Below are 288,358 nucleotides of genomic sequence, written 5' to 3'. Positions count from 1 at the left end.
AGCCAGGACTTGTGACTTTATAGCTCGCCGTGGTTTCTTGGTTATGTCAAATGGTAAGAGCTCAATGGCCCATTTTGCAATCCTGCCCGTTGCGTCGCGATTGTTTATAATATCGTTGGGAGGTACTTTGGAGACCACCTTTATGGAACACTCTTGAAAGTAGTGTCGCAGCTTCCGGGATGCCATGAACACCGCATACACTATCTTTTGATAATGTGGGTACCGGGACTTGCATGGAGTTAATACAGTGGATACGTAGTACACTGGTTTTTGAAGAGGGAATCTGTGCCCTTCTGTTTCTCGTTCGACGATGAGTACCGCGCTGACAACTTGATGTGTTGTTGCGATATATAATAACATAGGTTCGCCCAGGTTGGGCGCGGCTAGGACCGGATTTGTTGCCAGTATGGCCTTGATTTCTTCGAGTCCGGCCGAGGCAGCATCCGTCCATTCGAAATGTTCAGTGTGCCGAAGGAGGCGATAGAGGGGCAGAGCCTTTTCTCCCAAACGGGAGATGAAGCGGCTTAGAGTCGCTACGCACCCAGTTATTTTTTGTATTTGCTTGAGGTCTTTTGGGATATCCAATTGTGACAGAGCACGGATCTTGGCTGGGTTTGCTTCAATTCCTCTACCAGATACAATGAAGCCCAAAAGCTTTCCGGCTGGTACTCCGAAGATACACTTCTCCGGGTTGAGCTTAATGTCATATGCTCGGAGGTTGTCAAATGTCATATGCTCGGAAGTCGTCTACTAGAGTTTCGACGTGTTTGGTCTTGACGACCACATCGTCTATGTATGCCTCTACTGTTTTGCCTATCTGGGTAGCCAGACATGTCTGAATCATGCGCTGATATGTTGCGCCGGCGTTTTTGAGTCCGAAGGGCATTGTGTTGAAGCAGAATGGCCCATATGGAGTAATGAATGCCGTTGCGGCCTGGTCTTTTTCTGCCATCTTGATTTGATGGTATACGGAGTATGCGTCGAGGAAGCACAATGAATCGTGCCCTGCAGTAGCATCGGTGATTTGGTCGATGCGAGGGAGAGGGAAGGGGTCCTTTGGACAGGCCTTGTTAAGGTCTTTGAAATCGACGCAGAGGCGCCAAGATTTGTCCTTTTTTGGTACCATTACTAGGTTGGCTAGCCAGTCCGGATGTTTTATATCTCTGATGAATCCGGCTTCTCAGAGTTTGGCTAGCTCCTCTCCCATTGCCTATCTTTTGGGTTCGGAAAATCGCCGAAGAGCTTGTTTGACTGGCTTGAATCCTTTTAGGATATTTAGGTTGTGCTCTGCCAGCCTGCGTGGGATTCCTGGCATGTCTGAAGGGTGCCAGGCAAAAATGTCCCAATTTTCCTGAAGGAATTATCGTAGTGCGGCTTCTACATCAGGATTTAATTGTGCCCCAATGGATGCCGTCTTTGTGGGGTCCGTTGGATGGACCTGAAATTTGACTATTTCATCTGCTGGTTTAAAAGAGGTGGACTTGGATCTCTTATCGAGTATCACATCGTCCCTATCCACCGTGGAGCGCAGCGCAGTTAGTTCCTCTGCCGCTAGGGCTTCGGATAATGCCTCTAGGGCCAGTGCGGCTGTCTTATTTTCAGCGCGGAGTGTTGTATCTGGATCACTGGCGAGAGTGATTATTCCATTGGGTCCGGGCATTTTGAGCTTCATGTACCCGTAATGGGGTATAGCTTGGAAGATTGTGAATGCCTCTCGCCCTAACAAAGCGTGATATCCGCTGCCGAATGGGGCCACTTGGAACGTGACCTCTTCTGACCTATAATTGTCCGGCGAAGCCGAACACTACATCTAGTGTGATTTTTCCTGTGCAGCGTACTTCTCGACTAGGGATTATTCCCCTGAAGGTTGTGCTGCTTCGCTCAATGCGGCTCCAGTCAATTTCCATTTTTTGAAGGGTTTCCTCGTAGATGAGGTTTAATCCGCTGCCGCCATCCATGAGTACCTTGGTAAGACGAAAGCCATCCACTATCAGACTGAGGACCAATGAGGCTGGTGCTCTAGCTGTTCGGAATTTAGGTTCGTCGTTGGCATTGAAGGTGATAGCCATGTCGCTCCATGGATTTGTTGTTGCTACTTGGTAGACTTCAGCAAGGCTGCGGATTGTTCATTTCCGCATGTTATTTGATGCGAAAGTCTCGAAGACTGTTAATACCGTACTGGTACTGCTGGGCTGGTTGCCCGGGGCTAAAAAGCCTTCGCCACTTTTGGCCACCTGCCGTAATATCCAACATGCTCGAAGGCTATGTGTCGGAGTGGCGCCCTCCGTACTGTGGATTTTGCAGGGTCCGTTGAGCCATCCCTCCAGTACGGTTCTGTACCCTTTAGGGGGTTTTTGCTTTTTGGTTTTTAACCCAGGTGCTTGAGTATGACGCACCCTTTTATTTCGGACTGGGGTTGTATTCAGGGCCGGATTGTCCCAAAACCTAGTTTCGGTTTTCCAGGCACTCTCCATCGCGCAGTATTTTTGTACAATGGTCGCTAGGTCGGCGAAGCGTGTAACTTTGCAACGACTGATGGCGTTTATGATTCCCTTGTCCGTGCAATTGTTGCAGAAGATTGAAATCGCGCTTTCTTCAAGGCAGTCCTTTATCCTGTTCATAACCAGGAGGAATCTGGCCCAGTAATGATGTATTGTTTCATCGGGCTCTTGCCGTATTTGAGATAGATCGCTTATGTTTGGGTGGGCGGGTGGAATTAAGTTCGGAACTCCACCCGATCTGAGGCTCAAAGGCCAAGAAGCTTCCGGATTCGGAAGCTTGGTTTGCTGGATGCTTTCCAACAAATCTGGTCCGATGCCTGACTTTAGGTTTAGTATTTGATTAGCGTCTGACCCTCCGCGGGAATCCGGCATGGAGGGATCGGGAATCCAGACATAGTTGGTTTTTAACATAGAAGAAGAGTCGCCGCATTGTTCCTCTACCACAACAACGTGGTGGGTAACCTGGGGAGAGTTAATTTCTCTCAAATCGGTTTTAAGCCCAATCTGATCGTACTCGGTAGCGACTCCCAGGGCGGCGATGCGATCCAAGAGCTCGTTTACGAAGGAGAGCTCAATCGGATCCAGCTGCTCGGCGAATACCGTGCTGACGTGAAGATCACTTTCAATGACCTGAGAGGTCATTGTCGGAGCGGTGGCCGAACAGGCGGTCATAAGAAAATCGCCTAGCCGGACAGTCTGGCCGACGGCCAAAGCTCCCTTGATGACGGTGTCGTCTTTAAAGACGGGAAAAGGCATCCTTCCTGATGGTGACGGCACAAAGGAACTCTCAATGAAAGCACCAATGTCGGTGTCAGAACCGGCGAATCTCGGGTAGGGGGTCCCGAACTGTGCGTCTAGGCGGATGGTAATAGGAGACAAGGGACACGATGTTTTACCCAGGTTCGGGCCCTCTTGATGGAGGTAAAACCCTACGTCCTGCTTGGTTAATATTGATGATGTGTGTTACAAGAGTAGATCTACCACAAGATCAAGGAGGCTAAACACTAGAAGCTAGCCTATGGTATGATTGTTGTTCGTCCTATGGACTAAAGCCATCCGGTTTATATAGACACCGTAGAGGGCTAGGGTTACACAAAGTCGGTTACAATGGTAGGAGATCTACATATCCATATTGCCAAGCTTGCCTTCCACGCCAAGGAAAGTCCCATCCGGACACGGGACGAAGTCTTCAATCTTGTATCTTCATAGTCTTGGAGTCCGGCCGATCATGATAGTTCGGCTATCCGGACACCCCCTAGTCCGGGACTCCCTCAATCTTTATCGGTCAAACCGCATAACAACATATGTTGTTCCCTTTGTCATCGGTATGTTACTTGCCCGAGATTAGATCGTCGGTAGCTCAATACCTAGTTCAATCTCGTGCAAGTCTCTTTACTCGTTCCGTAATGCATCATCCTGCAACTAACTCATCAGTCACATTGGTTGCAAGGATTATAGTGATGTGCATTACCGAGAGGGCCCAGATATACCTCTCCGACAATCGGAGTGACAAATCCGTATCTCGATCTATGCCAACTCAACAAACACCATCGGAGACACCTGTAGAGCACCTTTATAATCACCCAGTTATGTTGTGATGTTTTGTAGCACACAAAGTGTTCCTCCGGTATTCGGGAGTTTCATAATCTCATAGTCATAGGAACATGTATAAGTCATGAAGAAAGCAATAGAAATATACTAAACGATCAAGAGCTAAGCTAACAGAATGGGCCAAGTCAATCACATCATTATCCTAATGATGTGATCCCGTTTACCAAATGACAACTCATGTATATGGTTAGGAAACCTTTAACCATCTTTGATTAACGAGCTAGTCAAGTAGAGGTATACTAGTGACACTATATTGTCTATGTATTCACACATGTATTATGTTTCCGGTTAATACAATTCTAGCATGAATAATAAACATTTATCATGAAATAAGGAAATAAATAATAACTTTATTATTGCCTCTAGGGCATATTTCCTTCAGTCTCCCACTTGCACTAGAATCAATAATCTAGATGACATAGTAATGATTCTAACACCCATGGAGACTTGGTGCTGATCATGTTTTGCTCGTGAGAGAGGCTTAGTCAACGGGTATGCAACATTCAGATCTGTATGTATTTTGAAAATCTCTATGTCTCCCACCTGGACTTGGTCACGGATGGAATTGAAGCGTCTCTTGATGTGCTTGGTTCTCTTGTGAAATCTGGATTCCTTTGCCAAGGCAATTGCACCAGTATTGTCACAAAAGATTTTCATTTGACCCGATGTGCTAGGTATGACTCCTAGATCGGATATGAACTCCTTCATCGAGACTCCTTCATTTGCTGCTTCCGAAGCAGCTATGTATTCCGCTTCACATGTAGATCCCGCCACGATGCTTTGTTTAGAACTGCACCAACTGACAGCTCCACCGTTCAATAAAAACACGTATCCGGTTTGCGATTTAGAATCGTCCAGATCAGTGTCAAAGCTTGCATCGACGTAACCTTTTACGACGAGCTCTTTGTCACCTCCATGAACGACAAATATATCCTTAGTCCTTTTCAGGTATTTCAGGATGTTCTTGACCGCTGTCCAGTGATCCACTCCTGGATTACTTTGGTACCTCCCTGCTAAACTAATAGCAAGGCACACATCAAGTCTGGTACACAACATTGCATACATGATAGAGCCTATGGCTGAAGCATAGGGAACATTTTTCATTTTCTCTCTATCTTCTGTAGTGGTCGGGCATTGAGTCTAACTCAACTTCACACCTTGTAACACAGGCAAGAACCCTTTCTTTGCTTGATCCATTTTGAACTTTTTCAAAATTTTGTCAAGGTATGTACTTTGTGAAAGTCCAATCAAGCATCTTGATCTATCTCTATTGATCTTGATGCCCAATATATAAGCAGCTTCATTGAGGTCTTTCATTGAAAAACTCTTATTCAAGTATCCTTTTATGCTATCCAGAAATTCTATATCATTTCCAATCAACAATATGTCATCCACATATAATATTAAAAATGCTACAAACCTCCCACTCACTTTCTTGTAAATACAGGCTTCTCCAAAAGTCTGTATAAAACCATATGCTTTGATCACACTATCAAAACATTTATTCCAACTCAGAGATGCTCGCACCAGTCCATAGATGGATCGCTGGAGCTTGCACACTTTGTTAGCATCTTTTGGATCGATACAACATTCAGGTTGCATCATATACAACTCTTCTTCCAGAAATCCATTCAGGAATGCAGTCTTTACATCCATTTGCCAAATTTCATAATCATAAAATGCAGCAATTGCTAACATGATTCGGACGGACTTAAGCATCGCTACGGGTGAGAAGGTCTCATCGTAGTCAACTGCTTGAACTTGTCGGAAACCTTTCACAACAAGTCGAGCTTTGTAGACAGTAACATTACCGTCAGCGTCAGACTTCTTCTTGAAGATCCATTTATTCTCGATGGCTTGCCAATCATCGGGCAAGTCAACCAAAGTCCATACTTTGTTCTCATACATGGATCATATCTCAGATTTCATGGCCTCAAGCCATTTCGCGGAATCTGGGCTCATCATTGGTTCCTCGTAGTTTGTAGGTTCATCATGGTCAAGTAACATGAACTCCATAATAGGATTACAGTACCACTCTGGTGCGGATCTTACTCTAGTTGACCTAAGAGGTTTGGTAGTAACTTGATCTAAAGTTTCATGATCAATATCATTAGCTTCCTCACTAATTGGCGTAGGCGTCACAGGAACCAATTTCTGTGATGAACTACTTTCCAATAAGGGAGCAGGTACAGTTACCTCATCAAGTTCTACTTTTCACCCACTCACTTCTTTCGAGAGAAACTCCTTCTCTAGAAAGGATCCAAATTTAGCAACAAATGTCTTGCCTTCAGATCTGTGATAGAAGGTGTACCCAATAGTCTCCTTTGGGTATCCTATGAAGACACATTTCTCCGATTTGGGTTCGAGCTTATCAGGTTGAAGCTTTTTCAGATAAGCATTGCAGCCCCAAACTTTAAGAAATGACAACTTTGGTTTCTTGCCAAACCACAGTTCATAAGGCGTTGTCTTAACGGATTTCGATGGTGCCCTATTTAACATGAATGCAATCGTCTCTAAAGCATAACCCCAAAATGATAGTGGTAAATCAGTAAGAGACATCATAGACCGCACCATATCTAGTAATGTACGATTACGACGTTTGGACACACCATTACGCTGTGGTGTTCCAGGTGGCATGAGTTGCAAAACTATTCCGTATTGTTTCAAATGAAGACCAAACTCGTAACTCAAATATTCTCCTCCACAATCAGATCATAGAAACTTTATTTTGTTGTTAGCATGATTTTCTACTTCACTCTGAAATTCTTTGAACTTTTCAAATGTTTTAGACTTATGTTTCATTAAGTAGATATACCCATAAATGCTCAAATCATCTATGAAGGTGAGAAAATAACGATACCCGCCGCGAGCCACAATATTTATCGGACCACATACATCAGTATGTATGATCTCCAACAAATCTGTTGCTCGCTCCATTTTTCCGGAGAACGGCGTTTTAGTCATCTTGCCTATGAGGCATGGTTCGCAAGTACCCGGTGATTCATAATCAAGTGATTGCAAAAGTCCATCAGTATGGAGTTTCTTCATGCGCTTTACACCAATATGACCTAAATGGCAGTGCCACAAATAAGTTGCACTATCATTATCAACTCTGCATCTTTTGGTTTCAATATTATTAATATGTGTATCACTATTATCGCGATTTAATATAAATAGACCACTCTTCAAGGGTGCATGACCATAAAATATATTACTCATATAAATAGAACAACCATTATTCTCTGATTTAAATGAACAACCGTCTCGCATCAAACAAGATCCATATATAATGTTCATGCTTAACGCTGGCACCAAATAACAATTATTCAGGTCTAAAACTAATCCCGAAGGTAGATGTAGAGGTAGCGTGCCGACCGCGATCACATCGACTTTGGAACGATTTCTCACGCACATCGATGCCTCGTCCTTAGCCAATCTTCGCTTAATCCGTAGTCCCTGTTTCGAGTTGCAAATATTAGCAACAGAACCAGTATCAAATACCCAGGTGCTATTGTGAGCATTAGTAAGGTACACATCAATAACATGTATATCACATATACCTTTGTTCACCTTGCCATCCTTCTTATCCGCCAAATACTTGGGGCAGTTCCTTTGCAGTAGAAGAACTCAGTCTCAGGCTTAGGTCCAGACTTGGGTTTCTTCTCCTGAGCAGCAACTTGTTTGCTGTTCTTCTTGAAGTTCCCCTTCTTCTTCCCTTTACCATTTTTCTTGAAACTCGTGGTCTTGTTAACCATCAACACTTGATGCTCCTTTTTGATTTCTACCTCCGCAGCCTTTAGCATTGCGAAGAGCTCGGGAATTGTCTTGTTCATCCCTTGCATGTTATAGTTCATCACGAAGCTCTTGTAGCTTGGTGGCAGTGATTGAAGAATTCTGTCAATGACACTATCATCAGGAAGATTAACTCCCAGTTGAATCAAGTGATTATTATACCCAGACATTTTGAGTATATGTTCACTGACAGAGCTATTCTCCTCCATCTTGCAGCTATAGAACTTACTGGAGACCTCATATCTCTCAATCCGGGAATTTGCTTGAAATATTAACTTCAACTCCTGGAACATCTCATATGTTCCATGATGTTCAAAATGTCGTTGAAGTCCCGGTTCTAAGTCGTAAAGCATGGCACACTGAACAATCAAGTAGTCATTAGCTTTGCTCTTCCAGACGTTCACAATGTCTGCAGTTGCATCTGCAGCAGGCCTGGCACCCAGCGGTGCTTCTAGGACGTAATTCTTTTGTGCAGCAATGAGGATAATCCTCAAGTTACGGACCCAGTCCGTGTAATTGCTACCATCATCTTTAAACTTTGCTTTCTCAAGAAACGCATTAAATTTCAACGGAACAACAGCACGGGCAATCTATCTACAACAACATAGACAAGCAAAAATTCTATCAGGTACTAAGTTCATGATAAATTAAAGTTCAATTAATCATATTAGTTAAGAACTCCCACTTAGATAGATATCCCTGTACTCATCTAAGTGATCACGTGATCCAAATCAACTAAACCATGTCTGATCATCATGTGAGATAGAGTAGTTTTCAATGGTGAACATCACTATGTTGATCATATCTACTATATGATTCACACTCGACCTTTCGGTCTCAGTGTTCCGAGGCCATATCTGCATATGCTAGGCTCGTCAAGTTTAACCTGAGTATTCTGCGTGTGCAAAACTGTCTTACACCTGTTGTATTTGAATGTAGAGCTTATCACACCCGATCATCACGTGGTGTCTTGGCACGAAGAACTTTCGCAACGGTGCATACTCAGGGAGAACACTTATACCTTGAAATTTAGTGAGATCATCTTATAATGCTACCGTCAATCAAAGCAGAATAAGATGCATAAAAGATAAACATCACATGCAATCAATATAAGTGATATGATATGGTCATCATCAACTTGTGCCTTTGATCTCCGTCTTCAAAGCATCATCGTGATCACCATCGTCACCGGCGTGACACCTTGATCTCCACCGTATCATCGTTGTCGTCTTGCCAACTATTGCTTCTATGACTATCGCTACCGCTTAGTGATAAAGTAAAGCAATTACAGGGTGATTGCATTGCATACAATAAAACGACAACCATATGGCTCCTGCCAGTTGTCGATAACTCTGTTACAAAACATGATCATCTCATACAATAAAATTTAGCATCATGTCTTGACCATATCACATCACAACATGCCCTACAAAACAAGTTAGACATCCTCTACTTTGTTGTTGCAAGTTTTACGTGGCTTCTTGATACGTCTCCAATGTATCTACTTTTCCAAATACTTTTACCCTTGTTTTGGACTCTAACTTGCATGATTTGAATGAAACTAACCCGGACTGACGCTGTTTTCAGCAGAATTCCATGATGTTGTTTCATGTGTAGAAAAAAAAGTTCTTAGAATGACCTGAAAAATCCTCGGAGACAAGTTTTAGAAAATATAAAAAATAATGGCAAAAGATGAAGACCAAGGGGCCCAAACCCTGTTCACGAGGGTGGAGGGCGCACCCACCACCTCTAGGCGCGCCCCCCTGTCTCGTGGGCCCCCTGCAGCTCCGCCGACCTCAACTCCAACTCCATATATTCTGTCTCGCGTAGACAAAAATCAGAGAGGAAGTTTCATCGCGTTTACGATACGGAGCCGCCGCGAAGCCCTAATCTCTCTCGGAGGGCTGATCTGGAGTCCGTTCGGGGCTCCGGAGAGGGGGATTCGTCGCCATCGTCATCATCAACCATCCTCCATCACCAATTTCATGATGCTCTCCGCCATGCGTGAGTAATTCCATCGTAGGCTTGCTGGACGGTGATGGGTTGGATGAGATTTACCATGTAATCAAGTTAGTTTTGTTAGGGTTTGATCCCTAGTATCCACTTTGTTGTGATATTGATGTTGCTATGACTTTGCTATGCTTAATGCTTGTCACTAGGGCCCGAGTGCCATGATTTCAGATCTGAATCTATTATGTTTTCATGAATATATGTGTGTTCTTGATCCTATCTTGCAAGTCTATAGTCACCTATTATGTGTTATGATCCGACAACCCCGAAGTGACAATAATCGGGATACTTCTCGGTGATGACCGTAGTTTGAGGAGTTCATGTATTCACTATGTGTTAATGCTTTGGTCTGGTACTCTATTAAAAGGAGGCCTTAATATCCCTTAGTTTCCAGGCCCCGCTGCCACGGGAGGGTAGGACAAAAGATGTCATGCAAGTTCTTTTCCATAAGCACGTATGACTATATTCGGAATACATGTCTACATTACATTGATGAATTGGAGCTAGTTCTGTACCACCCTATGTTATAGCTATTACATGAGGAATCGCATCCGACATAATTATCCATCACTGATCCATTGCCTACGAGCTTTTCATATACTGTGCTTCGCTTATTTACTTTTCTGTTGCTACTGTTACAATCACTACAAAACCCAAAAATATTACTTTTGCTATCGTTACCATTACTCTCATACTACTTTGCTACTAAATACTTTGCTGCAGATACTAAGTTAGGTGTGGTTGAATTGACAACTCAACTGCTAATACTCAAGAATATTCTTTGGCTCCCCTTGTGTTGAATCAATAAATTTGGGTTGAATACTCTACCCTCGAAAGCTATTGCGATCCCCTACACTTGTGGGTTATCAAGACTAATTTATGGCGCTGTTGCTGGGGAGCATAGCTCTATTCTCTGAGTCACTTGGGATTTATATCTGCTGATCACTATGAAGAAATTGAAAGATCAAAGAACTAAAATTTATCCCTCAACTACGAGGGGAGGAAAGGAACTGCCATCTAGCTCTGCACTAGATTCTCCATCTGTTATGAATAAGCTTGCTACACCTAAACCTTCTACTGCTATGAATTCTGATATGTTGCATGTTATTGATGATGCCACTTCTGCTATGCATGATACTTATGATGAAACTACTTCTATGCTTGATACTACTATGCCATTAGGGGAATTTCTTGATGAACAACTTACTAAGGCTAGGGAGAATGAAATTATTGATGAAAGTGATGATGAAGGTTATCCTCCTAATTATGAATTGCCTGTTGTTCTTGAGGTTATGGATGAAGAAACTGCTAGAGATTTTCTTGCTTGCAATGATAGATCAGATCTTAAGAAATTGTTAGATAAGCTGAAACAAAAGACTCTAAATGCTAGACTGAAACATGACCCTAATTTTTCCACTTCATCTATCTTTGTTACTAATAAGGAATATGAATTACTCACCAAGTTAAATGATATAGCCACCCTGTTTACTAATGATGAGACATCTCGCTATTATTATATCCTTAATATATTTCCGTTCTCATTAAAGGGTGATGCTAAAACTTGGTTTAATTCTCTTGATCATGGTTGTGTGCGTAGTCCCCAGGATATGATTTATTACTTCTCTGCTAAACATTTCCCTGCTCATAATAAACAAGCTGCCTTGCGGGAAATATATAACTTTGTGCAAATCGAAGAAGAGATTCTCCCACAAGCTTGGGGGAGGCTCCTCCGATTACTTAATGCTTTGCCTGATCCTCCTCTTAAGAAAAATGAAATACTTGATATCTTCTATAACGGACTAACTGATGCTTCCAAGGACCACTTGTATAGTTGTGCTGGTTGTGTTTTCAGGGAAAGAACAGTCGACGAAGCTGAATTATTATTGAACAATACATTGACTAATGAAAATAATTGGACTCTTCCTGAGCCAATTCCTGAACCAATTGAGCCAACTCCTGAGCCTATTCCTAAACCTACTCCAAAGAAGAGAGGTGTTCTATTTCTCAGTCCTGAAGATATGCAAGAGGCAAAGAACTCAATGGAAGAGAAAGGTATTAAAGCTGAAGACGTTAAGAATTTACCACCTATTGAAGAATTACATGGTCTTAATATACCGCCTGTTGAAGAACCACATTGTCTTCATAACCCGACACAGGTAGTGAAGGTAAATTCTCTCTATAGATATGATAAAGTTGAAATCTCGTCTACTAAATTTCATATTCCATGCTTAGATGAATTTGATGATTTCATGGATAGACAAGCAAATTTCAATGATTTTGTTGGTAGACAATTGAAGAATAATGCTTATATGATAGGACACTTGAATGATTATATAGCTAGAGTTAAAGGTGAAATTAAAGTCACTAGTAAACATGCTTCTATGGTTGCTACTCAAACTGAACAAGTACTTAAAGCTCAGAATGAATTGCTAGTTGAATTAAATAATAAACATGACTTTGCTGTTAGAGTGGCTACTAGAACTGGTAAAATGACCCAGGAACCTTTGTATCCTGAAGGCCACCCTAAGAGAAGTGAACAAGATTCTCAGAATAATAACTAGATGCTCCTAGTTCTTCTAAGAAGAAGAAAAAGAAAAATGATAGGACTTTGCATGCTTCTAGTGAACCTAATGTAGAAACACCTGAGAATCATAATGATACTTCTATCTCTGATGTTGAAACACAATCCGGAGATGAACATGAACCTGATGATAATGCTAATAATGATGTTCATTTAGATGCTCAACCTAGTAATAACAATGATATAGAAATTGAACCTGTTGTTGGTCTTGATAACCCACAATCATGAAACCAACGTTATGATAAGAGAGATTTTGTTGGTAGGAAGCATGGTAGAGAAAGAGAACCATGGGTTCAGAAACCCATGCCCTTTCCTCCTAAACCATCCAAGACAAAGGATGATGATGACTTTGAGCGTTTTGCTGAAATGATTAGACCTATTTTCTTACGCATGCGCTTAACTGATATGCTTAAAACAAACCCTTATTCTAAATGTATGAAAGATATCATCACTAATAAGAGGAAAATACCTGAAGCTGAGATTTCCACCATGCTCGCTAACTATACCTTTAAGGGTGGAATACCTAAGAAACTTGGTGATCCCGGAGTACCCACTATACCTTGCTCTACAAAAGGAAATTATGTTAAAACTGCTTTATGTGATTTAGGAGCCGTTGTTAGTGTTATGCCTCTTTCCTTGTACCGTAGACTTGAATTAAGTAAGTTGACACCCACTGAGATATCCTTGCAAATGGCTGATAAATCAACTACTATACCTAATGGCATTTGTGAGGATGTGCCTGTTGTTGTTGCGAACGTTACTATCTTAACAGACTTTGTCATTCTTGATATTCCTGAGGACGACAGTATGTCGATTATCCTTGGTAGACCCTTTTTAAATACTGCAGGTGCTGTTATTGATTGCAACAAAGGCAATGTCACCTTTCATGTTAATGGAAATGAGCATACGGTACATTTTCCGAGGAAACAACCTCAAGTTCATAGCATAAATTCTATTGAGAAAATTCCATCAATTATTATTGGAGGTTTTGAATTTCCTCTCCCTACTGCCAAGAAAAAGTATGATATTCTTATTGTTGGGGATGTTCATATCCCCGTTGAGGTAACCTAGTGTCACTTTGAAATTTCTCCGGTTCCGTGTTATTCAGAATGAGTTTGTTAATAGGACTTGATCAACCTTGTTAGTGGATTCATTTTGATGATCATGAGATGGATGAAACTAGAAGGCACAACCTTCTCTACCCTCTTTTTACTTTCTGTTATTTACAATAAATAAAGCAAAAATAGTATCATCTGTTTGTTTTTCTGAATTATCTGTGCAATAAAAAATATCCCGAAAATAAAAGTGCTCCAAATGCCCTGCAAATTTAGTATGACTTTTTATAGAATATTTGAGGATTTTAGGCACTGAAATCATTGCAGGAGGGGCAAGCACCAGGCCACGAGAGTGGAGGGCACACCCGCACCCCCTAGGCGTACCCCCCTGTCTCGTGGGCCCCTGGTGGCCCCCCCCCCCATTTATGCTAGCACCCACACACTCCATCTTCTTCCCAAAAAGTCCCCATCCAGCTCAAGCACCAGTTCTAGCTCATTTTGCTGCGATTCTCGATCTCCTTGCTCAAACCTCCATTCACAAAACTGCTTTGGGAGATTGTTGCCTGAAAAAGAAATGCATTCAGGAAAATGTACCAAGGTGGTTCCTCAGTAAAGAAAGGACCTAGGCGTGCTATGTGTGAGCAAGACGATGAACCACCAAGGGAAGCTGAAGTGCGGTCTTGTGAATGGCCGTCAGAAGAGTTTATGGTCAATGCAGGCATTAAGGATGAATTTGATACATATGTGCGTAATGCCGATCTTGAGGACTTCATGCAAGGTAAGTGTCCTCAGTACTACTATCTAACTGATTCGTTCGTGAGAAGGTTTAAATTTTCATCTTCGCGTAATTCCCAAAGTGTCCTGTTTGATATTTATGATCAATCGTATACCATGGACTTAGAAGATTTTACAACTGCTTGCAAACTTCCGCAGTGGGGCAATGTTAATGATCCCCACAAATCTGAATTTAGAGATTTCCTTGCTAGTATTACTGTGGAAGAATCTAGGGATATAGCACAAGCTACCATAGAGAGCATTCATTTTCCTGCTATACATTATTTTGCTCTCTTCATTGGTAGATGCATTAACGGTAAAGATGAAGCATGCCATATGTGTGTCCCTGATCTTTGTGTCCTCAAAAGTGTTGTGTTTGGTTATAAAGACTATAACTTGGGGGCAATAGCTACACGTAGGTTGCATAAGAATGGTAGATCTGGAGATTTATTTGGAGGAATTTATGCGACCTGTGTGGCAAATTATCTTGGTATAGCCCCACGAGAGGGGGATATGACGTTACCTCCTGCTTATTTAGATTATGATGCTATGGTCCAACATCATTTTCTTAAGAGGAATGAACAATTCCTCCAGTATCGACTAATCTTTGACAAACATAGCGTTGTCCATGTTACTCTTCCTGCTCCTTTCCTTTTTGATTACTAGGCAAAAGGAAGATATGTTGTTACCAGGGAGGAAGCAGTTGAACACGAGGGGAGAGCGGAGGCGGCTCGCCAACATGCCGCAGCTCAGGAGGCATTTGCTGCTGCATCTCAGTATGACCCCAGTTACAACTAGGGATATCAGCCAGGCTATCCATGGCCATAGACCAAGTTAAGCCAAAAGCCTAAGCTTGGGGGAGTACGTATTTCTCACTGACTTTACATTCATGTTCACACACTATCCTAGTCGTCGGTGCTCATACTCTTTCATTGTATTATCCATGCTAGTTTAATTCTCTTTTTCTAGTTTTCTTCTTGTGTGTTTGATAAACCTTAAGAAAAAACAAAAAAATAGTTACTTTAATTTCCATGCTTGTAGTAGAAATTGAAATGAAAACCCAAAAAGATTTCTCATTCTTCTTTTACTTGTTGGGAGCTTTCCCGTGTAGATAGTTTTCTTTTCTTTTCTTTCCTTTGAGGGTCGAGAGTAGAAGACCATACTGAAAATGTTTAGTGGCTCTCATATGCATGATTATTTATTTAACTTAGAGCCCATATTATTTTGTCTTCTCTCTTGAGTTGAATGCTTGCAGATTCCATCTTAGTCCAATGCACGTGCACTACTATTATTATTATACACATCGTTCGGTCGTGCGAGTGAAAGGCAATAATGATGATATATGATGGACTGATTGAGATAAGAGAAGCTGGTATGAAATCAACCTCCCTTGTTTTTGTCAATATGATGAGTTCATCATTCCTGATTCAGCTTATTATGAAGTAAACATATTTGCAATGACATTTAGAGATTATAGTTGCTTGTGCCGTGCTTGATTAGCTATGAGTAATAATGGTTTACCTTGCGTGCCAACATGCTATTAGAATGATTATGATGTGGTATGATGGGATGGTATCCTCCTTTGAATGAATTGAGTGACTCGACTTGGCACATGTTCACGCATGTAGTTGAAACAAAATCAACATAGCCTTCATGATATTTATGTTCATGGTGGATTATATCCTACTCATGCTTGTACTCGGTGTGAATTAATTTTAATGCATGTTTATGACTGTTGTCGCTCTCTCAGTTGGTTGCTTCTGAGTCTTTTGCTAGCCTTCACCTGTACTAAGCGGGAATACTGCTTGTGCATCCAAACTCCTTAAACCCCAAAGTTATTCCAATGAGTCCACCATACCTTCCTATATTCGGTATTTACCTGCCGTTCCAAGTAAATTTGTATGTGCCAAACTCCAAACCTTCAAATGAAATTCTGTTTTGTATGCTCGAGCAGCTCATGTTTCAGCTAGGGCTGCCTATATCTTCCATGCTAGGTGGGTTATTCTCAAGAGGAGTGGACTCCGATCCTCATTCACGAGAAAGGCCCGGTAACCGGGATGCCCGTCCCATGATCCAATAAGATCAAAGCAAAACAATATAATTAAACAAAACTCCCCCATGATCGTTGTTAGTTGGAGGCCCTCATTGTTTCGAGCAAGCCAGGGATTGATGCTTGTTGGTGGTTGGGGGAGTATAAACTTTTACCATTCTGCGTGGGAACTGCCTATAATGCATGTAGTATGGAAGATACGGCCATCTCATAGTTGTTGTGTTGATAGTGAAAGTATGCCGCCCAAAATATTATTCAATCTCTATTTCAAAATCGAGCTCTGGCACCTCTACAAATCCATGTTTCCCTCTGCAAAGGGCCTATCTATTTACTTTTATGTTGAGTCATCACCTTCTTATTAAAAAGCACCCGCTGGAGAGCACATTGTCATTGCATTCATTATTATTTGGTTTATATTGGGTATGACTTGACTGGATCTCTTTTACCATGAATTACAATGTTTAGTTAGTCCTTGATCTTTAAAGGTGCTCTGCATTTATGTTTTGCGGTCTCAAAAAGGGCTAGCGAGATACCATTTTGTTATATCATGTTATGATTGTTTTGAGAAAGTGTTGTCATCCGAGTTTTATTATTATCACTCGCTAGCTGATTATGCCATTGATATGAGTAATTGTGAGACCGAGGTATTATTGTGAGTATGGTCAGTTCATAATACTTGTTGAAACTAGAATGTTGGCTTAACATGTTTACAACAACAAGAGCAAACAGAGTTTGTAAAAGTTTTTCTTTATCACTTTCAGTTTATCAACTGAATTGCTTGAGGACAAGCAAAGGTTTAAGCTTGGGGGAGTTGATACGTCTCCAACGAATCTACTTTTCCAAACACTTTTGCCCTTGTTTTGGACTCTAACTTACATGATCTGAATGAAACTAACCCGGACTAACGTTGTTTTCAGCAGAATTACCATGATGTTGTTTCATGTGTAGAAAACAAAATTTCTCAGAATGACCTGAAAATCCTCGGAGACAAGTTTCAGAAAATATAAAAAAAATACTGGCAAAAGATGATGACCAGGGGCCCACACCCTGTCGACGAGAGTGGGGGCGCCCTGTCTCATGGGCCCCCTACAGCTCCGCCGACCTCAACTCCAACTCCATATATTCTGTCTCGCGTAGAGAAAAATCAGAGAGGAAGTTTCATCACGTTTTACGATACGGAGCCGCCGCCAAGCCCTAATCTCTCTCGGGAGGGCTGATCTGGAGTCCGTTCGGGGCTCCGGAGAGGGGTATTCGTCGCCATCGTCATCATCAACCATCCTCCATCACCAATTTCATGATGCTCACCGCCGTGCGTGAGTAATTCCATCGTAGGCTTGCTGAACAGTGATGGGTTGGATGAGATTTACCATGTAATCAAGTTAGTTTTGTTAGGGTTTGATCCCTAGTATCCACTATGTTCTCAGATTGATGTTGCTATGACTTTGCTATTCTTAATGCTTGTCACTAGGGCTCGAGTGCCGTGATTTCAGATCTGAACCTATTATATTTTCATGAATATATGTGTGTTCTTGATCCTATCTTGCAAGTCTATAGTCACCTATTATGTGTTATGATCCGACAACCCTGAAGTGAGAATAACCGGGATACTTCTCGGTGATGACCGTTATTTGAGGAGTTCATGTATTCAATGTGTGTTTTGCTTTGGTTTGGTACTCTATTAAAAGGAGGCCTTAATATCCCTTAGTTTCCGCTAGGAACCCGCTGCCACGGGAGGGTAGGAGAAAAGATGTCATGCAAGTTCTTTTCCATAAGCACGTATGACTATATTCAAAATACATGCCTACATTACATTGATGAATTGTAGCTAGTTCCGTGTCACCCTATGTTATAGCTATTACATGAGGAACCGCATCCGACATAATTATCCATCATTGATCCATTGCATACGAGCTTTTCATATACTGTGCTTCGCTTATTTACTTTTTTGTTGCTACTGTTACAATCACTACAAAACCCAAAAATATTACTTTTGCTATCGTTACCATTACTATCATACTACTTTACTACTAAATACTTTGTTGCAGATACTAAGTTATACAGGTGTGGTTGAATTGACAACTCAACTGCTAACACTCAAGAATATTCTTTGGCTCCCCTTGTGTCGAATCAATAAATTTGGGTTGAATACTCTACCCTCGAAAGCTGTTGCGATCCCCTACACTTGTGGGTTATCACTGCTACGGGCTGAGCAAGAACCGTTCTTACCTACGTATCAAAACCACAATGATATTTCGTCAAGTTAGTGCTATTTTAACCTTCAACAAGGACCGGGTGTAGCCACACTCGGTTCAACTAAAGTTGGAGAAACTGACACCCGTCAGCCACCTATGTGCAAGGCACGTCGGTAGAACCAGTCTCGCGTAAGCGTACGCGTAATGTCGGTCCAGGCCGCTTCATCCAACAATACCGCCAAACCAAAGTATGACATGCTGGTAAGCAGTATGACTCGTATCACCCACAACTCACTTGTGTTCTACTCGTGCATATAACATCTACGCATAAACCTGGCTCGGATACCATTGTTGGGGAATGTAGTAATTTGAAAATTTTCCTACGCACACGCAAGATCATGGTGATGCATAGCAACGAGAGGGGAGAGTGTCGTCCATGTACCCTCGTAGACCGTAAGCGGAAGCGTTATGACAACACAGTTGATGTAGTCGTGCGTCTTCACGATCGACCGATCCTAGTACCGAACGTGCTGCACCTCTGTGATCTGCACACGTTCAGCTCAGTGACGTCCCACAAACTCACGATCTAGTAGAGTTTCGAGAGAGAGTTCCGTCAGCACGACGGCGTGATGACGGTGCTGATGAAGCTACCGATGCAGCGCTTCACCTAAGCATCGCTACGATATGACCGAGGTGGATTATGGTGGAGGGGGGCACCGCACACGACTAAAAGATCAATGATCAACTTGTGTCTTGGGGTGCCCCCTTGCCCCCGTATATAAAGGAGCTAGGGGGGAGGCGGTCGCCCAGGAGGAGGGCGTGCCAAGGGGGGAGTCCTACTCCCGCCGCGAGTAGGACTCCTCCTTTCCTAGTAGGAGTAGGAGAAGGGGAAGGAGGAGAGAGGGGGAAAGGAAAGTGGGGCGCCACCCCCCTCCTTGTCCAATTCGGACTAGAGGGGAAGGGGGCGCATGGCCCTACCTTGGCCGCCCCTCCTATTCTCCACTAGGGCCCAATAGGCCCATTACACTCCACGGGGGGTTCCGGTAACCCCCCCCCCCCCCCCCCCGGTACTCCGGTATATGCCCGAACTTGCCCGGAACACTTCCGAAGTCCAAACATAGTCATCCAATATATTGATCCTTATGTCTTGACCATTTCGAGACTCCACGTCATGTCCGTGATCATATCCAGGACTCCTAACTACCTTCGGTACATCAAAACAAATAAAATCATAATACCGATCGTCACTGAATGTTAAGCGTGCAGACCCTACGGGTTCGAGAACTATGTAGACATGACCGAGACTCATTTACGGTCAATAACCAATAGCGGAACATGGATGCTCATATTAGCTCATACATATTCTATGAAGATCTTTATCGGTCAAACCGCATAACAACATAAGTTGTTCCCTTTGTCATCGGTATGTTACTTGCCCGAGATTCGATCGTCAGTATCTCAATACCTAGTTCAATCTCGTTACTGGCAAGTCTCTTTACTCGTTCCGTAATGCATCATCTTGCAACTAACTCATTAGTCACATTGCTTGCAAGGCTTATAGTGATGTGCATTACCGAGAGGGCCCAGAGATACCTCTCGGACAATCGGAGTGACAAATCCGTATCTCGATCTATGCCAACTCAACAAACACCATCGGAGACACCTGTAGAGCACCTTTATAATCACCCAATTACGTTGTGACGTTTGGTAGCACACAAAGTGTTCCAACGGTATTCGGGAGTTGCATAATCTCATAGTCATAGGAACATGTATAAGTCATGAAGAAAGCAATAGCAATATACTGAACGATCAAGAGCTAAGCTAACGGAATGGGTCAAGTCAATCACATCATTCTCCTAATGATGTGACCCCGTTTATCAAATGAAAACTCATGTCTATGGTTAGGAAACCTTTAACCATCTTTGATTAACGAGCTAGTCAAGTAGAGGCATACTAGTGACACTATATTGTCTTTGTATTCACACATGTATTATGTTTCCGGTTAATACAATTCTAGCATGAATGATAAACATTTATCATGAAATAAGGAAATAAATAATAACTTTATTATTGCCTCTAGGGCATATTTCCTTCATTTATATAGTGTAGTGGATGGCTTCGGAAGTAAGCTACAGTGGGTAGCTTACATCTCAAGCCATGCTTGCTTGCATGCTAGGTTATGTGCGGCACTATTGCTTAACAGTGTCGGGTATAACCGTCTTTTTGGTGTCTTGTTGGATGGGACATTGTACTTGACTTCGCGTAGCAGGCCGGATGGAGCAGCCGGACGGGGAGCAAGTTTGAGAAGCCGGGTAGCCAGCCGGACGGAGAGCCATTTGGAGCGGCCTTGTGGCAAGCCGGTCGGAGCAGTCGTACTGAGTGCCGCTTACCCGGGGGTCATCTCCCCGACACACGCACAGGACCAGACGCGGTCCATGGCATCCACGGATGCATGTCACATGCAGGCAAACGCCGGGCTGGAGCGGTCCACGACTCCTGGCCGCACTGCGCTGCCTATGGATGCTGAACGTGTGAGCATGGCTCACAAGCAGCCAGCGAATGTTGAGGCCGTGCATGCAGTGCATGCAGCCCATGTTGCTGCCCAGTGTTGCTGCAACTGGAAATGGGTCCGGACGCGCCTCCGGCCACCTATACTGCTACTCCGGTTTCGGTTCGTGCGTCAGTTTCTTAGACGATGCCACCGCCAATGTCTTCGGTTCGCGTGGTAGTCGTCGTGGTTCCTCTGGGCCCAACAGTGGAACATGCGAGTGGGTCAGCCTCAGCACCCGCAGCGATCGTTCCTATGGGACCCGGGGCGCGTCCCTCTTCACCGACCTCTGCGACAATCCGAACTTCGCCACCAACTCCGCTATCGACGTTGATGGGTACTATGTCTGGAGGGCAGGGCTATGCCCGTTCGACATAGTAATGAAAGCACAAGTGCTCCTTGGGTGATTTTTGTAATTAATGTCAACATATCTCTTGTTGGACTAATATTTCTACCTAGTATATTTCAGATAAGTTCAACATTGAAGTGGCATGGACAAGAGGATGTGGAACCCCTTCAAGATGCTAAGGACAAACATTGGCAGAAGCTCAAGACTCTACATTTTCATTTTAGTGATCCAAGATCACATTGAGTCCATAGGAAAGCCAATACTATTAAAAGGGGATGAGGTGTTGCTTAATGGCTTGCTTGCTCAAAGTGCTTAGTGATATGCTCCAAAGCCCTCAACCACTTTCTCATATTCACATATGTCCTAAACTTAAAAGTCAAACTCGGCCCCACCGATTTTATCTATCCGGCGCCACCGAGTTCATCTGATACAGCCACTGCCAAACCCTAATCATTTCGGTCTCACCAATGGGATCTCGGTCTCACCGAGATGGGCTTGCAAATTCTCCGTGACCTGTTGCAACAATTTTGGTCTCACCGAGTTTGTTCAGTGGGTTCCACCGAGTTTGCTTGACCAATACTTAGTTTGCTTATTACCAAAATCGGTCTCACCGAGTTTGTATAATCGGTTAAACCGAGTTGAGGTTTTACCCTAACCCTTGCACATCGGTCCCACCGAGTTGACCTTCTCGGTCCCACCGAAAATCCTAACGTTCATATTTTGACCTGAATCGATCTGATAAAGTTTCATGATTCGGTCCCACCGATTTTGGGAATCTGTGTGTAATGGTTAGATTTTGTGTGGAGGCTATATATACCCCTCCACCCGCTCTTCATTTGTGAGGAGATCCATCAGAACGTGCCTACACTTCCACTACTCATTTTCTGAGAGAGAACCACCTACTCATGTGTTGAGACCAAGATATTCCATTCCAACCATATGAATCTTGATCTCTGGCCTTCCCCAAGTTGCTTTTCACTCAAATCATCTTTTCACCATAGCCAAATCTGTGTGAGAGAGTTGAGTGCTGAGGAGACTATCATTTGAAGAACAAGAGAAATGAGTTCATCATCAACACACCATCTATTACCTTTTGGAGAGTGGTGTCTCCTAGATTGGTTAGGTGTCACTTGGGAGCCTCCGTCAAGATTGTGGAGTTGAACCAAGAAGTTTGTAAGGGCAAGGAGATCGCCTACTTCGTGAAGATCTACCCAAGTGAGGCAAGTCCTTCATGGGCGATGGCCATGGTGGATAGAAAAGGTTGCTTCTTCATGGACCCTTCGTGGGTGGAGCCCTCCATTGACTCGCGCATTCGTTACCCTTCATGAGTTGAAGTCTCCATCAACGTGGATGTACGATAGCACCACCTATCGGAACCATGCCAAAAATCTCCGTGTCTCCAATTGCATTTGCACACTTCAATCCCATCCCTTTACTTTCTTGCAAGTTGAATGCTTTACTTTCCGCTGCTCATAAACTCTTTGCATGCTTGCTTGTATCGTATTGTGTATGGTCGAAATTGTGATAACTTCCAACCTCAACTTGAAAAACTTAAAAACTACCAACTTTACTCGTTGAGGGTCTAATCACCCCCCCCCCTCTAGACACCTCTTCTCGATCCTTTCAAGTAAGCGTCAAAATCTTTGTGTTAATAGTTCTTCTTTGACCAATGAGCATTCTACGGTGAAGGCGATGTTAATAGTTCTTCTTCGACCAATGCTTCGGGGAACTTGGACTGGATGACATGTACCTTGTCCGCTCAATCTTTTCATTCCTTTTCAGAAACTCACATTTCTTCTACCTTAAGGAATGTTGGTATATCTATGGGAAAGAATGAAAATGAAATTAATTAGTTAGTTGGGGTACTTAAACATATGGATATTGACTGATTAAAGGTTTCTCCGAAGTGTCCTACCACATTACCGAACCCGAAACTGATGAGGATGATGAAGCGAATGCCAAATATGATGGTCCTCTTATCTCCAGCTTTTTTGGTGAGGTTACCGAGGTTGGATTGGATGACGCAAGACCTGGGTCCATGTTTTGTGACTTCACAGTGTCCACGCGGAAATCTAAATCACACTCCTCTAAAAGGAAACAAAAACCACCCAAGAAGGCGAAGAGCTCCACACCCATACGAGTTACCACATCAGAGGCATGCTTTGGAATAGTAGAGGTCTCTCAGACTTGGCTAAACATAAACACGTCGGTGATTGTGTTCGGAGACATGGATTGTATTTTGTGGCAATTTCCAAGGCTGGTAAGTGTGACTTTCGCCCGCATGTCCTCAATCACCTATCGGGTGGTTTTGACTACACATGGCACACTCTACTGGCTCGTGGAAGGTCTGGAGGAATCCTTCTTGGGATACTGACGTTAGTCATGCACTTGTTGGCCTTTTCGATCGGTGAATTTCATATAAAATAGGAACAAGGCTGATAATTTCACATAGACTCTCTTCGCTGTCTATGGGGCTACCGAACATGAACATAAAGCGGCTTTTCTTTGGGAATTGGTGAATCTGGCTAAGGATAACCCATATTCAATGTTGATTGGAGGGGACTTTAATATCCTTAGGTACCAGGAAGAGAAAAATAATGACCGTTTCGACACCCATTGGTCTTTTCTATTCAACGTTGTGATGGACAGTTTGTGCCGACATACGAGAAGCTTGATAGGGTACTCATGGACACCAAATGGGAACTAAAATTTCATTTTCATAACAGTGCGAGCCCTAAAGCGTATCGAGGCATTATCGGATCATGCACCCATCATTCTGGATTCTAACTCTACAAATCCACCCGCCTGTCTCCCCTTCAAATTTGAATTGGTATGGCTGCATAGGGATGTGGACAAAGTTAAGAATTTGGGAGCGGCCTGCCATTGGTCGTACACCGATTCAGAGATGGAATTTTAAAATAAGGGCCATGAGGCAACACCTCACTAGATGGGTGAAACACACCAACGAAATATATATATAAAGTAAAACAATGGCTCTCCACCATTATTGGCGACCTCGACAAGATTTCAAGACACGCAGCTTATTTCAACAAGAGATTGAATTGAAAAATCAATCTAATGAGAAGGTGGCTAGGCTTTTGCGAGAAGAGGAAATCAAATACTACCAGAGATCTAAAGTTGACTTCATTTTGATGGATGATAGTAATACAAGATACTTCCAATTTATTGTCAATGGGCGGCATATGAAGAAATGTATTTACAGTCTCCAACAAGATGAGGGGCGGATTCATGGTCAGGAAGAGCTCAGAAAGTACATCAAAAAATACTACAAATCACTGTTCGGGGCGACAGCTGAAGGGAACATCACCCTTGACGAGACTCGAATAGATGATATTCCACAGGTCACGGCAGAAGAAAATGATATCCTTACGGCACCATTCTCAGAAGAGGAGGTGAGAGCGGCGGTGTTCCAGATGGAACACAACAAAGCTCCAGGACCTGATGGCTTCCCCGCAGAATTCTATCAGAATTTTTGGGATATCATCAAGAACGGCCTTCTGGAATTGTTCAGTTGTCTTCATGCCGACGGACTTGATCTATTCAGACTTAAGTTTGGCGAGATTGTCTTGTTACCGAAGGTTAAGGAGGCCGAACGGATCCAACAGTTCAGACCAATATGCCTCCTTAATGTTAGCTTTAAGATTTTCACCAAAGTGGCTACGAATAGGTTAAACTCTATGGCTGAACATGTTGTCCGACCTTCTCAAACGGCGTTCATGCAAGAAGGAATATACTTGATGGGCTTGTAATCCTGCATGAGACCGTTAATGAAATGCACCAGAAAACATGAGTGGAGTAGTATTCAAAATTGACTTTGAAAAAGCATATGACAAGGTCAAATGGTCTTTCCTCCAACAGGCCCTAAGGATGAAAGATTTCTCCAATAAATGGCGCCAGTGGATCCAAAACTTTGTAGTGTGGCCATCAAAGTCAATGATTATGTAGGCCATTACTTTCAGACAAAAAAAGGACTGCGGCAGGGTGACTCCATGTCCCCAATGTTATTTAACATTGTTGCTGACATGTTAGCTATTTTGATTGAGCGTGCTAAGCAGGATGGCTAGATTGCAAGAGTAGTGCCACACCTTATGGATGGTGGCCTCTCTATTCTGCAATATGCAGATGGCACAATTCTTTTTAAGGAGCATGACCTAGACAAGGCTCGAAACATGAAACTATTACTTTCGGAATTTGAGCAAATGTCGGATCTAAAATTAACTTCCATAAAGGCAAACTTTTCTACTTCGGGGCAGTCATTGAGTCAGCGGGCTATTATGCTGACCTGTTTGGTTGCACAAATGGCCAATTCCCAATGAGGTATTTGGGAACACAGATTCACTATCGGCGTCTCACTATTGCGAAGTGGAAGCATGTAGAGGAGCGTCTAGATAAGCGGTTGAACAGTTGGGAAGGAAAGATGCTCTCAGTTGGGGGACGGTTGGTTTCGATTAACTCCGTCCTCACAAATATGGTTCTCTATATGATTTCTTTCTTCCAACTACAAGGGGTCTTGCAAATATTGGACTATTTTAGATTCAGATTCTTTTGGCAAGGAGAAGGGGAAAAGAAAAAATACAGACTGGCAAAATGGAGTGTGGTTTGTAGACCGAAAGAGCAAGGTGGCCTTGGAATTCATGACCTAAAGGTCAAGAATGAGGCCCTACTTAGTAAATGGTTGTTCAAACTACTTACTGAGGATGGTGTTTGGCAAACCATGATGTGGAACAAGTATTTAGGCCAAAAGGCCGTGTCTCGGGCATATTGGAAACCTGGAGACTCTCACTTTTGGGCTGGCCTAATGGCGGCAAAGAAACATCTCTCTCGCTTTGGGTCTTTTGTGATAAAGGACGAGTCAGAGATTGGTTTCTGGGAAGACATCTGGCTAGGCAATGCCAGTCTTCGAGAACAATATCTAGCCTTGTACATCATTGTTCACGAGAAGAATGATACTGTTGCGTAGGTGCTCAGTTCATCCCCGCCGAATATTTCGTTCAGGCGGGATTTGATTGAGCCTCGCCTTACGTCATGGCATAATCTATTGTCCAGGCTGGATTCGATTAAGCTGACACAAGGCCGGGATGTGTTTCGCTGGAACCTTACTATATCGGGGTCTTTCACAGTAGACCCCATGTACCGTGCGCTCACGCATTCTGAGGTACCGGTGAATAATAGTAAGAAACTATGGAGTTCGGAGATTCCACTAAAGGCCAAAATCTTCCTGTGGTATCTTCGTAGGGGAGTTGTGCTAACCAAAGACAACCTCGTACGGCGCAACTGGCAAGGGAGTAAGAAGTATTATTTTTGTACGCATGACGAGACAATCAAACACCACTTTTTCCAATGCAAGTTTGCACGTTCTACATGGCCAGTCATCCAAATAGCGTCAAATTCGTATCTGCCCACAAGTGTCGTCAATATTTTTGGTCATTGGTTGGATGTTATTTCAAATAGGTTCAAAACGCTAATAAGGGTGGGAGCGTATGCCTTAATGTGGTCGCTATGGCTATGTAGAAATGATTTGGTTTTTAATGACAAAAATGCTTCTCCTCTACAGGTTATTTTCCGGTGCACGGACTCGCTTCGTACATGGTCTACGCTACAGCGAGCGGAGTACGAACCGTTGTTTAAGGCGGTGTGTACGCGATTGGAGCAGGTGGCTACGGAGGTTTTTTCCAACATGGGTGGCAGCATAACCTCCGCATTGACCCACCACCACTTTCGACATAGGCATAGTGTCGGTCTATAGGACTCTATTGTTGCCGTTTTGTCGGTTTTGTTTCTTTTCTTTCTGTCAAACTTTTTTAGATTGGTTATGTGCATCTTAATTATGTGGAGGCCAGGTGTCACTCATAATATTTTCTATCCGCTTGATGCTATATTTTTTAATAGTAAAACGTCCTTTATAGAGAGAAAAATGAGTCGATGAGCCGTACTTTCTTGGCTACCCTTCCTTTGGGGCTAATCTTGATGGAGAGATAATCAGATGCTCGTGCTGCTGCTAGGCTCGCACGCGGCCGTCGGTAGTTTGTAGGGTCGAGCTTGATCAACATGCATGCATGTGTGTAGTCCACGCACAACAAGGCGAGGTGGAGCTACGTCTCGCAATAAGGGAGACATAGCTCCGGCACTTCCTTTCATGCCCCCGCGAGCAAATTTCATCCACTTGCACAATAGATGGGCCCTATACTATCTGATCTAAAGAGGGCAATTCATTTTCAAGTGCAAACCTTACACTGTTACATACTAGCAAATATGTCTGAGCGTTACAACGGAAGACAAAAAATTTATGTGCAAACCAAATAAGTATGACGCAATATCCTGACATATAATCCTCCTTTATTTTAACACGGTGGTTCACCATGTCTCCACTTATTTCTCTTCCCACCCTTGATGATGATGGTTGCGATGTCCATGTGATCACAGTATATTTGACATGGTAAATCGCAAGACTATGAGTTTGCCACTGCATGCAACACTTGTCATCATGTTGCGCAAAGGAATGTTTAACACTTTAGAAACAAATCTCACCGACCACTTACTACTCCCAACGACTAGATATATAAAGACTTTCGGGAAAAATAATCAATTCCTAGACATAAAAGACTTTTGAATAGGTGACCAGTTTTTCGAATCGACCAACATTTTTTTAAAAGAAAAATTGGATTTACTCAAAAAATCATGAACACTTTTTTGTTTACAAACATTTTCTGAAATGCATGAACAGTTTTCAAATTCATAAACATTTTTTACTCAATAAAAAAATTTCGAATCTATGAGATTTCTTTAAAATTAGGGAACATTTTAAAATTTTAAAATTTTTGTGAAGATTTTCTAAAATTTTGTAGACATTTTTTCAGATTCCCGAATATATTTTGAATGCTTGATCATTTTTTTCAAAATCATGAACATGATTTAATTTCCGGACCATTTTTCCCAAATCATAAATATTTTGTATAATTTGCGCACAATTTTACAAAACCGCCAACATTTTTTGAATGTGCAAAAAAAATTACGATATCCTAATTATTATTTTTTTGAATTTTGATATCTTGGAACTTTTAAAATTTGTAAATCCTAAATTGGTTTAAAGAAAAAAGAAAAGAAGGGACAAAAACAGAAATGCAAATAAATAGAGGAGTCAAGCCCCGCACATAGGCCAGCCCATGAACGCACACGTGGGGGAGAGGACTTGCGACAGAAAAAGGGAGGAAAAAGTGAGGAGGCTACGGACCAAACCCTGGTCTCCTGAATAGAAGTGCTAGGCGTTAGTCACTGTGCTGCTTGTGCGTCTGTTTTTTTTATAGGTATCGCATCTATAAAATAACTAAATAGGACGCCAAATTTGGAAAGAAAAAATGAATCATTTTCTTCACTTATGCGTGGCATAGTGGGTAATTTATAGCAACTTCGGGGGTGTTTTTTGGAACGGATGACCAGAAGCAACAGCCCCTTTATTATTAAGAAGAGGTGTATGTTTCAAATTTGTGTTGCATTTCCATCAAAATTGTTTGCACTCATGACAATAGACTAATGCATGATAACATCATTGATTTGATTGAGCTAGCTCAGTGCTCTCTGGATCGCTTCCATCCGCCTCCTCGATCGCCTACTCTACTTGGCTCACTCTAGTAAAAATTGTTGTATTATAGATGGGCTTAGGTCCATATAAAACAATAATCCTTGATTAATTTCTAAGGCCCATTTAGATGCGTGACAAGTGGTGTGAAATTTAGGACCATATTGCTAGTGGAGTGAGAGACCATTTTTAAGGGTTGCTCTACCACGTACCCTTGAGAGCTTGGAAAAAGAAGTTGTGCACATGGGCTCCTTCTCCGCTGATGCAGATCCCTTTTTAAGGGTTGCTCTATCAAATGATTGAGCTGCAACTTCAGTTTTCTAATTCTAACAGGACACCCCCATTGTATTTCATGCAAATGGCTTAGTGGACTTGGAAGCGATTGAACGTGAGGGTGACGCAACATGACCTATACCAAGGCTCGGTTTTGGCGCTTGCAGGGGTGGTTGGTCTCACAACGCTTGTATTGTTAGTGCCTAGCACTTGGGACATGTCCAACGCAAAAGCAGTTATTGAACGCTTAAGGAATAATCTCTATTTTTAATGTCTGAATTGGTGAATAGCTTCCACGGTTTATTTTCGTCTAGCTTTTTTCGTCTGGTTTTTCTTCGTCCCACCTCCCACCACCCTTCTCCCACCGGTTTTCCTCTTTTCTCATCTGGCCGGCTATACCCAACGTATTTATGGCAATCAATCACAATTAATCCACGTATTGTAAGGCTGTAAACTCAGAAATCTCAAATATGATAATTATAGTAATAAATCATGGTAAGGCCATAACTCGGGAAATTTCGAATATGGTAATTACTCCCCCCGTTCCTAAATATTTGTCTTTCTAGAGATTTTAATAAATGACTACATACGAAGCAAAATGAGTGAATCCACACTCTAAAATATGTCTATGTACATCCATATGTGGTAGTCCATTTGAAATCTTTAAAAGACAAATATTTAAGAACGGAGGGAGTATATGATAATAAATTTAAATTACCCCAAAGGCTATCAATCCAGGTATGGCCATAACTTGGAAATTTCGGATATGGTAATAAATTTAAATTACCCCAAAGGCTATCTCTACTCCTAAAGTTTTAGTACGTAGGTCGTTCGTTGGTTTCGTTCGTTTCCCACCCTTCGATCGATCGATATATGCCCTACCCCGCGATCCCCACTCCCCCCCCCCCCCCCCCCCCCCCACATCGATTTTCTCCTCCCTCCGAAAACTGACACTGGTTTTAATTCATCACTAGACTCACACGTCCCATGTCAAGACAAACCAAACCAACCCTTCCATCCTTCCAGCGATCGCGCCCTTCCATATACACCAATCCTTCCATCCTTCCAGCGATCTCACTCTTCCATATAAGACACCAATAAAATCATATCACGAAGGATGGGTTTAAAACCTTCCATCCAAAACATATCACATCACAAAAACCTTCCATAAACAATAGCAATCAAATCTTTTCGCAATTTCCATCCCAATCAAATATATACCGATCAAACACACTCTTTCCAAAATCAAACATATCACCGAGTTAGTAGGTTGTCTCTTCACTTCGTGCGCCCCACCCCATTGATCGAAGGTCTCCCCTAGCGCACGCCCCACCGATTTTTCCCACCTCCTGATTTGGCAAGTGATGATTCAATCACGTAATTCCCCCACACACAAAAAAAAGATTCAATCACGTAATTTATATTCCTTATTATCCACATTACCATTTAATTCACCTAAAAGATGAGAAGGACTCCCTTACGCACCAAATCATGTAATTTTATATTCCTATCGCTATTTACATTCCTTTTTTCACCATGAATAAACCGTCATTTCTCCCTGTCTATCGTATAGGCGACAAATGCCGCATGACGGGGCAAACGCAGCGGCGCAGACGGAAGCAAAGAGGAGGATCGATAGTGGTCTAGCAACGAAGAAAGCACGCAGCGGCAGCAAGCAACAGATCATCCATTATCGGCGTCGTATTCTCCTCAAGGTACGAAACCAACCCCCCTTCTGTGTGCCTCTGCGGACGTCCCGCTACTGTGTTGCCCTTCTCCTAGCAGCCGTTGTCGCTCAACGGTTCGGCGCGTGCCTAATCAGCTGCCCCCGCCCTCACGTAGCGCCGTCCCCGGCCGCCTGCCTTCCGTCGCCTCCCTCGTGCAGCGCAGCCACCCGGCGGCCTGATGATTTGATGTGGTGCAGTGGCTAGGGGTGACTGATTTAGTGCGGAGTTGGTGCTTTAGGGGGGGCGCGGCGGCGATCATTGATGGGCATCCTCAAGGGCACATGCTCGGTGAGACCCGTGCTTCTCTCCGTCGCCAGCCAAGGTAATATGTTGTTGTTCCTCTTCTGGTGCTAAAGTATCGTGTGTCTTGTTCGTGAAGCAGGTCGCCGTGCTGAGAACATCAATGGGTTTCTTCTTCACCGAGACACTGTTGTCAGCGTGGCGCAAGGGGGTTTGAGGTCCTGCTACGGTTACGGATGTGTCTTCTGGCACACCGTGGGGTGGTTCAAAACCCATGGCGGAGGCACCGATTTCAATGGCAATGGCGAAAGGAGCCGATGGGATAGGATGTTACCGCAAGGTATCACGAGGAGTAAGATGTTTTTGGATGTCGTATTATCTTGATTTTCTAACTCTACATGTCAATGACTCATATTGAAGGAAGCTCAACATTGATGGTTACACCCTGCTGATATTTGAGAAATACTCCCTCTATTCCTAAATACTCCCTCCGTGAACAAAATATAAGAGTGTTTAGATCACTAAAGTAGTGATCTAAATGCTCTTATATTTGTTTACAGAGGGAGTATAAGTCTTTTAAAAAATTCTAATATGGACTACATACATAGCAAAATGAATGAATCTACACTTGAAAATACGTCTGTATACGTCTGTATGTAGTCCATATTGAAATCTCTAAAAAGACTTATATTTGGGAATGGAGGGAGTATTTACGAATTACAGAAATTTCCGTGTATATCTAGAGCCACCAAATATGCATGCAAGTATGACCTCTATTTTCTGTGGAAAACTATTTGTTGTTTGATTGTTATTTTTAGTTTTCAAAATTTGACTTTCATTTTGAGCAGACATATACCAAAGCGATGATGTTTAACTTGGAAATGGAGTTTATTTGGTGAGTTGCCAATGTACTATATGCCCAGTATTGCCTGACAATTCTCTGCCTTCACATATATTGGTTGTTGTGGTGAATCGTGAGTAGAGAGGATTACTATTTTTTTTGTCCCATGCAATTTGTTGAAGGACTATCGTGAAAACTAAGTATCTACCTTAATAATTGACCAAGCAATTAAACGAGAATTTGTTATACATGATGCCATAAGACAACCTCAACAGTTTATTTGTGTATCGAAATGCTTGAGACATATAATGACATTCTTATAAAATATGTGCATTTGGAAGATATTATCTCTAATGCATATCTCTAATGAATCACCATGTTATGTTACTGAAGTTTCCATGTGTCCAGTCTATATATGTCAGTTACTTGTTAATCATGCTTTGCAGAATTCAGTTGTAGATTGCTATTCTATCAGTCTTATATGGAGGCGATTATAAATGAAAGTTATACATATGTACTCGTAGATAAAGTTATATGAACAATGAACCATGAATTAATTCCTGGGCATATGCATTTTTGAGTTCACTTCAATTTCCGACTCATTAGTTACATGATATATTTATGTGCAGTGTTGAATAATTACATGCAATTGTGCATGGTAATCTCTAATAGAGTTGGTCAAACTTAAAAGAAGTTTGACATAGGTCAAACCATAACTTCAAGTATTTTGGAACAAATGGAGTAGCTTTTTCCAAATGTTGCTAATTCCATTTCCATTTCACAACGGAGTCTGTGTGTCAAGAAATTAGAAATCGAAGAACTCTTTTGTTCTTGAGAGCATGTGTGTGTCTTCAGAAAACTACCATTCGAAGGATTTTTTTTTGAAACCAACGTCAGTTGGTACACGACCAAAGGGGTATAGTTATAGATATGTTTAGATACCGATTCTTCTAAACAAACTTTTTTCACGTGGCATATTATTGCAGATATACCGCTCTTGAATTTGCTACTATCAGGGGAGGGATGGTAGCTGAAGTAGATTGTTTTTATAGAAGTTGTCAGCATGGACACAACATAATTTCTTGTCTTGGGCAAAAAGTTCACTTTGTCTCTTGACTTGGAGATACACTTTTTACAGTCACCAAGGTGTTTTAAGTGACTTTGGATAAACATTATTTAGGTTTGGCTAATGCACTGAGATGTAGTTTCCAACCAAGCTCGGTATATTGAATTTTCTTATTGAATAGAAATCGGCATTTCTTTCAAAGAGGAACTCCACCAGTGACAACTATGTATATCAGATGGTAAATTTTCAGTGTGGAAGACACAAGTATAAGTAGGGTGCACACACTAATTTGTAACTACTTTACTAGAGTTTAAGACTACTGCCAAGAAAAGAGAATTTCATATTACCCTAGGCAGCACATGCGAGGCTAATGTGTTCCACCCTGTACACATGATTATGTAGTCGATTTTAAGATCTCGTTTCCTAATTGTTTTTACTAACTCGGATGCTATATGTTGTAGATGTTGTGGTAGCACCGCCATTCATTTATGTAGACTAGGCCAAGGTTTCACTAACTAATCTCATTGAGGTGTCTGACAAGAATATATGGATTTGGGAAAGGAGGAGCTTTCACTACTCTGATCAGGTTGGATACTGCAAGCTAAAGTTGGCAAGCCTGTCTTCTCTTGTACAATAGAGGATGCAAATTATTTCGGTGACACAGATGAACAAAAAAGCACTCTTGATGATTGGCTTTATTACAATCTTTTAAACAGCAAGGGTCACAAAAGGTTGAACCTATTTGTGTTCCTTTTGGCTTTCATTCTGAGTTATTTTCAACAGAAAACACATGTGCAGAGTAACTGGTGGACACTGGCTGCCAAAGGGTTATATGTGGCCACTAAAGATGAAAAATAAATGGACATTTTATTTGCCAATACAAGGTCAAAAATAGAACAAATAGTACGATGCTATTTTTCCCCACGACCAATCAGCTATAGATGAAATAGCAATATTGCACTGCACCAACAATAAGGTGATATTAAAGCAGGGGAAAATTGGCAACTTACAACTGCATGTGACATATTGGTGGACAGACACCAGGGGAAATCACCCACTAACATCGCCCATCCATATGCTTTGCAAGACTAAACGCGCAGGGGCTTATGATTTTAACCAAAAAAGAAGCATTTTATTAGCTCTGAACTCTGAGGAGTATTTTGGAGCACAATTTTGCAAAACATTGAAAAAAACAATTACTCTGAAAACAAACAATCAAATATTATAGGGACACTCATAAGGTTGTTTCGGATTCAGTTTACATCACACCTGAGCACTAAATCAGTTTATAGCCTTTGTAAAAACACGTTTAGTCAACTGCTCGTGTGATCAACATTTGATATACCGGGTACACAATGTATACAATGAATGCTAATGTTAGACATGTTGTGCCACACAAAATAATTAGCTCCAATTTCTCAATTATTGGAGAGTATAAGCAGATTATATCCATTGCTTCACTAGGACTGGAATATCATCCAAAAAACTAATCGATAAGAAGGGCAGTTGTGCTGGCAGCAGACCAGCAGTAGCAGACGAGTACGATGGGTGGAATAGGCAAGGAAAACCTGAGAATCAGTGGCATCAATCCTCCGATGGTGGCCGCCGTACTCGGAGAATGTGGTGGCTGTGCTGTGGTGAGAAAGCGAGAGGAACAACCTGTTGTGAGGGAGTGAGAGGAACGAGGCCCTGCGCTACGGTGCGGTGAGAAAAGGCTATGTAGGTGAAAACAAAACAACTAACAATCACACAACCTTATCATGTTAGGATTTTTTTTTCCTTGTCTAAAAAAAGGCTTTTTTTTCTTCCAAGAAAATGAGAAACGAGCAGCTTATGTGATGAGATAAGGATGTTATGCAGGCCTAAAAATCATTTTTAAAGAATAGACTAACAAATTAGAAACCGAAGCTAATTTTTTTCCCAGATAAAAGGTGCTTGCCTATCTAAACAGAAGCTTTACGGTTCGTTACACAAAAAGATAACCAAGAATAAGTCTAAATTATTACAAGGCCCATAGGACCGAATCATAGCGACGCAGCGCACATGGAGGCTAACAGCTACTAAGAAGCATTCCTCAAAGAAGAAACTACTAAGAAGCGGTATAAAGCACAGCTAAGCAAGCAAGATGCAAGAATCGAAGGCGGCTCCGACACTTCACGGCGAGGATGGCTCGCTAGCCAATCTTGTTTGGTCATGATGTGCTGCGAAGGCTCCAGCACTTGTCCAGGAGGGTGTTGATCAAGCAGCCAAGATGAGGTCGGTCCCGTAGTCGTCCAAACGGTTTCCAAAGTTACAGTAGAATCAAAATTTTGTACACTAGGTCGGCCGAGTGTTTTATTTTATAGATCGTCCCTCTATTAAAGCTTTGTTGCATGTCGTCCACAAGGCTCAAGCAATCGCCGCAAAACCAATCCAAACTATTCATCCATCTCGTCCATGGGTCCCCGTAAGCTGGGCCAAGCAGCAGGCCTAAGGGCCCATGATCTGATAGTATAGCCCCGCAAATAAAATAGTTAGGGGAAAATGAACGATGTGGGCCCAATTCCCTTAGCCTGATTTTTAGCGATACCTGAAGCACCCAGTGACTCAAAAAAAGTGAAGCATGCCAGACATGGCGCACGAGACCACGCCTGAATCAATATCGATCGGTTTTTTTGTCTTTGTTTGTTCGCAAAACTCAACCATCGCTCGACTCAGACGCTCGGTGTACTTGTTCATTGTCGCCGCCATTCCTGTGCGCCACCTGTCGTTCCTAAGCCACTGCGCCGGTGACCCGGCTATCCAGCATCCGCGAGACCACGAGGATGTATTCATCCATCTCTAACTTCATTGTACATGATTAGGGTTTGATGAGTTGCCGCCTCCTCGCCGAGAAAGAGATTAGGGTTCTTATGTCTCCCGCTGGCACCGCCACCGGTCTGTCTCGTCTCCAGTGGTCTTAGGAAGATGGGTTTGCGTTGATCCGGTCCCTTACCGGCGGTAGGGTTTTGTTTTTAGATGTTTTTTCACTTTTGTTAGGGTTTGTGTCCTGCTAAGGTAGACGAGATGGCGGCGGCTTTTTGAAGATGGAATAAGGTTCTCGCCGCATAGCCCCCATCTTGATGGTTCATCTAGCATTGTTGGTGGGTGTGTGGAGGTGTGTCTCCGGTGTATCTGTCTTTGGTGGATCTTTTCGGATCTGGTCGTCATTCGTCTATGTTCGTGTGTTTTCAGGTTGGATCATTCCAATCTAAACCACTCTTCATTGGTGGCGTTTGTTATTCTGGTGCACTGGTCCTAGGGGGTCTTAACACGATTTCCCGTCTATCTACTGAAACAAGTTTCGCCCGACTCCAAAAAGGGAGGGGCGATGACGACGACGCACATTTTGCTCGTTTCAGGGTTCGTAGTCATCACTAGGTGGTCTACGTATATGGATGTAATTTTTGTTATTTCTGGTGTTCGTTGTACTACCAAGATTGATGAATAGATCAGAAGCTTTCTTGCAAAAAAATATTAGGGTTTGATGTATAGGTTTGTAATTTTTTGTATGCTCTTTTCTTCATAATTTTAGGACATTAACCTGTCTCACAATGTTCCCTAAGAAGCATTTTTTTCACTAGTAGAAAAAGGGTCTAATGTGCAGCTCATTAGTCCCGGTTTGTATTTGAGCCGGCACTAATGTGACCATTAGTTCCGGTTCCCACGGCTAGGGGGGCGGAGCTCATTAGTACTGGTTCGTGGCAAACCTTTAGCACCGGTTCGTGCCACGAACCAGTACTAAAGAGAGTGGTGGCAGGATGTTGTCAGACTGGGGCCCATCCAGCACCTTTAGTACCTGTTCGTGCCACGAACCGGTACTATAGGTCATCCTTCATATAAATCCTTCGTCCAGCTCGCTCTGTTCTCTCCCCCCCCCCTTTCCCCTCTCCTCCTCTCTGTTCTTCCTCTCTTCCCCTCGAGCTCCATCACACATTTTGCCCAAATTTTGTCAAGATTTGAAGCCCCCATCCATTCAATTGATCACAAAGGTTAGCAACTTTGTCCTTTCATCTCTCATTGCTAGATTAGCTCTTGCAATGCTTTATATAGTGATTAATTTGTGGGTTTTAATAATTTAGGAGGAATTATATGTGGTAGTTTATTTGATTTATATGCAATTTGAGCTTAAAATAACTCTTAGTTTGCATATGTAGGTGTGGTTTACTTAATGCCTTCCCGTCTCCGTCGTAACCACTGTCGATCGTCCGCACCGACCCGTCGCCGGCACCACCTTGTGGTGGGCCTCTTGTTCTTATCTCTTATATATATATATATATATATATATATATATATATATATATATATATATATATATATATATATATATATATAATCATGTTTGTGTGATTTAGATATATAGTTACTTGTATAATTATCTTACTTGTACGTTGTTTGTTATACATAGTGTCATGGTTTTGGTATCCGTCCCCGTCGGCCCTCGTCCATGTTATGATTCGGATGTGGTATATTCTCTTTTAAAACTATTTGTTTCATTTCATGTTTATGACAAATTGTGCCCATTAAGTTGACATAGATATTTTTATCTAAGAGGTATGTGAACCAGAAATTCCAACCGACCCTATTGTCGAGAGGTTAAATTTAGTTAAAAGAGAAAATGAGTATTTGAAAGAAAAATTGAAAAGAATTGAGGGGGAGAAGATGGAATTGGAGTTGCATGTTGCCGATGTCGTCGATGATCTCAAGATCAAGATGGAGAAAATGCGGTTGAAGATTAAAAAGATAAGAAAATATGCCATTGATAGTGTGGCTTGGTATCATTATGCTGTTGGATCAATTGTTACCTTAGTTGCGATCTTGATAGCATTTGTTGTTGCATTTAAATTCTTTAGCTATAGAGTTATTTGTATGTTGCATTTAAGTGTTGTATGAACTTTATGTATGAATTTGTATTAATTTGGTCTATTCGGTGGTGTGTAATGAAGATGTGCCGGCAATAGATGTACGATGGCCGATGCTTTCCCCAGTTCGTTGATGGCGTGCATACTTTTCTGATTGGGGCCCAGGCAAACAAGCGGGTGGATGGTTTTATGCCTTGTCCATGTGCTGGCTATAAGAATGGTCACAATTACTCTAACTCAAGAACCATTCACGTCCACCTGTTTGAGTCCGGTTTCATGCCCCACTATAATATTTGGACCAAGCACGGAGAAAGAGGGGTTATGATGGAAGACAATGAATAAGAAGAGGACGACGATAGCTATCCTGGCCATGGGTTCCTGGAATACAATGATACAACAATGGGGGAAGAAGCTGAGCCGGCCATGCAGGAAGAAGCTGAAGAAGACGCATCAGATGAGCCCCCTGATGATCTAGGTCAGGCCATTGCTGATGCAAAAAGAAACTACGCAAATGAAAAGGAGAAGAAGAAGTTGCAGCACATGTTAGAGGATCACAAGAAATTGTTGTACCCGAATTGCGAATGTGGCAAGAAAAAGTTGGGCACCACACTGAAATTGCTGCAATGAAAGGCAGAGAATGGTGTATCTGACAAGGGATTTGGAAAGTTGCTGGTAATGATAAAGAATATGCTTCCAAAGGACAACGAATTGCCTGAGAGTATGTATGAAGCGAAGAAGGTTGTCTGCCCTCTAGGTTTAGAGGTGCAGAAAATACATGCATGCCCTAATGACTACATCCTCTACCGCAGTGAGTACGAGGATTTGAACGCGTGCCCAATATGTGGTGCATTGCGCTATAAGATCAGCCGTGATGACCCTCGTGATGTCGAGGGCGAGTGCCCCAGGAAGAAGATTCCCGCGAAGGTGATGTGGTGTGCTCCTATAATACCACGGTTGAAACGTTTTTTCCAAAATAAAGAGCATGCCAAGGCGATGCGATGGCACGGAAAAGACTGTAAGAAAGACGGAAAGTTGAGAGTACCTGCTGATGGATCGCAGTGGAGAAAAATCAAGAGAAAGTACAGGGAGGAGTTTCCAGGTGACCCAAGGAACGTATGGTTTGGTCTAAGCGCAGATGGCATTAATCCTTTTGGGGAGCAGAGCAGCAACCATAGCACGTGGTCTGTGACTCTATGTTTGTATAACCTTCCTCCTTGGTTGTGCATGAAGCGGAAGTTCATTATGATCCCAGTGCTCATCCAAGGCCCTAAGCAACCCGGCAACAACATTGATGTGTACCTAACGCCATTAGTTGAAGAACTATTACAGCTGTGGAATGGAAAAGGTGTACGTGCATGGGATGAGCACAAACAGGAAGAATTTGACCTAAAGGTGTTGCTGTTCATGACCATCAATGATTGGCCTGCTCTTAGTAACCTTTCGGGACAGACAAACAAGGGATACCGCGGATGCACACACTGTTTGGATGATACCGACAGTATATATTTGGATAGTTGTAGGAAAAATGTGTACCTGGGACATCGTAGATTTCTTCCGAGCAGGCATCCCGTAAGAAAGAAAGGAAAGCATTTCAAAGGTGAGGCGGATCACTGGACGAAGCCTCACCACCGTACTGGTGATGATGTACATGATATGGTCAAGGATTTGAAGGTAATATTTGGAAAGGGTCCTGGCGGACAACCTGTTCCGAAGGACGCTCACGGACGCGCACCCATGTGGAAGAAGAAATCTATATTTTGGGACCTGCCCTATTGGACAGACCTAGAGGTCCGCTCCGCAATCGACGTGATGCACGTGACAAAGAATCTTTGCGTGACCCTGCTTGGCTTCTTGGTCGTGTATGGGAAGACAAAAGATACACCGAAGGTGCGGCAGGACTAGCAACGTATGCACGGAAAAGACGGCATACATCAGGGTCAGGCCAGCTATGCTCTTACCAAAGAAGAGAAGGAAATCTTCTTTGTATGCCTGCTCGGTATGAAGGTACCGCCTGGCTTCTCATCGAATATAAAGGGAATAATAAATATGGCAGAGAAAAAGTTCCAGAACCTAAAGTCTCATGACTGCCACGTGATTATGATGCAACTACTTCCGGTTGCATTGAGGGGGCTTCTACCGGAAAACGTTCGATTAGCCATTGTGAAGCTATGTGCATTCCTCAATGCAATCTCTCAGAAGGTAACTGATCCAGAAATCATACCAAGGTTACAGAATGATTTGGTGCAATGTCTTGTCAGTTTCGAGTTGGTGTTCCCACCATCCTTCTTCAACATCATGACGCACGTCCTAGTTCACCCTTGCGAAGAGATTAACGTTTTGGGTCATGTATTTCTACACAATATGTTCCCCTTTGAGAGGTTCATGGGAGTCTTGAAGAAATATGTTCATAACCGTGCTAGGCCAGAAGGAAGCATCTCGAAGGGCCATGAAAATGAGGAGGTCATTGAGTTTTGTGTTGACTTTATTCATGACCTTAAGCCGATTGGTGTTCCTGAATCGCGACATAAGGGCAGACTGGATGGAAAAGGCACGCTAGGAGGGGATCAAATAATATGTATGGACGAACATTCACTCACTGAAGCACACTACACAGTTCTACAGAATTCCTCCTTGGTGGCTCCGTATATGGAGGAACACAAGAATTTTCTACACTCCAAACACCCGGAGCAGTCTGACGACCGGATTACACGTGAACAAACAAGGACTTTTGCCGGTTGGTTGCAAACACATGCCATGCATGATGGAGATATTGAAGATGACATGTACTTGCTGTATCAGTTACCATCTTCGAATATAATGACTTTTAAAGGGTATGAGATAAATGAGAATACATTTTACATGATCGCCCAAGATAAGAAGAGCACCAACCAAAACAGTGGTATCCGCTTCGATGCAACAACCAACACGGGAAAGGAAACATATTATGGTTACATAGAGGACATATGGGAACTTAACTATGGAGGTGGTTTGAAGGTCCCTTTGTTTCGGTGCAAATGGGTAAATATGGCACGAGGCGGGGTAACGGAAGACCCGCAGTACGGAATGACAACAGTGGATCTCAACAATCTTGCGCATGCAGACGAACCATTCGTCCTAGCCAATGATGTGGCGCGGGTTTTCTATGTGAAAGACATCTCTACCAGGCCGAGGAAAAGACAAGATAAGGAAGCGAATGGATCATACGATGAGCCAAAGCGCCACATAGTTCTTTCAGGGAAAAGAAACATCGTGGGAGTGGATGACAAGATAGACATGTCAGAAGATTATGAAAAGTTTGATGAAATTGCTCCATTCATAGTGAATATTGATCCGAGCATCCAGTTAAATGATGAAGATTGTCCATGTTTACGGCGCAAAGGGACACACGCGAAGAAAAAGTGTCACACCCAAACATCCCACACTGGCATGTGATAGGCTTCACCGTCATCACTTTCTTCTTTAGTGACTTTCCAGACTTATATATCTAGAAAGTGTCACTTCGGACAAACCGGAGGGAATCTTTGTAATAGTTAGGGTACTTATGTGTTTTGGTATTTGAAACGCGAAGAAATTTTATGTGCAAAAACTGGATGCACTTCGTCTACAAATTAGTTCGTCAAATAATTCAAATTTAAACTATTCAAATTTGAAAACTACTGGCACTAACATAAATTTGTAATTTTTTATAACTAGAGAAAAAATATTCAAAAAAAATAAAAAAATAAATAAAGTAGAAAAGAAAAAAAACTAATTTTTTGTTGAGACAATAACTAAATTAAAAAAATTAAACTATTAAAATTTGAAAACTACTAGCACTAACAGAAAGTTTGTAATTTTTTGTAACTATAGAAAAAATATTTAGAAATAAATAAATGAAAATAAATAAAGTAGAAAAGAAAAAAACTAAACTTTTGTTGAGACAAAAACTAAATTAAAAAATTAATCTATTCAAATTTGAAAACTACTCGCACTAACAGAAAGTTTGTAATTTTTTAGAACAAATATTCAGAATTAAATAAATAAAAATAAATAAAGTAGAAAAGAAAAAAAAACTATTTTTTGTTGAGACAAAAAACTAAATAAAAAAAGGCCACCTACAGGGCCACAATGGCCTGCATACGACTAGAAACCCAACCTGTGATTGGGCCAGGACGCAGGCCCGCTAGCCCAGTAGGCCCAACAGGGCAGAGTAGAAGAGGTAGGTCCGGAAGGCCTGCATTGGAGAGGAGCTCAATGCAGTGCCCGCGTCGGGGCTTATAAACTGGCCTCGGCGCTCCTAGACTAGCGAGGTGGGACTAAACTTGCGCACCGCCTGGAGCGAGCGCACCCCCTTTAGTACCGGGTTGTGGCTCAGCCCGGTACTAAAGGGGGGGGCTTTAGTACCGGTTGTAGCAACTACCCGGTACTAAAGGGGGTGCGCTTCCTGATGACCCACAAGTGTAGGGGATCTATCGTAGTCCCTTCGATAAGTAAGAGTGTCGAACCCAACGAGGAGCAGAAGGAAATGATAAGCGGTTTTCAGTAAGGTTTTCTCTGCAAGCACTGAAATTGTAGATAACAGATAGTTTTGTGATAATATAAATTGTAACAAGTAACAAGCAATGAAAGTAAATAAAGTGCAGTAAGGTGGCCCAATCCTTTTTGTAGCAAAGGATAAGACTGGACAATTTCTTATAATGAGAAAAGAGCTCCCGAGGACACATGGGAATTATCGTCAAGCTAGTTTTCATCACGCTCATATGATTCGCGTTTGGTACTTTGATAATTTGATATGTGGGTGGACCGGTACTTGGGTACTTCCCTTACTTGGACAAGCATCCCACTTATGATTAACCCCTATTGCAAGCATCAGCAACTACAAAAGAAGTATTAAGGTAAACCGAACCACAGCATTAAACATATGGATCCAAAGTAGCCCCTTACGAAGCAACGCATAAACTAGGGTTTAAGCTTCTGTCACTCTAGCAACCCATCATCTACTTATTACTTCCCAATGCCTTCCTCTAGGCCCAAATAATGGTGAAGTGTCATGTAGTCGACGTTCACATAACACCACTAGAGGAAAGACAACAAACATCTCATCAAAATATCGAACGAATACCAAATTCACATGACTACTAATAGCAAGACTTCACCCATGTCCTCAAGAACAAACGTAACTACTCACAAAGCATATTCATGTTCATAATCAGAGGAGTAATAATATGCATTAAGGATCTGAACATATGATCTTCCACCAAGTAAACCAATTAGCATCAACTACAAGGAGTAATCAACACTACTAGCAACCTACAGGTACCAATTTGTGGTTTGGATACAAGAGATGAACTAGGGTTTTGAGAGGAGATGGTGTTGGTGAATATGTTGATGGAGATTGACCGTCTCCCGATGGGAGGATCATTGGTGATGACGATGGTGATGATTTCCCCCTCCCGGAGGGAAGTGTCCCCGGCAGAACAGCTCTACCGGAGCTCTAGATTGGTTCCGCCAAGGTTCCGCCTCGTGGCGGCAGAGTTTCGTCCCGTAAGCTTGCCCACGATTTTTTCCAGGGTAAAAGTGTTCATATTGCAGAAGATGGACACCGGAGGGCCACCAGGGGGCCCAGGAGACAGGGGGCACGCCCAGTAGGGGTGGGCGTGCCCCCCACCCTCCTAGCGAGGGTGTGGGCCCCCTGAGGTGTTTCTTCCGCTCAATAATTCTTATTAATTCCAAAAATAAGTTTCGTGGAGTTTCAGGTCTTTTGGAGCAATGCAGAATAGGTTTCCAATGTTTGGTCCTTTTCCCGCCAGAATTCCAGTTGCCGGCATTCCCCCTCTTCATGGTAAACCTTATAAAATAAGAGAGAATAGCCATAAGTATTGATATATAATGTGTAATAACAACCCATAATGCAATAAATATTGATATAAAAGCATGATGCAAAATGGACGTATCAACTCCCCCAAGCTTAGACCTCGCTTGTCCTCAAGCGAAAGCCGAAATTGAAAAATATGTCCACATGTTTAGAGATAGAGGTGTCGATAAAAATAAAATACGTACATGAGGGCATCATGATCATTCTTATAACAGCAACATAAATAGATTTTGTTATATGACTTCTTATGCTCAAGTAACAAACAATTCACAATGTCAAGTACGGTTCAGAAACTTCATTGAAAGCTAACAAACTATAATCTCAGTCATTGAAGCAATTGCAATTTATCATAACATCAAAAAGAGTCAAGAATAGAGCTTTTCAGCAAGTCCACATACTCAACTATCATGTAGTCTTCTACAATTGCTAATACTCACGCAATACTTGTGGTTATGGAGTTTCAGCCGGACACTGAGAAAGATAGGGGCTTATTGTGTTTCCTCCCAACGTATTCACCTTTAGGTGATGACAACAATAATAGTCCATGCTAACTTACACCCAATTGGATATATATATCATCATCTTTCAAACACGAGGAGCTTGCCAAAGGATAAAAATGAAAAAGGAAAAGGTGAAGATCACCTTGACTCTTGCATAAAGTAAAAACATAAAGTAAAAGATAGGCCTTTCGCAGAGGGAAGCAGAGGTTGTCATGCGCTTTTACGGTTGGATACACAAAATCTTAGTACGAAAGAACATCACTTTATATTGCCACTTGTATATGGACCTTTATTATGCAGTCCGTCGCTTTTATTGCTTCCATAACAAGATCGTATAAAGCTTATTTTCTCAGCACTACTAAGTCATGCATATTTAGAAAGCAATTTTTATTGCCTGCACCGATGACAACTTACTTGAAGGATCTTACTCAATCCATAGGTAGATATGGTGGACTCTTATGGCAAAACTGGTGTTAAGGATATTTGGAAGCACAAGTAGTATCTCTACTTGGTGCTAGGAATTTTTGGCTAGCATGAGAGGGAAAGGCAAGGTCAACATGTTTGGAAGGTCAATGACAATATACTTTAACTGAGATGTGAGAAAACATAAACCATTACGTTGTCTTCCTTGTCCAACGTCGACTCTTTTAGCATGTCATACTTAATGAGTGCTCACAATCATAAAAGATGTCCAAGATAGTATATTTGTATGTGAAACCTCTCTTTCCTTATTACTTCCTATTAATTGCAACAATGACCAAAACTACGTTTATCAACTCTCAACAACTTTTATGCCTCATACTTTCTATGTGTGAAGTTATTATTATTCATAAGATCAATATGAACTCTTTTATTCTTTCTACTTTCTCAAGATCATAGCAACATAGCAACGCCCTTGACTCAACACTAATCTTTATTATAGATAGCTCATGGACTCGATTACATAAAGGGATCACAAAGCAAAACTCAAAAATACTTGATATCAGAACTTCAATCTACTAGATCAAGATACTACTAAAAGGATCGAACTAAATAAAACGGTAAAGATAAGAGTGTGATGGTGATATGATACCGGGGCACCTCCCCCAAGCTTGGCAGTTGCCAAGGGGAGTGCCCATACCCATGTAATTATGTCCTCGGAGGTGGTGAAGTAGGAGTTGTTGATGAGGTAGGCTTCTTTCTCAATTTATGCTTGAGTAAAGTATTTTGCTCTTTTAGGTCCTCGATCTCCTGCTCAAGACTTAATACTCTTTTGCATAGTTCCTGCTTATTTTCCTGCAAGAGACGAAAATGGATAAACTCGATCTTTGGCTTCTTTGCTCTATCAGGTAGGCTTGACTTTTTAAACTCCACATGCATGTCCCGGGGTTGAGGTAATTAGGCCTCGTCGTTGTCTGAACTCGTCTCCTCCTTTCCCCTGGGCTCATAGTCCTCCTCTTCTTCAGTGGTCCAACCACCATGCTCCAAGTCCCCATAGACCTTAGGGTCTGCAAGGTAATCAGCTACATAGCTTTCCCCCTCTGAATCGTAAGACGACATATTGCTCTAAATCTGCAACAGAAACAGCTCGAAACAAAAACGGAGGATATTTGCGTGATACGGTGGTCAAAACCTTCGGGAGTTTATATAATGAATTTTTACCGACCAAAATACGTAAACATGCAAGAAAACGGAGTTCGGGAGGCACACGAGCTGGCCAAGAGACAGGGGCACGTCCAGTAAGGGTGGGCGCGCCCTCCACTCTCGTGGAGGCCTCGTGTCCTTCCCAGACTACTTCTTTCTTCCTAAAATTCATAAATATTCCAAAATTGATAAAAATTGACATTAGAAGTGTTTTGGAGTCGGTTTACTTACCGTACCACATACCTATTCTTTTTCGGAGTCTAGAACATTCTGGAAAGTGTCCCTTATGTATTCTTCCGGGGTTACGGTTTCAATAATACTAGTTTCAACATTGATAGGATTACCTGAGATATAATGTTTAATCCTCTGACCCTTCACCACCCTCGGACTTGTGCCTTTGAAATTGTTGATTTTTATGGCACCCGAACGATAGACCTCCTCGATAACGTAAGGACCTTCCCATTTAGAGAGAAGATTCCCTGCAAAAAATCTTAAACGAGAGTTGAATAATAACACATAATCACCTCGTTAAACTCGCGCTTTTGTATCTTTTTGTCATGCCAGCGTTTGACTTTTTCTTTGAATAGCTTGGCATTCTCATAGGCTTTGGTTCTCCATTCATCAAGTGAGCTAATATCAAACAACCTCTTCTCACCGGCAAGTATGAAGTCATAGTTGAGCTCTTTGATAGCCCAATATGCATTATGTTTAAGTTCTAGAGGTAAATGACAAGCTTTTCCATAAACCATCTTATATGGAGACATGCCTGTAGGATTTTTGTGTGCAGTTCTATAGGCCCATAGTGCATCATCAAGTTTCTTGGACCAATTCTTTCTAGATTTATTAACAGTCTTTTGCAAAGTTAATTTGAGCTCTCTATTGCTCAACTCTACTTGACCACTAGACTGTGGGTGATAAGGAGATGCGATTCTATGATTAACATCATACTTAGCAAGCATCTTACAGAAAGCACCATGAATAAAATGTGAACCACCATCCGTCATAAGATATCTAGGGACTCCAAACCTCAGAAAACTAACTTCTTTAAGCATTTTATAGAAGTGTTATGATCAGCACTACTAGTTGGAATAGCTTCTACCCACTTAATAACGTAATTAACAACAACTAAAATATGTGTATATCCATTAGAGGCAGGAAAAGGTCCCATATAATCAAAGACCCAAACATCAAACTGTTCAATAACAAGAGAACAATTCATAGACATTTCTTGACGTCTACTAATGTTACCAATTCTTTGACATTCATCACAAGACAAGACAAACTTACGAGCATCCTTGAAGAGAGTAGGCCAATAAAAACCGGATTGCAATACCTTATGTGCAGTTCTGTCTCCAGCGTGGTGTCCTCCATATGATTCAGAGTGACACTTGCGTAGGATCTATTCCTGTTCATCCTCCGGTACACAACGTCTAATAACACCATCTACTCCTTCTTTATAAAGGTGTCGGTCATCCCAGAAGTAATGTCTTAAATCATAAAAGAACTTTTTCTTTTGCTGGTATGTGAAACTAGGTGGTACAAATTTAGCAACAATGTAATTAGCATAATCAGCATACCAAGGAGCAGTACGAGAAGCATTAATGATTGCTAATTGTTCATCAGGAAATCTATCATCAATAGGCAATGGGTCATCAAGAACATTCTCTAACCTAGACAAGTTGTCTGCAACGGGGTTCTCAGCTCCCTTTCTATCAATAATATGCAAATCAAATTCTTGGAGCAAGAGAACCCATCTAATGAGTCTAGGCTTAGCATCTTTCTTTTCCATAAGATATTTAATAGCAGCATGATTAGTGTGAATAGTAACTTTGGAATCAACAATATAAGGTCTAAACTTATCACATGCAAACACAACTGCTAATAATTCTTTTTCAGTAGTAGCATAATTTCTCTGGGCAGTATCAAGAGTCTTACTAGCATACTGGATAACATTCAATTTCTTATCAACTCTTTGCCCTAGAATAGCACCTATAGCATAATCACTAGCATCACACATAATTTCAAAAGGTAAATTCCAATCAGGTCGTTGAACAATAGGTACAGTGATCAAAGCTTTCTTAAGTATTTCAAATGCTTCTACACAATCATCATCAAAGACAAAAGGAATATCTTTTTGCAATAAATTAGTCAGAGGCCTAGAGATTTTAGAAAAGTCCTTAATGAACCTCCTATAAAAACCGGCATGACCAAGGAAACTTCTTGTACCTTTATGTCCTTGGGACATGGCATCTTTTCAGTAGCATCAACTTTAGCTTTATCAACTTCAAGACCTCTCTCGGAGATTTTGTGCCCCAAGACAATGCCTTCCTTAACCATAAAGTGACACTTTTCCCAATTCAAGGCGAGACTAGTGTCTTCGCATCTCTGCAAAACTCGATCAAGGTTGCTCAAGCAATCATCAAAGGAGGATCCATAAACAGAGAAATCATCCATGAATACCTCACAAATCTTTTCACAAAAGTCAGAGAATATAGCCATCATACATCTTTGAAAGGTAGCAGGTGCATTACATGAACCAAAAGGCATATGTCTATAAGCAAAAGTACCGAAAGGGCAAGTAAAAGTAGTTTTTGATTGATCGTCGCTGACACAGGTATTTGAGAGAAACTAGAATAACCATCTAGAAAGCATAAATGTGTGCATTTGGATAGTCTTTCTAGCATTTGATCAATAAAAGGTAAAGGGTAATGATCTTTCTTAGTAGCTTTATTTAATTTACGGAAATCAATTACCATCCTATAACCTATAATAATTCTCTGCGGGATCAATTCATCTTTATCATTAGAAACGACAGTAATACCTCCCTTTTTAGGAACACAATGGACAGGGCTTACCCAATCACTATCAGCAACGGGATAAATTATACCTGCCTCAAGGAGCTTTAGTATCTCCTTTCTTACCACTTCTTTCATCTTGGGGTTCAGTCGTTGTTGAGGATCTCTAACTGGTTTGGCACCTTCCTCCAAATTAATTTTGTGTTGGCATAACGTGGGACTAATGCCCTTAAGATCATCTAGAGTATATCTGATAGCAGCACGGTGCTTCTTCAGAGTTTTCAATAATCTTTCCTCTTCCTGCTCTGAAAGGTTAGCACTAGTAATAATAGGATATATTTTCTTTTCATCAAGATAAGCATAATTAAGATTATCAGGTAATGGTTTGAGTTCAAACACGGGATCACCCTTGGGTGGAGGGGGATCCCCTAGAATTTCAACAGGAAGGTTATGTTTCAGAGTAGGTTCCTGTTTAAGGAATACTTCATCTATTTCCCTTCTTTCTTTCATAAACATATCATTTTCATGGTCTAGCAAATATTGTTCTAATGGATCAGTAGGAGGCACGACAATAGAAGCAAGACCAATAATCTCATCCTTACTAGGTGATTCTCTATCATGAGGTTGTCTATGAAACTTAGCAAAATTAAACTCGTGAGACATACCCTCTAAGCCAATTGTGACAGTATCCATTTCACAATCAATCCTAGCATTAACTGTATTCAAGAAGGGTCTACCAAAAATAATGGGACAAAAGTCATCTTGTGAGAACTAAGAACAAGAAAATCAGCAGGGTATTTAACCTTCCCACACAAGACTTCAACATCTCTAACAATCCCAATTGGTGAAATAGTATCTCTATTTGGCAAGTTTGATAGTAACATCAATACCTTCCAATTCAATGGGTGCAATGTCATGCATAATTTATTTATATAAGTCATAGGGTATTGCACTAGCACTAGCACCCATATCACATAAGCCATGATAATAATGATCTCCTATTGTAACAGAAATAACAGGCATGCCTACAATAGGTCTATGTATTTTAGCCTCTGGTTTAACAATATTAGCAGTTTCACCACAGAAGTAAATAACATGCCCATCTAAATTATCATCCAAGAGATCTTTAACCATAGCAATACTAGGTTCAACTTTAATTTGCTCAGGAGGTGTATAAGTCCTAGTATTACTCTTACGAACAACAGTCGAAGTTTTAGCATGATCATTTATCCTAACAGGAAAAGGTGGTTTCTGAACATAAGTAGTAGGAACAATAGGATCATTATAAGTGATAGTCTTTTCTTCAACTGTAATAGGTGCAACTACTTTTACTTCAATGGGAGGATTATATTTGAACCACTTCTCCTTAGGGAGATCAACGTGAGTAGCAAAAGATTCACAGAAAGAAGCTACTATCTCAAAGTCAAGTCCATATTTAGCGCTAAATCCACGAAAAGCATCGGTATCCATAAAATATTTAACACAATCAAGCTTATGTGTCATACATGACTCCTTACCATCGTCGGAACCCCAATCTTCAGAGTTGCGTTTAATTCTTTCCAATAAGTCCCATTTGAATTCAATAGTATTCAGGATATAAGAACCAACACAGGAAGTACCGAGCATGTTGCGATCATTGAGAGAAAGACAAGCATAAAAATTTTGAATAATCATTTCTCTGGAGAGCTCATGATTGGGGCATGAATATAACCTTGACTTAAGCCCCCCCCCAAAGCTTAAGCGATGCTTTCTCCTTCACGAGGCCAGAAATTATATATGTAATTACGATCACGATGAACAAGATGCATAGGATAGAACTTCTGGTGAAATTCCAACTTCATTTGTTTATAATTCCAAGATCCCATATCATCACATAGCCTATACCATGTCAATGCATCTCCCTTCAAAGATAAAGGGAAGACCTTCCTTTTGACAACATCATCGGGTATAACTGCAAGCTTAAATAATCCACAAACTTCATCCACCAAGATAAGGTGTAAATCGGGATGCAATGTTCCATCTCCTGCAAATGGATTAGCTAGCAGTTTCTCTATCATACCCGAAGGAATCTCAAAGTAAACATTTTCCGTAGGTTCAGTAGGTTGAGGAGCAACTCTTTGCTCTACTGGTCGGGGCGAAGATGCCCAAACAAGCCCCTCAAAGGATTAGTTTCCATGGTGACAAGTAACACAAAATTTCAGCACACTATATAAATGTTTCCTTACCAAGTTCCACTCACCAAAAGCGCTACACTCCCCGGCAACAGCGCCAGAAAAGAGTCTTGATGACCCACAAGTGTAGGGGAGCTATCGTAGTCCTTTCGATAAGTAAGAGTGTCGAACCCAACGAGGAGCAGAAGGAAATGATAAGCGGTTTTCAATAAGGTTTTCTCTACAAGCATTGAAATTGTAGGTAACAGATAATTTTGTGATAATATAAATTGTAATGAGTAACAAGCAATGAAAGTAAATAAAGTGCAGCAAGGTGGCCCAATCCTTTTTGTAGCAAAGGATAAGCCTGGACAATTTCTTATAATGAGAAAAGAGCTCCCAAGGACACATGGGAATTATCGTCAAGCTAGTTTTCATCACGCTCATATGATTCGCGTTCGGTACTTCGATAATTTGATATGTGGGTGGACCGGTGCTTGGGTACTGCCCTTACTTGGACAAGCATCCCACTTATGATTAACCCCTATTACAAGCATCCGCAACTACAAAAGAAGTATTAAGGTAAACTTAGCCACAACATTAAACATATGGATCCAAAGCAGCCCCTTACGAAGCAACGCATAAACTAGGGTTTAAGCTTCTGTCACTCTAGCAACCCATCGTCTACTTATTACTTCCCAATGCCTTCCTCTAGGCCCAAATAATGGTGAAGTGTCATGTAGTCGATATTCACATAACACCACTAGAGGAAAGACAACATACATCTCATCAAAATATCGAACGAATACCAAATTCACATGACTACTAATAGCAAGACTTCACCCATGTCTTCAGGAAAAAAACATAAGTACTCACAAAGCATATTCATGTTCATAATCAGATGAGTAATAATATGCATTAAGGATCTGAACATATGATCTTTCACCAAGTAAACCAATTAGCATCAACTACAAGGAGTAAACAACACTACTAGCAACCCACACGTACCAATTTGTGGTTTGGATACAAGAGATGAACTAGGGTTTTGAGAGGAGATGGTGTTGGTGAAGATGTTGATGGAGATTGACCCCAATAGGAGGATCGTTGGTGATGATGATGGTGATGATTTCCCCCTCCCGGAGGGAAGTGTCCCCGGCAGAACAGCTCTGCCGGAGCTCTAGATTGGTTCCGCCAAGGTTCCGCCTCGTGCTGGCGGAGTTTCGTCTCGTAAGCTTGCCCATAATTTTTTCCAGGGTAAAAGCCTTCATATAGAAGAAGATGGACACCGGAGGGCCACCAGGGGGCCCAGGAGACAGGGGGCGCGCCCAGTAGGGGTGGGCGCCCCCCCCCATCCTCCTGGCCAGGGTGTGGGCCCCCTAAGGTGTTTCTTCGCTCAATAATTCTTATTAATTCCAAAAATAAGTTTCGTGGAGTTTCAGGTCTTTTCGAGCAGGGCAGAATAGGTTTCCAATGTTTGCTCCTTTTCCAGCCAGAATTCCAGCTGGTGGCATTCCCCCTCTTCATGGTAAACCTTATAAAATAAGAGAGAATAGCCATAAGTATTGATATATAATGTGTAATAAGAGCCCATAATGCAATAAATATTGATATAAAAGCATGATGCAAAATGGACGTATCACTTCCCGCCGCTTCGCCTGGGCAAAACAGACCATTAGTACCGGTTAGTGGCTCCAACCGGTACTAAAGGTAGGTTCTGTATAAGAAAACACTTCAAAAATTTCGTCAGTTCTCCCTCTGCTTCTTCTCCTCTGCCCCATCACAGCCACCCCTCGTCGCCGCCCCCGTCCCACGCCGTCAGCGCCTCCATCCCGCATCGTCGCCGTCCCCGTCGCGTCGTCGCCCCGTCCCGCGCAATCGTTGTCCGGCCCCTCGCCTCGCCGTCGCCGTCGCCTTGGATCGACCTCTCCTCGCCGTCGCCGTCGCCTGGACCTCGCCGTCGTCGCCGCCTTGACCTCGCTCGCACGCACTGTGAGCCCCTCCCCGGCCTCTCCTCCCTCCAATCCACCGCGCCACCGCCGGCGGCCGCGCGTGCACACACACACACACACACACACTACACGCGCGCGCACACACACACACAATTTTTCTGTTTTTAGTTTTTAGTTTTTTCTATTTTTCTGTTTTTTATACAAAGTTTTAGATGAATTAATTAATTAGATTAGATTAATGTCAAATAGTATATAGAAATGTTAGAAATGTTATAGAAACGTCAGAAATTTTAGAAATGTTAGTTTTTAGCTAGATGAATTAGATTAATTTCAAATTGTTATAGAAATGTTATAGTAATGTTAGTTTTTAATTTCTTATAATTTTAGTTAGATGAATTATATTAATTTATAATTTAAGTTATACAAATTTAGAATTTACATATAAGAAATCACAATCCAATCATTTAAAAAATGTTACTTTTGCGGCATATAGTATTTGTTCTCGACGATGCCCGACCCGCATTCTCGCCGTTGACCCATTCGCGACGACATCCTACTTCAGAGGACCCATGTCTGGGACTGGGCTCCGCCGGGCTGGCACTGGGAGGTGCTACCTTCAGTGGCTCACCGCTTGCTGAGGAACCCGGGTCCCGTCGTCGACCCTGATCTCCTTTGGTGGCGTTTCCGTGGGCCACTTTCCGGTGCGGAGGGAGCCGGACCCGCCAGAGGTGGTGCGTCGCCGTGTCAAGGAGGAGGACGAGCACGTCCGTCGCTACATGGCTGCTATGGACGTCAGGTTCTCCAATACCTGGCAGGATCTTTGGGGGGGTCACCGGAGCTACGATCCTATGATGGTTCCTTCTCTTTGGTTGTCCACCGCCCGCGCCTCAGAAACCGCGAGTGTCCTAGATTATTCTGTAGTATTCGATCTTTATTAGCTAGCTAGCTAGTGATGTATTCGATATATAATAGTCGAGACGATGTATTTGAGATTATATATTATTCGAGACGATGCATATTATGTACTATGATTCAGGATTTCCTCTTATTGATTGCATGCATGCATATTGTAATTTGAATACTAAATTGTTTTATATTTCTTCTGGATTTGTTAAATAAAAGCTATGGCGGACAATACCGGCAGGTAGGGAGAAGAGGCCCTATTCGAGATCATACGCTCCCCTCACGCGCCAGATAATCAAAATGAAGAAGATGACGTCTCCCAATATCTGAACAATACCGGGGAGGGTGATGATATGATATTCTATCGCGACGACCGAATTGATGAAGTCATGGATTATGATGGCGAAGAAATTAATGATTATGATGGCGAAGAAATTAATGATTATGATGGCAAAGAAAATGTTGATCTTGATAAAACAGAGACCGACGAGGTATATTTATATAAGCAGGCATCTGGTGATCATCACATGTTTTAAATTATTTGAAGATATATTAACGAATCGATCTTTCTTCTTTTCAGCCCTCCGGATCGAGCAAATCTTCTACAGGCAGAGTGCGAGGCCCGGGAAAAAATTTGAAGGAGGGCGTAAAGTACAACATCGATGCCATCAAAACTAATGGCGAACCAATAGTGCCTAAGAACATTGCGAACAAGTTCGTTCATCAGTGCGGAGTTCTTGTGAAGGACAAACTCCCGATATCCCTTCAAGAATGGAAAGAGCCATCAAAGCCCCGTCCAGATCTTACTTTTGTCGATGACAGAGCAAAAAAGCGCTTTGGGAAGATCTCATGAAACATTTCACCCTACCAGATCATTTCACAGCTGCAGATGTGGAGAAAGTCAAGGACGCTGCTCTTAGGAAGATGGCAATTGCATTCAACAACCACAAGAAAACTGTATGGAGTAAATACGTCAAAGCAGGAAAGAAGACTCCAGAATTCAAGGGAACACTGGAGAACTAAAGAGAACACTAGGATGATTTCGTGAAATTCAAGGAATCGGAATTATCTAAGGAACAGTCCAAAAAAACAAGGCCAATGCCGCAAAAAAGGAGCAAATCCATAGACTGGAGCCAGGTGGCTACGCGTTGGCAATGCCTAAGTGGGATAAGTCTGAGCAGAGATGCAGGCTGCACAGGTCACTCCAGTTACATTGAGCTGGCCCCCTAGGTGCAGAACTTGGTTCTATGCGCGTGGGGGCGTTGGACCCGAAGACAGGCCTGATTTCGAAGAAGGCATCTCTTAAAGGAGCTGATGTTAAGTTAGTTCAAGCAATACAAGAAGCTCGAGAGGGGGTGTTCATGCCCAACAGAGAGAACGACGAGCTCACGCCCGCCCTGGGAAATCCTGAACACCCGGGAAGAACACGAGGCAAGGGCGTTATTCCGTGGTATGAGGGCTTTTCTGACTGGAACGCTGACTACAAAAGCCGTGCGAGAAGGAAGATGGAGGAGGAGAAGAAGAGGAAGCTAGAGGACGAGCAGAGGAAGAAGGAAGCAGAATGGCTTCAAGGCCTAGAATCAGCGCACGCGGACTTGGCACTCAAATTGCAGAGGCAGCAGCAGCAGATTGACTCGCTAAGCCAGGAAAGGGGGTCTCAGCAGCGGCCACAGCTAGCGGATGATCGAGCATTGGATAGCACCGTCCCATCCATGCCGAGAAGCAGCGTGGGTTCCGCCCCGGGCGACGCACTGCTGGATAGATACCCTGTGGATGACATCATGGAGAACACTAACTGTGAGCTATACCTCAAAATAAATTACATATCCGTGAAGGCGGCGGACGCCCTTGCTTATACAAATCCCCCTGGAGCAACCTACCATTGCAGAGCGATTTCAGAAGGCTATGCTCGTGTCCTGGTTGATGAGGTGGTGGACCTATATTCAGGGCTAGCGCTTGACATTCCTGGAGGTGACGAGGAGCACACACTGGGAGAGGCCATATATCGTATCATCCTATGGAGAAAGGATTGCATCATCTTTCAAAGGCCACCGACACCATGTCAGATAGAGCTTGAAATTCCAGGAGCAGATGACTCACGCTCCTCCTAGTCCGGCACAGCTTCAGGCCACTCCTCCTGCTTCAACTCAGCCAATGTGTGAGGCCACTACTCCTGCTTCAACTCAGCCAACGCGTGAGGCCACTCCTCCTGCTTCAACTCAGCCAACGCGTGAGGCCACTCCTCCTCCTCCAAGTCCACCAATGCGTGACACTCCTCCTCCAAGTCCGACACCGCGTCAGCCGTCTCCGCTGCCTCAGCAATCGCGGAAGAGAGCCGCCGCATCTATGGTGCGTAGTGCTACAAGTCGAGGTAGTACATGAGGTATAGGCGGAGGCAAGAGATTTCAATATGGTCCAAAAAGCCTCGCACCTCTTCCGCAGAGGCCTTAAGACATGACCAAGGAGCAAAATGAAGCCATAGTGAAGGCCCAAGTGGAGGCCCATTTCGCACCAAAACCGGCACCGCCGCCAAGGGAGAAAGTGCCCGAGGAGACGATTGACCACTTTATTCGTATGGCGCGACCACCAGCTCCCAAGCCTATTGACTCAGACTATGAGCGCCAAATTAGGAAGGCACATCGAGCACGACAACAAAAGGGGTCGAGCTCGAGCTCGAGCCAAGCAGCTGGCCAAACAATGTGGGAAAACCGTTCCCCAGCTAGGAGAACAGGCGGCGCAATCGATCCCCCCGCTTGTTGTACCAACACATGAGAGTACCGGTGCCGGTCAGCTGGTAATAACCGACAAGCATAGACAGAACGCTGAAATGCTTGGTATCACTGTTGGACAACTCCTCGAGATTGAGCCCATGCCTAAGCTAAAAGAGAAGGACATAAAATGGAAATATGCCCGTGGCCAACCTTTGGTAAAGCCTGAGGAGGTCAAGAACCTCCCAACGAGAATGTATCAATTGCATAATTGGTACATGAAAATTACCAAGAGTAGCAATCGAGAGGGCCTCATGGTAAAAGTCAAGGAAGAGTATTACTTCCATGAGCTAGCTCTATCAATTGAGTATTCAGAACTATTTCAGTTATTCCATCAAGACGCACTCGACAAATCCATCGTCAGTTTGTATTGTCTGTAAGTGATTTCTTTCTGTAATTCAAATCTCAAGATAGCTGTAGTGCTCACTAATCGATCATTACCTGTAATTATCCTCACTATATTCTTTTCTGTGGTATTATGCAGGATGAAGATGTATGAAATAAAAAAAGTTGGATGCTATGGCATTGGGTTCATTGACCCAAATTCCATTAATGAAGAAACATGGACATATCCATGGTATGAAAAATAAGTAGAGAAAAACATGCTAGAGTTCTTGAAGCACCCCAATACCAATGAATATATACTACTTTCTTACAACTACACGTGAGTCACACTGTCTTATACTACAAATTCTATTTTTACTTACTAGCTAGCTAGATGTTAATAATTAAGTGTATAGGGGTTTAGGGTAGTTGATGAGTGTTATGCACATGCCCGCTTAATTAAGACATGCAAACGTGTGTGCATGCAGTTACCATTGGATCTTGTTAATCCTTAAAGTTGACGAAGGAACAGTTGAAGTACTGGACTCACTATTTAAAGAAAAACACACCTACTCAACCGTGAAGGGGATAGTCGACAGGTAATTTCAATCATTATTAATTATATGTCGGCCTCTTTAGTTCGTCATTTTCTGATATCAACTTTTTAATAACTCGTTTATTCATTTTCTTTGCTCGCGGGTAGGGCTTGGGGCAAAGTTCAGGAATTCGAAAGAGGTTCCAGGCGAATGGAAAGAAAAGTTGTATTGGTTTCGATCCAAGGTATAATTAATCAAGTAGTACTAGCTAGCTACCATGCATCTCTTTAATTCCGGGTTATAGAACCGGCACTAAAGCCCCTTACAAACCGGGGCTATAGCCCGGTTCTGCACTAGTACATCTCTTTAATTCTAGTTTCAATACCATTAGTTATCATACTTGATTAATTATTATCTGATTAAATTCTATTCTCGTAAAGGCCCTGAAGCAAGCGCAGGGGAGAGATCACTATGCATACTGCGTTTTCGAGAACATTCGCATGATGACGTCCGAAAGGTCCAAAACTGATAGACAGCTATGGGTACGCGCGTTTGACAGAACACTATTCATAATTTTTACGTCATTATTGATATCTAGTCATATAACTAATACACATGCATATTGATCTCCTTCTTAACAGTTCGACTCGGTGCGGGACACGCTCCTACCAGAGGAGTGCATACGAGCACTTTAAGAGGAAATAGCGGGATTTTTGCTCGACGAGGTCATAGATCCCAAAGGGGAATTCTACAACAAGCTACCGCCCCAATGAACTACTCCCAATTGTCAGCGTGCTCCGAAGGCACCAAGGCAAATGCCACTGGCTCTGAAGGCTACATGTAGGAAAAAATGTGTGTATATGCATGTGTATGTGTGAATAATTAATGGTGTACATGTGGTTGTGAGAGACATTTGATGATATATATAGTCCCCTACCCTTTAGTGCCGGTTACAGAACCGACACTAAAGGCCCTTATGAACCGGTGCTATAGCCCGGTTCTGCACTAGTGTTTGGGTGCTTAAAAAAGGAGAAAAGTAAAAGAAAGCGATATGGAAATTCAATCAGAGAAGGGTTCTCATTTGAGGTAATCGTGTCAGTTTCATTTTGCTATATTTTAGTCTTTCTGTCGTAATATGGCATTGTCCAAGTGTGCAACAATTATTAGTCATCTCAAACTAAAGATGTATGTTCGAAAGTTTACTCTTAATATTATGAAAATGGAATCAGATATATTTGTTTATGTATCAAGCACACACATACACACATATATACTGTCTTAGGACTTAGGGGCCCATGTTGCCGAGTTCACCCTAGGGCCTTCTGAAACATAGAGTAGGCCCTGCCCATAAGAAGATGGTGTAAATTAGCAACCCCCCTCCCCCCCCCCCCCACACACACACCCACCCACCGCGTGCAGTTCCAGATACACCCTGTGGTCTCCCTAATGACACTCCAAATAAACCTCGCAATGATGCATCTAAATAGGACATGTTCGCAGGTTCTATCTTGGCCGCAACAAGTACACTTGTTGTCTCCTGTCCCTTTCCCTTTGATCACTTGATCACCACTAAAAATTCGGTTCCTGGCAACTTGCCAAAGAATTTTTATTTATTTTGGAAGGAATCTTCATCTTCTAGATATCCATCACATCACCTTGTGTATCCGTCTTAAAATTTTCTCTGTGTAGGGATCCTATGGCACAAAGGTTCCAACTTCTAAGAAATGTTGTCATCCCCGCAGGTTAAACTCACTCCGGCTAGCTCATCCTAGAGGAGGTCCCAATCCGCCACTTCCAAGAGCCCAAACGATTGCTAGAACAACAAGGTCCATCTGTCATCCACCCTGACCTCCACTCGTGAATGGCAATAAACCCATCAAGAAACTCGCATAACTTGCCTCTGAGACCGTTTAGCTATACGAGCTCACCCCGGTCTGTCGACCTCATGCGACATGGCACCGTTGCTCCAAAAACCCTGTCCTGTGCTGCTCTTGGATTGTGCCTAATGACAAAGAGTCATGGGAATCTGTGTCTAAGGGAACCCTCCCCTATCCAGCGATCAAGCCAAAAGTGGGCAAGCCTCCCATCCTTTACTCTGAATTTGATAGGGGGCAAGCCTTCCGTATCCGAAGCTAATTTTTTGAATTTGCTCTATATGTATACATCATTAAATTGTGTAGCAAGTGAAGTGGATTTTGATTACTTCCTGATTGTTGAAGATTGTCTTTCCTACACATTACCTGCAATTACAAAAGAAATTTAAAGGCATGTGGTAACGCACGGGCATTTTACTAGTAAGAACTAATTTGTTGGATAGCACCGGTGCAGACGCCCCTTCCTCTAGCGTTGTAGGCATTTGTACGCGATGATAAAAACCCCTCAAGCGTTGTGCAAATTATTGTTGGGTGGTCGGCGACTGGTTAATCGCCAACGAAAACAGAAATCCCTGTGCTTAGACGGGAAAGTAGCAATTTGGCTATGTATCTTCCCCCGGGGTTAGTTGCAAGCGACCGTGCTGGGCATGCTCTTAGAGCAACTCTAGCAGACCCCGCAAAACACCCGGCCCGCAAAAATTCCGGCGAGTATGCGGACGCGGCCCAATTTTTCGGTTAGAACAGAACCCACATACTCGTCCGGCCCGCAAAAATTGTTGCCGCAGCCCGCAAACCGCACGCCCCGAGCACTATAACTGCGGTTCCGCGACCATTTTGCGGGTCCAAACCCTATCCCCCCGCCGCCGCGAGCCACCCAATTCCCCTTTCCCCTCTCGACATTTCTCGCCGCCGGCGACCACCCGCCCCGCCTCCAACCGCCATGTGGGGCCGAATGTGGAGCTCCAGACACGGCTCCGGCAGCAGATCCGACCGTGAGAGGGACCCGAAGCGCGAGCGCCGCGTCCGGTCGGATGACGCGAGGACGCGCGGCGCCCGGAGGTGGACCAACCATGGGATGTCGCCGCCGGCGAGCTTCAACCGCCGCGAGATGGAGGAGTACGATCGCCGGCGCGCGTCCTTCTCCTCCGCGACATTTTCCTACACCGGATCCTCCTCGTCCTCCGGCGAGGGCTTTCTCCCCGTGAAGAGGGAGTGGTCGGAGGACGAGGAGGAGCCGGAGGAGCCGGCACCGTTCTCCTTTGTCCCGGTGAAGGAGGAGCCCGAGGAGCCCGCTCCGCTCGGCTGCCGCGGAGTCGTCGGGTCCGAGGACTACATTGTGGACTTCGACGCCGTTGCTGCCGCCATTGCCGAGCGGAGCGTGCACCAGGAGGCAGAGCGCCGGCGCCACGCCGAGGAGCTCGAAGCCCTCGAGTGGCGGCAGGTGGTCGCCGCCAACGAGAAGGTTGAGGAGTGGCGCCGCATCTGCGTGAAGCAGGCGGCGAAGTACGTCGACCTGTGCAGCTCCGGTGAGGAGGATTGAGCGTCGCTCGGCCTCCACGGCGTCGTCCATTTTGCTGCGACCTCGCCGTCGTCAGATCCGATCCCCTCTACTACTAGTTAATGTAGCATGTAGTATGATCTATACTTAATTTGTTGATCATATAGTATGTGAAGTGATGAACTTTGTTTGTGCAATTTCTCATGCGGAAGTGTTTTTCAAATTATGCAGGTTTAGATACGGTATCTGATCGGCCGCGCATATTTTCGACCCGCAAACGCAATCTTCTTGAAAGCGCAAACGCGTTTTGCGAGTCGAATTTTTGCGGGGTCTGCTAGAGTTGCTCTTAGGGGCTCGATGCAGTTTTGTAATCGATGGTGCTCTGGTTTGGGTTTTACGTAACTTATTTGCCGATTAATTCATGGAGATGAAAAGCATGGTTTTTGTGAATCTCATAGAACAAAAAAAATCATAACTGAAAATTTTGCACAACAATAAAATAATATTGGTTTCTTGAATACTAAGCGTGAATCAACCCCGTTATCTTCCAAGCTTGAGATCCTAGCCATTGACATCCCCATGGCCTGCGACACTCAGAGTGCCTCATCTAGGTGGCCACCATGACATTGTCGACATCGGAGCTGAACGGTGCCGGCGTGTCGCCTCTGTACCTGGCGGTGACGAGCGGGTCGGTGAATGCCTTCGGAGCAATAGTATCGCATGGTGACGCGTCGGCTGCCGGACCGAATCTGCAGAATGTTTTGCACGCCGCTGTTCTCGGAAGTTCAGGTTTGCTTATCGTTTATCATCGCTTCACATGCACATCGTGTGTTGTGTTGTCTTGCACAAAACTATGTGCAGCTGTGGTCGACAACCAGGTTTCGCTCAGTTTACTCTTTTATGCGGCTCCGACCATCAACATAGACGTAGCAAATCTCAGAGTCCTTTTACAGTACATCTAAAATTTATATTAAAAAGTGGAGCTATCTCAAAAAGCAACAACAAATTTATTTCAAAAATATTGTATGCAAGCCGATAGACATATTTGTTGCTACCTCAAGGAAACAACGGATAATGGACGCCGATAATGACCGAACGTCCGGTCTGTGGCCTCCCCAGACCGAACGATTCGTTCGGGAGGAATCTGGGTATCGATCGAACAAAGTAGTTCGGGACCAGAGGAGCCCCAGCCCGAACACCCCGTACAGGCTTTTGTTGTGACTAATAAATAAAGAAAAAGGAAAGCCCAGTATGGCCCAGTTTGTACTGTGACTAAAAGACATTTTTTAAGCTTGTGAAATAAAGAGCAGACTTTGCTATGCTATGAAAAAAATTGGCATTAAAAAGGGGGAAATTGAGAACTAAAAAATCCCATTGATGCAAACCAGAAAATGACATTCGTCTTTCACAAAAAAGATTTTGCCATGGACAAAAAGATGCAATGGCACGGAAAAAATGTCATGGCAAGTTGCTTTGTGCGTAAAAATCCCTTGAAAAAGGATGAAAGTGAAAATTTCCATGTTGCCATGTTGATATAGATAATTTAGCCATGGAAAATTAATGTAAATTGCCATGGAAAAAAAAAGAGCAAAAATTGCCATGGCAATAAAAAATTAAAATTATCAAGGCAGTTTGAGTAAATTTTCCATGGCAGTATTAGTAATTTTGCCATAGCAAATAAATGTGAAAGTTCCATGGCAAAAAAAGAGTAAAAATTGCCATGGCAATAATAGTTAAATATTTTCCATGTAGATATAGGTAATTTAGGCATGAAAAATTGTAAAATTGCCATGGCAAATAAAAGAGTAAGAAATGCCATGGCAATAAAAGTAAAAAAAAATTCCATTAGATTTAGCTAAAATTTGTCATGCCATTTGAGGGAAAATTGGATGGATTTTGAAAAAAAAATTAGGACCCCGATATGGCGCTGACGATCGGTTTGAGAGCACCCCAAGTCGAACGTTTTGTTCGGTATGGGCAACGATCGAACCCACTCGCTTGGAATGATAAAAGCCCTAGCCTGAACACCTCCCCAGCCCCTAACAGCCCAAAAAGATGAATAAAAAGCCTAGTAATGAAAAAAAGAAAACACCCGAATATTTCTTTTCTTTTTGTTGCGGTAAAAAGGACCAATTTTTTGCTTTGTTAAGTAAAATTGCCATCAACTTTCAAACGCGGAAAATTGACATGGGCGATATTTTAACAACCCAAAAAGGGAAAAAAAGTCATGGCAATTTCCATCATACACCACAAAAAAAATTGCGAATGGCAAATTCATAGCACAAAATGTCATGATAATTTTTCTTAAAATTACATGTAATGTATGAGAAAAATGCCGTGTGTGAAAAACACAAAAAAGTTCAAAAAACAAAAAAAGAACAAAGAAAAAACATCATAACCAAAATCATATTAAAATGTGCATATATTTGACATTGCAAAAAAAAGTGTAAAATCTGCCATGTTAATGAAGGTCAAATAAATAGAAAATCTTGCCATGGCAATACAAGTTAAAATTTACCATGGGAATTTAGGTAAATTTACCATCTTAATAAAGGTAAATTATCCATGGCAAATAAAAGGTAAAACTTGCCATGGCGATAAACGTTAAATATTGCCATAGGGTTTAGGTAAAATTGCCATGTTCATAATGGTCAATCTGACATCGGCAAATAAAAAAGTAAAACTTGCCATGGCAATAAAGGTTAAATATTGCCATGAAGATTTAGGTAAATTTTGCCATGTTAATGAAGGTATATTAGCCATGGCAAATAAATAGTAGAACTTACCATGGCAACAAAAATCAAATATTGCCATGAGGATTCAGGTAAAATAGCCATGTTAACAGGGGTAAAACTTGGCATGGCAATAAAAATTAAATATTACCATGGGGATTTAGGTAGCCATGTTAATGAAGGTATATTAGCCATGAAAAATAAATAATAAAACTTGCCATGGAAATAAAAGATAAATATTGCCATGGGGTTTTAGATTAATTTTTCATGTTAATGAAGGTGAAATAAATAGTAAAACATGCCATAGCAATAAAAAGCTAAATATTGCCATGGGGATTTAGGTAAATTTGCCATGTTAATGAAGGTGAAATAAATAGCAAAACTTTGCATGAGAATAAAAGTTAAACATTAACATGGGGATTTAGATAAAATTGTCATGTTAATAAAGGTAAATTTTCCATGATAAATAAATAGTAAAATTTGCCATGGCAATAAAAGTTAAATACTGCCATGGGGGTTTAGGTAAATTCGCCATGTATAAAGGTCAAATAAATAGTAAAAATTTCCATGGCAATAATTGCCATTTTGTGTTGTTTCTGACAATTTAAAAAATTACCACGGTAAAATGCATGGTTTAGAAGGCAAAGTGTAAATATGTGGAGACATGTAAAAAAGATGGTATGTGGGACATGTTGAGATATGAAAAAAAAACTACACAAGATGTTTTTAAACTAAAAACATGGCAATTTTGCCGTGCCGAACAAAATGGGAGACATGGCAACATTCCAGGGGAAAATTAGACTCACATCGAGCTACTCGTGGAGCAATGGTAACACCTGCACCACCCTAAAGACGACCATCGGCGTGGAACATAGACCTATCAACACCACACTCGCAGCACGATCAACCACAAAAATGACACCTTAAAATTTGCCATCCTCGAGACACAAAACTAACCCTGCAAAAAAGGCATGTTTCGTTCACCAGAGGTTGAACACCCCCTAACCACCTGCTTGAGACACACTACTGGTGACAAAAAGATGTTGTGATAGCTCCAAATGAGAACTGAACTGTACAAAATATTCAGTTATGTATGGAGGCTGCAAATGTTTGTGTGTTCTGTAAAATAGCATGGCAAAATTGTATCTAAAATGTTTGACTATTTTTATGTGTCTAGATCTCAGCATGGAAACTTGTGTGGAATTGCCGTGCTGTTTATGAATAATTTGCCATGGGGGAATAATTTTGCCATTGTGTGTGAAATTAAAATGCCATGGAAACACATGAAATTTGGATTGCACGTATATGTGTTATCTTACCATGTGCACATACTACATCTACTTGGTTAACCATTTGACCTCTCCATAGTAAGCAAACAAGTGAAAAATATGCTCACAGAGCAGCACTAGCCGTGCGTGGCTGGGAGTAGCAGGTGCGACACAGGGGATTACCAGAATATCACCTTGAACTCCCAAAGAAAATGGGATCAGCAAGCTCTTCTCCTAGCTTGGAGTTTAGAGCCAGCAGCCTGGTCGACTGCTTGAAGTTCACCTAGGCACCTAGACGTCTGCTTGGAGTTCAGAGCTCTTCGCCTGTTTCGAGTTAGATCCAGAGCTTTCGGACGGGACGAGCAACACGGCGGGCGGAGCACCTGACCATGCAGGACACACACCCAGCCATGAAGAGTTCCGGTGGTTGGAGGCCCTGCTGTCGCTAACCCCCGCGCCCCCTTCTACAACCGCCACGAGGTTATGAACGCAGCACCCGTCCATGGCCAGCTCCTGCTGCAGCTCCTCCCCGAGCAACGCTGCTCTGGCCCAAGCTCCGCGCCTGCGGCGTCTTGTATGGAAGCAGACGACGAAGGCCAGATCCTCGTACACCCATGGGGACGCCGCCTGTGACCCCCGCTCCCAAATCGTCCGCCGCTCCGCCTCCCAAATCGGCCGCTGCTTGCTATTTGAGGCCTCCACTCCTCGTCTCCCCCGGCCACCTCCTCTTACCGGCCGGCGCCGCCCGCATCCTCTTCGCCGCCGCCTGCCTCGTGGACGGCGCAGCCCGCCTCGTCGCCGGCGCACTTCCTCACGAGACCCGTGTCGAGGAGAGGGGATGCAGTGGAGTGGCGTCTGTGGCTAAGAATAGGCGGTGGTGTGGAGAAGCACAGTGGGATAAGATATGTGAAAATGAAAAGTGTTCGCGACGACTCGATGGTTTTCCGAACGGAATCCTAGGCTGACGTGGCAGATCGCTCTTGCTTCAAGATTCGTAACACCATCGAACGAACGCTGGCACGTTCGGGACGAGCACCAGAAACACCGTACGTTCAGGAGTTATAGAATCCGTAATTGTATTCTCTTCAGAGCATTTTTTTTGCGGGTCTTTAGTGCATGGTTCTATAGCCATGTCAGAAAGCAAGCACAACCTAAGAGAGGCAGCAGCCGGCTCTATAGCCATGTCCATATCATCTATAGTCTTCATACAGCCAAGACCATATAATAAGATAGCTATAGGTTGGCTGTTGGGTTGGATTTAACTATTAATATCTGCATGTAGGGATTGAGAGGAAAGGCAAAGCGCCAGTTTACAGCTAGCAGCTCGAGCTGCAAGCCAGCTGCTATGCCTCGTGCCTTGCGTATAGGTGGGCGACTGCTCAAGCGCCGGCTCTGCTCTCTCTCCTCACTTCTCTCTCTTTCATCAAGGATTTTTATGACATGGCAGATCTTATAGCCTGTTGAGTATGACTTATTATACTTGCTCTTAGTTGCACCCAATAATTGACTCCAAACCAGCAATGATCTGTGGTCAAAGCTAGAGGAATTGAAGTGATGTGGGGGTATGTACACATGTTAAGAATGAGTAATTAGTACAAGCGATAATTGTGAGAAGTTGACCATTTTACCCAAAAAGGCTTTCCCCCGCTTTATAAAAAAGCAAACCACCATAGCCAAGCGGTACAACAAGGTTCACCCACACCCGCATGCAGTCGCACAATATAGAGTACAAATGGGTTATGTTGAGGGCACAACTCAACAAGCCCTGAAAAGGAAAAATACGAAGGCGGGTCAACCGCAGCAGGAGTAGCAGCAGCAGCTAAGGAGCTAATCTGGCTCGAGTGGTGGGGGAGGGAGCGTCGACACCAAGCGAAGAGCCATCGAGCGAAGGTCAGCGATGATGGTGGTGATGGCGTCGCGGTCCTGGTGATGGCTAAGCGGCCACCAGAGCTACAAGTATCCACACATTTTGAACACGGTATCAGTAGCACGTCGAAGAGGAACCCATTGAATGACAAGCTTATTACGCACGGTCCAGAGCGTCCAAGCTAGCACGCCAATGAGCAGCCACCTAATGTGGCGGCCTGACAAGGGGGAGGCATGAATCTCGGAGAGGAGAGATCAGGGAAGTTGGTGTTACACCAGTTGCTACCGACAGCCTCTCGGAGGCAGCCCCATAGAAACTGGGCGGACACGGACGAGAAGAAGATGTGATTCGAGGAGCTGGCCTGCATCCCGACCCATTATGTTCCATTCCATGGCAGAAAGCAAACACACCCTAAGAGAGGCAGCAGCCGGCTCTATAGCCATGTCCATATCATCTATAATCTTCATACAGCCAAGACCATATAATAAGATAGCTATAGATTGGCTGTTGGGTTGGATTTAACTATTAATATCTGCATGCTAGGATTGTGAGGAAAGGCAAAGCGCCAGTTTACAGCTAGCAGCTTGGGCTGCAAGCCAGCTGCTATGCCTCGTGCCTTGCATACAGGCGGGCGACTGCTCAAGAGCCGGCTCTGCTCTCTCTCTTTCACCTAGGATTTTTATGACATGGCAGATCTTATAGCCTGCTGAGTAGGACTTATCATACTTGCTCTTAGTTGCACCCAAGAATTGTCTCCAAACCAGCAATGATCTATGGTCAAAGCTAGAGGAATTGAAGTGATGTGGGGATATGTACACATGTTAATGAATGAGCAATTAGTACAAGCAATAATTGTGAGAAGTTGACCATCTTACCGAAAAAGGCTTTCTCCCCGCTTTATAAACAAAGCAAACCACCACAGCCAAACGGTACAACAAGGTTCACCCCCACACACACACAATCGCACAACATAGAGTACAAATGGGTTATGTTGAGGGCACAACTCAACAAGCCCTGAAGAGGAAAAAAACGAAGGCGGGTCAACCACACTAGCAGCAGCAGCTAAGGAGCTAATCCGGCTCGGGTGGTGGGGGAGGGAGCGGCGGCGCCAAGCGAAGAGCCATCGAGCGAAGGTCGGCGATGATGGTGGTGATGGCGTCGCGATCCTGGTGACAGCTAAGCGGTCGCGAGAGCTGCAAGTATCCACACATTTTGAACACAACATCAGTAGCACGTTGAAGAGGAACCCGTTGAATGGCAAGCTTATTATGCACAGTCCAGAGCGTCCACGCTAGCACCCCAATGAGTAGCCACCTAATGTGGCGGCCCGACATGGGGGAGGCCTGAATCTCGGAGAGGAGATCAGGGAAGTTGGTGTTACACCAGTTGCCACCGAGAGCCTCTCGGAGGAGGCCCCATAGAAACTGGGCGGCCACGCATGAGAAGAAGATGTGATTTGAGGTTTCTTCCATCCCACATAGGGGGCAGATACCATCACTCGGACCCTGGCGTTTCACCACCTCCACGCCAGAGGGGAGTCGGCCTCAGATCCATTGCCACATGAAGATTCTAATATTGAGGGGCACGCGGATGGCCCATATGGACTCAAGGACAACTGTCGGTGTCAAAACCGGTGGATCTCGGGTAGGGGGTCCCGAACTGTGCGTCTAGGCGGATGGTAACAGGAGACAAGGGACACGATGTTTTACCCAGGTTCGGGCCCTCTTGATGGAGGTAAAACCCTACGTCCTGCTTGATTAATATTGATGATGTGTGTTACAAGAGTGGATCTACCACAAGATCAAGGAGGCTAAACCCTAGAAGCTAGCGTATGGTATGATTGTTGTTCGTCCTATGGACTAAAGCCATCCGGTTTATATAGACACAGGAGAGGGCTAGGGTTACACAAAGTCGGTTACAATGGTAGGAGATCTATGTATCCGTATCGCCAAGCTTGCCTTCCACGCCAAGGAAAGTCCCATCCGGACACGGGACGAAGTCTTCAATCTTGTATCTTCATAGTCTTGGAGTCCGGCCGATGATGATAGTTCGGCTATCCGGACACCCCCTAGTCCGGGACTCCCTCAGTAGCCCCCGAACCGGGCTTCAGCGACGACGAGTCCGGCGCGTATATTGTCTTCGGCGTTGCAAGGCGGGTTCTCCTTCAAACTTCATGTTCCTGTCGAATAGTGTCCGGCTTCCTTATAAATGTTGCGCTCCTTGGCTTCTACGCCCAATAATGGCCTTCTTCCACGTGTCGTATGAATGCGAAAAGCTAGGGTATTTTTACATTTTACCCCCTAGCCGCGCGAACGAGCCGCCTATAAGAGAGGCGAGGATCTAGATCCAGCTCACACCATCCTCCATTCGCAAGTTCTCATCGAAGCGCTTCTGACAAAAATCCATTCCATCATGGATAGTCGACGCGGCTCCTCCTCTCGCGCTCCCAGCCCTAAGCCAGGAGATTGGGGGAGATGCTCAGTTCCACACAGCGAGCTAGTGGCGCTCCAAACCGAGGGATATCTTCCCCCAGCTTTCATGGTTCCGGTTCGAGCCGGACTGGCCACCTTCAAGGGTGGAAAGCAGGCGGAGAGCGTCCCCAACCCTTCCAAAGGAGAGCGGGTATGCTTCGTCCCTTATCTAATAAGGGGGCTCGGATTTCCCATACATCCGTTTCTCCGGGGGCTCCTGGAGTTCTACGGACTCCAGCTTCACCACCTCACACCTGCCTCCATTTTGCACATCGCGGGCTTTGTAGCTCTTTGCGAGCTGTTCCTGGGCATCGAGCCCCATTTTGCGCTGTGGAAGAGATTGTTTTGCCTTGTACCCCGTTCTTATGAGGGGTCGATATATCAAGTGGGCGGAGCCGAAATATGGCGCATCGCCGGGACCGGATATCTATCCGGCACCCCGAAGAAGGCGTCCGAAGACTGGCCTTCGGAATGGTTCTACATGGAGGACGCCCCTCTGCCGGATCCAGTTCGGATCGGCCTCCCGGAGTTCAGCAATGCTCCCTTGAAGAAACGCCTGAGTTGGCGCCCGCGGAGCCCTCAACGGGAGGATGATAGGAGCGTCCATTATCTGATGGGCCGGATTAGGTTACTGGCCCACTCCGGATTGACCATGATTGGAATCATGGCCACGTGCATTATGCGAGGGGTGCAGCCACTCCAATATAGGGGCCACCCTATGTGGGATTTCAACGGGGAAGACGACGCCACCCGTCACGGCCGCAGAGGGCCGAGCTCGGCAGCCGATCTGGCAAAGATCCTGTCCGGCTTGTACAAGGGGGAGGAGGAGGACTTTCTCCGCACGAATCCATTGAACGGATTCTCCATGAATAACCCTCGGAGCTGGGTAAGCGGACGTTTATCTACCCGATCCATACTTCCAAAGTCAAGTATTTTACTTTGTGATTTCGGCGCAGGAGCTGCGCCGGGACGTGGAGGGCATACGAAGCCTAACTCCACAGCCCGAGGATCCGGAACGATCCCTTGATCCGACCTCCGAAGAGGATCCGGACATAAAGGTGGAGCTGATTGACGGGGTGTTCCACCAACTTAGCATGGACAATGCCCTAGTCGCCATTACGGCTGACTACCCCGGTTTGATTCCGGCCTCCCAGGTGACTACGACCGAGGTCTTGACACCATCATTTGATCCGTGCTCAATTCTGACCATCCTATACTGATGGTGCATCGCAGGAGGTGCCTTTAAGGCGGGAAGCCGAACCTGCGGCGGCTGACCAGCAAGGGTCAGTTCGGCCCAGCAGGCGGAAGAGGAGTGCGACGCAAATCGAAACGTCGCCGCAACGGTACGGCGCACCGTTGTTTTTAAGGGAAGGATCCCTATGAGGTATATTAACGCTCATAACTTTTCCAGGAGAAAGAGCGCTCGCCGGACAGTGTCCGGAGAGGTTGCCAATCAAGCCTCCGCCAGCCATGCTCCATCGCGTGGTCCGGAAGTGGAGGCGAACACAGGGCAAGAGCCGGATGCTCCTCCGACGGAGGATGCCGACAGGCTGTCCGCCACCCGGTCTGAGGTGGAGAGCGCCATGAATCACAGGCGTCGCCGGACAGTTCTTCGTGACGCGTGTTTCTCCCCGGAGGCGTTGAATGCCTTTGATGCGGGAAACGCGCACCTCCGTGCTGCTCAAGATGGTTTAACCAGAGCCACGGAGCAGTATGTGAAGGACATACGGGTAAGTAATTTTAATAGTTATATATGCTAGTAGCCCCCGAGACTTAAAATAGTTAAAATAACTGATTTAAGGATCATTTATTATGCAGGATCTTACGGAGAAGAATACCCACCTGTCCCAGGAGCTCCAAGAGTGCAAGGCCCAACTTGAGGCCGCACTAGCCACCACAGGGGGAGCCACAGAGACCCCCGCTGGTAATACGTACTTCGAAAAGATAAGTAGTTAACAAAGTGCGGCGTGTGCGTAAATCTGACAATAATATTGCAGAGGGCGCCGGACTAGATCCGGACAAGCAACAGCTACTGCGTCAGCTAAAGGCCGGCGAGAGGGTGCTTATGAAGGTGCAGCAGGAGAGAAACAAGCTCCAAGATGCCCACACCCAGCTAGGAGAAGAGCTGAAAGGTGTTCGGGCCCAGCTGTCTGGCTCCGTGAAGGAGAATCAGCGGCTTCGTCGCGGCATTTATAGTAAGTGCTTGAGCAAATTCCTTTGAAAAGAAGAATTCGGCGAGGAAGTCGATTGACAGAAATGTGTCTTTAGGTGTGCTCACAGGTCGCCCTGCGGAGGAAATGCCTGGTTCAACGGGTGACCAACTTCCCGAGCTGGTTCAACTGCTCGAACGTGTTCGGCAGGCGATGAGTGGCGTCGTTCAGGCTTTATGGCCTTCCGTCTCCCTACCCGAGGGCCTTGGAGAGCTTGCTGAGAAGCTTCAGGGAGCACGGCGACGCCTCCGTCTGTGGAAAATATCGGCCTGCCGTCAAGGCGCCAGGGAGGCCTGGGCCATGGTGAAGACGCGGTACCCGAAGGCTGACCCAAACCACATGGCCGAGGTCGGACCTGCGGGGCCTGATGGGAAGGAGATCCCTGTGAGCTTGATGTACGGCCAAGTAGAACTGGCCGCGAAATATTCCCAACAGGACTGTAAATTAGACAGCCTGTTAGATGGGATTGAAGAGGAGTACAATCAGTCAGTTTGACGATGTAATTTGAAATGACATGTAAAATGCCTTCTAGCCGGATTGTAGATCGTTTGTCTTTGCGGACCTTTTCGCTTCAACCTCCGGACCCAACAGTCCGGAGTGTGTCCGAATACCCTTACGGTTATAGAAGAACCGGGGCATGCGTGGAGACAAGGCGTCGGGGTCATAATTGCTTTATCAGACAAGTGCCCAACTAGCTATGTTATATTACATGGTTAGTAAGAAACATCTTCCAGGGAGAATAGTTCCGTTAAGGGTTCCTTTCCCTGGGAGGCATGCCCTAAAGTGCATGTCCGGACTGCGAAAATAGCAGAAAAAGCATCTGGGGGCAAATAAATAAGTAAGTAATAAATCATCTTTCAAGTCACCGACCGAATATTCTCTTAAGAACGCTAGCTTTCGGCTTCACCCAGTCTGAGGTACACATCCGGCTGACCCGGCAGTAACAATCGCAGAGGTGCTCCCTTTACCTCCTAGCCGAACAATCGGGAACGTAGGGGTAAGCACAGGAGCCAGGCAACCCAGCTTGGCCAAAACTTAAGTCATATCGATGCATATAATGGTGAATAAAAGGTACATGCGGAAGTATGACACATGTGTTGGGCATGAAGCCCGTATAAATAAGCTTCTGTTAAAGAAGCCCCCAGGTATAACGAGTGCTAGGAGCACATCGAGTGTGTGCGAACAATGCGCAAATCAGCCTATCAAAGGTATTGAAAAAAAGTGGGAAGAAGGAGGGGGACAAGAGATAGTGAAAATGTAAAAAGGTGGACGGAGGAGTGAGACGAACTCTGAGTCCGGCGTTAGGCGTAGAATCTTCGGAGACGGGCTGCGTTCCATGGGTTCGGCTCGAGTCGGTTGTCAGATGCGTTACGTAGACGGTATGCTCCGCCGGTCAGGACTTGGTCGATGATGAAGGGACCTTCCCACTTGGGCTTAAGTTTGTCCTTTTTCTTGTCCGGCAGGCGTAGAACAAGTTCGCCAACATTGTAAGCTTTGGCCCGTACTTCTCTGCTTTGATATCTTCGAGCCTGCTGTTGATAAAATGCGGAACGAGCTTTTGCCACGTCCCGCTCCTCCTCTAAGGCGTCCAAACTGTCCTGCCGATCCAGCTCGGCTTCTCTTTCTTCGTACATGCGCACGCGAGGTGAGTCATGAATTATATCGCAGGGCAGAACTGCCTCTGCGCCGTACACCATAAAAAATGGTGTGAATCCGGTAGTTCGGTTTGGCGTGGTCCGCAGCCCCCAGAGTACGGAGTCGAGCTCCTCTACCCAGTGCGTGTTAGATTCCTTGAGGGACCGCACTAGTCTGGGTTTGATGCCGCTCATGATTAGACCATTTGCTCGCTCGACTTGACCGTTAGTTTGAGGGTGATAGACTGAAGCGTAGTCGAGCTTGATGCCCATGTTTTTGCACCAGAGTTTAACCTCGTCGGCCGTGAAATTCGTGCCGTTATCAGTGATGATGCTGTGGGGGACGCCAAAACGGTGTACTACCCCGGATATGAAGTCTATCACAGGTCCGGATTCTGCCGTTTTAACCGGCTTGGCTTCAATCCATTTGGTGAATTTGTCCACCATGACCAATAAGTATTTGTGCTTGTGGGTTCCCCCTTTAAGGGGTCCAACCATGTCAAGCCCCCAGACCGCGAACGGCCAGGTGATGGGTATAGTTTTGAGGGCGGTGGGTGGCATGTGGCTCTGATTAGCAAAGAGCTGGCAACCGACGCATCGTTGGACTAAGTCCTGAGCATCTGCCCGGGCTGTTGGCCAATAAAATCCTGTACGGAAGGCCTTGCCTACAAGGGCCCGGGCTGCGGCGTGGTGCCCGCCGAGTCCGGCGTGAATTTCAGCCAGGAGATTTCGCCCCTCCTCTTCGGAGATACACCTTTGAAGGACTCCGGTTGTGCTTTTCTTATAAAGTTCTCCCTCATGGACCTTGTAGGCTTTAGATCGCCGAACTATGCAGCGGGCCTCGTTTTGGTCTTCGGGAAGTTCCTGCCTAATTAAGTAGGCTAGGAATGGTTCCGTCCACGGGGCAATTACTGCCATTATTTCGTGGGCTGAAGGTGTTATTTCATTGGCTGAGCCGCCGATCGTGTCAGAATTGTCTGAGTTAGGTGATGCAGCTGGCTCCGGATTGTTATTTCCGGACTCCTCTTCCCATAATACGGATGGCTTAAAGAGCCGTTCCAGGAAGATGTTTGGAGGGACGGCGTCACGTTTTGCGCCGATGCGTGCTAACACGTCTGCTGCCTGGTTATTATCCCGGGCTACATGATGGAATTCGAGTCCTTCGAACCGAGCTGACATTTTTAGGACGGCGTTGCGGTAAGCTGCCATTTTCGGATCTTTGGCGTCAAAGTCTCCATTTACTTGGGATATTGCGAGGTTTGAATCCCCGCGCACCTCTAGGCGTTGAATGCCCATGGAGATTGCCATCCGGAGGCCGTGTAGAAGGGCCTCGTATTCGGCTGCGTTGTTGGAGTCCATGTACATTATTTGAAGTACGTATTGGACTGTGTCTCCAGTTGGGGACGTCAAGACGACGCCAGCCCCCAAGCCAGCCAACATTTTGGATCCGTCGAAATGCATGATCCAATTGGAGTACGCGCCGTACTCTTTAGGGAGTTCGGCTTCGGTCCATTCGGCGACGAAGTCAGCCAGGACTTGCGACTTTATAGCTCGCCGTGGTTTGTAGGTTATGTCAAATGGTAAGAGCTCAATGGCCCATTTTGCAATCCTGCCCGTTGCGTCGCGATTGTTTATAATATCGTTGAGAGGTACTTCGGAGGCCACCGTTATGGAACACTCTTGAAAGTAGTGTCGCAGCTTCCGGGATGCCATGAACACCGCATACGCTATCTTTTGATAATGTGGGTACCGGGACTTGCATGGAGTTAAGACAGTGGATACGTAGTACACTGGTTTTTGAAGAGGGAATCTGTGCCCTTCAGTTTCTCGTTCGACGACGAGTACCGCGCTGACAACTTGATGTGTTGCTGCGATATATAATAACATAGGTTCGCCCAGGTTGGGCGCGGCCAGGACCGGATTTGTTGCCAGTATGGCCTTGATTTCTTCGAGTCCGGCCGTGGCGGCATCCGTCCATTCGAAGTGTTCGGTGCGCCGGAGGAGGCGATAGAGGGGCAGAGCCTTTTCTCCCAAACGGGAGATGAAGCGGCTTAGAGCCGCTACGCACCCAGTTAGTTTTTGTATTTGCTTGAGGTCTTTTGGGATATCCAATTGTGACAGAGCTCGGATCTTGGCTGGGTTTGCTTCAATTCCTCTACCGGATACAATGAAGCCCAAAAGCTTTCCGGCTGGTACTCCGAAGACACACTTTTCCGGGTTGAGCTTAATGTCATATGCTCGGAGGTTGTCAAATGTCACCCTCAAGTCGTCTACTAGAGTTTCGACGTGTTTGGTCTTGACGACCACATCGTCTACGTATGCCTCTACTGTTTTGCCTATCTGGGTAGCCAGACATGTCTGAATCATGCGCTGATATGTTGCGCCGGCGTTTTTGAGTCCGAAGGGCATTGTGTTGAAGCAGAATGGCCCATATGGAGTAATGAATGCCGTTGCGGCCTGGTCTTTTTCCGCCATCTTGATTTGATGGTATCCGGAGTATGCATCGAGGAAGCACAATGAATCGTGCCCTGCGGTAGCATCGATGATTTGGTCGATGCGAGGGAGAGGGAAAGGGTCCTTTGGACAGGCCTTGTTAAGGTCTTTGAAATCGACGCAGAGGCGCCAGGATTTGTCCTTTTTTGGTACCATTACCAGGTTGGCTAGCCAGTCCGGATGTTTGATATCTCTGATGAATCCGGCTTCTAAGAGTTTGGCTAGCTCCTCTCCCATTGCCTGTCTTTTGGGTTCGGAAAATCGCCGAAGAGCTTGTTTGACTGGCTTGAATCCTTTTAGGATATTTAGGCTGTGCTCTGCCAGCCTGCGTGGGATTCCTGGCATGTCTGAAGGGTGCCAGGCAAAAATGTCCCAATTTTCCCGAAGGAATTCTCGTAGTGCGGCTTCTACATCAGGATTTAATTGTGCCCCAATGGATGCCGTCTTTGTGGGGTCCGTTGGATGGACCTGAAATTTGACTATTTCGTCTGCTGGTTTAAAAGAGGTGGACTTGGACCTCTTATCGAGTATCACATCGTCCCTATCCACCGTGGAGCGCAGCGCAGTTAATTCCTCTGCCGCTAGGGCTTCGGATAATGCCTCTAGGGCCAGTGCGGCTGTCTTATTTTCAGCGCGGAGTGCTGTATCTGGATCACTGGCGAGAGTGATTATTCCATTGGGTCCGGGCATTTTGAGCTTCATGTACCCGTAATGGGGTATAGCTTGGAAGATTGTGAATGCCTCTCGCCCTAACAAAGCGTGATATCCGCTGCCGAATGGGGCCACTTGGAACGTGACCTCTTCGGACCTATAATTGTCCGGCGAGCCGAACACTACATCTAGTGTGATTTTTCCTGTGCAGCGTACTTCTCGACTAGGGATTATTCCCCTGAAGGTTGTGCTGCTTCGCTCAATGCGGCTCCAGTCAATTTCCATTTTTTGAAGGGTTTCCTCGTAGATGAGGTTTAATCCGCTGCCGCCATCCATGAGTACCTTGGTAAGACGAAAGCCGTCCACTATCGGACTGAGGACCAATGCGGCTGGTGCTCTAGCTGTTCGGAATTTAGGTTCGTCGCTGGCATTGAAGGTGATAGCCGTGTCGCTCCATGGATTTGTTGTTGCTACTTGGTAGACTTCGGCAAGACTGCGGATTGTTCGTTTCCGCATGTTATTTGATGCGAAAGTCTCGAAGACTGTTAATACCGTACTGGTGCTGCTGGGCTGGTTGCCCGGGGCTAAAAAGCCTTCGCCACTTTTGGCCACCTGCCGTAATATCCAACATGCTCGAAGGCTATGTGTTGGAGTGGCGCCCTCCGTACTGTGGATTTTGCAGGGTCCGTTGAGCCATCCCTCCAGTACGGTTCCGTACCCTTTATGGGGTTTTTGCTTTTTGGTTTTTAACCCAGGTGCTTGAGTATGACGCACCCTTTTATTTCGGACTGGGGTTGTATTCAGGGCCGGATTGTCCCAAAACCTAGTTTCGGTTTTCCAGGCACTTTCCATCGCGCAGTATTTTTGTACAATGGTCGCTAGGTCGGCGAAGCGTGTAACTTCGCGACGACTGATGGCGTTTATGATTCCCTTGTCCGTGCAATTGTTGCAGAAGATTGAAATCGCGCTTTCTTCACGGCAGTCCTTTATCCTGTCCATAACCAGGAGGAATCTGGCCCAGTAATGATGTACTGTTTCATCGGGCTCTTGCCGTATTTGAGATAGATCGCTTATGTTTGGGTGGGCGGGTGGAATCAAGTTCGGAACCCCGCCCAATCTGAGGCTCAAAGGCCAAGAAGCTTCCGGATTCGGAAGCTTGGTTTGCTGGACGCTTTCCAACGAATCTGGTCCGATGCCTGACTTTAGGTTCAGTATTTGATTAGCGTCCGTCCCTCCGCGGGAATCCGGCATGGAGGGATCGGGAATCCGGACATAGTTGGTTTTTAACATAGAAGAAGAGTCGCCGCATTGTTCCTCTACCACGACAACGTGGTGGGTAACCTGGGGAGAGTTAATTTCTCTCAGATCGGTTTTAAGCCCAATCTGATCGTAGTCGGTAGCGACTCCCAGGGCGGCGATGCGATCCAAGAGCTCGTTTACGGAGGAGAGCTCAATCGGATCTAGCTGCTCGGCGAATTCCGAGCTGACGTGAAGATCGCTTTTAATGACCTGAGAGGTCATTGTCGGAGCGGTGGCCGAACAGGCGGTCATAAGAAAACCACCTAGCAGGATAGTTTGGCCGGCGGCCAAAGCTCCCTTGACGACGGTGCCGTCTTTGAAGACGGGAAAAGGCATCCTTCCTGATGGTGACGGCACAGAGGAACTCTCAATGAAAGCACCAATGTCGGTGTCAAAACCGGCGGATCTCGGGTAGGGGGTCCCGAACTGTGCGTCTAGGTGGATGGTAACAGGAGACAAGGGACACGATGTTTTACCCAGGTTCGGGCCCTCTTGATGGAGGTAAAACCCTACGTCCTGCGTGATTAATATTGATGATGTGTGTTACAAGAGTGGATCTACCACGAGATCAAGGAGGCTAAACCCTAGAAGCTAGCCTATGGTATGATTGTTGTTCGTCCTATGGACTAAAGCCATCCGGTTTATATAGACACTAGAGAGGGCTAGGGTTACACAAAGTCGGTTACAATGGTAGGAGATCTATGTATCCGTATCGCCAAGCTTTCCTTCCACGCCAAGGAAAGTCCCATCCGGACATGGGACGAAGTCTTCAATCTTGTATCTTCATAGTCTTGGAGTCCGGCCGATGATGATAGTTCGGCTATCCGGACACCCCCTAGTTCGGGACTCCCTTAACAACCGATACAGGAGAGGGGAAATGGCTTGGTACAGGGACTTCATGGAAAAGCGGCCAGAGGACTCGAGGCGCCAGGATAGGCGGTCGTGGGGCTGCGCCAGGTTTGGCTCATGGAGTGCCACTGCATCAAGGAGCTCGTGCGACGCAGAAACCTCCGGGGCCCAAATGGTCGTCGGAACGCGAGACGCCCTAAGTCAATAAGGGTCATCTCGACGGAGATCCCAGGTTCGACCATAATGGGGAAGAGGCCAGGGAACCTGGCAGCGAAGGGAATATCCCCAGCCCAGCGATCGAACCAAAACATCATGGATGTTCCAGTTCCGACTGTGATGGAGGTCCCAATGCGGAGGACCGGGAGAACCTGAATGACGGAGTGCCAGAACTGGGAGCCGCCTGTCCTAATGCAAAAGGCGAGGGGTTCACCATGCAAGTATTTGTGATGGATGGTCTGCAACCACAGGCCACCATCACCATTTGCAATGCACCAGAGCCATCTCGTGAGGAGAGCCAGGTTCATGTGCTTGGAGGACATGATTCTGAGACCAGCTTGGTCCCTGGGTTTGCAGATGTCGGTCCAGCGGACCATGTGGTACTTCTGCTTATCGCCCTTGCCAGCCTAGTAGAACCGAGCCTGGACCGAGCCGATCTCATGGTGAAGCATTTCGGGGAGGGTGTAAAAGCTCATAATGAATAGGAGGAGACTCTATAGGGACGAGTTGATGAGGATCGTGCGGGCCGCCTTAGACAGCCACCATCCCTGCCATGGCTCGATGCGGTGTTGTCGCTTGTGCACCGATGTAGGATCGAAAGTATGTCTAGAGGGGGGGCTGATTAGACTACTTGACCAAATAAAAATCTAGCCTTTTCCCAATTTTAGTTCTTGGCAGATTTTAGCAACTTAGCACAAGTCAAGCAATCAACCTACACATGCAATTCTAAGAGTATAGCAGCGGAATGTAAAACAATTGTATATGAAGGTAAAGGGAGGAGTTTGAGGAAGCAAACGCAATGGTGACATGGAGATTTTTTATCCGTGGTTCCGATAGGTGGTGCTATCGTACATCCACGTTGATGGAGACTTCAACCCACAAAGGGTAACGGTTGCGCGAGTCCACGGAGGGCTCCACCCATGAAGGGTCCACGTAGAAGCAACCTTGTCTATCCCACCATGGCCATTGCCCACGAAGGACTTGCCTCACTTGGGTAGATCTTCACAAAGTAGGCGATCTCCTTGCCCTTACAAACTCCTTGGTTCAACTCCACAATCTTGACGGAGGCTCCCAAGTGACACCTAACCAATCTAGGAGACACCACTCTCCAAAAGGTAACAGATGGTGTGTTGATGATGAACTCCTTGCTCTTGTGCTTCAAATGATAGTCTCCCCAACACTCAACTCTCTCTCACAGGATATGGATTTGGTTGAAAGAAGATTTGAGTGGAAAGCAACTTGGGGAAGGCTAGAGATCAAGATTTAAGTGGTAGGAATGGAATATCTTGATCTCAACACAAGTGTAGGTGGTTCTCTTCTCAGAAAATGGATAGTGGAAGTGTAGGCATGTTCTGATGGCTCACTCCACGAATGAAGAGTGGGTGGAGGGGTATATATAGCCTCCACACAAAATCTTACCGTTACACACAACTTACCAAACTCAGTGGGACCGAATCATTAAAGTCAGTCAGACCGATTTAGTTCCTAATGTGACTGTTAGGCATTTCGGTGGGACCGACATGTCAACTCGGTGGGACCGATATCATTAGGATTAGGGCATAACGTAATCTCGGTGAGACCGATTACACAAACTCGGTGAGACCGATTTTGGTAATAAGCTAACCAGAGGGTTGGTCAGGCAAACTCGGTGGGACCGACTCGCTCATCTCGGTTGGACCGAAATGTTATGAAAGGGAAACGGAGAATTTGCATTGCAATCTCGGTGGGACCGATCGCTCATCTCGGTTTGACCGAAATGTTACGAAGGGAAACAGAGAGATTACAATCCCATCTTGGTGAGATCGAGATCCCTATCGGTGAGACCGAAAAGACTAGGGTTTCTAGCAGTGGCTATGTCAAGTGAACTCGATGGCGCCGGATAGAAAGTTTTGGTAGGGCCGAGTTTGACTTTTGGTTTGGGACATATGGAGATGTGAGAAAGTAGTTGAGGGCTATGGAGCATATCACTAAGCACTTTGAGCAAGCAACTCATTAAGCAACACCTCATCCCCTCTTAATAGTATTGGCTTTCCTATAGACTCAATGTGATCTTGGATCACAAAAAGTAAAATGTAGAGTCTTGTGCTTTGAGCTTGAGCTAATCCTTTTGTCCTTAGCATTTTGAGGGGTCCACGTTTCTCATCCATGCCATGCCAAACATTGAGCTTTCCTGAAATATTTATCTTGAAATAGTATTAGCTCAATGAGATATATGTTGTTAGGAATTACCAAAACCACTCAGGGATAGTTGCACTTTCAATCTCCCCCTTTTTGGTAATTGATGGCAACATATAGATCAAAGCTTCGACAAATGATAATAAGATTGAAAAACATCATCGCTTTGAGAAGTATGTGATAAGCAAGAGCTCCCCCTAAATTTGTGCATTATTTAAAATTTGCTTTGGACTGCAAATGCACAATGTGTTAGTGTCATGGGTTACTCTTCCATGTCACATACATCTTGGTGGAGCGCTCAAAATGATAGAAGTTAAAAAGCATGCACTCTTCACCAAGCAAGTGAGTGATCATAAAAGGATATAAGAGATAATATCATCCAACAAGCATTGAGGTAGCATATGATCAAACACATGATCATCCAAGTATCACACAAAAGACATAGTGTATCAAGCAAACACACAATAAGGTTCAAGCAAAAGCAAAGAGAGACCAAAAAGCAACACTCTCTCTCGAAGACTATGATCTATACATTTTCTCCCCCTTTGGCAACAAGTACCAAAAAGTTCATAAAAATGCATAGTGCTAAACGACTCTTAGGCTTGGTCTTCATGAGGTGGAGTGGAGATGACTCCAAGGACGAAAGCTTCTATAGATGTAGCTGGAGCTGGTAGAGTGGCTGCTGGAGCTGGTGGAACTGATGCTATGGCTGCTGGTGCAGATGTAGTAGCTCTAATATCTGTGACAGGCACTGCAGCAGATCTCTGGCTCCTGGGCACTCTATGGAAAGCATCTGTAGTAGACTTGCCCTTCTTCTCCTCCACTTCCTCCTGAAGTTGCTCAACTACTTACTAGATCTTAGTTACCTTGACATCAAGATCATAAAATTTCTACTCAATGATCCTCTCCAAGCTCTCCTGGTTTTGAGTCAGGGTGGCCAAGCCCTTCTCAATCCTCAAGGTGGAGGCAATCAAGTATCCAAGCTGATCTTGCTTGCTCTTTAAGAATTCCTGAGATGCCTCTTCAGCTGTTGGCATCTTTGCAGTTTTCTCTGCCTTTGCCTTCTCTCTCTCATGTGCTTGAGCAGACGATGGTTCATTCTCATCCGTGACAACAGTGTTGTCCTCAAAGTCTGGGTAGATGGGCAGGTGCTCCTTATCTAGTAGATATTTTTCTTGGCCCTTCTTGGAGTTAATGAGCTCCAGAATGTGTGGGGCATACCCACAAGATCTCTTCTGATCAACAGCAGTCCTTTTGATTGTCTCCACAATCAGACTCATGACTTTGAACTTTTGAGGCACATCAAATATATGCAGCAAGTTGATAGCATGTCCTCTGATCATCTTGTGATCACCTGACTTGGGTAGCAAAGTGTGCCTTAGAATCAAGTTGATGGTAGGTAAACCAGACAACAAATAGTGGAGAGATCCAAACTTATGAGTTTCCAATGCAGCATGTGGGATCTCTCTGTACATGCTAGCCATGGAGTTGTGATCCTTCTTCTTCTTGGCATAGACATCCAAGTAATCTTCACTTTCTTTTGGAGCATTGATCAATTGACCCATTCTTCTATACAAGATTGGTACCTTGTACCTTCTGACATCTGATGATCTTCCCATCTGGGTAGAAGTGGGCAGTGGAGTAAAACTGCATGATCAGCTCATCATTCCACTTGGTGAGCTCCTGAGAAACAAATGTGTCAACTCCATATGATTTGAAGCTGTCATATACTCCTGGATAATGATCTTCATTCTTCCTGATGTACTCCCAGTCAACCCATCTCATGTCACACACTATGGGCTTCTTGTCAAGCAGGATTGTCTCATAGAAGTCTTGATGTTCCTTTGTGTGGAACCTGTAGTCCACAACAATTCTCCTCTTGACATCATAGGGATCAGACTGTCTCCATAATCTCAGTCATGCATCCTTTCTGAGCTTCATGTCCTCTGCAACTGGATGTGCATCATTGTGGTCAGGGATCTTGGGCTTCAACTTTCTCAAGACAAGTGTATCATCTTCTTCATCAGCAGCTTCAGTCACTGGGGCCTTGTTCTTATTTTCAGCTGGAATACTCCTGGTGTTTCTCTTGGGTGCAGTCTTGGGCTTAGGAGCAGTAGCCTTGGGAGCATCTTTGGGCTTAGATGGAGCAGCCCCTGATTTGACAGCATCTCCCACCAGCTTCTGAGTTTTAGGTGCTGGTGGAGCAACCTCTTCCTCTTCTTCCATCATTGAGGGCTTCCCAATAACTCTGGTCATGGTCTTCTTGACCCGTTCTTTCCTCTTCTTCCCTTCAACAGTAGCCTCTTTGGGTTCAGATCCCAAAGCTTCTTGAGTGGATGCAATGACTTTTCGCATATGCACTCTCTTGGCTAGAGCTTTTCTGTTCATTCCTGGCTTTGTTGAAGCTGCAGTGCCAAACTCTTTCTTTATCACTTTCTTCTTGGAAGTGGCCTCATCATTAGCTGCAATGTAATCCTCATCCTCTGAATCAGATGTTCTCTTCTTCCTTATCCCAGTAGCTGCCTTGGGCAAGTTACTAGGTGTGCTCCTGCTACCCTCATCATAGCTGCTTGAGGGACTAGTGGCCTCACTCATCTGAGCCTGTTCCTCTGATTTGTTCTGGCTGTCAATTTGATCAGACATTTTCAAGCAAACAACTATCAGTATACCCTGTGAATAGGTTGTAGATGAGGTAGAGTAGATGAGCATCACAAAGTACAGATGTTTTGCAAAATAATTGACTCAAAAACTTAGTTCTAGTTTTCCACAGAAAGCATTTCGGAGCTACCGATTTGTAAACTTGGTGATACCGAAGTAGCTTTTGGAACCTAAACTAGTGAACTTGGTCAGACTGAGTCACAGTTCGGTGGCACCGAGACTGCTAAGGTTTCACAAAGAATCGAACTCGGTCACACCGATTTGCAATTCTCGGTCAGACCGAAAATCGCATGCGCAATAGCCTAAGCCAAATCGGTGAGACCGATTTCAACAACTCGGTCGGTCCGAGATGAATTCGGTGGAAACCTAACCCTAAATTTTCAAATCAAATCTAATCTACTGGATGTTTTAGCTAGAGATGATTTCATACGTGGCAAGAATCATGGCAATGCAATGTGCTACAAATCGGAGTTTAAAGAATAGCACAAAGAGTCAAGTGCATACCCTATCCGGCGATGAACTTGCTACGGCGGCAACGGTGGGGCAGATTGCCGTTGACGGCGGCGGATTCTAGCGGTGGGAGGTCGCTGGCGGTGAGAGGACGATCCGGAGACCCAAGGAGGCAGAGAAGGTTACGCGCGAGCGAAAGGTTTCGCAAAAATTTCCAAAATTTTGTTGGGGAACGTTGCAGAAAATTAAAATATTTCCTACGGTTTCACCAAGATCCATCTATGAGTTCATCTAAGCAACGAGTCATGGGAGAGAGATTGCATCTACATACCACTTTGTAGATCACGCGGAAGCGTTCAAAAGAACGGGGTTGAAGTAGTCGTTCTCGTCGTGATCCTATCACCGGAGATCCTAGCGCCGAACGGACGACACCTCGCGTTCAACACACGTACGGTCAGCGTGACGTCTCCTCCGTCTTGATCCAGCAAGGGGGAAGGAGAGGTTGATGATGATAGCTCCAGCAGGAGCACAACGGCGTGGTGATGGTGGAACAGCAGCACTCCGGCAGGGCTTCGCCAAGCACGTGACGGAGGAGGAAGAGGTGTAGCAGGGGGAGGGAGGCGCCAGAACTTCAGGGTGCGGCTGACCCCTCCCCCCTCCCTTTATATAGGCCCCCAGGGGGGGCGCTGGCCCTGGGAGATCCAATCTCCCAAGGGGGCGGCGGCCAAGGGGGTGGAGTACCCCCCAAGCCAAGTGGGGCGCCCCCCACCCTAGGGTTTCAACCCTAGGCGCAGGGGGTGGGCCAAGGGGGGCGCACCAGCCCACTATGGGCTGGTTCCTCTCCCCACTTCAGCCCTTGGGGCCCTCCGGGATGGGTGTCCCCACCCGGTGGACCCCCGGGACCCTTCCGGTGGTCTCGGTACAATACCGGGTGACCCCGAAACTTTCCCGATGGCCGAAACATCACTTCCTATATAGTTTTCTTTACCTCCGGACCATTCCGGAACTCCTTGTGACGTCCGGGATCTCATCCGGGACTCCGAACAACATTCGGTTTGCTGCATACTCATATTCATACAACCCTAGCGTCACCGAACCTTAAGTGTGTAGACCCTACGGATTCGGGAGACATGCAGACATGACCGAGATGGCTCTCTCGTCAATAACCAACAGCGGGATCTGGATACCCATGTTGGTTCCCACATACTCCTCGATGATCTCATCGGGTGAACCACGATGTCGAGGGTTCATGCAACCGTGTACTATTCCCTTTGTCAAACGGTATGTTACTTGCCCGAGACTCGATCGTTGGTATCCCAATACCTTGTTCAGTCTCGTTACCGGCAAGTCACTTTACTCATACCGTAATGCATGATCCTGTGACCAGACACTTGGTCACTTTGAGATCATTATGATGATGCATTACCGAGTGGGCCCAGAGATACCTTTCCGTCATACGAAGTGACAAATCCCAGTCTCGATCTGTGTCAACCCAACAGACACTTTTGGAGATACCTGTAGTGCACCTTTATAGTCACCCAGTTATGTTGTGACGTTTGGTACACCCGAAGCACTCCTACGGTATCCGGGAGTTACACGATCTCATGGTCCAAGGAAGAGATACTTGACATTGGAAAAGCTCTAGCAAAACAAACTACACGATCTTGTGCTATGCTTAGGATTGGGTCTTGTCCATCACGTCATTCTCCTAATGACGTGATCCCATTGTCAATGACATCTAATGTCCATAGTCAGGAAACCATGACTATCTGTTGACCAACGAGCTAGTCAACTAGAGGCTTACTAGGGACGTATTGTGGTCTATGTATTCACACGTGTATTACGATTTCCGGATAATAAAATTCTAGCATGAATAAAAGACAATTATCATGAACAAGGAAATATAATAATAATCCTTTTATTATTGCCTCTAGGGCATATTTCCAACAGTTTCCCACTTGCACTAGAGTCAATAATCTAGTTACATTGTGATGAATCGAACACCCATAGAGTTCTGGTGCTGATCATGTTTTGCTCGTGAGAGAGGTTTAGTCAACGGATCTGCGACATTCAGATCCGTATGTACTTTGCAAATATCTATGTCTCGATCTTGAACATTTTCATGGATGGAGTTGAAACGACGCTTGATGTGCCTGGTCTTCTTGTGAAACCTGGGCTCCTTGGCAAGGGCAATAGCTCCAGTGTTGTCATAGAAGAGTTTGATCGGCCCCGACGCATTGGGTATGACTCCTAGGTCGGTGATGAACTCCTTCACCCATATTGCTTCATGCGCTGCCTCTGAGGCTGCCATGTACTCCGCTTCACATGTAGATCCCGCCACGACGCTCTGCTTGCAGCTGCACCAGTTTACTACTCCACCATTCAACATATACACGTATCCGGTTTGTGACTTAGAGTCATCCAGATCTGTGTCGAAGCTAGTGTCGACGTAACCCTTTAAGACGAGCTCTTCGTCACCTCCATAAACGAGAAACATGTCCTTTGTCCTTTTCAGGTACTTCAGGATATTCTTGACCGCTGTCCAGTGTTCCTTGCCGGGATTACTTTGGTACCTTCCTACCAAACTCACGGCAAGGTTTACATCAGGTCTGGTACACAGCATGGCATACATAATAGATCCTATGGCTGAGGCATAGGGGATGACGCTCATCTCTTCTTTATCTTTTGCCGTGGTCGGGCATTGAGCCGAGCTTAATCTCACACCTTGCAGTACAGGCAAGAACCCTTTCTTGGACTGATCCATTTTGAACTTCTTCAAAATCTTATCAAGGTATGTGCTTTGTGAAAGACCTATGAGGCGTCTCGATCTATCCCTATAGATCTTGATGCCTAATATATAAGCAGCTTCTCCAAGGTCCTTCATTGAAAAACACTTATTCAAGTAGGCCTTAATGATGTCCAAGAATTCTATATCATTTCCCATCAAAAGTATGTCATCTACATATAATATGAGAAATGCTACAGAGCTCCCACTCACTTTCTTGTAAACGCAGGCTTCTCCATAAGTCTGCATAAACCCAAACGCTTTGATCATCTCATCAAAGCAAATGTTCCAACTCCGAGATGCTTGCACCAGCCCATAAATGGATCGCTGGAGCTTGCATACTTTGTTAGCATTCTTAGGATCGACAAAACCCTCCGGCTGCATCATATATAGTTCTTCCTTAAGATGCCCGTTAAGGAATGCCGTTTTGACGTCCATCTGCCATATCTCATAATCATAGTATGCGGCAATTGCTAACATGATTCGGACGGACTTATGCTTCGCTACGGGAGAGAAAGTCTCATCGTAGTCAATCCCTTGAACTTGCTGATAACCCTTAGCGACAAGTCGAGCTTTATAGATGGTGACATTACCATCCGCGTCCGTCTTCTTCTTAAAGATCCATTTGTTTTGTATCGCTCGCCGATCATCGGGCAAGTCAGTCAAAGTCCATACTTTGTTTTCATACATGGATTCTATCTCGGATTTCATGGCTTCTAGCCATTTGTTGGAATCTGGGCCCGCCATCGCTTCTTCATAGTTCGAAGGTTCACCGTTGTCTAACAACATGATTTCCAGGACAGGGTTGCCGTACCACTCTGGTGCGGAACGTGTCCTTGTGGACCTACCAAGTTCAGTAGCAACTTGATCCGAAGTACCTTGATCATCATCATTAATTTCCTCTCCAGTCGGTGTAGGCACCACAGGAACGTTTTCCTGAGCTGCACTACCTTCCGGTTCAAGAGGTAGTACTTCATCGAGTTCTACTTTCCTCCCACTTACTCCTTTCGAGAGAAACTCTTTTTCCAGAAAGGATCCGTTCTTGGCAACAAAGATCTTGCCTTCGGATCTTAAGTAGAAGGTATACCCAATGGTTTCCTTAGGGTATCCTATGAAGATGCATTTTTCCGAGTTGGGTTTGAGCTTTTCAGGTTGAAGTTTCTTGACATAAGCATCGCATCCCCAAACTTTTAGAAACGACAGCTTAGGTTTCTTCCCAAACCATAATTCATACGGTGTCGTCTCAACGGATTTAGACGGTGCCCTATTTAAAGTGAATGTAGCTGTCTCTAGAGCGTATCCCCAAAATGATAGCGGTAAATCGGTAAGAGACATCATAGACCGCACCATATCCAATAGAGTGCGATTACGACGTTCGGACACACCGTTACGCTGAGGTGTTCCAGGCGGCGTGAGTTGTGAAATGATTCCACATTTTCTTAAGTGTGTACCAAATTCATGACTTAAATATTCTCCTCCACGATCCGATCGTAGGAATTTTATCTTTCGGTCACGTTAATTCTCTACTTCATTCTGAAATTCCTTGAACTTTTCAAAGGTCTCAGACTTGTGTTTCATCAAGTAGACATACCCATATCTACTCAAGTCATCAGTGAGAGTGAGAACATAACGATATCCTCCGCGAGCCTCAACGCTCATTGGACCGCACACATTGGTATGTATGATTTCCAATAAGTTGGTTGCTCACTCCATTGTTCCGGAGAACGGAGTCTTGGTCATTTTACCCATGAGGCATGGTTCGCACGTGTCAAATGATTCATAATCGAGAGACTCTAAAAGTCCATCAGTATGGAGCTTCTTCATGCGCTTGACACCTATGTGACCAAGGCGGCAGTGCCACAAGTATGTGGGACTATCGTTATCAACTTTACATCTTTTGGTATTCACACTATGAATATGTGTAACATTACGCTCGAGATTCATTAAGAATAAACCATTGACCATCAGGGCATGACCATAAAACATATCTCTCATATAAATAGGACAACCATTATTCTCGGATTTAAATGAGTAGCCATATTGTATCAAACGAGATTCAGATACAATGTTCATGCTCAAACTTGGCACTAAATAACAATTATTGAGGTTTAAAACTAATCCTGTAGGTAAATGTAGAGGTAGCGTGCCGACGGCGATCACATCGACCTTGGAACCATTCCCGACGCGCATCGTCACCTCGTCCTTTGCCAGTCTCCGCTTATTCCGCAGCTCCTGCTGTGAGTTACAAATGTGAGCAACGGCACCGGTATCGAATACCCAGGAGTTACTACGAGTACTGGTAAGGTACACATCAATTACATGTATATCAAATATACCTTTAGTGTTGCCGGCCTTCTTGTCCGCTAAGTATTTGGGGCAGTTCCGCTTCCAGTGACCCTTCCCCTTGCAATAAAAGCACTCAGTCTCAGGCTTGGGTCCATTCTTTGACTTCTTCCCGGCAGCTGGCTTACCGGGTGCGGCAACATCTTTGCCGTCCTTCTTGAAGTTCTTCTTACCCTTGCCCTTATTGAACTTAGTGGTCTTATTGACCATCAACACTTGATGTTCTTTCTTGATTTCAACCTCTACTGACTTCAGCATTGAGAATACTTCAGGAATGGTCTTCACCATCCCCTGCATATTGTAGTTCAGCATGAAGCTCTTGTAGCTTGGTGGGAGCGACTGAGGGATTCTGTCAATGACCGCCTCGTCCGGGAGGTTGATCTCCAACTGGGACGGGCGGTTGTGCAACCCAGACATTTTGAGTATGTGCTCACTGACAGAACTGTTTTCCTCCATCTTACAACTATAGAACTTGTCGGAGACTTCATATCTCTCGACCCGGGCATGAGGTTGGAAAACCATTTTCAGCTCCTCGAACATCTCATATGCTTCGTGCTTCTCAAAACGCTTTTGGAGCCCCGGTTCTAAGCTGTAAAGCATGCCGCACTGAACGAGGGAGTAATCATCAGCACGTGATTGCCAAGTGTTCATAACGTCTTGGTTCTCTGGGATGGGTGCTTCACCTAGCGGTGCATCTAGGACATAATCTTTCTTGGCTGCTATGAGGATGATCCTCAGGTTCCGGACCCAGTCCGAATAGTTGCTGCCATCATCTTTCAACTTGGTTTTCTCTAGGAACGCGTTGAAGTTCATGTTCACATGAGCGTGGCCATTTGATCTACAAGACATATTTTGCAAAAGTTTTAGACTAAGTTCATGATAATTAAGTTCATCTAATCAAATTATTTAATGAACTCCCACTCAGATTAGACATCCCTCTAGTCATCTAAGTGTTACACGATCCGAGTCGACTAGGCCGTGTCCGATCATCACGTGAGACGGACTAGTCATCATCGGTGAACATCTCCATGTTGATCATATCTTCTATACGACTCATTTTCGACCTTTCGGTCTCTTGTGTTCCGAGGCCATGTCTGTACATGCTAGGCTCGTCAAGTTAACCCTAAGTGTTTCTGCGTGTGTAAATCTGTCTTACACCCGTTGTATGTGAACGTAAGGATCTATCACACCCGATCATCACGTGGTGCTTCGAAACGACGAACTTTAGCAATGGTGCACAGTTAGGGGGAACACTTTCTTGAAATTTTTATAAGGGATCATCTTATTTACTACCGCCGTTCTAAGTAAACAATATGCATAAAACATAATAAACATCACATGCAATTATATAGTAGTGACATGATATGGCCAATATCATATAGCTCCTTCGATCTCCATCTTCGGGGCTCCATGATCATCTTTGTCACCGGCATGACACCATGATCTCCATCATCATGATCTCCATCATTGTGTCTTCATGAAGTTGTCACGCCAACGACTACTTCTACTTCTATGGCTAACGCGTTTAGCAATAAAGTAAAGTAATTTACATGGCGTTCTTTAATGACATGCAGGTCATACAAAAATAAAGACAACTCCTATGGCTCCTGCCAGTTGTCATACTCATCGACATGCAAGTCATGATTCCTATTACAAGAACATGATCTCATACATCACAATATGTCATTCATCATTCATCACAACTTCTGGCCATATCACATCACATGACAATCACTGCAAAAACAAGTTAGACGTCCTCTAATTGTTGTTGCATCTTTTACGTGGCTGCAATTGGGTTCTAGCAAGAACGTTTTCTTACCTACGAATAACCACAACGTGATCTTGTCAACTTCTATTTACCCTTCATAAGGACCCTTTTCGTCGAATCCGCTCCAACTAAAGTGGGAGAGACAGACACCCGCCAGCCACCTTATGCAACTAGTGCATGTCAGTCGGTGGAACCGGTCTCACATAAGCGTACGTGTAAGGTTGGTCCGGGCCGCTTCATCCCACAATACCGCTGAAGCAAGATAAGACTAGTAGCGGCAAGCAAGTTGACAAGATCTACGCCCACAACAAAATTGTGTTCTACTCGTGCAATAGAGAACTACGCATAGACCTAGCTCATGATGCCACTGTTGGGGAATGTTGCAGAAAATTAAAATATTTCCTACGGTTTCACCAAGATCCATCTATGAGTTCATCTACGCAACGAGTCATGGGAGAGAGATTGCACCTACATACCACTTTGTAGATCGCGCGGAAGCGTTCAAAAGAACGGGGTTGAAGTAGTCGTTCTCGTCGTGATCCTATCACCGGAGATCCTAGCGCCGAACGGGCGGCACCTCCGTGTTCAACACACGTACGGTCAGCGTGACGTCTCCTCCGTCTTGATCCAGCAAGGGGGAAGGAGAGGTTGATGATGATAGCTCCAGCAGCAGCACAACAGCGTGGTGATGGTGGAACAGCAGCACTCCAGCAGGGCTTCGCCAAGCACGTGACGGAGGAGGAAGAGGTGTAGCAGGGGGAGGGAGGCGCCAGAACTTCAGGGTGCGGCTGCCCCCTCCCCCTCCCTTTATATAGGCCCCCAGGGGGGGCACCGGCCCTGGGAGATCCAATCTCCCAAGGGGGCGGCGGCCAAGGGGGTGGAGTACCCCCCAAGCCACGTGGGGCGCCCCCCCCCCACCCTAGGGTTTCAACCCTAGGCGCAGGGGGTGGGCCAAGGGGGGCGCACCAGCCCACTATGGGCTGGTTCCCCTCCCCACTTCGGCCCTTGGGGCCCTCCGGGATGGGTGGACCCCCGGGACCCTTCCGGTGGTCCCGGTACAATACCGGGTGACCCCGAAACTTTCCCGATGGCCGAAACATCACTTCCTATATAGTTTTATTTACCTCCGGACCATTCCAGAACTCCTCGTGACGACCGGGATCTCATCCTGGACTCCGAACAACATTCGGTTTGCTGCATACTCATATTCATACAACCCTAGCGTCACCGAACCTTAAGTGTGTAGACCCTACGGGTTCGGGAGACATGCAGACATGACTGAGACAGCTCTCCGGTCAATAACCAACAGCGGGATCTGGATACCCATGTTGGTTCCCACATACTCCTCGATGATCTCATCGGATGAACCACGATGTCGAGGGTTCATGCAACCCCGTATACTATTCCCTTTATCAAACGGTATGTTACTTGCCCGAGACTCGATCGTCGGTATCCCAATACCTCGTTCAGTCTCGTTACCGGCAAGTCACTTTACTCGTACCGTAATGCATGATCCCGTGACCAGACACTTGGTCACTTTGAGGTCATTATGATGATGCATTACCGAATGGGCCCAGAGATACCTCTCTATCATACGAAGTGACAAATCCCAGTCTCGATCCGTGTCAACCCAACAGACACTTTCGGAGATACCTGTAGTGCACCTTTATAGTCACCCAGTTATGTTGTGACGTTTGGTACACCCAAAGCACTCCTACGGTATCCGGGAGTTACACGATCTCATGGTCCAAGGAAGAGATACTTGACATTGGAAAAGCTCTAGCAAAACGAACTACACGATCTTGTGCTATGCTTAGGATTGGGTCTTGTCCATCACGTCATTCTCCTAATGACGTGATCCCGTTGTCAATGACATCTAATGTCCATAGTCAGGAAACCATGACTATCTGTTGACCAACGAGCTAGTCAACTAGAGGCTTACTAGGGACGTATTGTGGTCTATGTATTCACACGTGTATTATGATTTTCGGATAATACAATTGTAGCATGAATAAAAGACAATTATCATGAACAAGGAAATATAATAATAATCCTTTTATTATTGCCTCTAGGGCATATTTCCAACAAATTTGACCCGTCGGTATTTATAACCTGGCCCTGTCGGTGTGACCGAGTGGAACAACTCTGTGGCACCGAGATGCAAAACTGCGAACAGTTACTGCAACTCGGTGTGACCAAAAAGTTCTAATCGGTTACACCGAGATGAAAACCTAGATCATCTTAGTGAACTCGGTGTGAGCGAAATGGATTTCTCGGTCAGACTGAGATGCACAAAGAGGTTTTGGAAGTTTAAGTCTATGACAAATCGGGAACTCCGAGTGCTCCACAAACAGAGTGGGTTGAATCTGACTTGATCAAACTTTGTGACGTAGCATGAATAGATTTTAAGATGAGAAAAGCATAGATAGCTAGAGAGGGTACTTAGGCATTCTTGTCCATCCACTTGGTCAAAGAAAAAGAGACCAAACATTCAAAACAACAAGTGGATGTCCTCGAATGAGTAAAATATGCAAACGACATGTTCACACAATAAAATGGCAAATGAAGTATGTGGCAAAGCATGCACAACCAATTCTAGCACCTATCGAACAATTGGTGATGACTAGGTCATCTATATATGAGTATATTGACTTAGGAGTCAAATGAGAACATTTGATCATAGGTCATACTCATCGTTCAAGCACAAGTGGGGTTACCACTTTTACATAAAGCATTGTTGTGTTCACACCATTAGAGTTGCTTTAGCTCAATTCTTTAGAGTAAAGCTCCCCCTATATGTGATATCCCCCCTAAGAGGGATGAAGTAATCTTGGGTTTTGTCGATGATGACTTCATGTACGTGTTGAAGATGTGGATGATCAATGTTGTTGTATATCATTCGGAGCAATCCATTGGAGTGAATTGCACTTTCAATACCTACACGGGTTAGTCCCACAAGGAACAAACAAGGATATCCATAGACATAGAGTGATGCACACACAAGATGATGTCCATGAAAGCAATAGATTACCTTGTCCCTTATCTTACCAACAAGAGGGTTTGTGACTCCTTGGACTAGTGCAAGATATGGAAGTTGTTTGCACTTATCCTCACCAAAATGATAAGAGTGAAGTATGTTGGCGGAGTCACCCTCAAGAACTCTCTAGTTCTTATTCTTTGGGATCCACATCATCTTGATGGGAATCCTTGGAGTTGTAGTCATACTTGATGAAGTAGAACTTGATGTAGTCTTGGGAATCCACTTGACCAAGGCCTTAGGAGCTTCTTCAAATGCATAAATCTCCTCTTGAAGCATGTCCTTGCCTTTTTGCTTGTGGTTTTGTGGTGGAAGATCATCTTGAGCTTGTGTTCCCTTGAAAGAAGTAGGATCGTACTTATCTTGTTGAGGAACAAACTTCATCTTGGAGTATTGATCTTCTTCCCACTCAACTCCATTGGCATTGAACTTTCGTTCAAAACCATCACCTTGATTCTTCCGGCGCCTTCCTTGCTTGCGTACAATCTCCTCAAATTGCCTACTTCCGGCAAGGCTCTTGTAAACACTTTCTCTATAATTCCCTTCAATAAGCTATTTTCTTGTTCAAGTGTAACTTGGCTAAGAGAATCATTAGTGGAATCAAGAGAACTACTAGAAGCAACAATATTGGATTTAGCATGATTATTGTTACTACTAGAAGGAGAATCTTTCTTGTTCTTGTTACTATACTTGACTTGAGGCATGTAAGTAGATAAGAGTAAACACTTGGTAATGTAAGAAGAACTTTTCTTGCGAAGATCATCATTGATTGCCTTTAAAAACTCATGCTCTTGCTCGAGGTTGAGCTTTTCAAAGCGTAACTTCTCATGAGTCTTTAAAAGTTCTCTATGATCTTCCAAGATAGTTTCATGAGCTAACTTAAGAGTGTTTAGTTCTTTAGTTAGGTGCTCAATCTTCTCCTTATCATTTTCATTCGTTTTATCTTGATTAGCATGATTAATTGACGTTTCATCATAGTATTCATCACTAGAGTTGTCAACAAGTAAATCATCATCACCTAACAAGTCATCTTCATCACTATTGAAATCAACATACTCGGGGTGTGATACCTTTGGGCCTTTAGCCATGAAGCATCTTCCAATTCCTTCATTTTGTGAGTCAAATACGTCGTAGGAGTTGGTTGACATAAGTGCTAGACCGGCAACACCTTCATCTTGAGTATATTCGAAGTCAGAGTGATAGCTTCTCTCGGAGTGATGGTCAAAGTCATAGCCGGATACCCATTCACCAACATGAGCTTGATGTCTTTGTTTTGTGTAGCTCTTTGATGATTTGTCCTTCCTTTCCGAATCCTTGCTTCTCCGGGATGTTCTTTGTTCATAACGATCATCTCTACTCTTCCTTTCTCTTGGTGGTGATTCTTCTCTTCTACATCTTATTTTTTGGAGAATCTTCTCTTCTTTTGTAGGGAGCCGTACACTCATTGGAATAGTGTTCAGGTCTTCCACAATTGTAGCAATTACGCTCACGACTTGAAGATCTTTTGTCATTATAGGACCTTGACTTGGAACTTCTTTCCTTGCTTCTACTCTTGTAGAACTTGTTGAAGTTCTTCACCATTAGGCTAAATTATTCATTGAAGGTTTGTTTCTCACTTGATGATGTGGGAGCTTCACATGAGGCTTTGTAAGCACCACTTGACTTGTTGTGGAGCTCTTCCTTATCCTTGAGTGACATCTCATGAGCAACAATCCTTCCAATGACTTCCGTTGGCTTGAGATTCTTGTAATTGGGCATCATTTGGATCAATGTGCACATGGTATCATATTTTCCATCCAAGGCTCTTAGGATCTTCTGGATGATGAATTTGTCGGTCATCTCTTCACTTCCTAAGCCGGCAATCTCATTTGTGATGAGAGCAAGCCTAGAGTACATTTCAGCGACGCCTTCACCATCCTTCATTTTAAACTTGTCAAGTTGACTTTGAAGCACATCCAATTTGGATTCCTTGATGAAGTTGGTACCTTCGTGCATGTCAATAAAAGTATCCCAAATTTCCTTTGCATTCTCAAGATGGCTGATTTTGTTGAATTCTTCGGGGCACAATCCGTTGAAGAGAATATCACAAGCTTGAGCATTGTATTGCATCATCTTCAACTCTTCTGCGGTAGCTTCACGGTTTGGTTCTCTCCCATCAAAGAATTCACCTTTCAAGCCAATACACACAATAGACCAAACGACGGGGTTATGTCCAAGAATATGCATTTTCACCTTATGCTTCCAACTAGCAAAATTAGTACCATCAAAGTAAGGACCTCTACGATGGTAATTTCCCTCGCTAGACGTCATACTCTCCTAGGTTGTGAGACCAAGGCTATGACCACCAAAAGCTAGGGAAATCAAAGCAAATGGACACCAAAGCTCTGATACCAATTGTAGGATCGAAGGTATGTCTAGAGGGGGGTGATTAGACTACTTGACCAAATAAAAATCTAGCCTTTTCCCAATTTTAGTTCTTGGCAGATTTTAGCAACCTAGCACAAGTCAAGCAATAAACCTACACATGCAATTCTAAGATTATAGCAGCGGAATGTAAAAAAATTGCATATGAAGGTAAAGGGAGGAGTTTGAGGAAGCAACCTTGTCCACGGAGATGGAGACTTCAACCCACGAAGGGTAACGGTTGCGCGAGTCCACGGAGGGCTCCACCCACAAAGGGTCCACAAAGAAGCAACCTTGTCTATCCCACCATGGCTGTTGCCCACGAAGGACTTGCCTCACTTGGGTAGATCTTCACAAAGTAGGCGATCTCCTTGCCCTTACAAACTCCTTGGTTCAACTCCACAATCTTGACGGAGGCTCCCAAGTGACACCTAACCAATCTAGGAGGCACCACTCTCCAAAAGGTAATAGATGGTGTGTTGATGATGAACTCCTTGCTCTTGTGCTTCAAATGATAGTCTCCCCAACACTCAACTCTCTCTCATAGGATATGGATTTGGTTGAAAGAATATTTGAGTGGAAAGCAACCTGGGGAAGGCTAGAGATCAAGATTTAAGTGGTAGGAATGGAATATCTTGATCTCAACACAAGTGTAGGTGGTTCTCTTCTCAGAAAATGGATAGTGGAAGTGTAGGCATGTTCTGATGGCTCACTCCACGAATGAAGAGTGGGTGGAGGGGTATATATAGCCTCCACACAAAATCTAACCGTTACACACAACTTACCAAACTCGGTGGGACCGAATCGTTAAACTCGGTCAGACCGATTTAGTTCATAATGTGACCGTTAGGCATTTCGGTGGGACCGACATGTCAACTCGGTGGGACCGATATCATTAGGGTTAGGGAATAACGTAATCTCGGTGAGACCGATTACACAAACTCGGTGAGACCGATTTTGGTATAAGCTAACCAGAGGGTTGGTCAGGCAAACTCGGTGGGACTGACTCGCTCATCTCGGTTGGACCGAAATGTTATGAAAGGGAAACAGAGAGTTTGCATTGCAATCTCTGTGGGACCGATCGCTCATCTCGGTTTGACCAAAATGTTACGAAGGGAAACAGAGAGATTACAATCCCATCTCGGTGAGACCGAGATCCCTATCGGTGAGACCGAAAAGATTAGGGTTTCTGGCGGTGGCTATGTCAAGTGAACTCGGTGGCGCCGGATAGAAAGTTTCGGTAGGGCCGAGTTTGACTTTTGGTTTGGGACATATGGAGATGTGAGAAAGTAGTTGAGGGCTATGTAGCATATCACTAAGCACTTTGAGCAAGCAACTCATTAATCAACACCTCACCCCCTCTTAATAGTATTGGCTTTCCTATAGACTCAATGTGATCTTGGATCACTAAAAGTAAAATGTAGAGTCTTGTGCTTTGAGCTTGAGCCAATCCGTTTGTCCTTAGCATTTTGAGGGGTCCACATTTCTCATCAATGCCGTGCCAAACATTGAGCTTTCCTGAAATATTTATCTTGAAATAGTATTAGCTCAATGAGATATATGTTGTTAGGAATTACCAAAACCACCCAGGGATAGTTGCACTTTCAACCGAGGGTCTCAGGTTGGCCACCGACAGGCGGGAGTCACTAATGGGGATCCCCAGATAAGTAGTTGGGAATGACCCTAGCCGAGAGTTAAGTCGGTTAGCAATACTCTGGCTATCAGAGGGAGAATATCCCAAAACCATCACCGTGCTTTTATCGATGTTTATTTTGAGGCCTGATAGGTGTTGGAAATAGAGCAGGAGGAATTTTAGGTTCGAGATCTCAGCCACCGAGCCTTGCACCATGATGATGGTGTCATCGGCGTATTGGAGGAGGGAAACATCTCCTCCCTCCACCAAATGCGGGACGATGCCTAGCATGTGGCCGGCGGCCTTGGCCTTATCCAGGATAGCGGCCAGGGCATCGACTACCATGTTGAACAGGAGAGGGGAGAAGGGGTCCCCCTATCTAACCCCACATAAGGTGGGGAAATAGGGTCCGATTTCCCCATTAATGTTCACTACAGTGCGCCCAGACGACATCGTCTGCATGACCCGGGAGACCCATCGACCATCAAATCATTTTGTGAGCAACACTTCCCGAAGGAAGGGCCAGCTAACCATGTCATACGCCTTATGGAAGTCAATCTTCGGGAATACTGCTTTGAGTTTCTTGGTCCAGACCTCGTGCAAGACTTCATGAAAGACCATGACCCTATCTAAGATATACCGACCCTGGATAAAGGTGGATTGGTCCGGGTGAGTGATGCGGCCAGCCAAAGGGACTACCCAATTGGCGAACCCCTTTGCGATAATGCGGAAGATCACATTGATCACTGTAATGGGGCAAAACCGGCGAATGTCCGAGGCGCCGGGAACCTTGGGGATCAAAGTGATGATCCCATAGTTAAGGCGCTGGAGGTCAATGGAGCCCACATAGAACTCCTCAAAGAGGGACATGACCTCCTGCTTTATTGTGGGCCAGAAGGTCTCGAAGAACTTAACCGGCAAACCGTCAGGACCCGGGGTGAACGATGGATTCATCCCCTTAATTGCGAGCCAGACTTCCTCCTCAGTGAACGAAGCCGTGAGAGTTGCATTCTCCGAGTCCGAGCTGCACTGCGTGCCCACCCAAAATAGGGGTGCAAGAGCCAAGCCCCCACGAGGGGGCGGAGAAAAGGTCTTTATAGAAGCCGTCAACATGAGAGCGGATCTCGCACGGGCGCTGCAGGAGGGTCTCCCCATCCCACGGGAAGGGGATGGTATTACGCCGGCGCCGCCGCCGATTGGCGATTGCCTGGAAGTAGGCGGTGTTAGCGTCCCCCTTGAGAACCCAGTTTTGGGTTCCCCGAAGGCGCCAATAGGCCTCCTCGTCTGTGTAGATGACAATAAGCTGGTCCTCAAGGTCGTAACGCTGCATCCATTCATCAGGAGATAAGCCCACCGAGTCTGCCCGGAGGTCCAGAGCTTGGATGGAGGCCAGAAGGGCCTTCTTGCGGCCCCGAAGATCCCGCCCAAGGTTCGCACCCCATCCCTTCATGAACTGGCGGGAGCGCTTGGCGCAAAAGTGTCAATCATTCACCGCAGAGATGGACTTTTGAGGGGCGAGGCGGGCCTCCAGCCACCGTCCGTGAACAGCCTCCGTGAAACCGCTCTGGTTAAGCCAGAATGTCTCAAAGTGGAATCTAGGGGCGGTGGGGGCGCTCATCCTGAGAAGATAGAAGCATGGGAACGTGGTCCGAGCCAATATGAGTTATGGCACGGAGGGAAGCAAGGGGGCACCGCAGCTCCCACTCAGGAGAGACCAAGACCCGATCCAACACAGAGCGGGTCGGGTCAGCCTGGCGATTGGTCCAGGTGAACCTGTCACCAATCCTATCTAATTCCCGCAGACCGAGATCGGCAATGCAATCATTGAACATCTGCATTCGCAGGAAGTTGACTATACCGTTGTTCTTGTCCTCCGCAAACCGGAGGAGGTTGAAGTCTCCACCCACAATGACCGGAAGGCGGGCCGCCGACACCTTGTTCTTGAGCTCCTCAAGGAAGGTCACCAATCGACGGTGGTCGGCAGGGCCATAGACTATGATGATCTCTCATTTGAAGTTCAGAGCCCTCTCGAAAATCTCCATGCTTACAAAGAACTCACCCCTATCCATACCACCAACCTTAAAGGTGGCATCCTTTACACCTGACAGGATGCCACCTAAGTGCCCGACAATCACACTAGAAGGAAGCCAATGCCAGGCAAATAGGTGAGTGCTTAGACGCTCAAGCTCGGACAAGATGAATTCAGATTGCATGGTTTCTTGGATTGCTACAATGTCTATCCACTCCTCGCGCATGTACTCGACGAGTTGGCGGTGCCGGCCATCCTGGCCGAACCCGCGGATGTTCCAGAATAGGGTCCGCATTAAGCCGCCATTGAGGGGCTGCTTGACCCTAGGACACGTGAGGCGCTTTGCGTGTCAAGAGCGGAGGTGCGGGAACGGGTTCGGCCACGGATCTCCTGGGGCCCCCACAGTTCAGGGGCCCCTCCCCAGGTGTATGTATGTAGTGAGTTTAGGGGGCGTGGCTTAGCAAGGTAATCACTAATCAGGCTTGGATGGAGGCGAACATAGCGATTCTTTTTATTCCGTCACCTAGCAATCCCAGATTCTACACCGTCCATTTCCAGATAATAAGCACGCCAGTATGCTCTTTCTCTCTTATAATTTCCATCCTAATCGATCGCCAGTTTGCCGTCTCCCCGATGCGATCTCTATTCCCGGGCGCCCCGATCGCGAGATGTAGTCAGTACTCAGTACACGCCGCGGATTTCTTTCCCGCCTTCAGGAGCTGACATGCACACAGACATCACATAGATTCGCCTAGCGCTAGTTGCTAGAGCCAGACCCGAGTTCACATCGTGGCATAGGCTCATCGCTCAACGATCCAATCCATCCCAGGTACTCCCTCCATTCCACAATGTAGTGCCTATAGATTTTTGTGGAAGTCAAACTTTGCCAATTTTGACCAAGTGTATAGAGAAAACTATCTACATCTACAATATCAAACATATACATTCTGAAAATATAACTCGCGATGTATCCAGTGATGTCCATTTGGTATTCTAGATGTACCTACTTTTCTTTATAGATATGGTCAAAGTTTGTAATGTTTGACTTCTGCAAAAATCTATAGGCACTACATTATGGAACGGAGGGAGTATATATTATACTATTCCCTAATCCCTACTCCCTATATGATTTATTACTAAATTAATAAGTAATTTCTCCTTTGCGTACATGCTGTACCTAGTATCGAATACCGATCAGCCTTTCATGCCCAATTATTTATTTATTTCCAGTATGGTGAAAAAAGATACAATATGTTGATGAATGGATACATGAGAGAGGCGCTCTTGATAAAATTATCAAGAGTAATATGATTCATTGATTTCAAATGGTGAATTAGCGAGTTTTGTGGAGGAAGGGAATCAAATTGATGGGAATTCTGAATCTTAACAAGAGGAAACTGTTGACATTAATATAGGTGATAAAAATGTAAGTGTCCCTGATAGAACAATTATTCGACAGATGCACATGCACAATCTACAAGTGTTGATGGACACCCTGTTTTGCCTTTTTTTTGGAATTAAAGATTATAAATTCACTCCATCATATGGTGTACTATGTGAATTTCTAGTATGTCAGGGAAGTCGTTTTTTTATCCTAATGCCTCTGTTGCTTATCATCTTATTTATAGGCATATAAATGTTGCATCGGCGGGTTAGTTCTCCGCGTCGCCCGAGCAGGGCGACTCGGGGGGAACCTAGCCGCCAGCGCCCGTCGCCCGCCCACCGCTCACCCCCGCGTCGCCGCCGCCGGAGGGCCGTCCGGCGAAGCCGCGCCGGGCCCTGGGATGGCGGCGGCGATGCTGTCCTTCCTCCTCCTGCGCCCCTCCCCCCCCATCCCGCGCCCACCCTCCCCCTCGCGCTAGATCTGGGCCGCCTGCGGCGGCGGCCTCCTCCTCCGGCGGCGACAGCGGCCTCCCCCGGCCTCCCCTGCTTGCTGGCGGCACGGGTGGACTGCACCGGCCACAGTTCCTCACGGTGATGCCCTGGTCCGCCCCGACGCGATCTGGTCACCCTCTCCGGCTAGTTGCGGCGCTCCGGCCGGCCGGCCTCCGCTGGGCCCTGCTAGCTGCTGCTCCTCCCCCTCCGACCCCGACCCACCCACGAGTTCAGGTCCGCCTCTTCGAGGGCCGGCCATGGAGGCTGCTGCTGTGCCCGTCGGTGTCTGCCTTCTTTGGCACGCCGGCCGGGTTTGGCTACGCGCGAATCCGCTTTGACACCACCACCTCGCCACCCCTCACCCCGCAGGGGCGACTTCAGCCCGGTGGCAATGGACCTGCGCACCCTTCCAGCGTCCGGCCGGCGCGGCTTCAGACCCGACTAGCCTCGAAAGCTGCGCTCTTTCCAGCACTCTTGGCTCTTTGGCTCCTCGGCATATCCGCACCATCACCACCCTGCGGTGTCTTGGTTGGCCATCCATCCCGGTGCATCTTCGTCACCGGCATGCTCGGGGTGCTGCGTCCCCTTCCAGTTCCCTGGGCCCGCCGGCGTCCCTGCTGCTCCGGTCCCGGTGGCTCGGATCTGTGTTCCTTCCAGATCCTGGCTTTCCGGGGCTATGGTCATCGTCCCATCCCCACTTCATTCCGCGCAGCCACGCATCTTCATCCTCCTCCGGAGTTCGCGCGCCCGGCGATGCACGGTGCCTCCTTTGGCGCCGCGCGTGGCTCCCCTTCCTGCAGTCGCAGCACCGGCCTACACCCGACGACCTCCTCTTCGACTCGTGTTCCGACGACTTGGGATTGCTTGGAATTGGCCAGGGCGAAAGCCCGCATCTTTTGCTGGCAGCAGCGACGCCCGCGGGTGTCGTCACCTTCCTAGAGGCGTTGTCATGGCCATTCCATGCCCCTCTTCGAGCATCAGGGGAAACCCTAGGTCAGGGTTTCCGGATCGGATGACGACAGCGTCTCGGTGTCGTTCTCCTTCTTGAAGGCGTTGTCTTGGTTGCTCGCGGCGTCCTCGGTGCGGGCTTCGGAGTTTTGGTCGTCTAGTTGTAGATTTGTTTGCTTCTCTGGTCGGAGAGTTTAGCCGTGTTCTTCTTTGTTTGGGTCGTGCATCTCTCATCTCTCCGTTTCGGGCACCATGGTCACGCCCCTTGCGTCCGTGTCATGTGTTGTACCACCTCCTGTAATCCTTCTCACTTCTTCTATCAATGCAATGATACGCAAGCTTTGCGTATTTGAGAAAAAAAATTGTTGCATCGGCAGAAAGAAGCTTTGCAAAGATATAATTATTGAAGAACTATTTGAGACAATAAGTACGAGAGTTTAAATGGTTTGACGACGTTATGCATTGAGAAAAATTGTTGGCTTAGATTGACATCGACCCCATCATAAGTAACTTTGTGTCGAGGATTGATTTTTTAAGGTATTATGTATAATTACTTCATATGTATACTGTTTTTGATGCATTTAAGTGTTTATTCGTAACATTTCATCTACGCATATATTCATTATTATTAATATATTATTTATACTAAGGGCCCCCAGTTTTGGTTTCGCCCCGGGCCCCCAAAATCTCAGGACCGGCTCTGAGAAAGATCATAATAATTCAACATATAGAAAAGATAATGCACGTATTGTGCAGAGTCGCACCTTACAACGTAAGTCGGCCCTACACCATGCACTTGTGCGGCAACCCTAACAATTCAAGTGGCATCACCAACTTTTTATAACAAGTGAAAACCACATATGAGTTTGTAATGAGAAGCTATCATGCTAGAGTTTCTGTGAAATGTGCTAAAGTCTTTTAGTACCTTACTAATTTTCTTTCAAATGCAAATATAATTAAAACACACCATTCTCATATCTATTCCTCTGGATTTATTTCTTTTCTTATTCTAAAAGAATGTTAACATCCCTGATGGATTTGTTTCTTGAATTTCTTAGGTCAAAAGTGGGCTTTAGAAAAAGTTCTGTTTGATATATCTTCATTGTTACAATAATGTAATTCTTCAAGCATACACACACATAACTAAATGTTCCATTGGTCATCTTCCAGAGATGGTTGATTTGCTTTTGCAATGGAGGCCCGTGCTTGGTAGCGACCTACACATAAACAAGAGCAGACAACTGCATTTTGTTTCATCCGACGGTGATTGTTTAATCATCGCAAAGATCATAAGTCATTCACCACCCAACACTACATCTACTACTCCTTAAAAGAAAGAGAAGGGGGCAGATTCAAAAAATCACACCCATTCATCATCAATATCAAATGGCTCATAATCCTCTGTGTTTAACGCTCCAAACCACAAATTAAGCCACTGCGATCCATCAATCACTAATCTGCCCCGCCTTTCAAAAAGAATACCGCTGCCCGCAGGACCGCACGACCTCGACCTCTCGCTCGGTCCTCATCCTCCTCCTCGCAACGGACGCCACAACACGGGCAGGGGCCTCCGCACGCCGATCCTCCCACACCGTTCGCCGCCATGCCGTTCCTCCTGCAGCTGTTCACCGCGGGAGCCGCCGCACCGTTCGCCGCACCGCTGTTCCTCCCACAGCCGTTCGCCGCGGGAGACGCCGCGCCATTCACCACCCCGCCGTTCCTCAGCTCCGTTCGCCGCGAGAGCCGCCGCATCGTTCGCTGCCCCGCCGTTCCTCCCTCTCCATTCGCCGCGGGAGCCGCCGTGCCCTTCGCCGCCCAGTCGTTCCTCTCGAAAAAGGCTTTCGCCCCGCTTTATATATAAAGCACCAACCACATAGAGTACACGGCCGAACGATACAAGGGGATGGGATAGCCCTCAAACAATGCCGATCCCAGGCTAACCGTATCACGCACACGCGACAACGCTACCGAAATAGAGTACAGAAGGAATTGAGCAACACCACACAAAGCCCTATATCACCTAAGTTCCACGACAACGCCCCCAGGAGGGAGAACGACGCTAAGCGTCGCCGTTGCCGAGTCCCGAACAAACATAGGTTTTCACCCGGAACCCGGACACGGAGAGGAGCACCATGACGATGTCTTCATGAAGATAACGGCGCCCGCGAGCGTCGTCATCGTCGGCGACAAAGTGCGGAGCTTTCGCTCGGCAACTCCCCCTTGTCACCAAACGAGGTCTCCAGGGCCAGCGCGACGCGCCCATAACTCGAGATCCAGATCGGGGCGCCGCCATCGTCAGAGACAAATAGCGTGCCCTAGCCACCCGCTGCATCACCTCTTGCCGCCCACACGACCAAGAAAGAATGCCATCACCGTCGCCATGGTGCCCGCCGGAGAGCCAACCCTGCGGACCGCCTTCCGGGGCCGCCACCCCGGCATCCATGTCCAAGGCTCCACAAAACATCCACGACACGGTGCATCCACCATGGTAGGAGTAAAAGGGATCTCCTTTCTCTCCTAGCCCAGCATCAGTCTCGGAGTATGGGTCGACGCCTCCACAGTAGGAGCCGCCCATGCCTGTGTCTCCAGCCGGTCCTGGTGGGCTGGGGGATACACTGCCCCGTGACTCTCGACGGCCGTCGCCGAGCGCGCTCGCACGACGCCATGTCCATGGCCCTTGACGCCGACCTCAGCGCCCACGGGCACCTCTCGGATCGAGCCCAGGCACACCTACCGGGAGCGCAAACTCCGACTCGCCCCGGGCCCCTTCCAGATCCGCTCGAGCACGAGCCCCAACTCACAGCCATGCCTTCAGCCTTGAGCCAGGGGAAGGAGGCCCGCTGCCACCACCCACCGCCACCGAGGGGGGCCGACACCCAGCTCCGAGCACCGCCGCCCCACCGACATGCACCATCCGTGCCCCCGGACTAGGCAACTCCAGCCGCAACCGCCACCGGACCACCCCTCCATGGCACACCACCGCGCTAACCACCACCAGTAGCCGAGACCACCGGCACTGGCCAGCCCATGCCGCCACAGCCCGCGCCGCCCGCCTGCAGCAGGCTGGAGATCCCCCCAATCCAGATCTAGAACGAGGCGCTCACCACAGCCGGCCCTTGCAAGCACGCCCCACCTGGCCGCGGAGCTGCAGCCACCCGCGCCTCCGCGCTAGAGCGCCGCCGACCGGCCGCCCCGACGCAGCCGCGCGCCGCCACCCGAGTCGCCGCCCCGCGCCGGCCTTTCACAGGAAGAGGAGGAGGAAGGGCCCCGCTGCCGCCGCGCCATCCGGGCTTTGCCCGTCAGCGCCTGCCGGCGGTGGCGGGGAGGAGGAGAGGGAGGAAGGGCCGAGGGCTTGGCGGCTAGGGTTTCCCTCCCGGCGCGCGCGGGCGCATCACGGGAGGGGGAGGGGGCGTGTCTGGTTGTCTTTATCTGATCCCAGCCATTCCTCCTGCTCCGTTCGCCGCGGGAGCCGCCGCACTCTACGCCGTCCCATCGCATGGTGGTCGGAGGGGTGAGATGGTTGGCTCTGGTGGGTTCGGGCATGTCTACGGATGAATCTGGACACTGGCGAGCTCCTCGCAGTAAAGCAGGTGCCGGCTTTTGCGATTTGGTGATCTGGTTTGCACTTTCTGCAAACTTGAGAAGTCATTCGTTACACTAACTCTCTCTCACACCTTTGTTTGATTTTTTTGTTCCAGCTTTGATTGGAAGCACCAACACGACCTGGGAGAAAGCCCAAGTGAGTACCACTTCCCCAACCGATCTGGTTACAAATTTAGTTGTTGAGATTTTTCTTCATATGAGGTGATTTGTGGCTTCTGCTTCTACAATTAGGCGCATATAAGATAACTCAAGGAAGAAGTGCAGCTCCTCAAGAACCTTTGGCAACACAATATTGCAGTGAGTAGATGAAATACTACTGATTACATATCAGATTTTGTTTATTTAACTTCTAGCCCGTAGTTGCTTGATCTATTTTCTATGGTTTGAGAATAGCCTACCATTTCAATCTGTGAAATATTGCTGAATTTTGTAAACTGTCAGAACATGGTACTTACAACCAATGAAATCTTGCTGAACGTTTCAACCTACAGGATCGGGTAGTCAATTTTGCATCATTGATATGATGGCGATGTAAAAAAGTCAGCAGTTACATCTGCTTCCTCAGGTTGATGCTTCATGCTCAGCAAGTTTCCTTTCCCTTGAGTAGACTTGCCTCGGTAGGTTTGATCTTGTGCTGACAGACCCGTACACCACATCTTGTAGAAGGCTGATATGGATTATGCTCGACCTCTATGACTTCACTCGAGTTAATTCCCTGTGATGCAATTGACACAATTATCCTCGATACCAACAACGATCACCCTGGGAGATGGGCTTCCTAATATTCTTTATTTTCATTTTTCTTACACTTATGGTACGATTGCAGTGATTGGTTGGACTAAGTGAGGATTTGTTTGCTATAAGTTAACTGCAAATCATTTTTGTCAAATGGCACATGATTCTGATTAAATCACGGCTATATATTTTCTTGTAGGGAGAGAAGGAGGACATAAAGGCATTGTGGATATATATAAGAAGACCCAACGGAAGAAGCAAAGGGAGGAATGCCAACAACAAGAGGCTGCAGCTAAAGGTCAAGACTACAGAGTTGAAGAAGAGCATGCAACAAGTGCAAAGCTTGTGACCTTTTTCAAACAATAGTGGAGCCCTGATGTTATCGACTTAATTTTTCTCTTAAATCAAGACTTGATGATTATCTTCTTCACTCCGCAAAGTAAGAAGCTGAAACCTCTTCAAAGATGTTTCACTTCAGTCAAGTAACAATGTTGTGATTTACTATGGAGAGCGGCGTTACAGAGTTGGGCTGCATCTGAACACGTTATCCTGGGCGTTGGTACAGCTCTTGGGATGAGCGCTAGTGGGTCCATGTCAGCATATACGGGCGGAAGAAAATGATATCGCTTGGTGTGAACAGAGTTGTACGCTGGCGCTCGGGCACGCTTTTTTGGACCGCCCGTTAAGTCCATGAGCCGGGTCGTGGCTCAGGTCCGTCAAGAAATCTTGATCCCTGAACAGGCACGTAAGGACGCCGTCTGATGCAAAAAAGCCGCCATCATGGTTGCAGTAAATGCTGCTCGGTAGTAGGTCAGTTGTGGGGCAGCCGGAGATATGACGATCTCCCTGTTTGCAAAAATGAGCAATTCCCCTCCACCCAGGCCCCCACCCTTCTCCCCACTCCCTACCCCCAGCCCCAGGTAAAATGGTGGAAGGCGAAAGAATGGTGGCGGAGGGAAGTACGGCGATGTGTGTGGAGAATTGCATAACGGGCTTGAATTTCTGCTAGATCCAGTGGATAGGTACGATGTATATCTTAGTACTATGTTCTTTTCGATCCAGAAAGGCATGGACAAGGGGAAATGCTGAATGCTCTTCGTTTTCCCCATGATGCCGTAGATTCCCACTGACTGAGGTCACTGCCGACGTTGAGCGGCCAGATCCACTTGTGTTGATGGACATGCGGCGGTCAGCGCCGGCTACTGCCGACTCTTCTTGCGCGATTGTAGTTGGCCACATCCGTGCTTCCTCTCAGCATAACAGAGCCCCTTGCAAGAGGCCGCTTTCACCAACCAAATCCGCTGAGTCGACTGGAAAGGTTAACCCAGAAGCCCCAGGGTGGACAAGGAGGTATATCTCTCATTCAGTGTTCTTATTACAAAAACCGCACATTTCAGTACAAAAAGATGTGAAAATTACGTCCATAAACATGTGTAAGCTGGAGTGATCCAAGCAAAAATATGTTAGATTAAATATTAAACTAGTCATAATCTGCTGAGATTGTAACTAAGCTTCAGCAACTTAAAGAGAGCGTCCCTCACAAATTTCAGGCTGCGAATTGGGCGCGCTGCTCCGGATAGAGTGCGATGTGCTGGTAGAGTTACTCCTTTCAAAGAAACCATAAGGAAATATGCTGACAAACCTTCAGAAATTGTAATGAAGCCGGAGATTGGGATGAGTTTCGATTCCCTTGGAGAAGTGTACGATTTCTGTAACCTCTATTCATGGGAACTTGGATTGGTATACGATACCGCAAGAGTTGTTAAAATGTTGAGAGGATTAAATGTATGCAAGAGATTATCTGTGGATGCTCGGTCAGCACCTTGAAACTCACATATATCTTTATATTTTGGATTTTTCGTAAATAATTTGAACCACTACATTTTGTTTTATTATAACTGACAGATGAAAAAATGTTGCAGGGAAACCCTAAGCAACAGAATAGCCGGTCTTGCCGTTGCGAGTGTCCTGCGATGGTCAGATTACTAAGAGCTATAGACAATGGATGGTACACTGTAGAGCACCGGTCAAGTCACAATCATTCCATGTCTCTTAAGTGCGGAGAAAAGGTTCATTGGCCATCCCACAAACACATAGACGTTTACACAAAAGACTTGTTGAAACAACTTAGGGCAGACAATGTGAACCTCAACAAGGTGTATATCATAGTTGGCAGCTTCTTCGGTTCATCACAGGGCGTACCTTTCACAAAAAGGTCATTGCGCAATCTGTGTGGGCAAATAAGCCGAGACCAAGCTGATGATGATGTCAACAAAACTCTAGCCATGTTCAAAGAGATTCAGCAGAACGACACGGAATTCACCTACAGAGTCCAGGGCGATGAGGAGAGCAGAATCAAAGACCTTATGTGGACAAACGGAAACAGCAAGTTGCAGTACAAGTTCTTCGGCGATGTTATCACATTCGACACGACGTATCGGACGAACTTGTATGACATGCCCTTTGGTTTGTTCGTTGGAGTGAACAATCATTTTCAAAGCATAATACTAGCTTGTATTCTGCTGCGTGATGAACAAGTGGAGAGCTTCCAATGGTTATTTTCTGAATTCATCAACATGATGGGCGGCAAACATCCGCAGACAATATTGACAGGTTTGTGCCAACCTCCAAAAAATGATGCATATGTAGATATGTAGTACTAGATAATTGCAAATATTTGACTATGTTTACTCTGTTGTCCATATTGTAGATCAAGCAAGAGCCATGGAGATAGCAATCAAAAGTGACCTTCCTGATACTGTTCACAGGTGGTGCAAGTGGCATATTCTTAAGAAGGCAAAAGAAAACCTTGGCCCACTGTACACAAGCAAAAGCGAGTTCAGGGCTGAATTTCACAAAGTCGTGAATCACATGATAAGTGAAGAGGAATTTGAGACTGCATGGGGTGCACTTGTTGAGAAATACAATTTGAAATCCCACAATTACATGAGAAACCTCCACGAGATACGTCCTAAGTGGGCGAAGCCATACTTCAAGGGCGTCTTCTGTGCGAAAATGACCAGCACCCAGCGTAGCGAGAGCGCCAACAACATGCTGAAGATTTACATGCTGCCAGCTAGCCCAATGCATGTATTTGTGCGCCAATACATGAGGCTTCAATTCAACCGTGAATCAGATGAGAGCTACCAAGAGAAAAGAACAAGGATTCTGAGTTAGATTTACTTGCGTTCTCTATCATTACATCTGTTTTTGGTATGTGTGATTGTGTTCCAAAAAACCATGACTAATTATCTCTTTCATGTGATCCTTCCCAGAGTCATGCCGTGATGAGGACAAACATTGCTATCGAACGGCAAGCGAGTAAGGTTTACACAAGAAAGATGTTTGAACTATTTGGTGAGAATCTGTTCGAAGGTGGATCATACCAAGTTGAGGAAGTGGAGAAGAAAAAAAGATACATCGCAAGGCACAATGACGCTGAAAAACGAGAGAGGTGGAGCAAGGTGGAATACGTGGTGACCATATCCGACGATGGTGATTGATTTGATTGTGAATGCGGGCAGTTTGCACACATGGGGATGCTTTGCTGCCATGCCTTGAGGGTTATTTGGTCGCTCCTAACTTACGTGTGATCTGTTGTCAAGTATGTTTTCGTAACACTTGTGGGGACTTACTCGCTTTTCTCGTTTACTCAGGTGATGGATCACATTGGCGTGCAGGAGATACCAAAGCGGCACATTTTAAGAAGGTGGACAAAAGATGCTAGGGACATCTTGCCACAACACATTGCTCACTTCCAGAAAGGCCAGGCTGCTAATCAATCATTTACCCGTCGGAGTTTGACTCTGTACCTGTATGCTATGGAACTGGTGTGGATTGGAGACTCGTCAGTCGCTTCGTACGAGCTGGTACTATCAAAGATCAAAGACCTGATCATAGAGGCATCTCCTTTGGCTGAAAACAGGGATGGTTTAGGGATTGAGGATAAGATAGCTGCAGAAGCAAGCAAAAAGAACAATGGATCAGGTATGCCAGTGGGAAGCATCAATCCGGATATGGTTGACAATGAGAACAACATGACCGCATCTGGCAACTGGGATGCGCTCGCTGGTGTCAACTCCACTCAAGAAACATGGTGTTGGACGACCATGCTCGAGCAGAGAGAAAGCAACGTATTAAGGCCTGAGCAGGAGGACTAGAATCTACAGTATATGTAAGCTCCCAGGGCACAAGAGGACTACTTGCCCAGACAGGGGTGATGTTCCTAAACAACCTCGCAAGCCTGTCACTTGCCAGAATTGCAGTGTTACATGGCACCGACGCACCTCGTGCACTAGGCCGCTCATGCCCAATGTATCTTAGGATTTCCGCTCATGCCCAATGTATCTTAGGATTTCCGTTGAACCTACGTACAATTAGAATAATCGAGGATTTCCAAGTGTGCTACGTGTGGATGAATTTCCACGCTTTGATCCTACTGACTGTAAACTTGTTGTGTTGAGCTGTTATGTCTGAACCGATAACTCTGAAATTCGCAAGCAATGTACGAGAAACCCTTTGTGTAATGACAAGATAATAATTAATAGAACCCTCAGTACTGGAGATTATGTGTCAACAAACATTGGTAGAGCATCATTGGCATTTCAGCCGCACTGTGCGATGCTGGTTGACCATAAAAATCCCCATGATGGTTGTTCTGATGTTGGCGCCTGAATGTGCATACAAAATCGGAAAGGTGAGTGCTTGCCCGCTGCCATTTTTTGAATATGTGGGGTGCTGCTAGGAAATTAAATTCTGTACTACACGTGTCAATGCTTCTGCCTCCATATGAGCACATGTATGCGCCCCGTGCTTTCAAATTTCAAAACGCATACGGCGCTTGCACTTGGATGGGCAGCACTGAACTCTTGCCAAAAAGTGCAGCTGTTCTACTTGAACAACTGGGTGGAGCAGCCATGGCACCGGTGTTCAACAATCACCAGGGATCCGGATCGGCAAGCGTTCTTGATCAGACGGCTGCTGCATTTGTTGTCTCCAAAGAAGTAAGTCAAGTCTCTTGCATATGTTTTTGTGAAGGACTGTGCGTTAGCGACAGATCCGGACGGCTTCTCTTCATGTGGGAATCGATCCACGCCACCTTCTTTTTTTTTCTTCGGGCGCAATAAAAACAATCAAGTTGGCAGAACTAGGAATCTAACCCACCACCTCTTGGTAGACCAAGATAGTTGCAACCACCCGGTCTAGATTAAGCCAGTGATTAGATTGAGGTTAGATAGTATTTGTACTGGTACTTAGCACGACCTGAAAACGAACCATTTTTCTTTTTTTCCTTTCATATTTTTATCCTATATAGATGGCTCGGCTGCTCTGTGAATATTTACAACATTATGGTAACTTTAACATAGTAAAAATTGTTGACATATCCCAGTAACTTCGTTGTAAATAGCATGCCAGGGTACACAGGTTTTTTTTCGAGGGTACAAAAGTTATCAACACTCTGGTACGTAACTTATGATGCTTTTTATCCATAAGTTATCGGGGAATATTTTAAATATTTCTTCTTGGGTCAGAGTTACGGTAGGTGTTGTACAAAATTATTATGCTTTGCAATCTGTAAAAAATCGTGATATTTGCACAAAAGTTATCATGGCAGCGGTACATAAATTATCATACTATTTACATAGTAATTATCAGGATACGTTTCAAGCACCCCTGGTGTTGAAATATTACCGTCATATCTGTATCTAAATTATCAGGGCTGCAGTGCATAAATTATCATGTCATTTACACAACAGTTATTCTGAGTTATGTTTTCCAAAGAGAAAGTTTTCAAAGTCAAAGTTATCAGCTATGTTGTGTGTATATTATCATGTTATTTGCATAGAAATTACCGGGATATGCTTTTTAACAACTTTTGGTCAAAGGAGTTACCACGGTGTTTGTACGTGGGTTATCAGCTTTGTTGTGTGTATACTCCCATCCTATTTACACAAAATTTACCAAGGATTGTTTTTCAATATTTTTTCTCGGGTCAAATGGTTACCATAGTGTTTGTACGTGAGTTATCAACTTTGTTGTGTCTATATTATCATGTTATTTACATACAAGTTACCGGACTAGATTATTTAACACTTTTTTTGGGTAGAAAGGTTATCATGGTGCTTGCACGCGAGTTATCATCTTTGTTTTGCTTATATTGCCATGATATTTGCACAAAAGTTACCGGGAGTATTGTTTTCAACAACTTTCATTCCGGGGTTAAAAGAATTACCGTAGTGTTTGTATGCGAGTTATCGGCTCTACTGTGCGTATATTACCGTCATATTTACATAAAAATTACCGGGGTTTGTTTTTCCACTAAATTTTTCCACAGTCAAAACTTACCGGCTCTATTGTGTGACCACGAGTGTTTGTTACATTATCAGGTTGTGCCTAAATTACTGTGTTATTTACACAAAATTGGTGTGTATATTATCCTGTTGTTTAGACAAAATTATCGGGATATGTTTCAATATATTTTTTTCCGGGTCAAATTTACCATGGTATTGTATGTAAGTTATCAGATCTACGATGCATAATCGTGCTATTTATCCATAAGTTATCACGGTCTTTGCATCATAATTTACTAGGCCCGCATGCGTCAAATACCATGCTATTTACATACAAGTTCCCGGTTTTGTCACGTGAGAGAAGCGGATCGAGTTGTTTTTCTTTTCCACTCATTTAATAAGGTATAAAATACATGTAATCTGCATAAAAAACCAGAGGAGATAGTTAGCTCAGCTGGTAGCGTGCTATGGCCTCAACCAACAGGTTCCCCTTCGATTCTTGCAAGCGCCTTTTTTATTTTCCACGCGCGAAACTGGAAAAAAATGGATCGATTGTTGCGCGGGAGATAAAAAAACAATTGAGCGATTGTTGCGCACGAGGAGCGGATCGAGCAGTCGCCAGGTCGTACGTGCCTGTTGCTAACGAACAGTCGGCAGGAAATTAGCTTTATCGTTTTGTGAAACAATCCCTCCCTGCCTGGCATACAGTAATTGAAGCTGAATCTGGTTTTCAGGATCGATCTCATGTGACGCCCGCTCCCGTGGTTCGTGTTGCATCGGGAGGTGACCGTTTGGTGCGACCGTGAAACCAAGCGGAACGGGTAGGCTCAGGAAACAAACTGATCCATCACACTTTTCCCGTTCCGGTACGGCATTTCTGTCTAGCACCAAATCAATGCGTGGGCCCAACATCGACTACCCCACGGAAAAGACAAGTCGCATACGCTCAGGAATACGAGAATACATGTGTATCCCGAGAAGAACCAAGGGCTAAGATTCCGGCCTCAGCTGTGCCCAAGATCAGAAACGAATTTTCCTTTACTATGAGCCTATGATAGTGTTTCAGCTTCAGGTCTCATTCCTTTAATGCTTACAAATTCAGGTCTCATTCCTTAATGCCTACAAATGGTGTTTCACTTCAGTCAAGTAACAATCTTGTGATTTACTATGAGCCTATGATGCAGCCGTCCAGGAGAATTACCTCTCTCCATGTAGATCTATTTGCATTGCTGTTAACTTCAAACTAACATTTCATATATAGATTTACGAACCCTGTCAAATAAGTAGTCTTGTGTTTCTTCATGATGCTGAATCCTGGTGTACATGATATACTTTTTCTTTTGCATGGTGTCTCCTTGATGTGCATTTTGAATTAATCAGATTGATATGCAACCGCCTATGTCTTTTAGGCATAGCCGGTCCCAAGCCCCGATAAGACCATCTCCAGCCGTTCGGCCCCCCAGGGCGCGGAAAAAGAGCGGCCTGGGGGCGAGCCGGCGCTAGATCGCCCCCTGGGGTTCGGTTCGCTCGTAGTCACAGGCCCACGGTCGCCGCGGGTTCGGCGAAGTTCGTTTTAATTTTTTTGCAAACTCGGCGACTTTTGCATGAACTCGGCCGTTTTTCATCGAAATTTGTACAAAAACTTAAAAACCTGCATGAACTAACTTAAAAACGAACTAAAAAGCCTAGCCGCTACCGCCACCGTGGCCGCCGCCATCTACATGCCGAGAAGCCTGTAGAAGCGGGTGTAGTCGCCGTCGTCATCATCGCGCGCCTCGCCTGTGACGTCCCTGCTGCATCCCTCTCCGGAGTCACCGACACCACTTGACGGCCTGGCCGCACGCTCGTCGTCACTGTCCATGACGATAACGCCGCCCTCCTCGGCACGGCGACGGGCCTCAGCACGGCTACGGGCCTGGGTCTCCATGTACGCTCGACGCTGGTGGCGCACCTGCTCGCAGACGTAGTCCTCTCTCGCCCATTTGAGGGCGGACTCGTCGTCGGGGGCCACCATGCGGGTGTGCTCCGGCTTCACGGGGAGCATGTCCGGCTCGGGCTTCAGCCGGACCAGGCGGAGGGAGCGCCTCGTCGGGGCCGTCGCAGGTGAGGGCTCATTGATGACGAGGGCGTCGCAGCGAGCGGAACGCTTGAGCGGTGTCCCCTCCGGCTCGGGCTTGACGGGCGGAGGGCCGGCGAGCCGGAGCCCAACGACGAGGACGACCCCAGCTCCATTCCTGAGTTGCTTCTTCAGCTGTTGGCATCTTTGCAGTTTTCTCTGCCTTTGCCTTCTCTCTCTTCTCATGTGCTTGAGCAGACGATGGTTCATTCTCATCCATGACAACAGTGTTGTCCTCAAAGTCTGGGTAGATGGGCAGGTGCTCCTTATCCAATAGATATTTGTCTTTGCCCTTCTTGGAGTTAATGAGCTCCAGAATGTGTGGGGCATACCCACAAGATCTCTTCTGATCAGCAGCAGTCCTTTTGATTGTCTCCACAATCAGACTCATGACTTTAAACTTTTGAGGCACATCAAATATATGCAACAAGTTGATAGCATGTACTCTAATCATCTTGTGATCACCTGACTTGTGTAGCAAAGTGTGCCTTAGAATCAAGTTGATGGTAGGTAAACCAGACAACAAATAGTGGACAGATCCAAACTTATGAGTTTCCAATGCAGCATCTGGGATCTCTCTGTACATGCTAGCCATGGAGTTGTGATCCTTCTTCTTCTTGGCATAGACATCCAAGTCATCTTCACTTTCTTTTGGAGCATTGATCAATTGACCCATTCTTCTATACAAGATTGGTACCTTGTACCTTCTGACATCTAGATGATCTTCCCATCTGGGTAGAAGTGGGCAGTGGAGTAAAACTGCATGATCAGCTCATCATTCCACTTGGTGAGCTCCTGAGCAACAAATGTGTCAACTCCACATGATTTGAAGCTGTCATATACTCCTGGATAATGATATTCATTCTTCCTGATGTACTCCCAGTCAACCCATCTCATGTCACACACTATGGGCTTCTTGTCAAGCAGGATTGTCTCATAGAAGTCTTGATGTTCCTTTGTGTGGAACCTGTAGTCCACAACAGTTCTCCTCCTGACAGCATAGGGATCAGACTGTCTCCATAATCTCAGTCCTGCATCCTTTCTGAGCTTCATGTCCTCTGCAACTGGATGTGCATCATTGTGGTCAGGGATCTTAGGCTTCAACTTTCTCAAGACAAGTGTATCATCTTCTTCATCAGTAGCTTCAGTCACTGGGGCCTTGTTCTTCTCTTCAGCTGGAATACTCCTGGTGTTTCTCTTGGGTGCAGTCTTGGGCTTAAGAGCAGCAGCCTTGGGAGAATCTTTGGGCTTAGATGGAGCGGCCCCTGATTTGATAGCATCTCCCATCAGCTTCTGAGCTTTAGGTGCTGGTGCAGCAACCTCTTCCTCTTCTTCCATCATTGAGGGCTTCCCAACAACTCTGGCCATGGTCTTCTTGACCCTTTCTTTCCTCTTCTTCACTTCAGCAGTAGCCTCTTTGGGTTCAGATCCCAAAGCTTCTTGAGTGGATGCTCTGACTTTTAGCATAGGCACTCTCTTGGCTGGAGCTTTTCTGTTCATTCCTGGCTTTGTTGAGGCTGCAGTGCCAAACTCTTTCTTTATCACTTTCTTCTTGGAAGTGGCCTCATCATTAGCTGCAATGTAATCCTCATCCTCTGAATCAGATGTTCTCTTCTTCCGTATCCCAGTAGCTGCCTTGGGCAAGTTACTAGGTGTGCTCCTGCTACCCTCATCATAGCTGCTTGAGGGACTAGTGCCCTCACTCATCTGAGCATGTTCCTCTGACTTGTTCTGGCTGTCAATTTGATCAGACATTTTCAAGCAAACAACTGTCAGTATACCATGTGAATAGGTTGTAGATGAGGTAGAGTAGATGAGCATCACAAAGTATAGAAGTTTTGCAAAAATAATTGACTCAAAAACTTAGTTCTAGTTTTCCACAGAAAGCATTTCGAAGCTACCGATTTATAAACTCGGTGATACCGAAGCAGATTTTGGAACCTAAACTAGTGAACTCGGTCAGACCGAGTCACAGTTTGGTGGCACCGAGACTGCTAAGGTTTCACAAAGAATCGAACTCGGTCACACCGATTTGCAATTCTCGGTCAGACCGAAAATCGCATGTGCAATGGCCTAAGCCAAATCGGTGAGACCGATTTCAACAACTCGGTCGGTCCGAGATGAATTCGGTGGAAACCTAACCCTAAATTTTCAAATCAAATCTAATCTACTGGATGTTTTAGCTGGACAGGATGATTGCATACATGGCAAGAATCATGGCAATGCAATGTGCTACGAATCGGAGTTTAAAGAATAGCACAAAGAGTCAAGTTCATACCCTATCTGGCGATGAACTTGCTACGGCGGCAACGGTGGGGCAGATTGCCGTTGATGGCGGCGGAGTCTAGCAGCGGGAGGTCGCTGGCGGTGAGAGGACGATCCGGAGACCCAAGGAGGCAGAGCAGGTTACGCGCAGGCGAAAGGTTTCGAATTTTTTTCCAAAATTTGACCCGTCGATATTTATAACCTGACCCTGTTGGTGTGACCGAGTGGAATAACTCGGTGGCACCGAGATGCAAAACTACGAACAGTTACTGCAACTCGGTGTGACCAAAAAGTTCTAATCGGTTGCATCGAGATGAAAACCTAGATCATCTTAGTGAACTCGGTGTGACCGAAATGGATTTCTCGGTTAGACTGAAATGCACAAAGAGGTTTTGGAAGTTTAAGTCTATGATAAATCGGGAACTCCGAGTACTCCTCACACAAAGTGATTTGAATCTGACTTGATCAAACTTTGTGATGTAGCATGAATAGATTTTAAGATGAGAAAAGCATAGATAGCTAGAGAGGGTACTTAGGCATTCTTGTCCATCCACTTGGTCAAAGAAAAAGAGATCAAATATTCAAAACAACAAGTGGATGTCCTCGAATGAATAAAATATGCAAACGACATGTTCACACAATAAAATGGCAAATGAAGTATGTGGCAAAGCATGCACAACCAATTCTAGCACCTATCAAACAATTGGTGATGACTAGGTCATCTATATATGAGTATATTGACTTAGGATTCAAATGAGAACATTTGATCATAGGTCATACTCATCGTTTAAGCACAAGTGGGGTTACCACTTTTACATAAAGCATTGTTGTGTTCACACCATTAGAGTTGCTTTAGCTCAATTCTTTAGAGTAAAGCTCCCCCTAGATGTGATATCCCCCCTAAGAGGGATGAAGTAACCTTGGGTTTTGTCGATGATGACTTCATGTAGGTGTTGAAGATGTGGATGATCAATGTTGTTGTAGATCATTCGGAGCAATCCATTGGAGTGAATTGCACTTTCAATACCTACACGGGTTAGTCCCACAAGGAACAAATAAGGATATCCATAGACATAGAGTGATGCATACACAAGATGATGTCCATGAAAGCAATAGGTTACCTTGTCCCTTATCTTACCAACAAGAGGGTTTGTGACTCCTTGGATTAGTGCAAGATATGGAAGTTGTTTGCACTTATCCTCACCAAAATGATAAGAGTGAAGTATGTTGGCGGAGTCACCCTCAAGAACTCTCTAGTTCTTATTCTTTGGGATCCACATCATCTTGATGGGAATCCTTGGAGTTGTAGTCATACTTGATGAAGTAGAACTTGATGTAGTCTTGGGAATCCACTTGACCAAGGCCTTAGGAGCTTCTTCAAATGCAACAATCCCCTCTTGAAGCGTGCCCTTGCCTTTTGCTTGTGGTCTTGTGGTGGAAGATCATCTTGAGCTTGTGTTCCCTTGAAAGAAGTAGGATCGTACTTATCTTGTTGAGGAACAAACTTCGTCTTGGGGTATTGATCTTCTTTCCGCTCAACTCCATTGGCATTGAACTTTCGTTCAAAAGCAACACCTTGATTCTTCCGGTGCCTCCCTTGCTTGCGTACAATCTCCTCGAATTGCTTACTTCCGGCAAGGCTCTTGTAAACACCTTTCTCTATAATTCCCTTCAATAAGCTATTTTCTTGCTCAAGTGTAACTTGCCTAAGAGAATCATTAGTGGAATCAAGAGAACTACTAGAAGCAACAATATTGGATTTAGCATGATTATTGTTACTACTAGAAGGAGAATCTTTCTTGTTCTTGTTACTTGACTTGACTTGAGGCATGTAAGTAGATAAGAGTAAACACTTGGCAATGTGAGAAGAACTTTTCTTGCGAAGATCATCATTGATTGCCTTTAAAAACTCATGCTCTTGCTCAAGGTTGAGCTTTTCAAAGCGTGACTTCTCATGAGTCTTTAAAAGTTCTCGATGATCTTCCAAGATAGTTTCATGAGCTAACTTAAGAGTGTTTAGTTATTTAGTTAGGTGCTCAATCTTCTCCTTATCATTGTCGTTTTATCCTGATTAGCATGATTAATTGACGTTTCATCATAGTATTCATCACTAGAGTTGTCAACAAGTAAATCATCATCACCTAACAAGGCATCTTCATCACTATTGAAATCAACATACTCGGGATGTGATACCTTTGGGCCTTTAGCCATGAAGCATCTTCCAATTCCTTCATTTGGTGAGTCAAATACGTCATAGGAGTTGGTTGACACAAGTGCTAGACCGGCAACACCTTCATCTTGAGTATATTCAGAGTCAGAGTGATAGCTTCTCTCGGAGTGATGGTCAGAGTCACAGCCGGATACCCATTCACCAACATGAGCTTGATGTCTTTGTTTTGTGTAGCTCTTTGATGATTTGTCCTTCCTTTCCGAATCCTTGCTTCTCCGGGATGTTCTTCGTTCATAAAGATCATCTCTACTCTTCCTTTCTTTTGGTGGTGATTCTTCTCTTCTACTTCTTTTTGGAGAATCTTCTCTTCTTTTGTAGGGAGCCGTACACTCATTGGAATAGTGTTCGGTTCTTCCACAATTGTAGCAATTACGCTCACGACTCGAAGATCTTTTGTCACTATAGGACCTTGACTTGGAACTTCTTTCCTTGCTTCTGCTCTTGTAGAACTTGTTGAAGTTCTTCACCATTAGGCTCAATTCTTCATTGAAATTTTGTTTCTCACTTGATGATGTGGGAGCTTCACATGAGGCTTTGTAAGCACCACTTGACTTGTTGTGGAGCTCTTCCTTATCCTTGAGTGACATCTCATGAGCAACAATCCTTCCAATGACTTCCGTTGGCTTGAGATTCTTGTAATTGGGCATCATTTGGATCAATGTGCACATGGTATCATATTTTCCATCCAAGGCTCTTAGGATCTTCTTGATGATGAATTTGTCGGTCATCTCTTCACTTCCTAAGCCGGCAATCTCATTTGTGATGAGAGCAAGCCTAGAGTACATTTCAGCGACGCCTTCACCATCCTTCATTTTGAACTTGTCAAGTTGACTTTGAAGCACATCCAATTTGGATTCCTTGACGAAGTCGGTACCTTCGTGCATGTCAATAAAAGTATCCCAAATTTCCTTTGCATTCTCAAGATGGCTGATTTTGTTGAATTCTTCAGGGCACAATCCGTTGAAGAGAATATCACAAGCTTGAGCATTGTATTGCAGCATCTTCAACTCTTCCGTGGTAGCTTCACGGTTTGGTTCTCTCCCATCAAAGAATTCACCTTGCAAGTCAATACACACAATAGACCAAACAGTGGGGTTATGTCCAAGAATATGCATTTTCATCTTATGCTTCCAACTAGCAAAATTAGTATCATCAAAGTAAGGACCTCTACGGTGGTAATTTCCCTCGCTAGACGTCATACTCTCCTAGGTTGTGAGACCAAGGCTATGACCACCAAAAGCTATGGAAATCAAAGCAAATGGAGAGCAAAGCTCTGATACCAATTGTAGGATCGAAAGTATGTCTAGAGGGGGGTGATTAGACTACTTGACCAAATAAAAATCTAGCCTTTTCCCAATTTTAGTTCTTGGCAGATTTTAGCAACTTAGCACAAGTCAAGCAATCAACCTACACATGCAATTCTAAGAGTATAGCAGCGGAATGTAAAATAATTGCATATGAAGGTAAAGGGAGGAGTTTGAGAGAGCAAATGCAATGGTGACGCGGAGATTTTTTATCCGTGGTTCCGATAGGTGGTGCTATTGTACATCCATGTTGATGGAGACTTCAACCCATGAAGGGTAACGGTTGCGCGAGTCCACGGAAGGCTCCATCCACGAAGGGTCCATGAAGAAGAAACTTTGTCTATCCCACCATGGCCGTCGCCCACGAAGGACTTGCCTCACTCGGGTAGATCTTCATGAATTAGGCGATCTCCTTGCCCTTACAAACTCCTTGGTTCAACTCCACAATCTTGACGGAGGCTCCCAAGTAACACCTAACCAATCTAGGAGACACCACTCTCCAAAAGGTAATAGATGGTGTGTTGATGATGAACTCCTTGCTCTTGTGCTTCAAATGATAGTCTCCCCAACACTCAACTCTCTCTCATAGGATATGGATTTGGTTGAAAGAAGATTCAAGTGGAAAGCAACTTGGGGAAGGCTAGAGATCAAGATTTAAGTGGTAGGAATGGAATATCTTGATCTCAACACAAGTGTAGGTGATTCTCTTCTCAGAAAATGGATAGTGGAAGTGTAGGCATATTCTGATGGCTCTCTCCACGAATGAAGAGTGGGTGGAGGGGTATATATAGCCTCCACACAAAATCTAACCGTTACACACAACTTACCAAACTCGGTGGGACCGAATCGTTAAACTCGGTCAGACCGATTTAGTTCATAATGTGACCGTTAGGCATTTCGGTGGGACCGACATGTCAACTCGGTGGAACCGATGCCATTAGGGTTAGGGCATAACGTAATCTCGGTGAGACCGATTACACAAACTCGGTGAGACCGATTTTGATAATAAGCTATCCTTTGGGTTGGTCAGGCAAACTCGGTGGGACCGACTCGCTCATCTCGGTTGGACCGAAACGTTACGAAAGGGAAACAAAGAGTTTGCATTGCAATCTCGGTGGGACTGATCGCTCATCTCGATTTGACCGAAATGTTACAAAGGGAAACAGAGAGATTACAATCCCATCTCCGTGAGATCGAGATCCCTATCGGTGAGACCGAAAAGACTAGGGTTTCTGGCAGTGGCTATGTCAAGTGAACTCGGTGGCGCCGGATAGAAAGTTTCGGTACGGCCGAGTTTGACTTTTGGTTTGGACATATGGAGATGTGAGAAAGTAGTTGAGGGCTATGGGGCATATCACTAAGCACTTTGAGCAAGCAACTCGTTAAGCAACACCTCACCCCCTCTTAATAGTATTGGCTTTCCTATAGACTCAATGTGATCTTGGATCACTAAAAGTAAAATGTAGAGTCTTGTGCTTTGAGCTTGAGCCAATCCTTTTGTCCTTAGCATTTTGAGGGGTCCACGTTTCTCATCAATGTCATGCCAAACATTGAGCTTTCTTGAAATATTTATCTTGAAATAGTATTAGCTTAATGAGATATATGTTGTTAGGAATTACCAAAACCACCCAGGGATAGTTGCACTTTCAACCGAGGGTCTCAGGTTAGCCACTGACAGGCGGGAGTCACTAATGGGGATCCCCAGATAAGTAGTTGGGAATGACCCTAGCCGAGAGTTAAGTCGGTTAGCAATACTCTGGCTATCAGAGGGAGAATATCCCAAAACCATCACCGTGCTTTTATCGATGTTTATTTTGAGGCCTGATAGGTGTTGGAAATAGAGCAGGAGGAATTTTAGGTTCGAGATCTCAGCCACTGAGCCTTGCACCATGATGATGGTGTCATCGGTGTATTGGAGGAGGGAAACATCTCCTCCCTCCACCAAATGCGGGACGATGCCTAGGATGTGGCCGGCGGCCTTGGCCTTATCCAAGATAGCGGCCAGGGCATCGACTACCATGTTGAACAGGAAAGGGGAGAAGGGGTCCCCCTAGCTAACCCCACATAAGGTGGGGAAATAGGGTCCGATTTCCCCATTAATGTTCACTGCAGTGCGCCCAGACGACACCATCTGCATGACCCGGGAGACCCATCGACCATCAAATCATTTTCTGAGCAACACTTCCCGAAGGAAGGGCTAGCTAACCATGTCGTACGCCTTATGGAAGTCAATCTTCAGGAATACTGCTTTGAGGTTTTTGGTCCGGACCTCGTGCAAGACTTCATGAAAGACCATGACCCTATCTAAGATATACCGACCCTGAATAAAGGTGGATTGGTCCGGGTGAGTGATGCGGCCAGCCAAAGGGACTACCCTATTGGCGAACCCCTTTGCGATAATGTGGAAGATCACATTGATCACTGTAATGGGGCGAAACTGGCGAATGTCCGAGGCGCCCGGGACCTTGGGGATCAAAGTGATGATCCCGTAGTTAAGGCGCTGGAGGTCAATGGAGCCCACATAGAACTCCTCAAAGAGGGCCATGACCTCCTGCTTTATTGTGGGCCAGAAGGTCTCGAAGAACTTAACCGGCAAACCGTCAGGACCCGGGGTGAACGATGGATTCATCCCCTTAACTGCGAGCCAGACTTCCTCCTCAGTGAACGAAGCCGTGAGAGTTGCATTCTCCGAGTCTGAGCTGCACTGCGTGCCCACCCAAAAGAGGGGTGCAAGAGCCAAGCCCCCACGAGGGGGCGGAGAAAAGGTCTTTATAGAAGCCGTCAACATGAGAGCGGATCTCGCACAGGCGCTGCAGGAGGGTCTCCCCATCCCATAAGAAGGGGATGGTATTACGCTGCCGCCGCCGCCGATTGGCGATTGCCTGGAAGTAGGCGGTGTTAGCGTCCCCCTTGAGAAGCCATTTTTGGGTTCCCCGAAGGCGCCAATAGGCCTCCTCGTCTGTGTAGATGACCATAAGCTGGTCCTCAAGGTCGTAACGCTGCATCCATTCATCAGGAGATAAGCCCACCGAGTCTGCCCGGAGGTCCAGAGCTTGGATGGAGGCCAGAAGGGCCTTCTTGCGGCCCCGAAGATCCCGCCCAAGGTTCGCACCCCATCCCTTCATGAACTGGCGGGAGCGCTTGGCGCAAAAGTGTCAATCATCCACCGCAGAGATGGACTTTTGAGGGGCGAGGCGGGCCTCCAGTCACCGTCCGTGAACGGCCTCCGTGAAACCGCTCTGGTTAAGCCAGAATGTCTCAAAGCGGAATCTAGGGGCGGTGGGGGGCGCTCATCCTAAGAAGATAGAAGCAGGGGAACGTGGTCCGAGCCAATATGAGTTATGGCACGGAGGGAAGCAAGGGGGCACCGCAGCTCCCACTCAGGAGAGACCAAGACCCGATCCAACACGGAGAGGGTCGGGTCAGCCTGGCGATTGGTCCAGGTGAACCTGTCACCAATCCTATCTAATTCCCGCAGACTGAGATCGGCAATGCAAGCATTGAACATCTGCATTCGCAGGAAGTTGACTATACCGTTGTTCTTGTCCTCCGCAAACCGAAGGAGGTTGAGTCTCCACCCACAACGACCGGGAGGCAGGCCGCCGACACCTTATTCTTGAGCTCCTCAAGGAAGGTCACCGATCGACGGTGGTCGGCAGGGCCATAGACTATGATGATCTCTCATTTGAAGTTCAAAGCCCTCTCGAAAATCTCCATGCTTACAATGAACTCACCCCTATCCATACCATCAACCTTAAAGGTGGCATCCTTTACACCTGACAGGATGCCACGTGAGTGCCCGACAATCACACTAGAAGGAAGCCAATGCCAGGCAAATAGGTGAGTGCTTAGACGCTCAAGCTCGGACAAGATGAATTCAGATCGCATGGTCTCTTGAATTGCTACAATGTCCATCCACTCCTCGCGCATGTACTCGCGCATGTACTCGACAAGTCAGTACTCAGTACACGCCGCGGATTTCTTTCCCGCCTTCGGGCACTGACATGCACACAGACAACGCATAGATTCGCCTAGCGCTAGTTGCTAGAGCCAGACCCGAGTTCACATCGTGGCATAGGCTCATCGCTCAACGATCCAATCCATCCCAGGTATATATTATACTATTCCCTATTCCCTAATCCTTTCCGTACATGTTGTACCTAGTATCGAATACCGATCAGCCTTTCATGCCCAACTATTTATTTATTTCCAGTATGGTGAAAAAAGATACAATATGTTGATGAATTGATACATGAGAGAGGCGCTCTTGATAAAATTATCAAGAGTAATATGCTTCATTGATTTCAAATGGTGAATTAGCGAGTTTTGTGGAGGAAGGGAATCAAATTGATGGGAATTCTGAATCTTAACAAGAGGAAACTGTTGACATTAATATAGGTGATAAAAATGTAAGTGTCCCTGATAGAACAATTATCCGACAGATGCACATGCACAATCTACAAGTGTTGATGGACACCCTGTTTTGCCTTTTTTTTGGAATTAAAGATTATAAATTGACTCCATCATATGGTGTACTATGTGAATTTCTAGCATGTCAGGGAAGTCGTTTTTTAATCCTAATGCCTCTGTTGCTTATCATCTTATTTATAGGCATATAACTGTTGCATCGGCGGGTTAGTTCTCCGCGTCGCCCGAGCCGGGCGACTCGGGGGAAACCTAGCCGCCAGCGCCTGTCGCCCGCCCACCGCTCACCCCCGCGTTGCCGCCGCCGGAGGGCCGTCCGGCGAAGCCGCGCCGGGCACTGGGATGGTGGCGGCGGTGCTGTCCTTCCTCCTCCTGCGCCCCTCCCCCCCCCCTCCCGCGCCCACCCTCCCCCTTGCGCCAGACCTGAGCCGGCTGCGGCGGCGGCCTCCTCCTCCGGCGGCGACAGCGGCCTCCCCGGGCCTCCCCTGCTTGCTGACGGCGCGGGTGGACTGCCCCGGCCACAGTTCCTCGCTGTGATGCCCTGGTCCGCCCCGACGCGATCTGGTCGCCCTCTCCGGCTAGTTGCGGCACTCCGCTGGGCCCTGCTAGCTGCGGCTCCTCCCCCTTCGACCCCCACCCACCCACGAGTTCAGGTCCGCCTCTTCGAGCGCCGACAATGGAGGCTGCTGTTGTGCTCATCGGTGTCTGCCTTCATTGGCACGCCAGCCGGGTTTGCCTGCGCGCGAATCCGCTTCGACACCACCACCTCGCCACCCCTCACCCCGCAGGGGCGGCTTCAGCCCGGCGGCAATGGACCTGCGCACCCTTCCAGCATCCGGCTGGCGCGGCTTCAGACCCGACTAGCCTCGAAAGCTGCGCTCTTTCCGGCTCTCTTGTATCTTTGGCTCCTCGGCATATCCGCACCATCACCACCCTGCGGTGTCTTGGTTGGCCATCCATCCCGGTGCATCTTCGTCACCGGCATGCTCGGGGTGTTGCGTCCCCTTCCAGTTCCCTGGGCCCGACGGCGTCCCTGCGGCTCTGGTCCCGGTGGCTCGGATCTGCGTTCCTTCCAGATCCTGGCTTTTCGGGGCTATGGTCACCGTCCCATCCCCACTTCATTCCGCACAGCCACGCATCTTCATCCTCCTCCGGAGTTCGCGCGCCCGGCGATTCACGGTGCCTCCTTTGGCGCCGTGCGTGGCTCCCCTTCCTGCAGTCGCAGCACCTGCCTACACCTAACGACCTCCTCTTCGACTCGTGTTCCGACGACTTGGGATTGCTTGGAATTGGCCAGGGCGAAAGCCTGCATCTTTTGCTGGCAGCAGCGACGCCCGCGGGTGTCGTCACCTTCCTGGAGGCGTTGTCATGGCCGTCTCGGTGTCGTTCTCCTTCTTGAAGGCGTCGTCTTGGTTGCTCACGGCGTCCTCGGTGCGGGCTTCGGAGTTTTGGTCGTCTAGTTGTAGATTGGTTTGCTTCTCTGGTCGGAGAGTTTAGCCGTGTTCTTCTTTGTTTGGGTCGTGCATCTCTCATCTCTCCGTTTCGGGCACCATGGTCACGCCACTTGTGTCCGTGTCATGTGTTGTACCACCTCCTGTAATCATTCTCACTTCTTCTATCAATGCAATGATACGCAAGCTTTGCATATTCGAGAAAAAAAGCTGTTGCATTGGCAGAAAGAAGCTTTACAAAGATATAATTATTGAAGAACTATTTGAGACAATAAGTAAGAGAGTTTAAATGGTTTGACGACGTTATGCATTGAGAAAAATTGTTGGCTTAGATTGACATCGACCCCATCATAAGTAACTTTGCGTCGAGGATTGATTTTTTTAAGGTATTATGTATAATTACTTCATATGTATACTGTTTTTGATGCATTTAAGTGTTTATTCGTAACATTTTATCTACGCATATATCCATGATTATTACTATATTATTTATACTAAGGGCCCCCAGTTTTGGTTTTGCCCCGGGCCCCCAAAATCTCAGGACCGGCCCTGAGAAAGATCATAATAATTCAACATATAGAAAAGATAATGCACGTATTGTGCAGAGTCGCACCTTACGACGTAAGTCGGCCCTACACCATGCACTTGTGCCGCAACCCTAACAATTCAAGTGGCATCACCAACTTTTTATAACAAGTGAAAACCACATATGAGTTTGTAATGAGAAGCTATCATGCTAGAGTTTCTGTGAAATGTGCTAAAGTCTTTTAGTACCTTACTAATTTTCTTTCAAATGCAAATACAATTAAAACACACCAGTCTCATATCTATTCCTCTGGATTTATTTCTTTCCTTATTCTAAAAGAATGTTAACATCCCTGATGGATTTGTTTCTTGAATTTCTTAGGTCAAAAGTGGGCTTTAGAAAAAGTTCTGTTTGATATATCGTCATTGTTACACTAATGTAATTCTTCAAGCATACACACACATAACTAAATGTTCCATTGGTCATCTTCCAGAGATGGTTGATTTGCTTTTGCAATGGAGGCCCATGCTTGGTAGCGACCTACACATAAACAAGTGCAGACAACTGCATTTTGTTTCATCCGACGGTGATTGTTTAATCGTCGCAAAGATCATAACTCATTCACCACCCAACACTACATCTACTACTCCTTCAAAAAAAGAGAAGGGGGCAGATTCAAACAATCACACCCATTCATCATTAATATCTAATGACCTATAATCCTCTGTGTTTAACGCTCCAAACCACAAATTAAGCCACTGCGATCCATCAATCGCTAATCTGCCCCGCCGTTCAAAAAGAATACCGCTGCCCGCACGACCGCACGACTTCGACCTCTCACCCGCTCCTCATCCTCCTCCTCGCAACGGACGCCACAACACGGGCAGGGGCCTCCGCACGCCGATCCTCCCGCACCGTTCGCCGCCATGCCGTTCCTCCCGCAGCTGTTCACCGCGGGAGCCGCCGCACCGCCGTTCCTCCCACAGCCGTTCGCCGCGGGAGCCGCCGTGCCATTCGCCGCCCCACCGTTCCTCAGCTCCGTTCGCCGCGAGAGCCGCCGCGTCATTCGCTGCCCCGCCGTTCCTCCCTCTCCATTCGCCGCGGGAGCCGCCGCGCCCTTCGCCGCCCAGCCGTTCCTCTCGAAACAGGCTTTCGCCCCGCTTTATATATAAAGCACCAACCGCATAGAATACACGACCGAACAATACAAGGGGATGGGATAGCCCTCAAGCAATGCCGATCCCAGGCTAACCGTATCACGCACACGCTACAACGCTACCGAAATAGAGTACAGAAGGAACTGAGCAACACCACACGAAGCGCTATATCACCTAAGTTCCACGACAATGCCCCCAGGAGGGAGAACGACGCTAAGCGTCGCCGTTGCCGAGTCCCGAACAAACATAGGTTTTCACCCGGAACCCGGACACGGATAGGAGCACCACGACGACGTCTTCATGAAGATAACGGCCCCCGCGAGCGTCGTCTCGTCGGCGACAAAGTGCGGCGCTTTCGCTTGGCAACTCCCCTGTGTCACCGAACGAGGTCTCCAGGGCCAGCGCGATGCGCCCATAACTCCAGATCCGGATCGGGGCGCCGCCATCGTCAGAGACAAATAGCGTGCCCTAGCCACCCGCTGCATCACCTCTCGCTGCCCACTCGACCAAGAAAGAATGCCATCACCGTCGCCATGGTGCCCGCCGGAGAGCCAACCTTGCGGACCGCCTTCCGGGGCCGTCACCCCGGCATCCATGTCCAAGGCTCCACAAAACGTCCACGGCACGGTGCATCCACCATGGTAGGAGGAGTAAAAGGGATCTCCTTTCTCTCCTAGCCCGGCATCAGTCTCAGAGTATAGGTCGACGCCTCCACAGTAGGAGCCGCCCACGCCTGTGTCTCCAGCCGGTCCTGGTGGGCTGGGGAATACACTATCCCGTGACTCCCGACGGCCGTCGCCGAGCGCGCTCGCACGACGCCATGTCCGTGGCCCTTGACGCCGACCTCAGCGCCCACGGGCACCTCCCGGATCGAGCCCAGGCACACCTACCGGGAGCGCAAACTCCGACTCGCCCCGGGCCCCTTCCAGATCCGCCCGAGCACGAGCCCCAACTCACAGCCATGCCTTCAGCCTTGAGCCAGGGGAAGGAGGACCGCTGCCGCCACCCATCGCCTCCGAGGGGGGCCGACGCCCAGCTCCGAGCACCGCCGCCCCGCCGACACGCACCATCCGTGCCCCCGGACTAGGCAACTCCAGCCGCAACCGCCACCGGACCACCCCTCCATGGCACACCACCGCGCTAACCACCACCAGTAGCCGAGACCACCGGCACTGGCCAGTCCATGCCGCCACAGCCCGCGCCGCCCGCCTGCAGCAGGCTGGAGACCCCCCCAATCCAGATCTAGAATGAGGCGCTCACCACAGCCGGCCCTTGCAAGCACGCCCCACCTGGCCGCGGAGCTGCAGCTACCCGCGCCTCCGCGCTAGAGCGCCGCCGACCGGCCGCCCCGACGCAGCCGCGCCGCGCCGCCCTGCATAGCCGCGCGCCGCCACCCGAGTCGCCGCCCCGCGCCGGCCTTCCACAGGCAGAGGAGGAGGAAGGGCCCCGCCGCCGCCACACCATCCGGGCTTTGCCCGTCAGCGCCTACCGGCGGTGGAAGGGAGGAGGAGAGGGAGGAAGGGTCGAGGGCCTGGCGGCTAGGGTTTCCCTCCCGGCGCACGTGGGCGCATCGCGGGAGGGGGAGGGGGCGTGTCTGGTTGTCTTTATCTGATCCCAGCCGTTCCTCCTGCTCCATTCGCCGCGGGAGCCGCCACACTCTACGCCGTCCCGTCGCATGGTGGTCGGAGGGGTGAGATGATTGGCTCTGGTGGGTACGGGCATGTCTACGGATGAATCTGGACACTGGCGAGCTCCTCGCAGTAAAGCAGGTGCCGGCTTTTGCGATTTGGTGATCTCGTTTGCACTTTCTGCAAACTTGAGAAGTCATTCGTTACACTAACTCTCTCTCTCTCACCTTTGTTTGATTTTTTTGTTCCAGCTTTGATTGGAAGCACCAACACGACCTGGGAAAAGCCCAAGTAAGTACCACTTCCCCAACCGATCTGGTTACAAATTTAGTTGTTAAGATTTTTCTTCATATGAGGTGATTTGTGGCTTCTGCTTCTACAATTAGGCGCATATAAGATAAGTCACGGAATAAGTGCAGCTCCTCAAGAACCTTTGGCAACACAATATTGCAGTGAGTAGATGAAATACTACTGATTACATATCAGATTTTGTTTATTTAACTTCTAGCCCGTAGTTGCTTGATCTATTTTCTATGGTTTGAGAATAGCCTACCATTTCAATCTGTGAAATATTGCTGAATTTTGTAAACTGTTAGAACATGGTACTTACAACCAACGGAATCTTGCTGAACGTTTCAACCTACAGGATCGGGTAGTCAATTTTGCGTCATTGATATGATGGCGATGTAAAAAAGTCAGCAGTTACATCTGCTTCCTCAGGTTGATGCTTCATGCTCAGCAAGTTTCCTTTCCCTTGAGTAGACTTTCCTCGGTAGGTTTGATCTTGTGCTGACAGACCCGTACACCACATCTTGTAGAAGGCTGATGTCGTGGATTTGTCACGGCAGATGTCCTTGTGAAAGGACTTAGTCGTGGAGCCATCTCTACGGGTTAACTTGAAGGGGTTAGAGCGGACACAAAGACACAAGGGTTTATACTAGTTCGGCCCCTTCGATGAAGGTAAGAGCCTACGTCTAGTTGTGATGGAATTGATGTGCTTTCGATGGCTAGGGAGCAGACAAGCTTTGCCTAGGCTCGAGTTGTTGTTGTCTGTCCTTGAACCGCCGCCGGGTCGTCCCCTTATATACACGGGTGACGCCCGTCGGTCCACAGAGTCCCACACCGGTTCATACTCGTATCCCGGTTGGTCTCTCTCTATTCCTAACTTACAATGCAAGTTTACATATCAAGCCGGTTTACGGCTACAGGTTCTTAACCGACTACAGGCCTTGGGCCTTCATCTGCTTAATCACCTTTAAACTACTAATGAAGCCAACCCGGCCCAGGTAGGCCGGTTCACGCCCAGTGGTAATATCCCCAACATTAGGCCCCAGATTGATTTGAACTGGTTCATGTCAATCCTTCACAAAAATCTTTGTCTTCAACATCTTCTGGTAGTTGGTGAACCGCCATGTCGTCATCATCTCTGGTTGCTGTGAACCGGCATGACGTCATCATGAAGTTAACATTTATGACGCCTCCTTTTATTAATAGATCTGCGATACTCAAGGCAGCAGCTCCACTTCCGAATTTTGTGGCTCCTGGATTTGCGCGCCTGACACACGTCCCCTGCTTTATAAATAGGACCGAAGGGTCATTTCCTTTTCTCCCCTTCGTCTCTTTCTCTTCGTCTTCCTCGCGTCGCCAGCCTCGGAGCTCCGCCGTCGCCGTTGACCTCTTCACCGTCTTGGGCCGCTGCATCAACCTGAACGCACCAGAGCACCGCGGTAGCCTTCCGCGTCTTCCTCGACTCTGGTAAGCCTTCTGTTCTTCTTAACATAGATCTATTCTAGGGTTTCGTGTTCTTGCCGTGTTCATCACTTGTTCATACTCGTACCCAGACTCCTGGACATATCTGTGAAACCCTACTCTGACTAGCAGTATCTTTTTAGTATCCGCCTGTAGTTTTACGCTCAAGTCTATAGATCTCATCCACATTCCTGCCCATTGATTTACTTCCGTTCTGCTTTAACCTTTTGAATATTTTCTGTTTTTCTGGACTTGCTTCAGATACATTGCTGCAATAAGACCTTGTGAAACCTGTTTCTGCATACTTAGCCATCCGCAACCTCAATTGCTTTCAATATTTAGGTCAGGCGGTTTAACTTAATATAGAAAAAGTTAATAAACCAGTATATACCATTAGTCCCCTTGTTGAACCGCCAGAACTCTTTAGCCATATGATGCCATTTCATAAAAATCCGGTTTAGATATACTGCCTCCGGTTCAGCATTGTTCATACCAGCGCCTTCTTTTATCCAACATGTTCTTGAACCGAAATCACCTATTTCTTGTAGATCTCACCATGGCCAAACAAGTATATGAGTGCAACTGGGTTCCTTCTCATGTTACAGAAACTCAGTTGGATGATTTAGTCTCGATCGGCGCTTTAGATAGCAAAGAGACTATCCACTGGAGGGTTCCTGGTGATGAATGTCCTCCCACACCTCAAGAGGGAGAGGTTGTGGTCTTTGCGGATCACTTAGCCCGGGGCTTCAAACCGCCCGGCTCTAAATTTTACCGGGATGTGTTAGCCAATTTTCAGCTCCGCCCGCAAGATATTGGCCCCAATTCTGTTACTAACTTAAGTCACTTCCAAGTGCTCTGTCAGGTATACCTTCAAGAGCAACCCACAGTTGAATTGTTGAGAGACTACTTCCACTTAAACCGCCGCACAGAATTCACTGATGGTCCCAATACCGAATTTGGCAGTATGGCAATTCAGAAAAGGAAAGAAATCACTTATCCCCATGCCAGGCTACATAGTCACCCCAAGGAGTGGAATGCAACATGGTTTTACTGCAAAGATACTTCTCCTGATGATGAAAATCCTTTGCCTGGCTTTCGTCCGGAGCGGCTCAGCAATACACACCCCTTCCCACAAAGGTTAAGTGCCAAGGAGAGGAGTAAATACGCTCCGCAATTATCCAAGCTCCAAGCCTTCATGGCCAATGGTTTAACAGGAGTAGATCTCGCATGCTGTTGGATATCATGGAGCATAGTGCCTCTCAGCCGGTGCTCCAATTTAATGTGCAAGTATACTGGTACCGTTGATGACCCACTCCGACACACCAACATCCAGCTCTTCGATGATGAAGTCACAGAGGCTGTGAAGAAAATGCTGAACGAACCGGAGCACCTCTGCGCTCAAACCGGCCTGCTCCCTTTCTGTGCTACCAACAAACCGCCAGCTGTAAGATTTTGATTCTACTTTTTACTGAACCTGTTATTGCTATCTCTGTCTGACATCAATTGCTGCTTAACCAGGGTGATAATCCGTTTTGGAGCAAGAAGCTTCCACAAGACAAACCGGAGAAAGTAGAACGGTCAATCCGGCCAAAGACCATGGTCATCAAGAAGCCTGCTAAAAAGAGGAAAACCACTGCTTCATCTGATCCGGCTGTTGATGATGATGTGGGTAACTCGGACCTTGAGGTAGAACTCGATTCACTAGGCTTAATTTTTACACGCCTTATTGATGATGATACTTGTCAGGATGACGCTGAAGCCAGTAATGCTGATGTCGATGAGGTAATTATTCTCTCTTCCGATTCAAATCCTTTGCCTTTGCCAAAATTTCGCCAGGCAAACCGGAAAGTTAAATTTTCTCATCCTCTTGCTTACTTGGATCCCAAGTTTCTTATGAAGACTCAGCAACATGAAGCTCGCCGCACGACCCGGCACAGCGGCCAGGTAGTTACCTCCGCCGGTTTACCAAACAGTCCGGTTCGAAAACGCCGCTCCGAGGTCTCCGACCTTTTTATTAATTTATATCCTAAAGCGGGTTTCATCCTTCAACCTCTTAATCCGTCCGACTCTGATTATCAGGTTACTTCCCATTCTTCTGGTGAATCGTCGGCCACTCAGCTGCCACCACTGAAAACGGTTCTTGGTAAGCTAGACTGAACATATGCTTCTGGTATACCACGTTATAACTTATGCTGTTCCTTGACTCTTTGTTTCTCTTTCAGGGCTAAACCTAAACCGAGCAAGAAAGCCCGCCTGGATAAAGCGGCCAAAGAAGATGTCGCCCCTGAACAGGATAAAGCACTAGATCTTGAAACGTTCATTTATGAGGATATTCCCAATGATCCTCCCTTGCAAGATGATGCTATTCCTGAGAAAAGGCCTATCAATACCTTAGTCCCTGTTGACCAACCTGCCAGCCCCGTCCGGATTGATAGATCCCGCAGTCCTTCAAAGCCTGCCGATAAACCAACCGCACCAACGCAAACCGGCGAGTCCAAGGATGATGACGTTGTAATTACCGGCGTAGGTCGCTTTGAACCAGGGAATCCTGTCGCTTTGGCTAAGCATACTGTGAAACAAGATTTTTCTGCCATGAACAAAGGCAAATGGGATGTTGATCTGGAAACATATGCTGCTCTGAGTGCCCAAGATCTTCATTCTGGTTACTTGAACCGGCTATATACTAGTCGTGACTGTGAAGCTGGCCTGATAAAGATGATGAGAGATAAATTTGAGGTAACTTCCTTGTGCTTCTTCTTTTCTTTAATTACTGCCACTGTAATAATCCTCCTAGCCCCCAAGGGTCGGTTTGTAACCTTCTTCAAGTCGAGACTTGAATATAGTCCTCAATACTTTGAAATCCATCAATGTAGCCCCCAAGGGCCGGTTCAACTTAGTATAGTTAAACCGGACTCCAACAAAGATTCTAATATTAGAACATAACTGAGCAAATAACCATTAGCCCCCAAGTGCCAAGCTGAATACCTGTATTGAGCTTGGGACTTTGTGATTTAGTAATAGATGAAAAATGAAGGTGCATTAGCCCCCAAGTATCAAGCGTATAACTTGTTATGTTGTTGATACTTCAAATTCTTGTACCGTTTGCTTAAAGCCAAGCACTGTCTTTATACAGGCTGAAGTGAGGATCAAAGAGGACCGGATTACTGATCTGCAGGAAACTTTGAAAACCCAACAAGCTGAAACCGACAAGGCAAAGGAAGAATTAACCAGCGCTTTGAGCATCACAGAATAGCTGAAGGAGGGCTTCAAGAAGGAGCGGACTGATTGGGCCACTGAGAAGGCCGCTTTAATAAAAAGAGCTGAAAACGCTGAAGCTGCCCTTAAACCGGTGGTAGATGAGCTGACCGCCGTAAAGCGGCAAGTACATTCCATGACCGCTGCTATCTTTGGTAAGCTCCTTTTGGTTTCCTTGACAACTCTGGCCTGCTTATAATAGATCCGGTTTGTGATCTTTCCTGTATTGTTGCAGGTACACGCATTGGTCACTTAGGGTCAGATGTTCGGAAGAAGTTGAAAGCTGCCTACACTTTAATTGAACAGCTGTATACCGGAGCGCAGCGGATTATCACCACTGCATCTCATAACAATCCGGCACCCACTTTAATCCAAGACACTCTTAATAGGTTGTCAATGCTTCCTGCTCGGATTGAAGAACTAAAAAAATCTGCTGCTCGAATCGGAGCCATTAATGCCTTGATCCGGGCAAAAGCATGGGTGCCGGATTTCGATCATGTTGAGGCAGCTCAAGGCTATCCCAGCTTGAAGGAAGACGGCTCAGAGTTCAATGAAGATGATTTGAGGGCGATAAACCGTGCAGTACGCCCTCTGGCTTGTCAATTGGCTGAAGAGGCAGACTTGCCGCATTATCAAGCTCAGTACAATGATCAGAACAAACGAGTGCCTGCACCAACTCCTGAAGCGGAGAATCTGATTCCTCCAATCTGTAAGCATACTTACGCTTCTGATATTGAACCGTCTTCTCTGATCCACGAAGAGGCTGTCTTTCAAGCTTTAATGGGAATCGATTGGACCACTATTGATTTCCAGCCAATAGATAGAGATGAAGAAGCTGAAGCGGCGCGGACGACCCACAATCATCAGACCGGGGCGATGAACAGGCTTGAACCGAAAGACGGTTTAAATAGCTGCTTTATGATAATCCGCCGGAACAACAATGATCTTATTTGGGCACCGCGTTGCCTTGTAATAGGATAGTTAATACTTCTGCCTTGAATATGCCTTCGTGCATAAGTACTGATGCTTTTGCTTGAAACCCTCAATTTATATTTCCTACAATCAGAAAATCTTGAACTTCGGTGGCGGTTATACCGGCAACCGGTTTATGACCTTTATGCATATATCATCAATGTATTTGAGACATATAATCAAATATGTGATATAAAATACCTGTCATCGCTGGGCATGAAGTTGGCTGAGCCAGGCTTGAAACGGAGTATTTATAAACCGTTACCATCAAAGGGGAAAAAACAACTCCCGTGTAAACCGTGGTGGGTCATTAGGAGCCCCCCTGCTACTTCATGATGTTAACAGGAAGGTTTAAACCGGGCATATTTCTCCGGATTACAAACGAACCAATTTCCATCAGCTGAACCGGTAAAAAAGTGTTGTTGGTTTTAAAGGAAACACAACAAAATTCAAAAAATAGTCATAAAAGAAATATGGAAGCAAAGGCAATGATAAAAACCGTTTGCAAAAATATGCTTTACTGAGCTGATCAGATGGTGTTACCATGGTCGGACAGGACCAAGCCCCCAATAGGAGTGACAATGGTTCAAGTCAGCCAGATCCCCAACTGAAACCGTGGCATTTATGCCGATCAAAAGGCGTGGCAATGGTTCGGGTTCGACCAAGCCCCCAAGTGATTCTGTGGCCTTAGGCCGATCAAGAGGCGTGACTGGTTCAGACTTGACCATGTCCCCAAGTGATCTGGTGGCTTTGCCTATCAAAAGGTGTCGCATTGGTTCGGACACGACCAAGGCCCCAAGTGATATCACAAAGCTTTTTTTTAAAAAAGCAAATTTCAAGGGGTAAACCGGAGGCCGCTTTAAAACAGAACCACTCCATGTAACCACACATGATATGAAAGGACAGAGACCCCGCTTTAGCTGAGGCTCCGGTTTTATTATATCAATGATAATATATACACTGCCATAATATGTACATAGATAGAGCCGATGGCTCAAGTGTAGTATAACACCCACGGTGCGGCTATATCTCCCACGTGTCAAAGCACGACTTATAGGCATGACCGCATTGTGGTTTTGTCGCAAGAAGGGTCATCTTCACACAATCCCATGTAATGAACAAGACTGGGATAAAGAGTTGGCTTATAATCGCCACTTCACAAAATGAACATAAATAAATCATACATCATTCAGAGTACACACATATAGTCCGACTACGGACAAAGCCAAAAGAAAAGAAGATAACCCAACTGCTAGATCCCCGATCGTCCCGACTGGGCTCCACTACTGATCAACATGAAACGAAACATAGCAACAACTAAGATCTTCGTTGAGCTCCCATCTGAGCTCGGTTGCATCACCTGCACTGGTATCATCGGCACCTACAACTGTTGTGATAGTATCTGGTGAGTCACGAGGACTCAGCAATCTCAAAACCCATGAGATCAAGACTATTTAAGCTTAAGGAAAGGAAGGGGTAAAGTGGTGAGGTTGCAGCAGTGACTAAGCATATATGGTGGCTAACATACGCAAATAAGAGCGAGAAGAGAGCAAAAGGAACGGTCGTGAACTAGCAAAGATCAAGAAGTGATCCTGAACTCCTACTTACGTCAAACATAACTCAGAAAACCGTGTTCACCTCCCGGACTCCGCCGAAAAGAGACCATCACGGCTACACACTCGGTTGATGCGTTTTAATTCGTATCTGGTGTCAAGTTATCTACAACCGGACATTAACAAATTCCAATCTGCCTATAACCGCAGGCACGGCTTTCGAAAGATTATACCCTGCAGGGGTGTCCCAACTTAGCCCATGATAAGCTCTCGCGATCAACGAAGGAATAGACCTTCTCTCAGGAAGACCCGATCAGACTCGGAATCCCGGTTTACAAGACATTTCGACAATGGTAAAACAAGACCAGCAAAGCCTCCCGCTGTGCCGACAAATCCCGATAGGAGCTGCACATATCTCGTTCTCAGGGCACACCGGATTGTCCAAACTTCCGGTAGGCCAGCCCAGAGTTGCCCCTGGTGGCCACCGGCGGTTGGCAGGTTGGACCAACACTCACAACGAGCACTGGCCCGGGGGTAAAATAAAGATGACCCTTGAGTCTGCAGAACCCAAGGGAAAAAGGCTTAGGTGGCAAATGGTAAAACCAAGGTTGGGCCTTGCTGGAGGAGTTTTATTCAAAGCGAACTGTCAAGGGTGTCCCATAAATCACCCAACTGCGTAAGGAACGCAAAAATCAGGAAACATAACACCGGTATGACGAAAACTAGGGCAGCAAGAGTGGAACAAAACACCAGGCATAAGGCCGAGTCTTCCACCCTTTACCAAGTGTATAGATGCATTAATAACATAAGAGATATTGTGATATCCCAACATAATCCTGTCCATCATGGAGCAATCTTCAACTTCACCTGCAACTAACAATGCTATAAGAGGGGCTGAGCAAAGCGGTAACATAGCCAAACAACGGTTTGCTAGGAAGGGTGAAAAGGTTAGAGGCTGACATGGCAATATGGGAGGCATGGTAAACAAGTGATAGGTAGCGCAGCATGGCAATAGAACGAAGTAACTAGCAAGCAAAGATAGAAGTGATATCAAGGGTAATGGTCATCTTGCCTGAGATCCCGCAAGGAAAAAGAACTAGTCCATGAAGAAGACAAACAGACGTAGTCGAACGAAACCTCACAACTCCGGAACGAAACCGAAGCTAACGAGAGAAGCAAACTGGAAAGAAACAAACAATATGATAAACAACCATCACATAATCATGGCATGATGCACAATCAAGTATGATGCATGTCCGGTTTAAAGAGGCATGGCATGGCAATTTGCAACAAACAATACTACAAATTAAGTGGAGCTCAATATGCAACGAGTTGCATATTGACGGAACACCACATCAATTATTTAGTTCACTCTCGGTTAGGCTAACCAACAATATTAAATGTTGTCAAACATGGCAAGAGGTAAAACATAATAAAACTACCTAGCTAGGCAATTTAAATGAGGCCGGAAGTAAGAAACAACAATTCCGGAAAAACGTCATGTCATATAGTAGTTTAATGCAAACACAATTGTAAGCATTTTAATTGTTGTTATCATGATGCGGATGACATATACAAGTTTACGCAATTTTTATGAAAACGTTGACATGAGCATGATATGAGGCATTAGGTCACCATGGCGGAATGAAAAGGGTGCCACGACGGCGAAACAGAAATGGTGCCACGGCGGCGAAACAGAAATGGTGCCACGACAACATATCCAAAAATGGTGCCATGGCAACGATAGCGAAAATGGTGCCACGGCAACAATAGCGAAAATGGTGCCACGGCAACATTCCAGTCCCGATAACTCGAGTGAGATACCGATGCAAACGAGAAGTGTGACGTGAGCATGTCATGCAAGGATGGTGGGCTGCTCCTGGCTTCCGGGTTCCCACGGTTCAACTGCATGGCAAACGAGGAGGAACATACACGAAACAAACGAGCACGATGCAAACATACGGTCCAACTCGTACAACATGCATTCGTTCACGGGCATCGTCTCGGCGTTATACCTTCGAAGCGTGCATATCGGGGCGGTTCGGGTTCGTAGTGGAAGTAGTCGTTCACGGACCGTAGCGGAGGTAGTCGTTCTCGCGGCGGCGGTAGTTATACACTTGACGGTCTTCGGCGACGGTAGTTGTTCACGGGTCGTAGACGAACTTGGCATATCCATGCGTAGGGGTACTTGGCGATCCGTAGATGCACACGGCAATCATAGTGGTACTTGGCAGGTCCGTGTAGTCGAACTTGACGATCCGAGGGGGTACTTGGCGCGTCACCGTGTAGTCGTGCGTTTGTCGGAGAGGATCTTGGCGAAATCCATGAAGGCGTCCTTGGGCTTCCCTGGTTTCCGAGTCTTGGCAGCAACGAGAGGGGCGATGAGGCCAGCAGGGCAGCAAGGGAAGGAGCAGGGGCTCGCTGGGCTACACGGCCATGGCAGGGGCCATGAGAACTTGCTGAAGGAGGAGGGCACGAGCTTCGTGCGGGAGGTGGCTGACGACATGGGGCTCGGCGAGGAAGGCAGGACCGACGGGAAGGTGCAGAGGCTCGGTGCAGCGGGGATGACGCGAGGTCACAAGGGAGGCGGGCAACGGAGCAAGGTGGCACGGCGGCCGAACTTGGCGCAGGGAGCGATGCCGGCGAAGTCAGCGCGGGGCGGAGCGACGCGAGTTGGAGAAGAGGTGAGCCGCAGAGGGAGGGGAAGCGGCCATGGCTAGGTCCATCGGCACCTAGAAGGCTTCTGCTTGTTCCTGGAAGAGAGGGAGGCCCAGCGCGAGGCATGCGGAGGACGCAGGCGCAGGCGACGAGGGCCGCCGGAGTTGGCCGCCCCGGTGGAGTTGCAGAGGCCGGGCGCGGGGCTGAACGGCCTCGCGCGCAGCGGAGGGAGGAGGCGACGAGGGGAAGGAAGGGATCGCGAGGAGAGGGAGAGGGGGCCAGCGAGCGATGGGTGAGGGGATCGGGCGCTGGCGGCGCGAGGGAGGAGACGAGGGAGAGAGATGCGGGTGAGATGGAGATCGAGCGGATCGGGCAGAGCTGCGGCTAGGTTAGAGTGGGGGGGCGGCTGGGCCTTGGGCCGGCTTAGCCTTGGGTCAAATGGGCTGCGGGAAAGCGGCCCTCTTCTCTCTCTCTCTCTCTTATATTCTCTTTAACAGAAAAGCAAAAAGAGAGAGGAAAAGAAAAGGAGGGTTAGAGAAAGAAAATGCGCAAGGGGATAATTTTCCCGGACTCGCAAAAATATGCTTGTTCCAAGAAAAATAGAAAGGCCAAGATTGCGAGATTTAAATCGAGGGAAGGGTTTGAACTAGGACTTGATAAAAGGAAGGTCCAAAAATGTTCGGATTTTTGGTGGAGCTCCGGAAAATGACAAAATAATTATTGGCAAGGTTGGAGACCAAACTTGAAGAAGAAAAGGAACGAAATTATTTTGCAAGTGTGTTTTGGTGATTCCAAATTAGTGGAATATTTAATATAGCTCCCTAATATCGGGAGGGTATGTTATAAAGAGAAGTCACCCTTCCCTCGATTTAAATGGATCGAAGATCCATACAATTTATTTAGATGAGTTTAAAAAAAAATAAAGATATGATGGCATGATGACATGATGCAATGCAAGAGATGACATGAAGCAATGCAACAAGCAAATAAAACACACGGCGAAACTCGGAACAGCTGGAAGTCTTCTGGAGCGTCGGTCTCGGGGCGTTACAACACTCCACCACTACAAGAGGATCTCGTCCCGAGATCTAGAATGGCACCGGAGAGAAAACGGAAGGGGAAGAGAAGAGGTAAAACTAAGTTGCTTCTTCGACCAATGAGTGAAACCAAAGAACCTTGAGAGGTTGAAAACTTGAAAGAAAGAACACAACGGAGTTGAACACAATTGAGAGCACTGCGGTAGAAAATACAAACAAGGAACACCATTTGAACCTTGGAGGTTGCAAAGCTATGAATGACGAGTACAATGGACAAGAAGGAATTGGAACCACTCTGGTTAAAACGAGATAAACAAGGAATAAGGAAGAACAAATTCGGACAGCACTCCGGTTGAAAAGAGATGCAAGACTTGATAAGATGAAAAGAACTTGAAGAGATGACACAACATTCCGGTTGAATGGATAAGCATGAAAAGAACATGATCCTCAATTCGAGAAGATGAGTGAAGAGAGCAACATCACTATGCCTCCGGAAGAAAGAATAGACGATAGATCATTGGAATAACAGAATGAAGAAGAAAATGCCAACTTCTGCCACAAATGAGCTTGGAAAGCATCCTTGCAAAGAAGAATTGAACGGAGTTGTTGGAAACCAACAACGAAACGAATAAGCTTGTAGTGGGCTTATGGAAAACATCTCAAAATTATGAGGTGACAACCGGCCACTAACTGAAACAATTGCTTGCTTGAGATCAACGAACAGATGAAAACTGCTTTTGCCGAGAGGATAGGAGAAAACTTGGATCATTGATAAGCACCACAATACAACATTCCTTAGGGAAGGCTTTAGGTGAAATCTATACCAAGATAACTCCAACGAAGATGTTGATGGATTTAAAATACCTCATTCTTGACAACATATGAATCATGAAACATGAAGGAAATTGTCAAGAGTGACATAACACCATCTCGAAAGATAAGATAGAAGGAATTGCACTTCAGAATGCAAGATGAAGAATGCTTGAATGCCTCAAAACAAAACATGTGTTGAGCACCATGTTTATTTTTGAGTATAGCTTGGCGGATTATAACTTCGAGAGAAAACTTGAAGAACAATTGAAGAATGAAAAGAACCCTTGATGAACCACCATGTAGAGCCTCCATGAAGAACTCCGGTAATAAAAGGATGATAGAAAAAAAGAGAAGTTGAAAACACAAGGTGAATCCTTGCAATGATTTAGATGGAGCTTCGCGATGATATAACCGAGAGAACTTGGAACTCCGGAAAAGAAAAGATGAAGCATCTCGAACCGAGAAAAATGACATGATGAACAACTCTGGAAAGAATAAACTAGATCACTTGGATGAAACAATAATAGGAATTACGTTATGCGCATCCTTCACCAATTTAAATTGATGACAAGCAACGGATTTGGCATACTACTTATTCTCGTAGAAAGGATTAAGAGAGACATAGCGTAAACTTGAGGAAGGTCTTCAACGAACCACCGATAGGATTGGAAAGAACGAATGAATCTATATGATAACGAAGGAAGAGAACTCTTGAACGAACCACCATAAGAATTGAAAATGGGAGTAGCAAAGGCACAATTCACCGGGAAGAATGGGAAAATGAATGAAGATACTTGAGGGAATTTAGATACATGAGAACGAAGAGATCATGAATTGATTAGAGGGTATTTGAATGATTCACCGGTAAGATTTGGAGAACGATAGCTACATGCTGAGAAAGAAGAATTCTGAGATGATGGCTCCGGAGAATGAAACTGAAAAGACTCCTGAATTGCTCCGGATGGTTGAAAAGAATTCTCACAATCGAAAACAATTATGAGAGGATGGCATCACGCTAGAACCATGAATCTTGAAGAGAATGGAGCAAGATTTAAGAAAAATCCTTCTTCAGTCTTCAAAATTTGAGAATGACTACGAGAAACACCACCATGAATTGTTGAGATACTCCGGAATGAAGAGCAAAAAGGTTGAACCAGCGATGAAAAGAATATGAAAGCGAACTTGGAGAATACATTTGATTGTTGAGAAATCATTCTTATGTCAAACTTTGAAAGAATTTGAGAATCGCTCCGGATAAATTAGATGAGTGAGGTAAGATCCTGGGAAAAGACCTGTGGGTTAGGGCCCACTCAAAAGAAACATCGTTGAATGATTTTGAAGAGAGATTGCACCGGTTGAATTAAATGACTTGAATGAGATAATAATCTCCAAATAGCTTGAACTGATTGAGAATGGAAAGACGAATCTTCCGAGATATCTTGAGCACTCCGAATAAGAATAGAGAGAGGTGAACAATTATGAGATGCACCGGCATGGGATAGCATTTGAAACGAGGAAAGGATATGATCAACACCGAAAGCTTGAGTTAAATCCACCGGAGAAGAAAAGAGATGAAGAATAATAAACTTGAAACTCCGTTAGTATCTTCTTGAGAATCACCTTGAAGAAAAAGGGTGGGAGGGCGGGAAAACAAAGGCAACTTGGGGCAGATGGAATGGATACCGTTGAGAAAACTTAGAATTGATCTTGCGAATGTTGAAATGTTCGGATCCACTTGAAGAGAAGCACACCGGTCGGAAAGAATTGACATGACGAGCTCGATGATCAAGAAGGATTAGTATTCACATAGCAATATGAGAACACCGTTTAGGAAAAGTATGGATTCCACATTTGACTTCGAAGCAACTCGAATACCACAAATAAAACAAAACAAAGGATTTGGCTTGCAGAATAAGCCGGAACAAACATATGATAGAGATTCCGTCCGAAGTTTTCGTGGTGGGGCCCATACGGGCTCGAGTGTACAACACCATCATGTACAAGGGAGTGCACATGACATACGAAGTGTCCCCGAACCAGCATAGCCAAGGGTTCTTTAAGACACAACGAGACCACTGTAAAAACGACCGTGGAAAGGCGGACCACTAGACGTCAAACCCCAATCTCATATCATGCATCCGTCGAAAAGATCTTCTAGGAGCTACTTGAATTCCCACCTATAAAACTCCGGAAACTTTCTGGTTATGCAATCTGGTGTTGGGGATACAGGGGAAGCAATATATATCTCACCCAAAACTAACAATACCTACATCCAAGCTGTATCCATCCGTCAACACATAACCAAGAAACCTTCGGAAATCGTGTACCTCAACCTTCGAAAAGCATCCGTTATACGAGTTATGGCAATACTCTCGAGCTCGCCCCAGTACTGGGTTATCGAGGTTATCTCACCAACAACTGCATAAAAGAGATTTTTGATGTCGGCAAAACTCAGGTATTCCAGAACTGCAACGATTAAATTGTGACGACAACACCTCGGAGCTCAACTCCCCGGGTCAAAGCCACATAAATAGACAGGAGGCACCAAGAATAATGTTCTCGTCACAAAACCATCGAAACGATTCCAAGATACCCGAGTGATCCTAAATTTTTTTTTAGTGAAATTTGAGGAGAGGAAAGTCAAAACATCTACGTCAGGAGACCTCACCAGAGCGACGAAGGGACTGAGGAGTAAAAAGAATCCTACTCTCCGATATATATAATCCTAAGACTCAAAACATTTTTTTTCTAGACTCAACAACGCCAGCAAACAATCAAGCAGGGGGCTCCTAAGTCGGGGATGGCTCTGATTACCAACTTATAACACCCACGATGCGGCTATATCTCCCACGTGTCAAAGCACGACTTAGAGGCATAACCGCATTGTGGTTTTGTCGCAAGAAGGGTCATCTTCACACAATCCCATGTAATGAACAAGACTGGGATAAAGAGTTGGCTTACAATCGCCACTTCACACAATGAACATAAATAAATCATACATCATTCAGAGTACACACATAGTCCGACTACGGACGAAGCCAAAAGAAAAGAAGATAACCCAACTGCTAGATCCCCGATCGTCCCGACTGGGCTCCACTACTGATCAACATGAAACGAAACATAGCAACAACCAAGATCTTCGTTGAGCTCCCATCTGAGCTCGGTTGCATCACCTGCACTGGTATCATCGGCACCTACAACTGTTGTGATAGTATCTGGTGAGTCACGAGGACTCAGCAATCTCAAAACCCGCGAGATCAAGACTATTTAAGCTTAAGGAAGGAAGGGGTAAAGTGGTGAGGTTGCAGCAGTGACTAAGCATATATGGTGGCTAACATACGCAAATAAGAGCGAGAAGAGAGCAAAAGGAACGGTCGTGAACTAGCAATGATCAAGAAGCGATCCTGAACTCCTACTTACGTCAAACATAACTCAAAAAACCGTGTTCACTTCCCGGACTCCGCCGAAAAGAGACCATCACGGCTACACAATCGGCTAATGCGTTTTAATTCGTATCTGGTGTCAAGTTATCTACAACTGGACATTAACAAATTCCCATCTGCTTATAACCGCAGGCACGGCTTTTGAAAGATTATACCCTGCAGGGGTGTCCCAACTTAGCCCATGATAAGCTCTCGCGATCAACGAAGGAATAGACCTTCTCCCAGGAAGACCCGATCAGACTCGGAATCCCGGTTTACAAGACATTTCGACAATGGTAAAACAAGACCAGCAAAGCCTCCCGCTGTGCCGACAAATCCCGATAGGAGCTGCACATATCTCGTTCTCAGGGCACACCGGATTGTCCAAACTTCCGGTAGGCCAGCCCAGAGTTGCCCCCGGTGGCCACCGGTGGTTGACAGGTTGGACCAACACTCACAACGAGCACTGGCCCGGGGGGTAAAATAAAGATGACCCTTGAGTCTGCAGAACCCAAGGGAAAAAGGCTTAGGTGGCAAATGGTAAAACCAAGGTTGGGCCTTGCTGGAGGAGTTTTATTCAAAGCGAACTGTCAAGGGGGTCCCATAAATCACCCAACTGCGTAAGGAACGCAAAAATCCGGGAACATAACACCGGTATGACGGAAACTAGGGCGGCAAGAGTGGAACAAAACACCAGGCATAAGGCCGAGTCTTCCACCCTTTACCAAGTGTATAGATGCATTAATAATATAAGAGATATTATGACATCCCAACATAATCCTGTCCATCATGGAGCAATCTTCAACTTCACCTGCAACTAACAATGCTATAAGAGGGGCTGAGCAAAGCGGTAACATAGCCAAACAACGGTTTGCTAGGAAGGGTGAAAAGGTTAGAGGCTGACATGGCAATATGGGAGGCATGGTAAACAAGTGATAGGTAGCGCAACATGGCAATAGAACGAAGCAACTAGCAAGTAAAGATAGAAGTGATATCAAGGGTAATGGTCATCTTGCCTGAGATCCCGCAAGGAAGAAGAACGAGTCCATGAAGAAGACAAACAAACGTAGTCGAACGAAACCTCACAACTCTGGAACGAAACCGAAGCTAACGAGAGAAGCAAACCGGAAAGAAACAAACAATATGGTAAACAACCATCACATAATCATGGCATGATGCACAATCAAGTATGATGCATGTCCGGTTTAAAGAGGCATGGCATGGCAATTTGCAACAAACAATATTACAAATTAAGTGGAGCTCAATATGCAACGAGTTGCATATTGACGAAACACCACATCAATTATTTAGTTCACTCTCGGTTAGGCTAACCAACAATATTAAATGTTATCAAACATGGCAAGAGGTGAAACATAATAAAACTACCTAGCTAGGCAATTTAAATGAGGCCGGAAGCAAGAAACAACAATTCCGGAAAAACCTCATGTCATATAGTAGTTTAATGCAAACACAATTTTAAGCATTTTAATTGTTGTTATCATGATGCGAATGACATATACAAGTTTATGCAATTTTATGAAAACGTTGACATGAGCATGATACGAGGCATTAGGTCACCATGGCGGAATGAAAAGGGTGCCACGGCGGCGAAACAGAAATGGTGCCACGGCAACATATCCGAAAATGGTGCCACGGCAACAATAATGAAAATGGTGTCACGGCAACGATAGCGAAAATGGTGCCACGACAACAATAGCGAAAATGGTGCCACGGCAACATTCCAGTCCCGATAACTCGAGTGAGATACCGATGCAAACGAGAAGTCTGACGTGAGCGTGTCATGCAAGGATGGTGGGGTGCTCCTGGCTTCCGGGTTCCCACGGTTCAACTGCATGGCAAACGAGGAGGAACATACACGAAACAAACGGGCACGATGCAAACATACGGTTCATCTCGTACAACATGCATTCGTTCACGGGCATCGTCTCGGCGTTATACCTTCGAAGCGTGCATATCAGGGCGGTTCGGGTTCGTAGTGGAAGTAGTCGTTCACGGACTGTAGCGGAGGTAGTCGTTCTCGCGGCGGCGGTAGTTGTACACTTGACGGTCTTCGGCGACGGTAGTTGTTCACGGGTCGTAGACGAACTTGGCATATCCATGCGTAGGGGTACTTGGTGATCCGTAGATGCACCCGGCAATCTTAGTGGTACTTGGCAGCTCCGTGTAGTCGAACTTGACGATCCGAGGGGGTACTTGGCGCATCACCGTGTAGTCGTGCGTTTGTCGGAGAGGATCTTGGCGAAATCCATGAAGGCGTCCTTGGGCTTCCCTGGTTGCCGAGTCTTGGCAGCAACGAGAGGGGCGATGAGGCGAGCAGGGCACCAAGGGAAGGAGCAGGGGCTCGCTGGGCTACACGGCCATGGCAGGGGCCATGAGAACTTGCTGAAGGAGGAGGGCACGAGCTTCGTGCGGGAGGTGGCTGACGACATGGGGCTCGGCGAGGAAGGCAGGACCGACGGGAAGGTGCAGAGGCTCGGTGCAGCGCGGATGACGCGAGGTCACAAGGGAGGCGGGCGACGGAGCAAGGCGGCACGGCGGCCGAACTTGGCACAGGGAGCGATGCCGGCGAAGTCAGCGCGGGGCGGAGCGACGCGAGTTGGAGAAGAGGTGAGCCGCAGAGGGAGGGGAAGCGGCCATGGCTAGGTCCATCGGCACCTGGAAGGCTTCTGCTTGTTCCTGTGAAGAAGAGAGGGAGGCCCAGCGCGAGGCACGCGGAGGACGCAGGCGCAGGCGACGAGGGCCGCCGGAGTTGGCCGCCCCGGTGGAGTTGCAGAGGCCGGGCGCGGGGCTGAACGGCCTCGCGCGCAGCGGAGGGAGGAGGCGACGAGGGGAAGGAAGGGATCGCGAGGAGAGGGAGAGGGGGCCAGCGAGCGAAGGGTGAGGGGATCGGGCGCTGGCGGCGCGAGGGAGGAGACGAGGGAGAGAGATGCGGGTGAGATGGAGATCGAGTGGATCGGGCAGAGCTGCGGCTAGGGTTAGAGTGGGGGGGCGGCTGGGCCTTGGGCCGGCTTAGCCTTGGGTCAAATGGGCTGCGGGGAAGCGGCCCTCTTCTCTCTCTCTCTTATATTCTCTTTAACAGAAAAGCAAAAAGAGAGAGGAAAAGAAAAGGAGGGTTAGAGAAAGAAAATGCGCAAGGGGATAATTTTCCCGGACTCGCAAAAATATGCTTGTTCCAAGAAAAATAGAAAGGCCAAGATTGCGAGATTTAAATTCAAACTCATTTGAATTTAATTCAAATGGTTTTGAACTAGGACTTGATAAAAGGAAGGTCCAAAAATGTTCAGATTTTTGGTGGAGCTCCGGAAAATGACGAAATAATTATTGGCAAGGTTGGAGACCAAACTTGAAGCAGAAAAGGAACGAAATTATTTTGCAAGTGTGTTTTGGTGATTCCAAATTAGTGGAATATTTAATATAGCTCCCTAATATCGGGAGGGTATGTTATAAAGAGAAGTCACCCTTCCCTCGATTTAAATGGATCGAAGATCCATACAATTTATTTAGATGAGTTTTTAAAAAATAAAGATATGATGGCATGATGACACGATGCAATGCAAGAGATGACATGAAGCAATGCAACAAGCAAATAAAACACACGGCGAAACTCGGAACAGCTGGAAGTCTTCTGGAGCGTCGGTCTCGGGGCGTTACATGTAGTAAGGCCGAAGATGAGCTATATTCCACGGCCTGTTGGTCTCCTCCTCTGATGTGCGTGAGTCTTTATGACCCGTTGTGCAGATTCTTGCTGACCACGAAAGGTCCCTCCCAAGGTGGGGATAACTTGTGCATATCCGTCTGGTCTTGGATGAGCCGAAGCACCAAATCTCCTTCTTGAAAAGTTCTGGTTCTGACCCGGCGACTGTGATAGCGACGAAGATCTTGTTGATAAATCGCTGAGCGGGCAGCCGCTATGTCACGCTCCTCGTCTAATAGGTCCAAAGCATCTTGCTGTGCTGTCTCATTGTCCGCTTCAACATAAGCCGCCACACGAGGCGCATCGTGCCGGATATCACTAGGGAGAACCGCTTCTACACCGTAGACCATAAAAAACGGTGTGTATCCTGTAGATCGGTTTTGCGTAGTGTTGATACTCCATAGCACAGATGGTAGCTCTTCAACCCAACATCCCGGTGTTCTTTGCAATGGAACCATAAGCCGTGGTTTGATGCCTCGCAAGATCTCTTGATTAGCTCCTTCTGCCTGCCCATTGGACTGGGGGTGAGCCACTGATGATACGTCAAGTCTGATGTGCTCACGTTCACAGAATTCCTTCATAGCACCCTTGGATAAATTGGTACCATTGTCAGTAATGATACTGTGTGGAAAGCCAAACCGGAAAATCACATTTTTAACGAACTGCACCGCTGTAGCTGCATCACACTTGCTGACAGGCTCCACTTCAACCCACTTGGTAAACTTGTCAACTGCCACCAAAAGATGGGTTTTCTTATCCTTGGATCTTTTAAAAGGTCCGACCATATCCAGCCCCCATGTTGCAAATGGCCAAGTAATTGGAATCATCCTCAATTCTTGAGCCGGCACATGAGCACGCCTTGAAAATTTCTGACAGCCATCACACCGTTTTACCAAGTCCTCCGCATCAGCATGAGCTGTCAACCAGTAAAACCCATGACGAAACGCTTTAGCCACCAGAGACTTTGAACCGGCCTGGTGACCACAATCCCCTTCATGGATTTCGCGTAAAATTTCACAGCCTTCCTCAGGAGAGTCGCAGCGTTGAAACGCCCCTGATACACTGCAATGATGTAATTCGCCATTGATAATTGTCATAGATTTGGATCGCTGAATTATCTGCCTGGCTAGAGTCTCATCCTCTGGCAACTCTCCCCGGTTCATGTACGCAAGATAAGGAACTGTCCAATCCGGTATAATATGCAGGGCTGCCACCAATTGGGCCTCCGGATCAGGAATAGCCAAATCCGCTTCACCCGAGAGCTCGACTGACGGGTTATGCAACACATCGAGAAAAACATTAGGCGGGACCAGTTTACGCTGAGAGCCCAACCGGCTTAAAGCGTCCGCCGCTTCATTTTTTCGACGATCCACGTGCTCCACTTGATAACCCTTGAAGTGACCCGCAACAATATCCACCTCGCGACGATATGCAGCCATAAGCGGGTCCTTAGAATCCCAAGTGCCAGATACCTGTTAAGCCACGAGGTCCGAGTCACCGAAGCACTTAACCCGACTTAGATTCATATCTTTAGCCATCCGGAGACCATGGAGCAAAGCTTCATACTCAGCTGCATTATTAGTACAAGGGAACATTAAGCGGAGAACATAACAAAACTTATCACCTCGTGGGGAAGTTAATACGACTCCAGCCCCCGAGCCTTCCAATTGCCTGGATCCGTCAAAATGGATAGTCCAATATGTGTGATCCGGCTTCTCCTCTGGTGCTTGCAACTCCGTCCAATCATTGATGAAATCAACAAGCGCTGGAGACTTCACCGCCGTTCGAGGCACGTACTTCAATCCGTGCGGCCCAAGTTCTATGGCCCACTTGGCAATCTGGCCAGTCGCCTCCCGGTTCTGTATGATATCACCCAAGGGAGCTGAACTGACCACTGTGATGGGGTGCCCTTGGAAATACTGCTTCAACTTCCGGCTTGCCATGAAAACTCCATATACTAGCTTCTGCCAATGCGGATACCTTTGCTTGGATTCAATAAGCACTTCGTTGATATAGTAAACCGACCGCTGAACCGGATACTCCTTGCCTGCCTCCTTGCGTTCTACCACAATAGCCACGCTAACTGCACGACCATTGGCCGCTACGTATAACAATAACGGCTCCTTGTCGACCGGAGCTGCAAGAACGGGCGGATTGGCTAATTGCCGCTTCAAGTCCTCCAACGCTTCATCAGCAGCCGGACTCCAGATGAACTGATCTGTCTTTCTCAACATCTGGTATAAAGGGATGGCCTTCTCTCCGAGGCGGCTGATAAACCGGCTCAGTGCAGCGATCCGACCCGCCAAACGCTGAACATCGTTGATACACTTCGGTTTAGCCAGGGAAGTGATAGACGTAATCTTCTCCGGATTAGCCTCAATTCCTCTGTTGGACACAAGAAAGCCCAGTAACTTGCCTGCCGGAACACCAAAGACACATTTGGCAGGGTTAAGCATCATCTTATAAACCCGCAAGTTGTCAAAGGTTTCCTTCAAATCATCAACCAGCGTTTCCTTCTGCCTTGGCTTGACTACAATATCATCCACATAGGCGTGCACATTGCGGCCGATCTGTTTATGCAGACAATTCTGTACACACCGTTGATAAGTGGCTTGGGCGCTCTTGAGCCCAAAAGGCATAGATACATAGGAGAAGGCTCCAAAGGGAGTAATAAACGCCGTCTTCTCCTGGTCCTTAACCGCCATTTTAATCTGATGATACCCAGAATACGCATCCAAAAAACTCAAACGCTCACAACCCGCCGTGGCGTCAATAATCTGGTCAATGCGGGGGAGGGCAAAAGGATCCGCTGGACAAGCCTTGTTAAGATCCGTGTAATCCACACACATACGCCAAGTGCCATTTTTCTTAAGAACCAGCACCGAATTAGTGAGCCATTCTGGATGGAACACTTCAATGATAAAACCAGCTGCTAAGAGCCTGGCCACTTCTTCTCCAATAGCTTTGCGCCTTTCTTCATTAAACCGGCGGAGAAACTGTTTTACCGGTTTATACTTGGGATCAACATTAAGAGTGTGCTCAGCGAGTTTCCTCGGTACACCTGGCATGTCAGAAGGCTTCCATGCAAAAATGTCCCGATTCTCACGGATGAACTCGATGAGCGCGCTTTCCTATTTAGGGTCCAAGTTGGCACTGACAGTGAACTGCTTGGATGAATCGCCGGGCACGAAGTCAACAAGCTTGGTCTCAGCCGCCGATTTGAACTTCAGATCTGAATCATGCTCCGTAGTCGGCCTCTTCAAAGGGGTCATGTCCGCCGGATCAACATTGTCCCTATAATATTTCAACTCCTCCGCGGCACAAACCAACTCTGCATAGGCCGCATCACCTTCCTCACATTCCAAAGCAACCTTGCGGCTCCCATGAACCGTTATTGTCCCTTTGTAACCCGGCATCTTGAGCTGCAAAAAGATATAATAAGGCTGTGCCATGAATTTGGCATAAGCCGGCCGCCCAAACAAGGCGTGATACGGGCTCCGAATTTTCACTACCTCAAAGGTTAGTGTTTCAGATCGGGAATCATGCTCGTCCCCAAAAGCCACCTCCAAGGCTATCTTACCTGCTGGATACGCTGATTTGCCAGGCACCACACCATGGAACACCGTATTAGACGGTCTGAGATCTTTGTCTGTTAGCCCCATGCGGCGGAATGTCTCATAGTACAGGATGTTAATACTGCTCCCTCCATCCATGAGCACCTTGGTGAATTTATAACCTCCCACCTGAGGGTCTACCACCAATGCCAACTGGCCCGGATTGTCAACCCGGGGGGGTGATCCTCCCTTCTCCACACGATAGGCTGCTCCGACCAGCGTAAGTAACGCGGTACGGCCGGTTCAACAGAGTTCACCGCTCGCTTGTGAAGTTTCCGGTCGCGCTTATCCAAGCTAGTTGTGAAAACGTGATACTGCCCATTGTTCAACTGTTTTGGCTGGCTCTGATAACCCGACCGCTGCTGTTGCTGCTGTTGGTTGTAACCCCCTTGACCGCTCTAATTATCCTGGCTATTATTACCGCCCTGATTGAAACCTGAACCGGAAGCTCCATCGTGACCCGGCCCATGGAAACCGGATCCTGAGCCACCACCTGACCCACGGTCATACCGGAAGGCATTAGAGTTTTTAAATTCCTGCATAATGTAACAATCCTTCCAAAGGTGGTTAGCCGGCGCCTCCTTCGTCCCGTGTTTTGGGCAAGGCTGATTCAGCAAATAGTTTAAGCGATCCGGGTTAGGATTTGGAGCCCCATTACGATTCGCCGCTTTACCTCTGCTCCGCTGACCCTTGTCCTGCGCATTAGTGTTAACCACAAAGTCCATGCTGCCATCCGCTTTACACTTGGCTCCGTTCCCATGGCCCGCTGGTTTGTATTGATGCCCCTTAGAGTTGCTATTCTTTTTTCCCTTCCCTGCTTCGTCATCGTCAGTCTCGGGATCCTTGGTACTATCAGAATCAACATACTTCACTAAAGCGACCATGAGAGTTCCCATGTCATTACAGAACCGCTTCATACGCCCCAACTTCAACTTTAGAGGCTTAAACCGGCAGTTGCCTTCCAGGGTTATGATCGCAGAGTCAGCATTGATCCTGTCAGACGAGTGCAAGACTTCAGAAACGCGGTGTACCCAATGGGTTGTTGACTCTCCATCCTCCTGAACACAAGCCGCCAAGTCTACTATGGACTTAGGCTGCTTACACGTATCTTTGAAATTCTGGATAAACCGGGTCCGCAACTGGGCCCATGAACTGATAGAATTAGGCGGCAGGCTCTTCAACCAAGTACGGGTTGTGCCTTCAAGCATCATGGTGAAGTACTTTGCACACGCGGTCTCATCCACATCTAGCATCTCCATTGCCATCTCATAACTCTCCACCCACGCTTCTAGAGATAAATCAGCGGTGTAATTCGGCACCTTGCGCGGACCCTTGAAGTCCTTGGGCAGACGTACATTGCGTAAAGCGGGGACTAAACAGGGCACTCCCAAGCTAGATGCAACCCCTGGCCCGGCGAAGGTGGTAGGACGAACCGGTGTAAGCTGATCTGCCTCGTTCTGTGCTGCTAACTCGGCCTCCCTTCGTGCCCGGGCCCGGTCCACTACATCCTGAGCATCGTGAACACCATCGGCCGGGTTATTGCCACAGGCCGATTCACGGCCCCGCGCATTGCTTGATATGGCCGGTTCATCTAGGCACCTACTATAGCTCCGGCTTGGACGAGGTGTGGAATGAATCCGATCGCGGCTGTATGAATAGGCCTCCTGTTGAATCAAAGCGGTCCGGAGAAGTTCCTTAACCCGGCGCGTCTCTATTGCTTGTGGAGAGTCTCCTTCAACTGGGATAGCTTCTAATCGCACAGCAGCTGCGACAAGATTGTCCATAGGATTAGAATAATGACCCGGAGGTGTCTGGACCGGCGGAGGAATCACAATGTTCTACCGAGGAGGTTCCATCAGGCGGGGTTGGACCATCGCTCCTGGCCCTGGTGCCTCGACCCGGTTTACCTCCAGGTGCCCCGGCGGATTACTGGTTCCAACTCCCGGAGTGTGAAAGAGATTTCGAGGGTCGAACCCTAACGGCAGGCGTGATCTGTGCTTCCGCTTCAAGACCTCCTGTGATGCGTTCTGGTCGAGCATGAGCTTATAGGCCTGGGCGTCCAAAGCGGCCCGCTCTGCAGCCATCCTGTCCTTCTCTGCTGCCAGGTCGGCTTTGGCCTGTACGATCTGCTCTCTCACCTTTGCAATCTCTGCATCATGCGCCTCCTGATCCGCCGGGTTGGCCTCTGCCATAAGTACCGCTAGTGCGTCAAACAGGTCAGACAGAACTTGAACCGATGGGCGCACAAGGCCTCCTGCCCTTGCTGCCGCTGCCGCTGCTGATCCGGAGAGCATTGCTGCTGCGGTCGAAGAGTAATTTGCCGCCTGCGTGTCGGCCATGAATATTCCAACCCGGTTGATCTGATCTGGGGGGTCCGGAATACTGTCGCCATCGGATCAGCCCCTAATCTGGTCGTCTTGCAACTGGTACAATTATTCAGTCTCTCCGGTTGAGGACTCATCGCCAGAGTAGACGACGGTCTCGCTACCGTATTCTGACTCATCCTCATGCTCTCCTCCGTGGATGACTCCCACGAAGGCACGCTTCACGGCCGGTTTAACCTGGGTAGATCTCGCACGCCGAGCCGTCTCGACGAGGTCGGTGCGGATGTCTGGCTCAGGCCCAGGCTCACCAATCTTGCCGATAAAAACGTGTATGCCACCAAAGGGGACCCGGTACCCGTACTCGATCGAGCTGGCTTCGGGACCCCATCCTGCATCGTCGATTAAGAGCTTGCCGCAATGACTCTTGGTCATCCGGCCTACAGCATAGCCTTCGAGTCCTTTGAGCTTGACCTCCAAGATCATCAAACCATCGTGCGATAGCCCCACGGTGGGCGCCAACTGTCGTGGATTTGTCACGGCAGATGTCCTTGTGAAAGGACTTAGTCGTGGAGCCATCGCTACGGGTTAACTTGAAGGGGTTAAAGCGGACACAAAGACACAAGGGTTTATACTAGTTCGGCCCCTTCGATGAAGGTAAAAGCCCACGTCTAGTTGTGATGGAATTGATGTGGTTTCGATGGCTAGGGAGCAAACAAGCTTCGCCTAGGCTCGAGTTGTTGTTGTCTGTCCTTGAACCGCCGCCGGGTCGTCCCCTTATATACACGGGTGACGCCCGTCGGTCCACAGAGTCCCACACCGGTTCATACTCATATCCCGGTTGGTCTCTCTCTATTCCAAACTTACAATGCAAGTTTACATATCAAGCCGGTTTACGGCTACAGGTTCTTAACCGACTACAGGCCTTGGGCCCTCATCTACTTAATCACCTTTAAACTACTAATGAAGCCAACCCGGCCCAGGTAGGCCGGTTCACGCCCAGTGGTAATATCCCCAACAACTGATATGGATTATGCTCGACCTCTATGACTTCACTCGAGTTAATTCCCTGCGATGCAATTGACACAATTATCCTCGATACCAACAACGATCACCCTGGGAGATGGGCTTCCTAATATTCTTTATTTTCATTTTTCTTACACTTATGGTACGATTGCAGTGATTGGTTGGACTAAGTGAGGATTTGTTTTCTATAAGTTAACTGCAAATCATTTTTTGTCAAATGGCACATGATTCTGATTAAATCACGGCTATATATTTTCTTGTAGGGAGAGAAGGAGGACATAAAGGCATTCTGGATATATATAAGAAGACCCAACGGAAGAAGCAAAGGGAGGAATGCCAACAACAAGAGGCTGCAGCTAAAGGTCAAGACTACAGAGTTGAAGAAGAGCCTGCAACAAGTGCAAACTTGTGACCTTTTTCAAACAATAGTGGAGTCCTAATGTTATCGACTTAATTTTTCTCTTAAATCAAGACTTGATGATTATCTTCTTCACTCCGCAAAGTAAGAAGCTGAAACCTCTTCAAAGATGTTTCACTTCAGTCAAGTAACAATGTTGTGATTTACTATGGAGAGCGGCATTACTGAGTTGGGCTGCATCTGAACACGTTATCCTGGGCGTTGGTACAGCTCTTGGGATGAGCGCTAGTGGGTCCATGTCAGCATATACGGGCGGAAGAAAATGATATCGCTCGGTGTGAACAGGGTTGTACGCTGGCGCTCGGGCACACTTTTTTGGACCGCCCGTTTAAGTCCATGAGCCGGGTCGTGGCTCAGGTCCGTCAAGAAATCTTGATCCCCGAACAGGCACGTAAGGACGCCGTCCGATGCAAAAAAGCCGCCATCATGGTTGCAGTAAATGCTGCTCGGTAGTAGGTCAGTTGTGGGGCAGCCGGAGATACGACGATCTCCCTGTTTGCAAAAATGAGCAATTCCCCTCCACCCAGGCCCCCACCCTTCTCCCCACTCCCTACCCCCAGCCCCAGGTAAAATGGTGGAAGGCGAAGGAATGGCGGCGGAGGGAAGTACGGCGATGTGTGTGGAGAATTGCATAACGGGCTTGAATTTCTGCTAGATCCAGTGGATAGGTACGATGTATATCTTAGTACTATGTTCTTTTCGATCCAAAAAGGCATGAACAAGGGGAAATGCTGAATGCTCTTCGTTTTCCCCATGATGCCGTAGATTCCCACTGACCGAGGTCACTGCCGACGTTGAGCGGCCAGATCCACTTGTGCTGATGGACATGCGGCGGTCAGCGCCGGCTACTGCCGACTCTTCTTGCGTGATTGTAGTTGGCCACATCCGTGCTTCCTCTCAGCATAACAGAGCCCCTTGCAAGAGGCCGCTTTCACCAACCAAATCCGCTGAGTCGACTGGAAAGGTTAACCCAGAAGCCCCGGGGTGGACAAGGAGGTATATCTCTCATTCAGTGTTCTTATTACAAAAACCGCACATTTCAGTACAAAAAGATGTGAAAATTACGTCCATAAACATGTGTAAGCTGGAGTGATCCAAGTAAAAATATGTTAGATTAAATATTAAACTAGTCATAATCTGCTGAGATTGTAACTAAGCTTCAGCAACTTAAAGAGGGCATCCCTCACAAATTTCAGGCTGCGAGTTGGGCGCGCTGCTCCGGATAGAGTGCCATGTGCTGGTAGAGTTACTCCTTTCAAAGAAACCATAAGGAAATATGCTGACAAACCTTCAGAAGTTGTAATAAAGCCGGAGATTGGGATGAGTTTCGATTCCCTTGGAGAAGTGTACGATTTCTGTAACCTCTATTCATGGGAACTTGGATTGGTATACGATACGGCAAGAGTTGTTAAAATGTTGAGAGGATTAAATGTATGCAAGAGATTATCTGTGGATGCTCGGTCAGCACCTTGAAACTCACATATATCTTTATATTTTGTATTTTTCGTAAATAATTTGAACCACTGCATTTTGTTTTATTATAACTGACAAATGAAAAAATGTTGCAGGGAAACCCTGAGCAAGAGAATAGCCGGTCTTGCCGTTGCGAGTGTCCTGCGATGGTCAGATTACTAAGAGCTATAGACAATGGATGGTACACTGTAGAGCACCGGTCAGGTCACAATCATTCCATGTCTCTTACGTGCGGAGAAAAGGTTCATTGGCCATCCCACAAACACATAGACATTTACACAAAAGACTTGTTGAAACAACTTAGGGCAGACAATGTGAACCTCAACAAGGTGTATATCATAGTTGGCAGCTTATTCGGTTCATCAAAGGGCGTAGCTTTCACAAAAAGGTCATTACACAATCTGTGTGGGCGAATAAGCCGAGACCAAGCTGATGATGATGTCAACAAAACTCAAGCTGTGTTCAAAGAGATTCAGCAGAACGACACGGAATTCACCTACAGAGTCCAGGGCGATGAGGAGAGCAGAATCAAAGACCTTATGTGGACAAACGGAAACAGCAAGTTGCAGTACAAGTTCTTCGGCGATGTTATCACATTCGACACGACGTATCGGACGAACTTGTACGACATGCCCTTTGGTTTGTTTGTTGGAGTGAACAATCATTTTCAAAGCATAATACTAGCTGGTATTCTGATGCGTGATGAACAAGTGAAGAGCTTCCAATGGTTATTTTCTGAATTCATCAACATGATGGGCGGCAAACATCCGCAGACAATATTGACAGGTTTGTGCCAACCTCGAAAAAACGATGCATATGTAGATATGTAGTACTAGATAATTGCAAATATTTGACTATGTTTACTCTGTTGTCCATATTGTAGACCAAGCAAGAGCCATGGAGATAGCAATCAAAAGTGAGCTTCCTGATACTGTCCATAGGTGGTGCAAGTGGCATATTCTTAAGAAGGCAAAAGAAAACCTTGGCCCACTGTACACAAGCAAAAGCGAGTTCAGGGCTGAATTTCACAAAGTCGTGAATCACATGATAAGTGAAGAGGAATTTGAGACTGCATGGGGTGCACTTGTTGAGAAATACAATTTGAAATCCCACAATTACATGAGAAACCTCTACGAGATACATCATAAGTGGGCGAAGCCATACTTCAAGGGTGTCTTCTGTGCGAAAATGACCAGCACCCAGCGTAGCGAGAGCGCCAACAACATGCTGAAGATTTACATGCCGCCAGCTAGCCCAATGCATGTATTTGTGCGCCAATACATGAGGCTTCAATTCGACCATGAATCAGATGAGAGCTACCAAGAGAAAAGAACAAGGATTCTGAGTTAGATTTACTTGCGTGCTCTATCATTACATCTGTTTTTGGTATGTCTGATTGTGTTCCAAAAAACCATGACTAATTATCTCTTTCATGTGATCCTTCCCAGAGTCATGCCGTGATGACGACAAACATTGCTATCGAACGGCAAGCGAGTAAGGTTTACACAAGAAAGATGTTTGAACTATTTGGTGAGAATTTGTTCAAAGGTGGATCATACCAAGTTGAGGAAGTGGAGAAGAAAAAAAGATACATCGCAAGGCACAATGGCGCTGAAAAACGAGAGAGGTGGAGCAAGGTGGAATATGTGGTGACCATATCCGACGATGGTGATTGATTTGATTGTGAATGCGGGCAGTTTGCACACATGGGGATGCTTTGCTGCCATGCCTTGAGGGTTATTTGGTCCCTCCTAACTTACGTGTGATCTGTTGTCAAGTATGTTTTCGTAACAGACTTACTCGCTTTTCTCGTTTACTCAGGTGATGGATCACATTGGCGTGCAGGAGATACCAAAGCGGCACATTTTAAAAAGGTGGACAAAAGATGCTAGGGACATCTTGCCACAACACATTGCTCACTTCTAGAAAGGCCAGGCTGCTAATCAATCATTTACCTGTCGGAGTTTGACTCTGTACCTGTATGCTATGGAACTGGTGCGGATTGGAGACTCGTCAGTCGCTTCGTACGAGCTGGTACTATCAAAGATCAAAGACCTGATCATAGAGGCATCTCCTTTGGATGAAAACAGGGATGGTCTAGGGATTGAGGATAAGATAGCTGCAGAAGCAAGCAAAAAGAACAATGGATTAGGTATGCCAGTGGGAAGCATCGATCCGGATATGGTTGACAATGAGAACAACATGACCGCATCTGGCAACTGGGATGCGCTCGCTGGTGTCAACTCCACTCAAGAAACATGGTGTTGGACGACCATGCTCGAGCAGAGAGAAAGCAACGTATTAAGGCCTGAGCAGGAGGACCAGATTCTGCAGTATATGTAAGCTCCCAGGGCACAAGAGGACTACTTGCCCAGACAGGGGTGATGTTCCTAAACAACCTCGCAAGCCTGTCACTTGCCAGAATTGCAGTGTTACATGGCACCGACGCACCTCGTGCACTAGGCCGCTCATGCCCAATGTATCTTAGGATTTCCGTTGAACCTACGTACAATTAGAATAATCGAGGATTTCCAAGTGTGCTACGTGTGGATGAATTTCCACGCTTTGATCCTACTGACTGTAAACTTGTTGTGTTGAGCTGTTATGTCTGAACTGATAACTCTGAAATTCGCAAGCAATGTACGAGAAACCCTTTGTGTAATGACAAGATAATAATTAATAGAACCCTCAGTACTGGAGATTATGTGTCAACAAACATTGGTAGAGCATCATTGGCATTTCAGCCGCACTGTGCGATGCTGGTTGACCATAAAAATCCCCATGATGGTTGTTCTGATGTTGGCGCCTGAATGTGCATACAAAATCAGAAAGGTGAGTGCTTGCCCGCTGCCATTTTTTTAATATGTGGGGTGCTGCTAGGAAATTAAATTCTGTACTACACGTGTCAATGCTTCTGCCTCCATATGAGCACATGTATGCGCCCCGTGCTTTCAAATTTCAAAACGCATACGGCGCTTGCACTTGGATGGCTTGGCAGTACTTAAGGAGATGGGCAGCACTGAACTCTTGCCAAAAAGTGCAGCTGTTCTACTTGAACACACTACTAGGGAAAAGCCTATACACAGAATCTTATCAGCAGCACGCTTTAAAATAAGGCGCTGCTGCTAATTAGCATTAGCGTGCTCGGGAGTAACTAGTTGCTGAAACCAATATAGCAGTAGCGCGCCCGCTCAAAGAAGCGCTACTGCTATAATTCCCATGAGGCCGACACAAGGCTAGTTATAGCAGCAACACGTTATAACGACGGGCGCTACTGCGATGTAGCATAGTAGCAGCGCATTTCTGCAATAAGCGCTACTGCTAAATTTACTACAAAAGTTTAGCCCCATCTCCTCTATCGGATCCACTCACACAGTCACGCACTAGCTCACTGGATCCCCTCTCAATCCCCCGCGCCGGTCCACCCCCGTCGCCCCTCCTCCGTCTGCGCTGCTGTCACCTCCTCCTCCTTGCTGGACTCGGTACCGGCCTCCTCCTCCGTCCTCCCTCTCCACTCGCCGCTGGCCGGCCCCTCCTCGCTCTGCCTTCCTCCTCTGTCCTCCCTCCACTGGCCGCGCCGGCCGGCCCCTCCTCGCTCCGCCTTCCTCCTCCATCCTACTCTCTTCTCCCTCTTTGAGTCGCCCCTCCTTATCCCTCCTGCCCGCTACATTTTGATTTAGTAGCTAGGCTAGTTCATACGCAACATTTTGATTTAGTTGATATGATTTAGTTGATTTAGTAGGCTAGTTGATTTAGTTGACTTAGAACATTTTGATTTAGTTGATTTAATAGGCTAGTTCATTTAGTTGATTTAGTTGACTTAGAACATTTTGATTTAGTTGATTTAATAGGCTAGTTCATTTAGTTGATTTAGTTGACTTAGAACATTTTGATTTAGTTGATTTAGTAGGGTAGTTCATTTAATTAGTTGATTTAGAACATTTTGATTTAGTTGATTTAGTAGGCTAGTTGATTTAGTTGATTTAGAACATTTTGATTTAGTTGATTTAGTAGGCTAGTTGATTTAGTTGACTTAGAACATTCTGATTTAGTTGATCGTTAATCCTTTGCTCATGTTGCTTTAGGAAAAATGGCGTCACCACCACCACCACTATGTCGACTGTGCAAGTCAAGATGCGCCAGCAGCCTTGCAACTGGCAAGCTGTTCGGCATCTACTTCCAGCCGAGTTTTCGTCATGCGGCGGTAAGAAATTAGATGAAATGTAATAACTATTTTGTTTTTAGTGTTGGCATTACTGCATTGTGTCATTTTGCTTATTTTACATAGATCGTCCCATGCAATGTGAGGTTGAAATTCAACAAGCTGACAGGAGACACTGTGACATTTGAGGCTCCTGGGGGGCCATACACTATGGAGGTCGAGAAAGGACGCAATATGTCGCAGATTGGAGGAGATGGATGGGCCCGTTTTGTCGCTCGCATGCATCTTACTGGTGGTGAGTTGATCAGCTTCTCCTTCCGAGCAGAAAGACCCAAGCTAGCTGTCATTTATCTCAACCTGGTGGAAGATGATGAAGATGACGAAGATGATGAAGATGGTGAAGATAATGAGGACCCACTAGATGAAGATGATGAGGACCCACTTCATGAAGCCATCGTAGCTCAAAGAACAAGGCTGAGTGAGGAGGAGGTGTCCAACCTGTGGGACATAATTCCGCCACGTGCTGACTTTGTCGGGTGCCATTCGTGACTCGCTTGACAAATACCATGGTTGATCGACATGATATGGTATGTTATACTTACAAATGCAAATTATCTGATGAATTACTTAGTGTACAGTCCAATGATATGGTATGTTGTGTGGAATCTAGTCGATGATATGTTTCAGTGTAGAGTTCGATCACATGCTTATTAGTGTAGAATCTAACGAAACTATTAATAGTGTAGATAATCCATATGTCACTACTAGGGAAAAGCCTATACACAGAATCTTACCAGCAGTGCGCTCGAAAATAACTCGCTGCTGCTAACTAGCAGTAGCGCAGACAGACGAAACCCGCTGCTGAGACAAATATAGCAGTAGCGCGTCACCCCAAAGACGCGCTGCTGCTATAATTCCTACGAGGCCGCCGCGAGGGTAGTTATAGCAGCAACGCGTTAAGGTGATGCGCGCTACTGCTACGTGGCATAGTAGCAGCGCATTTCTCTGATAAGCGCTACTGCTAAGTTTCCTACAAAAATTTAGTCCCACCTCGCTCCGTGAAGAGAGTTTCTACCACCTTAAATATGTTACTTCTCACACTTTGACAAGCACTTGATATTCATTGAACTCTATGTGTAGAATTTGTGGCTGCAATATGAGTCTTCACCTGTTCCTAAACCGGTGAGGACTCATATTGTCAAATCAGATTGTACACAAAAAGATCGTTGATGATCAATGTGTTTTTGATATATTGAACAAAGTCTATTTTTACATGCTGACACATAGCAGTAGCGCTTTACTGTGAAAGGCGCTGCTGCTAGGTAGCTTAGCAGTAGCGTCTTTTCCTGAAGAGCGCTACTGCTAAGCCATTCATCTCCCTCATCTCCTCCATTCGAATCCACTCACACACACAGCCACTCAATCCTCTCTGATCCATCTGCGCCGAGCGCCCCCGTCGCCCCTCCTCCGTCTGCGCCGCGCGCCGTCACCTCCTTCTCCTTGCTGGACTCGGTACCGGCCTCCTCCTCCGTCCTCCCTCTCCACTCGCCGCTGGCCGCCCCCTCCTTGCTCCGCCTTCCTCCTCCGTCCTCCCTCAACTGGCCGCGCCGGCCGGCCCATCCTCGCTCCGCCTTCCTCCTCCGTCCTCCCTCAACTGGCCGCGCTGGCCGGCCCCTCCTCGCTCCGCCTTCCTCCTCCGTCCTCCCTCAACTGGCCGCGCCGGCCGGCCCCTCCTCGCTCCGCCTTCCTCCTCCGTCCTCCTACACTACTGGAAATAGAGAATTTGCCATCAGTCAGCTCTTTGCCGTCTGCTAGCGGACGGCAAAGAAGGTCTTTGCCATCTGCTTGCAAAAAACAGATGGTAAAGAACTGACAGACGACAAAGAACCTGATTGCCATCAGTCAGCTCTTTGTCGTCTGCTAGCAGATAGCAAAGAATCTTTGCCGTCCGCTGGCAGACGGCAAAGAGGTGCCCAGCAGACGGCAAAGAGGTGCCCCATGGTAGCCACCCCCTCTCTCTCTCCCCAGCCCCACCACACCGGCCCGATCCACTCCCACCCCACTACTCTGTCTCTCTCTCTCTCGTCCCTAAAAAAACTCTCTCACGAACTCACCCCCACCCCTCGGTCCACCCCACCCCGGCTCCTCTCCCCATGATCTCCTCGCCATCGCCACCACCCATGTCGGCCGGTTCCGGCGAGCATCGGCCGCGCGCATAACTCCCCCAAGCTCGGCCCCTCCCTCCCCTCCGTCCAGATCCGTGCCTCAAGGCCTGCACCCTTGCCCGCGGCTAGGGTTTCGGGCGCCTCCCGTGTTCTTGCCGGAATCCACCACAATCGGTGATGGCGAGACCGGAGCTTGCTGAATCCGTCACCGGTGTTGCCCAGGTAGGCCCTTCCCCTCCTTCCTTGTTCGGGTCCACCCTCTCCTCCTCACCTTGCCTTCCCTTCCGATCCGTCCCTTTGCTGTAGGTCGCCATGGCAGCCGCCGCCACATCCCCATCGCACACGCGCCATTCTCGACGGCTACGAGATGGCTGCAGCCACCCCCGCTGCCTCTGAGGTCAGGGTCGATGTGGTGGAGAACGATGACGTCATAGCATACGCGCTACAGGAGGAGCTCGCGCAGGTCGCCATGGCCGATGCGTTCGGGGCCGACGGCGGCGAGGCTGAGCAACGCGCCACCGTCCTCGCAGGAGCCCTCTGCCAACCTCCCCGTGAGCATCCCCTTCCATCCTCCCTTCTCTCTATTTGTTTCCCCTTGCATAAATCTGAATCAAACGTGCGTCCTCATAAATCTGAATCAAATTGTGGATTCTAATTGTTGTGAACTCCATAGGCGCTCACATGCTAGTGGCCTTTGATGACATTTTAAGTTCTTGGCTGTTGTCTTTAATGCCAGTGTGTAGCAGCAAAAAATTGTACTTGGAAGTGTCAAAATTTATCATTTATAATCAGCCATAGTAATATTGCTATAGATATATACACACTGAAAGTCTGAAAATTTTCTAGTAAATATACATGTCAGCTGCCATATCCGTTGCTTTGTCCATACACGCTAGCTGCCTGCTTAACTGAACCTGGGGTTTCTCTTTTGGTTGCTGCATGTGTGAGTGCAGGAGATCAACTTCCTTCTCAACCAATGGGTGGGTAATCAAGCTCCCCATCCACTCAAGTTCTAAACAAGCAGATAATCATTTGGGGTGCTACCCTGCTATTTCTTCTATGCTATAGTTACTTTACTCATGAACAGATACTCACTTGTTCTTAGTTGTTTTACTTCTAATACTGATATGAACAGATACCACTTGGTTTGGCTATTCCTATTGGTCTCTTTCTAATAGCCTATGAACAGATGCTATACTTGGTTTTGGCTGTTACTTTCCTAGTTTTCTACTGATAAGACAGATACTACATCTGATTTGGGCAGTGATGCTGGTCTGAGCCCCCCCCCCTCTCTTAGGCTTAATTTACATGTGGCTATCCCTGTGCTGTGATGAACTAGCCCTGGCACTTCCAGGCTGTCTGAGCACATAATCCCTCAAGTATACCTTGAGGTCTTCTGTAGCTTGGTCTTGTGGATTCTGGTAAACCTGCTTCTTATGGACAGCCTCCTCCTCCTAGCTGCTTCACACTATCTCACAGATATGGTTTTGGGCCCGGTCCTGTTTGATGTTTTGGACACCAAGTGTCTAACAGAACCTACTCTACTGTTGGCTGCCCTATTTATACTGGCCTGAATGGTGTGACTAAGTTGTGTGTGTGTGTGTGTGTGTTTGTGCTGTCCTCACGGGTGGCCTGAATGAAGTCTAATCCTTGGCTTTAATCACTATTTTTTAGTTGGCTTAATTCCTGGAGCTAGTACTGATAGTGATCTTTGTGTTGGCATTTAACTTACTACTAATTGTGGTGGCTTCTTGATTGGGTCCTTGGCTGGTTCTCTCCTTTGGCTCTTTGGTATTGGTTTACTCTATTTGGCTTTCTAATTAAGATCACTTTGAAAATCAGGATCTTAACTAAGATTATCTTGATCTCAAGTACTGGCTCCTACAACAATGCATTTCACCAAGTGAAATGCTACATTTCTACTCCTAACACATTCTCTCTTTCTTAGTGTTTTTGTTATGCAGGTTGGAAGAAAAGAAGAAGATCCAAAGAAGATCTTAGTAATAAGATAGTTTTTAGGAAAATAGATATTTAGTTTTAGGTCATTCCTTGTAATATGTGTTGGATATGTGTTGGATATATATGTGTTCATGACTATTGGTAACATGTGTTGGATATGTGTTGGATATATGTGTGTTGATGACTATTGGTAATATGTGTTGGATATGCTATATATGTGTTCACGACGGATATATATCTGTGTTTGATTTTCTGTGAAAATGAATTGATATAAGAAGAAACAGAATTAATGCATATTTGGTCTCTTTGCCATCTGCCAACAGATGGCAAAGAGCCTGCAGCCTTTGTCGTCTGCTAGCAGATGGCAAAGAGCCATTCCCTTTGCCGTCCATCGGCAGATGGCAAAGAGCCATGCCCTTTGTCGTCTGCCAGCGGATGGCAAAGAGCCATGCCCTTTGTCGTCTGCCACTGACGGCAAAGGCCTCTTTACCGTCCGCTGCAAAAAACAGACGGCAAAGAAGGCCTTTGCCGACCCTGTCTTTGCCGTCCCCTTTTGCCGTCCGCGGCAGACGGCAAAGACCTTTGCCGTCTGCCATCCGTGCCTTTGCCATCCGCCGTGGCTGATGGCAAAGTACCAGATTCCTGTAGTGCTAGTAGGCTAGTTGATGTAGTTGACTTAGAACATTTTGATTTAGTTGATTTAGTAGGCTAGTTGATTTAGTTGACTTAGAACATTTTGATTTAGTTGATTTAGTAGGCTAGTTGATTTAGTTGACTTAGAACATTTTGATTTAGTTGATTTAGTAGGCTAGTTGATTTAGTTGACTTAGAACATTTTGATTTAGTTGATTTAGTAGGCTAGTTGATTTAGTTGACTTAGAACATTTTGATTTAGTTGATTTACTGTCTAGTTGATTTAGTTGACTTAGAACATTTTGATTTGGTTGATTTAGTAGGCTACTTGATTTAGTTGACTTAGAACATTTTGATTTAGTTGATTTAGTAGGCTAGTTGATTTAGTTCACTTAGAACATTTTGATTTAGTTGATCGTTAATCCTTTGCTCATATTGCTTTAGGAAGAATGGCGCCACCACCACCACCACTATGTCAACTGTGCAAGTCAAGATGCGCCAGCAACCTTGCAACTAGCAAGCTGTTTGGCATCTACTTCGAGCCGAGTTTTCGTCATGCGGCGGTAAGAAATTAGATGAAATGTAATAACTATTTTATTTTTAGTGTGGGCATTACTGCATTGTGTCATTTTGCTTATTTTACATAGATCGTCCCATGCAATGTGACGTTGAAATTCAACAAGCTGACAGGAGACACTGTGACATTTGAGGCTCCTGGGGGGCCGTAGACTATGGAGGTCGAGAAAGGACGCAATATGTCGCAGATTGGAGGAGATGGATGGGCCCATTTCGTCGCTCGCATGCATCTTACTGGTGGTGAGTTGATCGGCTTCAACTTCCGAGCAGAAAGACCCAAGCTAGCTGTCATTTATCTCAACCTGGTGGAAGATGATGAAGATGACAAAGATGATGAAGATGATGAAGATAATGAGGACCCACTCGATGAAGATGATGAGGACCCACTTCATGAAGCCATCGTAGCTCAAAGAACAAGGCTGAGTGAGGAGGAGGTGTGCAACCTGTGGGACATAATTCCGCCACGTGCTGACTTTGTCGGGGTGCCATTCGTGACCCGCTTGACAAATACCATGGTTGATCGACATGATATGGTATGTTATACTTACACATGCAAATTAATAGTGTGAATTACTTAGTGTACAGTCCAATGATATGGTATCTTGTGTGGAATCTAGTCGATGATATATATGTTTTAGTGTAGAGTTCGATCACATGCTTATTAATTGATATATTTTTCTTATTCAGAAATTGGCAAAGAGCATATCTATGAGTTTTGGTATCAAGCCTGATGAAGAAGGCTCAGCTGGACTACGCCTTACTGCAAGGGGCTCCATCACAACCTGTACTTACCGCGTGGACACGGACGGTCGCACACACTTAAACTCGGTTGGGTGGAAGAAATTCCTCGATGGCAAGAATCTTCGTGTTGGACAGGCCATCCTAATTACTATCAGGAACACCAACCGCCCAGGCTTGAGGATGATGATTGTCTTCGATATCATCTAGAACTACATATGTGTGTGTGGCTATATCATCTAGAACTTCATATGTGTGTGTGGCTATATCATCTAGAACTACATATGTGTGTGTGGCTATATCATCTAGAACTACATATGATGATCGTCGTCGATATCATCTAGAACTACATATGATGATGGCCGTTGATATGACCTTGTACTGCTTGAGGATGCATGTTGGCTATGCATGAAATTGTTATCTAGTACTCCCTTCGTTCCAAATAACTCGTCATGGTTTGAACTAAAACCACGACGAGTAATTTGGAATGAAGGGAGTACTACCGTACCTAGTAATGGTTTATGAATTTGATATCTACTAGCAGTACCTAGTATCTAGTATCTAAAAGGAGAACTGAAATGGGAAAATGATGAAAGATATAGCAGTAGCGAGGGATGGCGAAATCGCTACAGCTAGTTAATAGTAGTGCGTTCCCAAAAAGCGCTGCTGATATCGTCAACAGTAGTAGCGCGGGTTAGGACCGCGCTACTACTATGAGTTAGCTGTAGCACCTTATTAGTAGCGCGGCCACCCACGATGCTGCTAGCCTAAAAACCCGCGCTGCTGCTAGCCTTTTCCCTAGTAGTGTGTACTTATTTGCGAGGCTATTTATTAATTGATATGTTTTTCTTATTCAGAAATTGGTAAAGAGCATATCTGTGAGTTATGGTATCGAGCATGATGAAGTAGGCTCGGCTGGACTATGCCTTACTGCAAGGGGCTCCGTCACAACCTGTACTTACCACGTGGACATGGACGGTCGCACACACTTAAACTCGGTTAGGTGGAAGAAATTCCTCGATGGCAAGAATCTTCGTGTTGGACAGGCCATCCTAATTACTATCAAGAACACCAACCGCCGAGGCTTAAGGATGATGATTGTCTTCGATATCATCTAGAACTACATATGTGTGTGTGGCTATATCATCTAGAACTACATATGTGTGTGTGGCTATATCATCTAAAACTACATATGATGATCGTCGTCAATATCATCTAGAACTACATATGATGATGGCCGTTGATATGACCTTGTACTGCTTGAGGATGCATGTTGACTATGCATGAAATTGTTATCTAGTACTCCCTTCGTTCCAAATTACTCGTCGTGGTTTGAACTAAAACCCACGACGAGTAATTTGGAACGAAGGGAGTACTACCTAGTAATGGTTTATGAATTTGATATCTACTAGCAGTACCTAGTATCTAGTATCTGAAAGGGAAACTAAAAGGGAAAGGGGTGATGGGAAAATGATGAAAGATATAGCAGTAGCGAGGGATGGCGAAATCGCTACAGCTAGGTAATAGTAGTGCGTTCTTAAAAAGCACTGCTGATATCGTAAACAGTAGTAGCGCGGGTAAGGGCCGCACTACTACTATGAGTTAGCTGTAGCGCCTTATTAGTAGAGCGTCCACCCGCGCTGCTGCTAGCCTCAAAACCCGCGCTACTACTAGGGTTTTCCCTAGTAGTGACAACTGGGTGGAGCAGCCATGGCGCCGGTTTTCGACAATCACCAGGGATCCGGATCGGCAAGCGTTCTTGATTAGACGGCTGCTGCATTTGTTGTCTCCAAAGAAGTAAGTCAAGTCTCTTGCATACGTTTTTGTGAAGGACTGTGCGTTAGCGACAGATCCGGACGGCATCTCTTCATGTGGGAATCGATCCACGCCACCTTCTTTTTTTTTTCTTCGGGCGCAATAAAAACAATCAAGTTGGCAGAACTAGGAATCAAACCCACCACCTCTTGGTAGACCAAGATAGTTGCAACCACCCGGTCTAGATTAAGCTAGTGATTAGATTGAGGTTAGATAGTATTTGTACTGGTACTTAGCGCGACCTGAAAACGAACCATTTTTCTTTTTTTTCTTTCATATTTTTTATCCTATATAGATGGCTCGGCTGCTTTGTTAATATTTACAACATTATGGTAACTTTAACGTAGTAAAAATTATTGACATATCCCAGTAACTTCGTTGTAAATAGCATGCCAGGGTACACAGGTTTTTTTTCAAGGGTACAAAAGTTATCAACACTCTGGTACGTAACTTATGATGCTTTTTATACATAAGTTACCGGGGAATATTTTAAATATTTTTTCCAGGGTCAGAGTTACGGTAGGTGTTGTACAAAATTATTATGCTTTGCAATCTGTAAAAAATCATGATATTTACACAAAAGTTACCATGGCAGCGGTACATAAATTATCATACTATTTACATAGTAATTATAAGGGTACGTTTCAAGCACCCCTCGTGTTGAAATATTACCGTCATATCTGTATCTAAATTATCAGGGCTGCAGTGCATAAATTATCATGTCATTTACACAACAGTTATTCTGAGTTATGTTTTCCAAAGAGAAATTTTTCAAATTCAAAGTTATCAGCTATGTTGTGTGTATATTATCATGTTATTTGCACAGAAATTACCGGGATATGCTTTTTAACAACTTTTATCCTGGGGTCAAAGTAGTTACCACGGTGTTCGTACGTGGGTTATCAGCTTTGTTGTGTGTATACTACCATCCTATTTACACAAAATTTACAAAGGATTGTTTTTCAATATTTTTTCTCGGGTCAAATGGTTACCATAGTGTTTGTACGTGAGTTATCAACTTTGTTGTGTCTATATTATCATGTTATTTACATACAAGTTACCGGAATAGATTATTTAACATTTTTTGGGTAGAAAGGTTATCATGGTGCTTGCACGCGAGTTATCATCTTTGTTTTGCTTATATTGCCATGATATTTGCACAAAAGTTACCGGGAGTATTGTTTTCAACAACTTTCATTCTGGGGTTAAAAGAATTACCGTAGTGTTTGTATGCGAGTTATCGGCTCTATTGTGCGTATATTACCGTCATATTTACATAAAAGTTACCGGGGTTTGTTTTTCCACTAAATTGTTCCCCAGTCAAAACTTACCGGCTCTATTGTGTGACCACGAGTGTTTGTTACATTATCAGGTCGTGCCTAAATTACTATGTTATTTACACAAAATTTATGTGTATATTATCTTGTTGTTTAGACAAAATTATCGGGATATGTTTCAATATATTTTTTCCGGATCAAAATTACCATGGTATTTGTATGTAAGTTATCAGATCTACGATGCATAATCGTGCTATTTATCCATAAGTTATCACGGTCTTTGCATCATAATTTACTAGGCCCGCATGCGTCAAATACCATGCTATTTACATACAAGTTCTCGGTTTTGTCACGTGAGAGAAGCGGATCAAGTTATTTTTCTTTTCCACTCATTTAATAAGCATAAAATACATGTAATCTGCATAAAAACCAGAGGAGACAGTTAGCTCAGCTGGTAGCGTGCTATGGCCTCAACCAACAGGTTCTCGTTCGATTCTTGCAAGCGCCTTTTTTATTTTCCACGCGCGAAACTGAAAAAAAATGGATCGATTGTTGCGCGGGAGATAAAAAAAACGATCGAGCGATTGTTGCGGCGAGGAGCGGATCGAGCAGTCGCAAGGTCGTACGTGCCTGTTGCTAACGAACAGTCGGCAGGAAATTAGCTTTATCGTTTTGTGAAAGAATCCCTCCCTGCCTGGCATACCGTAATTGAAGCTGAATCTGGTTTTCAGGATCGATCTCATGTGACGCCCGCTCCCGTGGTTCGTGTTGCATCGGGAGGTGACCGTTTGGTGCGACCGTGAAACCAAGCGGAACGGGTAGGCTCAGGAAACAAACTGATCCATCCACACTTTTCCCGTTCCGGTACGGCATTTCTGTCTAGCACCAAATCAATGCGTGGGCCCAACATCGACTACCCCGCGGAAAAGACAAGTCGCATACGCTCAGGAATACGAGAATACATGTGTATCCCGAGAAGAACCAAGGGCTAAGATTCTGGCCTCAGCTGTGCCCAGGATCAGAAACGAATTTTCCTTTACTATGAGCCTATCATGGTGTTTCAGCTTCAGGTCTCATTCCTTTAATGCCTACAAATTCAGGTCTCATTCCTTAATGCCTACAAATGGTGTTTCACTTCAGTCAAGTAACAATCTTGTGATTTACTATGAGCCTATGATGCAGCCGTCCAGGAGAATTACCTCTCTCCATGTAGATCTATTTGCATTGCTGTTAACTTCAAACTAACATTTCATATATAGATTTACGAACCATGTCAAATAAGTAGTCTTGTGTTTCTTCATGATGCTGAATCCTGGTGTACATGATATAATTTTTCTTTTGCATGGTGTCTCCTTGATGTGCATTTTGAATTAATCAGATTGATATGCAACCGCCTATTTCTTTTAGGCATAGCCGGTCCCAAGAACAGGTTAGAGCATCTCCAGCCGTTCGGCCCCCCAGGGCGCCAAAAAGAGCGGCCTGGGGGCGAGCCGGCGCTAGATCGCCCCCGAGGTTTGGTTCGCTCCTAGTCACAGGCCCACGGTCGCCGGGGGTTCGGCGAAGTTTGTTTTAATTTTTTTGCAAACTCGGCGACTTTTGCATGAACTCGGCCGTTTTTCATCGAAATTTGTACAAAAACTTAAAAACCTGCATGAACTAACTTAAAAACGAACTAAAAAGCCTAGCCGCTGCCGCCATCGTGGCCGCCACCGCCATCTACATGCCGAGAAGCCTGTAGAAGCGGGTGTAGTCGCCGTCGTCGTCATCGCACGCCTCGCCTGCGACGTCCCTGCTGCATCCCTCGCCGAGTCGCCGACACCACTTGACGGCCCGGCCTCGCCCTCGTCGTCGCTGTCGATGACAATAACGCCGCCCTCCTCGGCGCGGCGACGGGCCTCGGCGCGGCTACGGGCCTGGGTCTCCTGGTACGCCCGACGCTGGTGGCGCACCTTCTCGCAGACGTAGTCCTCTCTCACCCATTTGAGGGTGGACTCGTCGTCGGGGGCCACCATGCGGGCGTGCTCCGGCTTCACGGGGAGCATGTCCGGCTCGGGCTTCAGCCGGACCAGGCGGAGGGAGCGCCTCGTCGGGGCCGTCACAGGTGAGGGCTCATTAATGATGAGGGCGCTGCAGCGAGCGCAACGCTTGAGCGGTGTCCCCTCCGGCTCGGGCTTGACGGGGCGGAGGGCCGGCGAGCCGGAGCCCAAAAAGGAGGACGACCCCGGCTCCATTCCTGAGTTGCTTCTTCAGTTGTTGGCATCTTTGCAGTTTTCTCTGCCTTTGCCTTCTCTCTCTTCTCATGTGCTTGAGCAGATGATGGTTCATTCTCATCCATGACAACAGTGTCCTCAAAGTCTGGGTAGATGGGCAGGTGCTCCTTATCCAATAGATATTTATCTTTGCCCTTCTTGGAGTTAATGAGCTCCAGAATGTGTGGGGCATACCCACAAGATCTCTTCTGATCAGCAGCAGTCCTTTTGATTGTCTCCACAATCAGACTCATGACTTTGAAATTTTGAGGCACATCAAATATATGCAACAAGTTGATAGCATGTACTCTAATCATCTTGTGATCACCTGACTTGTGTAGCAAAGTGTGCCTTAGAATCAAGTTGATGGTAGGTAAACCAGACAACAAATAGTGGATAGATCCAAACTTATGAGTTTCCAATGCAGCATCTGGGATCTCTCTGTAGATGCTAGCCATGGAGTTGTGATCCTTCTTCTTCTTGGCATAGACATCCAAGTCATCTTCACTTTCTTTTGGAGCATTGATCAATTGACCCATTCTTCTATACAAGATTGGTACCTTGTACCTTCTGACATCTAGATGATCTTCCCATCTGGGTAGAAGTGGACAGTGGAGTAAAACTGCATGATCAGCTCATCATTCCACTTGGTGAGCTCCTGAGCAACAAATGTGTCAACTCCACATGATTTGAAGCTGTCATATACTCCTGGATAATGATATTCATTCTTCCTGATGTACTCCCAGTCAACCCATCTCATGTCACACACTATGGGCTTCTTGTCAAGCAGGATTGTCTCATAGAAGTCTTGATGTTCCTTTGTGTGGAACCTGTAGTCCACAACAGTTCTCCTCCTAACAGCATAGGGATCAGACTGTCTCCATAATCTCAGTCCTGCATCCTTTCTGAGCTTCATGTCCTCTGCAACTGGATGTGCATCATTGTGGTCAGGGATCTTGGGCTTCAACTTTCTCAAGACAAGTGTATCATCTTCTTCATCAGTAGCTTCAGTCACTGGGGCCTTGTTCTTCTCTTCAGCTGGAATACTCCTGGTGTTTCTCTTGGGTGCAGTCTTGGGCTTAAGAGCATCAGCCTTGGGAGAATCTTTGGGCTTAGATGGAGCAGCCCCTGATTTGATAGCATCTCCCATCAGCTTCTGAGCTTTAGGTGCTGGTGCAGCAACCTCTTCCTCTTCTTCCATCATTGAGGGCTTCCCAACAACTCTGGCCATGGTCTTCTTGACCCTTTCTTTCCTCTTCTTCACTTCAGCAGTAGCCTCTTCGGGTTCAGATCCCAAAGCTTCTTGAGTGGATGCTCTGACTTTTAGCATAGGCACTCTCTTGGCTGGAGCTTTTCTGTTCATTCCTGGCTTTGTTGAGGCTGCAGTGCCAAACTCTTTCTTTATCACTTTCTTCTTGGAAGTGGCCTCATCATTAGCTGCAATGTAATCCTCATCCTCTGAATCAGATGTTCTCTTCTTCCGTATCCCAGTAGCTGCCTTGGGCAAGTTACTAGGTGTGCTCCTGCTACCCTCATCATAGCTGCCTGAGGGACTAGTGCCCTCACTCATCTGAGCCTGTTCCTCTGACTTGTTCTGGCTGTCAATTTGATCAGACATTTTCAAGCAAACAACTGTCAGTATACCATGTGAATAGGTTGTAGATGAGGTAGAGTAGATGAGCATCACAAAGTATAGAAGTTTTGCAAAATAATTGACTCAAAAACTTAGTTCTAGTTTTCCACAAAAAGCATTTTGGAGCTACCGATTTATAAACTCCGTGATACCGAAGCAGATTTTGGAAGCTAAACTAGTGAACTCAGTCAGACTGAGTCACAGTTTGGTGGCACCGAGACTGCTAAGGTTTCACAAAGAATCGAACTCGGTCAGACCAAAAATCGCATGTGCAATGGCCTAAGCCAAATCGGTGAGACCGATTTCAACAACTCGGTCGGTCCGAGATGAATTCGGTGGAAACCTAACCCTAAATTTTCAAATAAAATCAAACCTACTGGATGTTTTAGTTGGACAGGATGATTTCATACGTGGCAAGAATCATGGCAATGTAATGTGCTACGAATCGGAGTTTAAAGAATAGCACAAAGAGTCAAGTTCATACCCTATCCGGCGATGAACTTGCTATGGCGGCAACGGTGGGGCAGATTGCCGTTGACGGCGGTGGATTCTAGTCGCGGGAGGTCGCTAGCGATGAGAGGACGATCCGGACACCCAAGAAGGTAGAGCAGGTTACGCGCAGGCGAAAGGTTTCGAAAAAATTTCCAAAATTTGACCCGTCGATATTTATAACCTGACCCTGTCGGTGTGACCGAGTGGAACAACTCGGTGGCACCGAGATGCAAAACTGCGAACAGTTACTGCAACTCGGTGTGACCAAAAAGTTCTAATCGGTTGCACCGAGATGAAAACCTAGATCATCTTAGTGAACTCGGTGTGACCGAAATGGATTTCTCGGTTAGACTGAAATGCACAAAGAGGTTTTGGAAGTTTAAGTCTATGACAAATCGGGAACTCCGAGTGCTCCTCACACAAAGTAATTTGAATTTGACTTGATCAAACTTTGTGATGTAGCATGAATAGATTTTAAGATGAGAAAAGCATAGATAGCTAGAGAGGGTACTTAGGCATTCTTGTCCATCCACTTGGTCAAAGAAAAAGAGACCAAACATTCAAAACAACAAGTGGATGTCCTCGAATGAGTAAAATATGCAAACGACATGTTCACACAATAAAATGGCAAATGAAGTATGTGGCAAAGTATGCACAACCAATTCTAGCACCTATCAAACAATTGGTGATGACTAGGTCATCTATATATGAGTATATTGACTTAGGAGTCAAATGAGAACATTTGATCATAGGTCCTATTCATCGTTTAAGCACAAGTGGGGTTACCACTTTTACATAAAGCATTGTTGTGTTCACACCATTAGAGTTGCTTTAGCTCAATTCTTTAGAGTAAAGCTCCCCCTAGATGTGATATCCCCCCTAAGAGGGATGAAGTAACCTTGGGTTTTGTCGATGATGAATTCATGTAGGTGTTGAAGATGTGGATGATCAATGTTGTTGTAGATCATCCGGAGCAATCCATTGGAGTGAATTGCACTTTCAATACCTACACGGGTTAGTCCCACAAGGAACAAATAAGGATATCCATAGACATAGAGTGATGCACACACAAGATGATGTCCATGAAAGCAATAGGTTACCTTGTCCCTTATCTTACCAACAAGAGGGTTTGTCACTCCTCGGATTAGTGCAAGATATGGAAGTTGTTTGCACTTATCCTCACCAAAATCATAAGATTGAAGTATGTTGGCGGAGTCAGCCTCAAGAACTCTCTAGTTCTTATTCTTTGGGATCCACATCATCTTGATGGGAATCCTTGGAGTTGTAGTCATACTTGATGAAGTAGAACTTGATGTAGTCTTGGGAATCCACTTGACCAAGGCCTTAGGAGCTTCTTCAAATGCATCAATCCCCTCTTGAAGCGTGCCCTTGCCTTTTGCTTGTGGTCTTGTGGTGGAAGATCATATTGAGCTTGTGTTCCGTTGAAAGAAGTAGGATCGTACTTATCTTGTTGAGGAACAAACTTCGTCTTGGGGTATTGGTCTTCTTCCCGCTCAACTCCATTGGCATTGAACTTTCGTTCAAAAGCAACACCTTGATTCTTCCGGTGCCTCCCTTGCTTGCGTACAATCTCCTCGAATTTCTTACTTCGGCAAGGCTCTTGTAAACACCTTTCTCTATAATTCCCTTCAATAAGCTATTTTCTTGCTCAAGTGTAACTTGGCTAAGAGAATCATTAGTGGAATCAAGAGAACTACTAGAAGCAACAATATTGGATTTAGCATGATTACTGTTACTACTAGAAGGAGAATCTTTCTTGTTCTTGTTACTAGACTTGACTTGAGGCATTTAAGTAGATAAGAGTAAACACTTGGCAATGTAAGAAGAACTTTTCTTGCGAAGATCATCATTGATTGCCTTTAAAAACTCATGCTTTTTCTCAAGGTTGAGCTTTTCAAAGCATAACTTCTCATGAGTCTTTAAAAGTTCTCGATGATCTTCCAAGATAGTTTCATGAGATAACTTAAGAGTGTTTAGTTCTTTAGTTAGGTGCTCAATCTTCTCCTTATCATTGTCATTCGTTTTATCTTGATTAGCATGATTAATTGACGTTTCATCATAGTATTCATCACTAGAGTTGTCAACAAGTAAATCATCATCACCTAACAAGTCATCTTCATCACTATTGAAATGAACATACTCAGGATATGATACCTTTGGGCCTTTAGCCATGAAGCATCTTCCAATTCCTTCATTTGGTGAGTCAAATACGTCGTAGGAGTTGGTTGACACAAGTGCTAGACCGGCAACACCTTCATCTTGAGTATATTCGGAGTCAGAATGATAACTTCTCTCGGAGTGATGGTCAGAGTCACAGCCGGATACCCATTCACCAACATGAGCTTGATGTCTTTGTTTTGTGTAGCTCTTTGATGATTTGTCCTTCCTTTCCGAATCCTTGCTTCTCCGGGATGTTCTTCGTTCATAAAGATTATCTCTACTCTTCCTTTCTTTTGGTGGTGATTCTTCTCTTCTACTTCTTTTTGGGGAATCTTCTCTTCTTTTGTAGGGAGCCGTACACTCATTGAAATAGTGTTCGGGTCTTCCACAATTGTAGCAATTACGCTCACGACTCAAAGATCTTTTGTCATTATAGGACCTTGACTTGGAACTTCTTTCCTTGCTTCTACTCTTGTAGAACTTGTTGAAGTTCTTCACCATTAGGCTCAATTCTTCATTGAAAGTTTGTTTCTCACTTGATGATGTGGGAGCTTCACATGAGGCTTTGTAAGCACCACTTGACTTGTTGTGGAGCTCTTCCTTATCCTTGAGTGACATCTCATGAGCAACAATCCTTCCAATGACTTCCGTTGGCTTGAGATTCTTGTAATTGGGCATCATTTGGATCAATGTGCACATGGTATCATATTTTCCATCCAAGGCTCTTAGGATCTTCTTGATGATGAATTTGTCGGTCATCTCTTCACTTCCTAAGCCGGCAATCTCATTTGTGATGAGAGCAAGCCTAGAGTACATTTTAGAGACGCCTTCACCATCCTTCATTTTGAACTTGTCAAGTTGACTTTGAAGCACATCCAATTTGGATTCCTTGACGAAGTCGGTACCTTCGTGCATGTCAATAAAAGTATCCCAAATTTCCTTTGCATTCTCAAGATGGCTGATTTTGTTGAATTCTTCGGGCACAATCCGTTGAAGAGAATATCACAAGCTTGAGCATTGTATTGCAGCATCTTCAACTCTTCCGCGGTAGCTTCACGGTCTGGTTCTCTCCCATCAAAGAATTCACCTTGCAAGCCAATACACACAATAGACCAAACGGCGGGGTTATGTCCAAGAATATGCATTTTCATCTTAAGCTTCCAACTAGCAAAATTAGTACCATCAAAGTAAGGACCTCTACGGTGGTAATTTCCCTCGCTAGACGTCATACTCTCCTAGGTTGTGAGACCAAGGCTATGACCACCAAAAGCTATGGAAATCAAAGCAAATGGAGACCAAAGCTCTGATACCAATTGTAGGATCGAAAGTATGTCTAGAGGGGGGTGATTAGACTACTTGACCAAATAAAAATCTAGCCTTTTCCCAATTTTAGTTCTTGGCAGATTTTAGCAACTTAGCACAAGTCAAGCAATCAACCTACACATGCAATTCTAAGAGTATAGCAGCGGAATGTAAAAAAATTGCATATGAAGGTAAAGGGAGGAGTTTGAGGAAGCAAACGCAATGGTGATGCGGAGATTTTTTATCCGTGGTTCCGATAGGTGGTGCTATTGTACATCCACGTTGATGGAGACTTCAACCCACGAAGGGTAGCGGTTGCGCGAGTCCACGGAAGGCTCCACCCACGAAGGGTCCATGAAGAAGAAACTTTGTCTATCCCACCATGGCCGTCGCCCATGAAGGACTTGCCTCACTCGGGTAGATCTTCACGAATTAGGCGATCTCCTTGCCCTTACAAACTCCTTGGTTCAACTCCACAATCTTGACGGAGGCTCCCAAGTAACACCTAACCAATCTAGGAGACACCACTCTCCAAAAGGTAATAGATGGTGTGTTGATGATGAACTCCTTGCTCTTGTGCTTCAAATGATAGTCTCCCCAACACTCAACTCTCTCTCACAGGATATGGATTTGGTTGAAAGAAGATTCAAGTGGAAAGCAACTTGGGGAAGGCTAGAGATCAAGATTTAAGTGGTAGGAATGGAATATCTTGATCTCAACACAAGTGTAGGTGATTCTCTTCTCAGAAAATGGATAGTGAAAGTGTAGGCATGTTCTGATGGCTCTCTCCACGAATGAAGAGTGTGTGGAGGGGTATATATAGCCTCCACACAAAATCTAACCGTTACACACAACATACCAAACTCGGTGGGACCGAATCGTTAAACTCGGTCAGACCGATTTAGTTCATAATGTGACCGTTAAGCATTTCGGTGGGACCGACATGTCCACTCGGTGGAACCGATGTCATTAGGGTTAGGGCATAATGTAATCTCGGTGAGACCGATTACACAAAATCGGTGAGACCGATTTTGATAATAAGCTAACCTTTGGGTTGGTCAGGCAAACTCGGTGGGACCGACTCGCTCATCTCGGTTGGACCGAAACGTTACAAAAGGGAAACAAAGAGTTTGCATTGCAATCTCGGTGGGACTGATCGCTCATCTCGGTTTGACCGAAATGTTACAAAGGGAAACAGAGAGATTACAATCCCATCTCCGTGAGATAGAGATCCCTATCGGTGAGACCGAAAAGACTAGGGTTTCTGGCAGTGGCTATGTCAAGTGAACTCGGTGGCGCCAGATAGAATGTTTTGGTAGGGCCGAGTTTGACTTTTGGTTTGGGACATATGGAGATGTGAGAAAGTAGTTGAGGGCTATGGAGCATATCACTAAGCACTTTGAGCAAGCAACTCATTAAGCAACACCTCACCCCCTCTTAATAGTGTTGGCTTTCCTATAGACTCAATGTGATCTTGGATCACTAAAAGTAAAATGTAGAGTCTTGTGCTTTGAGCTTGAGCCAATCCTTTTGTCCTTAGCATTTTGAGGGGTCCACGTTTCTCATCAATGTCATGCCAAACATTGAGCTTTCCTGAAATATTTATCTTGAAATAGTATTAGCTTAATGAGATATATGTTGTTAGGAATTACCAAAACCACCCAGGGATAGTTGCACTTTCAACCGAGGGTCTCAGGTCAGCCACTGACAGGCGAGAGTCACTAATGGGGATCCCCAGATAAGTAGTTCGGAATGACCCTAGCCGACAGTTAAGTCGGTTAGCAATACTCTGGCTATCAGAGGCAGAATATCCCAAAACCATCACCGTGCTTTTATCGATGTTTATTTTGAGGCCTGATAGGTGTTGGAAATAGAGCAGGAGGAATTTTAGGTTCGAGATCTCAGCCACCGAGCCTTGCACCATGATGATGGTGTCATCGGCGTATTGGAGGAGGGAAACATCTCCTCCCTCCACCAAATGCGGGACGATGCCTAGGATGTGGCCGGCGGCCTTGGCCTTATCCAAGATAGCGTCCAGGGCATCGACTACCATGATGAGCAGGAAAGGGGAGAAGGGGTCCCCCTATCTAACCCCACATAAGGTGGGGAAATAGGGTCCGATTTCCCCATTAATGTTCACTGCAGTGCGCCCAGACGACACCATCTGCATGACCCGGGAGACCCATCGACCATCAAATCATTTTCTGAGCAACACTTCCCGAAGGAAGGGCCAGCTAACCATGTCGTACGCCTTATGGAAGTCAATCTTCAGGAATACTGCTTTGAGGTTTTTGGTCCGGACCTCGTGCAAGACTTCATGAAAGACCATGACCCTATCTAAGATATACCGACCCTGAATAAAGGTGGATTGGTCCGGATGAGTGATGCGGCCAGCCAAAAGGACTACCCTATTGGCGAACCCCTTTGCGATAATGCGGAAGATCACATTGATCACTGTAATGGGGCGAAACTGGCGAATGTCCGAGGCGCCCGGGACCTTGGGGATCAAAGTGATGATCCCGTAGTTAAGGCGCTGGAGGTCAATGGAGCCCACATAGAACTCCTCAAAGAGGGCCATGACCTCCTGCTTTATTGTGGGCCAGAAGGTCTCGAAGAACTTAACCGGCAAACTGTCAGGACCCGGGGTGAACGATGGATTCATCCCCTTAATTGCGAGCCAGACTTCCTCCTAGGTGAACGAAGCCGTGAGAGTTGCATTCTCCGAGTCCGAGCTGCACTGCGTGCCCACCCAAAAGAGGGGTGAAAGAGCCAAGCCCCCACGAGGGGGCGGAGAAAAGGTATTTATAGAAGCCGTCAACATGAGAGCGGATCTCGCACAGGCGCTGCAGGAGGGTGTCCCCATCCCACAAGAAGGGGATGGTATTACGCCGCCGCCGCCGATTGGCGATTGCCTGGAAGTAGGCGGTGTTAGCGTCCCCCTTGAGAACCCACTTTTGGGTTCCCCGAAGGCGCCAATAGGCCTCCTCGTCTGTGTAGATGACCATAAGCTGGTCCTCAAGGTCGTAACGATGCATCCATTCATCAGGAGATAAGCCCACGGAGTCTGCCCGGAGGTCCAGAGCTTGGATGGAGGCCAGAAGGGCCTTCTTGCGGCCCCGAAGATCCCGCCCAAGGTTCGCACCCCATCCCTTCATGAACTGGCGGGAGCGCTTGGCGCAAAAGTGTCAATCATCCACCGCAGAGATGGACTCTTGAGGGGCGAGGCGGGCCTCCAGCCACCGTCCGTGAACGGCCTCCGTGAAACCGCTCTGGTTAAGCCAGAATGTCTCAAAGCGGAATCTAGGGGCGGTGGGGGGCGCTCATCCTGAGAAGATAGAAGCAGGGGAACATGGTCCAAGCCAATATGAGTTATGGCACGGAGGGAAGCAAGGGGGCACCGCAGCTCCCACTCAAGAGAGACCAAGACCCGATCCAACACGGAGCGGGTCGGGTCAGCCTGGCGATTGGTCCAGGTGAACCTGTCACCAATCCTATCTAATTCCCTCAGACCGAGATCGGCAATGCAATCATTGAACATCTACATTCACAGGAAGTTGACTATACCGTTGTTCTTGTCCTCCGCAAACCGGAGGAGGTTGAAGTCTCCACCCACAACGACTGGAAGGCGGGCCGCCGACACCTTATTCTTGAGCTCCTCAAGGAAGGTCACCGATCGACGGTGGTCGGCAGGGCCATAGACTATGATGATCTCTCATTTGAAGTTCAGAGCCCTCTCGAAAATCTCCATGCTTACAAAGAACTCACCCCTACCCATACCACCAACCTTAAAGGTGGCATCCTTTACACCTGACAGGATGCCACCTGAGTGCCCGACAATCACACTAGAAGGAAGCCAATGCCAGACAAATAGGTGAGTGCTTAGACGCTCAAGCTCGGACAAGATGAATTCAGATCGCATGGTCTCTTGGATTGCTACAATGTCTATCCACTCCTCGCGCATGTACTCGACGAGTTGGCGGTGCCGGCCATCCTGGCCGAACCCGTAGATGTTCCAGAATAGGGTCCGCATTAAGCCGCCATTGAGGGGCTGCTTGACCCTAGGACACGTGGGGCGCTTTGCGCGTGAAGAGCGGCGGTGCGGGAACGGGTTCGGCCATGGATCTCCTGGGGCCCCCACAGTCCGGGGGCCCCTCCCCAGGTGTATGTATGTAGTGAGTTTAGGGGGCGTGGCTTAGCAAGGTAATCACTAATCAGGCTTGGATGGAGGCGAACATAGCGATTCTTTTTATTCCGCCACCTAGCAATCCCAGATTCTACGCCGTCCTTTTCCAGATAATAAGCACGCCAGTATGCTCTTTCTCTCTTATAATTTCCATCCTAATCGATCGCCAGTTTGCCGTCTCCCCGATGCGATCTCTATTCCCGGGCGCCCCCGATCGCGAGATGTAGTCAGTACTCAGTACATGCCGCGGATTTCTTTCCCGCCTTCAGGCGCTGACATGCTGTACCTAGTATCGAATACCGATCAGCCTTTCATGCCCAATTATTTATTTATTTCCAGTATGGTGAAAAAAGATACAATATGTTGATGAATTGATACATGAGAGAGGCGCTCTTGATAAAATGATCAAGAGTAATATGCTTCATTGATTTCAAATGGTGAATTAGCGAGTTTTGTGGAGGAAGGGAATCAAATTGATGGGAATTCTGAATCTTAACAAGAGGAAACTGTTGACATTAATATAGGTGATAAAAATGTAAGTGTCCCTGATAGAACAATTATTCGACAGATGCACATGCACAATCTACAAGTGTTGATGGACACCCTGTTTTGCCTTCTTTTTTTTTTGGAATTGAAGATTATAAATTGACTCCATCATATGGTGTACTATGTGAATTTCTAGCATGTCAGGGAAGTCGTTTTTTTATCCTAATGCCTCTGTTGCTTATCATCTTATTTATAGGCATATAACTGTTGCATCGGCGGGTTAGTTCTCCGCGTCGCCCGAGCCAGGCGACTCGGGGGAAACCTAGCCGCCAGTGCTTGTCGCCCGCCCACCGCTCACCTCCGCGTCGCCGCCGCCGGAGGGCCGTCCGGCGAAGCCGCGCCGGGCCCTGGGATGGCGGCGGTGGTCATGTCCTTCCTCCTCATGCGCCCCTCCCCCCCTCCCACGCCCACCCTCCCCTCGCGCCAGATCTGGGCCGGCTGCGGCGGCGGCCTCCTCCTCCGGCGGCGACAGCGGCCTCCCCGGGCCTCCCCTGCTTGCTGGCGGCGCGGGTGGACTGCCCCGGCCACAGTTCCTCGCGGTGATGCCCTGGTCCGCCCCAACGCGATTTCGTCGCCCTCTCCGGCTAGTTGCGGTGCTCCGGCCGGCCGGCCTCCGCTGGGCCCTGCTAGCTACGGCTCCTCCCCCTCCGACCCCCACCCACCCACGAGTTCAGGTCCGCCTCTTCGAGGGCCGACCATGGAAGCTGCTGTTGTGCCCATCGGTGTCTGCCTTCTTTGGCACGTCGGCCGGGTTTGGCTGCGCGCGAATCCGCTTCAACACCACCACCTCGCCACCCCTCACCCCGCAGGGGCGGCTTCAGCCCGGCGGCAATGGACCTGCGCACCCTTCCAGCGTCCGGCCGGCGCGGCTTCGGACCCGACTAGCCTCGAAAGCTGCGCTCTTTCCGGCTCTCTTGGCTCTTTGTCTCCTCGGCATATCCGCACCATCACCGCCCTGAGGTGTCTTGGTTGGCCATCCATCCCGGTGCATCTTCGTCACCGGCATGCTCGGGGTGCTGCGTCCCCTTCCAGTTCCCTGGGCCCACCGGCGTCCCTGCTGCTCCGGTCCCGGTGGCTCGGATCTCCGTTCCTTCCAGATCCTGGCTTTCCGGGGCTATGGTCACCGTCCCATCCCCACTTCATTCCGCGCAGCCACGCATCTTCATCCTCCTCCGGAGTTCGCGCGCCCGGCGATGCACGGTGCCTCCTTTGGCGCCGTGCGTGGCTCCCCTTCCTGCAGTCGCAGCACCTGCCTACACCAAACGACCTCCTCTTCGACTCGTGTTCCGACGACTTGGGATTGCTTGGAATTGGCCAGGGCAAAAGCCCGCATCTTTTGCTGGCAGCAGCGACGCCCGCGGGTGTCGTCACCTTCCTGGAGGCCTTGTCATGGCCGTTCTGTGCCCCTCTTCGAGCATCAGGGGAAATCCTAGGTCTGGGTTTCCGGATCGGACGACGACAGCGTCTCGGTGTCGTTCTCCTTCTTGAAGGCGTCGTCTTGGTTGCTCGCGGCGTCCTCGGTGCGGGCTTCCGAGTTTTGGTTGTCTAGTTGTAGATTGGTTTGCTTCTCTGGTCGGAGAGTTTAGCCGTGTTCTTCTTTGTTTGGGTCGTGCATCTCTCATCTCTCCGTTTCGGGCACCATGGTCACGCCCCTTGCGTCCGTGCCATGTGTTGTACCACCTCCTGTAATCATTCTCACTTCTTCTATCAATGCAATGATACGCAAGCTTTGCGTATTCGAGAAAAAAAAAACTGTTGCATCGGCAGAAAGAAGCTTTCCAAAGATATAATTATTGAAGAACTATTTGAGACAATAAGTAAGAGAGTTTAAATGGTTTGACGACGTTATGCATTGAGAAAAGTTGTTGGCTTAGATTGACATCAACCCCATCATAAGTAACTTTGCGTCGAGGATTGATTTTTTTAAGGTATTATGTATAATTACTTCATATGTATACTGTTTTTGATGCATTTAAGTGTTTATTCGTAACATTTTATCTACGCATATATCCATTATTATTACTATATTATTTATACTAAGGGCCCCCAGTTTTGGTTTCGCCCCGGGCCCCCAAAATCTCAGGACCGGCCCTGAGAAAGATCATAATAATTCAACATATAGAAAAGATAATGCATGTATTGTGCAGAGTCGCACCTTACAACGTAAGTCGGCCCTACACCATGCACTTGTGCCGCAACCCTAACAATTCAAGTGGCATCACCAACTTTTTATAACAAGTGAAAACCACATATGAGTTTGTAATGAGAAGCTATCATGCTGGAGTTTCTGTGAAATGTGCTAAAGTCTTTTAGTACCTTACTAATTTTCTTTCAAATGCAAATATAATTAAAACACACCACTCTCATATCTATTCCTCTAGATTTATTTCTTTTCTTATTCTAAAAGAATGTTACCATCCCTGATGGATTTGTTTCTTGAATTTCTTAGGTCAAAAGTGGGCTTTAGAAAAAGTTCTGTTTGATATATCTTCATTGTTACAATAATGTAATTCTTCAAGCATACACACACATAACTAAATGTTCCATTGGTCATCTTCCAGAGATGGTTGATTTGCTTTTGCAATGGAGGCCCGTGCTTGGTAGCGACCTACACATAAACAAGAGCAGACAACTGCATTTTGTTTCATCCGACGGTGATTATTTAATCATCGCAAAGATCATAACTCATTCACCACCCAACACTACATCTACTACTCCTTAAAAAAAAGAAGGAGGCAGATTCAAACAATCACATCCATTCATCATCAATATCTAATGACCCATAATCCTCTGTGTTTAACGCTCCAAACCACAAATTAAGCCACTGCGATCCATCAATCGCTAATCTGCCCCGCCGTTCAAAAAGAATACCGCTGCCCGCACGACCGCACGACCTCGACCTCTCGCCCGCTCCTCATCCTCCTCCTCGCAACGGACGCCACAACACGGGCAGGGGCCTCCGCACGCCGATCCTCCCGCACCGTTCGCCGCCATGCCGTTCCTCCCGCAGCTGTTCACCGCGGGAGCCGCCGCACCGTTCGCCGCACCGCCGTTCCTCCCACAGCCGTTCGTCGCGGGAGCCGCCGCGCCATTCGCCGCCCCGCCGTTCCTCAGCTCCGTTCGCCGCGAGAGCCGCCGCGTCGTTCGCTGCCCCGCCGTTCCTCCCTCTCCATTCGCCGCGGGAGCCGCTGCGCCCTTCGCCGCCCAGCCGTTCCTCTCGAAACAGGCTTTCGCCCCGCTTTATATATAAAGCACCAACCACATAGAGTACACGGCCGAACGATACAAGGGGATGGGATAGCCCTCAAACAATGCCGACCCCAGGCTAACCGTATCACGCACACGCTACAACGCTACCGAAATAGAGTACAGAAGGAACTGAGAAACACCACACGAAGCCCTATATCACCTAAGTTCCACGACAACACCCCCAGGAGGGAGAACGACGCTAAGCGTCGCCGTTGCCGAGTCCCGAACAAACATAGGTTTTCACCCGGAACCCGGACACGGAGAGGAGCACCACGACGACGTCTTCATGAAGATAACGGCGCCCGCGAGCGTCATCATCGTAGGCGACAAAGTGCGGAGCTTTCGCTTGGCAACTCCCCCGTGTCACCGAACGAGGTCTCCAGGGCCAGCGCGACGCGCCCATAACTCCAGATCCGGATCGGGGCGCCGCCATCGTCAGAGACAAATAGCGTGCCCTACCCACCCGCTGCATCACCTCTTGCCGCCCACTCGACCAAGAAAGAATGCCATCACCGTCGCCATGGTGCCCGCCGGAGAGCCAACCCTGCGGACCGCCTTCCGGGGCCGCCACCCCGGCATCCATGTCCAAGGCTCCACAAAACGTCCACATCACGATGCATCCACCATGGTAGGAGAAGTAAAAGGGATCTTCTTTCTCTCCTAGCCCGGCATCAGTCTCGGAGTATGGGTCGACGCCTCCACAGTAGGAGCCGCCCACGCCTGTGTCTCTAGCCGGTCTTGGTGGGCTGGGGAATACACTGCCCCGTGACTCCCGACGGCCGTCGCCGAGCGCGCTCGCACGATGCCATGTCCGTGGCCCTTGACGCCGACCTCAGCGCCCATGGGCACCTCCCGGATCGAGCCCAGGCACACCTACCGGGAGCGCAAACTCCGACTCGCCCCGGGCCCTTCCAGATCCGCCCGAGCACGAGCCCCAACTCACAGCCATGCCTTCAGCCTCGAGCCAGGGGAAGGAGGCCCGCTGCCACCACCCACCGCCACCGAGGAGGGCCGACACCCAGCTCCGAGCACCGCCGCCCCGCCGACACGCACCATCTGTGCCCCCGGACTAGGCAACTCCAGCCACAACCGCCACCGGACCACCCCTCCGTGGCACACCACCGCACTAACCACCACCAGTAGCCGAGACCACCGGCATTGGCCAGCCCATGCTGCCATAGCCCGCGCCGCCCGCCTGCAGCAGGCTGGAGATCCCCCCGATCCAGATCTAGAATGAGGCGCTCACCACAGCCGACCCTTGCAAGCACGCCCCACCTGGCCGCGGAGCTGCAGCCACCCGCGCCTCCACGCTAGAGCGCCACCGACCGGCCGCCCCGACGCAGCTGCGCCGCGCGGCCCTTCATAGCCGAGCACCGCCACCCGAGTCGCCGCCCCGCGCCGGCCTTCCACAGGCAGAGGAGGAGGAAGGGCCCCGCCGCCGCCGCGCCATCCGGGCTTTGCCCGTCAGCGCCTGTCGGCGGTGGCGGGGAGGAGGAGAGGGAGGAAGAGCCGAGGGCCTGGCGGCTAGGGTTTCCCTCCCGGCGCGCGCAGGCGCATCGTGGGAGGGGGAGGGGGCGTGTCTGGTTGTCTTTATCTGATCCCAGCCGTTCCTCCTGCTCCATTCGCCGCGGGAGCCGCCGCACTCTACGCCGTCCCGTCGCATGGTGGTCGGAGGGGTGAGATGATTGGCTCTGGTGGATTCGGGCATGTCTACGGATGAATCTGGACACTGGCGAGCTCCTCGCAGTAAAGCAGGTGCCGGCTTTTGTGATTTGGTGATCTGGTTTGCACTTTCTGCAAACTTGAGAAGTCATTCGTTACACTAACTCTCTCTCTCACCTTTGTTTGATTTTTTTGTTCCAGCTTTGATTGGAAGCACCAACACGACCTGGGAGAAAGCCCAAGTGAGTACCACTTCCCCAACCGATCTGGTTACAAATTTAGTTGTTGAGATTTTTCTTCATATGAGGTGATTTGTGGCTTCTGCTTCTATAATTAGGCGCATATAAGATAACTCAAGGAAGAAGTGCAGCTCCTCAAGAACCTTTGGCAACACAATATTGCAGTGAGTAGATGAAATACTACTGATTACATATCAGATTTTGTTTATTTAACTTCTAGCCCGTAGTTGCTTGATCAATTTTATATGGTTTGAGAATAGCCTACCATTTCAATCTGTGAAATATTGCTGAATTTTGTAAACTGTCAGAACATGGTACTTACAACCAATGAAATCTTGCTGAACGTTTCAACCTACAGGATCGGGTAGTCAATTTTGCATCATTGATATGATGGCGATGTAAAAAAGTCAGCAGTTACATCTGCTTCCTCAGGTTGATGCTTCATGCTCAGCAAGTTTCCTTTCCCTTGAGTAGACTTGCCTCGGTAGGTTTGATCTTGTGCTGACAGACCCGTACACCACATCTTGTAGAAGGCTGATATGGATTATGCTCGACCTCTATGACTTCACTCGAGTTAATTCCCTGCGATGCAATTGACACAATTATCCTCGATACCAACAACGATCACCCTGGGAGATGGGCTTCCTAATATTCTTTATTTTCATTTTTCTTACACTTATGGTACGATTGCAGTGATTGGTTGGACTAAGTGAGGATTTGTTTGCTATAAGTTAACTGCAAATCATTTTTTGTCAAATGGCACATGATTCTGATTAAATCACGGCTATATATTTTCTTGTAGGGAGAGAAGGAGGACATAAAGGCATTGTGGATATATATAAGAAGACCCAACGGAAGAAGCAAAGGGAGGAATGCCAACAACAAGAGGCTGCAGCTAAAGGTCAAGACTACAGAGTTGAAGAAGAGCCTGCAACAAGTGCAAAGCTTGTGACCTTTTTCAAACAATAGTGGAGTCCTGATGTTATCGACTTAATTTTTCTCTTAAATCAAGACTTGATGATTATCTTCTTCACTCCGCAAAGTAAGAAGCTGAAACCTCTTCAAAGATGTTTCACTTCAGTCAAGTAACAATGTTGTGATTTACTATGGAGAGCGGCGTTACTGAGTTGGGCTGCATCTGAACACGTTATCCTGGGCGTTGGTACAGCTCTTGGGATGAGCGCTAGTGGGTCCATGTCAGCATATACGGGCGGAAGAAAATGATATCGCTCGGTGTGAACAGAGTTGTACGCTGGCGCTCGGGCACGCTTTTTTGGACCGCCTGTTAAGTCCATGAGCCGGGCCGTGGCTCAGGTCCGTCAAGAAATCTTGATCCCCGAACAGGCACGTAAGGACGCCGTCTTATGCAAAAAAGCCGCCATCATGGTTGCAGTAAATGCTGCTCGGTAGTAGGTCAGTTGTGGGGCAGCCGGAGATATGACGATCTCCCTGTTTGCAAAAATGAGCAATTCCCCTCCACCCAGGCCCCCACCCTTCTCCCCACTCCCTACCCCCAGCCCCAGGTAAAATGGTGGAAGGCGAAGGAATGGCGGCGGAGGGAAGTACGGCGATGTGTGTGGAGAATTGCATAACGGGCTTGAATTTCTGCTAGATCCAGTGGATAGGTACGATGTATATCTTAGTACTATGTTCTTTTCGATCCAGAAAGGCATGAACAAGGGGAAATGCTGAATGCTCTTCGTTTTCCCCATGATGCCGTAGATTCCCACTGACTGAGGTCACTGCCGACGTTGAGCGGCCAGATCCACTTGTGCTGATGGACATGCGGCGGTCAGCGCCGGCTACTGCCGACTCTTCTTGCGCGATTGTAGTTGGCCACATCCGTGCTTCCTCTTAGCATAACAGAGCCCCTTGCAAGAGGCCGCTTTCACCAACCAAATCCGCTGAGTCGACTGGAAAGGTTAACCCAGAAGCCCCGGGGTGGACAAGGAGGTATATCTCTCATTCAGTGTTCTTATTACAAAAACCGCACATTTCAGTACAAAAAGATGTGAAAATTACGTCCATAAACATGTGTAAGCTGGAGTGATCCAAGCAAAAATATGTTAGATTAAATATTAAACTAGTCATAATCTGCTGAGATTGTAACTAAGCTTCAGCAACTTAAAGAGAGCGTCCCTCGCAAATTTCAGGCTGCGAGTTGGGCGCGCTGCTCCGGATAGAGTGCCATGTGCTGGTAGAGTTACTCCTTTCAAAGAAACCATAAGGAAATATGCTGACAAACCTTCAGAAATTGTAATAAAGCCGGAGATTGGGATGAGTTTCGATTCCCTTGGAGAAGTGTACGATTTCTGTAACCTCTATTCATGGGAACTTGGATTGGTATACGATACGGCAAGAGTTGTTAAAATGTTGAGAGGATTAAATGTATGCAAGAGATTATCTGTGGATGCTCGGGTAGCACCTTGAAACTCACATATATCTTTATATTTTGGATTTTTCGTAAATAATTTGAACCACTGCATTTTGTTTTATTATAACTGACAGATGAAACAATGTTGCAAGGAAACCCTAAGCAACAGAATAGCCGGTCTTGCCGTTGCGAGTGTCCTGTGATGGTCAGATTACTAAGAGCTATAGACAATCGATGGTACACTGTAGAGCACCGGTCAAGTCACAATCATTCCATGTCTCTTACGTGCGGAGAAAAGGTTCATTAGCCATCCCACAAACACATAGACGTTTACACAAAAGACTTGTTGAAACAACTTAGGGCAGACAATGTGAACCTCAACAAGGTGTATATCATAGTTGGCAGCTTCTTCGGTTCATCACAGGGCGTACCTTTCACAAAAAGGTCATTGCGCAATCTGTGTGGGCGAATAAGCCGAGACCAAGCTGATGATGATGTCAACAAAACTCTAGCCGTGTTCAAAGAGATTCAGCAGAACGACACGGAATTCACCTACAGAGTCCAGGGCGATGAGGAGAGCAGAATCAAAGACCTTATGTGGACAAATGGAAACAGCAATTTGCAGTACAAGTTCTTCGGCGATGTTATCACATTCGACACGACGTATCGGACGAACTTGTACGACATGCCATTTGGTTTGTTCGTTGGAGTGAACAATCATTTTCAAAGCATAATACTAGCTTGTATTCTGATGCGTGATGAACAAGTGGAGAGCTTCCAATGGTTATTTTCTGAATTCATCAACATGATGGGCGGCAAACATCCGCAGACAATATTGACAGGTTTGTGCCAACCTCGAAAAAACGATGCATATGTAGATATGTAGTACTAGATAATTGCAAATATTTGACTATGTTTACTCTGTTGTCCATATTGTAGACCAAGCAAGAGCCATGGAGATAGCAATCAAAAGTGAGCTTCCTGATACTGTCCACAGGTTGTGCAAGTGGCATATTCTTAAGAAGGCAAAAGAAAACCTTGGCCCACTGTACACAAGCAAAAGCGAGTTCAGGGCTGAATTTCACAAAGTCGTGAATCACATGATAAGTGAAGAGGAATTTGAGACTGCATGGGGTGCACTTGTTGAGAAATACAATTTGAAATCCCACAATTACATGAGAAACCTCTACGAGATACGTCATAAGTGGGCGAAGCCATACTTCAAGGGCGTCTTCTGTGCGAAAATGACCAGCACCCAGCGTAGCGAGAGCGCCAACAACATGCTGAAGATTTACATGCCGCCAGCTAGCTCAATGCATGTATTTGTGCGCCAATACATGAGGCTTCAATTCGACCGTGAATCAGATGAGAGCTACCAAGAGAAAAGAACAAGGATTCTGAGTTAGATTTACTTGTGTGCTCTATCATTACATCTATTTTTGGTATGCGTGATTGTGTTCCAAAAAACCATGACTAATTATCTCTTTCATGTGATCCTTTCCCATAGTCATGCCGTGATGAGGACAAACATTGCTATCGAACGGCAAGCGAGTAAGGTTTACACAAGAAAGATGTTTGAACTATTTGGTGAGAATATGTTCGAAGGTGGATCATACCAAGTTGAGGAAGTGGAGAAGAAAAAAAGATACATCGCAAGGCACAATGACGCTGAAAAACGAGAGAGGTGGAGCAAGGTGGAATATGTGGTGACCATATCCGACGATGGTGATTGATTTGATTGTGAATGCGGGCAGTTTGCACACATGGGGATGCTTTGCTGCCATGCCTTGAGGGTTATTTGGTCGCTCCTAACTTACGTGTGATCTGTTGTCAAGTATGTTTTCATAACAGACTTACTCGCTTTTCTCGTTTACTCAGGTGATGGATCACATTGGCGTGCAGGAGATACCAAAGCGGCACATTTTAAAAAGGTGGACAAAAGATGCTAGGGACATCTTGCCACAACACATTGCTCACTTCCAGAAAGGCCAGGCTGCTAATCAATCATTTACCTGTCGGAGTTTGACTCTGTACCTGTATGCTATGGAACTGGTGCGGATCGGAGACTCGTCAGTCGCTTCGTACGAGCTGGTACTATCAAAGATCAATGACCTGATCATAGAGGCATCTCCTTTGGCTGAAAACAGGGATGGTCTAGGGATTGAGGATAAGATAGCTGCAGAAGCAAGCAAAAAGAACAATGGATCAGGTATGCCAGTGGGAAGCATCGATCCGGATATGGTTGACAATGAGAACAACATGACCGCATCTGGCAACTGGGATGCGCTCGCTGGTGTCAACTCCACTCAAGAAACATGGTGTTGGACGACCATGCTCGAGCAGAGAGAAAGCAACGTATTAAGGCCTGAGCAGGAGGACCAGATTCTGCAGTATATGTAAGCTCCCAGGGCACAAGAGGACTACTTGCCCAGACAGGGGTGATGTTCCTAAACAACCTCGCAAGCCTGTCACTTGCCAGAATTGCAGCGTTACATGGCACCGACGCACCTCGTGCACTAGGCCGCTCATGCCCAATGTATCTTAGGATTTCTGTTGAACCTACGTACAATTAGAATAATCGAGGATTTCCAAGTGTGCTACGTGTGGATGAATTTCCACGCTTTGATCCTACTGACTGTAAACTTGTTGTGTTGAGCTGTTATGTCTGAACCGATAACTCTGAAATTCGCAAGCAATGTACGAGAAATCCTTTGTGTAATGACAAGATAATAATTAATAGAACCCTCAGTACTGGAGATTATGTGTCAACAAACATTGATAGAGCATCATTGGCATTTCGGCCGCACTGTGCGATGCTGGTTGACCATAAAAATCCCCATGATGGTTGTTCTGATGTTGGCGCCTGAATGTGCATACAAAATCGGAAAGGTGAGTGCTTGCCCGCTGCCATTTTTTGAATATGTGGGGTGCTGCTAGGAAATTAAATTCTGTACTACACGTGTCAATGCTTCTGCCTCCATATGAGCACATGTATGCGCCCCGTGCTTTCAAATTTCAAAACGCATACGGCGCTTGCACTTGGATGGCTTGGCAGTACTTAAGGAGATGGGCAGCACTGAACTCTTGCCAAAAGTGCAGCTGTTCTACTTGAACAACTGGGTGGACCAGCCATGGCGCCGGTGTTCAACAATCACCAGGGATCCGGATCGGCAAGCGTTCTTGATCAGACGGCTGCTGCATTTGTTGTCTCCAAAGAAGTAAGTCAAGTCTCTTGCATACGTTTTTGTGAAGGACTGTGCGTTAGCGAAAGATCCGGACGGCTTCTCTTCATGTGGGAATCGATCCACGCCATTTTTTTTTTCTTCGGGCGCAATAAAAACAATCAAGTTGGCAGAATTAGGAATCAAACCCACCACCTCTTGGTAGACCAAGATAGTTGCAACCACCCGGTCTAGATTAAGCCAGTGATTAGATTAAGGTTAGATAGTATTTGTACTGGTACTTAGCGCGACCTGAAAACGAACCATTTTTCTTTTTTTCCTTTCATATTTTTTATCCTATATAGATGGCTCGGCTGCTCCGTTAATATTTACAACATTATGGTAACTTTAACGTAGTAAAAATTGTTGACATATCCCAGTAACTTCGTTGTAAATAGCATGCCAGGGTACACAGGTTTTTTTTCGAGGGTACAAAAGTTATCAACACTCTGGTACGTAACTTATGATGCTTTTTATACATAAGTTACCGGGGAATATTTTAAATATTTTTTCTTCGGTCAGAGTTACAGTAGGTGTTGTACAAAATTATTATGCTTTGCAATCTGTAAAAAATCATGATATTTACACAAAAGTTATCACGGCAGCGGTATATAAATTATCATACTATTTACATAGTAATTATCAGGGTACGTTTCAAGCACCCCTCGTGTTGAAATATTACCGTCATATTTGTATCTAAATTATTAGGGCTGCAGTGCATAAATTATCATGTCATTTACACAACAGTTATTCTGAGTTATGTTTTCCAAAGAGAAAATTTTCGAAGTCAAAGTTATCAGCTATGTTGTGTGTATATTATCATGTTATTTGCACAGAAATTACCGGGGTATGATTTTCAACAACTTTTATCCTGGGGTCAAAGGAGTTACCACGGGTGTTCGTACGTGGGTTATCAGCTTTGTTGTGTGTATACTACCATCCTATTTACATAGAATTTACCAAGGATTGTTTTTCAATATTTTTCCTCGGGTCAAATGGTTACCATAGTGTTTGTACGTGAGTTATCAACTTTGTTGTGTCTATATTATCATGTTATTTACATACAAGTTACCGGACTAGATTATTTAACATTTTTTTTGGGTAGAAAGGTTATCATGGTGCTTGCACGCGAGTTATCATCTTTGTTTTGCTTATATTGCCATGATATTTGCACAAAATTTACCGGGAGTATTGTTTTCAACAATTTTCATTCTGGGGTTAAAAGAATTACAGTAGTGTTTGTATGCGAGTTATCGGCTCTATTATGCGTATATTACCATCATATTTACATAAGTTACCGGGGTTTGTTTTTCCACTAAATTTTTCCCCAGTCAAAACTTACCGGCTCTTTTGTGTGACCACGAGTGTTTGTTACATTATCAGGTCGTGCCTAAATTACTGTGTTATTTACACAAAATTGATGTGTATATTATCCTGTTGTTTAGACAAAATTATCAGGATATGTTTCAATATATATTTTTCGGGGTCAAAATTACCATGGTATTTGTATGTAAGTTATCAGATCTACGATGCATAATCGTGCTATTTACCCATAAGTTATCATGGTCTTTGCATCATAATTTACTAGGCCCGCATGCATCAAATACCATGCTATTTACATACAAGTTTCCGGTTTTGTCATGTGAGAGAAGCGGATCGAGTTGTTTTTCTTTTCCACTCATTTAATAAGGTATAAAATACATGTAATCTGCATAAAAAACCAGAGGAGACAGTTAGCTCAGCTGGTAGCGTGCTATGGCCTCAACCAACAGGTTCCCGGTTCGATTCTTGCAAGTGCCTTTTTTACTTTCCATGCGCGAAACTGGAAAAAAATGAATCGATTGTTGCTCGGGAGATAAAAAAACGATCAAGCGATTGTTGCGCGCGAGGAGCGGATCGAGCAGTCGCCAGGTTGTACGTGCCTGTTGCTAACGAACAGTCGGCAGGAAATTAGCTTTATCGTTTTGTGAAACAATCCCTCCCTGCCTGGCATACCGTAATTGAAGCTGAATCTGGTTTTCAGGATCGATCTCATGTGACGCACGCTCCTGTGGTTCGTGTTGCATCGGGAGGTGATCGTTTGGTGCGACCGTGAAACAAGCGGAACGGGTAGGCTAAGGAAACAAACTGATCCATCCACACTTTTCCCGTTCCGGTACGGCATTTCTGTCTAGCACCAAATCAATGCGTGGGCCCAACGTCGACTATCCCGCGGAAAAGACAAGTCGCATACGCTCAGGAATACGAGAATACATGTGTATCCCGAGAAGAACCAAGGGCTAAGATTCCGGCCTCAGCTGTGCCGAGGATCAGAAACGAATTTTCCTTTACTATGAGCCTATGATGGTGTTTCAGCTTCAGGTCTCATTCCTTTAATGCCTACAAATTCAGATCTCATTCCTTAATGCCTACAAATGGTGTTTCACTTCAGTCAAGTAACAATCTTGTGATTTACTATGAGCCTATGATGCAGCCGTCCAGGAGAATTACCTCTCTCGATGTAGATCTATTTGCATTGCTGTTAACTTCAAACTAACATTTCATATATAGATTTACGAACCCTGTCAAATAAGTAGTCTTGTGTTTCTTCATGATGCTGAATCCTGGTGTACATGATATACTTTTTCTTTTGCATGGTGTCTCCTTGATGTGCATTTTGAATTAATCAGATTGATATGCAACCGCCTATGTCTTTTAGGCATAGCCGGTCCCAAGCCCGGGTAAGAGCATCTCCAGCCATTCGGCCCCCCCAGGGCGCCAAAAAAGAGCGGCCTGGGGGCGAGCCGGCTCTAGATCGCCCCCTGGGGTTCGGTTCGCTCCTAGTCATAGGCCCACTGTAGCCGCGGGTTCGGCGAAGTTCGTTTTAATTTTTTTGCAAACTCGGCGACTTTTGCATGAACTCGGCCGTTTTTCGTCGAAATTTGTACAAAAACTTAAAAACATGCATGAACTAACTTAAAAACGAACTAAAAAGCCTAGCCGCTGCCGCCACCGTGGCCGCCGCCGCCGTCTACATGTCGAGAAGCCTGTAGAAGCGGGTGTAGTCGCCGTCGTCGTCATAGCGCGCCTCACCTGCGACGTCCCTGCTGCATCCCTCACCGGGGTCGCCGACAGCGCTTGACGGCCCGACCTCGCCCTCGTCGTCGCTGTCGATGACGATAACGCCGCCCTCCTCGGCGCGGCGACGGGCCTCGGAGCGGCTACGGGCCTGGGTCTCCAGGTACGCCCGACGCTGGTGGCGCACCTGCTCACAGACGTAGTCCTCTCTCGCCCATTTGAGGGTGGACTCGTTGTCGGGGGCCACCATGCGGGCATGCTCCGGCTTCACGGGGAGCATGTCCGGCTCGGGCTTCAGCCGGACCAGGCGGAGAGAGCGCCTCGTCGGGGCCGTCGCAGGTGAGGGCTCATTGATGATGAGGGCGCCGCTGCGAGCGCGACGCCCGAGCGGTGTCCCCTCCAGCTCGGGCTTGACGGGGCGAAGGGCCGGCGAGCCGGAGCCCGACGACGAGGACGACCCCGGCTCCGTTCGTCGTGGCATCCAGGAACTGTCGCGGCGGCGAGAGAAGGAGGGTTGCGTCGGGTACTATAGCCGCGACACATTGTCGGTCTCGATATGGTCGAGGACGGCATCAAGTGTGCGGTCGGGGACGCCCCACCACTCACGCTGTCCTTCGGAGTTGAGGCGGCCGCGGGGGATGATGCCGTTGACGGAGGTGATCTGCTCCTCGTGGCGGCGCTTGAAGTACAGCGTCCACAGCGTTTCGCTGTCGGGCGCGTACCTCGACTCGTTCCGCTGCTCCTCCGTCAGCGAGGAGGGGATGCAGGCGATCTCCGCCCGCCGTGACGCCCCTTCGGGCACCAGCGGCACCGGGACGCCGCCGGCGCTCAGTCTCCAGGAACCCGACACGCGCATGTCGGGGGGCGCCGGGTACTCGGCCTCGTACAGAAGGCGCGCCTCCGGCTCTTGGAGGTGTTGGCGGCCGAAGCCGTTCGCCGCTGCACCGTCGCCTGGGTATCTCTCCGCCATGGTTTCGCTCGTCGGTGGACAGGGGAGTGGTAGGAGAGCTCGCCAACAGGGAGAAGGCTTTCACGGGAGGGGGAGGGGGAGGCTGTGGCGCTCACCGGCGGGGAGGGGGCGCCTTTTATAGCCGAAGCGGGGTGGTGGGGGGGCATGTGGGCGGACGCGTGGCGCATGCGGGCGGGACGCGCATCGGCGGCGTCTTCACTGCGCCGCCCGTGAGGCATCAATGGAGGTTCGCATTGATTCCTGCGGGAACCGAGGCGATGAGGTCGACGAAGCAGCCGTCTCGCTGACGTGGCGGGCCCGCGGCTATTTCGCGCCAAAACACTCGCCCCGGCGCCCCCGGGTGCCTCCCGGCGCGTCGGGTTCGGCCTGAATCCGCCAGCACTGATTTCGACCCAAGCCGGCGAAAAACGAGATCCTGGGGGCGCGACTGGGCTGTTTTTTCGGCGCCGGCGCAAAAAAATGCCTGGGGAGGCTGTTCTAGGGACGCAGCTAGAAATGCTCTAAAGGAGGAGGGTTGTGATAGGCTTGGCGAGCCAACATAAAAATTAGCCAGTCCCATCGGTATGAAACCCATTTGAGCGAGAGTAGTACTAGGATGAGTGACCTCCTGGGAAGTCCTCGTGAAAGGGTTTTGTATATAAGGGTCGTGATAGGCTTGGCGAGCCAACGTAAAAACTAGCCTGTCCTTTGGGTATGAAATCCATCTGGGCGAGCGTAGTACTAGGATGGGTGGCCTCCTGGGAAGTCCTCGTGAAAGGGTTTCATATCTAGCTTACCCCAACTTGTTTGGGACAAAAGGTTTAAGAAGAAGAAGAAGAATGGTGTCTACTTGATGTGCATTTTGAATTAATCAGATTGATATGCAACCTTGTATACACTCTTCTTTCATTGGTTCCTTAACTTTTGCATAAAGTTGAATCAAGAAATACATTAAGTTTTATTGTTAGATGTGCTCCTATACAATTGCTATTTCTTTGTTACGATAAGTCTTGAGTGCATTTTGTCAGGTTGATATTGGAGAACTAAAAACTAACTCCGGTGCTTTGATGAATTTTGTGTTTCCTAAATAGTGTCTTCAATCTAAAATCATAAAAGTATGTTGTAGTTGAAACGTGCATTGCATGTGCACACTTATATGAATCAAGCCTTACATGGTTTGCTCTTTTACTGATGGACTGAGGAGGTTAGAGATGTATAACAGCCGTATTGATCCAAATGACAAGTACGGCAGTGCTAACCTGCTTACCTAGAATTTTACCACATCCTAAGACTTGCAAATCTGTACAATAGGAATGGCTAGCTGTTTTCTGGTCTACAACCGTGACATGTAGTGGCATCTCTCATCATGTATGCACATAGTGTTTAGGTATGATTATTGCATACTGTCAACAAGGGCGCAACATTTTTCCTGAACTGATTTTTTTGTTTTTTCTTTTGCTTACTGCTTGAGCTCGGTTTCAACTCTTACCCGAGTAGTTGATCGGCAAGCCTGATGCAGGTGTATGGAAATTATGCAGTTCCATTAGCTCTGGAGTTGTCCAGTATACTTACTACTGAGGCCTGCATATTTTGCTGATGCAGGTTGGAGGTGAACATGAACTCTGGCAATTCAAAATACCAGATATAAAATAATTGCAACTCAGGCCATGTAGTTCTACAACAACCAAGGAAGAAGTCTATTTTTAAGCCGACCTCGGCCAAACAATTTAAGCTTATATGGGTGCTCTCTATTTTTCAGAGGTGTGTGTGTACTGAGAGCGCCCATGATTCAGGGCAAAAAATCTGGTGGTACTTGAAGCCAGTGATAGCCGGTTGAAGGATGCTGATTGTGGCTATACAACTTCAACAACGTGCTTGCCACTCATGAGTGGCAAAGTATAACATGCCGCCTTTTTTTAAACAAGCCCCTTCAAATTATGTATGCAGTATGCTGGGAAGAACTCATGACAAAGCCTTGTTTGTATGCATGTCTTAATTTCATACTGGCTTGAGTAATATACTCTTGCCCCCCCCCCCCCATGACACCGCCTTTGTAGTGTTTTCTTGGTAGCGTGTTGCTCAATTAGGTTATTCTATTTTCTTTTTCTTTTTTATTCACAGTTGGCATGAATTTGCCCTTGCATTTGGTCCACCACTGACAACAATTTAAACCAGTCAATCCAGGAAGGATATGCACATCATCAGTGCACTTTTATTATTTTGAGTATAAATGAGTAGTTAATTTGCTAATAAATTTGTTTTCTTGTGGGTATATTCATCTCATTAGAAACGTCTTTTGTGTGGCTTTGGTCTTCCTAAATATTGTGTGGGTTTTCCCTTTCCTGGTTTAGCTTTGGGAAACAATTATTATTCTAGCGCCTGATCTACTCATGCCTATTTACCTTACTGTATAGTTTTCTATTCTAGAACACTAGACCTTTCTCCACAGCTGAGATCTTGAGATGACAAGTTTAATTCGTGTTTAATCTTTGCAAATGCTGACTAATTTTTCATCCCATATAGGTCATACAAAAATGTTAAATTCCCTTCTTCTTTTTCACGAAAGTCGCACCACAGGTGATGAGAGACTCAGGATGGGGGCAAAATGGTCTTAACCACTGGTGGACTCTTCTATCGTCTCACCATCACTCCCACGGGCAGCATGGTAGTCGAGTCCAGCTATTAAACTTCTGAAGATAACATGGAGGCCAACCCAAGAGGGAACGGGTTTTTTTTATATATTTTTTCTCATAGTTGCATCTCTGTCATGTTTATGTGGACAATGACTATACCTAATATAAGTCCTTGCAAGTTGACACAAGAAATTAGACATCCTGCATTCTTGACTATACAACTGTGATTTCTTGGATTAGGATTTCCTTGTCCTCTTGAACTTCACATGGCATCATCAAAAGATAAGTAATGGGGTTTGTATTAAGCTTGACCATGAGAGATGTGGGGATCATCAGGCACTACATATATTTCTAACCCCTCACCCCACATCAAATTTCTGGAATCTAAATTTAGAATTCAATACTCGCATGAATTTCATAGGCTGCTTTGATCAAGATGACACAAGTCCACACTTAGTACTCCCTCCATTCACAAATATAAGATGTTCTAACTTTTATATGAACGGATGTAGATAGACACGTTTTAGTGTGTTTGTTCACACTGGTGGAAAAAGGGCCTTTGGTCGCGGTTCGCAACTGCCATTAGTCGCGGTTGCGCAACCGCGACCGAACGGGCGCGACTAAAGGCCCCCCCCCTTTAGTCGCGGTTGCTTAAGAACCGCGACTAAAGGCCCGTCCACGTGGGCGCCAGGTGGCCGTCGGGGCGGAGGACCTTTAGTCGCGGTTCTTCTGGCCAACCGTGACTAAAGGCCGCCGCAGGTTTAGGGTTTTAGCCCCCCCCCCTTAAACCTGTTTTCTGTTTAATTTGTATTGTTTTATTTCTTTTGTGCTTTATTTTAATTTTGAAGGAGTTTCATATATTCTACGGTACTACATACATGCATATGAATGTACAATTTCAAATAAATTTGAAATTAGAACCAAAAAGAATTCAAGAGGAATATACAATATATATTCAATATCATCGGATGACCATATACAATTTTGAACAAGTTTCCATACATGATTTAATGCATATAAAGTTCTACGTCTTCGTAATAGTGTTCTCCTTTAGGATGGAGGACTTCCCTGCTGAACCATCCAGCTAGTTCCTCTTGAAGTGGTCGGAAGCGAGCTTCTGGACTAAGCATCCACCGGAGGTTATTCCTCTGAGCATTGGTATCACTCGGAACCCGCTCAGAGGTGTATCTCCGGATCATCTCACAGACATAGTATCCACATAGATTGGTCTCCGGTGGCTGAATATCCCCAGCATTCTTAGCCTTTAACATTTTGAATTCTAGCTCTTTTTTGAATTCACCGACCTTTGTATCTACGAACCGTCTCCAAACCCTACGAGGCAAAGAAAATTAAATGAACAAGAGAGTTATTAATTAGTTACTTGATATTAGGAAATGAACGAAATAGGCCGATCTATATAGAGCGCAAATGAATGAAAATAATTACTTCTGCAGCATTCTTCTCATGCCGCCCCAAAGCTTTGGATCCATATTCACAGAGTCGTGGACGAGACATTCTGAGGTGTTAACTTTAATTACTAGCAGAATCCAGTGGAACCTGCGGACACGATACATGCACAGTACGTCATGCATAACTCATCGATTAGCCGGCCACATACCATGCATGGAGTAAACAAAAGAGAATGTGCTCAAGACAGAAACACTCACTCAAAATGGTAAGGAAATAGAATATCACTTTTGAGTTCCTGCTTTGTAAGAAACTGCCACAGGTCTGCCTCCACGTCGGCGGGGTAACGCTCCAACACATGTCCATTAACGATGTGTGGGTCAATGAACCCAACATCATGGATGTTCCTTACTCTGCATTCCTTAATCTTCATTCTGCATGTATAATAGCGGACACAACAATATAGTTAGGACATATATATAGTGCAGGCAATATGAACGAGATGGGGTAGAAATTAATAAATCACTTACAGAACGTAGCAACTGATGATAGATTTATCGAGCTCGCGCAGATTGAAAAGCTGGAACAATTCACTCAGTTCAATTTGTACATAGTAATGTTTGAAGTGATGCTCATGTCTAACTTCCGCATAAATATATTCTTTGGCGTTTTTATTTTTTATGTAACCCTTGTACCATTTCAGCAGACCTTTCATTTGTGGAGGTAGATCCTTTTCCTGCGCAGGCTCGACGAGAGGCCCATTCTTGACATATGTAATTACTACCTCCTTCACTGGCGCCTCATCAAGGCCTAACAGTTCAAGAAGAGTAATACCTAAGTTGGCCGCTTGTTCTCTGGCACTCGTTACAGTCAATCCCTGTGCTGCCACAGCTTGTATGATCTCGGGGGCATCCGGACAGAAGGCTTCCACTATAAGCGGGGCAATCGATTGTTTACTTTGTTCCCCGAGCTGGGCAACTTGTTTCCCGCTTTTTTTACTTTCGGCCTTCTCCCGCTCTTTGTTCTCCTTGAACATGAGTGCCTGCCTGCGAAGTTCACGTGCATAGTCGTTAGGCAGATTCTTCGCGGCTTGGGACGGTGTGCTCAAAAATGACTTAGCCCACTTCTTTTGCTCATCAGAAAATACTGGCTTGGGCTCGGGCTCTCTTTTCTTCTTGCAGTCCGCCTTCCATTTCTCATGATCAGCAGCCGCGGCCGCGTCGACTTCCTCGGCACTATGTTCCCAAGGCCTTGTGGGGAGAGGCTTCAGTGATGGCTCCGGTACCTTTGTGGTCTTAGGTACATAAGGGTCCGGGTTAATAATCCAGGACTGCTTCTGCTTTTTTGCCGGAGGTGGATTGGGGGGCGGCGTCTGATCACCTGCCGGATGAGGACTGGGGGGCGGCGGCTGATCACCCGCCGGACGTTGTGGACTGGGGGGCGGCGTCGGCTGACGTGACGGAGGTGTAGGTGAACCGCCACCACCACCACCACCACCACCACCACCGCCACCGCCACCACCACCACCGTAGGGGGGTGGACTTGTTGTCCTTGGCGCCTCGCCTGGAAACTTGATAAACTTCTTTTGCCATAGAATGAAATGGCGCTTGACATCTCCAAGTCTTTTCTCCCCTTCAGGTGTAGCAATGTCAATCTCCAGGTCCTCAAACCCTTGGACTATGTCCTCCACCGTGACACGAGCATAGCCATCTTGAATGGGGTTGTTGTGGTGGAGTGCTCCAGGTAAACATGGTAAACATGGTAATCACATCTGCACCCCATCGATGTCGTTGCCGGGTTGCTTCGGACCTTGGATGAGCACTGGCATCATAATGAACTTCCGCTTCATGCACAACCAAGGAGGAAGGTTGTAGATGCATAGAGTCACGGGCCAGGTGCTATGGCTGGAGCTCTGCTCGCCAAAAGGATTCATGCCATCCGTACTTAGAGCAAATCTTATGTTCCTTGCGTCAGCTGCAAAATCTTTGAACCATCTGTCGATCTTTCTCCATTGCGTTCCATCTGCGGTGTGTCTCAACTCCCCGTCCGACTTACGGTCCTCTTTGTGCCATCGCAACAACTTGGCATGCTCTTTGTTCCTGAACAGACGTTTCAACCGTGGTATTATAGGAGCATACCACATCACCTTGGCGGGAACCCTCTTCCTGGGTTTCTGGCCCTCAACATCGTCACCAGGGTCATCGCCTCTGATCTTATAACGCAATGCAGTGCATACCGGGCATTCATTCAAATTCTCGTATTCACCGCGGTAGAGGATGCAGTCGTTGATGCATGCATGTATCTTCAGAACCTCTAAACCTAGAGGGCAGACAACCTTCTTTGCTTCGTACGTACTGGCGGGCAACTCGTTATCCTTTGGAAACATATTCTTCAACATTTTCAGCAAGTTTTCAAATGCCGAGTCAGCTACACCTGCCTCTGCCTTCCATTTCAGCAAATCCAGTGTGCAGCCCAGCTTTTTCAGACCATCATCGCATCCGGGGTACATCGCCTTTCTGTGATCCTCTAACATGCGATCCAAATTCTCCCTCTCCTTTTCAGTTTCGCAGCGTCTCCGTGCATCAGCAATGGTCCGACCAAGATCATCAACGGGATCATCACGTGCCTCTTCTTCACCTTCCCCTTCACCTTCAGCATCCTCCATGAAAGTATCACCGAAATGAGCAAGATAGCTTTCATCGATGAAATCATCCCCTTCTTCATCTTCTTCCATTATAACCCCTCTTTCTCCATGCTTGGTCCAACAATTATAGCTTGGCATGAAACCGTGCCGAAGCAGATGCATGTGAACATCTCTTGAGGAAGAGTAACCCTTCTGATTCTTACAGATAACACATGGACAAATAACAAAACCCCCCTGCTTGTTTGCATTGGCCACTACGAGGAAATCTTTCAAACCCGTAGTGAACTCGCCGGAGAGTCGGTTACCGTACATCCATTGCCGATTCATCTGCATTATTATAATATAAAATATATAATTAACCATCATGCATTTGTTAAACTAACTAGCTACAAACAATATAAATTAAACAATGAACTGCACACATGCATATTTTATCAATGACACATCAAAGGTTCATCAAGTTGCTAACCGCGATCGAGGAGTGTGGCTCCAACACTTCATGTCATGTTTGTTTCATACTCTTGGGGCATTTCATCAAACACCTTATGTGCATAAGAGGAACCAAAAGCAAACCTAGCTACACCCACTTGTGAAGAGAATGGCTCCAAATGGCTAAGTGTTGGCTGCTGGATGGGTATATATAGGGGAGGGGCTTTAGTTGCGGTTGGCCTGGCAAACCGTGACTAAAGGTGCCCGAAGGCCTTTAGTCGCGGTTGTCCTGGCAACCGCGACTAAAGACCCTCACGTGCGCCAGCTGGCCACCGAGCGCCCTGGGCCCAGGCCTTTGGTCGCGGTTCACCTCCAGAACCGCGACTAAAGGTCCCATTAGTCGCGGTTCCTACAGCTTCGCGACTTATGGGGCTGGACGGAAGCCTGTTTTTCCACCAGTGTCACTCATTTGAGTATGTAAGTAGTTCATATTGAAATATCCAAATTATAGTATTTGTGAACCGAGGGAATAGTGTCTTGTGAGCTTCATTTCACCCAAGGGAGCATCTGTTACATGAAAATTAATTAACTTTCATATGAATTTGGATATTCAATACCCACATGAATTGTATAGGTTGCTTTGTCCGAAACGTCCGTTGCACATGTACATTTACTAGTACCTGCACAGTGAATGACTCTCAGCTTTGAGCGCCGCTGAACTCATGGGCCATGTAGCTGCTGTCCGCTTGTTGCTACGGTTTCACCCTGCTTGCGCAGACATTCGTGATAACCATTTCAGGACCTTCTTGCATGCAACGGCTATGAAAGGGCAGTCTTCAATCGTGTCCTATGTTATAAAGGACATGATGCTGGAACATCTTTTGAACACAAAAGACAACGAAGGAAATACGCCGCTCCATTTGACCGTGATCGCGCGGGAGCACCGAGCTATCTACAAGCTGCTGTCAAGAGGAAAAGTGCATGCCCACATTATGAACGATGCTGGTTGTACCCCTTCTGATCTCATCGAGAATTCGACGGGTTTCTACTCAATGGTAAGCAACAATAGGATTTATAGTTAACATTTGTTCTATAAGTTATTTGAACCGTGAAAGAGAAAATGCAAATGCATATGGTGTGTAGATATTGATGACGTTTTTAGTAATTAATATATGCAGGCAAGACTGGTGGTGGAATTGTATGTGATGGGAGCACGGTTTAGGCCACAGAGGCAAGACCATATAGAGTGTTAAACACATATACATGTCACGTTGGAGTTCAGAGGATTGGCGCACAAGGAGTCCTACAGGAGATAGGCTAGGTGGTTAGACAAGTAGTTCAATATCTTGTAAACCTCTTTATCTCTTTATCTCTTCCTCTTCAAGTTGTAATCTTCTCCAACAAACTTGTATGCGCTATTGTCAGGGAGGTGCGCCCCTGCTGCCTATAACACGCAACACGCCCCCTCGCACCGAGGGTAAGACGCTTTCGCATGTTCGCTCATGGTAATCGAAGCATCCTCTTCCTAAACCCTAGCTGCTCCATAGCCCAAAGCCATGTCTTCCTCCAGCGCCGCCCAAACCAATCTCAGCGGCCAGGTCGCGGAGAAACTCTCCCTGACGAACTACGTCCTGTGGCAAACACAAGTTACACCACAGCTAAGGGGAGCTGGGCTCTTCGGCTATGTCGATGGAACCATGCCAGAACCCGCCCGCCTCCTCGTCACCAAGGACAAGGAAGGCAAAGAGTCGTGCGAGCTCAATCCTCTTCATCCCATCTGGGTGAGGGAGGATCAGCAGGTGCTGGGCTACCTCCTCAACAATCTCACCAAAGAAGTGTTGATCGCGGTGACCACGGCCACCACCGCGCACGCCCTCTGCGTGGCGCTTGCAGGCATGTTTTCCTCTCAATCTTTGAGTCGTGTCAACAATATCCGTACTGCCCTGATCAATGCACAGAAGGGAAACCAATCGGTTGTTGCGTACTACGCTCATATGCGTGGTCTTGCCGATGAACTCGCGGCGGCAGGCAAGCCTATCCAAGACGATGAGCTCATCTCCTACCTGTTACACGGGCTGGACATGGACTACCAGCCCCTTCTCTCCGCCCTCGACGCCCGCGTCACTCCGGTCTCCCTCGACGAGTTGTATGCCATGCTGAGCAATTTTGATCAGCGCGTGGCCCAGTTTCACAGCACCGGAGGCGGCTTCAAGTCCTCGGCCAACACGGCGACTCGCGGGTGCGGCGGGTACTCTTCCCGTCCTCGCAGTCCTCCTCGACACAAGGGCAAGCAGGGCGGTGGCGGCTCCAGCAACTCCGGCTCACGTGGCGGACGCCCCAACTTCACCAACAACAGGGGCCGTCGCGGCGGGGGCGGTAGCAACGGCGGCTCAGGCAGAGCTCGACCTGATGCCGTGTGTTGCCAGATCTGCGGCAAGCCTGGCCACTCCGCCAAGGACTGCTGGTATCGATTTGATGAAGATGAAGCCTCCTCTGATGAAGATGATAAGGTTGTTGCCGCCGCCGATGGGTCATACGGTGTCGATACCAATTGGTATCTTGACAGTGGCGCCACCAACCATCTCACAGGGGAACTTGAGAAGGTGACCCTTCATGAGAAATACCATGGAAAGGATCAAATCCACACAGCAAGTGGTGCAGGTATGAAAATAAGTCACATAGGTCATTTGGTTATACGTACCCCTTCTCGCAAGATTCATCTTTGAAATTTTTTGCATGTCCCTAGTGCCAACAAAAATCTTCTCTCCGTTCATCGTATTACTATTGATAATCATGTGTTCATTGAGTTCCATCCTTTCTTCTTTTTGATCAAGGATCAGGCCACGAAGAAAGTTCTTTATCGAGGTAGATGTGTTCGAGGACTTTGCCCGTTGATTCCGGAGTTTACAAGATCAAATAAACAAGCTTGTGGCGCTATCAAGCTTTCGTTCACACGATGGCACGATCGTTTAGGACATGCTTCTTTTTCCTTAGTTGAATGTTTTCTTAAGAAAATAAGCTCCCGTTTGTTGGTGAGCGAAACATTGAAACTATTTGTGATTCTTGCCAAAGAGCAAAATGTCATCAATTGCCTTATCCTATACCCACTAGTGTCTCTACTCAACCTTTGCAATTGATATTTTCTGATGTTTGGGGTCCTGCCCCCACTTCTGTTGGTAGACACACATACTATGTTAGCTTCATTGATGAGTACAGTAAATTTTCTTAGATTTATCTTCTTAAGAAAAGATCTGATGTTTTTCAAGTGTTCAAAAATTTCCAAGCACTTGTAGAACGTAAGTTTGACAACAAAATTATTGTTGTCCAATCCGACTGGGGGGGGGGGTAAGAAAAGGTCAACTCCTTTCAAACACTTGGCATATTTCATCATGTGTCATGCCCCCACGCTCACCAACAAAACAGATCAACTGAACGCAAACATAGACACATAGTTGAGGTTGGTCTAGCCCTTCTTGCCGGTGCTTCCATGCCCCTCAAGTTTTGGGACGAAGCTTTTCTCACGGCTGTTCATCATCAACATGCTTCCTAGCCGAGTCATCAACAATGAAACACCCATAGAACGACTCCTTCATGTCAAACCTGACTACACATCACTCCGTGTCTTTGGGTGTGCCTGTTGGCCTAATCTCCGACCATACAACTCTCGCAAACTTATGTTTCGCTCAAAACAATGTGTGTTTCTTGGGTATAGCTCTCAACACAAGGGGGTCAAATGTCTAGACGTCTCCACTGGTCAAGTTTACATATCCTGTGATGTTGTGTTCGATGAAACCAAATTTCCTTTTTCTGATTTACATCCAAATGCAGGTGCTTTACTTCGGAAAGAAATTCTTCTTCTACCCCCAAACCTAACCGGTCTTGATCATGGGGAGTATAACTCTGATGGCTCTATTGTGACTAACCCTCTCACCACTTTTCCTGAGTTGTGTGATGATATAGGGAGCCATGCTGAAGAAAACGGAGTTGAAAACAGCGAAGAAAATTGCCCAACAGGGCCACATTTTATGTGCCAGGTTTTGGGGAGCAAATCCCTCTCGGGATCGATGCCCGCAGGCATGGCAGACCTGCTAGCAGGATCCGCCTCAGGATCGCCGCCTGCAGATCAGTCCAGGCGATCCGCTCCAGATTCCGCGCCCAACCTGCCTCTTTCGCACCCGACCGAGCATCAGCAGGCGGCCCCGCCTGCGCCACGCGGCAGCACGCGGTTGGTGGCGACGACCCGCACTCACCAGGGCCCACGGGCGGTCGTTTTCCCGTCCAGCCTGTCTGCTACAAGCGGCGGGATCTGAGATGGCCGCCTGGCACGGGCCCCACACCCGGCACGCGCGAGTAACCAGCTCAATCATTGCCGCGTGATGAGTCTCACCAGGTGGGATCTTCTGCGGCGCGTATGGCTCCGTCTCACGTCGCTACGTCGTCCCGGTGCACAGAGGATCCAGCCTCTGTTTCTGATGCGGCTGCAGCTGCTGCTGGTCCCCCTGCATCAAACCTTGGGATCGGCTGCTGCAGCTCCCCCGGGATCTTCTGCGCCGGAGCCAACTACGACACGCCGCACCCGTCTTCAGGAAGAGGTAATACCACCTGTAAATTACAAACATATGACAAAATTTGGGTTGGTATGTTCCACAGGTGAACCAGGCGAGCCCACTACTAGGAAAATGCTTATAGATAGAAGTTTACCAGTAGCGCGTTTTTATGACCCCACGCTACTAGTATTTACCAGTAGCGTTGGGCAGAAAACACGCTACTACTAACATATAATAGCAGCGTTTGTTTGCTTGGACCGCGCTACTGTTACATGGGCAGCAGGGCAAAAACAGTAGCCCACTTAGCTGTAGCATTTGTTCTGAACGGGCGCTACAGCTGGTGGGCTTAGCAGTAGCGACGGCCTCTAACCAGCGCTACTACTATAGCAAAAGAAAAAAGGCCCGAGCGCCCCCGCACCCCCTCACTCTCATAATTGATCCCCCCCCCCCCCGCCCGACGACGCCGCCGCGGTTAGGGTTCGTCCCCGGCCGCCTCACCCCCGTCGACGGTGCCGTGCGCCGCCACCACGCGCGGTCTCCTCTCACCTCCTCCGATGCTCCAGCCCCGTAAGTCCCCCTCGATCTCCTCCTCCCTGTGCGCGCCACACTAGGTAGGCTCCAATCGATTTTCCACGATGGCTCGCCATGTTTTGGGATTTAGGGATTGCACGGTGGCTCCGCGCTTTGATGGCTCCAATCGATTTGCCGCGGCGGCTCGCCACTCCCCTTGCTGCCCCTACGCGGCGCTCCACCCCCTATGTTAATTAGTATCACATATGGATTAATAGGATTAGTATCACATATGGATTAATAGGATTAGTATCACATATGCATCTCTAGATCATACTGTTAATTAGTATCACATATCATCTTATATGTTACTAGATCTTAGGATTTGACATGCACACTTGAAGTGTTGTTCGTATATGCAGTGTGCTGGCCTTTCATGTTTCCTCGCATGATTGGGGAGAAAGTAAAGAGAGGGTTAGGTGAGAGAAGTAGAGGCTTTTTGTTGCTCACCGAAACTTAGGAGAGAGTAGAGAGAAGTAGCTAGAGAAGTAGAGGCTTTTAGCACATATAATTGAAACTTGGGTTTCAATTCTTGGCTGCTGCCCCTGGAGGAGTGGTGGCGGCGGCGGTGCCTAGTGTTCTAGGGTTTAGAGATGGGGCGTTGATACGTCTCCAACGTATCTACTTTTCCAAACACTTTTGCCCTTGTTTTGGACTCTAACTTGCATGATTTGAATGAAACTAACCCGGACTGACGTTGTTTTCAGCAGAACTACCATGATGTTGTTTTATGTGTAGAAAAGAAAAGTTCTCGGAATGACCTGCAAATCCACGGATGCACTTTTTGGAATTAATAAGAATTTCTGGGCGAAAGAAATACACCAGGGGGCCCAGGGCCTGTCCACGAGACAAGGGGGCGCCCCCCTATAGGGCGCGCCCCCCTATCTTGTGGGCCCCCTGAACCTCCACCGACCTCAACTCCAACTCTATATCTTCCGTCTCGCGGAGAAAAAAATCAGAGAGAAAGTTTTATCGCGTTTTACGATACAGAGCCGCCGCCAAGTCATAATCTCTCTCGGGAGGGCTGATCTGGAGTCTGTTCGGGGCTCCGAAGAGGGGGATTTGTCGCCGTGATCATCATCAACCATCCTCCATCACCAATTTCATGATGCTCACCACCGTGAGTGAGTAATTCCATCGTAGGCTTGTTGGACGGTGATGGGTTGGATGAGATTTACCATGTAATCAAGTTAGTTTTGTTAGGGTTTGATCCCTAGTATCCACTATGTTCTGAGATTGATGTTGCTATGACTTTGCTATGCTTAATGCTTGTCATTAGGGCCCGAGTGCCATGATTTCAGATCTAAACCTATTATGTTTTCATCAATATATGTGTGTTCTTGATCCTATCTTGCAAGTCTATAGTCACCTATTATGTGTTATGATCCGACAACCCCGAAGTGACAATAATCGAGATACTTCTCGGTGATGAACGTAGTTTGAGGAGTTCATGTATTCACCATGTGTTAATGCTTTTGTCCGGTTCTCTATTAAAAGGAGGCCTTAATATCCCTTAGTTTCCACTAGGACCCCGCTGCCACGGGAGGGTAGGACAAAATATGTCGTACAAGTTCTTTTCCATAAGCATGTATGACTATTTACGGAATACATGCCTACATTACATTGGTGAACTGGAGCTAGTTTTATATCACCCTATGTTATAACTATTGCATGAGGAATCGCATCCGACATAATTATCCATCACCGATCCATTGCCTACGAGCTTTTCATATATTGTTCTTTGCTTATTACTTTTCTGTTGCTACTGTTACAACTACTACAAAAACCCAAAAACATTTATCTTTACTGTTGCTACTGTTACCATTATTATCATACTACTTTGCTACTAAATACCTTGTTGCAGATACTAAGTTATCCAGGTGTGGTTGAATTGACAACTCAACTGCTAATACTCAAGAATATTCTTTGGCTCCCCTTGTGTCGAATCAATAAATTTGGGTTGAATACTCTACCCTCGAAAGTTGTTGCGATCTACTATACTTATGGGTTATCAAGACTAATTTCTGGCACCGTTGCCGGGGAGAGAGGAGGGCGCCCCCCCTCCTGTAGGGCGCGCCCCCTGTCTCGTAGGCCCTGGTGGTTCCCCTCCACTTATGCCAGCACCCACACACTTCATCTTCTACCCAAAAAAATCCCCATCCAGCTCAAGCACGAGTTCTAGCTTGTTTTGCTGCGATTTTCGATCTCTTAGCTCAAAGCTCCATTCACAAAACTGCTTTGGGAGATTGTTGCTTGGTATGTGATTCATCCATTGGTCCAATTAGTTTTTTTTCTAGTGCTTTATTCATTGCAAATTTTTGCTGCTTAGGTGACCATGTTCTTGAGCTTGCATGTTAAATTTTTGAGGTTCCAAGTAACTGCAATGCATGACATGGGCTCTAGGCACTTGTAGGAGTAGTTGTTATCAATCTTGTTTGGTTTTATGCACTTTTATTTTGAAGTTACTAAAATTTTAGAAATTTTCAGAAAATGTTGAGGAAACTTTTGAGGGGCTCTTCTAGCCAAAGCTCCCAGGAAAAACAAGCTAAAGAGAAGGAAAAAGCCAAGTATAATCTTCCTCGCTTAACGGAAGTACGACCGTGTGAATGGCCATGTGATGATTTCTTGAGAGAGGCTAGAATTCATGAAGACTTTTATGCTTTAATCAAGACTGCAGGCCTCACCGGTTTCATCAGTGACCGAATCAATCAGTATCTCTTACTCACCAATACTTTCGTGCAAAACTTTTATTTGTATCCTAAGAAGTCACCGCCTGAAGTATCATTCCATTTATATGACGAGTTCAAAGAAATGTCTTTACGTCATTTTTGCGCGGTATGTAGGATACCTTATGAGGGAGAATTGGAGGAACCCCATCTTGAAGATGTGGCTGGCTTTGTTGATATTATCGCTGTAGAGGAGCCAAAGAAGGGTTCCGAAGCGAAAGTCTCTAGCATACACTTTCCTGTTTTACGCTACTTTGCCATATTCGCTAGTAGATGCTTGATTGGTCGTGGGAATAGTGGAAACTTGAGTTTTCCTGATATTATCATGCTTCAACATGCTTTGCTTGGAGACAATAGTTTTAATATGGGTGCCGTCGTTGCTAAATGGCTAGCCCTTAATCGTGCAAAAGGCCCCATATTTGGAGGTATCTATGCCGCACGTCTTGCTAGACATTTTCAGATACCCATTAGGCACCATGAGGAAAAGGAGACAATATTGCCTCCTCACATTCTAGATTACAAGAGCATGGTAGCACATAAGTTTATTGTTGACAACAAAGATGGGATGCTCTTGTATAAACTTAGATTCAATAAGAAACACTTTGACATTATTGGTTTGCCTACGCCTTTGTTGTTTGATCTGCTTGCAGGAAAATTTCTTGTTACACTGGAGGCGGTGAACAATCATCGAGCTCAGGCCTTTACTCCAGAACCTGAACCTGAGCCGGAACCTGAGCTGGACCCTTATCGTGCATTATCTGTCCAGTGGGATCCGGAGATGACCGACCAGTGGTATCCTGATTATACCTCTCATTACACCGGAGAGAGTAGCGGCGGTCCTTGGTATTAAACCAACTTAGGCCAAAATCCTAAGCTTGGGGGAGTACGTATTTCTCACCGACTTTACATTCATGTTCACACACTAGTCGTCGGTGCTCATACTCTTTCATTGTATTATCCATGCTAGTTTAAATTTCTTTTTCTAGTCTTCTTCTTGTGTGATTGATAAACCTTGAGAAAAACCAAAAAAATAGTTAGTTTAATTTCCTTGCTTGTAGTAGAAATTAAAATGAAAAACCAAAAAGATTTCTCGTTCTTCTTTTACTTGTTGGGAGCTTTCTCGTGTAAATAGTTTTATTTTCTTTTCTTTCCTTTGGGGGTCAAGAAGACCATATGAAAATGCTTAGTGGCTCTTATATGCATGATTGTTTATTTAATTTAGAGCCCATATTACTTGTCTTCTCTCATGAGTTGAATGCTTGCAGATTCCAGCTTAGTCCAATGCACGTGCACTCTTATTATTATACACATCGTTCGGTTGTGCAAGTGAAAGGCAATAATGATGATATATGATGGACTTATTGGGATGAGAAAAGCTGGTCTGAACTTGACCTCTCTTGTTTGTGTAAATATGATGAGTTCATCGTTCCAGAGTCAGCTATTATGAAGTAAACATATTTGCAATGACATTTAGAGATTATAGTTACTTGTGCCATGCTTGATTAGCTATGAGTTATAATGGTTTACCTTGCGTGCCAACATGCTATTAGAATGATTATGATGTGGTATGATGGGATGGTATCCTCCTTTGAGTGAATTGAGTGACTCGACTTGGCACATGTTCACACATGTAGTTGAATCAAATCAACATAGCCTTCACGATATTTATGTTCATGGTGGATTATATCCTACTCATGCTTGTACTCGGTGTGAATTAATTTTAATGCATGCTTACGGCTGTTGTCGCTCTCTCAGTTGGTCGCTTCTCAGTCTTTTGCTGGCCCTCACCTGTACTAAGCGGGAATACTGCTTGTGCATCTAAACTCATTAAACCCCAAAGTTGTTCCATATGAGTCCACTATACCTAGCTATATGCGGTATTTACCTGCCGTTCCAAGTAAATTTGTATGTGCCAAACTCCAAACCTTCAAATGAAATTCCATTTTGTATGCTCGAGCAGCTCATGTAATAACTAGGGCTGCCTATATCTTCCATGCTAGGTGGGTTATTCTCAAAGGAGTGGACTCTGCTCCTCATTCACGAGAAAGGGCCGGTAACCAGGATGCCCAGTCCCATGATCCAAAAAGATCAAAGCAAATCAAAATAATTAAACAAAACTCCCCCAGGGATGTTGTATGTTGGAGGCACTCGTTGTTTCGAGCAAGCCATGGATTGATGTTTGTTGGTGGTTGGGGGAGTATAAACCTTTACCATTCTGTTTGGGAACTGCCTATAATGCATGTAGTATGGAAGATACAGTCATCTCATAGGCGTTGCGTTGACAGCAAAAGTATGCCGCTCAAAATGTTATTCAATCTCTATTTTCAAAATCGAGCTCTGACACCTCTACAAATCCCTGCTTCCCTCTACGAAGGGCCTATCTATTTACTTTTATGTTGAGTCATCACCCTTCTTATTAAAAGCACTAGATGGAGAGAACACTGTCATTTGCATTCATTATTATTGATTTATATTGTGTATGACTTGACTGGATCTCTTTTACCATGAATTACAATGTTTAGTTAGTCCTTGATCTTTAAAGGTGCTCTACATTTATGTTTTGCGGTCTCAGAAAGGGCTAGCGAGATACCATTTTGTTATATCATGTTATGATTGTTTTGAGAAAGTGTTGTCATCCGAGTTTTATTATTATGGCTCGCTAGTTGATTATGCTATTGATGTAAGTAATTGTGAGACCTATGTGTTATTGTGAGTATGGTTAGTTCGTAATATTTGCTGAAACTTGAATGCTGGCTTTTCATGTTTACAACAACAAGAGCAAACAGAGTTTGTAAAAGTTTTTCTTTATCACTTTCAGTTTATCAACTGAATTGCTTGCGGACAAGCAAAGGTTTAAGCTTGGGGGAGTTGATACGTCTCCAACGTATCTACTTTACCAAACACTTTTGCCCTTGTTTTGGACTCTAACTTGCATGATTTGAATGAAACTAACCCGGATTGACGCTGTTTTCAGCAGAACTACCATGATGTTGTTTTATGTGTAGAAAAGAGAAGTTCTCGGAATGACCTGCAAATCCACGGAGGCACTTTTTGGAATTAATAAGAATTTCTAGGCGAAAGAAATACACCAGGGGGCCCAGGGCCTGTCCACGAGATAGGGGGCGCCCCCCCCCCCTGTAGGGCGCGTGCCCCTATCTCGTGGGCCCCCTGGACCTCCATCGACCTCAACTCCAGCTCTATATCTTCCGTCTCGCGGAGAAAAGAATCAAAGAGAAAGTTTCATCGCGTTTTACGACATGGAGCCGCCGCCAAGCCCTAATCTCTCTCGGGAGGGATGATCTGGAGTCCGTTCGGGGCTCCGGAGAGGGGGATTCGTCGCCGTCGTCATCATCAACCATCCTCCATCACCAATTTCATGATGCTCACCGCCTTGAGTGAGTAATTCCATCGTAGGCTTGTTGTACGGTGATGGGTTGGATGAGATTTACCATGTAATCAAGTTAGTTTTGTTAGAGTTTGATCCCAAGTATCCACTATGTTCTGAGATTGATGTTGCTATGACTTTGCAATGCTTAATGCTTGTCACTAGGGCCCGAGTGCCATGATTTCAGATCTGAACCTATTATGTTTTCATCAATATATGTGTGTTCTTGATCCTATATTGCATGTCTATAGTCACCTATTATGTGTTATGATCTGACAATCCCGAAGTGACTATAATCGGATACTTCTCGGTGATGACCATAGTTTGAGGAGTTCATGTATTCACCATGTGTTAATGCTTTGGTCCGGTTCTCTATTAAAAGGAGGCCTTAATATCCCTTAGTTTCCACTAGGACCCCGCTGCCACGGGAGGTAGGACAAAAGATGTCGTACCAGTTCTTTTCCATAAGCACGTATGACTATTTACGGAATACATGCCTATATTACATTGGTGAACTGGAGCTAGTTCTATATCACCCTATGTTATAACTATTGCATGAGCAATCGCATCCGGCATGATTATCCATCACCGATCCATTGCCTACGAGCTTTTCATATATTGTTCTTCTCTTATTACTTTTCTGTTGCTACTGTTACAACTACTACAAAAACCCAAAAACATTTATCTTTACTGTTGCTACTGTTACCATTATTATCATACTACTTTTCTACTAAATACCTTGCTGCAGATACTAAGTTATCTAGGTGTGGTTGAATTGACAACTCAACTGCTAATACTCAAGAATATTCTTTGGCTCCCCTTGTGTCGAATCAATAAATTTGGGTTGAATACTCTACCCTCGAAAGATATTACGATCCCCTATACTTGTGGGTTATCAGGCGTCCATGTCGTGCCTTTTCTGGAGAGGAGCCACGGGCGGCGTCGGTTGTCGTGTGCCATTTCGTGTAGATGATAGGCTTCTGCAATGGGAATGATTATCCATCGTCTGTGGTTGCGTGAACGCCTCCACACGCTCAAGTTTGTCGATGGTGGTCGTAGGATCGGCTCCCCTTCTGAAATGGTGCCATGGGAGCTTTCGAGATACGCCCTGGTGTCGTCTAGGGCATGATTTCGCAGTCCACAATTGAGCGGGCAAACCGCATCTTCCAGGGCTGGCGCGCTCGTCCTGAAGATGGTGTGCTGGCAGGAGCTAGCAGCTAAGCTAGCTAACGTGGTCGGCCGAGGACGAGAGCGTCCCATCGTATCACGTTGTCACGATACGTGACTATTGTTTTCGACATTTAGGATCATTGATGTAGTACTTGTAACTACTTGTCATTCCTTCGCTGGAACAACCATAGTGCTCGACCGTAGAATCGTGAGCATTTTTTTAGCTCTGATATGACAACAACGGTTGAGGGTTTCAATTCTTGGCTACTTACACTAGCTTCTTTGTTGATGCATATCAAGATATGACCAAGAAGCCCTCACTGTTATGTGGTTTCATGGAAATATCAATGCTTGATTCGATACTCTTTCAGGTTGAAGAGAGTAAATGTATGTGGTGATGCTCAAATTGCCAAGTTGTTATGATGCTGTTAGTGAGCCCATTTTTGGTAAATTTCAAAAAAAGAAAACACAGATAGACAGAGAGTTGTATCTGATCGAAAAGGGGGGTGTTTGCCTTTTATAGTTTTAATTATTGTGCATCTGATGCCAAAGGTGGAATGGATGTTTACTTATTGTGTTCTGGAAGATTCTAAGCTGGTTCAACTTTTGGATGTGGGAATAGATAAAGTGTTCCCTTGGACTAAACTTTATGTTTACTATTTAGTTGTTATTTTTCTTGCCATGTGAACTCTAGCTATGAAAACTTTATGTTTACTTTTTGGATCGTTAATCCTTTAATCATATTGCTTTAGGGAAATGGCGCCACCACCACCACCACCATGTCGACGGTGCAAGTCAAGGTGTGCCAGCAGCCTTGCAACTGGCACACTATTTGGCATCTACTTCAAGTCTAGTTTTCTTCATGCAGTGGTAATAAATTATATGAAACTAGTAACTACTATTTTGTTTTTAGTGTTATTGGCATTAATGCATCGTGTATATATCATTTTGATTTTTGTACACAGATCGTCCCATGCAATGTGAGGTCAGAATTCAACAATCTGACTGGAGACTCTGTGACCTTTGAGGCTCCCGGGGGGCCCTACACTATGGAGATCGAGAAAGGACGAAAGATGACGCGGGTGGGAGGAGATGGATGGGTCCATTTCATCGACAACATGCGTATCACCGGTGGTGAGTTGATCAGCTTCTCCTTCAGAGCTGAAAGACCCAAGCTGGCCGTGATTTATGTCAACAAAGCAGAAGATTATGAGGATGATGAGGATGATGAGGATGATGACGACCCACACGGTGATGCCATCGTAGCTCAAAGAATGAAGTTGAGCGAGGAGGAGGTGTGCAACATATGGGACATCATTCCGCCACGTGCTGACTTCGTCGGGGTGCCATTCATCACCTGCCTGACAAGTACCATGGTTGATCGGCATATCATGGTATGTTGCATTTACTGTAGTTTTTAGAGTAATTTGATGATATGCTTTATTGTTATACTTAGTGTAGAGTCCGATGATATATATGCTTAGTGAATCTTATATGCTTTATTGTTATACTTAGTGTAGAGTGCGATGATATATATGCTTAGTGAATCTTATATGCTTAGTGAATCTTATATGCTTAGTGAATCTTATATGCTTTATTGTTATACTTAGTGTAGAGTCCGATGATATATATGCTTAGTGAATTTTATATGCTTAGTGAATCTTATATGCTTAGTGAATCTTATATGCTTTATTGTTATACTTAGTGTAGAGTCCGATGATATATATACTTAGTGTAGAGTCCGATGATATATATGCATCGTGTAGAATGTGTGAGGCTACTTATTAATTGATATGTTTTTTTTATTCAGAAATTGCCAAAGAGCCTATCTGAGAGTTGTGGTATCAAGCCTGATGAAGAAGGCTCTGCTGAAATACGCCTTACCGCAAGGGGCTCCGTCACCACTTGTGCATACGGCGTGGACACGGACGGTCGCACACACTTCAACTCGGTTGGGTGGAAGAGCTTCCTCGTCGGCAAGAATCTTCATGTTGGACAGGCAATCCTAATTACTATCAGGAACACCCACCGCCCAGGCTTGAGGATGATGGTCGTCATCGACATCATCTAGAACTACATATGCATGTGTGTGGCTGTTGAACCATATATATGCTAGTATGACTACCTAGTAGACTTATCAACTATGATCTATCCATGCATTGTTGACTACTATATGAGTTTGTGAGATTGTGTGGTTATATTAAATGTGGTACTGTCGTTAATGTTTATGAGATGGTTCTGTGAACTTAGTTTATTTGCACTGGACTTGTCTTGATTTCCATGAATATTGCACCTGACTGCTTTTTTTATTTTTTTTTATTTCTATTTGCCTACTTGTAGCGTGGGGAGAAAATAGGGCGCTACTACTACGTGATGATAGTAGTAGCATTGGTGGAGAAAGCAGCGCTACTAATAAGTATTTTAGTTGCAGCACTTGTTTAGAAACGCGCTACTGTTAAATAATAGTTGTAGCATCCTAGCAGTAGCGCGGGTGCCCGCGCTACTGGTATGTAAAAAACTAGCGCCACTAGTAAGCTGTTCTCTAGTAGTGGCCATATTCCCTTGAAGAAGCCCTTAGTGATGAAAATTGGAAGAAAGCAATGAAAGAAGAGTACATGGCCCTAAAAAGAAACAACACATGGCACTTGGTTCCTCCACAGCAAGGTAAAAACCTCATTGACTACAAGTGGGTGTTTAGGATTAAGAGAAAATCCGATGGAACCATTGATCGTTACAAAGCAAGACTTGTAGCAAAAGGCTTTAAATAACGGTATGGCATCAACTATGAGGATACTTTTAGTCTAGTTGTCAAAGCTGCAACTATTCGTCTTGTTTTGCCCATTGTTGTTTCCATGGGCTGGCATCTCAGACAGCTAGATGTTCAGAACGCGTTTTTGCATGGTGTTCTAGAAGAGGAAGTGTACATGAAACAACCTCCTAGGTTTGAAAACAAGAACGCACCTTCTTATGTTTGTAAGCTTGACACAGCTTTATATGGAGCCCTTAGAGCATGGTACTCGCGGTTGAGTCACAAAATGCAAGCACTTGGCTTCATTCCTTCCAAGTCTGACACCTCATTGTTCATTTACAACAAATGCAACACTCATATATTTGTTCTCATATATGTTGATGATATTATTGTCACAAGTTCATCTAATGAGGCTATCACAGGACTCTTGAAGGATCTCAGTGCAGAGTTTGCTCTTAAGGATCTTGGAGAGTTGCGCTATTTCCTCAGGATAAAAGTGAAGAAACATGAGGATAGACTTCATCTCTCCCAAGAAAAGTATGCAACAGATCTAGTAAAAAAGGCTGGTTTGCAAGGGTGTAAACCCTCTCTTACAGAAGGACAGCCTTTGAGTCAAGATGACAACACAAGATATAGGAGTTTGGTCAGTGCCCTTCAGTATTTGATGCTTACACGGCCTGATATCTCATTTGCTGTTAATAAGGTCTGTCAGTTTCTTCATGCACCCACCACTGTTCACTGTACTGCTGCAAAGCGTATAGTTCGATATGTCAAGAATACTCTTAATGTTGGTCTAAATTTTAGTAAGTCATCATCTACACTTCTGAGTGCTTTTTCAGACTCTGGCTGGGCAGGCTGTCTGGATGACAGGCGATCCACTGGTGGCTTTGCAGTATTCTTTGGTCCTAATTTAATTTCATGGTGTGCAAGAAAACAGGCTACGGTCTCTCGATCTAGTACAGAGGCAGAATACAAAGCATTGGCAAATGCTACAGCAGAGATCATATGGGTGCAATCACTGCTGAAAGAACTTGGTGTCAAAAGCATTCAAACTCCATGTTTATGGTGTGATAACCTGGGTGCTACATATCTGTCTGCTAATCCAGTGTTTCATGATAGGACCAAACACATTGAAATTGATTTTCACTTTTCAGAACGAGTGGCTCAGAAGAAACTTGACATACGTTTTGTGCATTCCAAGGATCAAATAGCAGATGGATTCACAAAACCTTTACCCACAAGAAGTTTTGAAGACTTCAAACATAATCTCAACTTGATGAAGTTGTGATTAAGGGAGGGTGTTAAACACATATACATGTCACGTTGGAGTTCAGAGGATTGGCGCACAAGGAGTCCTACAAGAGATAGGCTAGGTGGTTAGACAAGTAGTTCAATATCTTGTAAACCTCTTTATCTCTTTATCTCTTCCTCTCCAAGTTGTAATCTTCTCCAACAAACTTGTATGCGCTATTGTCAGGGAGGTGCGCCCCTGCTGCCTATAACACGCAACGCGCCCCCTCGCACCGAGGGGCCTCGCACCCAGGGTAAGACGCTTTCGCCTATTCGCTCATAGAGAAGTGGAATGGTCAAGACATAATGAAATGGCGAGAGACTACATCTAAAAATCTTGCAGTTGTTTCCACCCTCGTGGCCACTGTCGCTTTCTCGGCCGCGTTCAATGTGCCTGGATCATATGGATCAAGTGGAAAGGCAAATCTGAGTGGGCACCGTCGGTAGATACCTTCATGGTACACTGGTGGAAAAAGGGCCTTTGGTCGCGGTTCGCAACTGCCATTAGTCGCGGTTGCGCAACCGCGACCAAATAGGCGCGACTAAAGGCCCCCCCCCTTTAGTCGCGGTTGCTTAAGAACCGCGACTAAAGGCCCGTCCACGTGGGTGCCAGGCGGCCGTCGGGGCGGAGGACCTTTAGTCGCGGTTCTTCTGGCCAACCGCGACTAAAGGCCGCCGCAGGTTTAGGGTTTTAGCCCCCCCCCCCCTAAACCTGTTTTCTGTTTAATTTGTATTGTTTTATTTCTTTTGTTCTTTATTTTAATTTTGAAGGAGTTTCACATATTCTACGGTACTACATACATGCATATGAATGTACAATTTCAAACAAATTTGAAATTAGAACCAAAAAGAATTCAAGAGGAATATACAATATATATTCAATATCATCGGATGACCATATACAATTTTGAACAAGTTTCCATACATAATTTAATGCATATAAAGTTCTACGTCCTCGTAATGGTGTTCTCCTTTAGGATTGAGGACTTCCCTCCTGAACCATCTAGCTAGTTCCTCTTGAAGTGGTCGGAAGCGAGCTTCTGGACTAAGCATCATCCGGAGGTTATTCCTCTGAGCATTGGTATCACTCGGAACCCGCTCAGAGGTGTATCTCCGGATCATCTCACAGACATAGTATGCACATAGATTGGTCCCCGCTGGCTGAATATCCTCACCATTCTTAGCCTTTGACCTTTTGAATTCTAGCTCTTTTTTGAATTCACCGACCTTTGTATCTACGAACCGTCTCCAAACCCTACGAGGCAAAGAAAATTAAATGAACAAGAGAGTTATTAGTTACTTGATATTAGGAAATGAACGAAATAGGCCGATCGATATAGAGCGCAAATGAATGAAAATAATTACTTCTGCAGCATTCTTCTCATGCTGCCCCAAAGCTTTGGATCCTTATTCAGAGAGTCGTGGACGAGACATTCTGAGGTGTCAACTTTAATTACTAGCAGAATCCAGTGGAACCTGCGGAAACGATACATGCACAGTACGTCATGCATAACTCATCGATTAGCCGGCCACATACCATGCATGGAGTAAACAAAAGAGAATGTGCTCAAGACAGAAACACTCACCCAAAATGGTAAGGAAATAGAATATCACTTTTGAGTTCCTGCGTCGTAAGAAACTGCCACAGGTCTGCCTCCATGTCGGCGGGGTGATGCTCCAACACATATCCATTAACGATGTGTGGGTCAATGAACCCAACATCATGGATGTTCCTTACTCTGCATTCCTTAATCTTCATTCTGCATGTATAATAGCGGACACAACAATATAGTTAGGACATATATATAGTGCAGGCAATATGAACGAGATGGGGTAGAAATAAATCACTTACAGAACGTAGCAACTGATGATAGATTTGTCGAGCTCGCGCAGATTGAAAAGCTGGAACAATTCACTCAGATGAATTTATACATAGTAATGTTTGAAGTGATGCTCATATCTAACTTCCGCATAAATATATTCTTTGGCGTTTTTATTTTTTATGCTCATATTCGTTGATGGTTACGAAAAGCAACGCTCGTAGGTTAAATTCCTCTTTTTTGTGCTCATCCCACACACGGACACCAGGTCTGCCCCACAGCTGTAAAAGTTCATCAACTAATGGCCTTAGGTACACATCGATGTCGTTGCCGGGTTGCTTCGGACCTTGGATGAGCACTGGCATCATAATGAACTTCCGCTTCATGCACAACCAAGGAGGAAGGTTGTAGATGCATAGAGTCACAGGCCAGGTGCTATGGCTGGAGCTCTGCTCGCCAAAAGGATTCATGCCATCTGTACTTAGACCAAATCTTATGTTCCTTGCGTCAGCTGCAAAATCTTTGAACTCTCTGTCGATCTTTCTCCATTACATTCCATCTGCGGTGTGTCTCAACTCCCCGTCCGACTTACGGTCCTCTTTGTGCCATCGCAACAACTTGGCATGCTCTTTGTTCCTGAACAGACGTTTCAACCGTGGTATTATAGGAGCATACCACATCACCTTGGCGGGAACCCTCTTCCTGGGTTTCTCGCCCTCAACATCGTCACCAGGGTCATCGCCTCTGATCTTATAACGCAATGCAGTGCATACCGGGCATTCATTCAAATTCTCGTATTCATCGCGGTAGAGGATGCAGTCGTTGATGCATGCATGTATCTTCAGAACCTCTAAACCTAGAGGGCAGACAACCTTCTTTGCTTCGTACGTACTGGCGGGCAACTCGTTATTCTTTGGAAACATATTCTTCAACATTTTCAGCAAGTTTTCAAATGCCGAGTCAGCTACACCTGCCTGTGCCTTCCATTTCAGCAAATCCAGTGTGCAGCCCAGCTTTTTCAGACCATCATCGCATCCGGGGTACAACGACTTTCTGTGATCCTCTAACATGCGATCCAAATTCTCCCTCTCCTTTTCAGTTTCGCAGCGTCTCCGTGCATCAGCAATGGTCCGACCAAGATCATCAACGGTCTCATCACGTGCCTCTTCTTCACCTTCACCTTCCCCTTCACCTTCCCCTTCACCTTCAGCATCCTCCATGAAAGTATCACCGAAATGAGCAAGATAGCTTTCATCGATGAAATCATCCCCTTCTTCATCTTCTTCCATTATAACCCCTCTTTCTCCATGCTTGGTCCAACAATTATAGCTTGGCATGAAACCGTGCCGAAGCAGGTGCAGGTGAACTTCTCTTGAGGAAGAGTAACCCTTCTGATTCTTACAGTCAACACATGGACAGATAACAAAACCCTTCTGCTTGTTCGCATTAGCCACTACGAGGAAATCTTTCAAACCCGTAGTGAACTCGCGGGAGAGTCGGTTACCGTACATCCATTGCCGATTCATCTGCATTATTATAATATAAAATATATAATTAACCATCATGCATTTGTTAAACTAACTAGCTATAAACAATAGAAATTAAACAATGAACAACACACATGCATATTTTATCAATGACACACATGCATGAAAGGTTCAAGTTGCTAACCGCGATCGAGGAGGAAAAAATAAATGAGGAACCTCAAGTGTGGCTCCAACACTTCATATCATGTTTGTTTCACCCTCTTGGGGCATTTCATCAAACACCTTGTGTGCATAAGAGGAACCAAAAGCAAATCTACACCCCCTTGTGAAGCTTGTGAAGAGAAGTGGCACCAAATGGCTAAGCGAGCGTGCTGAACTGGTATATATAGGGGAGGAGATTTAGTCGCGGTTGGCCTGGCCAACCGCGACTGAAGGCCTTTGGGCACCTTTAGTCGCGGTTGGCCTGGCCAACCGCGACTAAAGCCCCTCACGTGCACCAGCTGGCCACCGAGCGCCCTGGGCCCAGGCCTTTGGTCGCGGTTCGTCTACCGAACCGCGACTAAAGACTTCATTAGTCGCGGTTCCTACAGTTTCGCGACTAATGGGGCTGGACGGACGCCTCTTTTTCTACCAGTGGTACTAGACACCATTGCAATGACAACTTCCGTGATTGCAACGATACTACTGATCTATGAAAGAGCTTCGCGGTCTCATCGCTCATGGCTAGGCTTTATGGTTGCAATGCACTTCCTTTGGTTGTCACTTAATAGCATGATGTTAGCCTTCTTCGCGGCCATGGTCGGGGTGATGAGAGAAAAAAACTTAATGAAGGTAGTATTAACTCAGGTAATCTACAATGGGTTGTGCATCTTGATGACACTGCTTGCAAACCTTGCAACACCTAGATCGTTTCTAGGTGTCATGCGGCTTCTGGTTGACAGTTGCTTTGAAAGGCGGCAGCGTGCCAAGAGACGCATAAGTCGGCAGTTTCCCTTCATTATCTTTTATGCACTAAATGTGGTTGTGTTCATAGTCATAAATACTTTGGCACTTTCTGCAATTCAAGTCACGGGTGGTATGTAGATCTATAGAAATGTTTTGACTTGATTGCGTACGCAGTTGCTTCCATTTGTGTAATTACTAGGAAATGAGCATTTTCTTTTCTTCTGACAATAGAAGTGATACACAGTAGTTGTACTAGGGCACGTACTATCTAAAATAAAGTGATTTCTTTGGTGGACGCAAGCTTTTGAGCTTGGCTATGTATCTCATTTGCGAGTTTTGGTTGTTAGAAACTATTATATTATATGCTTCTTTTAATCTATCATGTCGAGGTTCGGGTTCATCCATATAATGCGAACATATTCTTCTTTGAGGCTCGACAACTGTGATAGTGTTAACAAATAGGAGACGTTATAAATGTAATCGAAGTCCTGAGGGGTTTTTTCGAGGAACCAATAGGAGCACCGCCTTTACATTTAGACAAAATAGACATATTTATAGGAGAGTGACTCACCTTTGAAGGAAATTAATCAGAAATACAAGCTTGAAACACATAGGTCAACTACTCCCTCCGTTCCTAAATATAAGTCTTTGTAGGGATTCCACTAGGTGGACTACATACGGAGCCAAATGAATGAATCTACACATAAAATGCATCTATATACATCCGTCTGTGGTTCATAGTGGAATCTCTACAAAGACTTATATTTAGGAACAGAGGGAGTATGTATCAAATACCCTCACTCTCTTAGGAAGTCCCGTAGGACATCTCCCTCTGTTTGATACCCTCCATGGCTAGCATGGTCGCCTTGATGTAGGTCATACGAGTTTCATTGAAGATGTGATGGTTCCGCCCCTTCGAGATGTTCGACAACGTGCAGAGAAGATGTCGCACATGAATGGAAGCCTAGGGAAGCATCCCTTCACTAGGCTAAAACACTTGGGTGAGACCCTTCACCACCTCCCGAGAAATTCTCTCTCTGTCAATCTAGGACACAGTTAGGCTACCGTGATGGAGAAAGGGTTGTCCATGCATAGGTGCGGTGCCCGTTTTGGGGGCACTGAGACAGAGTTGACACATTGGGTCATGTGGCGAACCATGAACCACCGGCATACTAGGGCGGCGCGTGCTGCTTGGGCCATTCGGCGACGGAAGCGCAGGCAGTGCCGTCATCCTCACTGACCCGACCTTGCGGGGGCGGGTTATGGGCCCTGGCGGTGGACGACTCGGGCGATGAAGGTGAGGAAGTTGTGGCGGGGGAGTGGAAACCGGCGCCGTCGGGGCCTCTGGTGTGCGATTTTGTGGCTTTCGCGGTGCGACCGCAGGGGTGTGGTTAGGGCCATGGCTGGAGTTTTGCCCCGGGGGTCGGGGTCCCAGATCGGTGGCGTCTCGCGTTTGGAGTTTGTCCTCTCCTGGGAGCGGCAACACGGCGGTGATGGCGGCGGGAGCGATCCTTTGTGCCCTGCGGCGGCGCTATTGCCTCCCTTGTCATCGTCAGGACAGAGCAAGGAGTGGCCCTGCCTGCCATCACCGATGCGGCGGCTGGCAGCGGCGGCGGCAGCGGCGGAGGGTCGGAGCGCGTCGAAGGAGGAGCTGGTCCAGGCCTTGAGGGCTGACGTGGCGGCCGTGGGTGCGGTTAGTGGGCCACGGGCCATGGGTGGGCCTGGGGCTGCGCTGGCAGAACTGTAGGGGCTGTGTGTGGCCCAGTCGAGGGGGAAGGCCCAGGTGTCGGTGGGGGTCAGTGGAGTGGGTTCGGCTCGGCCCAGCCCAGCTCTACAGGCCCAGGCGGCACGGCCTGCCCCTGGCTATATATGGCTACGTCACGGGGTGCTGGATCCTTGTTTAGGGTTTCTAGCCACCGCTCGGGAGGTGCGGCGCTTCGGTCATTTCGCCCGCACTCTCCATATCTTGCCCCCTCCTCCCCCCTCTTGGTCTCCTTTGCGACGGCGGTGATGGGTGATTGGCAGGCGGACAAGAGGCCCATGGAGGCGCCGGAGCTGGATGCTAAGAGAAGAAGGGAGCGGGAGATGCGCGACAAGGCCAAGGCGTCTGCTCGGGGCCGTTAGGGGTACCGCGACAAGCATGCGCCGCACGGCTACGCTTTGGAGCAGGCGGGGCACGAGGGGGATTGGGGTCCTCCTCCCCCTTGGTGGATCCAGCAGTAGGAGAACAAGCGTAAGAAGAAGGCGCAGCAGCGCTGCCGCGATCTGGAGCACAAATCCATGGAGCTGCCCAACTCTAGTGGGGGACATGGGGATCCCCTCACCAAAAAGCCTCGGCCGAGCTCGTCGGCGATGGCGATGGCGCTTCCTTCCTCTTCCAAGGGCACGGCGGGGGAGCCTATACCTGTGGAAGATGCGCCGGAGGCGGGTGTGGAATGTTTCACGTGCGGCCATTGGGATCATTTTCAGTCCAAATGCACCTTCAAGCCGCTATGCGTGCTCTGCAAAGAGGAGGGCCACACTTCGGCGGCCTGTCCTTCTAGTGGTCGCTCCCTCAACCTCCAGATCATGGGGAGCGCAATCACTAGGGAGGGTTTCTTCTTCCTCCAGTTCGACGATGATGCGGAGGAGGAGGTGCCTGTGGATGAGTGGTTCGCGAACTCGGCCATCCTCTCGGCAGAGCCCAGCAAGCTGTCCCTCCGCATTCTGCGGCAGGAGCTCAAGCTCATCGTCGCGGGGCATTGGGATTGGCAAGTGATTCAGGTGGGTGACAATGACTACCATGTGGTGTTTCCTTTGGCTGGTCTCTTACACATGGCTAAATCGAGTGGCAAGCTCTTCCTGCTCCGCAACAACATCACGGTTATGGTGCGAGACATGCTGCATGAAGTGATTCAGCCCATGGTGATGCCCGAGGCTTGGGTGCGGCTTCACGGTGTCCTGAAGAAACACCGCAGGGAAGATAGGATCAAAGAAGGGTTCAAGATGTTGGGTCGACCTATAGTGGTGGATGAGCTCTCTCTCATCAGGTTGGGGCCTGTGAGGATGAAATTGTCCTGCAAAAATCCAAACAAATTCAATGGGGTGGTGGAAGTTTGGTTTAACCACGAGGGTTATCAAATCAAAGTGGAGGTCGAGAGGCTGCCCAAACGTGGGAGTGATGGTGGCGCTCTGAGGCTGGGACCTACTGAACCTCGCCCCCCCCCCCCCAATGTCAGTGACAAACCTGAGCAGTTGGGACAGCAGGGAGACAACAACAAGCAAGTGGTTAGCAGTCCTGGTATGGGCAAAGTTGTGGCAGGAAGGAGCAATGCAACAGATTCGAAGGGCGACGTGCAGATGGCTAATCAGGAAGAGGAGCTTGAAGATAGTATCCAGGACACCTCGATTGACATTGAGACTTGGGACAAGTTTGGTGCTTTGAGCGGGGGGACACGGATTGTGGCGACGCAGGACACTGCGGTTAGTGTGCCCCCGTTAGCCCGCACTTTGGCTGGTGCTTTTAATGAGTATGGTTCAAATTTGGAGTTATTGGTGCCTTCTCTGCTCTCTGACCCAATGCTGCTGGAGACTCCACGGGCCCAGGTGATCTCGTCACCGACCGCGCTGGGGGCCGACTCTGGATGTGTTCTGAAAAAAGGGACTGGTGCGACCCCTGCGTCCGGTCGCCGTGGCTTGAGTGGGTCAGGCAGACAGCCTAAAAAGATGGCAGGCAGGAAACCTACAGCCAAGGTGGTGGCATCAAAGAAGGTGGTGCCTTCTATGGGGTTGGGCGTGGAGCTGGGTGCGGAGCTGATGGCGGCGGGGGCTACGGTCAAGGCCAAGAGATCTAGGGCGACCCCGGTAGAGCCGCGGGCGCCCAATGTGCGGTCCAAGGCCAAGCTAGGCGGCATGTCTTCCATGGAGAGCGCCAAGCTCCGCCTTGCCGACAAGAACCTGGAGACCTCAGGTAATCCTCTACCTTCCTTTCGAATTCTCAATGCTTTCTCCCACGACCACTTGGTTTCGATCTTAAGTGATAGTGGTGTAGCGGTTTCGGCCAGTAGTGTTGATGTTATTTCTTTGGTCCATGCGCGGGAAGAGGGCCATGTCATGTTGGCTGAGGCGGCAGCCAAGTGTGCTGCTAATGCCGAAGAGGGACTGGCAACAGCAGGGAAAGTTGCCAGTCCCGTGCCCGAAAAGGAGATAGAGGAGAGGGATGCCTCTGTTTTTCCTTCTTTCAGCCGTGCCCCGGCTCGGAAACGCATGGCTAAGGCGGTGAGCTCGCGAGGAGTTCACCTCAGGAACCACATTATCTAATGCGGTACCTGTTTTGAAACATCCGCGATTGCGGACACCTGGGGCGTCGTACGCAGCTGCGCGAATATATGGCTAAGGAGCGCATTGACGTTGTAGTTTTACAAGAAACGATCAAAACAGATTTCTCTTTCAAGGACCTTGCTTCGTTAGATCCTTTACAATGTTTTGACTGGCAATGGGTGCCGTCCTCCAGGCTATCATGGGGTCTTTTATTGGGATGTAATCGGTATATCTGTGGTGTATTGGCGTGGGACCGGGGTGTGTTTTCATTGTGGCAACTATCAAGCACTGTGTCTCAGATCGTTCTTGGGTAGTGATGTTAGTTTACGGCCCGGCTGACCACTCCCGTTCAGTGGATTTTTTGGCTGAGCTGCTTAGTTTTGTAGGGACTAAACAAGCGCTCCTCCTTTCTCTTATTGTGGGAGGGGATTTCAACTTGATCCGCTCGGGGGTGGACAAGAATAATGACAATATGGACTGGGCTAGGGTGAACATGTTCAATAGTATAATTGCGGCTGGGGCCTTGCGTGAGGCAGCACGCACGGGTGCTAGGTTCACCTGGTCTAACAAATAACTGCGCCCAGTGCAGAGTGTGCTAGACAGGGTGTTCTTCACCCCGAAGTGGGAAGTGTTCTTCCATCTCTGCTCTCTCGTGGCGGAGATGCGTATAGGTTCGGACCACCTCCCCCTCATCTTTTCCTCTAGTGATGATTCGTTGCGGAGAAATAGGCGTTTCTATTTTGAAACGGCATGGTTTGAAGTCGAGGGTTTTGCACTTTTGGTTCGGGAGCGCTGGGCGTCTATCTCGACACAACTCAGACCCCAACGGGGGCCTGCTGAATTTTGGACAGTGGCGGCTGTGGCCCTGTGCTCTTTCCTCCGGGGCTGGGGGGCAATCAAGGTAGTGAGGCCAAGAAGGAGAGGGCTAGGTTGGTAGAGGAGATAGCAGCGTTGCATGCTCAAGTTGACTCTAGTCCGATGGCTGAAAGTGAGTGGGAACTTTGATATTCCCTTGAAAACCAAGTCTTAGCCATCTTGTGTGTTGAAGAAGAATACTGGCGTCGTAGGGGCGGTTCAAGTGGGTGACCAAAGGTGATGTGAATACGAGTTACTTTCATGCGTTCGCCAATGCCGGAAAAGGAAAAGTCCTATCCTTCTCCTTAATTTGGAGGACGGGCTCCTGCTGACTCAGGCGGAAATTGTTAGACACATTTACGATTTCTTCATTGGCCTATTGGGTACGGCCGAGGATAAGGTTGTGGTCCTTCAGGAAGGTTTTTGGGGGCAGGTTGATAGGGTTTCCCAAGTGGAAAATGACGGGCTTGCCCTAGCCTTTCTCCCTGAAGAGATCGATCAGGCTCTGGCTGACATGAAGACTGACATGGCTCCTGGGCCTGACGGCTGGCCGGTTGCTTTGTTTAAAGAAAATTGGCCATGCTTTAAACACGTCTTCTATGACTTAGTTAACGGGTTTGCTCTAGGCTCGATTGATTTGGCTCTCATCAACTACGGTGCTATTAGCCTCATTCCTAAAGTGAAAGGCGCGGACAATATTCGACAATTTAGGCCTATCACTTTGATCAACGTGGCCTTCAAGTTGTGCGCAAAAGCTTATGCTTCGCGTCTAGCGCCGGTAGCTCAACGTGTTATCCTGAGAAGCCAAACTGCTTTTCTGAAAGGCCGCAACATCCTAGAAGGCCCCATTGCGTTACGTGAAATTGTCCACAAGTTTAAGCGTACTAAGAGGAAAGGGATCATGCTAAAACTGGACTTTGAAAAAGCATATGATCGAGTAAACTGGGAGTTTATTCGAGAAGCCCTCCTCAAAAAGGGTTTTGAGGCGGGTTTTGTGCACTGCATCATGCATCTTATTTCATGCGGGCAAACAGCGGTCACAATTAACGGGGAAATGGGGAAATTTTTCCGGAACAAAAGGGGACTCCGACAAGGGGACCCCGGCTCGCCACTAATTTTCAACTTCGTGGCGGATGTTTTTGCGGCGATGATCGACAAAGCCAGGGCGGCTGGTCACATCAAAGGTGTCATGGCCCACCTTATTCCCCGGGGGGAGGGGGGGTCACACACTTGCAATATGTCGATGACACGATGCTCCTTTTCGAGCCAGATCTGCATAGCATTGGATCGATCAAGTTGTTGTTGATCACCTTTGAACTCCTCTCTGGCTTGAAAATCAATTTCCTCAAGAGTGAGGTTATCTCCATTGGGATGAGCCATCAAGAGAGTAGGCATGTGGCTTGTTTACTAAATTGTAAGCTTGGGGGCTTTCCAATTAAGTACCTCGGCCTACCGATATCGCACCGGAAATTGTCGATCACGGAATGGGAACCATTATACGGCAAGGTGGCTAATCGGGTGAGCCCGTGGAGAGGGAGGTTCATGTCCTCGGCGGCAAGACTAATTCTCACAAATACTAGTCTTTCCTCCTTGCCCCTCTTCACCACGGGTATGTTTCTCTTAGCGGATGGGGTTCATGCAAAGATTGACACGCCTCGTTCCAAGTTCTTTTGGGAAGGATGTGGAACTAAAAAGAAGTATCACTTAGTTAGGTGGGCGGCGGTCTGTAGACCTAAAAAGTTCGGTGGTCTGGGGATCATTAACTCTAAGATGATGAACGTGGCCCTATTAACTAAGTGGTGGTGGCGTCTGGCCCCAAAAGAGTCGGGGCTCTCCGCTGACATCCTTAGGGCTAAGTATTTTCTTGATGGAAACTTATGCACGACCAAGTGCAAAGGGTCGCCGTTCTGGAATGGGATCCAGGCCGCTCGACCAGCCTTTGCAATGGGGGCCAAGTTTGAAGTTCATAACGGACTGTCCACGCGGTTCTGGCTGGATAGCTGGATTGACTCCCGGTCGTTGTGGCAGATTTTCCCCACCCTCTACCAGCTAGTGACGGACACTAACGTGCTGGTTGGGAAGACCCTTAGCTCGTCGCTACCAACCATTTACTTTAAGCGCCTCTTGATAGAGCCTGAAATGGGGAGGTGGAACGAGTTGTTGGCAAAAATTGGGCCGGCACCGCTAAGCTTGGGAGCTGACGTGGTCTCATGGGGTTTGTCGGCCTCTGGGAAATTCTCGATGAAGTCTTTATACGCCAAGTTGGTAGAAGGCAACACCCTGGATAGTGCCAGAGGGCTATGGAAGGCAGGGATCCCACTCAAGATCAAATTTTTCCTATGGCAAATGTTTAAAAACCGCCTCCCGACGGTGGACAATGTGGCCAAAAGGAACGGTCCTTCCGATGGAACGTGTATTGTGTGTGGGAATCACGAGGATGCGAACCATGTCTTTTTCCAATGTGCGCTAGCTAGATTCGCATGGAGTGCGGTGAGGGGAGCATTCCACCAAAATTGGAGCCCAGCGTCGGGATCCGATTTGCTTCAGATAGTTCAATCCCAGAAAGGATCTAGTGGCCGTATTGTGTGGCGTTGCGTAGGGGTGCTTCTTTGGGGTTTGTGGTCTATTAAGAGCAAAACGACGATTGAAAATAAGTTTCCTAATCACCCCGCTAACTTTATCTTCAAATGTCATCTCTTCTTACAGATGTGGACATCATTGGGGAAGCACCACGATTCTGAGCGGATGTCGGAGACCATGGAGAAGATCAGAAGCACGTTGACGACCGCGCGGCAGCCTCCATAGTTGGTCTCTCTTTTTTTGGAGTTGAGGTAGTCGAAGGAATAGTGTGTGAACTAGTTTGTCGATCGCTTGTTGTAACCTTCGCTCCTTGATGCCTCTCTGCGTCTTTCATGTTGCGCTACTTTGGTCTGTAAAACCTTTGCACCACTGTGACGGTTGCTTGGTGGCTTTATTAATTTAAAGCCGGACGCTTCTAGCGTCTTCGTTTCAAAAAATACTAGCGATGAAAATGCACCCATGCAGCACGAGCCAGGAGAACATCTTGCACTTAGGCCCATCATGGGTTTTCAAAAGTATGTTAGCGACACAAAATATCCAGCTTACAGAGCGAAAAGCCTGAAAAGGTACCGCAGGTTCAAGAGGACAACACTCGCCACTACCCTAAGAAGCAACTAGCTAAATATTTTTCTAATCTTGATCGAGTTTATTAGAATATGGCCATGGTGCAATATCAAATTAGTAGTATCATTGCTTCCATCATAATTTTATTTTATTTTTGTATTTCTGCAGCATCATGTACGGGTCATGGCGTAGGGAATCCCCCCTCCCCTCCGCCGCACCACCCCACACGAGGTTGTCACCGGGCAAGCCCGTGGCGCAGCTCCGGCCTGTGTCGGAGAATCTTGGATCTAGGGCGGCGCCCCCAGCGAGGCCCCTTGTTTCCTGCGGCGAGCAGTTGGGTTGGCATGGTGTTGGCGATCTGCTCGGATGGCCGACAGATCTTCGCTAAACTGGGGCATCGCGTGGCTGTCTGGGCGGCTACCGGTGCCAGATCCGGCTGCTGGCCATCTTCCCCTTCTTGGTGTGCTTCTCCCACAGCGGATCCTGGCTATGCCGGCGTGGCTGGCCAGCCCCTGGGCTGTGCCCGAATCTGGTGGTTGGGATCCAGACTGGGGGAAACCACTGATCGGCTCCGGCCGGCGACGACGACGGCGATGTCCGCAGGCGTCGAGTTTCTTCATGGAGACGTCGCTCAAGGTCCGCCCTTCCGCTCCCCAACACCTTGCTTCTCTGGTGAAGACCTAACTCTAGTAGGCTACGACGGTGTCCTTGGCGTCGTGACCTTCTTGAAGGCGTCTCCTTGAGAGCTGTGTGGTGGTGGGCACTGTATGGGGTCGTTGACAGCAGCCAAGGGCGTGTTCTTCGTCCAAGCCTTCACTTTCCTCCGGCGCGTTCTGCCCAAGGGCTGTGTAGCTCGCTCTGCTTTGGATGAGCCTCGTCGGCACATTTGGGGTGCTCTGATCCGCTCTTGGGGTTATCCGGCGGTTTCCATCCATGTTCATGGGAACTTTCCGTTCTTCGGTGGTACGACACCTTGCGATTCAGGCAACGAGGTGTGGCCTCCTTTGAAGACGGAGTTTGGATGGATATCGTGCCGGGGGCCTTAGTGTCTGGTGACGGCAGACCATGTAGGTGCATCTGCACTCCCTCTCCAGAGCCGGCTTTGCTTCTGTCCAGATGTAGTCGTGGTGGAGGACCTCAACTTCTTCAGCTGTGTGCTCCATTGTATACCCTTCCTGCTGAAGTGTTTGGGGCTTAGTAAGTTGCTTTCCAACTCCTTTGTATCTTGTTGCTTTCTGTTGTTTGAGTTCTTTGATGTACTCTGCAGTTGTATTTTGGCCGGTTGATGGCTTTGTTAATTCAAAGCCGGACTCGGCTAGCGCCCTAGTCGGGTTCGGCCGCGTCTTTTCTGTAACAGTTTTGCTAAGTCTCAGTCGACTGAAACTTTTGTTATGTCTCGTTCGATGTTATAGTCCTTTGATTTTGCATGGAGATTCGTACACAATTTTTCTGTTCACTTTTTTCTTTTTTCTTTTTATTATCTTATATGCTATATCACCTAGCCACACCCTTTCTCTGAAAAGTTTAGGTTTAGTAGACACCGACTAACAAAGTAGATCACTAAAATGTAAACTAATATAAGAGTGTTTAGATCACTATTTTAGTGATCCAAACGCTCTTATATTAGTTTACAGAGGGAGTATTTGCCATCCTTATAGGCAGCTCATTTATTTGCTTTATGTTTTGGTTTCGTGAACAGTTCGCTGCATCGTTTGCGACCATACTTCATGTACGATTGCACATCCATCTTCGGGCAAGTATTTCACGGGCAGCACTCAACCTGGTTTCCCGGTACACCGCCGGTGGGGAGATGATCTAGGTGGGATGCTGGAGTTAGATTTTATATATTTCGATCGAAGAAATAGTGAGTCTGCCAACTCTATTGAAGGAGTCTCCTTTTGTCCCCTAGGGAGCCGATAGCTAGAGCCAGTGTCTGAACTTGATGATCCTGTTGGTGCAGTCTCGGAAACACCTAATAGACAGTGAACTTGACAAGCCATGCTAAAGACACTGGGATCTCGGTAGTAACCGATGCAGGTAAATTATTTGAACACTGTCGGTTATTTCTATACCAAAGATGAAATCCGTCTGCACCTGATGATATTACTACTGTTAGAGTGCAGGCATCAGTGACTACTGAAGCTGAAGTTAGAGCTAGCATTGTCATGGAAGGTCCTAAGCATGAATTCTGGGATTCTGAGGGAAGAGACAGCCGATGAAGCAAGACGCTGTTGAAACAGCCAAACATGAAGACAAAAATTCTGCTGCTGCTTGTACTGGCACTCTGTTTATGTGACCTACTTGACGCTTGCAAGTCTGCTAGAACTTAGTATTTGTTATGTTATCGCCCAACTATTGTTCATGGTTACTGGTATGAGCTTTTATAGATGAGATGAAGTAGTTCTCTTGTCGGAGCTGACATGCCCTTCTTTCTTTCTCACGGATGAATTGAACAAGTTCATGTCGACAAGATTAGTACCGTAACAAGTGTTTGTGCTAATTCTTTAGATATGATGGTTTTACTGTCACAAAAGATGACCGAGGAGCAAAATTCTGAGTACTAGTAGTATGATAAATTGAAGTTAAGAGATAATGCGGCAGTTTCAAATCCAAAGGACTAGGTTCGGTACGAAAATAACGCATATCATTGCTTTATTCAGGCAGCTAGCGCGACTCATTCTCTAGAAGAATAGTCAAAATGAAAAGCTCAACAAACCGGTCATCGGAATTTCAACTTACAACAACAACAACAACAATCACATCGATCAACAAATTGATATACTATCGTGAGTTTTTTTTTCCAAGATAATATATATATATATATAGCGGCTAGAGTGGGCGTCTTCGGTATCAAAGGAAGCATACCAAGATCAACACCATGTGGAAGGAGATAGCAGGTATCCTCCACATGGACCCTGCCAATACCGACCTCGAAGATCCTGCTTCTGCAATACCAACAAGAAGAGGTTAGAGACACTGTCTCATCGCCGACTCAGGTCGATAAACTGCGCCGCTCGGGCCTGGGGAGGGTCTGCAAGTTTAAGAGGCTACACTTACTCTCGCATGCTGGTGCTGTCTGGTTCTTGAAAACAGTGGTGTGTATGCTGAGTGAAGAGCTGTTGGAATAACCACTGTAAGCGCACATCTTGGAGTCGCAACCGGCGCCACTTGTCTGCCCAAGATTGAGCCCTTCGCCGCACGGCCGCACCGCTGGGCATCCCTTTTTTCCTTGCAGTGCGGTGCAATTTAGCCTGGGGGTCGCCACATCCACATGGGATAAAAATGGTTAATCTCCTGGTTACTGCTTGAGAAACAGCTCAAGAGATATGGAAGCAAGGGTGCTAAGTTGCGTACTGGAACTGGAAGGTGTTTGAACTGCAGCGGCACTGGATGCAGTCCTGCGCGGTGAGCGCGTAGGTGCCGTTCGGGAGGCGCAGATCATGATCAGCCGAGGTGTTGCTGATTGATGAGCTGCAAACTGAGTATAACAAAATTCGACGAGCAGTTAGTACCTACCAGGTTCAGAATACCATTTCGTATATGCGGCTCTGTTTTACGAACCATAATGAACACTAGTCAAAAGAATCCATCAATAATCTTCAAAAAGGCGTGTGCACTGAACAGTCCAGTCAGAGTCAACTTTGTGGATTAGTAGCGTGTTCATAGTTGGAGACCGAAAAGTCAGAGAGTTTGCCCGGAGAAAGCAACAGCTAACAACCAATTAAACAAGTCCAAGTAGGGCATCAATCAATTGAAGCTTCAAAGCTTATTTTCTTCAACAAATTTCACACCACAGATGCATTTCTTTTCTGGACAATTAAACGGTTGCAATTTGTTAGGTTTCTGCCCTGGCACACAGGATGGACAAATGGCGACGTCTCTAAAAGCTTCCAAGTTCAGAGTGGAAGCATGAGGTCTGAATCTCTCTGAACAACTGAAGCATGAGCATCAACCTCGTCTCTTTGAGATCACCTGTCATCGCTGGATATTTGGAATAAAGCTCCACACAAGGGGACCATGGCTTAAGTTGATTGAAGAGGCCTAGAAGGTACTTAACCTATTATATTTGTATAAATGAAATCACTGAATCCAGGCCATATAGTACTACAGCTAGCATCTTGCAATAATTCATCAGAAGCGCAATCTGGCTCATCATTTTTAATCAGAACCAACACTCAACTTCCATCGGGCAAACTAAACAAGGAAGCATATATAATTATCAGTTTCCTCAGTCCCAGTTTATGCATGTGGCCGTCCATAATTAACTCATTAGTTTATCCTAACTTGCATTCTGGCAGACTGTCACCAGTCATCTGAAAAACTTCTACACAGACTTAGTGGCAGTACCTCATATTGCAAGACTAGTCCTAGTTACACCTTTTAAACTAAAACAATAACTGAATTCCCGGAGAAGATACCTGAATTGCATTTTCGATTAACAACTAGCATCCCGACCGCGATAATTTATTTGAATTGCATTCCCGGTTATTTTTCAGTCAGAACTATAACAGCAAGTCAGTAACACCTAAGCTCCATAGGGAAAAATACTAAACAAAGCAACTGAAGTAGAATTTCCCCCAATCCCAGGCCCCCAGCTGGTCCTGCGTGCGGTTGACTATAACTAGTTTATTTATCCTATTCTAATCCTAACTTGCACTCTTCCTTGGTACTCCTAGTCTACTGGCCAGCATCAAGTCAAGATAAATTGAAATCTGAGTTCAGAACCTCCTCACAAGATTGCAAGAACAACTACAGTTAGATGTTTATCCTTCAATTAATAAACTGCATGTATTAATTGAACTACTACTTGTATGTATAACATGAAGATTGAAGAAGAAAGAAGAGAGCACAAGTAAGTAAGTAATTTTATACGTACCAGGGAGCGGGACATCAAGAACCTGGTCCTTCTGCAGTGTCTTGGGGTCGGCGATCTTGTTGAGCTTGAGCAGCGTGTCCTCGGTGACGCCGAAGGTGGCGGCGATGCCGGAGGTGGTCTCCCCGGCGTCGACGATGTGGGCGAGGTGGAACACGGCGTCGGCGCCGTCCACGGGGTCGCAGCTGCAGGGCAGCGGGATCCAGAGCTTCTGGCCGACGGTGATGAGGTTGACGTCGGCGATCTTGTTGGCGGTGGCGATCTCCTGGTAGGTGACGACGGCGTCGAAGGAGTTGCGGGCGATGGCGTCCAGCCCGTCCTGCGGCTGCACGGTGTAGACGGGCGCGTGGTCCGACTGGCCGACGCCGTTGCCGGCGCAGAGGCAGCGGAAGGGGATGCGGACGGTCTGCTTGGCGGCGACGCGCTTCTTGGGCGAGGTGGCGAGCGGGAGGTCGTTGGCGCCGAGGAGGCCGGCGAGGGTGGTGGTGTTGAAGCGGGCGAGGAGGTCCCCGTAGGTGGTGGCGTTGGGCACGCGGTAGCCGATGGCGGACTGGCAGATGGTGCCCCGCGGCGCGCTGCAGGTGAAGTTGGTCGCCGTGGCCGTGGCGGCGAGGTGGAGGAGGACGAGGAGGACGGCGGCCGGCGGCGACGGCAGCGGCATGGTGGGAGCTAGCTAGGGGGGAGAGTGGGAATGGGAGGCGTTTGACTGCGGCGTTGACGCGGGTGGAGGAGGATGAGAATGAGATGATGCTCGGCAGCTGTGCTCACCGGAGCGGAGGCCCGGCTTAAATGGTCGTATGTGTTGTGCGGGGCCCTGCCCCCATTAATACGTTTTTGGCTCGAAATGGAAGATAATCCTCCGGCTTTGCTTAGCCGACATGGGTTACTACCAAAGTGTGTGAAATAATGGGGATAAAATCAAGCTAGTTTTAGCTCGAGAAATCTTCTTATATTATGGAACGGAGGAGTACTAGATATGTAGGAGCGCAGCTTAAACCTCCGAAATTCTTTCAAAATACTAAACCGCTAAAATTCTCAATACCATTATACGCCATGCCGCTGTGAGTTCCAGCCTATTAATTTTGTACGTTTACGAACGCCCCTAAAATTTATTCGTTTTCTAAAGTCTACGGATTTTGTAAGTTCCAGTCTATTAATTCAGAAGAAAAATGAAAACCCGCAAAAACCCCAATTCGGAGAAGGTACAAGCTCAGCTCGGTGAAAAAACAAGAAAAGATTGTTCTCTGGCGTGGCGTTCCACAGGGGCTGCGGCGACCGAAGCGCGTGTGGCGTGTGACTAATAAGCGAAGAGGAGCTGGAATTCCACGCCCACAAGTCGGCAAAATAATCCTGTACGACCGGGTCGTACGTGCGACCCGGTCGCATGTGGAGGCTGGCAGGTGGGCCACCTCATGAGGAGCTCTCTCACAAGCGAGTCGTACAGGATTCGCCTCCCACAAGTCGCGTCACAAGGAAAATGATTAGACCTCTGCCAGCCAGAGTGCCACGCTAACAGTCTACAGGTCAACGCCGGTGTGGACTTCCAAGTTTGAACGGCGGGCCGGCGGCCAAGACCATATCATACGGCAGGGTGAGACGGCAACGCCCTGAGACTGAGAATGAGCTCGACGGCTCCACGCCGGACGCCACTGCCGTCCACATCACCCAACGCGCGAGCACCATATTCCTACCTCTCTCCCTTGTGGCCGGGACAAGGACGCACCACCCTCTCTACTAGTCCAGCCCCATGGTTACAGCAAATCCGACCACAAACAGATTTCAAGCACACGCCGAGATTTAACCGCGAGCCGCTCGATTATTTCGCCTACTTTGTCTGTCTGTCTGTCTGTCTGTCTGTCAGAGAAAAGTGTTCACCAGAACCGACGGAATATGCTAGTAGAACATGAAGGCGAAAAAGAAAATACACGGGAAAGAAAGATTAACATCTAACCAATGAACCAATGAAAGCCAGATTGCGCTTGCTGCTCTTTTCTACAAAGAATGAATGATGGAGGCAAAACCGGGGGGGCCTGAGCTCTACTCCTGCGGCGGGATGGACGCTACTGCTGCAAACTCACTCCAGGGACGAAGGCGGCATGCCGGGCGGCTCCTCCGTGCGCGGGGGCGACGAGCTGAAGTCGATGGTCGGGAACACCCCAGGCGGCCTCTCCACCGGCTGTATCGACAGCAGCTGCGACGAGTCCCCAACGACGTCCGCCCACCCGTAGTGAGGGTCCGCCCTGTCATATGGTGAAACGCACACGAATATGAGATCCAACCCGCTCACCATGATTTTAGTTCTGATCGTGTCTGGAACTGTTTTACTGGAGCTGGCAATAAGCTTCAGGGGTTAAAAAATCTTACTCGTAGTATGTCTCCTCGTCGACGACTAAATCCCAGCTCTCGCCGGTTGTGCTCTTCCCGTACTTATGAACTTTACTGAAACATGTCAACTTCACTGGTTATCCACTGATAGTATCATATATACTAGAACGATTTCAGCACAGATCTTAATATATTACACCATCATGAATGACAGCACATACCCATTGCCGAAGTGCTCTTCTCCCCAAGTCCTGGACCAGCCTGAAAGATTCAAATCAGATAAGTAACTGGCTATGAAGATTTCGTAATATAAGTTATACTGCTAGCGCTATACATGTTGAGCATCCAATTTCTAAGAACGGAGATTCTGCATATACTGCATGCAACTTACACAGAATGGTACTGTTTCAATTAGTTTACAGTATTTAAAGGATCTCAGTCGTTGGTAATGTATGACCCAATTGCCACAAACTAGCTAGTTAGTGCTATTTCTGATGTGGACAGCAGCAAAAGACACTACAAACAAGTGTGTGGGCACCAACGCTGTTGGACGTGTGTTTGAGTAGACAGCTAGTAGCATCTTAGCTAGTTGGACTCGATGAGACGCAACATATGTGGCTACGAATGACATTTTTAGGAACTAACTGGTGAATAGTTAACAACTATTGTGAAATATAATTTATTAAGCAAATAATAACATTAATCAAAATTCATAAAGAAGCTACGGGTTGGTTTTGGCCTAGCTACTTTGTGAAGAATGGGCTGTTTGTTTACGGTTGGGCTAGCCAACATTCAGGATTGTACATAACGTTTTTCATCAATCAATGCAACAAGCACAATGCTTTGCATTTCGTGGAAGCTTGTACAAATTGGTTGGTACATGAATGTTCAGGGAATATCTTTCTGTCACCATTAAGGTAGTGAGCCCAGCGCCAGCCTGTAGGTCAAAGGGAATCACAAAAGGCTATCATGCATGATTAGCAAAAACAAACAGGGTGGTAGTTCCTGGTGTAGCTCTGTTCACAACAAACCTTTGTAATTTATTGAAGATATAGGTAAAAAAATATAAGGCATAATGTTATTGACCCCCTACCGAGGATATGTATGTCAATATTATTAAGTTAATGACTAGCATCCAGCAGAGTATATTGTTACCAGCAAAACGCGTATTGTGCATATATGTTATCAATGGTGGCGAAACTTACGGTCACCGCCAGGAGAAGCATGCCATGTCTCCCCTTGTCGTGAACCAATTCCAGCAAAGAATTTCTCTTCCCATTTATCTCCCCATCTGGTGCCTAAGTCTGTCTCTGCCCACTTATCTGTCCTGTAAGACCATCAAAGGGATTGCAACAGTTGTCAATCTCCATTGCACAGGGCAAACTGGCAAATACAGTATGTATGGTAACCTAAGGCATTATGACTAAATCTACAGTTTAATACTCATAAACCACTGAATACATATAGTCCGATTACTCAGTAATACACAGGTAGGAAGGTGCTTACAGAGTAAGAAAGACGAAGCTCAAGAAGCTCACCATTTCAATACAGAGCCACGACCATCGTAATGTTCACCCCATCTCTCCCACCAGGACTGCTCATTTAACCTCCCGTATTTATGCGCACCTTTTTCTGTCCAGCCCTTGGCATCATATTTCTCCCACCTTGGAGAAAAATTAACAGTTCAATTAAATAATCAGCAGCGCCACCTGTAACCAAACCTAAAGAAAAACACAATGCAACTCTCACCATTTTTCATACCACCCAGCATTTTCTGTCCCTGATTTGGCTTGCTTCTCTGCGCTCTTCTCGAGTCTTGCAAGATTGCTGTGTTACACAATTTAAAGATTTAAACCATGATCTAGCCTTACGGGCTGCAAATTCATATTTTCTTATAATAGGGTTATTACTTACTCCCTCCGTCCCATAATATAAGAGCGTTTTTTACACTAGTGTAGTGTTAAATACGCTCTTACATTATGGGACGGAGGGAGTATTTTCCATTTTCTTCACATAGATACTACTGTAATCAATGCTACAAATACTACACCAAAAGTGAATATACATTACAGTGATTAGCCCTTTGTCTAGTAGCAGGTGCTATCTAAACTGAAGATTGGAAGTATAGTGGATAGGAAGAAAAACAGAGCTTGCAATTCTAGGAAGAATATAAGTGATATACTATGAGATATGCCACATGGTCAGGAAAATCATGATCCCATCTATCTTTTGTTGATCTTATACACTTGGGATACATTAAAGAGGAATCTACAGATGACCCGTGTGCTTGCTGTAATATTCTGTTGATGACATTTTTAAGTAAAAAATGAGCATATGGCTTGGTTTTATAACCATCTTAGGTTCTATGTCCGCATATATGCAAGTACATCTATGGAATTTGTAAAAAAATTCAAAATCAGCTTTCCATCATCAATGAACAACAAGGAATGTTGCAGTTACAATTGTAGTCACGTAGTTAGATATGGAATGGTTTCCTTTTATTCATTGAACGAGGAATGATATACTTATAACACTGAAATAGCAAGTCAACTGATTCACCTCCATTCGTCTTGGTGCAGAACTTCTTTCCACTTTTCCCACCAAGAGTCACCCTCAGCATTCTTCCCAGATTTCTCAGCACCTAACATGTTAAAATTGTATTGAGAGGTCAAGAAATAATGACAACAAATGTATAAAGGTTAAAAATATTTCCAATGAACATAGATCAATTTCCGTACTAGTTACTATCCATCACATCAAGTAAATCCTTGTGTTATTTAACAATGGAGTCAGAAAGACCATGTATCACCAAAAATGTGAAGCAAAGTTGTGTTACCAGAGCTTCCAGTATAAAGAGTAATTGCATACCTAGCTCTTTGTATCCAGTCCAGTCACTTTTCTCCCACCACTGCCACATAAAATAAATACACAGAGATTTGTTACATAAAAGATCAATGGACATTGTTACGGAACTCATAAACTCCTAAGAACTAGCTAACGACTTATCGGTGATTAAAAAATGATCGGCTATCTGTGATATTATATTACATGCATACTTGAGCAACAACCTTTTGAAACCAAAACAATATTCACTTGAATGACATGCCTGTTTCAACCACAAATGCAGACCTAGCAGATATGGGAAAGAAAAGGCAAGAACATACAGTGATGAAAACCAGAGTGCAGTATATCAGAATAAGTAAAGCAGCAGCAAGAACATACAGTCTCTTTCCATTCAGTGGAACCATCATGGGTCTGTCCACCCATCCTAGCCCAGCGGCAACGGTACCCGTTCTCACCGAGATCCTCGCCACTCTCCCTGTACCAGGTGCTTCCATCCTCGTTGGTGCCAGACTCCTTGACCGCTTCATCGAGCAGGTTGATTCCCCATTCCTTCTCACTAGCAATACCAGTGTCTATAAGGCAGGTGCCAAAGAAACACACGCATTTCCTTAGCACCGCAGAATAACTACAAGTTGGGGCATTTTCACTTTGGAGTGCACATCTGGGAAACATTCTTCTTTCAAAATTAAAAGTGTCAGCAAAGCAAACCCACCTCTCTTGGGCGGGGTGTCGCGGGACTGGGGAGCCGGCCCTCTCGGCGTGCACCGTGGATAGAAATCTTTCTGCTTGGGCTGCCTTGTAGAACTATACTAGTGAACAAAAGAGAATCGTGTATCAGAGATTTCATCATCAGTACTAAACAAATAGTAGCACTTATTCTGCAACAGCACAAAACATATGCATTATACTAGTAGTGTATGGTATGAATATGAAGCTTCTGTCTACAGCATTGGCACGTTAATTAAACTCTATAAAAATGCACGCATGTGTTGGAATAAACAAAGAAAAGGAGCATGATTGTTGGCAGTGGCGAATGTGAGGCCAGATATAACAGGCAAGTGTATCTATCTGCACAGAAAAGAAAACTAATATTGAATGTGTAGGAGGATAAATCCTAGATTCGCAGTGGCGAGTGGCCGCGCACGTACCGAGAGGAGGGGAATGGGAGTGAGGGTGTGACGGTGAGGCCGACGCGGCGGCGTCCCCGGACGGCGGCGGCGGGCTTGCTCCCGTGGACGCGCTCCGGCGAGGCCGCGGCAGACGCCTTGGCGGAGAGCAGCAGCAGCCTCCGCGGCGGCGTGGGGTCCGGGCGGGCGTAGCAGCAGCAGCGGATCGCGCGCGCGGGGCCACGCGCGGGGCGCGGCCAGGGCCCCGCACCCAACTTCCCCGGCCGACTCGCGGCCAGATCGAAGGGCGGCGCCACGAGCCCTCCGGAGCAGACGGCCATCCTGTGACGCCGCGGGCCAGCGGGAGCCCAGGCGGCGGAATGGGAGCCGGGTCAGGCGGTCAGTGGCGGGAGCAGGGAGGCGGAGGGGCGGGGGGCTTTATAGGGGCGCATCTCCCCGGTTGGCCGCCTGCTGCCGCCCACCCACCCGAGCACGCTGGCGACTGGCGGTGGATTCGCTCACGGGAATGGCGAGACGGGGACAGGAGCAGGCGGAGGTTTCTTTATCGGGAGATCCTGGCGGAGTGAGATGTCATGGGTGGCAGTATAGCGCGCGCGCGTGTGTGTGGTGCGGAGGTGGAGGCATATGCGGCTGGAGGGAGACGAAGGAGGCACGCGGGTCCCGCTCGTCGGCGTCAGATCGGCAGCTACGGTTCCGGTGTGCGATGCGGTGTTCTCGGGCGGGCCACCGCCACCGCAGACACGCTGCGTGGCGATCGCGGAGTCGCCGGTGTGCCGTGTGCGTGCACTCGTGACGAACGAAACGGTCCGTCCATGTGGATGCCATGTGACTTCCGCCATGTATGCTGGTACTACGAGACATACGAAGAAGAAACGTACATGCGCCTTGTAGAAACGCCAAACAGGAAATGACACGCACAAGGCTTGAGCGCGCAGTCCAGGGATTTCCTGTAGTCGCGGACGACAGTGATCAAGCCTTTGGGACCCGGCAACTTCATCTCCAGATAGGCGTAGTGGGAGACTGACATGAATTTGGCAATCGCGGGCCGGCCCAGCAATGCATGGTACGCGCTGGACAGGTCCACCACCTCGAGCCAGATAGGTTCGCGCCCGAAATGATTGATTGTGCCGAAGAGGACATCGAGCCGGATCCGGCCGCTGGGGGAGCAAGAGAGACCCGGCACGATGTCGTGGAACACCTTCCGGGATGGCTCCAGGTCCTTGGCCTCGAGGCCGAGCTTGGTCATGGTGTCGCGATAGAGGATGTTGATGTTGTTGCCACCGTTGATGAGGACTCGCGAAAACTTGAAGGTGCGTCGGGCCGCGACTATGGTGGTGTAGAGGACAAGGGCGTAGCCACCAGGTTGGGCATGACGGCCGGGTGGTCCTCCCCGAGTCCAGCTGATCGGGCGCTCCGACCAGTTCATGTATTCCGGCACGGCCGGGATGACGGTGTTCACCTCTTGCCGGAGCAGGCGCTCGCTACGCTTGTCGTCGCCAAGGCTGGTGAAGACGACGCAACTCGCGTTTTGGTTGGAGAAAACATCACCGCGCATCGCGCCAATCGCCGGGGAGGGGGAGGCGGCGGCCCCGCACCCGGAGCCGGAGGCGGCGGGATGTCGCCCCTCATGATGCGCTTGGTGATGGGCACTGTCGGAGCTTGTGCGTGGACAGCCTCGCACCGCTGTGATGCTTGCAGGAAGCGTCGAGCATCTCCTCGAAGCTCATGGCGGGTCGCCATGTCGTCTTGTCGGCGCTTGCCGGTCGGCTCGACCGCGGGCGCCTGCTCAACGGCCGCGACGAGGCGGTTGTCGTAGCATGGGGCCTGTCGATCGGCCTTGCGATTGTTGTTCTGCTGGTTGTTCTCCTGGCGACTGCTCTCGCCAGCCGGCTTGGGGGTTGTGCCAGCATTGCCTTGCCGGCCTCATCCAGCACCACCTGGATCTTCATGGCGGAGTCGGCGTTGTCGTACTTGTCCGCGATGACCATGAGCGCGGCCATGGTGGCCGGCTCGGAGCCCGGAAGCTTGTGCTTGAGGAGGATGCCATCCCGGCAGTCGCTCACGAAGTACTGAATGGCTTGGACCTCATGGACGCCCTCATAGTGTTGGGGAACGTTGCAGAAAATTAAAATTTTTCCTACGGTTTCACCAAGATCCATCTATGAGTTCATCTAAGCAATGAGTCATGGGAGAGAGATTGCATCTACATACCACTTTGTAGATCGCGTGCGGAAGCGTTCAAGAGAACGGTGATGATGGAGTCGTACTCGCCGTGATTCAAATCACCGATGACCAAGTGCCGAACGGACAGCACCTCCGCGTTCAACACACGTACGGAGCGGATGACGTCTCCTCCTTCTTGATCCAGCAAGGGGGAAGGAGAGGTTGAGGAAGAAGGCTCCAGCAGCAGCACAACGGTGTGGTGTTGGTGGAGAGGCAGTACTCCGACAGGGCTTCGCCAAGCACTCAACGGAGGAGGAGAGGTGTTGGGGAGGGGAGGGGCTGCGCCTTGGATCAGGTGTTCAGCCCTCCCCTCGCCCTCTATTTATAGGGGAAGGGGAAAGGGGGCCGGCCCCCTCTAGATGAGATCTAGAGGGGGGGCGGTGGCCAGGGAGGGGGCTTGCCCCCCAAGCAAGGGGGGGCGCCCCCACTAGGGTTTCCCCCCAACCCTAGGCGCAAGGGCCCAAGGGGGGGCGCCCAGCCCTCTAGGTGCTAGTTCCCCTGCCCACTATGGCCCATGAGGCCCACCGAGAGAGGTGGCCCCTCCCGGTGGACCCCCGGAACTCCTCCGGTGGCCCCGGTACAATACCGATATGCCTCCGAAACCTTCCGGTGACCGTATGACAACTTCCCATATATAAATCTTCACCTCCGGACCATTCCGGAACTCCTCGTGACGTCCGGGATCTCATCCGGGACTCCAAACAACATTCGGTAATCACGTACAAGTCTTCCTAATAACCCTAGCGTCACCGAACCTTAAGTGTGTAGACCCTACGGGTTCGGGAGACACGCAGACATGACCGAGACGGCTCTCTGGTCAATAACCAACAACGGGATCTGGATACCCATGTTGGCTCCCACATGCTCCTCGATGATCTCATCGGATGAACCACGATGTCGAGGATTCAAACAACCCCGTATACTATTCCCTTTGTCAGACGGTATGTTACTTGCCCGAGATTCGATCGTCGGTATCCCAATACCTCGTTCAATCTCGTTACCGGCAAGTCACTTTACTCGTACCGTAATGCATGATCCCGTGACCAGACACTTGGTCACTTTGAGCTCATTGTGATGATGCACTACCGAGTGGGCCCAGTGATACCTCTCTGTAATACGGAGTGACAAATCCCAGTCTCGATCCGTGTCAACCCAACAGACACTTTCGGAGATACCTGTAGTGCACCTTTATAGTCACCCAGTTACGTTGTGACGTTTGGTACACCTAAAGCACTCCTACGGTATCCGGGAGTTACACGATCTCATGGTCTAAGAAAGAGATACTTGACATAGGAAAAGCTCTAGCAAAACGAACTACACGATCTTGTGCTATGCTTAGGATTGGGTCTTGTCCATCACATCATTCTCCTAATGATGTGATCCCGTTATCAATAACATCCAATGTCCATAGTCAGGAAACCATGACTATCTGTTGATCAACGAGCTAGTCAACTAGAGGCTCACTAGGGACATGTTGTGGTCTAAGTATTCACACGTGTATTACGATTTCCGGATAATACAATTATAGCATGAATAAAAGACAATTATCATGAACAAGGAAATATAATAATAATCCTTTTATTATTGCCTCTAGGGCATATTTCCAACAGTCTCCCACTTGCACTAGAGTCAATAATCTAGTTACATTTTGATGAATCGAACACCCATAGAGTTCTGGTGTTGATCATGTTTTGCTCGCGGAAGAGGTTTAGTCAACGGATCTGCGACATTCAGATCCGTATGTACTTTGCAAATATCTATGTCTTCATCTTGAACATTTTCACGGATGGAGTTGAAACGACGCTTGATGTGCCTGGTCTTCTTGTGAAACCTGGGCTCCTTGGCAAGGGCAATAGCTCCAGTGTTGTCACAGAAGAGTTTGATCGGCCCCGACGCATTGGGTATGACTCCTAGGTCGGTGATGAACTCCTTCACCCAAATTGCTTCATGCGCTGCCTCCGAGGCTGCCATGTACTCCGCTTCACATGTAGATCCCGCCACGACGCGCTGCTTGCAACTGCACCAGCTCACTGCTCCACGATTCAACATATACACGTATCCGGTTTGTGACTTAGAGTCATCCAGGTCTGTGTCGAAGCTAGCGTCGACGTAACCCTTTACGACGAGCTCTTCGTCACCTCCATAAACGAGAAACATGTCCTTTATCCTTTTCAGGTACTTCAGGATATTCTTGACCGCTGTCCAGTGTTCCTTGCCGGGATTACTTTGGTACCTTCCCACCAAACTTACGGCAAGGTTTACATCAGGTCTGGTACACAGTATGCCATATATAATAGATCCTATGGCTGAGGCATAGGGGATGACACTCATCTCTTCTTTATCTTTTGCCGTGGTCGGGCATTGAGCCGAGCTCAATCTCACACCTTGCAATACAGGCAAGAACCCTTTCTTGGACTGATCCATTTTGAACTTCTTCAAAATCTTATCAAGGTATGTGCTTTGTGAAAGACCTATGAGGCGTCTCGATCTATCCCTATAGATCTTGATGCCTAATATGTAAGCAGCTTCTCCAAGGTCCTTCATTGAAAAACACTTATTCAAGTAGGCCTTAATGATGTCCAAAAGTTCTATATCATTTCCCATCAGAAGTATGTCATCTACATATAATATGAGAAATGCTACAGAGCTCCCACTCACTTTCTTGTAAACGCAGGCTTCTCCGTAAGTTTGCATAAACCCAAACGCTTTGATCATCTCATCAAAGCGAATGTTCCAACTCCGAGATGCTTGCACCAGCCCATAAATGGATCGCTGGAGCTTGCATACTTTGTTAGCATTCTTAGGATCGACAAAACCTTCCGGCCGCATCATATACAGCTCTTCCTTAAGATAACCGTTAAGGAATGCCGTTTTGACGTCCATCTGCCATATCTCATAATCATAGTATGTGGCAATTGCTAACATGATTCGGACGGACTTAAGCTTCGCTACGGGAGAGAAAGTCTCATCGTAGTCAATCCATTGAACTTGCCGATAACCCTTAGCGACAAGTCGAGCTTTATAGATGGTGACATTACCATCCGCATCCGTCTTCTTCTTAAAGATCCATTTGTTTTCTATCGCTTGGATTGCATGGCTTCTAGCCATTTGTTGGAATCTGGGCCCGCCATCGCTTCTTCATAGTTCGAAGGTTCACCGTTGTCTAACAACATGATTTCCAGGACAGGTTGCCATACCACTCTGGTGTGGAACGTGTCCTTGTGGACCTACGAAGTTCAGTAGCAACTTGATCCGAAGTACCTTGATCATCATCATTAATTTCCTCTCCAGTTGGTGTAGGCACCATAGGAACATTTTCCTGAGCTGCACTACTTTCCGGTTCAAGAGGTAGTACTTCATCGAGTTCTACTTTCCTCCCACTTACTCCTTTCGAGAGAAACTCTTTTTCCAGAAAGGATCCGTTCTTGGCAACAAAGATCTTGCCTTCGGATCTAAGGTAGAAGGTATACCCAATGGTTTCCTTAGGGTATCCTATGAAGACACATTTTTTCGACTTGGGTTCGAGCTTTTCAGGTTGAAGTTTCTTGACATAAGCATCGCATCCCCAAACTTTTAGAAACGACAGCTTAGGTTTCTTCCCAAACCATAATTCATATGGTGTCGTCTCAACGGATTTAGACGGTGCCCTATTTAAAGTGAATGTAGCTGTCTCTAGAGTGTATCCCCAAAATGATAGCGGTAAATCGGTAAGAGACATCATAGATCGCACCATATCCAATAGAGTGCGATTACGACGTTCGGACACACCATTACGCTGAGGTGTTCCAGGCGGCGTGAGTTGTGAAACGATTCCACATTTTCTTAAGTGTGTACCAAATTCCTGACCTAAATATTCTCCTCCACGGTCCGATCGTAAGAATTTTATCTTTCGGTCACGTTGATTCTCTACTTCATTCTGAAATTCTTTGAACTTTTCAAAGGTCTCAGACTTGTGTTTCATCAAGTAGACATACCCATATCTACTTAAGTCTTCAGTGGGAGTGAGAACATAACGATATCCTCCGCGAGCCTCAACGCTCATTGGACCACACACATCAGTATGTATGATTTCCAATAATTTGGTTGCTCGCTCTATTGTTCCGGAGAACGGAATCTTGGTCATTTTGCCCATGAGGCATGGTTCGCATGTGTCAAATGATTCATAATCGAGAGACTCTAAAAGTCCATCAGCATGGAGCTTCTTCATGCGATTGACACCAATGTGACCAAGGCGGCAGTGCCACAAATATGTGGGACTATCGTTATCAACTTTACATCTTTTGGTATTCACACTATTAATATGTGTAACATTACGTTCGAGATTCATTAAGAATAAACCATTGACCATCGGGGCATGAGCATAAAACATATCTCTCATATAAATAGAACAACCATTATTCTCGGATTTAAATGAGTAGCCATCTCGCATTAAACGAGATCCAGATACAATGTTCATGCTCAACCTTGGCAATAACAATTATTGAGGTTTAAAACTAATCCCGTAGGTAAATGTAGAGGCAGCGTGCCGACGGCGATCACATCGACCTTGGAACCATTCCCGACGCGCATCGTCACCTCGTCCTTCGCCAGTCTCCGCTTATTCTGCAGCTCCTGCTATGAGTTACAAATATGAGCAACGGCACCGGTATCAAATACCCAGGAGTTACTACGAGTACTGGTAAGGTACACATCAGTTACATGTATATCAAATATACCTTTAGTGTTGCCGGCCTTCTTGTCCGCTAAATATTTGGGGCAGTTCCGCTTCCAGTGACCCTTCCCTTTGCAATAAAAGCACTCAGTCTCAGGCTTGGGTCCATTCTTTGACTTCTTCCCGGCAACTGGCTTACCGGGCGCGGCAACATCTTTGCCGTCCTTCTTGAAGTTCTTCTTACCCTTGCCCTTCTTGAACTTAGTGGTCTTATTGACCATCAACACTTGATGTTCTTTCTTGATTTCAACCTCTGCTGACTCCAGCATTGAAAATACTTCAGGAATGGTCTTCACCATCCCCTGCATATTGTAGTTCAGCACAAAGCTCTTGTAGCTTAGTGGGAGCGACTGAAGGATTCTGTCAATGACCGCCTCGTCCGGGAGGTTGATCTCCAGCTAGGACAGGCGGTTGTGCAACCCAGACATTTTGAGTATGTGCTCACTGACACAACTGTTTTCCTCCATCTTACAACTATAGAACTTGTCAGAGACTTCATATCTCTCGACCCGTGCATGAGCTTGAAAAACCATTTTCAGCTCCTCGAACATCTCATATGCTCCATGTCGCTCAAAACGCTTTTGGAGCCCCGGTTCTAAGCTGTAAAGCATGCTTCACCTAGCGGTGCGTTTAGGACATAATCTTTCTTGGCTGCTATGAGGATGATCCTCAGGTTCCGGACCCAGTCCGAATAGTTGCTGCCATCATCTTTCAGCTTAGTTTTCTCTAGGAACGCATTGATGTTCATGTTGACATGAGCATTGGCCATTTGATCTACAAGACATATTTTGCAAAGACTTTAGACTAAGCTCATGATAATTAAGTTCATCTAATCAAATTATTTAATGAACTCCCACTCAGATTGACATCCCTCTAGTCATCTAAGTGTTTACATGATCCGAGTCGACTAGGCCATGTCCGATCATCACGTGAGACGGACTAGTCATCATCGGTGAACATCTCCATGTTGGTCGTATCTTTCATACGACTCATGTTCGACCTTTCGGTCTCTTGTGTTCCGAGGCCATGTCTGTACATGCTAGGCTCGTCAAGTTAACCCTAAGTGTTTTGCATGTGTAAAAATGTCTTACACCTGTTGTATGTGAACGTAAGGATCTATCACACCCGATCATCACGTGGTGTTTTGAAACGACGAACTTTAGCAACGGCCAACAGTTAGGGGAAACACTTTCTTGAAATTATTATAAGGGATCATCTTATTTACTACCGTCGTTCTAAGTAAACAAGATGCATAAACATAATAAACATCACATGCAATTATATAATAGTGACATGATATGGCCAATATCATATAGCTCCTTTGATCTCCATCTTCGGGGCTCCATGACCATCTTCGTCACCAGCATGACACCATGATCTCCATCATCATGATCTCCATCATCGTGTCTTCATGAAGTTGTCACGCCAACGACTACTTCTACTTCTATGGCTAACGCGTTTAGCAATAAGTAAAGTAATTTACATGGCGTTCTTCAATGACGCGCAGGTCATACAAAAAATAAAGACAACTCCTATGGCTCCTGCCGGTTGTCATACTCATCGACATGCAAGTCGTGATTCCTATTACAAGAACATGATCTCATACATCACAATATATCATTCATCATTCATCACAACTTCTGGCCATATCACATCACATGACAATTGCTGCAAAAACAAGTTAGACGTCCTCTAATTGTTGTTGCATCTTTTACGTGGCTGCAATTGGGTTCTAGCAAGAACGTTTTTCTTACCTACGAATAACCACAACGTGATTTTGTCAACTTCTATTTACCCTTCATAAGGACCCTTTTCGTCGAATCCGCTCCAACTAAAGTGGGAGAGACAGACACCCGCTAGCCACCTTATGCAACTAGTGCATGTCAGTCGGTGGAACCTGTCTCACGTAAGCGTACGTGTAAGGTCGGTCCGGGCCGCTTCATCCCACAATACCGCTGAAGCAAGAAAAGACTAGTAGCGGCAAGCAAGTTGGCAAGATCTACGCCCACAACAAATTTGTGTTCTACTCGTGCAATAGAGAACCACACATAGACCTAGCTCATGATGCCACTGATGGGGAACGTTGCAGAAAATTAAATTTTTTCCTACGGTTTCACCAAGATCCATCTATGAGTTCATCTAAGCAACGAGTCATGGGAGAGAGATTGCATCTACATACCACTTTGTAGATTGCATGCGGGAGCGTTCAAGAGAACGGTGATGATGGAGTCGTACTCGCCGTGATTCAAATCACCGATGACCAAGTGCCGAACGGACAGCACCTCCGCATTCAACACACGTACGGAGCGGATGACGTCTCCTCCATCTTGATCCAGCAAGGGGGAAGGAGAGGTTGAGGAAGAAGGCTCCAGCAGCAGCACGGCAGCGTGGTGTTGGTGGAGAGGCAGTACTCCGACAGGGCTTCGCCAAGCACTCAACGGAGGAGGAGAGGTGTTGGGGAGGGGAGGGGCTGCGCCTTGGATCAGGTGTTTAGCCCTCCCCTCGCCCCTCTATTTATAGGGGAAGGGGAAAGGGGGCCGGCCCCCTCTAGTTGAGATCTAGAGGGGGGGGGCAGCGGCCAGGGAGGGGGCTTGCCCCCCAAGCAAGGGGGGGGCACCCCCACTAGGGTTTCCCCCCAACCCTAGGCGCAAGGGCCCAAGGGGGGTGGCGCCCAGCCCTCCAGGGGCTGGTTCCCCTGCCCACTATGGCCCATGAGGCCCACCGAGAGAGGTGGCCCCTCCCGGTGGACCCCCGGAACTCCTCTGGTGGCCCCGGTACAATACCGATATGCCTCCGAAACCTTCCGATGACCGTATGACAACTTCCCATATATAAACCTCCGAAACAGAAAAAAATGTGACGAGAATACAATGGGAAGTGGAGCAGACATACCTTGTTTGGATCACTATGGCAGTCGAGTGGAGGAATCCTTCTGGCTCCGCGAGGGTTATCCTTGTTCCCAGTAACAGCGGCCATCCACCTTTCCAGAGTGGCATCATCGACTGTTTCTGGATTGACCCGAGTCACATCCTCAGTCCCGCAGTACAACCACATGCAATGGCTCCGGAACTGAAGAGGCTGGATACGACGCCTAAGAAAAACCTCCAGGAGATCCATACCCGTCACTCCCTCCCGAACCAACTGAACTACACGCTCCATCAGCATCTTCATGTCAGCTCTCTCCTCCGGAATCACCTTCAGAGAGGAGGGCTTGTTCACTCGATCCATGGTGAACTGAGGGAGTCCACTCGACTGCCCCGGCGTCGACTGATCCTGGCAGTAGAACCAGGTCGACTGCCAGCCTCTGACTGACTCGGGAAATGTCATGGCTGGGAAGGTGCTCTTGTTCCTCATTTGGATCCCCAGACCCCCACACATTTGGACAATTCGGGTTTTGTCGTCGCCTGGGCTCGCCTTCTTCACGGTCTGAGAGCGACACGTGAATATGTGCTTGAACAAGCCCCAATGCGATCGACAACCCAGAAAACTCTCACACATGGACACAAACGCGGCAAGATAGGCGATTGAATTCGGGGTGAAGTGGTGGAGTTGCGCTCCAAAGAAGTTCAAGAAACCACGGAAGAAAATGCTCGGCGGCAAAGAAAATCCGCGGTCGACATGGGTAGCCAGAAGCACGCACTCACCCTCTTCCGGCTGGGGCTGCCACTCTTTCCCCGGAAGCCTCGCAGCTCCATGAGGGATCAGGCCCTCGTTGGCCATGTCGAGGAGATCCTTCTCCGTGATGGTTGACTGGATCCAATCTCCCTGGACCTAGCCTTTCGGCAGGCGAGATCTAGACGAAGACCCGCCACGACTGGTGGATCTCCCCTTCGCCTTCTCCGTCGCCGACGCCTTCTTCGCGCGTTCCAACGCCGCCGTCTTCTCCTTGACCATGGTTGCCGGCGGGACGCGCGAGGGGCAGTTGTGCGGAGGCGAGAGCGAGTGCGTTGGGCGGAGACGAAGGGAGGAGAGAGAGAGAATGCTGAGGCACTGTTCAAAAAACCCTTGCCGGGCGCATTTATAAGATCCCTTCCGAGTGGATGACAGGTGGGCCCGGTCGATCTAATCATATCCTAAACAGTTACGCGGACGCGATACGTGGCGAAAAAAGCGGCACGGAGATCGAGGTGTCCATGCCCTGTCCCGTCCGAACACCACGGTCCGCCCCGCTTCGCGCGCTTCCCCAAATTTCGCATCCCGCGGAATCCGCGAACGGCAGATCGGTCTGCCAAACGCGGGATTCCCTGCGATCCGTCGCTCGGAAATCGGCGAAGTCCAAAAGATCACTCGACCAAGGAAAGGAATGGATCGAGTCGACTGAAGGAAAGTTGTTCACTATCAACAAAGAGATTTTTTTCAAAACAACGCATGACCAGTATGCGAAGGCTAATCGGAAACAGCATCAACTCCTTCATCACTCAATCCTCAATCCATTCGGGGGCTAATGATGGAGTCATGTACCTAGGGTAGGGTCGCAGACCTGATCTAAGTACCCTGCCTAAGGACATCCTTAGAAGAGATCACCTTCCAGTCGACCTACGAGGGACTCACTCGACTGACTTGAAGGACTCGACCACGAAGACTCACTCGACCACCAGAAGGTCAAGAGGTACTCTGCACTGCAACGGTCTGTAATTAAGTAGACTTTATGATAGTAAAGACACTTTATGTGGGGCGTTACCAGTAACGCCCCAGACTTAATGTACCTTAAACCCTTCATTACGTGGGCTGGCTGGGGTCCTGGCGCACTCTATATAAGCCACCCCCCTCCACAGGTAGAAGGGTTCGGCACTCTGTAATCCATATACACATAATCCACTCGACCGCCTCCGGGCTCCGAGACGTAGGGCTTTTACTTCCTCCAAGAAGGGCCTGAACTCATACATCTCTTGTGCTTACAACCTCTCCATAGCTAGGACCTTGCCTCTCCATACCTACCCCCCACTCTACTGTCAGACTTAGATCCACGACAGGCGGCGCGGCGGCCACGCAGGACAGGCGGCGCACGGCGGCCGCGCAGGACAGGGGCGGCGGTGCGGCGGCCGCGCAGGGCAGGGGCGGCAGCGCGGCAGCCGCGCAGGTGCGCGGGACGGGAGGGGCGCGGGACTGCTCACAGGGGGCAGCGGCGATGGCGAAGGCGACCAGCCTGACGGCGTCGGTGGCGGCGGCGACGGCAAGGTGGAGCAGGGGCGTCGGGCGGCGACGGCGACGAGGAGGAGCAGGGAGAAGTGGGGGATTTGGTCGAAAACTACTAAGTGTTGTATATATATCAATAGCATTGGTCCCGGTTCGTGGCACCAACCGGGACTAATACACCCTTTAGTCCCGGTTCGTGCCACCAACCGGGACCAAAGGCCTCTTTTCAGCAGCCCAAAGGGCGGGAAGCGGCGGCCTTTGGTCCCGGTTCGTGCCACCAACCGGGACTAAAGGGTGGGCATTGGTACCTGTTGGTGCCACGAACCAGGACCAATGCCCCCTTTTACCAATGCCCACCCTTTAGTCCCGGTTGGTGCCGCCAACCGGGACCAATGGTCGTGTGCTGGCACGGTGCGACACGAAAGTTTAGTCCCACCTCGCTAGCTGAGAGGGGCGGTAGTGGTTTATAAGCCCCACTGCCGCACCCCTCTCGAGCCCCTCTCCACTGCAGGCTTACAGGCCTACTTACTACTGCTTTGCCTGATGGGCCTACCGGGCCTCCTGCGGGCCTGAATCCTGGCCCATGGTGAGTTTCTAGTCGTATTCAGGCCGTGGGGGCCCAGTAGGAGGCATTTTTTTCTTTACTTATTGTTGCTATTTTTATTTTTTCCCAGTTTTCTTGTTTTGTTTTCTGCATTATTTATTTTCTTTTGTTTTTTTGCTTTATTTTTTAATTCTTTTTGCTTTTAGTTTTAGAAAAATTATAAGCTTTCTGTTAGTGCCATTAGTTCTCAAATTTGAAAACATTTTCTTTGTTTTTTTGTTTTGTTTCTTGCTTTATTTATTTTATTTTGTTTCTACTTACAACAAAATACTTATTGTTGCTAAATTTTTTTTCCAGTTTTTTTGTTTTTCTTTCTGCATTATTTATTTTCTTTTGTTTTTTGCTTTATTTTTTAATTCTTTTTTGCTTTTAGTTTTAGAAAAATTATAAACTTTCTGTTAGTGCCATTTGTTTTCAAATTTGAAAACACTTTTTATTTTCTTTTTGCTTTATTTATTTTATTTTGTTTCTACTTACACCAAAATACTTATTGTTGCTATTTTTATTTTTTTTCCATTTTTTTGTTTTGTTTTCTGCATTATTTATTTTCTTTTGTTTTTTGCTTTGTTTTTTTAATTCTTTTTGCTTTTAGGTCAGCAAAATTATAAACTTTCTGTTAGTGCCATTAGTTTTAGAAAAATTATAAACTTTCTGTTAGTGCCATTAGTTTTCAAATTTGAATAGAGAAAAAAAGTCTAGACGAACGGGGACCAATGGCCCACGTGGCTGCCCTCTTGAGAGTGTTCTTGGTGAGAACATAGTTGACAAGGAGCGAACCGGGATTAATGGTATTACGAGGGCCGAACCATAATACATTAAAGCATTACAAATGAACTCTGAAAAAGTTGAAAGTTGGCATGGTATCATAATTTCACGCACATAGCATGTGCATGTATAAAACTGACAATGGTATCATACTCGTCTATTACAAAGTTGGCATGGTATCATCATAATAGTTGCGGGAGAAAGTCTTCACTTTTTCTTCGCTTGTGTCATTTGCTTATTGCGCTGTAACCATGGATAATCTTCATCGTTTATCAGGATGCTGGGGTCAGCCTTGACTTTGAAGGGAGGAATTTCATGAAACTTTTCATAATCTTCAGACATGTCTGTCTTGCCCTCCACTCCCACGATGTCCCTTTTTCCTGAAAGAACTATGTGGCGCTTTGGCTCATCGTATGATGTATTCGCTTCCTTATCTTTTCTTTTTCTCGGTCTGGTAGACATGTCCTTCACATAGATAACCTGTGCCACATCATTGGCTAGGACGAACGTTTCGTCAGTGTACCCAAGATTTTTCAGATCCACTGTTGTCATTCCGTACTGTGGGTCTACCTGTACCCCGCCTCCTGACAGATTGACCCGTTTGCACTTAAACAAAGGAACCTTAAAATCATGTCCATAGTCAAGTTCCCATATGTCCACTATGTAACCATAATACGTGTCATTTCCCCTCTCGCTTGTTGCTTTAAAGCGGGCACCGCTGTTTTGGTTGGTGCTCTTTTTATCTTGGTCAATCGTGTAAAATGTATTCCCATTTATCTCGTATCCTTTTCAAATCGTAACAGTCGAAGATGGTCCCCTGGACAACAAGTACAGCTCATCACAAACAGTGTTGTCACCTTTGAGACGTGTTTCCAACCAACTGCTGAAAGTCCTGATGTGTTCACATGTAATCCAGTCATCGCACTGCTCCGGGTGTTTGGAGCGCAGACTGTTCTTGTGTTCATCGACATACACGGTCACCAAGGTAGAGTTCTGTAGAACTGTGTAGCGTGCTTGAGACCAAGAATATCCGTCCCTGCATATTATTGAGTCCCTTCCAAGCGTGCCTTTTCCAGTCAGTCTCCCCTCATACCGCGATTTAGGGAGACCTGTCTTCTTAAGGCCAGGAATGAAGTCAACACAAAACCCGATGACATCCTTTGTTTGATGGCCCATGGAGATGCTTCCTTCTCGCCTAGCATGGTTACGAACATATTTCTTTAGGACTCCCATGAACCTCTCAAAGGGGTACATATTGTGTAGAAATACGGGGCCCAGAATGACAATCTCGTCGACTAGATGAACTAGGACGTGCGTCATGATATTGAAGAAGGATGGTGGGAACACCAGCTCGAAACTGACAAGACATTGCACCACATTGCTCCTTAGCCTTGGTATGATTTCTGGATCGATCACCTTCTGAGAGATTGCATTGAGGAATGCACATAGCTTCACAATGGCTAATCGGACGTTTTCCGGTAGAAGCCCCCTTAATGCAACCGGAAGCAGTTGCGTCATAATCACGTGGCAGTCATGAGACTTTAGGTTCTGCAACTTTTTCTCTGCCATATTTATTATTCCCTTTATATTCGACGAGAAGCCAGTCAGGACCTTCATACTAAGCAGGCATTCAAAGAAGATTTCCTTCTCTTCTTTGGTAAGAGCATAGCTGGCAGGACCTTCATACTGCTTTGGAGGCATGCCATCTTTTTCGTGCAAACGTTGCAGGTCCTCCCGTGCCTCAGCTGTATCTTTTGTCTTTCCATACACGCCCAAGAAGCTTAGCAGGTTCACGCAAAGGTTCTTCGTCACGTGCATCACGTCAATTGAAGAGCGGACCTCTAGGTCTTTCCAGTAGGGTAGGTCCCAAAATATAGATTTCTTCTTCCACATGGGTGCGTGTCCCCCAGCGTCATTCGGAACAGCTAGTGCACCGGGACCCTTTCCAAAGATTACGTGTAAATCATTGACCATAGCAAGTACGTGATCACCGGTATGCATGGCGGGCTTCTTCCGGTGATCTGCTTCGCCTTTGAAATGCTTGCCTTTCTTTCGACATTGATGGTTGGTCGGAAGAAATCGACGATGGCCCAGGTACACATTCTTCCTGCAGCTTCCCAGGTATATACTTTTGGTGTCAAGTAAACAGTGCATGCATGCATGGTATCCCTTGTTTGTCTGTCCTGAAAGGTTACTGAGAGCGGGCTAATCGTTGATGGTCACAAATAGCAACGCCTTTAGGTCAAATTCCTCCTGTTTGTGCTCATCCCATGCACGTACACCGTTTCCATTCCACAGCTGTAAAAGTTCTTCAACTAATGGCCTTAGGTACACATCAATGTCGTTGCCGGGTTGCTTAGGGCCTTGGATGAGAACTGGCATCATAATGAACTTCCGTTTCATGCACATCCAAGGAGGAAGGTTATACATACATAGAGTCACGGGCCAGGTGCTGTGATTGCTGCTCTGCTCCCTGAAAGGATTAATGCCATCCGCGCTTAAAGCAAACCATACGTTCCTTGGGTCACGTGCAAACTCAGCCCAGTACTTTCTCTCGATTTTTCTCCACTACGACCCGTCAACGGGTGCTCTCAACTTCTCGTCTTTCTTACCGTCCTCACTGTGCCACCGCATCAACTTGGCATGCTCTCCGTTTCTGAACAGACGTTTCAACCGTGGTATTATAGGAGCATACCACATCACCTTCGCAGGAAACCTCTTCCTGGGGGGGTCGCCGTCAACATCACCAGGGTCATCTTGTCTGATCTTATACCGTAATCCACCGCATATCGGGCATGCGTTCACATCCTTGTACGCACCGCGGTAGAGGATGCAGTCATTAGGGCATGCATGTATCTTCTGCACCTCCAATCTTAGAGGGCATACGACCTTCTTTGCTGCGTATGTAATGTCGGGCAATTTGTTATCCTTTGGAAGCTTCTTCTTCAATATTTTCAGTAGCTTCTAAAATCCTTTGTCTGGCACAACATTCTCTGCCTTCCACTGCAGCAATTCCAGTACGGTACCGAGCTTTGTGTTGCCATCTTCGCAATTGGGGTACAACCCTTTTTTGTGATCCTCTAACATGCGATCGAACTTCAGCTTCTCCTTTTGACTTTCGCATTGCGTCCTTGCATCGACAATGACCCGGCGGAGATCATCATCATCGGGCACATCGTCTGGTTCCTCTTGATCTTCAGCAACTTCGCCCGTTGCAGCATCATTGTGCACATCGTCTAGTTCCTCTTGATGTTCAGTAGCATCACCGTATTCAGGGGGCACATAGTTGTCATCGTACTCTTCTTCTTCGCCGTCTTCCATCATAACCCCTATTTCTCCGTGCCTCGTCCAAACATTATAGTGTGGCATGAAACCCTTGTAAAGCAGGTGGGTGTGAAGAATTTTCCGGTCAGAATAAGACTTCGTATTCCCACATATAGGGCATGGACAACACATAAAACCATTCTCCTTGTTTGCCTCAGCCACTTCGAGAAAATCATGCACGCCCTTAATGTACTCGGAGGTGCGTCTGTCACCGTACATCTATTGTCGGTTCATCTGCGTGCATTATATATAATTAAGTGTGTCAAAAATCATTACAGAACATCATGAATAGATAACTAAGTGACCAAATTAATAGAAGTTCATCATCACATTAAAACCAAAGTACATACACAGTTCTCATCTTCAAGCGAAAATCATTACAGAACAACATAAAGCTCTGTAGAGCATCTAAATTAATTAAACCATACATTGAAACTATGTAAAACATTTCAATGCGAAAACAAATGCGATCATAATCGCAACCAAGGTAACAACTGATCCAACGGCATAATGATACCAAGCCTTGGTATGAATGGCATATTTTCTAATCTTTCTAATCTTCAAGTGCATTGCATCCATCTTGATCTTGTGATCATCGACGCAATCCGCAACATGCAACTCCAATATCATCTTCTCCTCCTCAATTTTTCTTATTTTTTCCTTCAAGAAATTGTTTTCTTCTTCAACTAAATTTAACCTCTCGACAATAGGGTCGGTTGTAATTTCCAGTTCAACAACCTCCTAGATAAATAAAATCTATGTCACGTTGGTCGGCATAATTTTCATAAACAATAAATGAACCAATAGTTATGAAAAGATAATATATACCACATCTGAATCATAGACAGGACGAGGACCGACGGGGGCGGATACCAAAACCATCGCACTATATAAGATGCAATAATAAAATTAGAAAATAATACAAGTATCTATCTAAACATAGAAGTAAAAATATTTTTCCTTTCAGAAAGAAGATAAGAACAAGAGGCTCACCACGGTGGTGCCGGCGATGAGATCGGCGCGGATGATCGACGACGGTGAAGACGGGTACGGGGCGTGATGGACCGCTAAACCTAGACAAATATTGAGGAAAATGGAGCTTGGAGGTCGAGCTTGGAGAGGAGAAAGCTTAAGTAGTGTGGCTCGGGCATTCCATCGAACACCTTGTGTGCATAGGAGGTGAGCTAGAGCACCACCAAGCCCTCTCCCCTCGGCTGCCAAAAAAAATAGAGCAGTGTGCTCTGCTCTTACGCGAGGGGGTATATATAGGCACCTCATTGGTCCCGGTTGGTGGCTTGAACCGGAACTAAAGGGCAGCCTTTGGTCCCGGTCCGTGGCACCAACCGGGACCAAATGTGGTGGGCCAGGAGCAAGGCCCATTGGTCCCACCAACTGGGACCAAAAGGTCCGGATGAACCGGGACCAATTGTGATGGGCCAGGAGCAAGGCCCATTGGTCCCACCAACCGGGACCAAAAGGTCCGGATGAACCGGGACCAATGGTCCACGTGGCCCGGCCGGCCCCCGGGGCTTACGAACCGGGTCCAATGCCACCATTGGTCCTGGTTCTGGATTGAACCGGGACTAATGGGCTGACCCGGCCTGGACCAATGCCCCCTTTTCTACTAGTGGCATGACTTCTATTTCAAAAGGACTCACCTTATATTAAATAGTACCACCTTGTTTTTTTACATAAATATTCACCGATTTATATATGTTTTTTTTTGCAAAATAGCAATTCATATATATGTATGATCTGAAATCAGCAACGCACTCCAAGAATCAAGGAAGGAAATTAAAGAAGGAGAGAAAACTGAAAGAATAGGAAAGGCGCAGCCACCATGTGTCTTGCTACCCCTTGACTTGAAGCATCTCGGAGCCCAACTCCAGGGCTGCGTTGCGACACGTGGAGGCGATGGAGATGAGCAACTTTATATCCGTCCTACAGCGCGCATTCTTAATCCCCTAAAAAAAGCGATAGATCACCCATGCATGAGCCGTGGCCGCTATGATCTGCTGAGAACCCACATCTCTTCAATTTACAGATTTTCACATGATGCAGGCCCTCTGGCTTTTTGCATGCTTTCGTGGATGTAGATGACATTTTGCAAGCTTATAATATTTGATGTTTGCATGCATATGTGTGCAAGGGAGATGATGTGAGGTAATATTTCTTTCATCAGCTTTGTGTATGAAAATAGTAGCAGAGGATTCTCTACTGGAGTATAAGTCCATTATTTTTTACCTAATAAGAGAGCAAAAATAGTAGCAGAGTATTCTCTATTGGAATATATCTGAAAAATCATTAAATCCAGAAATTTCCGTACTATAGGAAAAAATCAGTATGTATGTACACTCAGGTGTATAAGTATATGTATATGAATCGCCATTTAATGTTGATAAAAATATCTAGGACTCTTATGATCATCATTAATAAGAAGGGGTTAGAAATCCAATCCAATTGTCCCATGAACACTAATGAAAAAAATATTATAGTTTTTTTTGCGGGTAAAAAATATATTATAAATAACGGACAACAGAAGGAAAGTCAACAATCTCTCTTCACGTTGTGTGTCCTAGATATAAATTAGTACATATATTGCAGTTTCCATCCTAAAATGAAAGGGTTCCTCCAGTCTTACACATAGATCACTTTGTTTTTAACAAGGAACGTGTAGAGCCCCCAATGCTATTTTATTGCTTTTGGTACGGTATTTATAAGATACATATAGAAAAAACTCAAATAGACCACCTCCATTGAATGTGAATGTGCATCCACACTACTAAAAATGACTAAACTTTATCATGTTCCTAACTCCATTTTATTATATGTTAAGGCAGGTAAAGAAATATTTTATAAGATTAGCATTTTCTCCTGAAACAAATTTAGATCTTTTAAACAATTTTAATTTTAACTAAATATTGCATTACCTGTTAATGTGTTTTTGCACATAAAAACCAAACTAAATATGAATATAAATTTATTTTCTTTCCCGTTGCAACGCACAGACATAAAAACCAAAAATTAATGTATAAAAGATCACCAAGAAGGATTAATTAGCAGTGTCCTTTTTAGCGCGCTACGCACATTATTTAGAAAAAGGCAGGCCGCCCAGGAGCTCTAGCGGGCACGTCCAAAAAAATTAGAAGAGAGTAAAAAAAAATACCATTCTTCATTCGACCATCCGGAAGTCGAGCCACTCCAATCCCCTCGTTTCAAATAAAGTGTCGGCAGCAAGTTGTAATGAATCAGCGACATTTAATTTTAAATGGATGCAGTAGTACTCTATTCTTCAGGACACTTAATTTAATGGAGTATTTTTTTTTCAGGACACTTAATTTAGAAGTGAGGCAGTAGTATTTTTCAGGCGACGGTCGGAGCGCCCATGGCACAAAAGATTTATAGTCTGAGCACCGGGTGCGGTCGCCGGCCGGCGCCCTAGAACGAGGTTTGGCGGGATGGCGGCGGCGGCGGTGTTATGAGCGCACAACTACGATGAGGAAGACAAAGATGCGGTGGATGAATCGACTTGCGCTTCAGTGCACCGAGACATAGGAGCGTCATATTTCGTGCAACGTGTACCGTCAGAGAGGTTCATTTCATTCGTACCGCGACCTTCCATACTCTATGCCGGCTAGTGACCGACCATAGTCGGTGACAACGGCCAGGGCCGACGGGCGAAGAAAACTCGCGCTCACATCTTATTCAGAAATCAGTCCATGCACAAAAAGGGAGAACACAACGAACGGCCGCTCTAGGCTCTAGCACACGCCCCAAACACACGGGCACGCAAAAGGAGGAAGAGAAGCTAGCTACTACCGCCTACTGGATGTAGGACATGCCGGTGATGTCGAGGTCGCGGTCGCCGGTGGACGGCGGCGGCGGGTGCCTGGGCTTGGCCACGGGCTCCTCCGGCCCGTCGGCGCTCTGCGTGGCGCTGGCCCGCGGCTTCCCGGGCTCCCTCCGGCCCTCCTCCGCCGCGTACATCCCGCCGCCGTATGCCTCCCGCGTCATCGGCTTCATCTCCGAGATGTTGGGCGCCTGGTGCTCCCTCTGCAGCTGCGGCTGCCGCTGCCCGGCGGCGAGGTCGTCGAGGTTGTCGTCCGGGTCGGTCGACGGCACCTTGGGCTTCTCCTCCCTGTCCTCCATCGCCTTCTTCGCGTTGCTCGGCGTCAGCTTCTCCATCGCGCTGCTCGGCTCGGCTCGATCGGTCTCTGCTGTCACAAAACTTGGCTGGTAGTAGAAATTAAGAGTGGCTGAGCAAGACTGGCAGTGAAGTGATGGTTCAGGCGGGCTTGCTTTTATAGGTAAGCGTTGGATTGGATTGGATCGATGATGCATGGATCGGGAGGAAGACTCGCGATGTTCGTGTGCGTGCACTGCCTGCGTGCTGCGCAGTGGGGGCAACGCGTGTCGCCTGTAGGCCGGGCGAGCGCTGGCTGTGGGCGCTGTGGTACGGTTGGCTGCGTGGTACCCCCGCGCGGCGCACACCTGGGCTGGTCGGTACCTCGCGCGGCGGCGAAGGGTGACTCGTGGACGTCACGGCCGGCGACAAAAGCAGCAAGGCTTGTGGATAGAGCTGCATGTGCCTGCGCATGGATAGGTGAGCAACTGAGCATCCTTGTGCCGTGCTTGGATTGGCGAACTTCGCCACGAAATGCAACTACTTCGGGCCGGAGGAGGACCGCGTCGACATACATGTGAAGTGAAGAAAAAATGGTTGTCTTTTTCTTTTTAACATCAGTACAGACGTAAGCGCTCATACATAAATGTATACACTCACCGTCATGAACGCACACACGCATATCCTAGCCTTGTGAGCACCTCCGAGAGACTGTCTTGAAAGTGGAAAAAATGGCTGTCTTGAAAGTGGCCGCTTTGCACAACATATCAGTCATTTTAAGTGAACTGTAGCGGCAAGTTTTTTTCCTTTTGACAAGTGAGAAAATCATTACTTTTTTTTAGGGATGAACAGAAATTTTATTCATCAAAAACCACAGTTTGTGGGATACATGCTGGATCGTGGGGGTGTAACAGCCACAATTGGCGCCCCTGAGCTAGCCTTAGAGAGTATTTTGCTAAGCTATGCGCATCGTTATTAGATTGGCGTCCTTCATACAAAATATTGCTATTAAAACTCTCTGCCCTCTTTCTGATTTCTTGAATGATCGTGTCATAAGTGCCACTAGCGTTCTTGTTGATGTCCTCCACTACCTGCTTAGCATCACATGCAATGATGAAGTTGTGGAGTGCTAGGTCTTCTGCTAGAGCATATGCTTCACGGTATGCGATTGCCTCCAGGATAGCAGGGTCCTGGATACCAGGAACCACCAATGAGGAACTACCCAGATATGTGCCATGCTCGTCGCGGCAGACTGCTGCAGCCGATCCTTTTCTGCGAGCGGTTGAAACACCCGCATCAACATGGATCTTCGCAAAGCCCGTTGGTGGTGCCCTGGGTCTCATCCTCGTTGTGGAGCCTTGTTGGACCGCGGCTCCCGCCTGCCTTGCTGGCTGTTGACCTTTGATGATTTCCAGATCCATCAAGTACCTATTAATGAAAGCATGTGTTGCCGCCGGACTTTGAAACTCCCCTTCATGTATAGCTTTCCTTCTAGTTGTCCAGGTTGCCCACAATGTCACAGCCAGCTTTAGGAATGCAACATGTGATAATGACTGAATCATCGAAAACAACCATGGTTTAGCTGCTGTTTCAGAAGTAGCCCTCATCTGATCTGCGAGCTCACCATCCACCTAAGCCCAGATGCAACGGGGCATGGTGCAGTCCAGAAGCGAGTGTCTCCAGGAGTCGTGGGCGCCGCACATTCCACAAGAGTTTGTTGTGGACATGTTCCGGTGATGTCTGACATCCTCCGTCGGCAATGAATGTTTCGCGAGTCTCCAGAGGAACATGCGAATCTTCCCTGGTACCTGGACACTCCATAAAGATTTCCAAGAGCCCCTTTCCCGAGTTGTGCTGGACGTCGCCCCGGTACCTTCAAGCCAAGCCTCCCGGCGTTGCTTTGTGCAGACAAGCATCTTGTATGCTGACCTAACTGAGAAAAGGCCGTTTCTCTCAAAATTCCAAGACCAAAAATCTAAAATGACTGTGGTACAAATCGGGATACTAGTGACAGTTGGGATGTCAATGGGTAGTAGCACCTGTTGGATTCGGTTCATGTTCCAACTGGCTGTGGTAGCATCGATTAATTCTGATACATTTTGAGGAGGGTTATTTACCAAACATCCGTAAGGCCTCATCATCTCGTCTCTCGGCAGCCAGTTGTCATTCCATATATTTGTGGTGGCCCCATCACTGATTCTGCGTATCAACCCTTGCTTCAGTATGTCCCTCCCCTCGACTATGGCTCTCCATATTTGGCTTGGGTGGCTGCCGAGAGCTGCCTCGAGTATCGACATAGCAGGAAAGTACGCGGCTTTGAGGACACGAGCACTTAGTGATTCTGGTGATTGTAGGATCCTCCACGCCTGCCTGGCAAGCAAGGGCAGGTTGAAGAGCTCAAAGTCCTTGAAGCCCAAGCCTCCCATGTCCTTTGGTTGTGTCATATCTTTCCAGGCCACCCACGCAGGTTTCCTCTTACCATCTCTGCTGCCCCACCAGAACTTGCGGATTAGCATATTTAAGTGTTCACACAAGCCTCTTGGCAGCTTAAAGCACGACATGGAATAGACCGGGACCGCCTGTGCAACCGCCTTGACCAGTACCTCCTTCCCCTCCGTGGCCATGGTTTTTTCAATCCAACCCTGCACCTTATTCCACAAGCGATCTTTGAGGTATTTGAAGGCGCCATTTTTGGAGGAGCCCACATCCGATGGCATCCTGAGGTATTTTTCACTCAAAGTTTCATTTGGGACATTGAGTAAGCCTTTGATTTCACCTCTTATCAAGTCGGGAACTCCCTTGCTAAAAAATATGGATGATTTTTCATAGTTGATTCTCTGTCCCGTGGCCCGGCAGTATGTATCCCAACAGCTGGTGCACCCCTGAAGCTCCCACTCCATTCGCCTTGAAAAACAACAGGCTGTCATCTGCAAACAATAAGTGACTAACATGCCGAAGGAGCCACTTGAAGTCCGCTCTGGTTAGATGACTCTTCTTTTGATTTTATGAGGCACGAAAGGCCCTCTGCTGCTAGAAAGAACAAATAAGGAGAGATAGGGTCCCCCTGTCGGATCCCACGTGTCGGTATGAATTGCTGAAGCTTCTTACCGTTGAACAAGACAGAAAACTTGACTGACGTGACCATGCTCATCACAATCACGACCCATTTTTCTGAGAAGCCAAGTTTCAACATGATTGCTTGGAGATAAGACCATTCCACCCTGTCATACGCCTTCATCATGTCTAGTTTTAGGGCGCAATGCTGGTTCTTTTTCGCTTTGTTCCTTTTCATAAAGTGGGGGCACTCGTATGCCGTTATGATGTTGTCCGCGATGAGCCTACCTGGAACAAAAGCTGACTGTTCTTCTGAAATTATGTCCGGTAGGATTAACTTCAAGCGGTTGGAAATGACCTTAGAAGCTATCTTGTACAGTACATTACACAGGCTGGTCGGGCGAAACTGTGTTAGCGGAGTTGGGTTTTTTACCTTTGGAATCAGAACCAACAAAGTATCATTGATGCATTCGGCTGACTCCGTGCCCTCCACAATTCTGAGCACAACATTTGTTACCTCATCGTCGCATACCTCCCAGTGTCGTTGGAAGAAATATGCCGGAAAGCCATCTGGACCCGGTGCCTTCAGAGGAAACATTTGAAACAATGCTTTGTTAACCTCATCCTGTGTGTATGGCGCATTCAGGGTTGCATTCATCTCAGCTGTGACCTTGCGAGGTACTGTGTCGATTACCTCGTTCATGTTCTGCACTCCCTCCAAACTGTAAAGGGTGTTATAAAAAGCTATGGTTGCAGCCTCGAGCTCATCCTTGTTCTCTGTGATGCGGCCATCCGGCAACTGCAATGCTTTGATCTGATTTTTCCTCCGGCGTCTGCTTGCTCTCAGGTGAAAGAAATACGTGTTTTTGTCTCTGTGAGAGAGCTACTCCAGACGTGCCCGCTGCCTCCATAGGATTTCCTCTCTGTGGTAGAGCTCCACAAGTCTATCTGTTATCTTGGTTTCCACGTGTGAAGGATAGAATCTCCCTGGGGCCGACCGCAAGGCCTCCAACTCCTTTTTCAGTTTGCCTATCTCCAAATGCACATTGCCAAAATGGGTGTGCTCCCAAGTTGTTAAATCAGATGAAAGAAGGGACAACTTTGCTTGGATCCCAGCCACGCTCTCACTAGGATCTGGGTGGCATTCCCAGGCTAGTTCATATTTAAAGGATCGTGGGCCACTTTTGCATGCATGCACGTGGTCACATCGGAGCAACAGTGCCGAATGATCAGATGACGCTGCTATCTGGTGTTGTAGTATTGCATGCGGAAACTGGAGCATCCAACTAGGCGTGGCAACGCATCTGTCCAGCCGAACGCGTGTATATGTACCGCCCGCGACCTTTTTCTCAAAGGTCCAGCTGTTCCCCTGGTAGCCTATGTCCACCAATCCGCAAGTGTCTATAGCATCCCTGAATGCATCCATTTGAGCTTGGCTCCGCTCTCCGACCCCGTCGTACTCTTGGGCCAACAACACTTTGTTGAAATCGCCTATTACTGCCCATGGGAGGTTACTAGATCTGGCTATTCCCCTCAACATGTTCCACGTTTTGTATCTCTCTCGGACTTGTGCTTCTCCATAAACAAAAGTTACTCTACTAATAGAACCACCATCCTCAACAGTTACATCAATATGATACTCAGAATAGCCAATAACTTCTACCTTTATTGATTAATTCCAAAAAATTCCTAGTCCACCACTTCTTCCAGAACTACTGATAGCGAAACTCTTATCAAACCCTAAGGTACCGGCTAGATTCTCCACTCTGGAGCCCTCTATTTGTGTTTCAAGGATACAAGCCATAGAGGGGGCAAATTGCTTCGTCATATCGCGAAGCTCACGAACTGTCGAGGGTTTGCCAGCCCCTCAACAGTTCCAACATAGGATATTCATTGCGCTAGGCGCGACCCCCCCTTGGAGGCCCACCAAACGCGCATCAGTATTTTTGGTCGCCGATGTGTTCTTACCAGTCGGTTGCTCGCTAGTTGATGAACTTGACTTGGTTCTTTTCGGATCCTGCTTCAATGATGGACTAGGAGGCACCTCCGGTTGTGGTGGCATCAACGCCTTGGCCGTGTGATCTGGTATGGATGTCGACTTGTGTATGACCGTCGAGTTGGCTACCACTGCACCTCTCTTCCTGCTTTGCTCCACCTCCTCCATTGTAACGTCATGACCGAACTCCTTAGGATCGGTCTCTTCCTCATCATAGAGCGGATTCTGTTGCATCGCGCCCCTGCCACGACCTCTGTTAGAACGGCCGTGGCCTCTTCCTCCCTTGTTACCACGGCCCTCTCCTGGCCCTTGGTCTAGCCCCTTAAACCACGAAGCTTTCAAGTCTTTGAAGACTAGTGCTTTTGGGGAATGCACCCCGTCTCCACATTCTTTGAACAAGTGCCCAAGGTATCCACAGACTGCACACCAATCTGGTAGTCGTTCAAACTTTACCCTGAAGATAACTCTCTGCACCGCCTCCTTTTTCTTGATCACTAAGGAGACAACATTCTTCAGAGGTTTTGTCACGTCAATCCTCACCCTCACACGAGCAAAGTTTCCACCAAAGTCCTGTGATTTGGGCTCAACATAAATAAATTCACCCACTGTGGCCGACAACGCTTTGATCTTGGGGAAGAAACCATCTGGAAGGTCATGGATCTGCATCCATATATCCAACTTGTTGAGCTCTATTGTCGACGGTTTGGTGTAGCCATCATAGGGGGCCAGTACCACTGCCTTCCCCTTGAAGGTCCACGGACCCTCCTCCATCACTCGTTCCCAATCCCCTAGACAGCCAAATTGCATCGTATACAGATTCTCTTCCAGCGGTCTGATCTTCACCTCCTTTGCCAGATCCCACGCTACCCTCATGTTCTTGTAAAACCAATACTGGTTGTACGTCTTCTCTGTGTGCACCCTTGCTATTGCCATCCACCGCGTCGCTTCAGCCGGTAGTTCATTGTAACACCCACGATGCGGCTATATCTCCCACATGTCGAAGCACGACTTAGAGGCATAACCGCATTGTGGTTTTGTCGCAAGAAGGGTCATCTTCACACAATCCCATGTAATGAACGAGATCGGGATAAAGAGTTGGCTTACAATCGCCACTTCACACAAGTACTTAAATAAATCATACATCATTCAGAGCACACACATAGTCCGACTACGGACGAAGCCAAAAGAAAAGAAGATAACCCAATTGCTAGATCCCCGATCGTCCCAACTGGGTTCCACTACTAATCATCAAGAAACAAAACATAGCAACAACAAAGGTCTTCGTTGAGCTCCCATCTAAGCTCGGTTGCATCATCTGCACTGGTATCATCGGCACCTGCAACTGTTGTGATAGTATCTGGTGAGTCACGAGGACTCAGCAATCTCAAAACCCGCGAGATCAAGACTATTTAAGCTTAATGGGTAAAGAAGGGGTAAAGTGGTGAGGTTGCAGCAGCGACTAAGCAATATATGGTGGCTAACATACGCAAATAAGAGCGAGAAGAGAAGCAAAGGAACGGCCATGAAACTAGCAATGATCAAGAGGTGATCCTGAAACTACTTACGTCAAACATAACCCAAAACCGTGTTCACTTCCCGGACTCCGCCGAGAAGAGACCATCACAGCTACACACGCGGTTGATGCGTTTTAATTAAGTCAAGTGTCAAGTTCTCTACAACCGGACATTAACAAATTCCCATCTGACACATAACCGCGGGCACGGCTTTCGAAAGATAATACCCTGCAGGGGTGTCCCAACTTAGCCCATCACAAGCTCTCACGGTCAATGAAGGATATTCCTTCTCCCAGGAAGACCCGATCAAACTCGGAATCCCGGTTTACAAAACATTTCGACAATGGTAAAACAAGACCAGCAAGACCACCCGATTGTGCCGACAAATCCCGATAGGAGCTGCACATATCTCGTTCTCAGGGCACACCGGATAAGCGAAGCGTACAGGTACCGACGTAATCCAAGTTGCCAAGGAATGGTCCCGCACGGTGCTCTAGTTTGGACCAACACTCGGAGGAGCACTGGCCCGGGGGGTAAATTAAAGATGACCCTTGAGTCTGCAGAACCCAAGGGAAAAAGGCTTAGGTGGCAAATGTTAAAACCAATGTTGGGCCTTGCTGGAGGAGTTTTATTCAAAGCGAACTGTCAAGGGGGTCCCATAAATCACCCAACCGCGTAAGGAACGCAAAATCAAGGAACATAACACTGGTATGACGGAAACTAGGGCGGCAAGAGTGAAACAAAACACCAGGCATAAGGCCGAGCCTTCCACCCTTTACCAAGTATATAGATGCATTAATTAAATAAGAGATATTGTGATATCCAACATAATCCTGTCCATCATGGAGCAATCTTCAACTTCACCTGCAACTAACAACGCTATAAGAGGGGCTGAGCAAAGCGAGAACATAGCCAAACAACGGTTTGCTAGGAAGGGTGAAAAGGTTAAGGCTGACATGGCAATATGGGAGGCATGGTAAACAAGTGAGAGGTAGCACAGCATAGTGATAGAACGAAGCAACTAGCAAGCAAAGATAGAAGTGATATCGAGGGTAATGATCGTCTTGCCTGAAATCCCGCAAGGAAGAAGAACGAGTCCATGAAGAAGACAAACGGATGTAGACGAACGGATCCTCACAACTCCGGAACGAAACCGAAGCTAATGAGAGAAGCAATCCGGAAATAAGCAAACAGCATGGTAAACAACCATCACATAATCATGGCATGATGCACAACCAGGTATGATGCATGTCCGGTTTAATGAGGCATGGCATGGCAATATGCACAAACAACACTACAAGTTAAGTGGAGCTCAATATGCAACGAGTTGCATATTGACGAAACACCACATCCATTTATTTAGTTCGCTCTCGTTTATGTACCCAATAACATTAAATGTTATTAAACATGGCAAGGGGTGAAGCATAATAAAACTACCTAGCTAGGCAAGTTTAAATGAGGCCGGAAACAACAAACAACAATTCTGGAAAAACCCCATGTCTTTTAGTAGTTTAATGCAAACACAATTTTAAGCATTTAAATGTTGTTATCATGATGCGGATGACATATACAAGTTTATGCAATTTTATGAAAATGTTGACATGAGCATGTTATGAAGCATTTGTTACCGTCGTGGAACGAAAGGGGTGCCACGGCAATGACAACGAAAATTGTGCCACGGCAACATTCCGATGATCCAATAACTCATTGAGATACCGGTGCAAAAGGGCAAGTGAGCGGATGTGCGAAACATGCAAAAGATGGTGGGGTGATCCCGATTACCGGGTGTCCCACATGTCGGTGGCATGGAAACGAGGAACGCGCAAGCGACAGCTCGGACACGGTGCAAACGCGAGCATCTCATACAACAAAGCATTCAATCATGGTCGGTCATCTCGGTGGTTATACCTTTGAAGTGTGCATTTCGGGGCGGTTCAAAATCATTGAGGGAAGTAGTCGTTCACGGGTCGTAGGGGAAGTAGTGGTACACGTTCGTTTTTGGAGAGGTACTTGAAGAATCCAACGTCTTTGGGGCGACGGTAGTGGTACACATGACGTCGAGGTACTTGTCGGTCCGGTCTTGGCGGTGTAGATGTACACATTGTCGGGTACTTGTCACATCACCGGGTGTAGTCATACACGTTTGAAGCAGAACTTGGCGATCCATGTACTTGGCGTTCCGGTCATGTAGTCGTACTAGGCATCCGGTGAACTTGGCAAAATCCACGAAGGCGTCCTTGGGCGTTCCTGGTTGCCGCGTCTTGGCAAAACGAAGGGGATCTTGGCGTCCATGCAATCGGCAGCGGAGGTGCACGAAACCAGCGGCAGAGGACAAGCCGGATCTGGACAGGGTTGAAGACGAACGGCGAGGGTGCAACACTCTAGGAGGCAGTAGGGCGCGGGGACGGCAGGGGCTTGGTCGCGGGGGCTCGTCCATGGCGGCCCTGACCTCCGGAGCACAATGGGGCGACGAGGAGGGGTTTCTCCGGCGAGCAGTGGGATGGAGCGGGCGGCGAGACTTGGCGGTTGAGGACACTGGTGGTGCAGCGTGAGGAAGGAGAGGCCGGAGCGATGATGAGCCAAAGGACGGCGAGGAAGAGGGAGCTCCTCTCCCTGGCATGAGGAGGGAGACGAGGGGAAGGGGCGCGGAGGAGGAGAGGATGGGGCAAGGGTGCCGATCCTCTGCGTGCGTGTCTCCAGGCGGTTGAGGTCGAACGGAGGAAGGAGGAGGCGCGGGCGCTGATGAGGCTAGGGGGCGTCGGGCCACGGCGGCGGCGGATCAGGACAGAGAGCGAGAGAGAAGTGGGGGCTCGAGCGTGGGGTGAGGGGATCGGGCGCTGGCGGCGCTGGAGGGAGGACAATGGGGGAGGTTTGATCGGGAGAGGGTTAGGGTTATAGGCGCGGCTGGGCCTACACTACTAGGGAAAAGGCTAGCAGCAGCGCGGGTTTTAGATGTATCAGTAGCGCGGGGATAGGCGCTACAGCTAACAGATAGCAGTAGCGCGTGCTCACCGGTGCTACTGCTACACAAGTGTAGCAGCAGCGCTGTTAGCGGAAGCTCGCTACTGCTAGTAGCTCTAGCGCGCTTTGCCTTGACGTGCTACTGCTATCGCGGCGCTGGTGCTAACTTTTATACACTCGCTACTGCTAATTTAAGTAGGTTTTTTTGGCATATTTGTTTTCTATTTGAACAGGCTTTATAGAAGAATCTTTAGCACATCGAAATGTCATCATGATACACATACAAATGCCTGCGAGACCACAAATGTAATCATAGCATGTACATACAAATAGTCTCATCATAATCATCATCCAACACAAAGTGATATCTTGTCATCATCTCGAAAATAGCGATACATGCAAGTCTCGAATACTTCCAACTACAACAATGTCATCCATCTAAACAAAGGTATATGCAAGAAGTGCTATCACTATGAGTGAGAGGGGAACTATGCAGTACATGAGGTGGCGGTTACGAGTCCTCTATCGCGCTAGCGTGAACCTCAAGTAACTAGCTTCTCCTTCTTGTCTGCTTTTGAAGCCTTTATGGCTGGCGCCCGTGAACCCATTCACTTGCGCCTGACACTCATGCCACTCGTTGTACACCCCCGGAACCTTCCCTTTGTACACGACATAGCAATTCCATCTCGCCATCAAGAAACTAGGTACCTGTTAGAGATGCATGTTCATGAAGAGGATGTACAATCATATATATGCAACAAAATATACTAGATCAACACCAAAAAAGAAAGGGTTAGCAACTAGATGCAACATACAATACGCAAATTAATTAACTAGAGGTATGCAGGTCATCGTACGCAAACTAACAAAGTAGCATTACGCAAGTTCGGCAAGGACCATGGACATCACAAAGTTTCATCGCTACCAAAAGTATACAAGTTCAACCGACCCATATCATCATCATCGGCATCATAAATCACTAGAAGTTCCATCCTTCCATATCATCGAGGACGAACCCTAGCTTTTTGAACGGCGTGAGGTCTAGACGTTGCATGCCTATGCGAGTTCGGACATCAGCTTGCGATATAGGGCCGTGGTGGAACATCCCCTTCTCATCGACGACTTCTTTCATGATGATCGTCGCAATGTCGCTTTGGATGCGAAAGAAGTCATCTCTAAGTTTATAATCCACTTCTCCATGAGATTCTAGCCACTTGTGGATACGATCATCATTTCTGCTGTTAATGCGAATCTTTTGGTGATTCGTGTTAAACTGAATCATGAGATGGACGATGTAGAATCCATCCTTCTTGCTTGGTTTTGGGACATGGATGCAGGAGAAGTTAGTTTTATGCGTGAAACCCATCTTCTTGTTCCTTTGTTTCTTGATCTGCACGTGGCCACCTCTAAAGCTGAAGCCTTGGAGAGCATCATCTAGAATATTCATTATGTGGGTGTAGTCTTTTTTCTTGTAGTCTCTGGAAGGGTCAAAATACACGGCGTGGGAGACTTGCGGGTAAAGAACGATAAGGACGGCGCGCCCGTTGCTGCGAGGGAAAAGACACCTCAAATTATTCCCCATATGAGAGAGAAGGAATGATTGAAATGTACGATAGGGTTGTCCGGAACTGACTTACTTTGGATGATAAGGCACGAGGACAATTTCCCGGTCTTTATTCTGTACCATGAAGTTTTGGAGGTACTCTCTAGCAGTTTCACGCTCAAAGTCGCCGAGACTCAAGAAAGACTCATGCATGTAGTACGGATCCGCCACACAGATTTGCAAGACTTCTTCACTCTTCATGACGGAGCTCATATGTAGTGCAAAAAGGCGGACGATAGTAAAATCAAGCCACCTTGTTAGAAACATCTCAAAGATATGGTCAAACCGCAGGAAGAACACCTCCGCGGGCCGTGTGTCGACGTAGCACTTCCCCTCAGGCACACGAGCTGCGTATGTCAGATATCCTGGATCCTTTGAGGCTAGTAGGCTTTTCTCAATCGACAGCACATGGTCGTGCAGTCTCCTGAGATCCCCTGATAGTGCCTCCAGCGGTTTCGGCGGTAGCATCGGCTCGCCCGTGAGATGGAACATGACCGCACTTTTCACGGGTACACGCTCTTCAGAATGCATCGTCTGGCTGCTATGTGCTCTGGCTTGTTTGGAGGCAGTTACCTTCCCCGATCTCTTCCTCTCCTTTTTCTTGGGCACACCTTCCAGACCCTTCCTTAACCCCTGCCCCAGTGTTCCCGGGCTAAGTAATGTATGACCCTCGCACCTGGCTAGTTGAGCTTGTGTTGAGGCGGCATCTTCAGGCGTGTCCTGTGAGGATTTCATGAAGAGAGACTTTTTGCAATCCATGGTACGACCCTGCCCGGGCATATCATCCATATCCTCATTAGCAAGCTGATAGCCCGATTCGTCATATGGTTGACTCATCATATCTATGTCACAATCATACGCGTTTGTATTGAGGTAATCCATAGGGTCGACCTTCGTCTCATCATCCATTCTCTATTCTACAGGAGAAATTACATCAGCCAGTACTATTGCACCCCCTTCATCATGTCGTCCGCCGCTCTCACCCGACACTACAGGAGCTGGTAATTGCGTAGGCGGGGTGGTGGTCTTCGCACATGCTTGTTGATGTGTGGTAGTTATTGGTGTGCTCTCGGCTGGCTCCAGACGAATAAGATTCTTCGGCCATAGCAGCACCCAATTCTTGCAGCTTCCAATCCGCGGCGGGGTCTCGTCGTCCGCTCCCACATGCTGTACTGGAGAAGGCAAATCCTCGTGCCCCGATTTCACACTGGTCAAGCTAACCCTGAAGTGCCCAGCGGGGATCGGCTGGTTGTGGAACGTGCGTTGAGAGGGGTCCATTATCATCCCCTTTCCCACGTCCACCTTCTGGCCTTTGATCAAGTAGAGTATGGTGCACGGGGTTTCTTTCGCCTGCAAACACATATGTCTGTGGCGTAAAACAACCAAAAGGCAACAAAAATGGATTATATATATATATATATATATATATATATATATATATATGTTGGTGTGACATGTAATTACCGTGACGGCGTCGAGCTCAGCCAAAGATGAAGGCCCACCTAGCGCGCCTGAGACTGAGGACGGGCTGCTATGAGCGGGAGCGGCTGCGAGAGGAGGCCCGGTTGCATGAGCAAGTGATGGTGCGATGGTGTTGTTGTTCATGGAGTTGCTCCCGACGAAACTGGGCATCGGGAAATCATGTACCGTCTTGTCTGGATTTTCCTTCACCCAGTTGATGATAACTGGAACCAAGTTAGTAGCAAAATCATTTCTGCAGGCAGTTACAGCTGCATTGACTGCCTGTTGTAGCAACTCATATTTTTTCCTCGGCTGCTTTTTTCGCGTCCTCAGCTGCTTTTTTCTCGACCGCAAGCTTCACCTTCGCGTCAATGTCCGCCTGACTAAACTTGTTTTTCAGCTTCTTGGCCTCCGGGCCCTCGTTGTAAAACACCTTCCACGTGGCGCCGTCTCCAGCGCCGTGCACACGACCATATTACGGCCGCTGATCCAAAGGGAGTCCCTTAAGTTTGTTCAAGGCCCGGTTGAGAGGGGTGTCCCACTTGGGCCTCATCGGAGTAGGGCTTTCGGCTGCAAGCTAGTGTTGCTCTCCAGTAGTCTAATCAATTTCCTCATGATCTTGTCCGTGTAAAAAACCTTTTTCTCCTTGTCCCACTTGTAGCGGGCCCTGATGAAGTCATGCTCCAAGGGGTTGGTGAACTTCGCGAAGGGGTCTGGGAGACCCGCGGCTTCACGTTCCGCGTCCTCCTTATCCCATATGGGCCTTTTACCGAGGTAGCCACGGCTTCCGAGGCGATGCTTCCCCGTGTTCCTTTGCTGAAGGCTCTTGAATTTCGCAGCCTTAGCCTTGGCTGCCTCGGTAGCGCAAGTGTCCTTGAACTTTTCGAACTCCTCTTCCGTAAGTGTCAGATTTTCCTCCAGAATCTTGGACAGGGGTTCATCAGCCTCAATAGCTCGTTTCACCCTCCCTTTCCAGGAGGCCAAATCATTGCTGAACATGCCCATGGCGTGATTGTTAATCTTTTTCATCTTCGGATCATCCCATGGTTGTTCTATGTTATCATCCCGGTCGGGGAACTTGAATCTCTTGTGCAACTTCGTTAGGAGCAACTGCGTCAAATGTTCTTTACTCCTTAAGTCATCGTCGTTGATGCTCGCGCATTCCCGTAGGATGCATCCTACTTGGTTCCCATAGCACTTGCGAGGTTCTTCCGGCTCTAACGGCTCAAACTTGCCAGGTGCCATCTTTGTGATCACAAGTCGTCCAATCCCTAGTTTGTTAGGTTTTCGTATCCTCTGCTTCTTATGCTTCCTCTTTTGGTAGCGGCATCGGGGCCGGTACCTTCCCTGCCGGTACCTTGCCCACCGGTCTCGGTGCCGCCATCGGTGCCGGCGCTGTCGGTGTCGATGTCGGCGTCAGTACCATCATCGAGGCCGACCTGCAAACCTTGCTTAGAAGTCAAATAGTCGAGGTACTCTTGTTCACCCTCATAATCCATCTCGTCTGCATCTTGGTCAGAAGGCCCAGTTTCTTCGTTGTTCGACATGTTTCCTATGATTAAGTGTCCTCATTTATTTCTAAAAGTATGAATAAATGAGAAATGACATAAAAAGAAATCTATGTGCCAGCACTCGATATGCCAACTATGTAGCACAAAATCATGCCTTTATTCACGGGAAATTTCGGCATGACCTTTGCTAAAAAATGGACATATCAAGCGCCTGAAATTCACCGGAACGGAAATGAATCAACATTCCGGCGTAACATAGGCCACTCGTATCATTTTCCAAACATGACATGTCCAAAACATGACATATGCACATATCACATGTCCAGTTCAAATTTGCACATATCACATGTCCAGTTCAAATTTTGAAACCTAGCTAAATTCATAACTAAATAGATAACCTAATTAACATACTGCCCTAACTAAAACCTAAGTAAATTAACCGAAGAACCCTAGCAGAGAGAGAGGGGGGTTTATAGAGGGTGCAGGGGCGAGGAGGCAGGCCCGACGACGGCCGGAGGGGAGAGGAGGGAGGCGAGGACCGACCGGTCGGGGGCGAGCCCGCCGGGGTTGGGGGCGAGCGCCGGCGCCGGGGTCGGGGGCGAGGGCCGGGTCGGGGGCGAGCGCCGGGGTCGGGGTCGGGGGCGAGGGCCGGGTCGGGGGCGAGCGCCGGGGTCGGGGGCTAGAGCCGGCACCGGAGTCGAGGGCGAGCGCCGAGGCCGGGTCGGGCGTGGCGGTGCGATGGGGGAGAGTGGGGATTTGGGGGGGAAAAGGCGGGATGAAGCAGGGCGGGTGAGAATTTTGGGTTAAGTGGACGTAGCAGTAGCGCATTTAGACAAAACGCGCTGCTACTACCTTCAGTAGATGTAGCGCTTTATACGAAATTCGCTTCTACTAACTTCAGTATCTGTAGCGGTTTAGGCAAAACGCGCTGCTACTACCTTCGCTACTGCTAGTTTTCCTTTTCCTTTTCCTTTATTTTATCCCACTTTTATTTCCTGAGGGCAATGAACGAAGGGAGGGCGATATATATTGCATCATTTGATGGTTAAATATGTATGCAAAATAGGAACATATATATTACACATCATTAGACCCATGCATAATAATGGCTAAGTGTGTATACAAAATAGGAACATATATATATATATATATATATATATATATATATTACATCATTTGACCGATAACATAAGTTTCCTCAGTGCTGACGTTTTCGTTTTTGAGTCAGCTTCTTTCCCTTCTTGTTCGTCGAAGAGTAATTGAGCCCCTCATTATGACTTTGACTTTTCCATGGAGTACGATTTTTCTTAGGTAATGTAGTATTGATTCTTCTTTTGACATATACTTCATCATCATCTTCATCTTCCCTCATTGGGTTGTCATACTGATCATAGTCTTCCTCGTTGGCGACTCCATCCATTCCAATGATGTTCCTTTTGCCTCTCCTCACGACAACACGGCTGGGATTGCGCGGGTCAGTTATGAAGAAGCATTGTGTCATGTGCTTAGCATGTACCCATGGCTTGTTTTCTGCGATAGCGTTCACGGTAGCGCTCTTGGCGTCGGGTATAGTCATGGTAGTGAAAATCCGGCTTTCTCTTTCGACATTCTTAGCCCATCTGACACGGAACATCGTCGTGTTGTGCAGTCCAGAGTAGTCAAGCTCCCAGATATCCTCGACCCTTCCATAAAATCGTTCAGTTGCGCCGTTGTCGCTGCCGGTCATGCATTCCATCGTCACCCCTGAGTTCTGATCATCATTGTCCATATCTTTGGCCTCCGTGTAGAACGTGTATCCGTTGATATCATATGCCTGATAGGTTACGAGGTTGGGCGAGGGGCCATGTGCTAAGGCGTATATGAGCAATCCGTCCTTAGAGCCCTCCTCCGGGGGATTAGCAATAATATGCTCTTTGAACCAATGCAGGAAAGTGGAGTTGTGCTCTCTAGTAACTTCGGCGTCCGTCCTGCATACCCCCCGGTCACGATACTTCTTTGCGACAATTTCTTTGTGCAGTGCCACGAAAGGATCTACCTCGTCTAGGTGTTGTAGCACTACCAAGTTTGCTCTGTCAAAGTCGCTGCGTCGATCTGAGTATGCCATGTGCAGTTCCCTGCGACCGTTGCAGTGACCATCTCCTTCGAGCCTCCCATCGTGCTTGTTAACGGGCAAACCAACACTAACACCAGGCGGCTGGTCTGCGCCATATAGAAAATTCTCACAGAAAGAGATGCACTCTTGTGCCAAATAGCCCTGGACGATGCTTCCATCCGGACGGGACATGTTACGAACGAATCCTTTAATGATCCCATTCATCCTCTCAAACGGCATCATGTTGTGCAGGAATGACGGCCCCAGGTATATTATGTCATCCACAATATGGACACACAGATGCACCATCACGTCAAAGAACGCGGGCGGGAAGTACATCTCAAGCTCATTCAGTATCACAATGATCTCTTCCTGTAGCCTTTGGAGCTGCTTCACACTGATTGACTTTCGAGAGATGACGTCGAAAAAGTTGCAGAGACCAATAAGCGTGTCACGGACGTGCTTGTCCATTATCCCTCTAAGGGCAACAGGTAGTATCTGCGTCATCATCACATGACAGTCATGAGACTTCATCCCGTTGAACCTTTTCTTGTCCGTGTCTAGATATCTGCTTATCTTGCCACAGTAACCGGAACTAACTTTGACTCCGGTAAGGCACTTAAAGAAGGCATTGATCTCAGCCTGACTTAAGGTGAAGCAAGAAGGGGGGCAATAATCCTCTTTATTTATTTTCTTGCCCTTCTTCTCCCGTGCCTCTGTCTCCGTCTCTGTCTCGTCTGACATTTTACGGGGCGGCATGTGCAGATCTTCCCTGATTTTCAAATCTTGCAAGTCTTTTCTTGCCTTCGGCCCATCCTTGGTCTTATCCGGCATGTTCATCAGTGTTGCGAGCAAGCTCTCAAGGACATTCTTACAGATATGCATTTGATCAAGGCAATGAGGTGTATCGAGTTTGTGCCAGTACTCCAAGTCCCAGAACATAGACGTTAGCTGCTGAGACGTCATATCATCCATGCACCGCGTGCATCCGCAATATCCATGGCACACCTGGCCTGCCACATATCCGTAACCGAGATAGTCCTGCACTGTCGTGATCAGCGCAGCTCTCATGTTGAAATACTCACCTTTGCTGGCATCCCATGTCTTGGCCGGTGTTTTCCATAACGTGTCTAACTCCTCTTGAAGTAGCCCCAGATACAAATTAATATTATTTCCTGGTTGTTTCGGCCCTTGAATAAGCATGCTCATGTGAATGTACTTCGATTTCATGCACAACCAGGGGGAGGTTGTACATCCATACAAACACGGGTCATGTGCTATGGTTGGTGTTCTGGTTGCCAAATGGATTCATGCCATCGGTACACGCGCCGAGCATGATGTTCCTTGCATCACATTCAAAATACCGATAGAAGCTGTTCAACGCTCTCCACTAGCTTCCATCCTTCACGTGTCTCAGCTTCAGATCATCTCCATCGTCGGGCTCCTTCCTCTCCGCGTGCCAGCGCATTAGCTTTGCTTCCTTGGGATCAACAAAATACCTCTGGAGACGGGGAGTGATCGGTAAGTACCATACAACTTTCTGGGGACATTTCTTCCCGGCCTTCTTGTATCGAGAAGCATTGCACACCGGACAGCTTGTTTTTTCCGCGTGCTCCTTCCGATAAATTATGCAATCGTTGATGCATGCATGGTATCTAACGTGTGGCAGATCAAGAGGGCACACGATCTTCTTGGCCTCGTCAACACTAGTAGGACATAGATTACCCGCGGGAAGAACATCCTTTAGGTACTTGAGATGCTCTTGGTCCATTTGTTTTTAGCCTTCGTCTTCAGGAGTTGGAGCATGAAACTCAAGCGGGTCACCTCAGGATTGCAACCATCATACAATGGAGTGTTCGAGTCTACCACCAGTTGCTCCAGCTTAGCCTCCTCTCTAGAAGCAGCTCTCTCAGTACTCGTCTCCTTGCGAAGCAATGCTTGAACATGAGGGTCCCGCACGATTGAACTTAGTACCGATGAACTCTGCTGCATGGAGTCCATATCGTTCTCTCCACCGCCATGTCCGGCCCCTTCTCCTCCGCCATGTCCGGCCCCTTCTCCGCCGCCATGTCCAGCCTCTTCCCCGCCGCCATTATCGATCATCTCTTCGTCTTGCCCCGTGTCATCATTGCCTGCCCCGTCGGCATCCTCAACATCGTCATCCTCATCTTCAATTATCCATCGAGTATAGCCATCCATGAAACCAGTCATGAGCAGGTGCGCTTCAACACGACCATTGTCATGGGGGTCGAGCCAAACTATTCCTTTGCATTTTTGACATGGACATAAAACCTCTGTCCGGTTATTTTCTTTCATGTCCTGCACCACCGGCCGCAACCACCTGTCCACCATCGTTCCACTGACCATCGCCAACTCTGCACGGTAATAATAAACAAATTGATTATAAAAATGCATGCATGCATCAAAGTCATACAAAAATTTGGCATGACCTTCCCTAAAAATAGGACATATATGGATCTAGAGTTTGCCCGGAATTCGCCAAAACGGAAATAAATCGACATTTCGGCAAAACATAGGCAACTCAAAAGCACAATTTGGCGTGCCACACACACAATTTCCACAAACATATCACACACACATAAACATATTTCCATTTTGCAAAAGCATGAAATTTTCATCACCCCTATCTCGATCGAGATCGAGCACACGGTGGAGATGATGTTGTAGGGAGATCAAAAGTGCACAAAGCTGTTCTTGACAAAGATAGATCTAGTTAGGGGGCAAATAGGTCACTTAACTAAATCCTACATCTACCTAGCTACCTAATTTGGGAGGAGACAACTTCAACTAGTGGAGGGGAAAGGAAAAAGAGAAAGGAGATGCATTAATGGAGGTGGTGTAGTTAGGTAGGAGTAATGAAGAGAGAGAAAGGTGGATAGAAGAGAAAGAGTAATGGGGGAGAAGTATTGAGGAAGAAGAAGAGTGAGAGTGGGAGTATGTGGGGAAGGTAGGGGGAAGGGAAGAGAGGAGGGGGAGGGGAGGCACGGGTGGGGAAAAGGTGGTGGGTTGGTGCGGGTTAGCAGTAGCGCGGGAGCAGAAATGCGCTACTGATAAGGAATTAGCAGCAGCGCGCTTTGGGCCACGACGCTACTGCTAACAGTGACATAAAAGTGTGCCAATTTGAAATTTAGCAGCAGCGATCTCAGTAAAAGCGCGCTACTACTACATCCGTAGCAGTAGCGCGGTTCGGGCCATGGTGCTACTGCTAAATGGAGTTAGGTGAGCACCGCCGATCGATATTTGTAGCAGCGCGGTTTACACAGAGCGCTACTGCTAAAAACTTATCAGCGGCGAGTTTCCCGCACACGCGCTACTACTAATTACCAGCAGCGCTCCTTTTTGAGCCGCGCTGCTGCTAAGATTCTGTCTATAGGATTTTCCCTAGTAGTGCTAGGTTGGGCTAATGGGCCGGCTTAGTTGGTCGGGCCTAAGAGGCCGGCTGGGCTGGCTCTCGTCTCTCTCCCTCTAATTCTTTAGAAACAGAAAATAACAAAGAAGAAAAGGAGAAGAAAGGAGGTGTTGGGGAAGAAATTGGACACGCGGATAATTTTCCCGGACCCACAAGAATGTGCTTGTTCCGAGAAAATAGAAAAGGCCATGGTTGAAAGATGTAAATTCAAACTCATTTGAATTTCACTCGAATGGGTTTGAACTAGGACTTGGTTTTTTAAGTGTCCAAAAATGTTGAGATTTTTGGTGGAGCTCCGGAAAATGATGAAAGAAATTATGGGCAAGGTTGGAGACCAAGAATTGAGATAACAACGGCATGGGATATTTTGCAAGTGGGTTATGGTTAATTCCAAATAAATGGAATAATTTATTATAGCTCCCTAATAATAGTAGGAGACTTTGAATATGTTTTAAAGAGAAATCACCATGTGAATATCCCTTGATTTAAATAGATCAACGATCTATGCAATTTATTTAGGTGAGTTTTAAAAAGGGGTTGCCTGACGACATGATGCAATGCAAATGTGCAAAGATGAATGCATCAAACAAAACAAATCACACGACAAAACTCAGAATAGCTGGAAGTCTTCTAGAGCGTCGGTCTCGGGGCGTTACAACACTCCAGCACTACAAGAGGATCTCGTCCCGAGATCTAGGATGGCACCAGAGAGAAATGAAGAGGAAGAGAGGAGGTAAAACTAAGTTGGTTCTTTGACAAACGAGTGAAACCAATAAACCTTGAGAGGTTGAAAACTTGAAAGAATAACACAATAGAGTTGAACGAAATTGAGAGCAGTAGAAAATAGAAACAAGGAACACCATGTTAACGTTGGAGGTTGCAAAGCTATGAATGACGAGTACAATGGACAAGAAGGAATTGGAACCACTCTGGTTGAAAAGAGACGCAAAACTTGACAAAATGGGAAAAGCTTGAGAAGAGGGCGCACCACTCCGGTTAAAACAAGATAGACAAAGAGTATGAGTGAAAGAATTCGGACAGCACTTCGGTTGAACATGGAAGGAATAGAACATGAACTAGTCAAAATGTGATGATACTTCAAGGAGAGCAACAACACAATTCCTCTGGAATAAAAGAATAGAAGATAGATCATTGGAAAGAAAAAAACGGAGAAGAAAAATGACAACTCTCCCAACTAAAACTGAAAGAGCATCTTTAGGAGAAAGGCTTGAACGGAGTAGTTGGAAAATCAACAACAAAGACATGATTCTCGTGGGCTTATGTAACCATCTCAATAAATTGAGGCTAATTCTACCACCAATGAAAACAAAGATTGATTGCGATCAACGAAGAGATGAAAGCTTCTTCACCGAGATGCGAAGGAGAAATTTGGATCATTGATGAGCACCACAATAGCAACATTCCTTAGGGAAGGCTTTAGGTGTATAACCCAAGATAACTCCAATGAAGAAACGATGGGTTTAAATATCTCATTCTTAATAACTTGA

General features: G+C 46.6%; 4 protein-coding genes, 1 long non-coding RNA gene and 1 pseudogene across 7 annotated transcripts; 3 read left to right on the top strand and 3 right to left on the bottom strand.

Moving 5' to 3' along the window:
- Positions 1-61,309: 61,309 nt before the first annotated feature.
- On the top strand, positions 61,310-227,013 carry LOC123090290 (ankyrin repeat-containing protein At5g02620-like; annotated as a pseudogene).
- LOC123093634 (protein FAR1-RELATED SEQUENCE 5-like) lies at positions 107,978-111,507 on the top strand. Its single transcript, XM_044515640.1, has 5 exons — positions 107,978-108,343; positions 108,544-108,807; positions 108,916-109,606; positions 109,704-110,564; positions 110,650-111,507. Exons 2-4 carry the CDS (start codon positions 108,781-108,783, stop codon positions 110,168-110,170), a joined length of 1,185 nt encoding a protein of 394 aa, XP_044371575.1. The 5' UTR covers positions 107,978-108,343; positions 108,544-108,780; the 3' UTR covers positions 110,171-110,564; positions 110,650-111,507.
- An 8,103-nt stretch (positions 227,014-235,116) lies between the features above and the next one.
- Positions 235,117-237,580, top strand: LOC123093633 (uncharacterized). Of its 2 annotated transcripts, XR_006445460.1 has the most exons (3): positions 235,130-236,370; positions 236,873-237,210; positions 237,290-237,580. It is a non-coding gene; the product is annotated as an uncharacterized lncRNA (long non-coding RNA). The 2 variants fall into 2 exon arrangements; XR_006445461.1 differs by having other exon boundaries at positions 235,117-237,210.
- A 220-nt stretch (positions 237,581-237,800) lies between these two features.
- Positions 237,801-240,819, bottom strand: LOC123093632 (chitin elicitor-binding protein). 2 transcript variants are annotated; one of them, XM_044515639.1, is made up of 4 exons: positions 240,050-240,819; positions 238,534-238,651; positions 238,231-238,424; positions 237,801-238,118 (listed from the first exon to the last, which is right to left on the bottom strand). In XM_044515639.1, the coding sequence occupies exons 1-4, from the start codon at positions 240,705-240,707 to the stop codon at positions 238,024-238,026; spliced, it is 1,065 nt and encodes a 354-aa protein (XP_044371574.1). In that variant the 5' UTR covers positions 240,708-240,819; the 3' UTR covers positions 237,801-238,023. The 2 variants fall into 2 exon arrangements, with proteins under 2 accessions (XP_044371574.1, XP_044371573.1); XM_044515638.1 differs by having other exon boundaries at positions 238,528-238,651; positions 240,050-240,818.
- A 1,021-nt stretch (positions 240,820-241,840) lies between these two features.
- LOC123093631 (uncharacterized) lies at positions 241,841-247,112 on the bottom strand. Its single transcript, XM_044515637.1, has 11 exons — positions 246,364-247,112; positions 245,928-246,019; positions 245,594-245,787; positions 245,240-245,279; positions 244,931-245,012; positions 244,121-244,198; positions 243,910-244,035; positions 243,577-243,698; positions 242,593-242,632; positions 242,411-242,485; positions 241,841-242,286 (listed from the first exon to the last, which is right to left on the bottom strand). Exons 1-11 carry the CDS (start codon positions 246,660-246,662, stop codon positions 242,121-242,123), a joined length of 1,314 nt encoding a protein of 437 aa, XP_044371572.1. The 5' UTR covers positions 246,663-247,112; the 3' UTR covers positions 241,841-242,120.
- A 19,669-nt stretch (positions 247,113-266,781) lies between these two features.
- LOC123089428 (uncharacterized) lies at positions 266,782-267,386 on the bottom strand. Its single transcript, XM_044511111.1, has one exon. It carries the CDS (start codon positions 267,288-267,290, stop codon positions 266,928-266,930), a length of 363 nt encoding a protein of 120 aa, XP_044367046.1. The 5' UTR covers positions 267,291-267,386; the 3' UTR covers positions 266,782-266,927.
- Positions 267,387-288,358: the final 20,972 nt, after the last annotated feature.

Source organism: Triticum aestivum, chromosome 4B (genome assembly GCF_018294505.1).
Source record: "Triticum aestivum cultivar Chinese Spring chromosome 4B, IWGSC CS RefSeq v2.1, whole genome shotgun sequence".
Lineage (NCBI taxonomy): Eukaryota > Viridiplantae > Streptophyta > Magnoliopsida > Poales > Poaceae > Triticum > Triticum aestivum.
Note: the sequence above shows the minus strand (reverse complement) of the source record. Positions and strands in the feature narration are given on the sequence as shown.

Coding starts and splice junctions, on each gene's coding strand:
- LOC123093634 (XM_044515640.1), top strand. CDS start 108,781: ATGCAAGAGATTATCTGTGGATGCTCG. Junction 108,808..108,915: donor AGATTATCTGTGGATGCTCG/GTCAGCACCTTG, acceptor AAAATGTTGCAG/GGAAACCCTAAGCAACAGAA. Junction 109,607..109,703: donor TCCGCAGACAATATTGACAG/GTTTGTGCCAAC, acceptor TCCATATTGTAG/ATCAAGCAAGAGCCATGGAG.
- LOC123093632 (XM_044515638.1), bottom strand. CDS start 240,707: ATGCCGCTGCCGTCGCCGCCGGCCGCCGTCCTCCTCGTCCTCCTCCAC. Junction 238,652..240,049: donor TCTTGATGTCCCGCTCCCTG/GTACGTATAAAA, acceptor TGTTATACTCAG/TTTGCAGCTCATCAATCAGC. Junction 238,119..238,230: donor GACAGCACCAGCATGCGAGA/GTAAGTGTAGCC, acceptor TTGGTATTGCAG/AAGCAGGATCTTCGAGGTCG.
- LOC123093631 (XM_044515637.1), bottom strand. CDS start 246,662: ATGGCCGTCTGCTCCGGAGGGCTCGTGGCGCCGCCCTTCGATCTGGCC. Junction 246,020..246,363: donor CTCCCATTCCCCTCCTCTCG/GTACGTGCGCGG, acceptor TCACTAGTATAG/TTCTACAAGGCAGCCCAAGC. Junction 242,486..242,592: donor GAAGAGCACTTCGGCAATGG/GTATGTGCTGTC, acceptor GACATGTTTCAG/TAAAGTTCATAAGTACGGGA.
- LOC123089428 (XM_044511111.1), bottom strand. CDS start 267,290: ATGGAGAAGCTGACGCCGAGCAACGCGAAGAAGGCGATGGAGGACAGG.